Raw genomic sequence first — 288358 nt, 5'->3', positions numbered from 1 at the left:
GAGCTCCAGCTCTGGGGAATCTGACACACTCACACTCGTGTGCACACACAATCACCTTCTGTCTTGGTCAGAGTTCTATTGCTGCGAAAAGACATGATCGTGGAAACTCTTGTAAAAGAAAACATTTAACTGCGGCTGGCTTGCAGCCTTTATCATCATGGCAGGGTGATGTGGGATTCCCCTCTGTATGCTGTGAATACCTTTGGTTAATAAAGAAGCTGTATTGAGCCTGTGATAGGGCAGAATAGAGCCAGGTGGGGAAAACTAAACTGAATGCTGGGAGGAAGAAGGCAGAATCAGTGAGATGCCACGTAGCCGCCAGAGGGGAACGATGCAGGCTGCCAGCTAGAACCTTGCTGGTAGGCCACAAGCCTTGTGGTAAAATATAAAATAATAGAAATGGGTAAATTTAAGATATAAGACTGAGTTAGAAATATACATAAGCTATTGGCCAAACAGCATTGCAATTGATACCGATTTCTGTGTGATTATTTTGGTTCTGGGCAGCCGGGATGGAACAAGCGCCTCCGCCAACAGCATGGTGGCACTCAATCAGACATGGTGCTGGAGAAGTAGCTGAGAGTCCTACATTGGGACCGGCAGGCAGCAGGTAGAGTCAGCCACTGGGACCAGCTTGGGCTTTTGAAACCTGCAAGCCCACCCTTACTGACACATATGTTCCAACAAGGCCACACTTCCTAATTCCTCCCAAGTAGAACCACTCCCTGACAACTAAGCATTTCAAACACGTGAACCTAAAGGGGGCATTCCTATCCAAATTACCACAACGCATATACATAACTAAGATCAATCTTTAAAGTTGTTTTTACATTCTGAAATTGACTTTTTGTTTTAGGTGGTGAAGTTTTACAGCGGAGTTTCATGGCACATGATGACTTAACATTTCTAGGCATGGATCTGCAGTTCCAGATGAATCTGAGAGGCACTGAAGGACCCTTCGCTGTGGGGTAGTTGGACTTAAACCTTAGGATCAGTGGCTGTCCATGTCTGATCTTCCTGTCGTCACATGAGCAGTAATGGGAAACGAGACCAGACCATCCGCTGCTGATGATAAGAAGGAAATATGAAAAGGTTTATTTTGGATGGCAGATGGGAACTCTAGATGGGGGCAGGTGTCTTTTGCGTGTGTATGAGTGCTTTGCTTGCACATACGTCTCTGTAGTATGCTTAGTACCCATGCAGGTCAGCAGAGGGTGTTGGGTGTCCCAGAACTGTGACTATGGACCCTTATGAACCACCATGTGGGTGCTTGTCATAGAACCTAGGTCCTTTGCAAGAACAAGTGTTCCAACTGCTGAGTCGCCTCTCCGGCCCATGTAGTGGACATTACTTTACCCATCGCTGCAAGTTTTGCCTTGGGGGAAGCGCCTCTCAGGTTGGCCATTTGATTTGGATAGGGCAGGCTCAGCTGTAATTCTAGGATAGTCCGGTCTGCATGAACAATGGTTTTTCCAAAATGGGCCTGCGATCGCATCCAAGACATCAAGGTTGGGAGAGATTTGGGGGTGTCTGAGCAGAGGAAGTTTCCTTCCCGACAGTAGGAGTACCACACGGCACTCTCTCTGGTTGAACAGTGCTCATAAAGATAAGAGGTCTGACCTGGAAAACAGCCACTTCTTTTTTACTTAGAGTGGCATCTGGAGTTGGCAGGAACACTCTATAAAAGCCATAAAGCCAGCACAAAAGGTTTCAGATGGAGAGAGCTTACCCAGCATGCCTAGCACCCATCACCAGAGACAAATTAACAGTAAACTGAAACCAGAATAGCTGAAGGCAAAGAAAAAACATGGAGAGAAACAAGTTCTTACCTGAAATCATTTGAGTCATTGGACGGAAGCACACCTCAAGCCAGATTCCACCGTTCTTGGAAGTAAACAAGCCAGTGACATTTCTTTGTTGTTTAAATGGGTCTGTTTGTTTGTTTGTTTGTTTGGGGGTTTTGGTTTTCTGTTTGTTTGGTTGGTTGGTTGGTTGGTTGGCTGGTTGGCTGGTTAGTTTTTTGAGACAGGGTTTCTCTGTGTAACACTGGCTACCCTGGTAGACCAGGCTGCCTGCCTCTGTTTAATCCCACCTGTCGAAAATAAAACCTCTACCACAGTTTAAAGCCAAATTTGAAATACTGGCCAGGTGGATAGAGTCTTTAGCCAGGTCCATCTCTGTGTTTCCAGAAAATGGCCCTGAGCCACCATTTGCAAGGGCTTAAAGCATTTCCCATCAGGTCCAGTCAGGCACAAGAATACATCCTGACATATTTCCTGCCCGTGAACCTCTGACCCACATGAGATCAGCCACATCCCATGCAGATGGGTCAAGCCAACTTGTTTAGGGGAGTGAAAACATGTGACTTATTATCTACCATAAACAATAGTCCCCAGCATTTCAGGAACTGTCTGTCCTTGAGCCAGGGGCTTGCAGATCAAAGGCATTTTTGTTTCGTGCCTCTCTTAGCCACAGTAATTAAAACTTAAAATGTAACTTTGGCTCTCACACCAGTATACCAGGCTTAAATGGGTCTTAAAAAGCACATTTATTTGCTGATGTTGTTTGAAAGGGCAGCATGCAAGAGGTATTGCCCGTGTGTGTGTGGGAGTGAGAAGTGTGCTTTAGATGTCAGGGCTTCCTTCTCTCACATGTGACTCCCCGGGATTGAACTTGGGCCGGCAGGTTTGACAGCAAGCACTTTTACCCTCTGAGATATTTCACCAGCCAAAATAGATTTTTGTAAAATATCAAAATAAAAGGAACTCGAACTAATCAATGGTCATTTTATAAGGGTTGTGGATGGCCTTAAAGATGATCCAGGAGGGCATGGAGAAATGGTGCTCACCAGTTAAGAGCACTCTTTCATTTGTTTTTCAAGACAGGGTTTGTCTAAGTATCCCTGGCTGTCCTGCTCTGTAGACCAGGCTGGCCTTGAACTCAGAAACCTGGCTGCCTCTGAGGTGCTGGGAGGAAAGGTGGCTGTCATGCCCAGCTGACTTTCCACTCTTACAGAGGTCCCTAGTTGAGTTCCCAGCACCTACAACAAATAAGTTCAATTGCCTAAAATTCCAGCTCCAAGAGATCCAACACCCACTTCTGGCCTCTATGAGCCTCCATAGACACGTGGTATATACAGAGACATGTAAATAAAAATAAATCTTAAAAAAGATGATCCAAGATAAAAAATGATAAATATTATGTTATAGAAATTGTGTCACAATCTTAAAAATAAGAACTAACATCTGACAGAGAAAAAAAAATGTTCAACTTAGTATTGTGGAACCTCTGAGTGCCTGTTGCAGGCCCTCAAAAGGTCAAAGGCGTTTGAGACTTGTCTTTACCCGCTGAAGACCTTTTCTCCAGCTGTGTACAGGCAACCCACCTCGGTTCCCAACCTGACTCGGCAGCTTTCATTCTCAGGCTCTTGAAAGAGAGGGAGAGAGCGGGAGGGGATGGAAGAGAGAGGGAGAGGAGAGAGAAAAGGAGAGAGGAGAAAGGGGAGGAGAGAGGAGAAAGGGAAGGAAAGAGGAGAGAGGGTAGGAGAGAGGGTAGGAGAGAGAAGAGAAGGTAGAAGAGAGGAGGGAGGGAAGGAGAGAGAAGAGAGGGAAGGAGAGAGGAGAGAGGGAAGGAGAGAGGGTAGAAGAGAGGAGAGAGGGAAGGAGAGAGGGTAGGAGAGAGGAGAGAGGGAAGGAGAGAGGGTAGGAGAGAGGAGAGAGGGAAGGAGAGAGGAGAGAGGGAAGGAGAAAGGAGGGAAGGAGAGAGGGTAGGAGAGAGGAGAGAGGGAAGGAGAGAGGGGAGAGGGAAGGAGAGAGGAGAGAGGGTAGGAGAGAGGAGAGAGGGAAGGAGAGAGGAGAGAAGGAAGGAGAGAGGAGAGGGGGAAGGAGAGAGGGTAGGAGAGAGGAGAATGAAAAAGGAAGAGAGGGAGAGAGGGAGACAGGAAGTTCTTACTCAATGCAGTACTTACTCTGCCAGATAATGTGTGTTGGGCTGGAGTCTCCAGTTTACTCTTGCATGATCAGGAAAGCCCCATGCCTGTGTCTCCAAACCCTGCCCACTCAGAGAATCGCCAACAAAGGCAACAAAAAGCCTAATCCCAAATTCTTGGTAGCTATGGCAGCTCCTTTCCTGAAGTTGCCAGTCGTCCAAGTCCCTGCCTAAGTCATTCAGTTTTTGGCCATATTTGGGCACAAGCCCAGTTCGTAGTGGTCATCACCCCTTGCTTACCAGCTATTTAATCTCCCTGCTTTAGTTCAGGCAGTGACTTATCTGGCCTGGATCTCTGGGACTGGAGAACTCACTCAGGAGTTGCTTTGCTCAAATAAACTTCTGCTTTTTTCAGTTCGACTTGGCCTGGCTTACTGAGTTGGCAGAGAAACCAATTATCAGGGTACAGAAAACACATTGCTGTGCAGAGTAAGTTCTGTTATCATCTGATTTTCTCTTATTAACTATTTTTCTGTCATCCTTATTTTATGAGTGGAAATGCTGATGGTTAGGAGAGTGAGCTGGCAGATGTGGGCTAGAACTTGAGTTGCTTAGTGGCCATGTTCAGGGTTAAAGGCTCCCCTGACAACATTAGTTATCAGTGGAGGAAGCCAGAGATGTCCAAAGCCTCTAAGGCATAAATAAGTTTTCACAATTCCTCCTCTCTAAGCAACAAAACCAGAGTAATAAACAGACTTCTATATCAAGTGTCTGAGACCCCGGGACCTTTTATTTCTGATTAGACTTTTCCTAACAAGAGGCTAGAGAGATGGATCAGCAATTAAGAGCACTTGTTGCTCTTGCAGAGAACCTGAGTTCAGTTCCCCGCACAGTTCCAGGGCACCTAACATTCCCTTCTGTCCTCCTTGAATAGCGGGCAAGCATATGGTACACACATGGAACTCATACACATAGAACAAAATTAATTAATTAAAAATTTCGAGGCAAGCTCTACTCTGGGGAAGAAAGGGGATGGCCAGTCTTACAGTTGCTGTGTCACTGTATAACTAAATTACGGGGTCAGCAGTGGGCAAAGAAAATGGGATGGAAATAGGAGCTAAAAAGGGATTTGACGGATCCTGGATGGCCTAAATGCTGTGACTTTTAAGAAAGATGGTGTCTTAGACAAGTGCCTGAGGATAAAGGCAGGTCTGAGATACGCGAAGGGCTCTGATGACATGGACAAGGTATACCCCAAATCCTATAATGGAATAGTTATACAAAGATATAATATAAATATAAATGTATGGAGATTGGAATCCAGATCTCCAAGTCTGCCAGGAACACATTATCAAAATAAGCAGACTGGTGCTCATTATCAAATCCCAAAAAAAAGCATGAAGAGAAACTGATGAAATTGTAGCTAAACATAAGCCCAGGGCAGCAGCATCCACACCACACCTAATACCCGAGTGTTCCCTTGACATCAGATACCGTGCAAGCTTCCTTTGTACTGTCTCATTTAACCATCCTCTGAGGTAAGCATAGGCAATAAACGTGAAGCTCGGGAAGGCAGTTAATTCACGGAGATCTCCCTTGTCTAACTAGAGGTGTTTGATTCTTGCTGTAGCTTCCCCGGGGAAATAATTAAGATGAGCCCCTAAGACTGAGAATAGAGCCTTGGCTGGTTGGACCAGAAATAGAAACCTCAGCCTGTGCACTGATTTTAAGTTATCAGAGCCAGTCAGACTCTTAAGGTCCTGTTACTGCAAGAGCTGAATTAATTCCCTGAACAGATGTAGCCTCCACCATCTGGTTGAAGCGCATTGCTGAGCAGTCCAGTAACTAGTTATCATAAACAACAGCAGCTTTGAAACATTTTCTAGATCTTGCATCATCTATAAACAAATTGACTCACTAGACAGATGTTCGCCGATAGCCCAGTGAGTGTTGAGAACTGTAGAAGGGTAAATAGAACACCGACCTTCAAAGAACTTCTTGTCTGTTGGAGAAAGCAAAATGGTCCTTGGACAACTCTGCCTTTAAAACTTACGAAAATAACAGTGGGGGTGAGCCGTGGTAGCTGAGTAGAAACTCTTCCAGAAGAGTTTAGGAAGAAAATATTCTAGGCAGAGGAATTGGCATCTGTGAGGTTGTAAAGATGACAAATCTGTTCACAGAATAGCACCATACCATGTGGAGGGCATGGAGGCTTTGGATGAGAGGAAAGCGATGAGCAGGAAGTACAACCCTAGGGTCATGGAGACGCCAGAAAATGTTAAAACACAATATGGGACTAGGGACATGACTTGGTTGGCCTTGAACGTGTGACACTCTGGGTTCACTTCCCAGCAGGAACTGGAAGTTTACAGCTGCCTGTGACTCCAGCTGCAGGGCATCCAATGCCCTCTTCTGGTATCCTTAGCACCAGGCACACATATGGTGCACATATACACATGCAGGCCAAACACACATGTACAAGTAAAATTGATAAATATATTTTTAAAGAAAAACCTCGGAATGGACCTACCTGAGTCCATATTGAGTGTGATCACTTGCTGTGTGTTTTCAGGAAAGTCACTTGACTGATTACAGCCTGAACATCCCCATCCAAAAGATAGACTTTGTGGAACTGTGGTGATAATTCACTGAGGTGATATATTTAGATTCTTTATCTTAATGTGCATCAACATTGCCAACCTGCTAATCACAGAAGCTGCAAGAATGACAGCTACTATATTAGTCACACTTTAAAATAAGGAGCCAGAGGGATGGCTTAACTGCTACAAGCACTTGTTGCGCACGCCTTTAATCTCAGCACTTGAGACGTAGAGGCAGACGGATCTCTGTGAGTTCAAGGCCAGCCTGGTCTACAGTGAGAGTTCCAGGACAGTCAGGATGGCTAACACAGAGAATCCTGTCTCAAAAAACAAAACAAACAAAAAAGGACACTTGTTGCTCTCCCAGAAGATCCAGATATGGTTCCTAGCACCCAGCATGGTGGCTCGCCACTCTCTGCAGCTCCAGTTTCAGGGGAATTACCTCTCTCTTCTGACCTTCATAGGCAGCTGGCACTTCTGCGATGCTCATACCCTTGGGCAGGCAAAACACACATACACATAAAATAAATTCAATGAGTGTTTTAAAAATTTATCCTAGTAATAACAAATGGCTTTAATGTATTATTCACCTGATAGTATATGTTAATTTTTAATAGTGTTTGGGAAAGAGATTGGTAAGAACTGTTTCAGAGTTCCATATCTCTGAAACTTTGGAATTTACTGTTCCTTTCTCTGCCTTTTAGATTTTTTTTATTACATTTAAAGTATGTGTGTGAATGTATTGTGAGTATGTATATGTTCTTGGGTGTGCATGCAGGCCAGCATATTCACTAGGTACACGTCATGGCATATGTGTGGAGGTCAGAGGATAATCTGGGGAAGTTAGTTCTCTCTTTATACCATGTGGATCCCAGGAATTTAACTCAGGTCACCAGGCTTGGCGGTAAGCTCCTTTTCACAATGAGACATCTTGCCAGGCCCTCTTTGCCCCTCTGAGATGCCCCTGCTGTGTGCCGATCTTGACACTTCTATCATTGCCTCTGTGGTTCTGCAGAGGTGATCCTCATAGACTGAGTTCTTCACGAGGAAGATTATCAAACTGTTCTTCCTTTCCCTGACAGACTTTTAAAATTAATATGGAGTAATAGTCACTCATACATTTGTCAAAATACGGTTTTCTTATTTTTAAAACATCAGATTTCCTTATTAGTGCATATCTTGCAACCTTTGCAAACATTTACAAAGGTTTAGAGCTAGAAGGAACCAGAAGAACCTAATGATCTTGTTTTACAGAAGAGGATCCAGAGACCAGAGTGGTTGCCGGTCTAGGCTTACACGACTAGACCCAGGATAGACCTACAACTAGAATTTTATTTCTATTTGAGTACTAATCGCTCATGACTTATTTTTGTAAGCAGGGTCTCCTTATGCAGCCTGGTTTGGCCTCAAACTCATGATTCTCTGGCCTCAACCTCCCGAGTGCTAGGATAACAGGCCTGTGTCACCCTGCTGGACTGTTTATCACACAGACAATAGTGGGATCTACAAATCTGTAAATTAAACATCCACATCTGCTTTTAAAGACCTGATAACATGTTCAAAAAAGGAAAACTCCAATGACTACAAAGCAATGAGGCGAGTGTCGGGCGTGTGACAGGGAGATCGGAGCATCGTTGACACACCGCTCCTGCACAGGGCCACGAGATGGTCCAAATGGTAAAGAACTCCTGCCAGTGGCCAGCAACCACTTCCCCACCTTCCTCTCCCCAGATATTTCTATGGTGCAGAAATTAGTTAGAAACAAATCTGGGGTCTTAAGAAAATGACCAAGCAATCCCAAGTGTTCCGGCAAGACAAGAAGTTTTACTTCTGTAGAAGAGGTGTGTGGTCAGGCCAGATCAGAAAGGCTGACACACCCAGCCCAGGTCCCACCAGGTTAAATTCCTGATGTAAACGGGTCCTGGACCTCATATTCTTGAGCGATTGGCTGGTTTAAAACCACCCAGTTGATGGGAAGAACGTGATTTTGTTCAGGGAGTGCCGCCTGAGCACGTGTTTTGATGTCAAGAAGCGCTAACCCTGGAGAAATTTGAATTTCTGCCCATTGCCCTTTTTATAATTTTTAAAGTGTCATTTCCCACAGGCATGAGTGTCCAGAGGTCTGCTTCAGGTCTTTGAGATAGCCTCTTTTGATTGGATGTTCCCAAGGCACAACTAATCTGTTGATGTCTCTAACTATTTCAAATATCACCCTTGGGAATACACAGAGAGAATTAGGATTAGAGGCATGTAGCAGTACAGAGAACAATTCGGGACAAAGAATTGGAAACAATTCCAAGGACTGGGGGAGATTACATAATTATAAAAGTACAATACAAAGACAGTCGTGTAAGACATTATTGGGTAAACTGAGAAAAGGATGTCTAAAACTTTTCTGTACTTTTTTTCTTGCTTTTTTTGTTTTGTTTTTTTGAGACAAGATTTCTCTGTCTAACAGCTCTGGTTGTCCTTGAACTCTCTTTGTAGACCAGGCTAGCCTCAAGCTCAGAGATTCACCTGCCTCTGCCTCCCAAGTGCTGGGACTAAGGGTGTGTTCTACTACGTCTGGTGTGAAGAGTTGCTAGGTGTATGGGATGTGTGTGTGTGTGTGTGTGTGTGTGTGTGTGTGTGTGTGTGTGTGTTTAGATTAGCTTCTTTCAGCTTTTGAGATGAAGTTATGCTAAATAACAACAACAACAGAGAAGCTCAGACAGGCTTTAAACTTGCACCACCAGCCTGGGGGTATTATTAATAATTAATATATTATTGGTTATGATATTCTGTACATTAAAGGACAAGAACTCTGCAATACTCGATAACAATGGTGATGTCCATCTGTAATCCCAAAACTCAGATGGGGAGAATCAGGAGAATCAGGAGTTGCAGGCCACTCTCCCATCTCTCAGGAGCTACAGTTAATGGCCACGGGGGAAGGGGTCAGATTCCTGAGTGCTGTGGCCACGTCCAAGCTGCCCTTGCTCAGGTAAGTGCCTCCTACCACTCATGCAGACAGCCCTAGTTAAAGGCAGTGGAACAGACACACATACACACACACAACACACACACACATATACACAACACACACACACACAATACACACATACAACACACACACACTCAAAAGTAAGGAAGAAAGAGATGGAAGTAGAAGGGAAGTTTGTTGGGAAAAAAGGAGGTTTGGTGAGGGTGAAGGCAGAAGGGCAGATAAAGGAGAATATGATCAAACTGTATTATACATACATGAAACTGTTAATCAAAAGCTAAGTAAATGCAAGTTGAAGGCCAGCCTCCACTACATAGTTAGTTTGAGCCAGTCAGGGCTATACAAAACCCTGCCTCAAAAAAGAAATAACTTATAAATGAATAAATATTTTAAAAAAAACATGAATTGCAGCCGTGTGGTGGTATCACACACCTTTAATCCCAGTACTCAGGAGGCAAAGGCAAGTGGATCTCTGTGAGTTGGAGGCTAGTCTGGTCTTTGGAGTGAGTTCCAGGACACAGAGAAACCCTATCTTGAAAAAATAAAAGCAAACAGACAATTTATTTAGAAAAATGACACAGGTCGTCTCTCTGAATAGTCTATGTAAGTTCCTTTTTTTCTTCCAAAGTTCTCAGGACCTCAGGCCCCACCCTCTGTGGGGCTGCTGCGTGTTGATAACCCCACTCCCCTATCCCCCTACTCCCTACACACCCACACACATCACATCCCTCCCCCCTATCCCTCTCTCCACGCACCCCCCACCTCCATATCCCAGTTGCCTGGGAAGTCCTGTGAGTTATGAGTTCACTCTTCTGTCCCTGCAGCCACTGGTAAGAGTTACTTGGTCAGGAGAGGGCTAATATTCACTACTTGTTCAACATGGAAATGTTTACTCCAAGTAAGGATCCTCACCCTTCAATTCTCCTGAAAAAAGTTAAAGACAGACAGACAGACAGAGACACACACACACACACATACACTCAGTAAAAAGATCAGAACTTCCAGAAGATTCTGCTCACCTCTGGGCAATCTAACCTAAAGCACTAAAACACCACAAAGCCACTTCTCCTTCTTCAAGGTCACTTGGGCTGGTTAAAGGCAGGTCTCCATCTTTAAGCAGACCACAGACATTTCAATTTGAAGCATTAGCTCTCAGACTTGAACAGTGAGCACTATAGCTCATGCTCAACGGGTTTATGAGAGCAAAAAAACAACACAGGTCAATGCGGAAGTGAATCTTCTTCCTCTGTCTGTCTGTCTGCCTGTCTGTCTGTCTGCCTCTCTCTCTCTCTCTCTCTCTGTACCCCCCCACTACACCTTGTGGGGTGCTCACACAGGAGAGCATGTGTGCAGGTGTATCTGCCTATGAGGAACTAAGATTAGACAGATTCCCTGCTAGAAAGATAGGAAGCAAGCCATGGATTCGGTAGGAAATCAGGTGGTGAGCTTCCAAGATGACTGGCTTCTTCCTCAGCCTTCTGACCTGAGACAAAATCCTGGAAGCTTAAAACAAGGGCCTGAAAAAAAAAAAGCAAAAAGCAAAAACAACAAAATAAAAAAGCCAAGGGCCCGAGAAGGGGTTTTGCTGTTGTTGCTGCTCCAGCAGGACCCCTCCTGATAGACCAGCCTGAGGAGTTCGAGGCTGATCAAGACATGCTTACAACAGTTGTGGGCTAGTCAGCCATCACCCTAAATATAGGAAGACCCTTCAGAAACTCAAAGGAAACCCCAGCCCACAGGGATTGATTCCAGCCTCAGCTTCCCCTCTGCTGTTTACAGTTGTTTTCTGCACACTTGGTAATGTGTGTGTATGTGTGTGTGTATGAAAGAGAGAAAATGTGTGTGAGAGAGATAGTGATGTGTATGTGCATGCATGTGTTTGTGTGACTGTGAGTGTGTGTGTGGTGTGTGTGTGTGGTGTTTGTGTGACTGTGAGTGTGTGTGTGTGTGGTGTTTGTGTGACTGTGAGTGTGTGTGTGTGTGGTGTGTGGTGTGTGTGTGTGGTGTGTGGTGTGTGTGGTGTGTGTGTGTGTGACTGTGAGTGTGTGTGTGGTGTGTGTGTGGTGTTTGTGTGACTGTGAGTGTGTGTGTGTGTGTGTGTGTGTGGTGTGTGTGTGTGTGGTGTGTGTGTGTGGTGTGTGTGTGTGTGACTGTGAGTGTGTGTGTGTGTGTGTGGTGTGTGTGTGCGTGTGTGTGTGTGTGTGTGTGGTGTGTGTGTGTGGTGTGTGTGTGTGGTGTGTGTGTGTGGTGTGTGGTGTGTGTGGTGTGTGTGTGTGTGACTGTGAGTGTGTGTGTGGTGTGTGTGTGGTGTTTGTGTGACTGTGAGTGTGTGTGTGTGTGTGTGTGGTGTGTGGTGTGTGTGTGTGTGTGTGTGTGTGGTGTGTGGTGTGTGTGTGTGTGACTGTGAGTGTGTGTGTGTGTGTGTGTGTGGTGTGTGTGTGTGTGACTGTGAGTGTGTGTGTGGTGTGTGTGTGGTGTTTGTGTGACTGTGAGTGTGTGTGTGTGTGTGTGTGGTGTGTGGTGTGTGTGTGTGTGTGTGTGTGGTGTGTGGTGTGTGTGTGTGTGACTGTGAGTGTGTGTGTGTGTGTGTGTGGTGTGTGGTGTGTGTGCGTGTGTGTGTGTGCGCGCTCAACTCTAATAAGCCTTTCTTTGCTGATTCTGTATACTGGGCTTGAGGATTTCCCCATTGCCATCTGTCATGCTTGATTTTTCTTGCCTTTTAATTTTTTAAAACTAGCAGAGAAACCAAACCCGATCAACAGCCCTATTGGCAGCACCAGAGGCCAGAGGAACATTCAGAGGCCAGCAGAGGACACTGGACACCCTGCTCTGCCACTCTCCAACCTATTCTGAAGAGGCAGCGCCTCTCCTTGACCCCAGAGCCCCAGGGTGGTTTCATCTCCGCCTGCTTCCTTTTGTTCATCCCAGCTGGCGAGAATAAGCCTACTACCACAGTTTGTGAGTCACATTATTTTAAATTTGAGTTTTATTAAATACTCTCCAGGACAATGGACGTGGATGAGGTTCATACCCAGGATACCCTGAGAATGGCTGAAAATTTACATTAATCAGGTGCTTATAAAGGCAAAACTCACAAGGCTATGTGATGCAATTGGTGGCAAGTTCACATCCTCACCTACTTCCTGACTATGTACCTCCCACCTAGGTGTGATCAAGCACATCGTATGCAGTTGGGGCAACCAAACTTGTCTACATGTACATACACTCAGGTAGGTGTACACAAATGCACATAAAATAGATGAATTGTTTTCAGTTAATAATTTTTAAGTCTGACAAAGTTAATTCTCCCGAATAATTATTAGTTAAAGACTCCTTAATTTTTTTTATTTTATTGTATGCATGTGGGTATTTGCTACATGTATGTGTGCTGTGTTCATGTGTTGCCTGTGGCAGCCAGAAGATGGCACCAGATCCCCTGGAACTGCTGTTACACGTGTTAGGAGCTAAACCCAGGTCTCTTCAAGAACAGCAAGCGTGCCAGGCGTTGGTGGCGCAGGCCTTTAATCTCAGCACGTGGGAGGCAGAGGCAGGCAGATCTCTGTGAGTCCGAGGCCAGCCTGGTCTACAAGAGCAAGTTCCAGGACAGCCAGGGCTTTATTCAGAAAAACCCTACCTCGAAAAAAAAAAAAAAGAACAGCAAGTCCTCTTAAACACAGAAGCATCTCTGTAGGCCATATATCTATATCTATAGATATAGATAGGTAGACAGATAGATGATGGGTAGATACATACATACATATCTATACAGATAGGTACACAGATAGATAGTCTCACTCTGAAGTCCTGCATGACCTAGAATTCTCTCTATAAACCACACTCACCTAGAACTCACAGAGGTCCCCCTGCCTCTGCCTTCTGAGGGCTGGAATTACAGGCATGCACTACCATGCTTCCTGGCCCTTAAATTAATACATCTAAACTACTGAACATTATAGATTAGTTGACCCTTCCTTTGATATGCTCTGAGCACTTATATTAGCATATAGGTGGAAATCCCAAAAGAAGATCTTACCATGAGTTGTTAGTCCAAGAAATAACCAGAACTTGAAGTTGGAAGTCAGGTTTGTCCTGAAGGCACATCACTTTCTCAATGTCATCACCGAAACTGGAAGCCCAAAGTCAAATGATTTTAAGTAAGGGACTATCTGCTGTAATTAAATCAATTCTGATATTATAAATCTGATTGACATAATAGTGCCCTATTCCTCCCAAGTACTTCAAATAATTTACTGGACAGACGATTCATGCTTGCAAAATCATTTTATGTACTTACATGATTTTTATAAGTGTTATAAATCAAATACATTAATGTAGTAAGTTGACTTCTTGGGGTATAATACTTTAAAAAATATCCGACATTCTTGAGTTTAAAATTACCAACCTAATCTAAAATAAGTTACATATTTCAGATAAAATAAGATAGCTTATTAGAGTCTCTGGATACTAACTTTTAGAGTGGTATTTGTAGGGGTGTTCTCTAAATCACAGCTTTTTCTTTCTTTTCTTTTCTTTCTTACTCTTTTGTTGTTGTTTTGTTTTGTTTTTGAGACAGGGTTTCTCTGTGTAGCTTTGGAGCCTATCCTGGAACTCGGTCTATAGACCAGGCTGCCCTCAAACTCACAGAGATCCATCCGCCTCTGCCTCCCAAGTGCTAGGATCAAAGCGTGCTCCACCACCGTCCTCCCCTTTTCTTTAAGACAAGGTCTTACTATGTAGTCCCAGCTAGATAGACCATTCTGTGCTCACTGCCTCTGCCTCTGTCTCTTGACTGCTGAGATTAAAAATGTGTATTACTATGCCCAGCCTAGCTTTTGTTTTGAATTTCTTTTTTTTTATTTTTTATTTTTTTTACTTATTTATTTATTATGTATACAATATTCTGTCTGTGTGTATGTCTGCAAGCCAGAAGAGGGCACCAGATCTCATTACAGATGGTTGTGAGCCACCATGTGGTTGCTGGGAATTGAACTCAGGACCTTTGGAAGAGCAGGCAATGCTCTTAACCACTGAGCCATCTCTCCAGCCCCTTGTTTTGAATTTCTAAAATGACATTTTGTGCACACATGTATGTGTGTGTGCTACCACAGCGTCATGGAGGTCAGAGGGCAACTTCAGGGATTTGGTTCTCTCCTTCTACCATGTTAGTTCCATGAACCAAACTCAGGTCATCAGGCTCTACAGCGGGTAGCCTTACCCACTGAGCCATCTCACTGGCTCTGGTCCGTTTTTTAAACTATTGGATTCAGTTCCAGATGGGTAAACTGAAAGAGTCGTGAAGCTGTACAACAATTAAAATGTTTCTGAGCGCTAGGAGTTTGTGGCGCACACCATTAACCCCAGAACACAGGAGGCAGAGGCAGGCAGATCTCTGTGAGTTCGAAGCCAGCCTGGTCTACAGAGCTAGTTACAGGACAGCTAGGACTGTTACAGAGAGAAACCCTGTCTCCAAAAGCCAAGAAAAAAAAATGTTTCTTATAAAATGTACAATGACCAGGCTGGAGAGATGGCTCAGAGGTTAAGAGCACTGGCTGCTCTTCGAGAGGTCCGGAGTTCAATTCCCAGCAACCACTTGGTGGCTCACAACCATCTGTAATGAGATCTGGCGCCCTCTTCTGTTGTTCCTGTGATACTATGAGCTTGAACCTGGAACCTCACAGGAAATCACTCTACCACCCAACTGTAACCTCAGGTCACAGAATTGTTTTGTTTTTGTTTTTGCTTTATTTTTTAGGACAGGGTTTCTCTGTGTAGCCTTGGCTGTCCTGGAACTTGCTCTGTAGACCAGGCTGGCCTTGAACTCAGAGAGGATCAAAGGCATGCGCCATCACCACCCAGCTGAAAATTGTTTTTAAATACACTTCTTTTTGATTTATTAAGAGTACATGTTTGGTTTGTGTCCAGTGGTATGTTGGAGTCAGTCTGTATAGTGTGTTGCTTACTAGTTCCTTATAAAGTATACACTAGCACACTAGTTAACTGGTAAATTTTCAGGCTCTTTGGTAGTTGTTAAAAGTCATTATCTAACATTAAATTATGAAAGCTTATCAATAAACTACATTTAAAAACAAGTTAATAAATACTCAAAATTAGTCAGGCTTATGACACAGACCTGTTATTCCAGCTATCTGGAGGGCTGAGGCAAAAGGATCAAAGTTTGAAGGGCAGCCTGGACAGTTTAGTGAGTTCTTTTTTTTTCAAAATCAAGAGGACTAGGGTCATAGTTCACTGGTAGAGAATTTGTCTGGCAGGTGTAAAGCTCTAGTTCCATCCTCAGAATCATAAAAATAATAAACAGAGGCTGGAGAGATGGCTCAGCAGTTAAGAGAGCTTGCTACTCTTCCAGAGGATCTGGGTTTGATTCCCAACATCCATGTAACGGTTCACACCGCCTTCTGAAGTTCCAGATTCAAGGGATCTGAACCCCTCATCTGGAGTCCACAGGCACCAGGCACAGGGAACACAGGCAAACAGGCATGCACATAAAAATAATAATAACATTCCATATTGCAGAAAGGTTCTGGTTCTTTTTTGTGGCACCTCCTAGATCATTGACTGTGTCAAGATGAAGCTGAATATCTCCTTCTCAGCCACTGGGTGACAGAAACTCAGTGAAGTGGAGATGAACACAGAGTTCATACTCCCTGTGAATAATGCATGGCCTCAGAAATAGTTACTGATGCTCTGGTGAAGAGTGGAAGGGTTGGGTGGTTCAAATCCACAGTGGGAACAACAAAAACGTTTCTCCATGAAGCAAGGCATCTTGAACCACAGCAGAAGATACCTGTTGCGGAGTGAGGGGCATTCTCGTTATTGACCAAGGGGAACTGGAGAGAGGAAGCACAAGTCTGTTCAGCGATGCATTGTAGTTGCCAATCTGAATGTTCTCAACTTTGTTATTGGGGGTGGGGGTGGAGAAAGGTATTCCCTGAGTGACACATATTCCTGTGCCTTAGCAGTGGAGCCAAAAGAGCCAGCAGAATCTAAAAGCTTTCCAATCTCTCTAAAGGAGCTGGTGCCCTTAACATGGTGGTGCATGCCTTTAATCATAGCACTGCTCAGGAGACAGAGACAGACAGAACTCTGAGTTCAAGACCAGCCTGGTCTAGTCTGGTCTACAGAATGAGTTCCAGGAGAGCCAAAGTTACAGAGAAACCTTGTCTTGAAGGAAAAAACAGTCTGCCAATGTGTTGTTGGAAAGTCCTTAAACAAAAAAGAAAGAAGCCCAGGCCCAAAGCACCCAAGATTCAGGATCTTCTCATTCCCCACCTTCTACAGCACAAATACTGATTGTTGCCCTGAGACAAACACTAAGGAAAATGAAGAGAAACCTGCAGGATATGTTAAACTTTTGGCCAAGAGAATGAAGGAAGCTAAAGAAAAGTGGCAGGAATAGGTTGTCAAGAAATGAGGTTGTACCCATTGAGAGGTATTTCTAAGTACGAGTCCAGTCAAAAATCAGTGTTTAAGAGTAACAAATAAATGATCAGACCTTGAATCTAAAATAAAACCAAACCTGAAACTTAGGAGGTGGCTGGGAGGTGGCTCAGTAAGTAAGATGCTTGCCTCTCATGTTAGTTAAGGCTACTGTTGTTATGACGAACACCATGACCAAAAGCCATTTGGGGAGGAAGGACTTATTTGGCTTAAACTTCTATGTCACTGTATATATTTGGAGGAAATCAGGACAGGAATTCAAACAGGGCAGAAACCTGGAGACAGAAGCTGATGCAGAGACCACAGAAGAATTCTGTTTCCTGACTTGCTCATTGTGGCTTGCTACCCCTACTTTCTTCTAGAACCCAGGACCAGCAGCCCAGGGATGACCCCATCCACAGTGGACTGGGCTCTCCCTCATCAACTACTAATTAAGAAAATGCCTTAAAGTCTATTTACAGCCCTAGTGTAGGCATTTCCTTTTATTTTATGTTTTGTGTGGGGCTTTTTTGTTTTGTTTTGTTTTTGAGACAGGGTTTCTCTGTGTAGCCCTGGCTGTCCTAGAACTTGCTCTGCAGCACAGGCTGGCCTTGAACTCAGGGATCCATCTGTCTGCCTCCCTAGTACTGGGATTAAAGGCCTGCACCACCTCATCCAGTTCAATGGAGCTGCTTCTTAATTGAGGCTCCCTCCTCTCAGACGTCTTTAACTTGTGTCACGCTGACATAAAACTAGACAGGACATCTTGCAAGCATGAGGATTTGCATTTAAATCCTCAGAACTCACTTTAACTTGAAGATGACAGCACACGTCCTACTTACACAACAAAATGGAGACGGATGCAGCAGAATCCCTGGAGAACCATGGCCCAGCTGGCCTGGCATAGGCATCAGCAAAAAAACTGGACCCCCATCTTACACCTGGTGGGAGATGAAGACCGACTCGAGACGTTATTCTCTGACCTCCACATGATCACTATGGCAAGCACAAGATCAAAACCACACACAGGAACACACACACATAAATATTTTTTAAAAAACAGAATGTAGTAAATAGATGGAACCAATGCAGTTCAGAAAGTAAACAAAACTCACAAGTCTCAGGAAGTTCCTGAAATTTACAGGATTCTCATGGCCTCTCCTGAGTGATATAAGCAGTGACACCTTCTGGAGAGAGAGCTCCTCCAACAGTGTGAGATGCCTACAAATCGTTGATAAGCTCCAGGGATGCAGCCTTCAAGAGTCATCAACCATGCTGGGGCCGGCTTTTCAGTGCTGCTGCTACATGCTCCTATACATACTCTTTCACTCCTTTAAATACTGACAATAAGCCCACTAGGCTTGATGAAATGGTTTCTTTGACCTCTTGTGGGTGGCCTCTCTGAGGGGAGCAGACATTTGCTCATATTTCCTCAGGAAGATTCACACAGCACTTCTACTCTTCGTGTTCTTTAGATCGTCTGTTTATTGTATCTGTATTGGTCCAAATACTGCTTTCTGTTAGTTGGTTTCTCCATGCAGGATTTCTCTATGTAGCCCTGGCTGTCCTGGTACTCCATCTGTAGACCCGGCTGGTCTTGAACTCAGAGATCTGCCTGCCTCTGCCTCCCAAGTGCTGGGATTAAACCAACACTGCCTGAGAGCTAACCAACCAATAACCATGAGACCTGCATTAATTCCTCCTGATGGTGGTGTCCCCATCAGACCCTCCTCTGAAAGGTTCCATCACCTCACCATGCTAAGGTGAGGACCATGCTTCCAATACATGAAGATCTAGGGTCCAACCACAGACAACCCATAGCAGCAGAGATGCTTAGGAGTCAGAAAGCAACACAGAGCAGGGCTGGATTTATTGTTTGGCTAATTGTTTGAATTTAAGAAAGTAAAGGAGCAAGCAGTGGTGGGGCACACCTTTAATCCCAGCACTCGGGAGGCAGAGGCAGGCGGAGCTCTGAGTTTGAGGCCAGCCTGGTCTACAGAGTTCCAGGACAGTCGGGACTACACAGAGCAACCCTATTTTGAAAAACGAAAGGGGGGGGGGAGGAAGAAAGGAAGGAAGAAGAAGGAAGGAAGGAGGAAGGAAGGAAGGAAGGAACATGAAGAATTGGCTGGGCATGGTAGCTCATGCTTTCAATCCCAGCACTTGGAAGACAGGCAGGTGGATCTCTCTGTGAGTTCCAGGCTAGCCTTATCTACATAGTGACTTCCAGAACAGCAGAGGTACATAGTAAATCCCTGTCAAGAAAGGAAGGAAGGAAGGAAGGAAGGAAGGAGGGAGGGAGGGAGGGAGGGAGGGAGGGAGGGAGGGAGGGAGTTAGGGAGGGAAGAAAGGAAAAAGAAGACAGTAAAGAGGACTGGAGAGTTGGCTCAGATATAGTGGCATTTCATTTGTATTTTAATAAATAAAGCTTTCTGGAAAGTAAAACAGCCATGCTGGCCAGCCTTACAGACCAGGCAACAATGACACACACCTTTAATCCCAGTAGCCACACTAGCTTGCCGTAGAAACCAGGCAGTAGTGGCCCATGCCTTTAATCCCAGAACTAGAAAGGATTATAAAACGGGAGAAGACAGGATCACCATTTCAGACTGAGGTTGAGGTAAGAGCCAGTAGCTGGCTGCTTGGATTTTCTGACCTTCAGGTTGAACCCCAGTTTCTCTCTTTGAGTTTTTATTAATCATGCATCTCTCAGATGTTAAGAGCACTTGTTCTCACAGAGGATCTGGATTTGGTTCCCAGTACCCATGTCTTGACTTACAACTCTCTGTAATTCCAGTTTCAGAAGATCGGACACCCTCCCCTCTTTAGACCACCTCAGCACCGAGCGCACATACGGTTCAAATACATGGGGACAAAAACTCATAACAAACAAAATAAAATTAAATCTAAAAATAAATAAATCTTAAAAGAAACTGATGGGGAAAACGCTAACCATAGTTTCAACTTAAAAAGTGTGTTTTATGGGGCTGGCGAGATGGCTCAGTGGTTAAGAGCATTGCCTGCTCTTCCGAAGGTCCTGAGTTCAATTCCCAGCAACCACATGGTGGCTTACAACCATCTGTAATGAGATCTGGTGCCCTCTTCTGGCCTGCAGGCTTAATAAATAAATAAATATATTTTTTTAAAAAGTGTGTTTTATCTGTGCCAGCAAGATGGTTCATCATGTAAAGGGGCTTGCCACCAAGCTGATGACCTGAATTCACATCCCAGGACCCTCAAGATGGAGGGAGAGAATGGACTCCCTCACGCTGGCCTCTGATTTCCACACATGAACTGTGGCATGCACACACACTCTTATAAAAATGTAACAAAAACTGAGTGTGTTTTGTCTATAACTGCTACATTGTGAATGCCACACGATTTGAGGAGGTATTCTTGCAGAATTCAGAGCCTCGTCTTAGAAAAGAGAGACAGTTGGAGTTCAGACACGCGTGACATCATTTCTCTTTCCCCTCATTGGTTACTGTGGTGGGAAGCACTAACCGGCATTTATAGTGAAAACACAATTTAATTTATCCTTGGTTAGCTATGAATGCAAGATTAGGGAAAACCAACAAAATCATCTTGTGACAATCAGTTTGTAAAACAGATTTAAACCAAAGGTATCATACATCGTATCTCAAGTTGTGTGCTAGTCATTACATTAAATGTAATTAAAATGTAAACGTATGTACATACGTACAGATATGCACATGTGTATAGCAAACACACCTATGCTAACAAGATAGGATAGGGGAAGTCCTTTTCTCCTAAGCACACCTCTCTGTGTTCTGCTCTCAGGCATGCACACCAGGCTTCTCAGACATGCACACCAGGCTTCTCAGGCATGCACACCAGGCTTCTCAGGCATGCACACACCAGGCTTCTCAGGCATGCACTCCAGGCTTCTCAGGCATGCACACCAGGCTTCTCAGGCATGCACTCCAGGCTTCTCAGGCATGCACACCAGGCTTCTCAGGCATGCACACACCAGGCTTCTCAGGCATGCACTCCAGGCTTCTCAGGCATGCACACCAGGCTTCTCAGGCATGCACACCAGGCTTCTCAGGCATGCACACCAGGCTTCTCAGGCATGCACACCAGGCTTCTCAGGCATGCACACCAGGCTTCTCAGGCATGCACACCAGGCTTCTCAGGCATGCACACCAGGCTTCTCAGGGATGCACACACCAGGCTTCTCAGGCATGCACACCAGGCTTCTCAGGGATGCACACCAGGCTTCTCAGGCATGCACACCAGGCTTCTCAGGGATGCACACACCAGGCTTCTCAGGCATGCACACCAGGCTTCTCAGACATTCACACCAGGCTTCTCAGGCATGCACACCAGGCTTCTCAGGGATGCACACACCAGGCCTCTCAGGGATGCACACACCAGGCTTCTCAGGCATGCACACCAGGCTTCTCAGGGATGCACACCAGGCTTCTCAGGCATGCACACCAGGCTTCTCAGGGATGCACACCAGGCTTCTCAGGGATGCACACCAGGCTTCTCAGGGATGCACACCAGGCTTCTCAGGCATACACACTCCAGGCTTCTCAGGCATGCACACCAGGCTTCTCAGGGATGCACACACCAGGCTTCTCAGGGATGCACACACCAGGCTTCTCAGGCATGCACACCAGGCTTCTCAGGGATGCACACACCAGGCTTCTCAGACATGCACACCAGGCTTCTCAGGCATGCACACCAGGCTTCTCAGGGATGCACACCAGGCTTCTCAGGCATGCACACCAGGCTTCTCAGGCATGCACACCAGGCTTCTCAGGGATGCACACCAGGCTTCTCAGGCATTCACACCAGGCTTCTCAGGCATGCACACACCAGGCTTCTCAGGCATGCACACACCAGGCTTCTCAGGGATGCACACCAGGCTTCTCAGGCATGCACACCAGGCTTCTCAGGGATGCACACCAGGCTTCTCAGGGATGCACACCAGGCTTCTCAGGCATGCACACCAGGCTTCTCAGGGATGCATTCCAGGCTTCTCAGACATTCACACCAGGCTTCTCAGGCATTCACACACCAGGCTTCTCAGGGATGCACACCAGGCTTCTCACAGCAGATTTAGAGTCCCCATCCCCTAGACCAAGCAATCCTACAGAAGATTCTCCAGGAGACACCAGTTGAGTGTCCTCTAATTCTATGTGATTCTGTCACTATATACCTGGAGATGATGTTAAGTCCCAGAGTTTGAGAGTTTGATACCAATTTAAAGCATAGGTGATGACCTACACTTCAGGACATCATCTTTGTATTGGGGGCCCCAAGATCTGCCCAGACTGCATGTCTACATTACCTTTCTCTCACACTAGTGTTTCTGTCTGAAGAGCAGACGTGTGGCTTGCTCCCCCATTTGCAGCAAGTGATAGTGGGGGAGGGGTGACTGCTGTAAGTCCCCCTGAGAACTTCACATGGAAGGGAGAAGGAAATGTGACAGACATGACAGCACTCCAATGTCAACAAAGGCAAGGTTTAGAGCTTTCATGTCTTGGTTAAGACCCTTAAAACTATGCTGAGTGGGGCTGGAGAGATGGCTCAGTGGTTAGGAGCATTGCCTGCTCTTCCGAAGGTCCTGAGTTCAATTCCCAGCAACCACATGGTGGCTCACAACCATCTGTAATGAGGTCTGGTGCCCTCTTCTGGCCCACAGGCATACACACAGACAGAAAATTGTATACATAATAAATAAATAAATAGAAGCAATTAAAAAAAAACAACTATGCTGAGTGTGGCTGTGTATGCCTCTAATCCCAGGACCTGGAAAGCAAAGGCCTAAGGATCTCTGTGAGTTCTGGGCCAGTCAGGGATACATAGTAAGACACTGATTCAAAAAGAAAAAAAAATCTAATTTAGAGTTCAAGTCAAGAATCAATAAATCCACTCTCATGGGTGACCCAAATTTCAGCTCTCTAACCCCTTCCCCAGTGTTTTCAAGGAAAACTCTGGAAATGACTGGAATCCCTGCTAGTTGATTAAGAAAGTTGGCAGAGACAGAATCGTGACTTCATTTGTATTCTACCCTGTTGAAGTCTGAGACCTAAGGTCAACAGCAGTTCTATGCCACTGCTGGCCTAATCACATTGTCTGTATGCCTGGTATCCTTTGTTGCTTTAGCTCCATGGCTGCTTGTCCCAGGAGCCGGTGCCTGAGCATATCACAGCCGAGCCTCCACCATCCAAGCCCTAATGACCCAGTTTTGCAGGCCTCTAATTCCATGAGACGAACAGCTTCCAAAACCATGAGGTAGAAACACCCTGGGGTGTGCTCCTGGGAGGAGTGTGCCCTAGGGTGGGTATTAGCTACTTTTCTGTGGCTGTGATCAAAACGCCTAGACCAAGACAACTCTAGAAGGAAGAGTTTATTTGGGTTTAGTGTAGTATGAGAGAGGTGGGCCGTGTCCCGCTGCTGGCTAGCTTAGCCCCCGAAATAACCACATGGAAACTGTATTAATTTAAACATTGCCTGGCCCATTAATTTTAACCTCTTATTGGCAAACTCTTACATATTTGTTTAACCCATCTCCATTAACGTGTATCGCCACTTGCTGTGGCTTACCAGCATGAGTCTAACCAGTGTCCATCTCAGAGAAGAGAGCCACGGCGTCTGCCACACTGCCTTCTTCCTCCCAGCATCCAGTCCTGTCTTCCCGCCTATCTAAGTTCTGCCCTATCAAAAGGTCAAAGCAGTTTCTTTATCTGACCAATGAAAGCAATACATAGATAAAAGACCCTTCTACACCATTTCCCCTTTTTCTGTTTAAACAAAAAAGAAAGTCTTTCATTTTAACATACAAAATTACATATAACAGGGGGCTGGAGAGATGGCTCAGAGGTTAAGAGCATTGCCTGCTCTTCCAAAGGTCCTGAGTTCAATTCCCAGCAACCACATGGTGGCTCACAACCATCTGTAATGAGTTCTGGTGCCCTCTTCTGGCCTGCAGACATACACACAGACAGAATATTGTATACATAATAAATAAATAAATAAATAAATTAATTAAAAAAATATTACATATAACAAAACAGTTATCAAGCAAGAATTACAGTCACAATATTTATATCTATTTTACCTTTTATCATAACTAAGGAAAACTATAACTAGCTATCTATTCTTCAACTCCATCAAAGACTCCAGAAGGATGTAATATTACCTAAGTAAATAGGAAGTGCATTATAAGCAACTTCCAAAACTCTAGAAATGACAGAGACATCTCGCTGCCTGTACAGTCACCCAAAGTTCTTCTGTACTGTTGGGGCATCCATCTTCTGCCTTCAGGCCCATGGTATCCAGCAGATTTTTCCATGAAGCAGGAAAATTCAAAGGCAGTTCAGTCACAGTTTGTGTCCTGCAGAATGTCTCACAGACTCTTTCATGAATCAGGAACCCTGAAGGATCATCTCACCTTTAGGCAAGTTCAGCAGTCCTCTCTCTGCAGGTACTGCATGTCCATTGAACCAGTCCAGGCAAGAGCAGTTTCTTGCCCAAATGGCTAGCAAACTCCATAAGGATCCTCTTCGATGCCCATCTTCCTCTTGAAGTAGATTGGTGCTGCCAGGAGCAGACGTGTCTCATTGTCATGAAAAGCCCTAAGTTATTAAAACATCTTAAATGCCATATTCTGTAGTCTTTGAAAAATATGAAGAATGCCTATTTAACTGAAATATATCTCTATATATCTAGAAAATCTAACTAATAAGACTACAAGCTTGACTATTATTGATGATTATCCATCAACAACCTATATTTCCTAATTATACTTTACATTTTTTTTTTGGTTTTTTGAGACAGGGTTTCTCTGTAGCTTTGGTGCCTGTCCTGGAACTAGCTCTTGTAGACTAGGCTGGCCTCGAACTCCCAGAGATGCGCCTGCCTCTGCCTCCCAAGTGTTGGGATTAAAGGCGTGCGCCAACACCGCCCAGCTACTTTACATTTTTTAGATGAACTACACAATCAGGGATGCACACACCAGGCTTCTCAGGCATACACACCAGGCTTCTCAGACATGCACACCAGGCTTCTCAGGCATGCACACCAGGCTTCTCAGACATTCACACCAGGCTTCTCAGGCATACACACCAGGCTTCTCAGGGATGCACACCAGGCTTCTCAGGGATGCACACCAGGCTTCTCAGGCATGCACACCAGGCTTCTCAGGGATGCACACCAGGCTTCTCAGGCATGCACACCAGGCTTCTCAGGCATGCACACCAGGCTTCTCAGGGATGCACACCAGGCTTCTCAGGATGCACACCAGGCTTCTCAGGCATGCACACACCAGGCTTCTCAGGCATGCACACCAGGCTTCTCAGGGATGCACACCAGGCTTCTCAGGGATGCACACAACAGGCTTCTCAGGCATGCACACCAGGCTTCTCAGGGATGCACACCAGGCTTCTCAGGGATACACACCAGGCTTCTCAGGCATGCACACACCAGGCTTCTCAGGCATGCACACCAGGCTTCTCAGGGATGCACACCAGGCTTCTCAGGCATGCACACCAGGCTTCTCTGGCATGCACACCAGGCTTCTCAGGGATGCACACCAGGCTTCTCAGGGATGCACTCCAGGCTTCTCAGGGATGCACACACCAGGCTTCTCAGGCATGCACACCAGGCTTCTCAGGGATGCACTCCAGGCTTCTCAGGCATGCACACCAGGCTTCTCAGGGATGCACTCCAGGCTTCTCAGGGATGCACACACCAGGCTTCTCAGGCATGCACACCAGGCTTCTCAGGCATGCACACCAGGCTTCTCAGGCATGCACACCAGGCTTCTCAGGCATGCACACCAGGCTTCTCAGACATTCACACCAGGCTTCTCAGGCATGCACACCAGGCTTCTCAGGCATGCACACCAGGCTTCTCAGGCATGCACACCAGGCTTCTCAGGCATGCACTCCAGGCTTCTCAGGGATGCACACCAGGCTTCTCAGGGATGCACACCAGGCTTCTAAGGCATGCACACCAGGCTTCTCAGGAATGCACACACCAGGCTTCTCAGGGATGCACAGCAGGCTTCTCAGGCATGCACACCAGGCTTCTCAGGCATGCACACCAGGCTTCTCAGGGATGCACACCAGGTTTCTCAGGGATACACACACCAGGCTTCTCAGGCATGCACACCAAGCTTCTCAGGGATGCACACCAGGCTTCTCAGGGATGCACACCAGGCTTCTCAGGCATGCACACCAGGCTTCTCAGGCATGCACACCAGGCTTCTCAGGCATGCACACCAGGCTTCTCAGGCATGCACACCAGGCTTCTCAGGCATGCACACACCAGGCTTCTCAGACATGCACACCAGGCTTCTCAGGCATGCACACCAGGCTTCTCAGGCATGCACACCAGGCTTCTCAGGCATGCACACCAGGCTTCTCAGGCATGCACACCAGGCTTCTCAGGCATGCACACCAGGCTTCTCAGGCATGCACACCAGGCTTCTCAGGCATGCACACCAGGCTTCTCAGGCATGCACACCAGGCTTCTCAGGCATGCACACCAGGCTTCTCAGGCATGCACACCAGGCTTCTCAGGCATGCACACCAGGCTTCTCAGGCATGCACACACCAGGCTTCTCAGGCATGCACACCAGGCTTCTCAGGCATGCACACCAGGCTTCTCAGGAATGCACACACCAGGCTTCTCAGGGATGCACAGCAGGCTTCTCAGGCATGCACACCAGGCTTCTCAGGCATGCACCCCAGGCTTCTCAGGCATGCACACCAGGCTTCTCAGGGATGCACACACCAGGCTTCTCAGGCATGCACACACCAGGCTTCTCAGGCATGCACACACCAGGCTTCTCAGGCATGCACACACCAGGCTTCTCAGGGATGCACACCAGGCTTCTCAGGCATGCACACCAGGCTTCTCAGGCATGCACACCAGGCTTCTCACAGCAGATTTAGAGTCCCCATCCCCTAGACCAAGCAATCCTACAGAAGATTCTCCAGGAGACACCAGTTGAGTGTCCTCTAATTCTATGTGATTCTGGCACTATATACCTGGAGATGATGTTAAGTCCCATAGTTTGAGAGTTTGATACCAATTTAAAGCATAGGTGATGACCTACACTTCAGGATATCATCTTTGTATTGGGGGCCCCAAGGTCTGCCCAGACTGCATGTCTACATTACCTTTCTCTCACACTAGTGTTTCTGTCTGAAGAGCAGACATGTGGCTTGCTCCCCCATTCGCAGCAAGTGATAGTGGGGCGGGGGGGGGGCGGTGACTGCTGTAAGTCCCTTAATCAAGATCAGAAATATATATACATATAACAAAATTGACCTTAAACTTGTATCAACAAGTCAAGATTTATACCAATGCAAATTATTCATACCTATATCAGTTTAGGGTTCCAGAACAAAGGTGAGTCCGTGTGGTGGGAGAGGTGTGGCAGCAGGCAGCCAGAGCAAGAAGCCGAGAGATCCCATGTTCAACTTTAAGGACGAGGTAGAGAGCAAATTGGAAGGGGAGTGAGGCTCTGGATTCTGGAGACTCACTCCCAGTGACACACTGCCTCCAGCAAAGCCGCCCGGGTTCCCCCAAACAGCACCACCAACTGGGCACCAAGTGTTAAAACAAGCACCTCATTCAGACCACCATACATAGTAAAGATCTCTGGGCCCGGGGACATACTTTCTGGAACTTAGCTGGCAGTACTGAAGTAAGATCACACCCTGATACCATCTTCAAGTTGAGGCTCATTGTCCATCAGCACAGGACCTGCCGTGCTTGAGGGATGTTTCAGACCAATCTCCTGTAGATTGTCACCCTGTTTTCATCGCCACATCAGTCACTCAGTAGTCCGAAGGTGTGGTCCTCGAACCACCTGCATGACTGAAAAGTTTATAAAGAAATTCTCAGGTCCCATCCCATACCAGTTACAAACCCTGGGGCTGTGGCCTAAAGATTTGTATTGTAATAAGCTCTCACTGTCATCTTAACATGCCTGTAACAACCGTGTGTCCTTATAGACTAGCTATTTCTTGGTCCTGGCTCAGCTTCCCACCATCCTTATGTGCTCTCCACTCCCCAAGTCTCTAACGCAGTTTCTTCTTGTTTAATGCATTATCTACCGCCACTTCCCACGTACACTCTGGAGTACTCGCTCTGATGAACAGGCGCCCTTATATATGCTGCATCTTCCAGGAATGTTTCCCCAGGCTTGCACTGATTGGAACATGATCTCTGTGGTGATAACTCTGCTCAGACTTTTCTACCGTGAGACAGGGGCTTGCCTTCCTCTCTCTCCTTCACTGTCTCTATCGTTATTTTTATCCCCACCCCTTTGTGACAACTCCCATTCCTCAAGGCTCCTGCTTTGCGGTATTTAAGTTTATGTCAACTTGGTTTGGCTGAGGGATGCCCCAAATGGCTGGTAAGACATCTTTATAAAAGATGTTTCTAGAATCAGCTTTAGAATCAGTAGACTACAGAAAGAAGGTCCGCCCTCACCAATAGGACTGGGCATCATCGTCCGTTGAGGACCAGATTGGTTACTTTTTTCCTTGCCGTGACAAAATTCCTATCAAAAGCAACTTAAGGGACGAAGGTTTTATTTGGCTCAGAGTTTAATGATAATAGTTCTTCTTAGTAGGAAAGTCTCAGCCTCTGAATCTGAGGCAGACCACACAGCATCCCATCAGGAAGCAGGGAAAGGGAGGGAGGAGGAGGGAAGGAGGGAGGAAGGGAGAGAGAGACAGAGACAGAGAGACAGACAGACACACACACACACACAGAGAGAGAGAGAGAGAGAGAGAGAGAGAGAGAGAGAGAGAGAGAGAGAGAGAGAGAGAATAGTTCTAAATTCCTCTTTGCCCAGGACCTCAGTCCCCCGAATCCTATCCTATATTTAGGGTGAATATTCCCCACCTCAGTTAACCCAATCTATAAACTCCCTCACAAGCTTACCCAGAAATTTTCCTATCTCTTAGATGATTCTAGATCCTGTCAAGTTGATACTATTACCATTTATTAAGACCCATATTGAACATCAGTGTGGGAAACAGGTAAATTCTGAATTCTCCGGTCTCATTTGTTCTTCATGGTCTGGGACATAGTTCTCTCCTGCTTTCTTTAACTCTCTGGTATTGCCTGTTCTCGGACTTACAGCTCATGCCTGGAACTTTGTTTGCAGGGCTAGGGCAAGCCATTGAAGAATTCAAGAAGCTGCCGGAGATGGCCAGAACACACTAGCTTAGAAAGACAGTTTCATTTGGGTTCAAAGTTTAACAATAGCAGTCAGCATGGCACAGAAGTCTTAGCCATGAGAGCTGTTCACATTGCATCCCATCAGGAAGCAGGGAGGGAGGAGGTGGAGCCAAGGCACAGTGGAGAGAATTCTGCTGTGGTCCATCTGGGAGGTGAAAGTGTTGGACTAGAGAGACAATCAGATTCTTTCTCTGGACTGTTCTCAGCCTAGGAGTGCAGTTTAGTGGTAGAGCACTTGCCAAGTACTTATAAACCCTTGGGGTTTGCTCCTCGGTGCTATAAAACAAACAACCACAACAAAAATGTCTCCACATTGTTCTCCAGAGATGGGATCCTGAGCTAGCAGCATTCTATCAGGTAATTTATGGCCCAGATTCTCCGGCCTTACCCTACTCACATGCTTTTATCCTAATCCTTCCCATCTCCTGTCCTTTTCAGCAAATAGCCCTCACCTCTGTTTTACAAGGAAGATAAAATGAATTCATCCTGTAGTAATCCCGTCCATTTCTGATCGCTGTCATTATCAATAGCTACAAAGGATTTCCTTTGGTCGCTCACACAAAAGAAGCATCTCTCCTGTGGCTGAGTCCCCAGTGTCCTCCATCCTTGTATGCCCAACTCTTTGCCTGCATGGGAAAAACACCAAAATTGCATCTCCCCAACCTCCAGTTATCATCCTGGCATTGTCCAGTTCTTAAAATCAGTAGATTTTCCAGTCTCTGTTTTCACTGTCTACAATTGTTTGACACAGTTGATTGAAATCGTTTCTTCCTTTGACTTCTCTGATGTCATATTTTCATTTCTTTACTTGCATGTCCCCTTCCCTAGGTTTCCCCATCCACATAGCTTTAAATGTTTGTGGCACCCCAGATACTCTCATTGATCAATAGATCTCATTGATTCTCATTACCAGCTTCAATTGCTACCTGTATATGAATGAATTGCACATTGACTGTTTAACCATAGCCTCGCCTCTGAACTCTAGGACCAATTCAAATGCCTGCTTAGTAAGTCCATATGGATGTCTTATAACCTCTACAAACTTAATATGTGTAAAATTGGACTTTTCACCTTCTCCTGCACCATCTGGTCCTTCTGCAGAGAGGGCTCTATTATTTATCATATGCATAAATCAGAAGCTTATGCCACGTACAACTTCATTCCCTCCCTTACCACCTCTCAATATTTTGTCAATTGCCGTGTTTTATTTATTTCACCACTGAAGTACTATACATAAAATTTATGTACATCTATATAACCCACTGAAACCTCTCCATATCCCCCGGCAGTCCTTGGTCTAAGTCACTGTCACTTTGATGACAGCAGTGTGTTGTGGAATATTGTTTTAACTGGGCGAAGATGTGTTACATTTATTTATGCTGCAGGATATTACTTTAACTGTGTATGCTGCATGTGTTTATGCTGCGTGTGTTCAGTGATGTAAGGATGGGCTGCATTTGTCTCACCTTGCCTGCCTACGCCACCTGATTGGTCTAATAAAGAGCTGAACAGCCAATAGGAAAGTAGAAGAGGGAAAGGCAAACAGAGAGAATAAACAGGAGGAGAAATCTAGGCTTGAGAAAGAAAAAGAGAAGGAGGGGGAGAAAACGAGGGCTCTGCCCAGGGCAAGAAGCCAGGCAGCTGCTGCCAGTCAGCCAGCTACAAGAAGCAGTGAAAGTAAGACATACAGAAGGAAAAAAGAAAGTAAAGAGGCCGGAGGAAAGTAGATAAACAGGTTAATTTAAGTTAAAAAGCTACCCAGAAACGAGCTTAAGCCAGGCCAAGCGTGTCTAACTAGTAAGAAGTCTCTGGGTCATGACTTGGGAGCTGGTTGGTGGCCCAAAAGAAAAAGCCTGGTACAGCAGTGGCCTCTCGTTTTTCTACGTCCACATTTGCCTCTCTCAAACCTATTTTCTGCAAAGCGACCAGAGTGAGCTTTTAAAAATACAGATCTGATTAGACCAGTGTATCCTGTTTCACTCTCCAGGGGTTGAAAATGAGGTCACATTCCTCTCCGTGCTCCAATCAGATGACTTCAGGCCTTCAGCTTGTCCCCCTGGTGTGGTAATTTCAGATTCCAAAAGCTCAGATTGTCTTAATAAACAGAACTGGAAACTTTGTACAGATTCTTTTTCACTTGCTGTGACTGTCAGTAAAACACCAGATTCTTCTTATTCTTCCATCACGCGTAGACCTCATTCTTTACAGTGTGATTTGCTGGGGCCAGATGTGACCAAAGAGCCAGGGGAGCATCCCCTCAGTGAAAGGTGGGACTTTGATGATCTGGGGGCCCAGCAGTACGTACTTCTAGAAGGAGGGAAAGAGAAACACAATCTTTGAAAGATGTAGCAGTAATTCTAATTGTTCTTAATATTAAAAACTTGGAGTCAGCTATCAGGGCAAGAAAGCTGAAGGATCAGAGAGAAGCAGAGCAGCCAGTCACTAGAGTTCTTACCTCTGCCAATGCTCAGACCAAAAAGAGCGATCCTGTCTGCAGACAGCCTCCTCAGACTGACTGCCATGAGCTCCTGTCTCCTTCCACCTTATATTCCTTTCTCTGCCCAATCATACACTCCTGTCTCCACCTCCCTAGTGCTGGGATTAAAGGCATGGGATGCCAAGTGCTGGGACCACCTTTGTGTGATCTCTGTTTCTTTGTTAGACTGAAGCAATTTTGTGTAACCCAGGATGGCCTTAAACTAACAGAAATCCCTCTGCCTCTGTATCCTGAATCCTGGGATTAAAGGTGTGAGCCACCACTGCCTGGCCTCTAGTGACTTTACCTCTGCACTCTGATCTTCAGGCAAGTTTTATTTGTTAAAACACAAACTAAATATGTCCCCAGAAAGTGTTCTCTTTGGCTATGGTGGCTCAGTGTCACAGGCTCAGTGTCCAAACATTTCCTCTCTTACCCAACTCTTAGCTCATACAAGGGTAAGTCGCTCTGATTGGTGTCAACATTTTTATTCTCAGAGGCAAAGCCCTAATGGCTTTGGGACTTGCAGATTGTTTCTGCCCAACTCTGCTGCATGAGAGATTGAGGGCATGTGGAGCACAGACGGAAAAGCAGAGCCCCGCGCAGTCCTGAGTTATCTGAAGACTGCATGTGGAATCAAGCTTTGTCTACGAGGCATCATTGCCTCCGTTGATCTTCAATCAAATGCCCTTAATTTTCGCTTGGATTCTGTGTTTGCCTCTTTCCCTGACCACTAATTCAGCTTAGAAACTTCAAGAATCGGAGACTGCATGTTCATTTCCCAGCCACCCAGACCCGAATAATCACACATAAACTATACTGTTTGGCTAGTGACTCATGTGTATTTATAGTTAGCTCTTGCATCTTGAATTAACTAATTTCTCCTAATCTGTATATTGCCATGAGGCTGTGGCTTACTGGTAAGGTTCTGCTGTCTTTCTCATTCTGCAACTACATGGTGTCTGCCTGACTCTGCCTTCTTTCCTCCTCTGTCTCTGCTTGGATTCCCCACTTTGCTATATTCTGCCCTTTCATAGGCCAAAGCAGCTTCTTTATTAACCAATAGCAATAAAATATATTCACAACATACAGAGGGGAATCCCACATCATGGCTCAGTAGTTAATAGCACTGTGTGCTCTTCCAGAGGACCCAGGTTCACTTCTCATCACCCACAGGACAGCTCACACTTTGTCTGTAACTCCAGGACTCAATATCTTAACCCAGATATACAGGCAAAACACCAATGTACATGAAATAAATTTTAAAGAGACATGCTATAAATTCCTACATTTGAGATAAAAAGCCATTTAATAAAAAATAAACTACTTTTAAAAAGAAAGAAATTTTTAACGTTGCCTCCATTGGAAAAAAAAAGAAAGAAAGAAATTTCAAGAATCCTAGAAGTGGGTCAGGTGTGGCGGCACACACCTTTAATCCCAGCACTTGAGGGGCAGAGGCAGGCAGATCTCTGTGAGTTTGAGGCCAACCTGACCTACATTCTAGTTGATTGTTTTTGGCTTTTGGGGGGGACCCGTCATCCAGTTTTCAAATAAATCACACACAAGAGTCCTATTCTTACTTATGGATGCCCGGCCTTGACTTGTTTCTTGCCAGCTTTCCTTAAGTTATCCCATCTACCTTTTGCCTCTAGGCTTTTATCTTTCTCTACTTCTAATCTACCTCTCTTTACACCTTCCTCCGTGACTGTGTAGCTGGTAGTTGATCCCTGAGATCCTCCCCCTTCTTATTCTCTCTTGCTCCTTCCTCTTTCTCCTCCCAGATTTCTCCTCTCTGCCTGCCAGCCCCACCCATCCTTTCTCCTGCCTCACTATTGGTCGTTCAGCTCTCTATGAGACCATCAGTTTTTAGATAGGAAAGTAATGCAGCTTCGCAGAATTAAACAAATGCAACACAAAGGAATGAGGCACATCTTTGCATCATTCAAACAAATGTTCCATCTACATGGGAAGTAGAAAGTAGAAAAGGACAAGATCTCCTGAGTAAATTGGGAGCATGGGAAACTTGGGGGAGGATTGAAGGGGGAAGGAGAGAGGCAAGGAAAGAAAAAAATGTAGAGCTCAATAAATATCAATAAAAATATATAAATAAATAAATAAAATATTAGCAAACAGAAAAAAATGTTCCACAGCATAAACAAATTTAATAGACCTTAAAATAATATTCTACAACACTACACTACATAGTGAATTTAGGGACAGCTGGGACTGTGTAGAGAGATCCTGTTCCAAAAAAACAAACAAACAAAAAAAAAAAGCAAAACAACAAAACCAAACCAAAAACAACAAGCAAGCAAACAAAACACCCACTGAGTCATCTCTCTAACCCTGAAAAGGAAGGTGCTTAGAATCTGGGACCCAGGAACCAAGAGTCAATGGCTAAGTGTCAGAAACTGAATTATCTACAGAATTTTATACATGCATTTCCCCCTGAGATGATCTAAAGGTTTCATGAGACCATCAGGGGAAAACGTTTTCATAGCAAGGATAACACCATGCTTTTAAGTGTCCAGTTTCTTTGGTTAAACATCATGTAGACTCATCCACATTGTAAAATATAGCAGTGATCTACCCATTTCTCAGATACCTGATCTTGTAGTAGTACGTGCATGGCTGCCAGAGGCATTCTGTTTAGACGAGGAAGAAAGTTCCCGGTCCTTCCTCCTGTCCTCTGTAAGCAGTGTGTAATGGGGGATGACCAGCCTGTCCACTGTGAAAACAGAGTAACAACAGAAAATGTGGCTTTATAGCACATTTTAAGAGGACTGGAGAGATGGCTTAGCAATCAAGAACAGTGGCTGCTCTTTTCAGAATCCAGGTTCTCACAGGGCAGCTTACAGCTGTCTGCAACTCCAGTTCCAGGGGCCCCAACATCCTCTTCTAGTTTCCAAGGACACTGTACACACGTGGTGCACAGAAATCCATGCAAGCAAAATACACATAAAAAGTAAAAATAAGGGCTGGAGAGATGGCTCAGAGGTTAAGAGCATTGCCTGCTCTTCCAAAGGTCCTGAGTTCAATTCCCAGCAACCACATGGTGGCTCACAACCATCTGTAATGGGGTCTGGTGCCCTCTTCAGGCCTGCAGGTGTACACGCAGACAGAATATTGTATACATAATAAATAAATAAATATTTAAAAAAAAAGTAAAAATAAGTAAAAATTTAAAAATCACAAGCATCTTCTGACTGTGGTCTTCAAGCTTGCAGTAGCAGCATCGCTATAAGGCCCAGTGGTCCTATAGAATATTTAATGCATAGGACTGGCTGCTCTAGCCAATTAGACACACCAGGGTTGGGTCCAAAGGCAGTGCTTTCATTTTTTTTTTAAATTTTATTTTTTGAGAAATTTTTGAGACAGGGTTTCTCTGTGCAACAGTCCTAGTTGTCCATGTTGTAGACCAGGCTGGCCTCGAACTCACAGAGATCCACCAGCCTCTGCCTCCCAAGTGCTGGGATTAAAGGCATGCCCTACCACTGCTCGGCTCAATTTTGTTTTTATTGTCTTACCGGTGTGGGTATTTTGCCTGCATGCATGTCTGGCACTTGAAGAAGCCGGAAGGTGTTGGGTCCCTTGGAACTGGAGTTACAGATGGCTATTGTGATGCCCAGATCATGAAGTCCCCCCAGATCCAACCAGAAGACTGAGTCCTGTATATAAAAGCAAAGAGCCTTTATTCTTACACAAGTTTGCAAACTCAGACTCTCGTATGTCCAATATATTGGAGGGATCAGAGAGCCCCAAACTCAGTTAGAGTTGAGTTTTTATAGTAGCAAAGGTGGGGGGGGGGGTGAGGGATTTCTAAGGTTTAGGACCCCTGATTGGCTGACATTTGTCTAGGGGGTGTCCTGGTGAAAAGCCATGGGTGTGTGCTGGCAGGTGATCCTATCTACAACGGTTGGAACTTTTGGAATTTCCTCTGTAAGGTCTGTTCCTGGGTGGTGCCTGGGTAGTCTCAGTTTGTGGTCTTTTACCGGAACCAGGTATTGCCTCAGGGTAAACTCCTGAGACTCAGGCCTCTATTGACCTTGTCATGGCTGGGTCCTATAGTTGTGAGCCCCCAAGTGGGTGCCGGAAATTGAACCCAGGTCTCAGGAAGAACAACATCCAGTGCTCTGAACCCATGAGCCACCCCTACAGCACAAGCAGTGCTTTTAAGGGGGCCCTAAGTGGGTGATCTCTTCTGGTCTTCACCCCACCCCACCGTCTCTCCGACTTGCTGAGCCACCGTTCTTTCCCTAAACATCCCTTTCACCATTCTGTGTGCATTCTTCTGCCAACGGATCTCTCTCGACAGTTTCTCTCCCACCTTGCGATCTGTTTGCTTCTTTCCTGTACCAGCTATCACGGTGTGGTGATTGTCACCATCTCCATTTGACAGTTCCTTACAGCACTCACTGGGAAGAGAGATAAACTGATGGCATCGGAAGAAAAACCTTTGAATATTTTGGTTGCTTGTTTTGTAAAAATGCTTTAATACGTGCAACTTCCTCTGGTGAACAGAGACTCGCAAACTTAGGTGTGCAAAAAGGATTTTTACATTTTGTGTTTGTATTTGTTTTTGGAGACAGGGTCTTTCTGTCCCGGAACTCCCTATTTAGGTCAGACTGGAACTCACAGAGATCCCCCTGCCTCTCCTTCCCTAGTGCTGGGTTTAAAAGTTTGTGCTGCCACAGCCTGGCTTGAACCCAAGTTTGTTGTTTTTTGTTTTGTTTCAAGATAGGATTTCTCTGTGTAGCTCTGAGCATGAGTTTTTTAAATGTGTTGTCCTCAAGTGCCAGATTTGGGGATATAGATGCAATGTCTGGATGGAACCTGGGAATCTCAATGTTAATAAGAATACTAGGTGATATTGAAGGCTTTGGCTCACAAACCTCTTTCATTTGCAAATCCTACCTTCCACTGAAAACCCTGTGCAAGACGTTCACATTAAGTTCTTATACTATTAAAGTTAAAAAGGTATTAATGAGTCGGAGCAGTGGTGGTGCACTCCTTTAATCCCAGCACTCAGGAGGCAGAGGCAGGTGGATCTCTGTGAGTTCGAGGCCAGCCTGGTTTTCATATTGAGTTCCAGGTCAGCCAAAACTGTTACAAAGAAACACTTTCTTGAAAAACTACAAACAAACAAAAAAGTTATTAACATTTTTCTGTTAGGTGTGAAAGCCAGTTTTAGATACTAGATATCCTGGCTAGCTTAGGAACAATTTTGAACAACTGTATTTATATTTCTCTTGCCCATTCTATATGTTTGGGATACATCGTATTAATGTCGTGGGTGGTAGACTGCTGCAGGTGAGAGACAGACAGATACACCATACAGACAGAGCTGGGAAATACAGTTTATTCAGTGGGCACTGGGAAGGGTATAAGGGTAAGGAGTTATGGGGGGGGAGAGAAAAGGGGGACAGAGAAACAGGAGAAAGAGGAAGGAGAAATGGGAGAGGCAGAGGACTGACTGAGAGAGAAAGAGAGATGAAGAGGAGGTGTGAGATCTGTTTGCCTCAGCCCAAAGAGGGAGATTGGGAGTGGGCGGGGCTTGTCTCTAAAAGGAACAGGGTACCTAGGTGACAAGGCAGGTGAGCAGATTTATTATTACAAAGTTTAGCCCCTGTAATATTTATGGAGCAATCGCCTGAAAAGATTTTTTTTCTCAAATTCTTATTTACAGAGGGCCATCTGTATCATTCACAGCATCTGTACTGTCTGAAAAAGACCAGGGTTGCACATCACCCTCCAAAATGCACAGTGATTACCTATTTATAGCTTGGTATACGTTTGCTTACACTTTTTCTCTGTGATGATTTGAATAAGAATGGACCCCATAGGCTCTTGGATTTGAATGCTTGGTCACTAGGGAGTGGCACTATTTGAAAGATCTGGAGGTGTGGCCTTGTTGTAGGAAGTATGCCACTGAGGGTTGGGCTTTGAGTTTCAAAAGCCCATGTCACCTGGGATGGCTATTCTTAGATGTCAACTTGACTACATCTGGAATGAACTACAATGCAACAATCCAGAAATGGAGGGCACATCTGTGATTTTACACACACACACATACACATATATATGTGTATGTGTGTGTGTGTGTGTGTATATATGTATGTATGTGTGTGTGTGTGTGTGTGTGTGTGTGTGTGTGTATATATATATATATATATATATATATATATATATATATATTTGGTTTAGTTTTAAGTGGGTGAATCCACTTCTAGTTCAGACCTTTGAGGTAGGAAGATACACACATCTTTGATTCAGAACTTGAGGCAGGAAGACACATGCCTTTAATTTGGATCTTGAGGTAAATGCCTTTAATCTGAGCCATACCTTCTGCTGGAAGACTATATAAGGACATAGAAGGAGGAAGTTTTTACTCTTCACCTGCTTGCCTTCGCCTTGGTAGCACATCTATTCCTTCACTGGCATTGAAGCCTACTTCTCTGGGATTCCAGCGTGTACAGAAGACCAGTCCAGACAACCAGCCTTGTGAACTGAGAAGCTACTGGATTCTTGGGTTTTGCGTTCACAGCCAGCCACTGTTGGATTAGCCAGACTATAGCCTGTAAACTATATTCCAATAAACCCCCTTTATTTATACAGAGAGATTCATTCTATACGTTCTGTTACTCTAGAGAATCTTGACTAAGATGCCCACCCCAGAGACTGTCTCTCTTCCTGTTTCTCTGTGTTTCAGGATGTAGAACTCTCAGCTACTTCTCTAGCAGAATGTCTGCCTACACGCTGCCGTGTTCCTGCCATGATGATATGGACTAAGCCTCTGAAACTGCAAGCAAGCTCCGATTAAATGCTTTTTCAGATTATGTATTTTTGGCTTTTTGAGATGGGGTTTCTTTGTGTAATGGCTCTGGCTGTCCTGGAACTAGCTCTTGTAGACCAGGCTGGCCTCAAACTCACAGAGATCCGCCTGCCTCTGCCTCCCAAGTGCTGGGATTAAAGGCATGTGCCACCACTGCCTGGTGGTTATGTTGTCTTTTTACAGCAACAGAACACTGACTAAGACAGTCTCTAAGCGCTTTCTTTTTTGCCAATGTCATTTCAATGTTTTTACTGTAAAATGTTAATGATAAACATTTTTTTTTCCTCTTGAAATGAAACAGGCATTCCCAACCTTGGCATTCCTGACATTTCGGCTCCAATAATAGTGGGGTTTTTTTTTTGTTTGTTTTTTGGCATACTATATGATGTTTAGAAGCACCTTTGACCTCCATCTACTGGGCACAATTAACATCACTCCCTCAAATTGCCTTACCAAAAAATACATACGTTGCCAGACATCCCTAAGGAGCAAAGTCACCATAGATAGACAAACACTAAAGTAGAACCACGAAGTGAAAACTAAGTCATCACAGCAACTACATGGACGAGTTCAGTACCTCTGGCCAAAGTGTTTTTTATTATATTAAACATAATGTGTAACTCCTAAGAGTGTTCCTTAAGGAACAGCAGTATTGCCCTCTCTCTGTTGGCTTGATCCTGAGTTGCCTGCTAAGAGGGAAGCCAAGTGCCCACATAGATACCTCTAGAGAGGCAAACTTGCTCCTGTTGGGTCACCCAGCACACTGGGTCCAGGACTCCACCCACTAAGTCCTTGAGGAGTTCTCAGAAGAAATAAAGCTCAGATTTCCAGAATACCTTAAAATCTGCCTGAAGGCACCTCATGCAGCTCTAGCTGGGAAACCTACGTTATCTTGAAGATCGTGGTTCGTGCTGTAGAGATCCCAGCTGTCTACTTGCTTCCCAGAAATCCTAGGACCTTGGAAAAAGAGAAAAATATCTTCCTTTCAAGGAGACCAGTAAGGAGGACCCCTTCAAAACGTGTAGTACCCGTAGCACCCCACCACCACACCTGTGCTGTGTTCCTTGACTACTGCGTCTGACCTCAGAACAGAGTCTTTAGACCCTCGACTCTGCCTCTACCTCCACCCTGGCTTTGCTGCTTCTGCTTTAACATTTTGTTTTTGTTTTTCTCTGTAGCTTTGGAGCCTGTCCCGGAACTAGCTTTTGTAGAACAGGCTGGCCTCGAACTCACAGAGATCTGCCTGCCTCTGCCTCCCAAGTGCTGGGATTAAAGGAGTACGCCACCACCGCCCAGCTCTGGAACTAGCTCTTATAGAGCAGTCTGGCCTCAAACTCACAGAGATCCGCCTGCCTCTGCCTCCTGAGTGACGGGATTAAAGGCACGCTCTACACAGCCTCCTGCTTTGACCTTCCGAGAGACTTGCCGGGAGTTTCACCTGTGGTGTGTTCGATGTTGAGATCCCTAAGGTTCCCGAGAAATCCCGGGGCTCCAGCCTGCACTCCTCTGGAGTCCCTCCATGATGGTGAAACAGACACAAAAGTGGTGTGGCCACAAGAGCTGAGTTTGAAACTGCAGAACAGTTTGGTCTTCTGGTTAAATGAAATGAAGTTAGTCTGGTTAGACTTTCTCTTCTCCCCCTTTATACTGTCCCTCAAATGGAACAAGACACATCTTCATTGACTGTGTCAGGGTGGGTATTGCTGGCCCTTTATTATGTTGTAAACTGGTCACATTGGTCTTTCTAGAGCACTAGGGGTGAGAACGACTTTTGCTCTGCACCAATCAGGACAGATATAGGTCCCACGGGTATGACTGACCTTGAGCTGTCCCTTTGTAGCTTCCCTCTTTGGGTGACTTGGAGCTCAGCCACCAGCCAATCTGTGCAGAGGCTTCAGGCTTTCTCTTCAGCTCTTTAGAAAGTCTGAAAAGAGAAGCCAGAGCTGGGTATAGCTGGACCCTTGAGGAAGAAGGTGAACATGGAGGCTGTGGGGTCTGAAATGTGAAGGAAGGAGGGAGCCATAGTTGAGTCGAGCACAAGCTCAACTTTTAATATGGCGACCATTAAACATCTGTTATGCAGTTGACATACTGGCCAATGGGGCACAGCTGCTGGGGCAACGGGGTATATTTCACGGTGTGGTTCACAGATGCCACTAACTTAGGGTTCACGGTCTCTGGTTGCCTACATGGGGGCAAGGAGTGAGTGTGTTTGTCGCCTGCATTTGTTTCTTTCCAAATGAGCAGCACAGTGTGGTCACTCTGGGATGTTGGCTGAAAAGTTCCACTCTCATGAGCACTTTGTACTTGTAGAGTTCAGACAGCTTTCCTCATGTGCCAAAATACTGCAGAGCTGAAGGCAGCTTTCACTGTTTCACTGTGAGCTTAGATAATATGCTTTCACGAGACCACTCGCAGGGAGGCGCTACGACTGGAAAGATGCAGGATGTCTAACAATTTTTCTAGGGAGGTGACCTGTTTTTCTTTTCCTCAATATAGTAGAAAGTATGGTTTTGAAGACTATCCTGTCCACCTCCATAGGCCAGGCCACTTGACTTCTTATTTTCAAGTTCAAGGGAGAAGCAAGGGGCGTGGGAAAGGATTGGTAAATGAATGCTGGTGAGGTGAGTGTATGGTTATGGTATCAGACAGGGTGCCAGTCTGACAGGAACAGATAATGGCATGGGGCGGGGGAGGGGCATGTTGTCTGTTCAATCTCTTATGCTGTCAAACCTGCGAGCAGGGACACAGATAATTCTGTGTGGAGCACACTTGAAGAATGTCAACCCTTTGTCTGTGAAGAACAAACCAGGCAGTGTAAGAGAAAACTGGGATTTAATTTCAAACCATCCATTAAAGAATAAAATAGCAGTGTGTTGGGGCTGTGTTTGGAAGCCCTGAGTTGATCCTCAGCACTGTATAAACCAGGATTGATGGCACATGCCTGCAATGCCAGCACTTGGGAACTGAGGAAGGATCAAAAGTTCAGCTTAGGGACGGAGAGAAGATTCAGTGTTTAAGAGGCAACGCTGTTTTTTTTTTCAGAGGACTCGAGTTCTTGTCCTATCACTTGCATTGGGCTGATCAAAAATATCCGTAATTCCAGTTCCAAGGTAGTTGATGTCCTTTTCTGATCTCCACTGGTACTTACACTCACATGCATATACCTATACACAGATGCACACCCATACCCATAACTAAAAATATAGCCCGGCAAAAATCACAAGGTCACCCTTGGCGACATAGTAAGTTTGAGGCCAGCCCAGACTACTTACGACCCTGTCTCACAAACAGAAACAACAGCATTTGGGAAAATTAAAAAACAAAAATCAAACCCTATTCTGAACATACTGCATCTTTCTCTACAAAATGCGAAGTTCTTTATCCAGGAATAATATAATTAAGGAAGGTGTACTTAAGAAAATATATATTGAAAAGAATGTTATTTAGGCTAAGACAGCAAAGAGACAGTATGGATCAATTGTGGTAACTAGTATCAAATTGATGTACTAATATGGAGGAAATACATTTATTTACAAAATATTTGTGGCAGGCATGATATTGCTTCTGAAAATACAAGAGCTGAAAAGGCAGAGCTTAGGTTAAATGGTAGCTCGTGGACCATAATTAAATTGACTGAATTAGTAGGACAGGGTTTTAGGAAAAGTATACTAGAAATACTTCCGATTTGTATTAAAATGTCTGAAAGCAGTTGAGTGTGTAAGAGCCTTGTTTGTACATGAAGTGAGGTTCATACTTCATCAGGTCGCTCGGTGCCAAGCTGAAGCAAAGATGTACTTGATGAAAAATCTTTCTCCCTACACATGAACTACCAGAATTTGGTAGGCTGGGGAAGGAGGATTGTCATGAGTTTATGTCCAACCTGGGCTACGTAGTGAGTTCAATGCCAGTCTAGGCTGCATAGTGATATTGTATGATTGTGTGTGTGTAAAATAACTGACCAAAGAGGGGGAAAGGCATTAGTTAGCAGCTGATTCAAACTGAAGAATCTGGACTAATATTACTAAAACTATTTAAGAACTTCTGTTAGTCAAAGTTAATGTGGAAACATCAGAAAGCTGTGGCTGCGGGGATGAAAGTGAATATCTGCTTGGGAAATCTGGGTTGTTAAAATGCATTATTGTGGCCTGGTGGTGCTGGTGCACACCTTTAATCCCAGCATTTGGGAGGCAAAGACAAGTGGATCTCTGGGAGTTTGAAGCCAGCGCGGTCTACAAGAGCTAGTTCCAGGACAGGCTCCAAAGCTATAGAGAAACCCTGGTTGTTTTTTTTTTAAACCCTGTTGTGCATAGTACCAAGCTTTGAGGACACTTGGCAAGTGTTTCCCACAAGTGTTTCGTACTCTCCCTTGGGTTTGTTAGAGCACCTTTTATATTTTTTTTTCGCCAAAACAATGATTCTATTACATGACTTTTGAGAAAAAAGGTAAAATACAGTAGTGATTTAAAGTTTTGCATAATCATTTCACTTTCTGTCAAACAGGAAACAGACATATTTGGTTTACTGAGGTCATTGTATTAGGTTAGGTAGGAAGTCAGCCTAAAGATGCAGCTTTCACCGGGCGGTGGTGGTGCACACCTTTAATCCCAGCACTTGGGAGGCAGAGGCAGGCGGATCTCTGTGAGTTCGAGGCCAGCCTGGTCTACAAAAGCTAGTTCCAGGACAGGCTCCAAAGCTACAGAGAAACCTTGTCTTGAAAAACAGAAACAAACAAACAAAAAATAGGGTGCAGCTTTCCCTTAAATGTATTGGTTTTCCTGGACTTGCTACTGCAAGAATATCAGAACAGAAAGAAAAAGGGGAATTAAGATGAAAGATTATGGAAAGTGAAACAGCCATATGTGTTCACCAAATATTCTGAGTGCACTGAGTTTTCCAACCAGGTTTCTGACAGAATGTCATAGTGTTTCAGGTAACTCTGGTGTGTGTTGCACGTCTGGAGACTTTGACTTCTAGAGCCAGCGGTGGTGATGTGTGCCTGTATTTTCATCTTTGGAGGCTTTGGTAGGATTATGAGTTGAAACTGACCTGAGCTACATAGTGAGATCCTGTCTTAACACCCTTCATTCCCCACTAACAGAGATCGCTCTGGCAGTCTTAGAGTAATCAAAAGATTCTCTGAACAGAGCCCCCTGTTGAACTGCGATATGTTTCAAGGTAGGGACTTGAAAACTTCCATTACAGGGCTGGAGAGATGGCTCAGAGGTTAAGAGCATTGCCTGCTCTTCCAAAGGTCCTGAGTTCAATTCCCAGCAACCACATGGTGGCTCACAACCATCTGTAATGGGGTCTGGTGCCCTCCTCTGGTCTTCAGGCATACACACAGACAGAATATTGTATACATAATAAATAAATATAAAAAAAAAGAAAGAAAACTTCCATTACAGAAGAGGGAGTAGAAGTATTTTAGATTTGCTATTTTCTGAAGGGACTGTGTGTATGTGTGGACACGCACATTCCACCACAAGTATACGAAGGTCAGAAATCAGCTTGCTGGACTCCATTTTCTCTTTCAACCATGAGGTTCTTGGGGACCAAATTCAGGTTGTCGGGCTCAGAGCAAGTGTTTTTTCCCACTGAACCATCTTGCTGGCTTGTATTTTAGATGTTGCACACTCTGTGTCACAGTGACTCAGCTCGGATTTGCTCTGGCAAGAAAGTCACCATAGGAAATACACGAATGGATACAGATGTGTTCCATTAAATCTTTATAAAAACAGATGGATCTGGAAGATGGCTTAAGGGGTGAGTCTCTGTCCTGATAGCCAGCTCCCAAGTAATGACATGGAGACTTATAACGAACGCTCAGCCTATGGCTTAGAATTGTTGCTAACTAGCTCTTATAAATTAACCCGTATTTTTATTAGCTATGTTCTACCATGTGGCTTTTACCTCTAGCTCATTCTGTGTGTCCAACTTGTTCCAAGTCTGGCTGGCTTCTCTGCCTATCATCTTTCCAGAGTCCTCCCTGTGCCTGGAAGTCCTGCCTATACCTCCTGCCTAGATGCTGGCCATTTAGCTCTTTATTAAACCAACTAGAAGGCACCTTGGCAAAATACACATCTTCACAGTGTACAAAAAGATTATTCCACAATATTAATGGGTAGTAGCATTTATTTTGCAAGCAAAGAGACCTAAGTTTGAATCCCAAGTACTCATGTTAAACTTGAGCATAGATGTGTCTGTAATCCCAGCATTGGGGGCAAGGTCAGGAGGATCTGAAGAGTTCTCTGGCTGCCAGCCTAGCCAAAACTAAAACAGTGAGTTTCCCTTACAGTCACAAGGCAATATGGCAAAGAGCAGAGAAGACAATGTTCCTGCTCTGGCCTCTACATACGTGGGCACAGCGAATCTGTACACACATGCATGCAGCACATACATATACCCAAAACTATAAAACAAAAATAGAGGACCACTTGTTCAGAGCCATGCCCCTCTGCCCGCCAAGCCATCTTGCTGGCTCTGGTTCTCATACTTCGGTATCCCTCAGAACCATACTGTCATATCAGATCGCTGGGCCTGTAGGTCTGTGGAGGATTTGTCTACTGGAGTATTTAATGTCTGATCGCAAATACATTGGTCGAGTTCTGCAGAACCAAATTTTCAAAATTCTAAAGAGTTTGTTACAGTGAAGGCTAATTTAGTAGGTTTGGCTTGAAAGTCAATTTAGTAGGTTTTGGCTTGGATAGTGACATTGGTTGGTCTGAATATACTTGGAGTTACAAGTAGCTAAGGATCATAACCCTCTATAGGCATCAGAATATTTTTTAATCATAGTGCTAAATACAGTTTAATCCTTAAGTCTAATCTTAGGTTAACTTTTTTGCTCTTCTCATACCTGACGTACAACTGGATAGCAAATCTTGTGGTTCTATCTCACAAGGTCAAATGAACCCAACCCTCGATGCCACCTTACTGGTCTACAATTATAGTGGATCTAACTCACCTTGCAGCTTGTGCCTGGTTTTGCCTACACCACTGTCGCTGGCTCATTTCATTAGCCCATTCCCTGGTCTCCTGGCTTCTGCTTTAACCTCTCACCTCCACCACAAACTTGAAATTTTTATATAGCAGTGGTATTTTTGTCCTTCTCCCCACCACCCCCCAGAAAGGGTTTCTCGGTAGCTTTGGTGTCTGTCCTGGAACTAACTCTGTAGACCAGGCTGGCCTCGAACTCACAGAAACCCACCTGCCTCTGCCTCCTGGAGTGCTGGGATTAAAGGCCTGTGCCGCCACCACCGCCCGGCAACAGTGATTTTTTTTCTTACTATTTTGTTTTTATTTTTGAGATAGCGTTCCTTGGTTGTTCTGGAACTTGCTCTGTGACCAGGCTGACCTCTAACTCATTGAGGCCAACCTGCCTCTGCCTCCCAAGCCCAAGTGTATCACCACCTACTGCATAAGAGTGATTTAAACACAAGAGGACGAAATGAACATGCCCTCTCACTCAGCAGATACTGGTCAGGCCCCTTCTATGTCTGTTTCCCACTCCTTGCTCTAGCCACTGTGGAAGCCATTAGGATTTTTATTTTCCCTTGACTGGATCTCATTATGCAGCTCTTGCTTGGGCTGGAACTGTGTAGACGAGGCTCGTCTTCAACTCAAAGAGGCCTGCCTACTTGCCTCTACCACCCCACTGCAGGGGTGCCCATGCGAGGTTCCTGGTAAATGATGCCCCCCCCCTTTTTTTTTTGCTTTTTCGAGACACGGTTTCTCTGTGGCTTTGGAGCCTGTCCTGGAACTACATTTATAGACCAGGCTGGTCTCGAACTCACAGAGATCCACCTGCCTCTGCCTCCCGAGTGCTGGGATTAAAGGCGTATGCCACCATCGCCCAGCATGATGCTCCCTTTAGTTTTGGAAAAGTCTCTTCCTTCAGTCCTTGCTCATGAGTACCCAGGAAGGCTCTCACTGGCCACCTTTGCCTTCCTTCACTTTCCTGTTACTTGTGCACGCCATTCCCTGCAAACTCCGTATCCAGTCTGTAGTTTTGTTCACCATTCCTATTACAGAAGAGTTCCTAGTACATCAGATGTCCAATAAATATTCAGATGTACAGATGACAGACAGACTTTACAGCTAACTGGAATATCTCAAGGCCACAGGCTGCTGTTGTTTCTCCAGGAAACCGGCCTGCCGGCATTATTCATTTTACTTATCAGGGAAGAGTAACTTTGGTAGAATCCTCTTCTAAATCTTTTCATGGAATATATAAATTGGCCATCTGCTGTTGTCACACAACGCTACGCTGAATTTTCCATGGATCATATTCATAGATTGTTCTAGAGTGCTCATTTTCTACTCATTGTCCATCCTCGCTTTGCCCACCTCCCAACCCCCAGAAAACTTCCAACCCCATCTAGCATAGTCTTTGAAGTTTTGGGTAAAATCTAAAAAAAAAGTGTGTGTGAAAGCTGAGAAACTCAGGCCCTGGGCATACTTCTTATCCATCTCAGGGTAGGTGAAGATGGCTTTAAACATGACCTAGGACATTTTAGAACATCAAAAAGCCTTTAAGGATGCTCATTTCCCAGGGATTCTGCAGAAAATGCCAGGTTACTGGATGACTGTGATGTGGCCATTTGTCTTCTTTCAGACCTTTTAGGGTGTTTGTTTGCTGTGCATATAGATGGAATTCTGGAAGCTGGGAATGCACCACCCACCCCACGCACCCCTTACTTTCACAAACCTTTGCCTCCCCCCCAACCCCCACCACCCCCAAATAAGGGCTCTGCAAGGGGCAATCCCCAGCTCCGGAGCCTGCTGCCTGACACCTATTGTCCCCGTTTGGGTGTCAAGTGATATTGCCTGAAGGACCCCAGCATAGAGTCCATTCAAAAACACAAATCACGGCATCAGTGGCTTCTGTGGGGGTACTGTCCAGATCTGCAGAGCAGCAGGACCCCGGCGCAGAGGTTCCGGCCAGGCGGGGACGCGGTCCGGCGATCTTTCCTGACAGGCGTTCACGTCGGGCAGCCCTAGCGGCTTGAAGGCCCCCGCCCCCGCCCCCCCCCCCCCCCGAGCGCTGCCTGGCTAAGTCCCTCCCGCGCCGGCTCTTGTCCCACTAGGAGCAGCTCAGTGCAGCGGGGACAGGGCGAAGCGGTCTGCGCCCACGGAGCGCACGCCTCTGCTCGCAACGCAGCGCCACCCTTGCCCCCGTCGGCTGCCCACTCCAGACGTCCAGCGGCTCCGCGCGCGCACGGTGAGCGCCATCCCGGACCAAGGCGCCGAAGGGGAAGAGGGGCCGCTGCGCCCGAGTGTCCCTTTTACCTTCGGGACGGCCCGAGCGGCGGCGGGGGCTCGCTCCTGCCCTTCCCACCCCCACCCCGCTCACTCCAGTGCCCTCCTCCACCCCTGGCCCTGACCTCTGTCCCTCTCGCTCTCGCCAGGCAACGGGTGGCGCCCGACCCGATGGGGACCGTTGCCCTGGCGGTTGGCGGCGACCGTGCCAGGCCCCGCCCCCGGCGCGAGCTTGGTGCCCCGGGGCGAGCGGGCAGGGGGAGGGGCGGGCGTCCGGGCGCCCTGCTGGCGGGTCGCGCGCGTGCCCGCGGGCCCCTTCCTGCCGGCGGCGCGCGCCTCCCCCTCCCCCACCACGCGCACAGCCTCCCGCCCGCCCGCTGCGCGTTTTGTCCCGCGTCTCGCCCCGTCCGTCTCCTGACTCGCTGCTCTTGTCCTTCCCTCCCGCTTTTTTCTCCTCTCTTCTCGGTCTAAAGATGCCCTCGGCCACCAGCCACAGCGGAAGCGGCAGCAAGTCGTCGGGACCGCCGCCGCCGTCCGGGCCCTCCGGGAGTGAGGCGGCGGCCGGGGCAGCTGCGCCGGCTTCTCAGCATCCGGCAACCGGCACCGGCGCGGTCCAGACCGAAGCCATGAAGCAGATTCTCGGGGTGATCGACAAGAAACTTCGGAACCTGGAGAAAAAAAAGGTGCTAGGAGATAACGGAGAGGGAGGTCTTGTGGCCCCGGCACGCCTGTCTCCGCGGTGGACGGAGTTTGGTGCCCAGAAAACGGGCGCCTCGGGGAGGTGCCTGTCACCTGACCCGAACGCAGCTCTGCCTCTAGGCCTCGGTTACTCACATCACGCCGTGTCGGGCCTTACCTCCCGGTAATGGGCTGCCTAGGTGGTGGGGCCCCTTGCCGGGCCATCCGGCGGAGGCCACGGGGAAGAAACCGAGGGCCTGGTCAGCCGATCGCCTCGTGGACTTGAGAGAGGCCCATGCCCTGTAGCAGTGGCGTTTGCCCCTTAACACGGCTCGAGGCTGGTGGAATGGCTCTGGCCCCTCTTCCCAGGGAGAGATGTGTGTCAGCCCTGAACTAGGGTCGCAGGCCCATCAGGCTCGTTTCGAGCCGGGCTTCGCTTGGTACCCCCACCCTCTTCTGATGGGCTCCCTACATTTCCCCCTTTGTTTCGATTGTCTGGGTGCTCCGAACCTTAAGCTCAGCCTAGTCACGAGGTGGTTTTTTTTTTCCTTTTTTTGCAGCGACTTTTAATTTTAACTAATTTTGTTGCTGCTGCAGCATACTGAAGGGGCCGGGGGCCCATCTTCGATTGCAAGCCTTCGAGGGTGGATCTAGATTACACTGGAGTAGACTGCCTCTGGGTCTCTAGGCACATGGAGTATCTAACATGGCGGCGGCTGCGGGAGAGGGAAACGCTGTACAGGAGCTGCATTGTGAGCACAAAGCGAAAGCAGAGGGGGAGGGCAGAGACCTAGCAGCCGCCCCGCCTAGCCTCCCCCCCCCAAAAAAACCGAGCCACACCCACTCAGTTTTTGGCTTTAATATTTAGATATTCTAGGCCACACGGTGAGATTACTTAAGTCAGCGTTTTGTTTTACGCTTTTAGTGCAGGACTGGATACCAACACAGTTGATTTGAAGGGTCTCGGTAGAAGTGAATTTCTGTCGTAAGAAAAGTAGTGGAAAAGGACCAGCAGATGGGTAGGTAGTACAGTAAAAACGGAGGTGATTACCCCTGGGACTGTTAGGCTACCTTGGCCTTTTACCGTAGGTAAAATGGAACTTTGATACCTTGTGCCTGCCCATCTTCAGGACATTTTCAATTTTGAAAAATTCCAGTGAAGATTTTTATTTAGTCATTCACAGGGTAGGATTGAAAAAGGAATATTGGCTTAAATCTGGGCTGTACGAAGTTGGAAAAAAACATGACATTTTATGTCTTAGCTTGATAACTTTATCTGCTGACTTTCCCTTTTTAGTACATTCCCCATGGCTACTTTTCTGTCTCAGTGTTGAAGATTGTTACTTTTTAAAAAATTTAATTTCCCAGACTTTATTTGAAATTGAGAATATACATTAATTTGAGATCTCAAGCTCTTCTGAGAATTATTTTGTTATACAGGTGTTTTCTTAGTAATTGGAAAATGTATTAAAATAGTGAAAGCATCATAAGCTACATTCAAATATACAGTTGTATACCAGCATTTTTTGATAATTGCTATGTGAGTTTTTGCCACCCTGTGTGAAACTGAGTCTAGTTATCTTAAAGTTTCTTAATGCAGTAAGCAAAAATGCTGATGCAATTTTGGGGGAGTTTTGGCCTTCTAGTATAGAAACCAATATGAACTTCAATGTTGTAATATTCTTAAGTATAGCTGTTAGTGGCTGTAAAATCTTTAAATATGTTCATTAAAAAACAATGCTGAGGGGCTGGAGAGATGGCTCAGAGGTTAAGGGCATTGACTGCTCTTCCAGAGGTTCGCAGTTCAATTCTCAGCACCACATGGTGGCTCACAACCATCTGTAATGAGATCTTCTGCACCAGAAGAGGCAGAGGTAGGTAGGAACTCTTTGAGTTCAAGGCCATCCTGGTCAACAGAGTTAGTTCTAGGACAGCTAGGGTTGGTACAAAGAGAAACCCTGTCTTGAAAAATAAACAAAACCACAAAACAGTGGTGAGTAGCAGTCATTGTATTTACTAGGTGTTTAAGGGGATTTGATAAACAAGACACAGAAATCTTGACTAAAGGGCCTGTGAAGGCTTGGACCATGACTGGCCAGCTATGTTTAGGTGTAAATATTTGAATTCTTTACACCAGAGAAATGCTGCTATCACCTCAACAGTGGTGGTGCATGCCTGTAATCCCAGCACTCAGGAAACAGAGGCAGGCAGACCCATCCTGGTCTACAGAGTGAATTACAGGACAGCCAAGGGGCTGTCTCAAAACGGTGCCTCAAAAAAGTAATGTAATTATTGTTAAAGATATTATAGACTCAGATAACCTAATGATTTAACAAACAACAATTACATAAAAATATTTTGTATCAGTTTTTTCTTTTGTTCTCAGTGTTTCGTTTGCTAAATATCAGTGAAAAGATTATAATCCACAGGCAGAGCTACTCATTAGACTATTGATGTGTCTTTAATGGCCACAGATGCTTAAGGCATTGGAGGCATTGGATTTTGTACTAACATAAACACATCTGGTTTTTACTTTTCATTTTATTACTGGATGATTTGTCCTGTGAGAGCTTTTCAATGACTGTGGGTTTTTTGTTGTTTTGTTTGTTTTTTTTTTTTTGGAGATGGATCTTCTCTGTGTAGCCCTAACTGTCTTGAAACTTGCCCCTTAGGCTGGCCTCAAACTCACAGAGATTGACTTGCTTCTGCTTCCCAAGTGCCTGGCAGGATTGAGCATTTGTAATTTGTAATGGACCTAAAGTAGGGTTTACGCTATGAATCTGTTTTAATATGTCTTTAGAAACTAATGCAATAGCCATATTTTTTAATTTAGCAATTTATATTTGTTTCTTATCTATTCATACTACAACCTGCTAGACCAAGAAGGTATCTTAACAAAAGTTACCAGTAGATAATGTAGTATCAGTTTAAACCTGATACAATATTATTTCATTTAAGAAAAGTAAGTTTTTTTGTTCATTTCATTAATTTCTGCCATCAGAGGAAAGTTATTCTCTGTCCAGTGAGAATGCTTACCATTGGTGAAATATTATGTAATTCAGCCTAATAAATAAATTTAAAGTTTGGGCTAATAAGTATATCAATGTAGAACAATAAAAGTACATTTATAGTATAGAGAATCAAATGCAAACGTAAAATCCTTAGAAATTTGATTTAAACAAAGTACAAATACTGAGTTGAGGGACTTACTGCCTAGTTTCCTTTTAGTACAGAACTGGGTCTTAGACTATATAAGATATTTGGAAACAAAGTCTGAATTTTAAGAGACACTCATCTGATAGCTTAAGATGTAATCAGTTTTGGCCAGGCGGTGGTGACACACACCTTTAATCCCAGCACTCAGCAGAGGCAGGCTGATCTCTTGAGTTCAAGTCCAGCTTGGTCTACAGGAGCTAGCTCCAGGACAGGCTCCAAAGCTACAGAGAAACCCTGTCTTTAAAAAAAAAAAGATGTAATGAGTTTGGATGTGAGGGATGTTTTTAATAGATGGCATTTAAAACAACTGGCAGTTCTGCTAGGTGAAAGGTTAGCATTCTTTTGCTTTAAAAAATGATTTGTAACCAAAATTGATAAGGAAAAGTATATTTTTACACCATTCTCTAAAGCAGTACGCCTCAATCTGAGAGTCACAACCCCTGGGAGGCTGTTGGATAGCCCTTCTGAGGGGGTCACATAAGATCCTTGGGAAACATATTTACATTACAGCTCCTAATAGTAGCAAAATTACAGTTATGAAGTAGCAGTGAAAATAGTTTATGGTTGGGGGTCACCACACATGAGGAACTGTACTAAAGGGTTGCAGCTTTAGGAAGGTTGAGAACCACTGCTTTATGCATGTTATATTTTTATAGCTAATATTGTTCATTAAAAAGAGTGAAACTAAGCTGGGCGGTGGTGGTGCATGCTTGCCTTTAATCCCAGTGCTTGGGAGGCAGAGTTCAAGTTTGAGGCCAACCTGGTCTACAAAGTGACCAAAGGACAAGTTCCAAAGCTACAGAGAAACTCTGTCTTGAGAAAGCAAAATAATGATAAAAAAAGAAGACTAACTTTTCTAGATCTGCAGTGTCCCTTAGAATGTTTGATGCATCTGTTGTGCAGGGTATATGCTGTTTTGACAGATACTCATTTTTTAAACTTTTATTGATAAAAATTTTTTTCCTGGGAGAATGTAATTTTCAGATTTCTGGTGAATTAGCTTCTTCATTGATTTGCAAGATCTATTCATCTGCAATGCAGAGGCTAAAGTTACTTGATTTTGTGTTCTTAGAAAAAAGCTATAATGCTTAATTTGGGAGCAAGCTTATTTTTTGAGATAGGGTCTTTAAGTAACTCTGGTTGTCCTGGAATTTGCTGTTTAGATCAGGCTGTCCTGGAGCTTAGAGAACCACTTGCCTCTGCTTCCTGAGTACTGGGATTAAACCACCACACAAGGTTTTAAATTCATCTTGCCAAGGGGGAAAGTTATGCTGTGTAATTGGTTCTTAGCTCTTTCGTGTGTCATCTACCTCCCCCCACCATGGTCCTTTTCTTGGGTGAGAACAGAATCATGAGTGTTGTAAAAATGATAGACTAAATGATAGATTACTTGGCCGAAGTATTTTACTTCAGGAACTTACGTGAATAAGAATACATTTTGTGTTATATATAGATTAAGAATATAAATTGTGGAGCTGAGGCCAGCCTGGTCTACATATTGACTTCCAGGACAGCCAGAAGTATATGAGAGACCCTGTCTTGAAAAGGTGAAATAAAAAAATATGTAATTTGTTAAATTTTAAGTAAACAATTGTTAAATTTATTTTGAGAACTAGATGAAAGATTTGCACTTTCTCATCTTTTCAGATTAGTGAAATATTTAGTTGGTTAAAACATTTTGTCATGACTGATTGACTTTAATTTTATTACCATGTTGTTCCAGAAACAAACTTTTTTTAGAGCTTAAAGCCACCTTAGAATTAAAGCCAATTCATTTTATGGAAAAGCAAATAGAAACGCTTCTATAGAATGATTCAGGTCTGAATGTGATTGACTATCATTAAATTCATTGAGATAGATAGAATTCATAATGATGTTCAACCTAATTGTTCATGGTAATTATCCTGGAGAACTAAATAAGCCCTTTTGCTTCAAATTCTTTAAAATATTTTAAAGTTTATTTTGTGTATATGAATGCTTTCCTAAATGTTTTTAAATGTACCATGTTTATATAGAACCTGCTGAGGAAATGGAATTACAGCTGATTGTGATGTACCATGTGGGTGCTGGGAATGGAACCTTACCTTTCTCAATAGTAACAAGTGCTCTTAACAGTTGAACCACTTCTTCAATGCCTTCTTCCCCCTTTTGAGATAGGATCGCACTGTCCTAGAACCTGCTCTGTAGATCAGGAACTTGCTACGTAGACCAGGCTATCCTCAGAGATCTGTCTTCAACTCCCAAGTGCTTGGATTAAAGGTGTGCACCACTGAGCTGGGCTGTCTGTTTATTGGTGTGTCTATCTTAATGTTGTCTCTGGCAGTTGTCGCAGCCAATATGAATTATGTTGGGATTCTTTTTGTAGCTTTAATGTTTATGCTTGAGTGTATTTGTGTGTTTATGTGGTTGTGAGTTGTTGTGTGGGCAATGGGAACCGTATCTGAGTCCTGTAAGAGGAGGAGGCTTTCTTAACTGCTGAGCCATTTCTCTAGTCCCTAGTTATTTTTTAAAAGCCAACATGCAGTTTGATGTAGTGGCACATACATGCCTTTAATACTAGCATTTTCGGGGCAGAGGCAGGGCTACATAGGCCTGTCTCAAAAAACAAAATAATTCCAAAGATGAAAAGTATAGTATGCAAGAAAATAACTTTGTTGTTAGACCTTAATTAATGTTACATTGCTCAGCTTTGTAAATTGTCCTTGTAATGGGGTGCTGAACCCCATTGTTGCATATTGGGACATTGTTATAATTGAATCTAACCTCAAATTTTACACTGAGTTTATTTGTATGTGTATACACGCATACTCTAGAGCACACATGTCACACTGTGCTTGTGGAGGTCAGAAAACTTTGGGGGGTGGTTTTCTTTCCTATGTACATCCTGTGAATGGAATTCAGGTCATCAGATTTGGTGGTATGTACCTTTACTGACTCATCCATTTTGCCAGATCTTTGCAAATGATTTAATGTAGTCAAGGCTGGCCTCAAATTTGCAATGTAGCCTTGAACTCTTGGCTCCTCCTGGCTTCTGCTTCTCAAGTGCTAGAGATAACAGGTATGTTCCACGTGCCCAGTTGAAATTAAACTCTTAAAAAATTTTAAATGTTTTTTTATCTTGGTAGGCTTGGGTATATATATATTTGCCAGTCTCAATCTTGAGATGTTGTAAACCAGGAAAATTTGAGGAGCAGATAAACTCTTCATCTTAGTTCTTAGATTCTGAGCACCTAGTGTCTCTTAGTATATGTCCTCCGCAACATAATGTGCGTACAGTTAAGGAGTGAGAGGAGTTAAAAAAACAAAATTCAGCCCACAATTACCTGGCTTCAGTTTGCATTCTCCCACCAGCTATGCCAGTGCTCTTTATACAGCATGTGTAGAAAAGTATGGGAAGACTTTCCTGAATAGCGTTAAATTCATAATTCCTTGGGTAGGAGGGAGAATTAGATTAGGGTTAAGAGCACTGACTGTTCTTCCAGAGGACCTAGGCTCAATTCCCAGCACCCATATGGCAGATCACACCTGTTTGTAATTCTAATTCCAGGGGCTCTGACATTCTCATACAAACAAACTTGCAGGCAAAACACCAATGAATACAAAATAAAAATAAATCAGTTTTTAGAAATTCACAATTCCTGAGGAAGGGGTAAGGTGTAATTGTTGATCAGTTTGCTAAAGAAGTCTGTTTCCCTTAGCTTTGTTACTTCAGACCTTTGTATACTGCTCTAGGTTCTTCATCTTAAGGTTTTTTTTCTTTTCTTTTTTCTTTTTTTGAGACAGGTTTTCTCTGTGTACATCTGACTGTCTTAGAGCTCGCTTTGTAGACCAGGCTGGTCTTCTAGCTCACAAGATCTGCTTGCCTCTCCCTCTCAAGGACTGGGATTAAAGGTGTGTGCCACCACTGCCCAGCCACCTGAAGTTTTTTTTTGAAGTTGATGGTTACCTTGTTGGAGGTAAAGATTATTAGTAAACCATTCTGCTGTTCTGCCCTTACACATAATAGTGCTAAATAGGATTGTTTCACTTTGGCGAAGTAATTACCTAGAAATGTTTGCATCATCATCAACAAAACCCTTAAACACACACTCTCTCTCATACTTTTTTGTTTTTTGTGACGGTTTCTGTAATAGCCCTAGCTGTCCTAGAACTAATTCTTGTAGACAAAGCTGGTCTTGAACTCACAGAGATCTGCCTACACTTTGCCTCCTGAGTGCTAGGATTACCACTGCCTGGCTCTTTCTTTTTTTAAAGTGAGCTTGTATTTTTATTTTCAGGTGGGCAGAATTGATGAAGACAAGTAGAACAAATAGAAATTTTTGGTAGTGTAAGCAGGATTTTGTCAATAGTCGTAGTATAGAGGTCAAGGGTAATTCCTTGCATGAGAACCATTGTGAATTACTAGACAATGCATTCTTTATGTGTTCTTATTCCAACATAGAAATTAAAAAATTTGACACGTGGTGGTATGCGCCTTTATTTATTTTTTATTTATTTTTATTGAGCTCTATATTTTCCTCTGCTCCCCTCTTTCAATCCTCCCCCAAGGTCCCCATGTTCCCATTTTACTCAGGAGATCTTGTCTTTTTCTACTTCCCATGTAGATTAGATCTATGTAAGTCTTTGTGTTCACATTGTTGTCTACGGTCTCTAGAATTGTGGTTTGTGGGGTGGTTTTCTCTGCTTTATGTTTAAAAACCACCTAGAGTGAGTGAGTACATGTGATAGTTGTCTTTCTGTGTCTGGGTTACCTCACTCAAAATAATGTTTTCTAGCTCTACCCATTTTCCTGCAAAATTCAAGTTGTCATTTTTTTCTGCTGTGTAGTACTCCATTGTGTAAGTGTACCACATTTTCCTTATCCATTCTTCGGTCCAGGGACATTTAGGTTGTTTCCAGGTTCTGGCTATGACAAACAGTACACACCTTTAATCCCAGCACGAGGATGGATCTTTGAGTTTGAGGCCAGCCTACTACTGTGTTTTTCAATTGTGTAGATTCACCTTTTTGAATAACTTTGTTAAACCAAACAGCAAATAGTTCTAAGTACTAAAAAAGAACCAACAAAATAACAAAAACCAAAACCTTGTGATCATTATAATTTTCAACTTTCAGCTTTTGACTTTAGGTGGTGTACTGAGGATGGAACTCGGCCTTTGACATACCAGGCAAAAGCACACTAAGCTTCAGTGTGCTTCATCTCTAGCCCAGCTTCAGATTTTGTAAGAGTGTGATCATAGTAGATGGTGTTGGAACTCTGACTAAATTTTCTTTTTCTTACCAGGGTCAGTTGCTTCCATTTCTGCATGGACAGTGAGTAAGGGTTTTGCAGGATTATCTTTTTAAATTGTGAAATAAAACTTTTGTATATATAACCTGTTTGAAAAAAAATAGAATGAGATTAGATAACATCTAATAAATACCGAGAAATACCTTCCTCTTACACTCTTAATACTTTTTTGTTTAGGGCAGACTAATGCTACATGAACAGGCCTTCAGCATTTGAAGAGAACTGTTACAGATCTTCTGAGTTGTACGTGTTTTCTCCGCTATTCTCTGAAAAACTGACAATTTTTGCTGCTTTTATGAATTTTACCAGCTACTAATTCTCAGTGGAGAGTGACTAGGAAGTAGCTGCCCATTGCTTAGACAGTCAGAAGTGGCATTTCTCTAGGTGATGACGTGGGGAATGGAGGCCTTAGTAACTTGAAATAGCATCTGGAGAAATCACTAATAAAGTTAAGGGGAAGAGAAATCTCTACCTTTCTGTGTCTGGATTTATGGGTATTAAAGTATTACTGGATTTATTTGACTTGGGAACATAAAATATAGCTAGGTGCTTTTTTTTTTTTAAATTTAAAATTTTAGGCTTCACTTTTATCTGTTTCAGGTTAGAGTCTTCATTAGCTAAGAACAGGAGTTACCGGCTTTTCCCTGGGTAGCACAGTTTTTCAGGTGTTGTCTTCCTGGGACTAGTTACAGCCGAATAATTTTAGTATTTTTGGAGTTTCACATTTGGATTTCTTTGAAAATGCATAATTAAAAATGTTTTCTTTGGGGTGGCTCAGCAGTTAAGAGCATGTGTTGCTCTTGCTTACGACCTACCATTTGTAATTCTGTTGTACTAGCTCCCAGGGGTCTAAGTCCCTCTTCTGACCTCATTGCACCAGGTATACATATGGTGCACATACCTACATGCATATAAACACTCATACACATAAAACAGACATTTAAAAAATTAAAGATGGTTTCTTTAGTGGGAATTGTTGGCTTTAATAGTAATGTTTGGGAGTACATCTGTCACAGATACCCACCTTTCTGTATTGCTTTTAGAAGCCTGTGTCAGTAAAGGGACTTTGAATGCAATACAGAACTCTGGGAAGGATGGAAGCTTAAGATTCACTGCTACTCCTCATAATCGCAGGCCGGGAAAAGGAGCAGCAGTATATAGGCAGAAATGAAATGCAGTGATCTAAACTATGGGCTGTTGAGGTACACATGATTTTTCTGGGATTTATTATGACAAGTTATTTTACTTCTATCTCATAGTTAAAATTTCATGTAGTACTGCTGACTCTTGAAAGAACAAAGAAACTGGAGTTAAATGGGCCAGAATAGCACTTGGTACAGTTATTTCTCTAACATCTGGTTAAAGTCTTTGGCCTTTGAATCTAGTCATACTTCTACTGCATGCCTTTTCTTAAAAGATTTGTTATTTTGGGAAATGCCCTGGTTTTTGTCTTCCTCATATGGTACTATAATTGAAAATTTTTAATACAGTTCACTATATGTAGTAGTTGAAGAAGAAACCCTAACTTGAATTTCACAATTGGTGTTTCAAGACATGAAGGATAGATTAGTGTTAATTAATATTATGATAGGCTTTCTAATGAAGATACCTCTTTATGCTGTGAGTAGAGCTCCATTTTGCAGGGGAGAAAGGCTTACAACGTTTTGTGCTTAGGATGAGTAGTTGTTTTTATCACTCTGTTAGACGGCCATGTTCTGGAAGTAGGGAAAAACAAACCTGTTGCCCTTTATCTTTACCCCTTTGTTTATTTTATGTTTTACTTGTTAGTATAGCCTAAATGTATTAACCTAATTTATAATGTGGAATTTAAACCCAAATGCATAAATTTCTAGTTGAACTTAATTTGAATTGGAAGTAAAAAATAAGAGCAAAAGCTCTTAAGATAGTATCATTTGTCTCTAGTTGTTGGAAAGCTATCTTATCTTTAAGGTACCACTCACTGGTGGTGTTGGGCAGTGGAGTAATGGTATCACTTTCCTTCACCAAAAGCTACTTAGCAGTTTAACTTTACTAGTGTGGCAAACTGTTTTGTAATATAACAGTAGACTGTTGAGGCTTTCTGTCTAGTACAAGGTCATTACTGAATTAAATTATACACCACTTTTAACTTCTGGGGTCTTAGTTTCTGACTAAGATTTAACAGAAGCACTGTTTTTCAGTAAAAGGTGGTGGTAATTCAATGTGAGTAAGCTTTCTGTGGTTATGATCAAATACATGAAAAAAAATCAAAGGAAGACAGGTTTACTTTGGCTCACAGTTTCGGTCTGTCTTCATCTGAATGAGGAACACAACCTAGAATAAAGCTGCTATGGTAGCTGGAAAACAGAAAAGAGGAAGGGGCTGGGGACAAGACTCTTGGCAAGTTTCTATTACCTGTCAGGTTGTAAACCTATCAATAGACTAGTATTCATTGGTGAGGATTAATTACTACTCATCTAGTCACTTCCAAAATCTTGTCTCGGGATACTCCTGCTTTGGGACCATGGTGTATGCTTTGGGGGAGGAATTTCAGATGCAAATCTTAACAAGTATTCAGACCATGAATGGATAATTTTTCTTATGCAGTGGTTGCTGGGTTAGATTATAGTTCGTCTAGAAACGAAACCATTCAATTTTCTGAATTGTTTATAGTTGAACCTTTAAGCAACTTGTTTTCATAAATTAAAATTTCTGGGCTCTACTGGACATACTTTTAACAGGGGAATTACTCTGTGTTTGACCTATATGGATCTTAAACTTAGCTGTGTACAGAGTCACAGAGAGCATGATAAAATGCATATTGTTGGACCCCAACATGGAGGTTGGTATGAAGATTTTTGTATTTCTAAAAGTTTCCCTTGATGATGTTGCTGGTTTTGAGGGTTACATTTTAGGACTTACTGACTTAGAACAACAAAGTCTTTTCATTATAGAGATTTGGTTGTATGAAATAGTGAACAGAGTTCCTTTCTAGCTCATCTTTGCGTGGTGATTCAATTCTATGTCTTAGCAGTGATTCTTTGTTACATATGCTGATAAAATAGCTAGTCCCAGGGGGTACTTTTATATTAAAAAGTGTTAACAGTTACAGAATAACCTATGTAATGCTAAGAAGAAACTATTACAGTGACTTCATTTGTTTTACTAATACAATTTTTTAAAAAAATTTGATAACTTAAGGAATTTTTGATCAAAGAACTGTGGTTTCTTTATTTCTGTTTTTTTTTATCCTCTAGTTTTTAACAGTAGAGTTTGACTTCCTGACCACTGTTTCATTGTCTGAGTCTTCTGTGAGGAGGAGTCTTTAAAGCCTGGGAAACCTTTTGGGTTTTCTTTCTTTTTTTGTTTTCCAGATAGGGTCTCTTTATGAAGCTCTGGCTGTCCTAGAACTGATTGTGTAGACCAGATGGCCTCAGAGATCCACCTGCTTCCCAAGTTCTAGGATTAAAGACATGTGACACTATGCCTGGCTAAGGTTTCTTTTTTTACAAAAAAAGATAATTTCAAGCCAGAGGAGTTTTGAAACCCTATTCAGTTGCATAGAAGCAGAGAAGTGGTTACAGTGTATCTACTAGGTGAAATGGTAGCTTCATGCTAATTAAGGTTAAATAGAACAAATACACTATTTTCCTGAATGAATTCACTTTATGCCATTTATTTGCATGAATGCTTTGAAGGATGGAAGAAGGATGAAGCATAGAAGTGTAGCTTATATGTTCAGTATGTACAGTTGGGTAGAAGAGTATCTTAACTACCATGATGCTCAGTCATGTCTGGCTTATGACATTTGTTTTTTAGTACTAAAATAAGCAGTATTTTTGGGTTTACATTCTTGTATTTGATGTCTGTGATTCAGTTTATTTCTTACTTTGCTATTAAACTTTAGCTAGATGAATATATTACTTAAGCTGGAGTATAGCTGAAAATTGAGACAAAATTTGAAGTAGACTTTGAATATCGATTAGGTTTTCTCATTTTGACATGGTTAAACTGATAAAAATTTATTCCTTTTTTTTATGCAGGGAAAGCTTGATGATTATCAGGAACGAATGAACAAAGGGGAAAGGCTCAATCAAGATCAGCTGGTAAAGATGTTAATATTTTACTTCAATGAAGGCTCAGTGTTCATTATTTTAAAAGAAAATTTTATAGTTGTGTTTTACTGAAAATGGAGTTTTTTTGTCATTTTAGGATGCTGTATCTAAGTACCAGGAAGTCACAAATAATTTGGAATTTGCAAAGGAATTACAGAGGAGTTTCATGGCACTAAGTCAGGATGTAAGTAAAAGATAATGTGTAAAATATTAAAGTTTTCATTAACTTTATCTTTTGGGGTTAATCCGTTCGCTACTGTTGATAAGCTCTCTGCAAGCTGTGGAGACTGGATTCAATTATATCCTATATAATTGCCAATTCTGTATAACTGAGAACACTTTTCTTGAAAAGGACTGTGTTAAAGATAGGATAAACATAATTATGTGAGATCTCAGCTAGTATAAAAATATTTTTCCATAAATTCCTTTAATTTTATGCATATTTATTTCACCAATGTTCTTAAGGAATGTGATAGACTGATATATACATTTACTGCTCTTAATCAACCTTTGATCCAACAGAAGGGCAAGTTTTCCCTAAATACATGTTACTGGCTGACAATAATTGAATTTTTTAACTAGTACCTTTCTTCTGTGCCAATCTTAGTCACTGTTCTTTTGCTGTAAAGAGACACTATGATTAAGGCAACTTTCAGTTACAGGAGTTTAGCCCATTATTATGGCAGTACACAGGCAGACATGGTGCTAGAGAAGAATCTTGAGAGTTCTACATTTAGATTCATAGAGAGAGATAGAGAATTGGGTCTGGTTTGGGCTTTTGAAACCTCAAAGTTCCCCCCAGTGACACTTCCTCCAGTAAGGTCACACCACCAGTGCCGCTCCCTGATGAGTTAGCATTCAAATAAATGAGCCTATGGGGGCCATTCTTACTCAAACCACTACAGAGCCTTTTTATAGAATAGCAAAGATTGTGCAATCTGTAAACAATAAAAATATATATTCTCAGTTTGACTGAAAGTCCAAGACCTTACAAGATGTTGGCATCTGGTAAGACCTTTCTTATAATTGTATAACAAGACAGAAGAGGGAAGAAGAGTGTGATTCTATTTCCACAGCCTTTTCCATAGCAACATTTATCAGTTCATCAGAGTGGTGCCCTTAGGACCAAAGTAATCATCAAAGACTCTACTTCTCAGCGCTTGAATTTAGACCTTTACCAAAATTTCCAGTATGTTAGTACAGGGTATGGCAGTTACACAGCAACCATAATAACCAAGTGAAAGATACTTGTGCTTGTTTAGGTTAGAACTTTAAGATAGACAAACTATTTTTTTCTCTGACCTTTTTTTTTCTAAATATAGTTTATTTTTAAAAAGATGCTATGCAGTTAATCTACATATTTACAAATATTAGACTCTTGTATCTACAGAGTAGCATTAGCCTAGCTTTAATCTATCTTTTCTTGCTCGCACTTTCACTACTTGAGCTTATATTTTATCACAACTATTATAAAAGAAATCTTTGGGCTAGGATCTGAGTTCTTAAAAGTGAGGACCTGAGTTAGATCCCAAGAACCCATTTACAGGCTAGGCATGGTGGCACTTGCTTGTAATCTTAGCACTAGGAAGTGAAGACAGTCAGATAGATCCCAGGGGCCAGCTATCCAGCCAGACTATCCTCCTAAGTGAGTGTCAGGCCAGGGGGAAACCTTGTCCTTTTTTTTTTTTTTTGGTTTTTCGAGACAGGGTTTCTCCGTAGCTTTTTTTGGTTCCTGTCCTGGAACTAGCTCTGTAGACCAGGCTGGTCTCGAACTCACAGAGATCCGCCTGCCTCTGCCTCCCGAGTGCTGGGATTAAAGGCATGCGCCACCATCACCCGGCAGGTGTAGTAATAGGAGCGGCGGGGCTGCGTCCCCAACACCCCAGCCGCCTGCCCGGCTAGCTTTTGCCCCGAAATAATTACACGGACACTGTATTCATTTAAACACTGCTTTGGCCCATTCCTATCTAGCCTCTTCTAGGCTAACTCTCGCACCTGGACTAGCCCATTTCTTATCATCTGTATAGCATCGGTCTTACTGGGAAGATTCTAGCCTAAGTCCATCCTGGGTCAGAGCTTCATAGCGAGCATCTTCCCTGGAGCGGGGAGCATGGCGTCTCTCTGAGGCGTCTGCTCCTGAGAGGAGAGCTGTCGAGTCTGAGCTCATTTCCTCTTCCTCCCGGCATTCTGTTCTGTTTACTGCACCTACCTATGTCCTAACCAATAAAAAAGGGCCAAGGCAGTTCCTTTATTAGCCAATGACCTTCCTCCATCAGGCAGAAAACCTTGTCTTGAAAAAAAAAAAGGAGATAGCATCTCAGAAAAGATGACTGAGTTCTTCCTGTTGCAGTTGTGTATGTGTGTGGGTTTACACATGTGTGTACATAAATACGCACACATGGGCAGTTATTTCTTTAAGGTGTTCCCCCACTACTTCTCTCTGTTTTATGCTTCCAGCTACCTATGAAAGACCTTCCTTATTTAAACTGCTCCCAACATTGAAAAGCTCATTCATTTCAGTAGACATTTTCACCTTGTAAGCTTACTTACCCATGCTAACTTAACATCTTATCACTTTTTATATATGTATACTGTGTGATTACTTTTCATTTATTGCTTTGATACCATTTATTTCTTCTGGTGCCAATATAAACTATCTTGTTATTTCAATTTTCATTATTCCTTCATTCTCTTTAAGTTAGAAATTTTTTTATGGGTTATAAAATCTTTTATGGGTGTTTTGCTTGTATATGTGTCTGTACCACATGTATGCAGTATCTTTGTAGAACCAGAAGAGGGTTTAGATCCCCTGGAACTGGAGTGAGAGATGGTTGTAATCTGTCCTGTGGGTTCTGGAAATTGAATCTGGGTCCCCTAGAAGAACAGACAGTGCTCCTTGACCCCACGACAATTCTGCAATCCCCTAATAAGTGTATATATATGTGTATTTTGTTTTTTCCTATGTCAGTTTATTCTAGCGAAGCTTGGGGTGGTGGAAAAGTGTGAAGAAAAATAGTGCCATGTCTCTTGAAAAAAAATTTACCTTTCTCTTCTAAACTGATGCTAAACATGATAAAGAAGGAAAGAAATATTTGACTTTGTCCTCCTTTCAGCCCTTCAAACTGAGAAAAAAAATACTTTATACTTTACCTAATTTATACGATCCTTTTTTCTGTCATTATTTTTTTTTTCAATTCATAAAGACTGAGTTTTGTTTACTGTCTTTCAAATACTGGAACTCCTTTCTGATATCAGTGATTGTTGATGATACAATACAGCAAGGAGGAATTGGTAGATTTTTGGCTTGTTCTTGCAAGTTAGTAGAAGGTACCAAGTTGAAATTCTGATGTCTCATGTTAATGTTCTCTGGCAGATTCAGAAAACTATAAAGAAGACTGCACGTCGGGAGCAGCTTATGAGAGAAGAAGCAGAGCAGAAGCGCTTAAAAACTGTTCTTGAGTTACAGTACGTACTGGATAAACTGGGAGATGACGAAGTCAGAACTGATCTGAAACAAGGTTTGAACGGAGTGCCAATATTGTCTGAAGAAGAACTGTCATTATTAGATGAGTTCTACAAGTTAGTAGACCCCGAGCGGGACATGAGTTTAAGGTATGGTGGTATCTGGTAATAGAATCTCAGAGATAATGCTCTAATTGACAGTTGGATGGTAATTAATGTGTTTTTTGTTATTTACAAGGTTAAATGAGCAGTATGAACATGCCTCCATTCACTTGTGGGACTTGCTGGAAGGGAAAGAAAAGCCTGTATGTGGAACAACCTGTAAGTATTTCAGATAATTCTGATTTTGTAGCTAGGAGTCTTTAAAATTCCTTTCTATATAATATTGAAGACATTTTGTTTTTGTTTTTCGAGACAGGGTTTCTCTAGCTTTGGTGCCTGTCCTGGAACTAGCTCTTGTAGACCAGGCTGGCCTCGAACTCCCAGAGATCCGCCTGCCTCTGCCTCCCGAGTGCTGGGGTTAAAGGCATGCGCCACCACCGCCCGGCAATATTGAAGACATTTTGTAAGTGTATGAGTAAAAATTTTGATTTTGGGTTTTGGTGTTTTTTTTGTTTTTGTTTTTTTAACCATGCCTCAGTGACATCCTTTATTTCTTGTATTTGATACCTTTCTTTGGGCAAGATTTGTGTAAATGGCTTTTCTTCTGCCATGAAATACTTCCCTCATATATATTTGACTTCTATGTTAGCTCTTGCCTGATTATGCAAGGAAAGTTTGGTAGTCTCACCCTGACTAGTACTAATCTGTTATTTTATATTATGTAATTTTGTCATTTTTATATTTTGATAACCCCTTCCATTAGGTTATAAGGTTAGTGTGTACTGGTTATGGTGTCTTACACCTTTAATCCTAGCATTTAGGAGGTAGAGGCAAGCAGATTTCTGTGAGTTTATGGCCAGCCTGGTCTACAAAGCAAGTTCCAGGACAACCAGGGCTACATGAAGAAACCTTGTCTTGAAATGCCCTCACCCAATAAATGATAAAAATAAGAGATTTATTTTTAATTATTTGTGTAAGTATGTGTCTGTATGAGTATGCTTGTGAGTGCAGTTTTCTGAGGTGGTTATAAGAGAGTGTCAGATATCTTAGATTTGACATTCAGATGTTTGTGAGCCAACCCGTTTGAGCGTAGGTCCTCTGCAAGAGCAACAAGTAAGTACTCTTAATCTCCGAGTCATTTCTTCAGTGCCAAGAGCATGCCTAACACAGACAGCATGTGCAACAGAGATGCTTATTGAATGAATCAATAATCTTAGCTTTATTCCTTCTTTACTTGATTTGTAATAGTGTGAGTAGGTTCTATTTCCTTCCTACTATGCTGTAATTTATGTATTTGTGTGTTTTACTAACAGTTGATTAATTTTACTTCTATTTTATAGACTTTTCAAATCTGTTATTGTCAGACTGCAACATTGTAATTCATATTACATCATTTTTTTTTCCAGATAAAGCACTAAAGGAAATTGTTGAGCGTGTTTTTCAGTCAAGCTACTTTGACAGCACTCACAGCCATCAGAATGGGCTGTGTGAGGAGGAAGAGGCAGCCTCAGCACCTACAGTGGAAGACCAGGTAGCTGAAGCTGGTGAGTACTTGGGAAGATAGGAGCTTTAGTTTTGGTCCTGACCTGCCTTTCCGTTTCCTTTGATAATGGTGTATGTGTGTTTAGTTATTATATATATATATATATATATTTAAATTTTAAAGTACACTTGAAGTATGGCAAGATATGTTAGTAATCCGAAGTATTCAGTGCCTATCATTTGTCTTACAGGCTTTGATCACGTAACGACATAAAATATGATAATGTGAAATTTTTTTAGGTGGGGAGAGAGTGTAGACTATGGTCCTGGTCTGTAAACTTAATAGCAAGGGATTCTTTGCTGTAGCGGCGTAAACGAATGCAGACAGTTTGTAAAAATATATATAGTTTTAATGTAGAAATAGACTTACAGAACCACCGTTCCGCGGAGACCAGGAAAGTAGAAGAGACAGCTCAGAGCACGCTCACCAAATTTATAGGCAGACATTAGCCCGAGGCGAACACGCCCCCTAAGGGGCGGGACTTATCCCTACACTTTGCAGTTCCTATTTATCATCTTAATGCAACACTAGTGTGACTAGATAATCTGAGTACTTTTATGGACATTCTTAAATTGATGAGTACAATTGAATACAGTTAGCTACTGCAAAATTTTGGGGCTATTTCAGAACATGAGTTCAGAATTTGATTGCTTAAGGTAAAAACCTACTTGAGCACCAGCTATTTACTATTGTAGTAAATTGCTAAATATTCCAGGTTTCTATTTAGGTTGTGCTGTTAGGTCAAGCCTTAAGGGGAAGACTGCTTATTGGTGGAATATGGGTAGTGAGATAGATTTGTCTTTTGGTTTTTTGAGACAGGGTTTCTCTGTGTAGCTTTGACTGCCCTGGAACTCACTTTGTATACCAGATTGGCTTGAACTTAAAGAGATCCGCTTTGCTCTGTCTCTTGAATGCTGGATTAAAAGTGTGTGTCACCACTACTCAGCAAGACAGGCTTTTTGTGATGTTAGTTTTTCTGCTTTTATTAATAAATATTATTGTTACTGTTTTTTTTTCTTCAGATAGTCTTTTTTTTTTTTTTTTTTTTTGGTTTTTCGAGACAAGGTTTCTCTGTGGTTTTGGAGCCTGTCCTGGAACTAGCTCTTGTAGACCAGGCTGGTCTCGAACTCATAGAGATCCGCCTGCCTCTGCCTCCCGAGTGCTGGGATTAAAGGCGTGCGCCACCACCGCCCAGCTTTTCTTCAGATAGTCTTAATATATAACTTATTCTGATCTGGAATTCCTAGATATCTGCCTGCCTTTGTCTCAGAGTGTAGGATTTAAAGGTGTGCATCAAACTGGGCATGCTTTGAGGCAGGTGGATCTCTGTGAGTACAAGGCAAACCTAGTCTATAAAGTGAGTTTCAAGATAGCCAGAGCTACATAGTGAGACCCTGTCTCCAGGTGTGTGTATGTCATGTTACTCCAGGCCCAATCTAGAAGGTTTTCATTTTTCTTTATGTTCACCCTAGAAGCTATTGTTAATGAATGTAATTCATCCTGGAATAACGTAAAGAAACTGTTAAACAAAAGGTATAATAATAATAACTTACCACTAATATATTCATATTCCTTGATTATCTGATGGTAACGTATTACTTTAGATTTTAAGTGGAACTGAGTATGTTGAAACAAATTTTCACTTTTTTTGGGTTATCATTTACAGACTTTGTTTTTCTGGTTATATACACAGTGTTCAGCCTCCATGTATGCCTGCAGGCCAGAAGAGGGCACCAGACCTCATTACATATGGTTGTGAGCCACCATGTGGTTGCTGGGAATTGAACCTGGGACCTCTGGAAGAGCAGTCAGTGCTCTTAACCTCTGAGCCATCTCTCCAGCCCCAGACTTTGTTTTTCTTAAGAGCAGTTTTAGATTCATAGTGAAATTAAGCATAAAATGTGGGTGGGGGTGGGGAAGAGATGTCTCCCTAGTTAAGAACACTGACTGCTTCTGCAAGAACCAGGGTTTGATTTTTTTGTTTGTTTTTTTGTTTTTTGAGACAGGGTTTCTCTGTGGCTTTGGAGCCTGTCCTGGAACTAGCTCTTTAGACCAGGCTGGCCTCGAACTCACAGACATCTGCCTGCCTCTGCACTACCACTGCCCGGCTCAGGGTTTGATTCTAAGCATCCAGAGGATGCTCACAACTGTCTATAGCTCCAGTTTAGGGGATCTGCCATCCTTGTCTGGCCTTTGTGTGGACTATAGACAATACATGCAGACAAAAACATCCATATACGTATAAACAATTTAAATTGCTCTTTCATTCTCCTGCAATTGCATAATTTCTTTACTTCAGCAATAGAGGTATATTTGTTGCAATAGACAAGCCTAATACGTTATCACCTAAATATATGTGGCTCTCCTTGGCTCCTTGTACCTCTTGTAGATTGAGATAAGTATATAACAGGTTTCCACTATTACAGTTTGACTGACTTATAGAAGTTTCTTCTGCTTGATTTCTTTTTTAACTCTAGAACCTGAGCCAACAGAAGAATACACGGAGCAAAGTGAGGTTGAATCAACAGAGGTATAATTTTTTTTAATTTAATACTGCTTTTATCCTTCTGTCTTTAAAACAGATATCCTAAACATTGATTTTTCTTTTCAGTATGTCAATAGACAATTCATGGCAGAAACACAGTTCACCAGTGGTGAGAAGGAGCAAGTAGATGAGTGGGCAGTTGAGACAGTTGAGGTAAGGGTTTTTGTATTATAAGGTTAATGTCATTTGATGTTAGCAATTTTTACCTATCTTGAGAATAAATTAGGTTTCTAGTTTTTTTGTATTATTGGCACATTTAATCTGTCAAAGTACACGGTTTTGCTTTATCTTGTTTTTAACATTTATTTTTAATATAGAGGGATGTTTGGCAAGAATGTATGTTTGTATGCCATGTGTGCCCAATGCCATTCAAAAGCCAGAAGAAGTGGGCACCAGATAACCTTGAACTGGGGTTCCAGATGGTTGTCAACCACCGTGTGGGTTCTGGAAATCGAACCTTGTCCACTGGAAGAGAGTCAGTACGCTTAAGTGCCAACTGTATCTCTAGCCTCCGTATTTGTTTCTTTGAGACCATGTTGTGCAAAATTTGGGCTCCCACCTCACAAAAAATGTGTGTCGCTGTCATCTTTGACTTTACTTAAAAGCTGTTTTATTACTAGACTTTATAGATTTCTGTTGTTTCTTGAGGTAGTCTCTGATATAAGTCCCTTAAATGTTTTCATTAGTCCCCTTCATATTCCTCTATAGTTTAAAATTAAAATAGATTGAAAGGTAGTGAACTAAAATACTACATGCTAATTATTATAAGTCAAGAAAACTGGAAGCACTGTATTAATCCAAAATGTTTATGCGTTGTGTCCTTTTTTTTTTTTAATATTTATTTATTTATTATGTATACAATATTCTGTCTGTGTATATGTCTGCAAGCCAGAAGACGGCACCAGACCTCATTACAGATGGTTGTGAGCCACCATGTGGTTGCCGGGAATTGAACTCAGGACCTTTGGAAGAGCAGGCAATGCTCTTAACCACTGAGCCATCTCTCCAGCCCCCGCGTTGTGTCCTTTTTAAGGAACCTCTTTTTGGGGGGATGGAGGATAAAAGAGGTTCTCTGAAAGAATGGTTTCTGCAAACTTAATAATACTATTTAAGTGTTGCTTTGGACCATGAGGTGCATGTTGGTGGTAGAGAACAGTTTGCAGTTGCTTCCTTCCACCCTGTGTGTTCTGGGGAATTGAACTCCTGTCCTCAGGTTTGACTGGGAATGCTTTTATCCAGCCATCTGTCTGCTCCCACCTTTTATTGGGTAAAGCTTGTTTTCCTCATGACAGTCTAGATGGTGTATTTAGTGTTTGGGAAACAGCTGTGAAGATGCTAGAGTCTCTTTTCGTCTCCTATTTCAGGTGGTAAACTCACTCCAGCAGCAGCCTCAGGCTGCATCTCCGTCAGTACCAGAACCCCACTCTTTGACTCCAGTGGCTCAGTCAGATCCACTTGTGAGACGGCAGCGAGTTCAAGATCTAATGGCCCAAATGCAGGGGCCCTATAATTTCATACAGGTAAGTGTATTTTAGTAAAGCACTGTTAACAGTAACTTTAAATGTATATTGTTTGACGTAATTCAATTATATTCTCACTTGTAGGATTCAATGTTGGATTTTGAAAATCAGACGCTTGATCCTGCCATAGTTTCAGCACAACCTATGAACCCTACCCAAAACATGGAAATGCCTCAGCTTGTTTGCCCTCCGGGTTAGTAATGATGATTTAAAAATAGTTCAATTTTAGAGAACATGAGCCTCTGTGTGTGCACATGTATGCAAGTGTTTGCACGTGTGGTGAACAACTTTCAGGAGTCCCAGCTGTTGGTTCTTCAGGAACGAATTCAGGTCAACAGTCTTGGCGGGACATCTTACCAGCCTCCAAAGTCTGTCTTTTAACTATCCCTAGGCCTTCAATGATTTTTTTTTTTTAAAGAGAGGAAATAAATTTCAGACCTAGTACTGATTTCAGAGTTCTTGAGGGAAAATTTCTGATGATACAGCCTTGGAGGGGATTCATGAGCATGAAAGGAAGAGAAGAATGAGACATTCAGTATGCATCATTGATTGAAGTAACGCCCCATAGAGTCTGCATTGTATTGAGTAACTTATATATATGTATTTTTGAGCTGGGGTCTCATATAGCTGCAACTTTCCTAGAATCCACTATGTAGACCAGGTTGGCATTATATTCACTGGGAACTGCCTGCCTCTACTCCCCAAGTACTCCAATCATAGGTGTGTGCCACCACACCTGGCATATTCTTTAGTGTCAGAAGGTTGCTTAGTGACAAATAGTTAACTTTTGAAATATAATTAGGATTTCTGTACATGAAAGGGAGCTTATGTCATCTGAATCAAGAAGTAGAAGATTAATGACAACATGAAGAGCAGGTGTTTTTATTATTATTATTAGGTTTATTTTACATGTTTTGTATGCATGTATGTTTTGTTCCACATGCATCTTTTGGGACTGGAGTAATTGTGAGCCATCAAGTGGGTGCTGTGATTGAACTTGGGTACCCTGCAGCAACAACAGCTCTACAGCCCAACCCTGGTTTTTTTTTTTTTTTTAAATGTTCATTTTTCTGAGTTCCACCTGAGTAAGGAGTTCAGAAATTGGTATTGTGTCAAAGTTAAGGCATGTAGTATTTACATACCTGTAAGGTTATCATACACTCAGCTAATGCTAACTAAGCCCATTAGACTCTCCACTGATGTTTGGTGGTGCATTCTAAAAACCTATGCAATGGCCTGTACTTTTGATGATCTGTTTAGCTATGGTTGGGAAAGAAGCAGGAGGAAGTGGAGACTATCTAATAAAGGTGAATACTGTGTGTGTGCTTTATTAAAAAAGCCCATGTGGAGCCAGGCGGTGGTGGCGCACGCCTTTAATCTCAGCACTCGGAGGCAGAGGCAGGCGGATCTCTATGAGTTTGAGGCCAGCCTGGTCTACAAGAGCTAGTTCCAGGACAGGAACCAAAAGCTACAGAGAAACCCTGTCTCAAAATCCAAGAAAAAAGCCCATGTGGTTTGTTTGTTTTTGGGTTTTTTTTGTTTGGGTGTTTGTTTTTGAGACAGGGTCTTATTATGTAACCCTGGCTGAAGCTCACTGTCTACACCAACCTGGCCTCAAACTTAGATACATTTGCTTCTACCTCCCAAGTGCTGGGACTTAAAGATTTGTTTCATTGTACCTGGCTGTATTATGTTTTTTTTAAATCTCCTATAGAGACATAAAGTTGATCTTAAGATATTAACTTTGCTAAAAATGTAGCCAAAAGTCTTATTGTTCGGTTTTATTAATATTTGTGTGTATGTGTGTGCACACGCACACAATGCTATTGAGCATATTGAGATCAGAGGAGAACTTGGAGACAGACTGTTTTCATTCTACCATTAGAGTTCTAAAGATAAAAAGAACTCAGGTTGTAAGGGATGACAACAGTGTTTCTTTTTTATTTGTTTCTTTGTTTGTTTATGTTTTTTGAGACAGGGTTTCTCTGTAGATTTGGAGCTGGTTCTGGAGCTCTCTCTATAGACAAAGCTGGTCTTGAACTAACAGAGGTCCACCAGCCTCCTCCTGAGTGCTGGGGTTAAAGGCATGTGCCACTACTACCTAAGTATTTCTTAATCCATTGAACCTTCTTGTCAGCCCTTGTCAAAGTCTTGAATATAAGTAATACTACTATCTTGTGCTACTTTAAAAATTAACATTGTTTTTATTTGTGTGTGTATGTATGCCAGTGTATTTGGGTGCCTGCAGAGGTCAGAGAGGGTGTTGGATCCTCTGCAATTGGAGGTACAGGTGGTTATGAGCAACCTGTTGTGGATGCTGGAAGCCGAACTCCAGTTCTTTGGAAGGGCAGCAGTGCTTTACCTGCTGAGCCATCACTCCAGGACCAGACAGGCCACCTGGCTGTGAGAATTAGGAATGGTAACGCTACTTTCAGAGGTGGACTTTCTCAAAAGTACAGGCACTGGTTATTTACTATCTGTTACAGTCTACCTTCTACTGATACTTTTCTTACTGGCATCTTTCTCAAAGCACAAAATAAATACAACTACAAGACTATAATCTGTAATCTCTGCTTAGTGCTAATTTGAAAGCTGAAATCTTAGTTGTACTTTGCAATTTATTTTGAAAATTCATCAATCATTTGGTTATAGAAATTTACTCTTAGCACTATATATAATGTAGATAAATTTTTTAAAATTGGATTTTCTCTTAAGAAATTTATTTTATGTAACAATGCTCTTAAATTTGCAGTTCATTCTGAATCTAGACTTGCCCAACCGAATCAAGTTCCTGTACAAGCAGAAGCCACACAGGTAAGAATGGATGGGTAGTTTCATTTATGTTCTTTTTTAATGAGGTCTCATTCTTAGTCTGGGATTCACTTGATCACTTTTCAAGTTTCTGTTAAAATTGATTGACTATAGGTAGTTAGAATTCATTTTCATGCTTATTTTTGTTTTGGTGACTTTAAAATTTTTTCATACTTCACACATTAGGACCTTGTCTTAAAAGTTATTTTACATTGATAATTGCATATGTAATAGCATTTTTTTATTTTTTAAAAGATTATATTTAATATGTATACAATATTCTGCCGCCTGCAGGCCAGAAGAAGGCGCCAGATCTCATTACAGATGGTTGTGAGCCACCATGTGGTTGCTGGGAATTGAACTCAGGTCCTCTGGAAGAAGTCAGTGCTTTTTAACCACTGAGCCAGTGGTTAAAGGGAAATAAATGTCTTTAAAACAGTTGCGAGGTTGTGGTGGCACACACCTTTAATTCCAGCACTCAGGATGAAGAGTCAGGTGGATCTCTGAGCTTGAGGCTAGCCTGGTCTACAGAGTGAGTCTAAGACAGTCAGGACTATGCAGAGAAAGTGTTTCTGTCTTGAGCAAAACAAAACAAAACAAAAATCCAGAACAAACTAAACCATTACCAGTTAACTACTTTAACTAATTTAGACTTTAAGATTTAAATATCAGTATAATTTGCAATTGTTGCCCGTTTAATTCATTTGAAACAGTCACAATATGTAGCCCTGATTGACCTTGCTATGTAGAACTTGAAGTCAAAGAGATTTCTTTGCCTCTGCCTCCCCCAGTACTGGGATTAAAGGTGTGTTACCTATCCAGCCGTATAGTCTATAGTCTCAAAAATACAGAGAGAAATTCTCTTTCTCTTAACAGACATATCTTTCTTTGAATCTGTATTAGAGTTAGTATAATTTTTTTAATGATGAATTTTTTAGAAGAAAATAGGTTTGAGATTGTTATTTTTGTATAGGTTCCTTTGGTTTCATCCACAAGTGAGGGGTATACAGCGTCTCAACCCTTGTACCAACCTTCGCATGCTACAGAGCAGCGGCCACAAAAGGAGCCAATGGATCAGATTCAGGTAAGTTTTGTTATCAAGCATTACCTGACATGGTACTTAAACTACAAATGCAGTGATGATTCTTTTGGGTCCTATTTTGTGTTAGTTTACCATTAATGTAGTTTCTTCACTTTGTGTTTAGGCAGCAATATCTTTAAATACAGACCAGACTACAGCATCACCATCCCTTCCTGCTGCTTCTCAGCCTCAAGTGTTCCAGACTGGGACAAGTAAACCTTTGCATAGCAGTGGAATAAATGTAAATGCGGCTCCATTCCAATCCATGCAAACGGTGAGCAGTTAACACTGTTTAGTGTGTACTATGAGTCATGGTAAATAGAGCTGAACCTTGTATCTGTGTTATGTTTACTGACCACTAGACTCTGATTGTTAGACTTCTCAGGGATGAGTTTTAGCCTTATGAGTCACTCATATGTAAAATTTTTAGCTTTCCTCCAAAGGTTAAAAGATCTAGTTTAAACAAAACAAACAGCCGGGCGGTGGTGGCGCACGCCTTTAATCCCAGCACTCGGGAGGCAGAGGCAGGCGGATCTCTGTGAGTTCGAGACCAGCCTGGTCTACAAGAGCTAGTTCCAGGACAGGCTCCAAAACCACAGAGAAACCCTGTCTCGAAAAACCAAAAAAAAAAAAAAAAAAAAACCAAACAGGCCAGAGAGGTGAATCAGTAGGTAAGGTCCCTGGAACTCAAATGGGAGAATAAGAAATCTTAACTTATGAAAGTTGTCCTCTAGCCTTCATATGTGCAGTTCATACACATAAATGCATATACTAACTCTTTAAATCTAAACAAAGGAGTGTTGTATAATGTTTGTGGACTTAGAACCTAGATGTGTAACTGTTGGCATCTCTGCTCTTTATTTTACTGAAATGTTTGAAAGTAGAATTTAGATGTTATGCTTCACTGATTCATCAGTAATTACTTTTAAATTATATAATTACTAGAAAAAGTACTATAATCTGAAATAGGGTTGTATTAGTGTCAGCGGAATTCCTGAAGTATTAATCACAATTTTTTTTATTTGATTTGCTACAGGTGTTCAATATGAATGCCCCAGTTCCTCCTGTTAATGAACCAGAAACCTTGAAACAACAGAATCAGTACCAGGCTAGTTACAATCAGAGTTTTCCCAGTCAGCCTCACCAAGTGGAGCAAACAGAGCTTCAACAAGATCAACTGCAAACAGGTAAGAAGGCTAGGGTGACTTTTTATGGTTTTGTTGTTGTCCGTCCCTGTCCGTTGTCATCCTCCCCCTCCTCTCTCAGACAGCTCAGGCTGTCGTGGAACTCTTTTTGTAGGCCAGGCTGGCTTGGAAATCACAAATCTGTCTTCCTCTGCCTCCCGGGATTAAAGGCGTACACCACCACCAGCCAAGCTAGGATGAGTTCTCAGTCTTCTAGTTTTTTGATAAGATGAAAGGGTTAATCTACACATACGTTTAAAATCTTGTTTAAAAGTAGCACTTTAATTTGTTGACGTGCACACATGTTCCGCACACACGTGTGTGTGTGGCATCTAGAGGACAACTTTGGAGCCAGTTCTTTACTTGTACGTTGAAAGCTTCTAATGTTTCAGATAAAAAAAATTGACATTTTTCTATGTAGCCATTTAGCTATGAATATGGTGAGTATGTTTCATCAAGTGTCCAGGAATGAAGAAACTATAAGAAAATTACATAACTAAGGAGCTTTATAATAAAAAGCAATGATATACACTAGTTCATCATTAATTTTGTGAATTAAATGGAGTCTAATTTTGCTAAAAGGCCAGTAACTTTTAGAAGGTGTTGGTAATAGAGTCTTTTTCAGTTGTATGTGTGGAAGAATGGTATTGTAAACTGTGCTTTCAAAAGTCTAGAATTACTTTAGGAAAATGACGCTATAGCGTCATCTTACAGGTGGGTAAGGAGAAATCGGAACTTCATTTCTTATTAATAGGCAAATATAGTCAATCGACCTTTAAGAATGAAGTGTAAGCCGGGCGATGGTGGCGCACGCCTTTAATCCCAGCACTCGGGAGGCAGAGGCAGGCGGATCTCTATGAGTTCGAGACCAGCCTGGTCTACAGAGCTAGTTCCAGGACAGGCTCCAAAGCCACAAAGAAACCCTATCTCGAAAAACAAACAAACAAACAAAAAAAAAGAATGAAGTGTAGAAGAGTTTGTATAATTCACAAGACATGGGAGAAAGAACACTAGTGAACTCAGTTCATGTATGTCCATTTTTCTTTAACAGTGGTTGGCACTTACCATGCTTCCCAGGACCAGCCCCATCAAGTGCCTGGCAACCACCAGCAGCCCCCCCAGCAGAACTCTGGGTTTCCACGCAGCAGTCAGCCTTACTACAACAGTCGTGGAGTATCCCGAGGAGGATCTCGTGGTGCCAGAGGCTTAATGAATGGATACAGGGGCCCTGCCAATGGATTTAGAGGTAAACAAGTAAATCAACTTCTGATTACTTTTTGCAGTTTCAAGACTTTTCTCAGTTGTTAAATAAGTAGAGATTTGTCTCATGATTTTTAGGAAAGAATTAGCTGTTTATTTTAGTCCCTTAATGTGTAATTTAAATATTTGAAGTGTGTGTTGTATGTGTGTGGCTTCAAACTTCAGATCCTCCTGCCTCTTGACTTTTAGGCATGTACAATCATGCCTGGTTTATTTTGACAGGTTTTTTTTTTCCATTTTATTTATTTGGTTTTTTGAGACAGGGTTTCTCTGTAGCTGTGGGGCATATCCTGGAACTAGCTCTGTAGACCAGGCTGGGTTCGAACTCAGAGATCCACCTGCCTCTGGCTCCCAGGTGCTAGGATTAATTAGGCATGCACCACTACTGCCCGGTTAACAGTTTTTAAAATCATAAACTTGGGAGAGAAAATAGTGAGTTGTTACATAGGTTTGTGTTTATAGTTTAGTCTGAGTTAGCAGTTTGTTTAGGGATGTGTGTATGTGTATGTGTGTTCATTCCTAGGTGGACAGAAAGTACCATCTAAAGCAGGTGGTGCTTAGATATTGATAAACAGATTGGATCAAGACAGAGAATTCAAGATTAGTATAATTAACGAGTGTGACTTATTTTTATTACCCTTCCTTTTAAGGAAGCAGAGTCCTTGTAAGGAAAAATAAATTGTTTCCTTGTCCTAAATTTTAGGAGGCTATGATGGTTACCGCCCTTCGTTCTCGAACACTCCAAACAGTGGTTACACACAATCTCAGTTCAGTGCTCCCCGGGACTACTCTGGCTACCAGCGGGTATGTAAACACAGGGTGGATCTCAGTCACTAAGTGATCAGGGGTTAATTTTAGGGTGTCTAACATACTTTTCTATAAAAATGATGGCTTTGGCTTTTTTGTTTTGTTTTACATTCATTTATAACCACTTAACGTAGTTTTCTATAAGTGGTTTCAAAACAGAACATATAAAAATATTAAGTTTAATGTAAGCATAGTAAGAATAGAAAAACTTAGCTGTAATACACTGTCTAGAGGGAGTGATGTATTCTGCTAGTGTTGAGCTATAAGAGTAAATATAGGCATGTAAAATTACTTTTCCTTTTCAGTACTAACTAACTTGTCTTTTAGGATGGATATCAGCAGAATTTCAAGCGAGGCTCTGGGCAGAGTGGACCACGGGGAGCCCCACGAGGTAATATTTTGTGGTGGTGATCCTAGCTCTTATGTGGAGCTTCTGTTCTGGCCTTGGAAGAACTGTTCATAGTCTGCATGTAGGTTATATGTTAGGAGTGCATATATCTTTTCCAGACGTGTTGCTAAAGATTAAATGAAATGCTCTGTTTCTAAAATTTCATTTTGAATCCAAATTTTAATTTTTGAATGGCTTTCCCTGTTATTGTCTTGAAAATCAGAACATTTTCTCTGCCTCAGAAAAGTGTTTTCCAACTGGAAATTTATTTTTCAGGTCTTAAAACCTGCTAAATGTTTTTAGGAAGTACTTACTGAAACTTTTTGTAAGACATTTTTGGAACGAGATTGAACATTTATATAAATTTATTACCCTCTTTGATTTTTGAAACATGCACATTATATTTTAGACCCAGAAACCCTTTAATGGCCAGATAAGCCACAGGTATATCTAGAGAACCATTTAGAAGTGACAGACTAATTGTAATTTGATTACTTTTAGGATCAATGATCTAACTATCAAATGTATTTGTAATGTTAAATAGAATTCCCAAATTCTTAGCAACTTAATTACTTTGGAGTTAAACATTAGAAGTTTATTTTGTTTCAGTTGTCTTTCAAGTAATGGAAATAATTTCTCACGTAGGCAGGAAGTTAATCTGTCGAACAATTAATTACAGACAGCATTTCATGTAATCTGAAGTTCTAAATGGTTCTCTAGTCAAAGGAGGTTAAAGAATTAGGTTTCTAACAGTTATTGGCTGGCCATGACATGTATAAAATGTATATTAAGGAAGAATTATAAAGTACGTTAATTTGAATGCTCGTGGCAATTGACCATTGAGGAAGTGCTTTTCAGAAAGTTAACAGGTCACCTGGGAAATACTGACTTGAAGTATCAAAGGTATTTGCATGTGAATATGGGTTCTGTTCTTCTATCCCACCTTGTAGCATATTCTATGAAAGTTGATTTAACTGATAGATAAAATATCTGTTTTAACAGCATGTAAAAAGTTACTTTACCTGTTATAAGTCAATATACAATTTTGAATGTTATGTAGTTTCTTTTTAACAGTTTAGGTAAAAAGGTCTGTTTTCATTCTGGTGCTTTTATTAATTTTGATAGTATGATGTTCCTCACTATTGAAATGTAAGCTAGCGTGTACATTAGAATGTAAGCTCCACGAGAGCAGGTACCTTGTCTGTCTTCACTGCTGTATCTATTCCCAACGCCTCGTGACAGTGCCTGGCACATAGTAGGCACTCAATAAATACTTGTTGAATGAATGAATGAATGAGTACTGGTGGAATACTCCATTAGCTCTACTCTTCTTTTAGCTAGAGAACATGAGCAAATTTGCGAATGACAACTCCCAGGACAGGTGAAACTTGAAACGCTGAAGAATTGGCCTCTTAAGCCTAATAATGTGCTGACAAGCTGCCCACATGCTTCTTGACTTCAGATGAAAGTCTGCTTGAAGGCAAAACAAATAATACTTGAAAGAAAAATCAAATGCCATTTTTGTCTTCTAGGTCGTGGAGGGCCCCCAAGACCCAACAGAGGGATGCCGCAAATGAACACTCAGCAAGTGAATTAATGTGATTCACAGGATTATGTTTAATCGCCAAAAACACACTGGCCAGTGTACCATAATATGTTACCAGAAGAGTTATTATCTATTTGTTCTCCCTTTCAGGAAACTGATTGTAAAGGGACTGTTCATCCCATAAAGACAGGACTACAATTGTCAGCTTTATATTAACCTGGATATGGAAGGAAACAATTTTTACTCTGCATGTTCTGTCCTAAGCGTCATCTTGAGCCTTGCACACAATACTAAGATTTCTCACCCTTGCTTAGGAGTAAAACGTTATATTCTTACTGGGTGATAATATCTCCACAGTTATTTGAAGTGGCTTGGGGGAAAAAAAAGCAAGTTTGACTTTTTGATATTGGATAAAATCTACACACAGCCCTAGAATTAGTAAGTGGTAATCGACAAAGTTAAAGCATTTTCCTTGAAAGGAAGATGAAAGGAGTGGAGTGTGGTTTGGCAAAGCAACTACATTTCACAGCTTGTCCCGTTAAATTGGAGCACCGACTGATTAGAAGCATACCAAATTATGCTTGGGTCCTTAAATCACACAAGTGAGGCTGTCTGCCAGCCTTGCCGCAGCACTAGTCATCTGGACAAACGACTGTGATGAAAAAACACATGTAAATTACTTTTCAGTAGTGGATATGGTATAAGACAAAGCCAAAATGCAAATTAGGCTTAGAGTGGCTCTTCTGGAAAAATATGCGACAAATAGGGGGTATGATCTGGATGAGTTGCTTCTGTACTCAATGTGAACTATTTAGATACCTTTTGAACACTTAACAGTTTCTCGGAAACAGTGACTTACATGAGGATGGTACTGCTTGTCATTCCTCACGATAACTGTGCATTGTCATCACTAATCCTTGGATCTTGCTGTATTGTTACCTAAATTGGTATAGGTACTGATGAGAATCTCTAATGGATGGATAATCATAACACTTATGGTCACATGTTTTTCTCCTGCAGCCTGAAAGTTCTTAAAAGAAAAAGATCAAATGCCTGCTGCTACCACCCTTTTAAAATTGCTATCTTTTGAAAAGCACCAGTTTGTGTTTTAGATCAATTTCCCTATTTTAGGGAAATGACTAGACAGTAGTTTCAGTTCTGATGATATAAGCAAAACAAATAAAACATGTTTCTAAAAGTTGTATCTTGAAACACTGGTGTTCAACAGCTAGCAGCTGAAGTGATTCACCCCAAGCACTGTTAGTGTCACAGACATTGTGGTTATATCCAGCAGCTGGTTCTGAAAGATTTTCACTTTTGTCTAATTTAACCCTAATTGAATTCTCCTTTTCTTGTGGAGACATTTATGTTCAAAGTGTTGGTTCTTTGCCTTAGATTCACAGGGAGAGTGTACAGTTGGATGGAGATGGACGTTTAGCAGTGTTTAGCAGCCATATGTTCTGTGTTGGATTTTGTGCTAGCAGTTTGAGCACTAGTTCTGTGTGCCTATAAACTTAATGCTGCTTGTTGTCCCACTCCATTTTACTTCGTGGAGAATTCATTCCTCGTGTTAAGCAAAGGCTACTAAGTTAATGTTACTTTCTGTACAGAAATTAAAACGTACTTTAGCCTTTAGCAGACTTTTTTTCCCCAGGCATACAATTAGCTACTCAAAAACAAAACAAAATTATTCTCACACATTCATCATTAGACAACTGGAGTTTTTGCTGGTTTTGTTGCCTACTAAAAATGGTTAGGCTGTTGAACATTCCACATTCAAAAGTTTTGTAGGGTGGTGGATAATGGGGAAGCTTCAATGTTTATTTTAAAATAAATAAAATAAGCTCTCGACTTTTCTCCTGTGTGGTTGTGGTACATCATATTGAAAGGGTATCAGTTTGCTTTTGCCAAGAGTATTTTGTCAGCACCTCCCCTTGTGTGCTTTAAATGACATCTGCCTGGGATGTACCACAACCATATGTTAGCTGTGTGTTAGTGGGATGCATAAACCCTCATGGACTGCTGGATAATCCCTGGGTGATGGGCTTTGGAAATACTGTAGAGAACTAAATTTGGTATGTGTAGAAAATAATTTCATGATACTTAGAAAGCAAAATCAAAGTAAAATAAGTTCTTCAGTATTGAATTTGAGTTGTGATGTGGATGTGGAGAATGTTCTGTTTCAGACGTCTACACACAGTGTAGAGCAGAATATGTACAATGTGTAGTTTGACGACCTCTATTTAAGACTTGTTTAATCCTTCAAGACACCATCTAATTAGGTGTTATTCTACCATTACATGCTTAATGTGTAAAACTTTCTAATGTCTGAATTCGGACTTTTTTAAAGGAATGCCTCACTAGACAGAACTACTAAAGTAGTTCCGTTAAGACCTGAGTTTTGATACTCAGTATCTTGTGTAATATGCAAATACTTGTCTAGATGCAGAAGATCTTTGGTCAAATGTGTATTTTAGCAGAGTACAGGGAAATGATTGCCACACATTTCTCTCAGTGTAGTAAGAATATAAAAGATCTTGTACATGCAAAATTACCAATATGTATATATGCTACATGTATAATGAAAATGCCACCCCCCCCCAAAAAAAAAACCCAATTAACTCTTAAGGTAGCATGTCATTGGTTACTTTTTGGTTAGGGCTATTTTATTAGCAGGCCCTAAATATTCCTCAAAGAAGAGTTTTTCTTTTGATCGTTTCTTGACATTAAAACACACATAACCTTACAATGATTGTAGTAAATTAACTTTTATAGTTCTTTGTCTTCATATATATGTACATACACATGCACTCATACAATGCTATTGTATAGAGACGTCAAGGAGACATGAGAATGTGTGCTTATTCTCAGGTTCATTCACTAAGGTGCTTAGCTGACAACCAATTTATAAGTGCAGAATATAGTTGAGCAGCTTCTTATGTGTGCCAGGCAATTTGTTGTTTGCTATATTTTTGATGGTACATTTGATTAAGGGAAATGACTGAATTCATACCCTTCCTTTCATCCTTAAGCTTCTGAATTTGTATTCCACTTGAGTTCCTCTTAGTTTTATTGAATATTAGTTATACTTCAATCAGTACTGCCTTGAGCTTGTCACCTTTATGGAGTTCATGGGATAGAACTCTAGGAAAACTGAATCAGGCTTTTTCATTACTATTTTGAATTTATAAACATCCTGGAAAGACTAGGGAATGTTTAAAATTTCATTAGGTTAAATTGTTTGAAAACTGAATTGATTATAGTCCTTGAGCAAAGCCTGTGAGTTCCATACATCTTAAGGAAAACTCCCTAAATACTTGTAAGAGAAGACAAGATTATGGGTCTGGTCTTTAAAAAACTAGAATACTGTGTGCTTTCAGTCTTGGTCCTAGTACTATACATTGCTGAGCTGTTCTGATGCTTACCCAGTTTCCTGCAGCTGCCTTGTTCCTTCACTTTTGACATTGAAGCAGTTTCTCAGATGCACTTCTAGTCAGATTTTGGTACATTGATTTGTATTTCCTGTAAGTACTATATTTCTCTAGGGAGACTACATGAACTTTAGCAGATTTGGGCATTATGGTCAGTATTAACATTCAGTGGTGACAACAACAGGACACTGGTGGGTGGGCCAAATGTGGTAAGTGGCATGATTCAGCTGCGTGTGGTTAATAAGTATATGGTCTAGTCCGTATGATCAGGAGAGACCTCATTTAAAGAGGTGACTGAACTAAGATACATGGATGAAGAATGGTAAACTAGACAAAATCAAGGAGGCCCATGCTTCATTGACTGCTGTTTGGTTTAAGTGTTAGCAAGATTTGCTGGTGAAACTCTTATGGGCAGTTTTCCATGTTTGGTTTTTGTCGCTTATCATGTGGAAGGTTATTGAAGATTTTACAATGGTGTGTGTATTGTTTGGGGGTCGGGATAGTGGGCCATCCAATAAAACTGCCATTTAAAAGACCCTCACTGCAGTGTTGAGAACAAAAGTTTATGGATCAATGGAATGTAGAAGGTACATTTTGGTTTTAGCAGCAGAAATTGAGGTGTAAGAGGGCAGTGGTGAAAGGATTCCAGGTTCCCTGTCACCACTGAGGAGTACTCTTGGTAAATGGGCTTCATCTCTGGTTATACTTACGAAGGTGACTTAATCCAGTTCCACTGTTTTTATATCATCAGTTATTTTTAGTTACTTTGTCTAGAAACACCGAAGTTCCAAGCCCCTCAAATTCAAAGCTCATACTGAAGTACTTGATAGTAGGCTAGCGAGTTGGCTCAGCGGGTAAGGTTACCTGTGGCCAAACCTGACCAGAGTTCTGAGTCCTGGGACCCACGTGGTCAAAGGGAGAATCGTCTTCCGAAAATTATCCCCTAACCTCAGGTGTGTATTGCCATGCCCATACTCGTCATCTCTCAATAAATATATTTAATAAGGTTTTTGGTTGTCTTAGATATTCCAATTTTGCGGAGTACTCTATGCCAACTGTTTTTAGTCTAACCACTTGATGGGGGAGGGTACAGTCCTTATGTAAAATCACATGGTTCCGTAGCTTTGACAGCTCAGCCACCAAGCACGTGCCCACTTCCTGTTCCCTACCTCTCTACATTGTAGACCAGAAATACACAATATTTCACGGCAGTTTCCCGTTTGTGCGTTATGGTGGTGTCATCAATTTTGCGGTGGTTAGGAGGTAAGCACATTTTTGTCCCCAAAATTCTAGTGGGCCCGGTCCACTTCTGCGGCATTAGCCTAACATTTGCGAACCTGCTGACTGCTTTTAAGTCGAACATTAAGTGTCATTTCAAAATTTTGGGTACTGGTGTGTGTCAACAGTACTCTGCCCACTTTATACAGTTCGGGTAGTTTTATTTTCTCAAACTCTAGTACTTAAGTGTTAAAGCTAGGATCATTTGGTACCGATTAACAGACTACTTGTCACGGTAAAGTTAAGTGAGTCAACGTATAAGTAGATTTAAAACTGGGGAAGGAATTTAGTTTTGTACATTACGGAGCATACGGTGTCCAAAAGTGCGGGGTATATAGAGTTAACGTGTCTTTTTTGCCTAAAAGAAGACAGAAATACTTGAGGATTTTTGTGGAGGTGGAAGGACGAGCTTCCTGTAGAACTGCAGGAAAGATAATTGAATAGAGCCCGATTGGATTTTCAGAACATTTGGCATGATGCGGGTTTGAGAAGAACCTGTAACATACAGCGGCCATGGTCATGGGTACAGTTTACATACCCAGACTGCTTCTGGTTGGAGGGTCGAGTGAGATGAATAAAGCTCCTGGCCTTCGTGTTATATTAAAAGTGCGGATCGATAAAACTGCACCCATGCTTCGAACAGCTGTTGTCTCGTGCACCCAGGCTACAGTGGCGTTCTTTAACACGTGCACCAGATGAGTTCGGATACCAGTGGCTAAAGCCAGCTGCAGAGCGCACAGATATAGAAACAATTATGTCCGTCGGCCAGAACCAGGTTCTGGGGTCATAAGCAAATTGTATGGTTGCAATGGCGATTGGAAGCTAGTGCGCAGCCGCAGTAGATACCGGCGTTATAGCTCTTACGTTAAATGCCGCGTCATCACCAAGCGCCGAAGCAAGGGAAGGTCCCAGCGCCCCAGCGGTCCGTCCCTCCCCACTGTTGAGCTAGTCCACACGTGCTGCTGGCAGCAGAAGTGTCCGCACGCGCTGACTGCTCCTGGCTGTCGGCGTCTCCTCCGCAAGCACGCAGGTCTCCGGAGCGGCTCGGTGCCCTCACGTACTTCGGTGGTGCGGCTGGCTGGGTTCGGGCGGACTCTGGACGCAGGTAGTCTAAGGAAAGGCTGTGTGTTCTTTCCGGGCCCGCGGGGCAGGCTCGAGGACGAAAGCCCCTGTCTGGGCTGAAGCCGGCGTCTTCGGGCTGCCTCTCTTCTGGACGCCCAGCAGACAGATTCTCCCGGGCTCGGATACGCAAACACCCTCGGGGCAAGGTTTTTGAGCACTTTCAAGGGTGCGTGACTCTTTCCCACACAGGGATCTCTCTAACGGGGGGAGTGCAGAGTGGGTCGGTGTCAAAACCGCTTTCAGAGAAACGTGCTCAGTTCCTGGTAGGAATGGTAAGTTTTGAACTAAGGCGGGTTGATCCCGAATCTTCTGCTCTTAATTACTGCAGCATATCCGTTCGTTTATACTCTATCCCGTGGAGTTTCATTCAGGACGCCCGACAGTGCATCTCGCCGCTCCTGGCACAGGGTGCTTGCTGTGTGCACAGGAATGGATACAGCGGCGGTACATCTGGCTCAGTGGTTCTCAACCTTCCGAATGCTGTGTTCCTCAATCATAAAATTCTTTTCATTGCCATTTCATAACTGTATTTTTGCTAACTGTTATGAATCGTAATGTAAATATCAGATGTTTCCGATGCGCTTACCGTGAGGGGGTCGCGACCCAGGTTGAGAACCGCTGATCTAGCTGGGCATGGTGGACCAAACCTTTAATCTCAGCACTTGAGTGGCAGAGGTGGGAGAATCTCTTAGTTCGAGGCCAGTCTACCTGGTCTACAGAGTGAGTTCCAGGACAACTCCGGATACACAATGAAACCCTGTCTCAAAAAGCCAAGCAACCAACAGAACAGAATAAGAAGAAAGGAAGAGAGAAGAAAGAAAACAATTTATCTTTTCTTTTTGTCCAGCAGTGCCTTCCTCAACTATTCGGCTTTCTTAGCAAAAGTAGCCGTAGATCATTATCAGATACTTTACTCCAGGTATTACTTTTACATTTAATTTTGTCTGTGTAGTTCTACCTCGTTTCTTTTTAAAATTACTCTTAGAATTAAATTTTATAGTCAAAGGCCTTATCTGATAACGGTAAACTCCTGGTAAAGGGCTCACCTACTAAAACAAAATTTAGTACTTTAAAAATTAGGTACCCTTTCATTTTTGTGGGTCTTTTTGTGTCTGGCAACATAGAACTTACAGACTGAACTGACTGATCCGCAAAGAGAGGGGCTCAGGTGGAGTTGGGTGGACAGAGTGTGAAGCTCTACCGCCATGGGCTACTTGATTTCTTTGTATTGCTTTGCCGTTTTAAACAGGAGCCATCTTTGTGGTGGTGGTTTATAGTAAGGCTTGCTAAAGCCAGTGTTGGGGACGGAGGTTGTGTTTAGAATGCTGCAGGTGCTGGAGCTTTAGACTCACAGCCTTGCACTCTGATACTTGGGATTGTTGCTGATTTACTTTGGTGTATTGTTCTAGGTAATCAGATAGGTTTTGCATTTTATTTTATTTTGAAGATACTAGAGAAATGGAATCTAGGGCTTCCCCCAGCTAGGCAAATTATGTACCACCATACACTCATGGGCCCATATTTGTATGTATAGAAATATGTTTGTTTTATAAGTGACATAATTTTTCTTATGTTTTAATTGTGTGTGTGTTGTGTTTTGTTGCATGCTGCATGCCGTAGATTGCATGTGGAGGTAGAGAACAACTTTTAGGAGTTGGTTCTCTTCCCTTTTTTTCACAGTGGGGAGTGTTTTTTTGAGATGGTTTCTCTGTGTAGCCCTGGCTGTCCTGAAACTCACTCTGTAGATCGTTCTGGCCTCGAACTCACAGAGATCCACTTGCCTCTGCCTCCCAATGCTGGGCTTAAAGAAGTTCTTTACCACCACCCTGCGGTTCTTTCCTTTTACCTTGTGGGTTTTGGGAATCATATTCAGGTCATCATGTTTGGCAACAAGCACCTTTCTTTGAGCCATTTTACCACATGTGAATTTTTTTTTAAATGCATTCCAACCAAAGTTTCTCCTCCCTCCCCTCTTTCCAGTTCCTTCCTCCCAATCCCATCCATTCCCTTCCACTCTTTTCTTCAGATACAGATGGGCATACAGTGGATATCAGCTAGCCATGGTTTATCAAGTTGTAGCGAGACTAGGCATCTCTTCTTCTATTAAGGCCAGATGAAGCAATCGGTGGGAGGAATAGGTTGCAAAAGCAGGCAGCAGAGTCAGAGATGGCCTCTGCTTCCATTATTAGGGGTCCCCCAAGAAGACCGTGCTTCATAGCTGTAACATGTGCAGAGGGCCTGGGTCAGTCCTGTGCAGTCTTCCTGGTTCTCAGTTCCGTCTCTGAGCCCTTGGGAGCCCAGGTTTATTGGTTCTGTGGGTTACTTGTGATGTCCTTGACACCACTGGGTCCTGCAATCCTTCCTCCCCTCTTCCACAGGGTTCTCTGAGCTCTGCCTAAGATCTGACTGTGGGTCTCTGCATCTTTTTGCATCAGTTGCTGGGTGAATTCTCTCTGATTGACTAGGCACCAATCAGTTCTGACTGGTCCACACCTATGAATGTTACAGAAATCAAATCATAAAAGACAAAACATCAAAATAAAAACCACTATTTAGAAATTACATTACATTTTGGCCTTTTTTGGTCCCCACGCCCCCTTTTGCTATGTATGTGTATCACAATGGTGTTCATAGTGCTGGAAATGACTCTCAGATGGTAGAATGCTTACTCGCCTAGCATGCCTGAGGCCTCAGGTTTGATTCCCAGCATAGCAGAAACTCTTGTGTGGTGGGGTACACCTGTACTTTGAGCAGCTTCCTCTAATCCTAGTACTTGAAAAGTGGAGGCAGGAGGATTGGCAGGTTAGGGTCATCTTGAACTATATAGTGAGTTTAAGGTCAGCCTAGGATATATCACACAGTTAAAGACAAAACCCAGTAGAATAAAGTAGTATATCATACTTAACTTGCTACTCTTTTGAGTCTATAGAGATGCCATTTTATACCTTAATCATTCTTTATTTATTTATTTGGTTTTGTTTTTTCAATACAGGGTTTCTCTGTCACTTTGGAGTCTGTCCTGAAATTCACTGTGTAGACCAGGCTGACCTCAAACTCAGAGATCCGCCTTCCTCTACCACCCTAGTGCTGGGATTAAAGAGTTGCACCACCACCGCCTAGCTTTTATTTATTTTTAACACACGTCCTGACTCTCTTCTCTCTCTTTCTTTGTTTGGAGACAGGGTCTCTCTGTGTATCCCTGGCTATTGTTAAACTCACTATGTAAACAAGGCTGATCTCCAGCTTACAGAGTCTGCTTTGCCTCCCCCGGTTTTTCTTCAAATTCCTTGGTGATATAAAGTATACTTCTCTGCAGCACTTGTCTCTTATGCCTTAATTTCCTGATTATAAAACTGAGACCTGTGGAGCTGTTTGAACATTAAGATTGTAATTAAGATTACAAATGTGCCTGGCACAACCCCACAGAAGGCAGCTAGCTGGTGCAGCTCACTCGGATGTGCTGTTTAGTTCATCTGTATCTCCTTTCTTTCTGTTTTAGTGACAGTCTTTCACCATGCACCGGAAAAAGGTGGACAACCGAATTCGGATTCTCATTGAGAATGGCGTTGCTGAGCGCCAGAGATCTCTTTTTGTTGTAGTTGGGGATCGAGGGAAAGATCAGGTAAGACCTGGTAAATGCTTCGTGTTCTGGTTACCTGGTTGGCAGGTTACCTAGGCCATTTGAGGTTTCAGCACATAGTGCCGTTAGGACCCTTTGACTGATAAAGTCCCTAGTGGGAACATTTGTTCAGTACCTGGAAATGGTAAATTTTTTATATTTAGATTTATAAGTGGGTGAGACAGTGTCTTTAGAATGCAAAAATGATGGACTGACCTCAAGGTTAAGCTTATGTGACCTGGCTTCTGTTTCCATCTGGTTATTTCTTTCCTTGTGACCTTGGTGCTTTTCAAATGAGGTCTTGGGCCTGGCGGTTCCTATGGTGTCTTTGACACTGAGATTCTGTGATTTCTCTTTCTTGGCAGGTGGTTATTCTTCATCATATGTTGTCCAAAGCCACCGTGAAGGCTCGACCCTCAGTCCTCTGGTGCTATAAGAAAGAGCTGGGGTTTAGCAGGTAAGCTTGACCTCTGGATGTCATCGCCACCTTTCAGTTCCTGCTCTTTAAACTCCAGGAGAAAAGCCCTGGAATGTGTGAGGATTACCACTATTGCTCAGGCCAGTGTTTGCCCTAAAACAGCAGCCTTTGTGTTTCCCAGCCTCCCCTTTCCTGTCTGCTTCTGCTTCAGATCATGATGGCACTGCTCAGAGACATTCCTAGAGGTTTGATGCCTAAGGGAACAGCGCTGCTCCCTTTGTCCTCTTCAGAGAGTCCTTAATAGGTGGTTATTTTTACACCACCACACTGTCTTACCACTGAGCTCCATATCCAGACTCCTGGTGATAGGGCTGAAGAGATCATTCCTTGGCAAGAGTACATGCTCTGCAGTCCTATGGACTGTAGTTCAGTCCCAGCAGCCACACAAGCCAGGCTTCCTGCAGATGCCTTCAGTTCCAGCTCCAAAGACCCAGTGCTCTCTGAGCTCCATCCACGGACGCCTGTGTTCATGTATTCACGCAGGCACAGGTACAGATACACACAAATAAATGAGCCTTTCCAGAAGACGTGCAGGGGAGCTCCAAAGCAAACACATGTGGGTACCTTGGGACTGTTGGAAATAGCACAGTTCAGGGCCTAAGGGGTTAAGTTTTCAGTTCTGCTTAGGGCTGAGTAATTTGGAGCCAGAGTGCATCTGTTTCTTGTCTTGATCATCTCTCATCTCTAAGAACCTGTTCCGTGCTTCATGGTGAACTAGTTCTGTGTATGTGCTTCTGTCTCCCTGGTAGAAATATATGTCTAAGGGCAATTGTATGGAAGTCAGTTTCTCCCAAAACTCTTGTGGAAAGATGCCCCAATACAGGGCACCTCATAGTAACATGGTAGTCATGTGGGAGAAACCTGGCAGTTCTCCCGTAACTCTGGAGGAGTGTGAGATGGGGTAGGCATTACACCTCTGAGGTACCTGCTTTAGTGGCTCCCCTGAGCTTCCTCAGCCCACCCCGAGGTCATCACTTTCCCTACCTACCTACCCAGTACATGTGGTCCTGATGGTCCTCATTTGGCTTATTAGCCTCAGATATGCTCGGCTCTGTTCACTCTCAGGTCCTAGCTCGCCGCTACTTCCCACACTGCAGTAAGTCTCCCTGCTGGCTCCTGTGCTGAGGCTGCCATTTCCTCCCCTGACACTGACTGCTGAGATCCCTTGTTTCCTGTCGGCCACCTCCTTGAAGCTCTCTCCAGCTCTTAATGAGACTTTCCTCTGGTCTGCAGTGTGGATTGATAACTTTTTTTTCCTGTCTGGGCAATAAACTTATTTTGTAGATGTTTTCTCTCATCTTTCTAGTTTCTCTGTTACAATCATATTGTGTTTGTGAGTGGTGAGGGAGAGGGAGAGAGGCGGGTGTGGGGGCATGCAGTGCCATAGCACACATGTAGAAGTCAGATGACACCCTGCAGGAGCTGGGTCTCCATCTACTGTGGAATCCCTTAAGCCCCTCCACATGAGCAGCTGCTGCTCTTAAGCAGAAAGCGCTGAACTATCTTTCCGGCCCCTCTGTGCATTTTTATTTTATTTTATTTTATTTTTCGAGACAGGGTTTCTCTGTGGCTTTGGAGCCTGTCCTGGAACTAGCTCTGTAGACCAGGCAGGTCTCGAACTCACAGAGATCCGCCTGCCTCTGCCTCCCGAATGCTGGGATTAAAGGCGTGTGCCACCATCGCCCGGCATTTTTAAATGATCGATAATAAAACCAGCTGTGTATGTTAGAATTCTGGTTAAGGCATTTTAACTTGGCTCTTTTTCTTTCACTCCCCCCCCCCCCCCCCCCCCCGAGTTTCCCTGTGTAGTCCTAGCGGAACTTGCTCTAGAGACCAGGCTGACCTTGAACTCACAGAGATCTACCTGCCTTTGCCTGTCTGGGAATAATTCAGTCACCACTGCGTGACTGACTCTCTGTTGTTTTGTTTAGTACATAAGAGATTGATGTAGAATCAGATAGCACTCAGTATTCTGTGCAGATTTTCTTTTCAGATTTAACTTACCTGGTTTCGCATTTTATAATTGTTCTGTGGCCACCATCTTTGTGGTCATGGCTCCTGTGGCTCGTGTGTGTAATACCAGCACTCAGGAGGCTAGGGTGGGGAGGATTGCCGAGAATCCCAGTGTCTCAAACAGTGCAGGAGAGTGGAGAATCTATCTGTACCTCTTTTATCTCTTCCAGCCGACTCCCAGTCACCTTTTCCCAACACCTTGAAAGAAAGGGCTTAAGGAAGGAGTTGGAAGTAACTTTGTCCATGGGCCTCAGTTAGCATGGGAGGTAATGGCCCATAAAGGAACACCTCGGTTCTAGCTTTTAAGTTTGAAAACAGCTGGGCGGTGGTGGTGCATGCCTTTAATCCCAGTACCTGGGAGTTCGAGGCTAGCCTGGTCTACAGAGCGAGTTCTAGTACAGCCAGGACTACACAGAGAAACCCTGTCTTGAAGGGAAAAAAAAGTCTGAAAACAGTGATTGAGTTTTCCTTAGCTAGAATGGAGGAAGTAGCTCAGAAGGGTTTGCTTTGCAAGCGTGAGGACCTGAATTTGATTCACAGAACCACTTAAAATACGAGGAAAGCCAGGTTAGTGGTATATAACTGTGGATAGCTGGTACTGATGGCCAGCCTCGCTTACTGGATTGGTTCTAGGACAGTGAGAAAAGCTGTATAAAATTGTCAGCTAGAGAGCTGGGTGGGGATAGTGTATGCCTTTAATCCCAGCACTCTGGAGACAGAGGCAGGTGGATGGATCTCTGTAAATTCGAGGTCAACCTGGTCTACAAGAGCTAGTTCCAGGACAGGCTCCAAAACTACAGTGAAAACCTGTCTCAAGAAACATTTAAAAAAAAAAAAGTTAACTAGAGGCCCCCACCATTCTGAAAGTCTCGGATTGTTTTATAAAGGACTAATGGGGGCTGGAGAGATGGAAAAACTAGCCGCTCTTGCAGAGGACCCGTGTTTGATTCCCAGCACACACATGGCACTGCACATACATGGTGCACAGACATACAAGCAGGTAAAACATCCACACACATAAAATTCTTTTAAAAAAATTTAAAAGATATCTAGATATCTCAGGGACATCTAGATCCTGTCTTAATCCTTCATTTTCTTAGCAAAACACTGCCTTTGAGACGTGACCCATACTGTGGACAGGGAAGTGAGGGATTTGTCTAGGAACCATGAGTGTTGTGACTTGGCTAGCCTCCATCTTTCCCAGGTCTTTGGGAAGCAGCGCAGTTAGTGGAAACGTTGGTTTCGGACTTAAGGTAGTGAGGTATCTAGGTTTGGTCTTAAGCTTTGGTTGTGGCCAAATAATTAGACTTCACTGCTTCTGTAACCCATCTTTTACAGCATAGTGGAGTAGTTTACACATGTTCCAAAGTGTGTCTCACGTGCCTGTGTGTGTGTGTCTGTGTGTGTGTATGTTATGCATGTGTGGAGGGCAAAGGACAGCTTGTTGATTTGGTTCTCTATCTTTGCCTGGGTTGTAGGATTGGACTCAGGTTGTCAGGCTTGCTTGGCGTTCGCCCACTGAGCTATCTTGTCAGCCTGCAAAGCCGGTCGTGCCCACACCATCCCAGTGCACCTCCATTGTCCTTCCCCCTGAAAGTGAAGCAGTCAGCCATGCTGCCCTCACCGCATCTCGTTCCCACCAGCTCTGTGGGTCTGAGGATCACCGAGTCTCTCTTCCTGTTCTAATTGCCTTTCTTACAGTCACCGGAAGAAGAGAATGCGGCAGCTGCAGAAGAAAATAAAGAATGGCACCTTGAACATAAAGCAGGATGACCCCTTTGAGCTCTTCGTAGCAGCCACAAACATTCGCTATTGCTACTACAATGAAACCCACAAGATCCTGGGGAATACTTTCGGCATGTGCGTCCTCCAGGTGGGTGGCTTAGACTGCCTGATTCCCCGCGGAGAACAGGGATACAGTAAGTAGAGAAAGTTCACATTCAGATATCACTGAAGACTTGCCCACTTTAAAAAGGAAACTTGGTTACTTGCCCTATATAAAATTTCTATAAGAATTTCTGCACCTGACTAGAGGTAGCAGAAGGTAGACCACTGCACCATTCTAGGTGGTTCCTGCCCACCGTGACTGATACTGAAGTTCTGGGCCAGTGGTGCACACCCTTGGATGCTGAGGCAGGAGAATTGTGACTTTAGACCAGGCTGGCCTTCACTGTGTGCTCCTGTCTCATAAAAGGAAACAGCAATCCAGCAGTCTAGCCTGGTCATCCTAAGGGCCAGGTCTGTGCTGGAACTAAGACGCCTAGCCTGGTCCCAGTTACAGCTCTGCACCTGCACACCACTCCCACCCGTCCTGAGCCACAGATGGCCACTCTCTACCCCATTCATTCCCAGTCTGGCCCTTCAGAATCACACACTTCCTCTCAGCACAGTTGGTGAAGGTCTTCCCTGGTATTGGTTTTCTCGCCAACAAGCTCATCAAACACATTTCAAACACAGTTCAGGTGGTTGTTATCCAGTGTTTGACTTCATTGGATATCTGTGATCCTCCTTCTACACCCACCCACGACAGACATCTGTGCTCAGCTCTATTCAGTTACTCACATATGTACTAGGACCATGGTTATGTAAATTTGAGAATGGGAAGTCAAGAATAGGAGTTCTTAGGTTTTTCCCCCTCATCTCTCGTGAGTTGTCTCCAGCAAGGCTGGCTTCCAGCCCACTTGGGGTGTCTCAGTGGTTGTTTGATTTTTGTTGTTGTTGTTTGTTTTTTGTTTTTTGTTTTTTTTTTTTTTTTTTGGTCTCAGTGTTCTACACTATTATCAGGCACTGGAATACACAGGGCAGTAGCGCCCCCATGTGGTGTAGTTCAGTTTTGTCAGTTTGTCTACACATTGTCCAAAAAAAGAAAGATACTTCTGAAATTGAATGTCAGTCAGATTTGGAAGACTTGCTTCCAAATAGTTCATTAGATTATATTACCCAGTTCTCCTGTACTCCAGGAATGGGCTGTCTCCTGTGGTACCCTTTGTTTGCTGGTAGGAAGGTGTGAGAGGTGAGGTTTTGGGTTTGTGCCCTGAAGCCCTCATTGCTGTACCACTGCCCCTTTCTAAGGTCTCTGATTCCTCCTAGGATTTTGAAGCATTAACCCCGAACTTGCTGGCCAGAACTGTGGAGACAGTAGAAGGCGGTGGACTGGTGGTCATCCTCCTGCGGACCATGAACTCGCTGAAGCAGCTCTACACAATGACCATGGTAAGAGTGCTTCCTGACTAGCAGAGCGCTCTGCTTGGGCTGTCGTGTGGGCCCCTCCAGTGGGTGCTCCGCACAGCAGCCCGTCGGCTCCATCCCCTCACTCTCGCATTGGTGGGTGCTGAGTCCCTGAATGTCACGTGTGTTTTCAGACAGGTGCAGTTCCACACTGGCGAGGTGCAGGGCAGCTTTTGGTTGTTTTTGCTTTGTGATACAGGGTCTCACTTTACAGCCACGACTGGTCTTGAACCCTTGATCCTCCTGCCTCAGCCCTGAGTGCTGGACTTGGGCCCAAGTTTGTGTCTCACACAGAGGGATGTGTGTAGATTTCCTTGCTGGCACTCATCTTTTGAGGGGCAGCAAAGAATAGTTGATTCTGTCTGGCAAGAATTTAAACTGTGGGGGAGCTAGTGCCCCTCCTAAACAAGGCAACGAGGAGGTGGGGCTGTCTTGCCAGGTCATTGTCCTAAGAAGCAAGTTTAAAGTTATCCCTGGGCCCCAGTGGCTCAGGAATGGTGCTGCCATGGCTCTGTTTTTCTGGTGAGATGGGCGTCCTTCAACCTGTAGGCTGTGTCTACCACTCCCGCCAACACTGCCACTAAAGGCCCCTGATCCCTTTAGACATGTTTGGCACTTCTACCCCAGGGCCTTTGTGCTGAATATTCCTTCTGGAATGTGCTTGTCAAGTAGAGTCACTGCCTGATGACTGACATCCTGATCAGGGTTATTGTTGCTGTGATGAAATGCCCTGACCTGATGAAATGCAAGTCAGGGAGGAAAGTGTTTATTTGGCTTACACTTCCATGTCACTGTTCATTAAAGGAAGTCAGGGCAGGAACCTGGAGGCAGGAGCTGATGCAGAGGCCATGGAGGATGCTGCTTACTGGCTTGCTCCATGTGGCTTGTTCAGCTTGCTTCTTACAGAACCCAGAACCCCTATCCTAGAGGTGGCCCCGCTTACAAGGGGCTGAGCCCTCCCACACGCGCCCCACAGGCTTGCCTACAACCCCATCTTACTGAGGAGTTTTTCAGCCGAGGCTTCCACCTCTCTGAATACTCTAGCTTGTGTAAAGTTGGCATAATTAGCCGGATTAACTAAACATTTAAATATATTAGCTTATGGGGGCCATTCTTACTCCAGTCACTACAGTTGTGTTTCTTCAGAGCACTTGACAGCTCCCAGACATTGTTTGTATTCTGTCTGTCCTCTGCTGGTGGACTTGGGGAGAGCAGACTCAGCTCTGTCCACCTGGTATGCATGAAGCACTCGTTAGACACTTGTGAGTGAGCGAATAGATGACTTTGTGCCCACGTTAGTTTACTTACTCATTCCGTCTCTTGTGCTTGCTCCTGCTCATCCATTCTGCTTCTCGTTTCTGACAGCCCTTCCCTGACTACCTTGAGTAAGTGGGTCTTCTCATTCGCTGTCAGCGCACTGTGCTTCATTGTTACACTTATTTGTCTTTAGCTGTTGATCATACACTACGTGCGAACAGAATTCTCGCTATTTACAGTGCACACGCAGCGTATCTGGCACTAGTTGGCATGTACATTTAGCCGTGCTGTGGTGCTGGAGGAACCGTGGAAGGCATCAGTGCTAGGTGAGGGGCAGTGCATGGGATAGCGACCTTGCACATGGTGTCTGATGCAGCACAGCAGAGAGGGGCGGTCTGAGTCCTCACAGGTTTGCTGACGTTGCCGAGGGTGGGGTCTTATGTTGCTTTTAGAAGATTTTGTCAACGGATGTTGTCTCGCTTTTTCCTTAGGATGTGCATTCCAGGTACAGGACGGAGGCCCATCAGGACGTGGTGGGAAGATTTAATGAGAGGTAGGTCTGCAGGGCAGTTTCTACAGTTGCTGGGAATCAGAATGGAAGAAATGTTTCTATCTTGGACCCAACAAATTTGCTCTTGTATCAGAGGGCTTTCGAAACCAAGTAAGGCTAGTTTTGTTTTGAGACAGGTTTCTACTTTGTCGCGTTGGCTAGCTTTAAACTTAAGACTCACTGCCTCGGCTTCCCAAGTGTTCATCCAGCTAGCAGTGAGATCCTGATAGCCCCTGTACTTGTAAAACCAACTGGATGAAGAGAGAGGGCTGGGCCAGAAATTGCACTTAAATCTTGCTCCTTTGGCTCTTAGCTTATTGTTCTGCCCAAGGGGTGGTTTATCTGGAGCAGTGGTTCTCAGCCTTCCCAATACTGCGACCCTTCAGTACTGTTCCTCATGTTGTGGGGACTCCAACTATAAAATTATTTCTGTTACTACATAATTGTAATTTTGTGATTGTTATAAATTGTAATGTAAATATCTGAAATTTGCAGTGGTCTTAGATGACTGTGAAAGGGTCATTAGAGTCCCAAAGGGGTCATGACCCTGGTTGAGAGCTGCTGCTTTGGGTCACTTTCCCAGAAGGCATCTCAGAGAGCACTAATTTTTGGGTTTTTTTAGGGGGGAGTTTGAGACAGGGTTTCTCTGTGTAGCCTTGGCTGTCTGGAACTTGCTCTACAGACTAGGCTGTCCTCGAACTCACAGAGATCCGCCTGCCTCTGCTTCCCGAGTGCTGGGATTAAAGGCGTGCACCACCACTGTCCAGCTAGAGTACTAGTCTTTTAAGAGGGACCTTGTGGTAAGAGGGTTTTCTGTCCAGTTAAGTCTGGGAACTGTTGATCGTTTTATGAGTTTGTTGGAGCCCCTGAAATGTTTTGCAGCAGCTAGAACAGTAACTGTTGACCCCACAGGAGTCACATCAGATATCTATGTTATGATTCCTAACTGTAAGAATTACAGTAGGAAGTAGCAATGAAATCATTTTATGGTTGGGGGTCACCACAACATGAGAAGCTATATTAAAAGGTTGCAGCATTAGGAAGACTGAGAACCATTGAGCTATAACGTGTTTAGCCGATTATTTTCCCCTGGAGCCTCCTTTTTAAAGAACCTAAATAGCCAGTGAAACATGCTGAGCCACTGGTTCTCAACCTGTGGGGCAGGGAGAGAATGACCCTTTCACAGGGTTGCCCAGGACCACCGGAAAACACGGATACTTACATTATGATTCATAGCAGTAGTAAAATCAGTTATGAAGTAATGTTGTGGTTGGGGTCAGCACAGTGTGCGGAACTCTGGTAAAGGGTCACAGATTAGGAAGGCTGAGAACTACTGCTTTAAGCTTTGGTCTAGATCAGTAGTTTTTTATTGGGGGTGACTTTGCCCTCTAGGTACATTTGGCAATATCAGGAGATGTTTGACTCTGGGGAGGGTGGGGTAGAGGTGCTATTGGCACTGAGTGCACAGAGCTAGGGTTGGTGCGGAAACCCCAGTGGACCAAACAGTCGCTGTGAAAAAGAACCATCAGCTCAGTTCTGCTGAGGCGAAGAAACCCTCCAGGCCTCAACAAGCTCAGGGGTTGAGCTTCAGCTGAATATGGTGTAAGCAGGAGAGGAACAACTGCATGCTGGTGACTAGAGTAGGTGCCTGTGAACGTAGAGTGTGTGTGTGTGTGTGTGTGTGTGTGTGTGTGTGTGTGTGTGTGTGTGCAGGTGCCCACAGTACCAGGAGGTAATGAACTCTTGAAGTTGGTGTTACAAGTGGTTGTGAGCAACCCAACAAAAGTTCTTGGGAAACCCACCTGGGTCTTCTAGAAGGGTGGCAGGCACTCTTAACTGCTGGTAGTCTGTTTAATCCCCCCTTTTCTTTTAAGATTTATGTCTATGAATGTTTTATTTGCATGCATGTCTGTGCAGCACATGTGTCTGGTGTGTCTGGTGCCAGTGGAGGTCAGGGAAGGGTGCTGGATCCCCTAGAATTGGATTCTGGACAGTTGTGAGCTGCCTTGTGAGTGCTAGGAGTCAAACCTGGGACTTCTACAAGAGCAAGAGTTCTTAGCCTCCAAGAGGCTCTTAAAAGCTTGCTGTCTTAGTCACTGTTACTGCCGTGGAGACACCATGACCAAGGAAACGCTTATGAAAGAAAGCATTTAATAGAGGTTTACTTGGGTCTCAGAGGTTTAGTCCATTATCGTCATGGCAGGATCATGGCAGCATCCCTGGCCGTGGAGCAGTAGCTGAGAGCCACATCCTTGATCTGCAGGCAAAGAGAGAAGGAGGATGGGCCTGCTGTTGGCTTTTGAAACCTCAAAGCTCCTCCCCCACCCCCATCTTCCTCCAAAAAGGAGGAATCCTTTTCCTTCTCAAATAGTGCTATTCCCTGATGACTATGCATTCGGATAGATGAGCCCATGGGGCTATTCTTGTTCAAACCGCTGCACATGCATGGAAAATTAAGAGGGCCTTTTTTCCCTCTTTTGCTTTTTTTCTTCCTGTGACAGGAGGCAGATTTGGGTTTGTGTTTCTCTGTATGACTGGTGACCATATGTGGCTTGGATCTGGAGTCCCAGCTGCCTTATTGCTAAGGAGCTTTGGATAAGGGGTGGGCCAAATGATCCAGGAGCAGTGGGTGCCTGCTGACAGGGGAGCTCCTGTCTAGGGTCCTAGGTTTTCCTGTATAAATACACTCGGGTGACTTGCAGAGCTGGCTGAAGCATCTCATTGAGCTCTACCTGGGTTCTGCCTCTGGTATTTCCTAAAGAAACTTGAGTCTTGCTTAGCTGTTGCCTGCCTTTCCTGTCACCTCACTGCAGCTGCTGTGTCCCACAGGTTTCTTCTCTCCTTGGCCTCTTGTAAGAAGTGTCTTGTCATTGATGACCAGCTCAACATCCTGCCCATCTCCTCCCACATGGCCAGCATTGAAGCCTTACCTCCTCAGGCCCCAGTGAGTCTGGGTTAGGGGGACTGGGATCTGGAGGATGTCATATAATTTCCATGTGAGCTCTTAGGCCAGGGCAAACTGCTTTCTCTTCTCTGTTAGGACGAGATGCTCAGCCCTGCTGCTCTGGAGCTGCAGGAACTGAAAGAGAGCTTGCAGGACACTCAGCCTGTGGGTGTTCTGGTGGACTGCTGCAGGACGCTGGACCAGGTACGTGTGCACTCGGGGCTCCCCGTGCTGATACTGACAACACAAGGTAGACGTGTCAGCTCTACAGTGTCGGGGCTGTGTTGTCTCAGTCAGTGAGCCGTGGTTGTCTCAGTCAGTGAGCCGTGGTAGGAATGGGTTGTATTTAAAGAGGAATTGTCTTCCATAGAGAATGATAGTTTTGTGTTCTTTAATTTCAGCTAAGTTTGGTGATACAAAAGGTTTTGTTGTGTTTTGTTTTTTTCCTAGACAGGCTTTCTCGGTGTAGCCCTGAGTGTCCTGGAACTCACAGGCCTGCCTCTGCCTCCTGAGTGCTGGGATTAAAGGCGTGCGCCACCAGTGCCCGACTGGTACAAAAGCTTTTGCTTATGACGTACATACAAGAGTGGGGGGAGGTGCTTCTGGCTCCTTTTACTAATGCCCCATCTACTGCGAATCCTCTCTGGAATCTATTGGCTTGGATATATGCTAATAGCAATTTGAATGGAAACACCAAGACATGTTTCTGTGTTTGCTGATGTGACTGGCTAGTTTTATTCAGTGGCTTCTGGGCCATGATGCTTTGATAGTTAGCATGGCCCAAGGCCTTCAAGCTGCTGTTCTGCCCAGCCTTGGTCAGATGAGCAGCACAGGATTCATCCCTCCTCATAGACAGCAGCTGCAGTGTTCCCTCCCCCACTCAGGACCGAGTTTCAATAGGCTGGCTTACCTTTTCACTCTGGAAGTGCGGGTCTAAGCTCTAGGTTGTGGGTTTTTTTTTTTTTTCGAGACAGGGTTTCTCTGTAGCTTTTTTTGGTTCCTGTCCTGGAACTAGTTCTTCTAGACCAGGCTGGCCTCGAACTCACAGAGATCCGCCTGCCTCTGCCTCCCTAGTGCTGGGATTAAAGGCGTGCGCCACCACCGCCCAGCTTTCTAAGTTGTTTTAAACCACTGCCAGGCTAGTGAACGAGGGAACAACAGGATTTGAGAGAAACTATAATACTGGGAACAACATTACCAAATAAAAGCAGCTTACTCAGGAGGCAGAAGCAGGAAGATCGCTGTGAGTTTAGTCCAGGCTGTGCTATGTAGTGAAATCCTTTCTCCAGAAAAAGGGCAGAGGCTCAGTAGAGAGCTCTCCTGGTGTGGATAAAGCCCAGGGTGATTACCCAGCATTGTGTAAACTGGGAAATTCTACTGCTCTGGAGGTGGAGGCAGGAGACTCAGAAGTTCAAGGTCATGGTGAGCAACCGTGAGTTCTAGACCAGCTTGGGATACATGAGACCCTGTCTTTAGAAAAAAGAAAAAGAAGCCATGTAAAACAAACCAATTAGTAAAGCACAAAGGCATACACGTTAATGAGCTAGAAAGTAGCGTTTGTGTTTCCAGCTGTTTTGCTATTACCAACAGTGGTGCCAGGTGTGATGATGCATGCCTGTATTCTGCATACTTGTCCAGTGACTGACAGGAGGATAATTGTTTCTGAGGCCAACCTGGGCTGTGTGCAGGAAGCCACTGTCTCAGAAAAGAATTACTATTAGGACGTTCTCCCAGATGGATGTGTGGCCATTATAGATCCAGGAGCTGCTGGGCCAGAGACTGGGCATTGGAATGAGTGTGCTCCCAGCTGGTAGTTCTGCTGACGGTGCAGAAAAATGTCTGCCTTCCAGATTTCTCTACAGTTACATTTGAGTCTATACTGATCAGATGTGGGAACGTCTGATCATTGTTTTTAGTGAGCAAGGCAGGCAAGTGATTATTGGTTATTTCTGTTTTGCTTTCCCTTTTAGTTATCATGTCTGCATTACTTATATATTTGTCTTTTTCATGTTAGCCTTTCATTTTAGATAAATATTTTAGGATTTATAATTAGCATTTAGAACTTCACTTCCCTAAAATTTAAAAAGTAAAATATAGTTCAGCAAAGGCCAAGTTAGTACCTGAAGCCTTAGTCCCCTGGGTGTCTCCATCAGAAGAACCTGGTGTCCTGAAGCCTTTCCCCATCTGTACTGGGCCTTCATCTTAGAGCCATGGCCTTAAGAGCAAGACTTGCTCCTCGGGACCGGTCTCAGATTTCAGTGGGTGTCCAGATTTGATCCTGAGTAGTAGTGCGGCTCCTGGTTAGTCATTGTTTCCCTCTAGTGTGGCTGGGTGCCGGGCTTGGCAGTGAATGAGGATACCTGCTTCAGAGCCCATCCTCTGTAAGATAAGACAAATTCTGTGTGGAGGAAGTTAGCAAATCCTATGGTATAGTGGTAAGTGCTGTGTGGAGCTGAGAAAAAGGAAGGTAGTTTAGAGGCCTCGGGCGCGTCAGGTGGAGTGGGGAGGGGTGGAGTCTTTTAGAAGGCCTTGAAGGAGCTTTGCCAGGAGTTCCTGGGCAGAATAGTGGGCCTGAGACAGGAATGTGGTTCAGGTGCTTCAGGACCAGCAGGAAAGCCTGCAGGGCTAGCAGCTAGAGGGAGGTGGTGGGGGAGTTGTTAAGGCCACTGGGAAGTCCAAGGCGTGAGAGATGGTGACAGGAAGAGCTTTGTGTGTCTCTTCTGGCTGCTGAGCTGACTGCAGGCTGTGGGAGGACGTGGGTCGAAGCAGGAAGGCCCATTATGAAGCTGCCGTTCTGGTGGAGTGAGCTGGGACCGGAAGGGCTGTGGGCAGAGCTGGAGAGGAGGGCACGAGGAATGGCAGGACTGTTGTGAACATGTCACTGAAAGGACGTGCTAGAAAGCTGGGCTTGGGTGAGAAAACTGAGGGTTTAGCGTATAGAATTGAACAGTTAAACTCGGGGAAGCCAATAGGTGGAGGTTTAAGTCTGAGATACCTGTTGTATGAGTGGAGCTGCAGAGCAATGGTTGCAAGCACCTCAGAGTATGGCAGTGGGGAAGAGTCTTTCAGTGGAGACAGAAACTTGAGCCTTGGGCACTCACTTGGTCCTTTTGATCTTTTTGCTGTTGTCGTTGGCTCTCCCTCCTCCCTTTTTTTTCAAGACAGTGTTTCTCTGTTTAACAGCTCTGACTGTCCCAGAACTCACTCTGTAGAACCAGGCTGGCCTTGAACTCACAGAGATTAAAGGCGCGCCTCAACATGCCCAGCAGTCCTTTTGGTCTTGGCAGAGCTGAGGAGCTGACCAAGGGGGTGCTGAGCAGTGATTTCTGGCCTGTAAGAACTGATGCCCCTTTGGCTGGCCTCGGTGCCAGCCTGACGTCTACACCAAGATGGTGGTGAGAGCTTTTCTGGGTGTTCACTTAATGTTTCCCTTTACACAGGCCAAAGCTGTTTTGAAATTCATTGAGGGAATCTCTGAGAAGACCCTGAGGAGTACTGTTGCCCTCACCGCTGCCAGGGGACGGGGCAAGTCTGCGGCCCTGGGCCTGGCTATTGCTGGGGCAGTGGCATTCGGGTAAGGGTTCCTTATGGGTAATGTGCAGGATTTGGGTTGGAAACCTGGTGGAGTTGTCTCTGCTTCCTCATCAGGGCTGGTCACCTGTAAGTTCTCTCTAGGTCCTGGGTGCTTCTCTGGAAGCAGCAGCACTGCCCCCCCCTGGTCACTGAGAGGCACACTGGGTGCAGAGGCAGTACTAGGACCCTTTTGTTTACTGCTTGCTTGAACAAGAACAAATATAAAGAAAACCTGTCAGTATAAGTGTCTGTTATGACTTTGGTTGTTGGATTTCAGTAAGATGTTTTCTGTCCTTGTCCTGAGGGGTATTTATGTAATTGCCCAGTGTGCTTTACCAGCTCAGATGATGGACCTCCCACCCATTGTCCTGCATGTGCAGTCCTCCTTGGTGATGTGTATTGTAGGTGGAGGCTGCTCATTCGTCTCCTGGCCACCCTGTCCCGAATAGTAACACGGGAACTATATTAATTAAAACACTGCTTGGCCTAATAGCTCAGGTTTCTTGTTAACTAACTCTTACATCTTAAATGAACCCATTCCTATTATTTTGTATTTTACCACAAGGCTTGTGGTTTACCGGTAAGGTTCCATGGTGTTTGTCTCTTTCGGCAGCTACATGGCTTCTCCTTGACTCCCCTATTCTCTCTCTATCTCTTCCAGCTTGACTGTATTCTGCCCTGCTATAGGCCAAAGCAGCTTCTTTTATTAACCAATGGTAGTAAAACATTCACAGCACGCAGAGGGGAATCCCACATCATTTTATAGTTCTGTGGGCATTTTGTATGTGTTGTAAACCAAGGCCCAGGGAGTTTTAATGACTACCCAAGATTCCCCAGCAAGTTGTTGCTGGCAGAGCTGTGGCCTTGGCCTCAGCATCCACTGAACCTTGACTTCATAGTTTCAAAACAGCCTAGCTAGTGTTGAGTGTGAGACTGTGTAGCAAGAATAACAAAAACCTAGAGACAGATGTTGGGGTTCAACCTGAAGATCAGAAAAGCAAAACAGCCAGCCACTGGCTCTTACCTCTACCTCAGACCGAAAATGGGCGGGCGATCCTGCCTCCACGGATCCTCAGATTGAGACTGAGAGTGAGACCTGTCTCCTCCCGTTTTATATTCCTCTCTAGTGCTGGGATTAAAGGCGTGCATCACCACTACTGTGGCTGCTGGGATTAAAGGTGTGTGCAACCACTGCCTGCCCTGTACGGCTGACTAGTGTGGCTGCTTTGCACTGATCTTCAGATGGGCTTATTTATTAAAACACAAATAATACACCGCTATTAAGTTGTCCTCTTGTCAGGACACTGGGCTGGGGGCAGTGTGCGGGTTCTTGTAGTCTGCCCTCAGCATCTCTGAACTGATGAGGTAGCTGTGTGCCAGGGCTTGCTACTGGCGCATCCGTAACCTGCTAGTATTGGTTTTGAAGAGGAGTGTGCTCAGGTCTCAGTTGCTTTGTTCTTTCTCCCAAAAGCGTTCTTCCTTCTCCTTGCTATAGATTCTGGTTATCACTTGTGTGACAGAAGCAATCAAAAATGATTACTTAATTTTATTTTCTTCTTTAAAATGTCCTAAATCTCCTTATTTCTAAACCACCCTTCCCCCTTTCTTTTGTTCTTCAGGTATTCCAATATTTTTGTTACCTCCCCGAGCCCGGATAACCTCCACACCTTGTTTGAATTTGTATTTAAAGGATTTGATGCTCTGCAGTATCAGGTAGGAAAGCAGGGTAAGGTCGTATGCTTTAATGCTGGCTAAGCCCACTGCTCTGTGGAATGCTTGCTTTCTTGGTAGTCAGCCTAAAACTTGTCCCGGTTCACCTCTGTCTTTACCAGGAGCACCTGGATTACGAGATTGTACAGTCTCTAAACCCCGAGTTTAATAAAGCGGTGATCAGGGTCAACGTGTTCCGAGAGCACAGACAGACCATTCAGGTGAGGCTTGTCTTGGTCCTGCTCTGTGGGCCAGGGTCCTAGCTATGTGGTGTCCCCATGGGTGTGACTGCTGGTCCTTGACATGGCAGTGGCTTCTCAGCTGACCGTGAAGAAGCATTCCGGTCAACTAATAGAAATGCATGTAGTAGGATTGAACAGCACAGTTTGTCTCTTGACTGATGAATGGACTAAGGGTATGCTAATAAGTGAAAAAAATCGTGGTTCTGGTCAGTTTGGGTTTTGCTGAGTTACTTTTAGGTTTTGAAATAGGATATTTGCAGCTGGAAGAATAACGTCACCATCTCAAAGAAAGAAGCTTTGCAGCATGTGCTGGGCGTCTTTGTGGTTTAGCCAGTGCCCCATTTCCCTTTCAAAGGGCATTTTCCAGAAATCTCCATAAATCTCGAGCCCTCTGTACTTGTCTGAAGGCTTCAGTGTTGTTCAGACTCTGCGAGGCAGCGTGTGACAGGATTACAGAGGCACCGAGACTCACTGGCTCTGCTGGACGGATTCATTGATTGCTTTGGAAGTTAGATTGGAATGGGGAGTTAGCCGAGTGAACTTGGCAGTTTCTGATCCTTGAACTTTAGCCTGAGGAAGCAGTGAGGAGACCTGTAGAGGAGACACAGACGTTACCTGTAGAGGAGACACAGATGTTACCTGTAGAGGAGACACAGACTTTTCCTGTAGAGGAGACACACCTTTAGGCAGATGATTCACACCACTGTGTATGTCTTTACCCTAAGGTTCTTAGTTTTATTAGATTACTTTTTTAAAAAATATTATTTTATGTATGTGGATATTTGCCTGTATATATAACTTCATATCACATATGTGTCTGGTGTGTGTTAAGGCCAGAAGAGGACTCTGCATTCCTTGAAATTGGAGTTAAAAATGGTTGGATCCACCAGATGGGTGATCACTGAGAGCGGCCAGTGCTCCTAACCCTAAGCCATCTCTGAAGCCCATGGATCTTTCTCTAGGCTCTTCATTTTGCCCATTCCATCCCCCTGGTTACCTCTGCTGAGGGAAAACTGCTGCTAGTGTGGGGTGGGGTGGACTGTTGGCTCTGAGAGTACAGGGAACTGTGAAAACTCCAGAAATATACACAAACCAGAGAAGGAAAACATTTCCCTGAAGTGCCCTAGTTTAGCCCTGGTTTCTCTTTAGAATTGTGTAGCCCAGCACCCTTTCTTTACAAGATGCCTGTGTGTGTAGACTCTGGATGGGTACAGAGGAGGTGACCTGGCCTTCTAAGACTCCCACTGTGTTGTTACTAGGCTGGAGAGCGAGAGAAGAGCGGTAGATTAAAGCAGGTGCTCCCCGGAGGCCACTTTCTGTACTTTTATGAGATGATTGTCAGGAATCAAGATTTGGGGCCCCATTGAAGATGTGAGACCAGGAGCGAGTAGGGCAGCTCCCTCCTTGATCCAGCCACCTCCAGAACAGCCTGATCTTCTTACTCTCATAGGAAAGCACAGAGAGCAGCCAGCACTCCGATGCCAGCATTCACACTGGCGCCGTGCTGGCGGGCTGCTCCTGTGTGTCTGTGTGCAGGCTTGTGTACTGCCCTGCACCTTTATTGCATCTGTTCCAGACCTGTAGACTGATGCACCCTAAGTGCTGGGGAGGAACTAGGGTTTGTTTTGTTTTGTTTCTTTTTAGAACACTTAGAGATTGTTGAGCTGTAGACTTAGATGTGTGTATGTCTAGTTTTGTGGATTTCTTCCAAATTCTCCTTTACAGTATTTGTTCCTAGTTACCCTCAGACCACATTTTTTTTGAGTTTTTATTTTCTTAAGTCCTGACGCATTGTGGGTACAGTGCAGCAGCTCTGAGCTTTTGTTTTTGTTTTTGTTTTGTTTTGTTTGACCTCCGACTCCTGTCCTCCTGTGTAGGAGTGCCTGCTTGTTCGTCCAGGCTGCCCAGAACCAAGATAATGACACAGAAACTGTATTAATTAAATCACTGCTTGGCTCATTAGCTCTAGCTTCTTCTTGGCTAACTCTTACATCTTAATTTAACCCATTTCTATTAATCTGTATATCACCATGATATGCCAGCAAAGTTTTAGTATCTAGTCTATCTCTGGTGGCAGACCCGTGGCGTCCCTGACTCCGCCCTCTTCCTCCCAGCCTTCAGTCCAGTTTTCCCCGCCTACTTAAGCTCTGCCTTATCAACAGGCCAAGGCAGTTTCTTTATTCACAACACACAGAGGGGACTTCCACATCACTCCTGTCTCAACTTTCTGATCACTGGTTGTTTTGGTTGTTACTTGGCTTGGTGTGAGCCATAGTTTGCCTGTGTTACTCAGACTTACCCTAACTCACTGCGGAACCCTGGGCGCCTGAGAACTTCCTGCTTCACGTCCTAAATGCCAGTTTGCTCATCTGTACCACCATGTGCAGTCTGTCTGCGTGCTGTCTCCCACAGTTCTCTGATTATTTGTGAAATTGAATTATCTTTAATTTTGTAGTTGGTTGTTCATATTGCCTCTTTGACTTTTAAAAATGGCAAAAAAAAAAAAAACCCTAAAGAAATCAATGGGTTGTCAATTATACTTAGGACAACAGAAGTGGGGGAAAGGGAAGGGGTGTTGGCTGATGGGTGTGGGGGATGGGAAGAAGAACGATGTGGACTTAGGAGGAGGATCTGCAGTTTTGGCTACATGGGAAGTTTGAAGCTAGCCTGGGCTATATGACAATCTCGTTGCCTTCCCTCACCCCGCCCCCCCCAAAAAAGAGTCATCTGGAAATTGCCTACCACACCAGAGGTTGGTGGCGTCAAGACAGAGAGCACAGCACATAAATGAAGTTCAGTGCCACTTCATGCAGGAAGAGCTGTGCCTCCCACCACCTCCCTCCCCCTAATCTGAGGCTGGAGAAAAGCATGAGACACAAAAGAGGGGAAGGGCTATAGCCACTGTCAGTCAATTCTATAAGCCAGGCTATGTGCATGGTCCTTCTACATAACGATCTTGCTTCTTCCTTCTATCTCTGTGTGTGCATGTTGTGTACATATATTTGTGAGTGAACATACACAGATGAGGGTATGTGTCGAGGCCAGAGGCCCACGTTGGGCATCTTCCTTGGTTGCTCTCACTCACTGAACTTGAGCTCCCAGACTGGGCTGGCTGGCCAACAAGCCCAGGCAGTTCATCTCTGTCTCCTGACCACTGGGACTGCAGATTCGTGTGCTGTGTGTTTATGTAGGTGTTGGGCAGGATCCAAACTCAGCCGCTCATGTTTGTGCAACAGATACGTTATTGACTGAGCCATCTCTCCACCCTTCTCCTGTGTTTTGTAGAAGAAAGAACATGAGGCTCTGTGAGATGGCATTACCTGTTCAGGGTCACATAATTAGAGTGAAGTGTTTGGTCCCAGGTGTCCAGTCTGGAGCTCATTTCATTCTTGACTTGCCTAAGTGGATGTGGGAAAGGGGGGGGGGGGGACAGTGAGAGCAGACAGAGTGGCCTTTGTGGTCCTCATTGGTAATGGTGACTTCCGGTGGCCACACTTACAGTCCAAATCTTCTTTCTCTGCAGTACATCCACCCTGCAGACGCAGTGAAACTGGGCCAGGCTGAGCTCGTTGTGATTGATGAGGCAGCTGCTATTCCCCTACCCCTTGTGAAGAGCCTGCTTGGGCCCTACCTGGTTTTCATGGCATCTACCATCAATGGGTAAGCAACACTCTTGTCTGTGATCTCGCAGACTAGTTGAAATGTAAAGGCCAGCTGGCCTGGGTCAAAAAAAGCATGGGATAAAACCGGACTTGCTGAACTTAGCGGACAATGAGGACTACTGAGAACTCAAGAACAATGGCAGTGGGTTTTTGATCCTACTGCACGTACTGGCTTTGTGGGAGCCTAGGCAGTTTGGATGCTCACCTTACTAGACCTGGATGGAGGTGGGTGGTCCTTGGACTTCCCACAGGGCAGGGAACCCTGATAGCTCTATGGGCTGACAAGGGAGGGGAACTTGATTGGGGGAGGGGGAGGGAAATGGGAGGAGGTGGCGGGGAAGAGACAGAAATCTTTAATAAATAAATAAACGGGAAAAAAAAGTGGAAAAAAAAAAAAAAGACTGTGATGGGTTTGACCATGCAAAACTATTCAGTATCAATGTGAGTCTGGGCAGCTTTGTTCTCCCGGGGCTTCTTCTGCAGGAACTGCCTCTTCCTTGTTGCTCCCCTCTGATCTGATGTTAAGTGGACACCATAAGATTATAGAATTATATGCCGGGCGGTGGTGGCGCATGCCTTTAATCCCAGCACTCGGGAGGCAGAAGTGGGCGGATCTCTGTGAGTTCGAGGCCAGCCTGGTCTAGAAGAGCTAGTTCCAGGACAGGCTCCAAAGCTACAGAGAAACCCTGTCTCGAAAAAACCAAAAAAAAAAAAAAAAAAAAAGATTATAGAATCGTGGAGCCTTATGTAATTCATTCCTGTCTAAATATGGTCAGGTTTTAAAAAGTGCCTGCTAGCAATACCAGTGTCATATCTTAGGATGTGGAAATGTAATATTAAAATAGCTATAGTTAGCATTAAAACAGGCTTATATTATTATTTTTTTTTTTTTATTTGACAGTTGGTATTTTATTCAGATAGCAGTCTCATTACATGTGGTCCAAGAATATTGAAAGAACTCAAATAAAATCAGATGTGAAGGTCAGTCTTCACACATCATAGCCAACGATGCCACGTTTGCCTATGATCTCTCCGACATAAAACCACATCCACACCTCAGTGGCCACCAAACCATTCAGCACAGCTTCCTTAACTGTAAGATGTTTGAAGCTACCAGTTTTAGCACTTTGAATTATTTTTTTCGCACTCTGAATAGCTGCAGAGAGTTCAGTAGGGGTTGGGGGAACCAGCTCAACCTTGGCGTATTGCCAAAATGTGGCCAAGCAAGGCTTCAAGTAAGTCACAGCAGCGGATACTAGCCCCGGGGCTTTCTCCGCGAAGTTACGGACAAACTTGGCCATGGTCTAGGGTGGAAGGTCCGTCTCCTCCTAAAACAGGCTTATATTATTATTCTTAAAACTTTAAAAATAGATAATTCAATTCATCTTATATAGAAAAATGGCAGAAAATTAGGTAGCCGACAAAAGGAAAAAAGTAAGCCACAGAATGCAAGGTTAGCATTGCTGAGGCCTTGGATTAATCCCAGCACCTAGAAATTTCAGAAAGAAGGGGTTGGGAAGATGATTCAGTGTAAGAGTGCTTGCTTTGTTAGCACAAGAACCTACTTTGAATTCCCAGCATCCACATAAAAAGCTAAACATGGCCGTAACCTTAGTGGAAGGGGTCGGGAACAATCCGATCTGAGAGCCCACTGTGCAGCCAACCAAACTGGGGGAGGTGATGTGGTGGATTTCAGTCAGTGAGAGTGTAACTCAGGGAACAATAAAGGAAGGAAACTCCCAATGTCCTGCTCTGGTCTCCACATGAATACAGTCTCATGTGCTCATACAAGCATATGCATGTATCACATGTAGACCACATACATAGATATACACATGGAAGAAAGGAAAGAAAAATCCCTCATCCCAGCTATGTAGATACTTTGTGTATGTGTTCTATGCACTTATTTTTCATTTATTTACTTATTTATTTGTTGTTTTGAGACAGGGTCTTAACTATGCAGACCAGGCTGGCATTGAACTCAGAGATCTGCTTGCCTCTGTCTCCTAAGTGCTGGGATTAAAAGTGTATGTCCCACACTGGCCTTTTCATTTTGAACAAGAACATAAAGTTTACATACTGTTGTTAATATGTTTTACATATGTATTGTGAGATCTCTCAAGGCCAATAAAAATGTATATTCAATATTGAAAAGATTCCTGTACAGAAATCACATCTTTAAGAGAGAATTCTCTATTTCAGATTTATGATTATGACTACTAACATCAAAGTATTTAAGTAGAACAGATTTTTACCATTAAAGCAGCTTTATTGTGATGAGCTTCCCAATGTCAAGTCTGTAATTCACAGTTCCATAACCATGCTCACCACAGTCAAACTCTGTTCTCTTCTGCCACGTGAGTCCCAGGGGGTCAGACTCCGGCCTTGGGGCTAGGTGGCAGGTGCCTCTCCCTGCTGGGCCATCTCGTCACCCAGTGCGCAGTCTTCTATAGTTGGCTTTTTTACCTACTCCAGTGCTCCAGGGTTCACCTGTGTAGCCGTGCCAATATTTCTTTCTTTTTTGTGGCTGGTGATGCTATGCATGGGGAGAGGTCCTGCTTGCTTGTCTGTGAGGGCATGTGGGTTCTCTCTCTGCTTGGCTATTAGTGAAGCTCTACACATGTTTGTCTACGGGTTTCTGTGAATTTTTTTTTCAGTCCTTTTGGATATTGCAACTGAGGAGTAGAATTACTGTGTCAAACTGAAACTATAACCATATAACAGGCTGCCAGATTGTTTTCCAGAGAGCTGCACCATGTAATTCCCAGTATTTCAATAACTTGTTGTCAAACATGATCCACCCCTCCCCAAAAAAACTATTGAATGGGAAGTTGCAGAAATCTTGTTTTGCATAGCCTGTATTAGACTGTATTGTTGAACAATTGTTACTAATTATTGCTATTTGGTTACCATACCTAATTTATTATAGTTAAACTTTACCATTGATATGCATGTATAGGGAAACCATATGGGATTTAATCCTAGCTATGGAATGCTCCCCCTCTGCTGAAGGGTTTAGTACTGTGTGAGGATTCTGAATTTCCCTTGTACACTTGTGTATTTGATGATGGTAGCTATTTCTGCTGATTCTGAAATGGTGTCTCACTTTGCTTTCCGTTTGTTTTCCCCTGACTAATGATAATGATGCCCAGGATCCCCTGCTTGCTGTTCTTTTCTCTCTTTTCTCTGCCTCCCTCCCGTACTGGGGATTGAACCTAGGCCCTTTCACACGCTAGACAAACACTCTACCACTGAGCTACATCCTCAGGCTGCTCTGCTTATTTTTCTGGTTGGGTTATTTGGTTTTTTATTATTGAGGTGTAAGGTTTATATTCTAGGTACAAGACCCTTATCAAATACATTATTTACAAAAATTCTCTTCTGTTTTGTGGGTTTTCTACTTTTTTGATAACAGCTTTTTAAACATGAAAGTTTAAATTTTGTTGCTTTTTTTATTCATGGATTAATTTTTTAACATTTATTTGTGTGTATGTGATGCATGTGTGTATACACGTGCAAGGGGTGGGTGTTTGTGTGTCATAGTGTATTATGAGTGGAGGTCAGAGGAGAGCCTGCCAGAGTCAGTATGCAGTCCCAGGGACTGCATGTATGTGAGGAACAACCTGCCTCAGGGGTGTTCCTAGCTTCTGTCTTGTCGGAGATAGAGCCTGTAGTTTGCTGCTCATACACCAGGCTAGCTGCCTCCTAAGCTTCCCGAGAGGCTCCTGTCTGTGCCTCCCATTGTAGGCACACGGAATTCCAGATACAATGCTACCAAGCCTTGCTTTGCGTGGTCTCTGGGGACCCAAACTCAGGTCCTCACGTGTGCATGGCGAGCACTTTACCTGCTGTCACCTGGCAGGGGCACTGGAGAGATGGCCAGTGGTTAAGAGCACTGAGCCTCTTGTAGAGGACTTGATTCCATTCCCAACACCCATGCGTTGTTCAAAACCATTTGTAATTCCATTTCCAGAGAATCTGATGCCCTCTTCTAGCCTCAGTGGGTATCAGGCAGGCACTGATACACATTTATACTTGTAAGCAAAAACACTTATACATGTAAAATAAAAGCAAGTCAGTCTTACAGAAAGAATCACTTGGGCAGTGGATTTGATTTTCCACATGAAAAGTCTCAGTTCATAGCTTCACATAACTTCTGGTAGAACCAATTGATCGTGACTGTGTGGCATTGTTCCAGTCTCGCTGGTTAGTGGCTTTGTTTATGTCATCTCTCAGGCCTTATTTTCACATCACAGTCCTGTGAAATGTGTAGGATAATCGCCTTTGGGGATGAGGGTGATCAAGTTCCCCACCCAGAGGTGCTCAAGTCCACACTAGGGCCTGCTTGTGAGCCTGAATCGTTCCTAGCCAAGTCACATCGTGGTTCATCTAGGGCTCTCCCTGGGACATGTGTGTGCTGTGCTGGAAGTTCAGATGAGCAAGACGGTCTTGGCTTCATCTGGCTGTCTCTGCTTAGATAGTAGATTGGGGACCATGTCTGACTGCCTTTGTTTGCCTTCTAGCTATGAGGGCACTGGCCGGTCACTGTCCCTCAAACTCATTCAGCAGCTTCGTCAGCAGAGCGCCCAGAGCCAGGTCAGCACCACTGCCGAGAATAAGACCACAACAACAGCCAGACTGGCCTCAGGTACCTAGAATAAGACCCCAGCGACAGCCAGACTGGCCTCAGGTACCTAGAATAAGACCCCAGCTATAGCCAGACTGGCCTCAGGTACCTAGAATAAGACCCCAGCGACAGCCAGACTGGCTTCCGGTACCTAGCCGGCCTCTCACTATCCCGCTCCAGGACTCATGGCAGTACCAAAACCTGATGCTGTCCAAAAGCTTGAGTCCTAGGAGATGGTAGCCTTTTGAGGAGTACTGTAGTCCAGTCACCAGGTGGGAACTTGGGTCTTCGGATTCCTGAGGCCTTTTGGTCTTTTCTCAAAGACATGGGTAGGGTATATTGATTTAGTGGGGATCTTTTAAGTTGGGGTTAGAGCTGGGTAAGTGAATATCTAGCCCAAAATACCTTAAATCCCCCACTTGAAATTCTTGAGCCATGACTATCTGGACACTATCATAGATCAAGTGGAATAACCTTATTGCTCTGAAATGCTGTGTGTTGCATAATGGTTTCTAATTGTATGTGTTGTGGGCAACAGCTCGGACATTGCACGAGGTTTCCCTCCAAGAGTCAATCCGCTATGCCCCTGGGGATGCGGTAGAGAAGTGGCTGAATGACCTGCTGTGCCTGGACTGCCTCAACATCACCCGAATCATTTCTGGCTGCCCGTTGCCCGAGGCCTGTGAGCTGTATCCTCTGTGAGGGCTGAAGCGGTTAGAGAAAGGGTTTGGGCTCAGTGCAGTGGCATGTACCGATAGTTCTTGTCCTGATTTGGGAGGCTGAGGCAGGAGGTTGTGGACCCGTGAATTCAGGACCAACCCAAGCAAAACAATGAGCATGAAATCTCTCTCTCTCTCTCTCTCTCTCTCTCTCTCTCTCTCTCTCTCTCTCTCTCTCTCTCTCTCTCTCTCTGTCCTTTATTTGAGACAGGGTTTTTCTTTGTAGCTAGACCAGGCTCATCTTAAATTCCCAGAGATCCTCTGACTCTCAAGTGCTGGGATTAAAGGCGTGTGCCACTACTTGGCAAGGTGTTGCCTTTAAAATTCTTTTTTGAGGAACATATCCAATTTTGTTTCTCAGGTTTCGGCACTGTAGTTTCTGCTCAGGCTGCTAGACTCCTTGTCCTAAAATGGGGGGAATGCTGTTCTCAAGCTGGGGGAAATTTTTTCTGGTGTGTCTTGTTTCGGGTTCTTTGTGGTTTGTTCCCGTTGCTTAACTCTAGACCAGCTACTATGTTAACAGAGATACTCTCTTTTGCTACCACAAAGCCTCTGAAGTTTTCCTCCAGCGGCTCATGGCCCTCTATGTGGCGTCTCATTACAAGGTAACCTACTTACTGTTCTGCCGCGCCCTGCGCAGGGAGCAATCCTCAAGTCTTCCCACTCGGGGATCCAGGTGGCAATTCCATCGGGACTTAAATGTGTCCAGAGATCTTGTTGGAGGGGTCATATTCCCTATTTATAGCTTGTGTGGTTTGGGTCAGGCTTTGGACACAGTGTGTCAGAGTCATGTATAGGACTCCAGAGTAGGCGCTGGAGGGGTGGGGACAGTGTTACCCATCTTGAAGGGCACTGGCATTGCTAGCCAGTAGACTGCCTAAACTGATGGGCTGAAGTGGGACCAGCACTTGAAGCCCAAAGGTGCTTTCTGGCCAAAGGCCAGCTCATCTGCTGAATTCAGGAGCAGGGAACCTGAGTTTAGCACAGTGAGACACAGAACCAATGGCGGGTTAGAAGGGTTGTTCCCTGAGGGTCCGGGTATTACAGCATTTCATGAACAGTGTGCTTTCCTGAAATAGCGAACAGCCTTTTCTCTGGAGAAATCTTCTCAGATGTGCAGTAAATAGTGTCAGATGGCTTCTGCTCCGTGGCCTCAGTGTTGAGCCCGAGAGGACAAGACAGTAGGTTTTTAGGCCCGTGAGCCATTGTGGAGTCCTGGCTAGCCACAGTGATAGAAAGGCGCTTTGTTAGGCTCAGAGCCTTGCTTGACTTGGAAAAGGCAGAGCTGCAGCACCCGTTGATTCTCAGTGGGCCTCGGGGGTGAAGGATGCATAAGGTGTGCATTGCACTGACCACGTGTGTGCCCGCAGAACTCCCCCAACGATCTGCAGATGCTCTCTGATGCGCCAGCTCACCACCTCTTCTGCCTGCTGCCGCCCGTGCCCCCCACCCAGAATGCCCTGCCGGAAGTGCTTGCAGTTGTCCAGGTACAGAGCAGAGAGAAGCATGGTGCGGTGTTGGTTTGGGGAGCTCTTGGGCATCGTGTGAATAGGGAAGCTACTGGGGCCTGACTTGGGTCTAGGTGGGTGGGTCAGTTGAGACAATGTGGGCCTGCACTGGAGAAAGCTGACATGCTCAGAAACCTGCTCATGGTTGGAGAAAAGGCAGAATGGCTTTCCCCCTTTATTGCGAAAGCATTACATGATTCTTGTAAACTTAAAGGCTACATGAAGAAAAGAGTTTAACTCCTGGTGTGTGTGTGTGTGTGTGTGTGTGTGTGTGTGTGTGTGTGTGTGTGTGTGTGTAAGAGAGAGAGAGAGAGAACAAGAGCGAGCACACCATCTGCCATTTTTCCTTCCTTCCCATAAACTTGGGATTATAGATGTTAGATTCTTCTACAGTATGTCAGTATTTGTAATATACGTAATATTTAAAGGCTACACGGTGCTTTATTGCATGTTCACACAGGATTTGTCTACACGGTGCTTTATTGCATGTTCACACAGGATTTGTCTACACGGTGCTTTATTGCATGTTCACACAGGATTTGTCTACACGGTGCTTTATTGCATGTTCACACAGGATTTGTCTACACGGTGCTTTATTGCATGTTCACACAGGATTTGTCTACACGGTGCTTTATTGCATGTTCACACAGGATTTGTCTACACGGTGCTTTATTGCATGTTCACACAGGATTTGTCTACACGGTGCTTTATTGCATGTTCACACAGGATTTGTCTACACGGTGCTTTATTGCATGTTCACACGGGATTTGTCTACACGGTGCTTTATTGCATGTTCACACGGGATTTGTCTACATGGTGCTTTATTGCATGTTCACACGGGATTTGTCTACACGGTGCTTTATTGCATGTTCACACAGGATTTGTCTACACGGTGCTTTATTGCATGTTCAGATAGGATTTGTCTCACGCCTTTCCTCTCACAGAGTTGGGTTTTTTGGAATTGTGTGCTATTCCATATAGGACTGTGTGTATATCCTGTGTCTTCATTGATGTGTGTTTAAGTGCTACATGCTGCTTGCTTGACCTCCATGGAGACCCTCTTATGCTCTGACTTGCTCTTGGGTGCCTTTGAGTTAGTGATAACCTTCGACACAATAGTGAAGCCTCCAATAGTCAGTGCTGGGCTTGAATCTAGAAACAATGGCTTAGGAAATCAACAGAGCTTGGGATCTGGGGCTAGCTCATGCCTTTCCTGTCTTGTTTCCCCTAGGTGTGCCTCGAAGGAGAAATTTCTCGCCAGTCCATTTTGAATAGCCTATCTCGAGGCAAGAAGGCTTCAGGGGACTTGATTCCATGGACAGTGTCAGAACAGGTGAGGGAGGGACGATCCCGGCATATCTGAGTAGCAGGCTGACTGTCAGAGGCTGTTTGTGTTGCTAAGCCACTGGCTTGTGTTTCCCACAGTTTCAAGATCCAGACTTTGGAGGCCTTTCTGGTGGACGGGTTGTTCGAATTGCAGTTCACCCGGACTATCAAGGGGTAACACATCTTCCCTCCTGTCAAATCTTGTGCATTGCTGTTTGATGGGCTCCTAATAGCTCCTTAGGGCGGGTGTGCCTATGTGTCTGAAGAAAAAGCTAGTTATAGAAGGGACATTTTAGGTGTACTCTGCTCTGCAGAATTTAGCCAGAGGTTGGGGTGGGAGGGTGGTCCAGGTTGTTGGTATGTATTGCTTTTCCTGTGTTAGGACTCAGGACATGTTTGATTGTCCGTAATTGCCTTCTGTTGCTCTGAAGTCTCATTGAGGAGTCAGCTGTAGAAGTGTCCCTTTCTGCAGTGGCATAGCCAGCCGTCCTTACACTCAGGTTGCAAGTGGGCTGTGATTGGTGGGCTAGACTGATGTAATAACTCAGACCCTACTATGTGGGGCACCAGTGCCAGCTTTGACAGCTTTGAGTTTTATTGATAGCGTTTTCCAAATGCAGTTTGACCATGAGCTTCTGATCTCTAGAAGCAGGACAACAATGGCTTAGACAGACTGAGACGACTCTTCCCTCTGCTCTTTTCCTGTGTGCAGATGGGCTATGGCAGCCGGGCCCTGCAGCTGCTTCAGATGTACTATGAAGGCAGGTTCCCTTGTCTGGAGGAGAAGGTCTTTGAGACACCACAAGAAATCCACACTGTGAGCAGTGAGGTAAGCCTGTTCTGGCAAAGCTCCAGTCCTGGCTCTGAGAGGAGGATTCTTTGGGCTCTTACCTGTTTGGACAGCCAGCCACGTTCTCCACCGTTAACACTGGTAGAGTGTCTCAGCCTGGTCGCCCACATCATCTGCCACAGCGGAAACTCTGGGAGTGAGTGCGGCTTACCAGCCTGCAAGTGTGCTGCCCAGCAAGTTGGAAAAACTGCTCGCCAGCGGCCTCTGTTGGTATTAGTCCAGGCGACAGAGTTCTACCTGCCGTCCTGAGGCGACCTGCACTAGTGATTTACAAACCTTCACAGATCTGCATAGAGTGCCCGTGGGAGAGCTGCCCTGGGAGAACTTGTGGGCTTTGATTTAGCACTGGGCCAAGGTGGGTTACTCTCCAAGGTCACAGAGGTGCCAGGTGCCGGAATCAGTTTCATGCTGCATTTTCAGAACCCTACCTGTCCCTTCTAAAGTGGCATTTCCTTGCATTCTAGCGAGCTTGGGGACGCTGTGATTTCACACATGCCTAGGTGTATGCATTCTAGCGAGCTTGGGGACGCTGTGATTTCACACATGCCTAGGTGTATACATTCTAGCGAGCTTGGGGACGCTGTGATTTCACACATGCCTAGGTGTATGGAGTACCTAAGGTGGTCACTTGACTCTTGGGGTCCTGTTTAAAAACCATAGCAGCACACTAAGAAACCTGTGTTTTGTTGTGTGATATATTGGGTGGCTTGAGACCTCTGCTGTCTGCTTTGCTTTGCTGAGAGGATGGTGTCCTCATCCTAGGCCGTCAGCTTGCTGGAAGAAGTCATCACTCCTCGGAAGGATCTGCCTCCCTTACTCCTCAAGTTGAATGAGAGGCCTGCAGAGCGCCTGGACTACCTGGGGGTTTCCTATGGGCTGACCCCCAGGCTCCTCAAGTAAGTGCCCATGGCACTGGAAGAGGACAGTTCTGTGGGTGGTGTCTCCCTGTGCAGCTGGGGTCGTGTCACTATCTGCTGCTCTATACTCCTCCTGGCCCTTCTCCCTTAATCTCTCAGCTGCTTCCCGGAGGGCATAAATGGTGATCGCCCTCCCCCTTTCCCTTTTTGTAGGTTCTGGAAACGAGCTGGATTTGTTCCTGTCTATCTGAGACAGACCCCAGTGAGTGAGGCTTGGGGCAGAGGAAGGGCCGGGTTTGTGTCTACAGTTGGCACAGAGCGTTCGTCTCTCCCTGGCTGTGCCCTGGGTGGTATCCCTGTGCTTTTGGAGGGGTTCCTCTGCGGGACAGACAGCTATCCTCTTTCCGAGGCAGCTGTCACAGAGTGATTCCTCCATGGCTCCCGGCAGGTCTGCTGCATCCTTGGCTTTGTGCTTCATTATACAGTGGTCGGGGTACACATGGGCTTGTTGGCCAGGTTACAGAGTCAGTCTGCAGGCTGGAGTCTCCCCGAGTTCGTAAACACAGCTCTGGTGGTTTCTGAAGGAGAGAGGCAGACAGTGGACTGTTGGGAAGGTGAGAACAGCAGTGAGTTCTCATAACTGATTCAGTGCCTACGGAGGAGCAGCCAGCGCATGGAGCAGCTGTGAAGCTTGCTTTCTGACGGGCAGAACACAGGGCACTCTTCAGTGGCATGTGCTGTGAAGACCTCATGCCTATTGTAGCACAGTTGCCTGGACTGCAGCTTAAACCTCAGCCAGGTGACGGGAAGGGGGCAGAACTGAAGAAGGTGGGTGGGGCTCGAGCTAGATGGAGTTTGGGAGAATGCTCTGTGTGTTGTCACTCTACAGAGAGTTTCCGGCCATCCGGTACACCACAGAGGAAGACACAGGAACGCTTTCTCGGTGTGTTTGTGTGGTTTTCAGGCAGGACCCTAGGAGTCTAGTGATGGCCCTGGGGACTCCACACACCTAAGCATGTGTGGGATCGGGGCTTTGATTGGTTTCGTTCCCTCCAGTCCCCAGCTCTAAAATAGCCTCTTGATGCAGCGTTCTTAGAATCTGCTGAGATCACACAAAGTAAGGACAGGTGGCGCTGCGTTTGCCAGCGCTGGTGTTCTGATGGAGCAGGGCTGTGTGCCCAGTTGTAGATATGGGAGGTGCACACACAGACATGAATAGACCTTTTCCAGAATGGAAGGGAGCAGAGAGCAGGATAGCTGTGGGGTTGGGCACGAAGGAGGACTTGTCGGGTGGAAGGTTCTTGATGTGTGTTTGTTCACCACAGAGATTATTTGCAGGGGTGCAGGCAGAGAGGGCTGACTGCAGGGGTGCAGGTCTTGTGGAGGCCAGCAGAAACCAGGATTTGGAAGATGGTAGCAACTCGTCCCTCACTACATGAGGGCAATGAGTGTGAGTTCAACTGAGACTGTGAGGAGTCTTCATTGCTTCTGTTTCCAAGGCCACAGTGCTGAAGGGGTAAAGCCGGTGTCCATGTGGAGTCTGAAGTGAGGCGAGCGGAGACGTGAGTGCTGGCAGGCAGGTGGCAGCGGGTGGCTAGTGTGTGTGGTGTGCTTGTCCGGACAGAGCTAGAAATCCGGCATTTGCATGCAGGAAGGATGGAGACCAGTGAGCCACATAGGCCATAGGGCATCTTGTGTCCTTGTGCCTTGAACTGCTGCTTGCTCTGACTTGTTCCTACCATTTTGGTGTGTCGGTGTTCTTCAACAGAAAGTTGTTAGGTGCTGTCGTGCAGTTGGGAGACCTTGTTTATGTAGTAAAAGTCCAAAACTGGCCTTTCACCATTTCAACAGCAGTGTTAGGCCTGCCTGGGCCACATAGCAAAACTGTTTCTCCCATACCATCCTGAATATGCACACTGGCTGCCAGCTTGGAGTCTGGTTTTGTTGGGAAGCGTCTGTTGTGTGAACACCAGGATTGCATGGACAGGATGCATGCTGGAGCCTTTGTGGCCCTGAGCTCAGGTCTCCCTGAAAGGAGTGGGTGCAAAGCACAAGTCAGACCTGATTTGAAGTCTTGCCGGCCAGGCCTGCTCCATTCCCACGGCCTTTCAGGAGGTTGTCTACAGTGTCAGCCTAACAGTGCAGGTGTGAACTGAGGCCACTCATGCAGTGTGGAAGCACCAAGCCCTTCTCTGCAGTTTCCCTTACCAGCAGTAGGAAGCTCTGAGGAGGAAGTGGTGGGGCCAAGCAGTGATGTGTGTTCCCTAGAACGACCTGACTGGAGAACACTCCTGCATCATGCTGAAGACTCTGGCTGATGAAGACGAGGCTGAGCAGGGAGCGTGGCTGGCAGCATTTTGGAAAGGTAACGCCAGTGGAATGGAGAGGGGGACAGTGGGGTGACAGGTTAGGGCACCTCCAGACTGCTAACTGCCTGGCTATGCCCTGCAGATTTCCGAAGACGGTTCCTGGCCTTGCTGTCTTACCAGTTCAGCGCCTTCTCCCCTGCCCTGTCTCTGAACATCATTCAGAACAGGAACATTGCAAAAGCAGCCCAGCCAGGTGAGCTGCCAGCCCAGGAGTGGAGGGCTTGTCTTGCCCTCAGTCTCCGTGGTGCCCTTGTCCCCAAGTGTCTCCCCTGTCCTGTCTGTGACTGGGTGTTGGATGTAAGAGAAGTTCATACAGTGGTTTGGTGGGGAACCTGGTTGAAGCCTGCGCACTAGCTCAGACGCTGGGGCTCTGCTTCTTCCTTTGTGAAATTGTACTGCAGATAGACAGTCAGCATCTGTGGCTAGTGTGGAGAGCTATATGCATGTAAGTCAGTTTGGTTGGGTGAAGACTTTAAAAATTTTATGAGAGATTTTTTTTCTATAAACAGTTAAGTCTATATACATTTTTATGTTTATCTATGTCTACACATGTTCCTATTTGTATAGTTACTTACCTCTTGCTGATTCTATTTTGATGGCAAACTCTGGATTCCTTGAGCTGGGCAGAGCATGCCCTTGTACAAGCTGGAGGAGGAGTGACGTGGGGAAGGGCGGTGGTGCCTTGGAATGCTAGGGCGTGAGGGGCCTCTGGCTCAGCATATGGGTGACTTATGCACTGCCGGCTCAGGATGTACTCATGGCAAAAATCTCAACAAATTGTTTGTAGAGATTTACATTAGACTGTTGTCTGCAGGTGTGCAGGTGTACCACATGGCTCCTATGGAGGTCAGAGAGGGCCTAGGAGTTGTGGATGGTTGTGAACTACCACGTGGGTTCTGGGAACTGAGTCTGGGTCCTCTGCAAGAGCAACACGTGCATGCTCTTAACTGCCGAGCCACCCATCCAGCCCCTTCCTGGAAGGCTTTGTGTGTTGGGGACTGTCCTGTGAGGACTGCAGACCGCCCTGACTCATGTGGCTCTTGTTGCATGTGCAGCCCTAACCCGGGAGCAGCTGGAGGCACTTTTTCTCCCCTATGACCTGAAGCGGCTGGAGATGTACTCTCGGAACATGGTTGATTATCATCTCATCATGGACCTTATCCCAGCCATTTCCCGCTTGTACTTCCTGAACCAGCTAGGGGACCTGGCCCTGTCGGCTGCACAGTCGGTAGGTCACCTGGGACTCCATGGGGGAGAAGGGAGGACGGTGGAGTTGTTGGTGCTTAGAAGTAGCTTTGTGCCTTGAGCACTGGCAGGGCTGATGGGTGGTCCATTCTCACCCTGCAGGCTGATGTGCTGACGTAGCTGTAGTTAGCAGACTTGCTGCACTTGGAGCCCACATTCCCCCTGCCCCACTTGCGGCCTTAGCGGAAGCTCAGGCTACCCTGGACTCAGGATGCAGTTGTAAAGGGGTGTTTGTCAGGGCAGTGTGAGCGAGAGTGCAGTTCAGGAAGGAGTGGCCCTTGGTGCCTTAGTAACAGGATAAAAGAGACGAGACCAAATAAACACTACCGCTCTCTGATTCCTGCTAGATAGTGCCATCAAAAGAGACAGCTCCATTCTCATGGCTGTTTTAATGGGAAGGCCTGGCTTCAAAGCCACTCCAGTTGATTCTCCTTCCTCCAGGCTCTTCTCTTGGGAATTGGTCTGCAGCACAAGTCTGTGGATGATCTGGAAAAGGAGATTGAGCTACCCTCAGGCCAGTTGATGGGGCTTTTCAACCGGATCATCCGTAAAGTTGTGAAGGTAACCTTGGTCCAGGAACAGGATTTTGGTCTCTTTCCACTAACACAACACACCCACTTTTTGTTTTTAACAAGTACTAAATCTTAGACGTCTTTGCTACAAATCTTCCCTCCCTCCCTCCTTCCCTCCCTCCCTCCCTCCCTCCCTCCCTCCCTCCCTCCCTCCCTCCCTCCCTCCCTCCCTCCCACTCTTGGAGTGTTAGCCAGTGTCTGTGAAGGGCTGGATTCTTTCCTGGCGATACCACTATAGGAGTTTAGTATATCCCCAGCCTGTTTTTATGCTTGCAGTGTGAGCGCATCCGTGTTCCTAAGGTCTGGAGTATCTCTTTGAATGCTTTTCTTTAAGATACTAAATGCCGTGGTGAGGAGTGGATGACTGACCCCACTGCTCCTACATCTTTCTTCATGTTGTCTTTGTAGCTGTTTGATGATGTTCAGGAAAAGGCCATCGAGGAGCAGATGGTGGCAGTGAAGGATGTGGTCATGGAGCCCACAGTGAAGACCCTGAGCGATGACCTGGTACGTCCCAGCTGAAGGCTTCAGGAGTTCGTGTTCCCTGTGGCTATAAATGTAGTCGTATTAGCCTGCAAATGTAGAATGTCCTCCTCCACTGCTTCAGAACTGTCCTGCAGGCTGGAGGTGCTGGTGCATGCCTGGTATCCTGTACTCAGACTGAAAGGCAGGAGAGTTGTTCCAGATCAAAGCCAGCCTAAGCTTTGTTTAGAGAGTTGCTGCTCAGCCTGGGATAGAGAACAAGACCTGAAAACAAACAACTACATCAGCTGGTCCTTTGCACTAGTTTAGCTAAACGGCATTCAGCCAGTGTGGCTCACTCTGCCTCCCGCTGAACGTGTGGTGGGGGCTTGAGCATTGATTTCCCTTTCAGGTACTTTTCTAAATGTGCACTTCATGGGTGTGCATACTGTAAAATTGTGATAACTGCTTAGTGCTCTGAGGACACCCCAGAGGAAGCGTTTCTTCCTGTCGTACCTGCCCCCTTCTCCTGGGCCATGAACTCCTTGTCTGACCCCTGCTCTCTGGCTGTGGTCCACAGGATGAGGCAGCAAAGGAATTCCAGGAGAAACACAAGAAAGAAGTGGGGAAGCTGAAGGACATGGACTTCTCTCAGTAAGGTTCCCTCCTGCTCACAGGAAATCAAGAGTTCTTCCCAGACCTCCACAACCTGTAGAGTCTGCTGTGGGTGTCTCCACCCTGTGCCCCATGTGCAGAGTCTATTGTGGGTGTCTCCTACCCCGTACCCCATGTGCAGAGTCTGCTGTGGGTGTCTCCTACCCCGTACCCCATGAGCAGGGTCTGCTGTGGGTGTCTCCTACCCCATGTCCCATGAGCAGAGTCTGCTGTGGGTGTCTCCTACCCCGTGCCCCATGTGCAGAGTCTGCTGTGGGTGTCTCCTACCCCGTACCCCATGTGCAGAGTCTGCTGTGGGTGTCTCCTACCCTGTACCCCATGTGCAGAGTCTGCTGTGGGTGTCTCCTACCCTGTACCCCATGAGCAGGGTCTATTGTGGGTGTCTCCTACCCCGTACCCCATGTGCAGAGTCTGCTGTGGGTGTCTCCTACCCTGTACCCCATGTTCAGAGTCTGCTGTGGGTGTTTCCTACCCCGTACCCCATGTGCAGAGTCTGCTGTGGGTGTCTCCTACCCTGTGCCCCATGAGCAGAGTCTGCTGTGGGTGTCTCCTACCCTGTACCCCATGTGCAGAGTCTGCTGTGGGTGTCTCCTACCCCGTACCCCATGAGCAGAGTCTGCTGTGGGTGTTTCCTACCCCGTACCCCATGAGCAGAGTCTGCTGTGGGTGTCTCCTACCCTGTACCCCATGTGCAGAGTCTGCTGTGGGTGTCTCCTACCCTGTACCCCATGTGCAGAGTCTGCTGTGGGTGTCTCCTGCCCTGTACCCCATGTGCAGAGTCTGCTGTGGATGTCTCCTACCCCGTACCCCATAAGCAGAGTCTGCTGTGGGTGTCTCCTACCCCTTGCCCCATGTGCAGAGTCTGCTGTGGATGTCTCCTACCCCGTACCCCATGAGCAGAGTCTGCTGTGGGTGTCTCCTACCCCGTGCCCCATGAGCAGGGTCTATTGTGGGTGTCTCCTACCCTGTACCCCATGTGCAGAGTCTGCTGTGGGTGTCTCCACCCCGTGCCCCATGTGCTCAGAGGCTGTGTCAGGAGGACCGCAGCTGGAGACTCACAGTCCGTGATTATTTTCCTGGATCCCAGAGTCGTGCTTTCTTGACCTCCTGGGTTGTGTTACTCCTCAGGCCCCTCCAGGAAGGGGATGTTGGGCAGAAGAACATCTACCTCCAGTAGTCCCTTCTCCATATTTGGCTTTTGTCTGTGGATTTTTGAAAATCCTTTGAAGAAAAGGTTCTACACCCGAGCTCCCTGCTCAAGAACCCTGTGTACAGGGCCCCATGTTCCTTTGAGCTTTCCTTGATGTTTCCACTCCACCCACCTAGGGCAGACAGATCCTGGCATTTCGGGCCTCGCACCATAACTCTATGCCAAGAACCATTCAACTTGTCTGCAACCAGATCATTGGTGATGATGGTGATTGGGCAGATGGGGGTGGCCAGGAGGCCATTTCAGGGCATCCAGCTGGTTTCTGCTTGATGTATTGGAACTGCTTCCTCTGGGAGAAATAAGATGTTGCAGGGTAGGGAGGCGGAGGCCTGATAGGGCAGGGCAGGAGCTGTGGTCAAGTGAGGACAGCGATGGCAGGGGCAGTGGCAGAAGGTAGCTGCCTTCATGTGACCTCTCTGCAGTGGGCTTACCTCGAGCCTGGTCGCACGCTTGTCCACCTCTCGTGCGGCTCTTGTGTCTCTGTGGGCGGCTTGTCACTTTCATATTTTCTCTGAAGTAGTCTCTTCTAATGGGCATTGGTGTTTCCCCTTTTACAGATACATAATCCGCGGGGATGATGAAGAGTGGAACGAAGCTTTGAGCAAAGCTGGGCAGAATGCCTCCATCGTCAGTTTGAAAAGGTGAGGACCTGTGATGTCCCCACACAATCCAGGAGGCTCTGTAGCTTTTCCTGGGAAGCAGGAGGTGGAAGCAAATGCTTCAGTCGGTTTCCTGGTTCCCACCTGCCTCCCAGTTCCCTGGGGCCACCTTGATAGCACATCTGGGCAGCATCGTATGCCTGATCTCTTTCCTGGACTTAGCACAGGCCAGGGCTGAGCTCCTGGAGTCAGCCTGAGCAAGCAGATCTGCTGCTGTGTCTTGAGGCTTTGTAAGCCTGGGGCCTGTGGCACAGGGGCCAAGCGTTTCCATTGCTCTACGCCAGTGAAGATAGGACCAGAGTTGGGTCAGATGTGTCTGCTGCAGGCCTATCATTTGAGTCAACACATTGTCCTTCTTCTAAGCAGTGGTTCTCAGAGTCCTGGATCTTAGAGGTCTTTCCTTCTTGTTGCTGCTTCCCATAACAAAAATTAAAAACTGAAAAGGATTTGTTTGAAATGAGTAATAGTATGGGTTTGGATTTAAGTTTTTTGACTGCGGGTTTCTTTTTCTTTTTCCAATGCCGGGGGTCAAGCCCAGGGCTTTGTATATGCTAGGCAAGTCCTTCACCACCAAGCTAAGCTTTTTTTTTTTTTAAATAATTTACTTATTTTTATTTTATGCAAATTGGTGTTTTGCCTACATGTATACCTGTGTGAGGGTGCTGGAACTGGAGCTATAGACAGTTGTGAGCTGCTATGTGGGTGCTGGGAATTGAACCCAGGTCCTCTAGAAGAGCAGCAGCCAGTGCTCTTAACCTCTGAGTCGTCTCTCCAGTTCCCTCCCGACTCCCTTACCCCCCAAGCTAAGTCTTGAGAAAGACACGCTTCTCCTTTGGCCAGCTCTGGCATACTGAGCGTGAGGGGGCCTCTGCAGGACTGTGGTACCCTCCTCCCTTGAGCCTTCTGAGAAGCAGAGCAGGTGCAGGAGGCAGCGAGTGGTGAAGGCAAAGAAGGGATCAGTATTAAAATGAAAACAGTTTTTTGACTTCCTTGGCCACCCCAGGCATCCTGAGGTCCAAGTGTCTCATCTGCAGAATTGAATTTGCAGACGGTGTGTCCTCGCACCCTCAGGACCAGCAGGAGAGTCCTGTGCCCAGGGCCTGCCCACGAGGCTGGCATGAATTCCACAAATTCAGGGATCGCCCCACCTTCTCCACAAGTCACTCTGGCACTTTGAAGGGACCTTCGCCTGCTGTCAGCCTGAACTCTGGTTTGAAGAGTGTGACAGATGTATTAGGTTCCCACGTGTTCTAGCTATGCCCGGGGCTTGACTATCACAGAAGGCCTGGGAGCAGCCTACTGTGGAGAATCTTGGCTGAGCTCTGCTCCCACTGGGACTGCCAATGAGGACCTCATGAGTTATCCAGCCCATGTGGCTCATGGACTCGGGACCTAGAAGGAAGGTGGTGAGGTGTAACTGGAGGTTTCTCTCCTGCCTGCTGGTCCCACAGCCACTTATGAAATAATGGGAGGCCTAGTATTAGTTATAATTGTTTAGCCAATGGCTCAGGCTTCTTCCTGGCTAGCTCTACATATAATAAATAATAACCTGTGTATCGCCATGTCCCCGTGGCTTCCTGGTGATGCTCCGGCATCTTACTCCGGTGGCTGCAGGTGTCTCCCCAACTCCACCTTCTTTCTCCTGTATAGTTTGGCTTTCCTCCATGGCTATATTCTGCCCTGCCATAGGCCAAAACAGCTTTATTCATCAGACAATAAAAGCAACCCATATTGACAGCGAACAGAAGGGCATCCCACATCAGTGAGGTGAGGTGCTCAGTCTGTCCTTGAACATTCTTGAGGCCTGCCTGCCCCCCCTTTTAAAAAAAGAATTTTATGAGTGTTTTTGCTGGCATCTATGTATGTATCTGTGTGTGCCATATATGTGCCTGAAGCCTGTGGAGGCAAGAAGAGGGCATTAGATCCCTGGAGCTGGAGTTGTAGATCTGTGCTGTTAATGCTTTCGGTTTCTGCCTCTGATGGTGTGGGTTTTTCCTCCAGTGACAAGAAGAGGAAGTTGGAAACAAAACAAGAACCCAAACATAGCAAGAAGTTGAAGAAGAGAGAGATGAACAACAGAAAGGATGCGAAACTGAAGCGGAAAAAGTAGTGAGACTCGGACCTGGACTTCTGAGCTGTGTTTGGCTGGGCCAGGCGGCAGCATGGACAGTAACAGAAATGAGTCTTCATCGGAGGCAGGCCTGGCTCTCACCTGTGTCCTCCGGGACTGAAGACCCCCCAGTCTGCTTAGAACATGGTGGCTGGGGCAAGTCTGGCATTGCCAGAGCTGTCACTCCAACCCAGGGCCACAGTTTCACTTTGGGCCAGGTTTTCTTTCATACTTGTTCCCACTTAGGGGATGCTGCGCTCGTTCCTGGCCTTCTGGACCCTTCAGTACACAGCTTCCTCGTGGAGTGCTCTGTCTCACTGCAGGCTGTTCCAGCGCCCTGAGGCCTGCTCTTGTCCCTTCTGTTCCATTCCTGGCTGCAGTGGGTCTGCTGTCCTCAGTGTCCCAGGAACGTCTGGGCCCCTCAATGCCTTTTGGTTGCCTCTTCATTAGGAGAGACTGTCAAGAGAGACTCGTGCTACAGAAGTGAGGGGAGGGACAGCATCATAGACTGTCTGTGTTGCTTATAAAATCCACGTCTGTGAAAGCTGCATGTTTCCCTGTTCCTTCTGGTGATTTCTGACTGCCAGATCCAGTGGAGGCCCAGGTGTCCAGGCCATGGTGTGTTGTGGAGCTAGAGTTCAGTCTAGGCACCTGCAGGAGATGTCACAGGTACCCAGTGACACTGTAGTCACCTTGAAAATTAGATTAGCTGCCTTCGCTGGGTCCTACAGTTCATTCTGTTAGAGACAGAAATGACCTGGTGGCTTCACACATACCCTGGCCCCCATGTCTAACGCTGTTTGCACCGTTTGTTCGGCACTCGTTGGCAGAAGTAGACAAGGAGGGAAGCTTCTGGACCAACAGCTGATGAGTATGTGACTCCCCTGTGGGAGAGACCTAAGCCTACCACTGTCTGCAGGGGAGCTTGCTGAGGAGCCAGGAGAGGAAGGGGTCTTTTTCACTGTTTTCTTGGGTAGCCTCCCTAGCCTGCTGTTCAGGGAGGATCTGAGAACAGGGCCAGAAACCAGGATGCAGTGCTGGCGGAGAAGAGTTGGGCAGCTTGCACACCCTGCCTGGTCTCCACTGGCTCTGTCCAGGCTGCGAGGCCAAGGATTGTAAAGCCAGGCCCACGTGAGCTTGGCCGTGGCTCTACCCTCTTTGAGATCTGGGTACTGTGTGGTTCAGATGTCCCCTGTCCTCACTTGGAACAGTGAGGAGGTAAGGCAACGGTTAGGAAGGCTTTAGTGGATTGACTTGAGAGTAGGCCATTGTAAAAGCCTGCTGTGCCTTAGGTGAGCCTTCTTGTCACACACGGGAAGCCACCCTATTTAGAGTCACACAGCCTCATCAGATTCTGCCTCTCAAGCTTGGACTTGCAGAATTAATTCTCCTCCTCCACCCCCTCTCCCACTCCGTCTCTCTCTAGTTTTTCTAGACAGGGTTTCTCTATATAACCATGGCTCTCTTGGAATTTGCTCTGTAGATTAGGCTGGCCTCAAAATTGAGAGATCACCTGCCACTGTCTCCTTAGTGAAGTTAATTTTCTTTAAAAACTATTCAGCCTGGATATTGTTAAAAAATGACATGTGCTTCACCTTGCTCCGGGTTCAAGTGGGTCACGGTTGAGTGGTGGTGATGACACCCATTCCAGCCATGGGGAACAGTGGCTTGGGGGTGGGGAACAGGAGGAGCTGCTTAGAACAGTGTCCGACTCATAACGACAGTGGGTCCAGTCTGCGTTCTGTTCTGGTTGTTCTCGGGGTGATGGAATTATTGGCCATATTCTAAAATAAGCCTGCACACACACAGGTAAATTTTATTCCTTTGAGAGAAGGTCTCTCTTACTGAAACTGGAGCTAGACTGGCAGCCAGCAAGCCCCAGTGAGCCTCTCTCGGGCCCCCACAGTACTGACTGGGGCTACAGGGGGTGCACATGGCTACACCTAGCTTTTTACATATGTGCTAGGATCTAAGCTCAACAAATGTCCCATTGAGCTATTTCAGCACCAATAATATTTTTAAAAAATGATTATTTTAAATATTCGTTTAAAAGTGTGCTTATATATAAGCCTAGAGATTGAACCCCTCAATTAATCCTCCTATCGCCTCTGCAGAGAAACTAGTTAAGAGCGGGACTGTAAGCACACCCACCTTTTTTAGCTCAAACAGCTCCTGCAGGTGGAGTGGCCAGACAAAGCTCTCCCGGTCCATCTTCGGGGTGGTACCGAGGGCGGCATCTACTTTTGTGGCCCCCAGAGGGCGGTGTGGTGCACTGTTGAGCCACAGACTGAGGCTCAAGCCACTCTGCCTGGCCTCCACTTCAGCAGAGCTAGGAACTGTGCCGTTCCTGGAGTCTCTGTCTTCTTCCAACTAGAGTTCCAGGACACTACTAAATGCTAGCCCTTGGGCTCAGTTCCTGGTGATCTTAAGAAGTGGGAGGATGGGTGGTATATTTAACAAAGATTCCTAGCCCAGGCTGGCCTCAAACTTCCGCTCCTGCCCTTATACCAGGTGCTTCTCATCAGACCATGCAGTGTGGAGCTGAGACAAGTCCACAAGCACTTAAGTAGCTTCCTCATCTCATCTGCAGGGAGGGTTCTGGGGCCACAAGGTCAGAAAAGGCCACTGACGTATCTTCCCGGTCTCAGCTTTGTTCTCGCCCAATGGCACATACGAATTTTCATCTGCCTCATTTCCCAGCTGAAGAAATTGCCCATCTAAGGACAGTCAGACTGGCTGCTGGGTAGGTGGGTGGATGCTATGAGGTAGCTCTGTTGTAGGGTCTCTCTGCCCAGTGGCACAGACTTAGCTCCGGCTCCCCTATGGTCCACTGGGGCTCCTCTCCAGCTCGGATCTCTAGGCAGTCTTACCAGGAACAGATTTCACGGCCATTGTTAATGCGTGTTTATTGTTGATAAAACCATAGTCCATTTACAGTAAGTGACAACATTAAGGTATAGTTACAGTATCATACAATATTACAGCAATAAAATACCACTCATTCTTTTGTACATCCAGCACAAGCAGCGAGCTGAAAATATTTTCCAGGATTGCAAGCCCCAGGGGCTTCTGATGAATAAATAGTTTCTAAGGTAGCTGTTCTTGATGCTGTCCCAGCGTCTGTCCAGAAACAGGCCAGAGGATGGGAAGCCAAGACTGAGGGCAGGCGGGGAGGGGATGCCCCTTCTCTTCCACCAAGGCCCTGTCCTTCATGCTCAAGAGTCACGGATCCCAGTGAGAAGTGTGCTCCTGCGCTCCAGTCCTGAGTGAAAGGAGCCTTGCACTGCTGCCCGAGTCTGCCAACACGAGAGCTAGGTGGGCGGGTGGTCGACAGCTGCCTCTTTCCTTTGGCTGCTAGCTGTAGCCGCGAGAGCTGAGGTCCCTGCGTTCCTGTACTATACCCCATCACACCCTCAACTCAGACGCTCTGAGCTCAGACTCCAAGTTAGTAGTCTTACAGGGAGGGCCACTAGCGGCCCAGTCTTCACAGACAGGGGCCACCAGCCCTTTCAAAGGCACAGCTTGGGGGACAGGATTTGGAAAGCCTTTCCTTTGTGTGGCATTTAGGAAAACATCCCAGCCAGGCAGATGGGTCAGCTTGCTGCTGAGCCACTGGAGGAGAGAGGACACAGGGTAGCCCTCAGGGTGCAAATGATGTCACACACCCTGCCAGTTACTGGTTGAGCAACAGTGAAGTGGGCTTTCTGCCCACCCAAGGATCAGTCAACACCATAGAGGGTTATGTGGGGAAGAGCAGGAAGCACCCCCGTGAGCCTCCCTCCTCTGGAGGTGCCAAGGGCAGCTGTGTTCAGCCTTAGCAGACCTTTGCACACCCACAGACAGCAGTCACCCTCCACCCTGCCTCACACCCGGGAGGTGACGTAGACAGAATGCACTCGCTCCGCCAGGGTGCTCTGCAGGTCCTGTAGTGGGTCCAGGCCCTGGACTTTGCTGCTCCGGCCATAGATGAGCTGCCGAAAGGCGTCCTGCTCCAGCAAGGCCTTCATGTGCTTGAGGAAGAAGCCCTCACAGAACAAGGCCAGCTCTGGGGCGTTGTGGATCTGTGGGTAGGGAGAGAATTGGGGCCCATGGTCTTTGTTTACCACCCCCAACTTCAGATGGCTCCTGCTCACAACAGGGCTCAGCCCTGACCTAGGGAGATGTCCCTGTCTGCCTCTGAAAGCCACCTTCCCTTCTGTGAGTATCTCCCGGGGGTGCCTGGTTCAAGTCTCAGTTGGTCATCAAGGCCTATTCTTTTCCTTACCTGTGTCACAGGGACACCTGTATTGGACAGCTCCTTTCCTAAGGGCAAGGACTGTGCCCTCCCCAGCACAAGGCCACAGGTCATGGGCAGTGACCTAAAGCTGTGCTAATTCAACAAGTACCAAGTGTGGCTTTGAGTGTGGCCCTGAGCATGGGTGCTGAGGTCCCTCTCAGGCATTCTGGGACAGGGAGGATAAAACCCAAGGAATCACGGAGAGAGCCAGGTGACTGCAGGTGGACAATAGAAGCTGTCTGAGGCCTGCGGACACCATCTGATAGAGACACAGGGCTGGCTAGTCTCGGGAAGTGCTCTGAGCCCCGGGGCAGGAAATGAATGTAGGATCTTGGGAGTCTTGTCAGGTCCACCACGGGCTGGCTTCTGTTTGTTTGCACACAGCCAGCCACCTTGGGGCCTGAGCGCTGTCAGTGCCACCAGTGACCAGGGACTCCGGCTGGGGCTTTAACCAGCCCCTCTGCTGGCCTTCAAGTGGTCTGGCCACATGCATTTCCTAGCCTGTGCTGTGAAGCGTGGTGGGCAGTGGCTTGGTGTCCCCAGCCCTTACCTTGGCGTATTTGTAGGTGTTGACTGCGCTCTCCACGCTAAGGGTCTGGGAGCACAGGATCTCACAGTGTCTCTGCAGGGCATCCAGCTGGAACAGGTTGGCAGCTGACAGCAGCTGGTCAGGGGATAAAAGCAGGAAATGAAAGCTTTCTCCTAAGCCCCAGCACCCAGCCCTCCTGTCAGACTAGTCTGAGAAGAGATGGCGGCCTTGTGACGGTCCTGCTCTAGGCCATCTTGGTAGCTGGGGTGTGAGAGGTAGAGGATGGGTGATAGATGTGGGCTACAGGTCAGGGTATTTCCCTCCGTGAGCCTGAGCTATATGCCTGAGACGCAGGTGAGCAGGAGGCTCAGCCATTGTCTGTTCCTCCTGGACTGAACCATCCAGCCGAGTGTACCCTTCTAACCACAGGCATGGCCAAGGAAGCTGGGCTTGAGGGTGTGCCCAATTTCTGGTCTCTAGTAAGTGCCCTTACTTCAGGTGATAATAGGTTCCCACGTGTATCTGAGGTCAGAGCTGAAGATCTGGAGGATTCTGGGCTGCCTACCTGCAGGATGTCAGCAGTGGGGATCTCCATGGACTCTGTTCCTCCATAGTAGAGGTACTGCATCAGCATCTGCGGCGGAGGAAGAGGACCTGTGTAAATGCCACCCGTGTGCTGCCAACTCTGACCCTCTAGCATCCTGCCACGACAACGAGCCTGCCCCTTGAAAGCCCTGCAGCCCAGGAGGGAAGGTGACTTGTCTCAAGTCACCCGGGGTTCTGATCCCCAGCAGGGTTTTCCTACACTCTTCCCCCCACCCCATCCTACAGAATGCTCCTTGCTTCTTTTGTACAGAATTTCAATATGAGCCAGGTGTGCTGGTCCATGCCTATAATCCCAGCATTCAGGAAGCTCAGATGGGAGGATTGCTCAAGTTTGAGGCCCACCCTGAGCCACACATCACCAGGCCAGCCAGGGACACCCCATCTCAAAACAAAACAAAGGTATAAAATGGATTCTACATATGGCAGGCGTGTTGGTACAGGTCTGTAATCGAGCGCTGCAGGAGGATGGCAAGCTCAAGGCTAGTCTGGTCTACAGAGTGAGACTCTCAAAAGCCAAACGAGTCTGATTGGCGCTGAGGGGCCCGTGTACGGGGCCGACTGTCTAAGCAGACCACGTTTTGAGACCTTGGCAGATCGCCCCAAGAAAGAAAGTGCTCACTTTGCTGCCTGGCTGAGACCCTGCCTGGGGCCCTCAGGAAGTGGGTGCTGGGATTCCATGTGCAGGCCTAGGAGTGGGCAGCTACATTGAGTTCTGACATTTAGGTCACAAATACCGCCATTGCGCTGGAACCTGGGGAAGTTCCCAGTTGGAAAGAGGGAAACAGTTCTCTCTGGCTGGCTGAGGAAACAGCCCCAGCAAGGCGCTGGCAGGCGTGTGAGTAAACAAGGCTCCAGCAGGCACAGTCAGAGTCTGTCAGGCCCGGCCCTCAGGCTGGAGAGGCACCAGAGGGTCTAGGAGAAAGCCCGACAGCATGTGGGCAGCTCAGCCAGGTACTGGCAGGCTCCCATCGGCAAGCCAGGCTCCCACGGCTTCTGTAGCCCCAGCTGGAGCCTGCACAGCCACCACACAGTAGCTCATTAGTGTCTGTGCCCCGCGTGCCGCGTGTCTCCTCGGCCACCAGGACACAGTCTCAAACCTGGTATGCTCACTCAGTTGGGACAGAGGTGTATCAGCTCTTCCGGGATGTAGCCTAGCAACAGAGTGCTTGTCTAGCAAGCCGAAGGCCCTGGGTTTCTACCGTACTACAAAAAGAAACATCTCCGTTTTTTATGCCACTGATAATGTTGGAGTGCATATATCAAAGTGCCTTTTATATGCGGGAGTATATAATTAAAGGTGGGCCCAGGGGAGCCATGGGGTAAGGCAGGTAGGAGTCCGGGGCCAGATCTCAATTACTGGCTCACACTGTATCAGGGCCCAGCAACGCATCCACTGTTTCCAGGCCTCCAAAACCTTGGGCCTCCATGCTGACCAGCTCCTCCACAAGAGGAGCTGAGGGTTAACAGTTCCAAGGCCCATGTGTACCAGCGTGTTAGGCCCCTGTTCACATTTGTCCTGGCACAGGTGCCCTTCCTCAGCCCCAAGGCCGAGCGCACACACATCTCCCTATCTCTCCACCAATCCCACGGTTCTCCAGGACCTGCCTACACCTAAGCACAGCTCCCTCAGGTTTCAGTCATCTGCACTTCTGGACGACCTTGGCCAAACTAGCTTCTGGAGCTGTCCTTCCCCAGGGATGAGAGAGAAGGCCTCTAGCCGCAGGCCAGAAGCCCCAGGTCTCTCCTCGCTGCCTCCAGCTGCAGTCACTGACTCCCAGGTCCTATCTGTTCTTCCCTCCACGTCCCACTGATTTCCCATCTAGTAGCTGAGCTTTCATCTAATTCCTCCTTTGCCTTAGTGGCTGTCACTTTCCAGCTGTGCCACCTTGACCAGCTCTCCACCCGCTCTGACTCCCCACCTGCTGGCTGTGCTACCCTGACCAGCTCTCCACCCGCTCTGACTCCCCACCTGCTGGCTGTGCTACCCTGATCAGCTCTCCACCCGCTCTGACTCCCCACCTGCTGGCTGTGCTACCCTGACCAGCTCTCCACCCGCTCTGACTCCCCACCTGCCAGGAGGGGAGCAGGTCTTGGGCTACGCTCTGAGGCTTAAATGAGGAGCAGGTGAAATGCTTTGAACCATGTCTAATAAAGTGTCTGGTGAGCTAGCGAGATTGTTCGGTGGGGAAAGGTGCCTGCTCCCACGCCTGACAACCGGAGTTGAAGGCCCAGGACTCACACAGCGGAAGAAGCGAAGCCCTGCATACAGTGGCGTGCCTTCCTGCTGTACCCCACAGGAAATAACTTAAAAGCCAGTGTCGGTGATCAGCGCCACCCTGCACTAGAGCTCCCTGGGTCTGGGACACTATGTGTCTGTCTGAGGTCTTGTCAACTAGCTGCTGAGACCATAGCCTGGCTGTCACTTTTCCAGGAAGTAGACTGTCTATATTCGCTGACATCAGTCACAGCCCTGTCTGGCTGTGGTGGCCCCATCCTCTTGAGTCCTCTGTCCCAGAGTGGCTAGTGCCAAACCAGTGACAAAAGAGTAGGTTCAAGAACCAAGCAGTGCATTTGGGGAAGCTTTCTGAGAGTCTCACACTGTGGTCCACTCTGACCGCAGGCACATGAGCCTCCTGCTTCAGCCTCTGAGGGCTGAGGTTCAGAGTGCTTGTCACCATACCTGGCCTTCAGTATAGTGGCACAGTGGGCCAGCCATTTTAGAAGGTGGCTCTCTGAATGAGGGAGGTAGACGTTCTGGGATCTCTCCCATGAGCTCTTAATCTGCCCGGGGCAAGGCAGGACCAGCACTACCTACCTGATACCGCTGGGCCTCCGTGTGCTCATTCCCATGAAGGGGGTCAGAGCTAGAGGCCTGAGCACCGACGCCTCCAAACATACACATCTGGGGACCAGCAAGCCCCATTTTCTGGAAAGTACTTCTTACCTGGGATCCCAACCCAATCTCCAGACCCTCCGCATATGCTGGAGTCCAAAGCCGGACTGGCTCCCCATGCTTTTCCTATCTGGCCAGCAGGACTGGCATGGATTCTTGGGGAGGGGGCAGCCTGCACCTTCACTACCTAACGGCCCAGGTCACTGCATTCCCAGGAGGCTTCAGCAGCTCACTACAGAACGAGGGCCTACACGCCGCAGGGCAGCATGTGTTCATCCTTTACGTCTGTGTGCAGTGGGTCAGTTTGGCTCGGGAAGACTGGGGGATCCCTGATTTGATAATCACACAGGCCTAGAGGACAGAGCGGCCAGACGGACAGGCCCGGGATGGGCTGCACAGAGGACTTCCAGTCTGCGCGCAGCCGCGAGGCCCACGCACCTGGAAGATGTGGTACTTGATGTCGCTGATCTCAATCGTCTTGCTGCTGTCCCCGTCTTGCTCTGATTTATTGGTCATTAAGGTCTTGAACCTGGAACAAGGAGACCGGGTGGGGCTTGAACATGGGATCCATTGCTGTGCCAACAGCACGTTCACTGGAGCAGCTTCTGGGAGCTGGAACGCTAAAAATGACCGTCCTGTTCCTAAACTAATGTTTATATCATCCCGCATGGACAGCTGGGGCCAGCTCTGTTCTGTCCCTCCCACCGCGCCCCACACAGTGGCCTGAAGCCTGTGGTAAGTGCTGGCTCTTCATTCCCAATACTGTGTTCTGACAGACAGCTGCAGTAACCCAGCAGAAAGCAGCCCTTGGAACTCCCTCTGCGTGCTGGACTCTGCTCCTGCTGCACCCGGCCAGTCCACAGTGCACTCCAGAGGCTGGAAGGAGCTCTGTTACCATGGGGCAGAGACTATCATGTTCCCTTGGTCCCTTTTCTCCAGTACTCCTGTCGCCTGGTGTAGCTCTTTCTTCTACAGTAGATGGAACAAGGGTTGGAAGTGAAACAGTTCTGAGGAAGCCCCTGAAACCTAAAAAAATTCACATCATCTCCCTAAGTTTATACAGGCGGGCAGCAATGATTCCTGGGAAGAAGAGACTGGGCAAGTCAGGCCAGGAACTTCGGAGATGCAGCTTCCATGCTGGGGTTGACTCTGGGGCATCATGTTCCTGTGAGTACCACCCCCGCCCCCCGTTCTCTAAGCTAGACTTAGGAGGAACCATCCATTGGCGTGCTCTCTGGGAGGATGCATGCTCGTTTCCATCTCCCCGGGAGGACTCCCGACACACCTCAATGCTGGAAGAACCGCACTGTGCCCCTGGGGCCGGCGCTGCCACCCAGGCTGCCTACCTGTTAGATGCTGTCACCAAAAGGACTTTGTGTGCATAAAACAGCTTTCCCTCCACTAGGAAGGTGACATCCGACATCTCCTTGTTGTTCAGGAAGTGAGGATCTGTGGGTGGGAAGACAGAGGGAGTGGCAGGGTGTCCGTCTCCAGGGTTTCTAAGAGGGCTGGGGGTGGAGACACAGGAATGGAGGCAAGCGCGATGGGGAGGAAGGGGGGACAAGCTCGTGGGGGACGGCCCGCACCTAGCCTGGCTGGCAGGGTCTTCCTGATCTCCGGGATGCTGGGAATGGGGCTGCTGCCATAGCAGTGTGTGAAGATGGTGGCCAGCTGCTGAAGGACGGAGTCGTTCTGCGGGGAGAGGAGAGGACTGTCAGCACATACATGTGGCTGCCGGTGGCTGGAGTTACAATCAGGCTCCTTTCAGAACCCCGGGCCAGGATTAGAGCAGCTGCTGCTGTTTGCTCCTGCTGGATCTGACTTGGCCAGAACGGACCGCCACTTCATCTGTGATGTCCCAAATGGCTGTCTTGGCCGGGCTCCAGCCTGGACTGCCATGGCCTCTGCCCTCTGGCAGTCATGCAGTGTGACTCCGGGTGTCAGGGAGGTGTTTGTCCATGAGCCTGGGGCTGCCTGGGGCTGCCTGGGGCTGTCCATGTGTGGGGGTGTCTGTGCATGTAAATTGATACGACAGCCCTGGGACCTGGAACCCAGGGCTCTGAGCCCCGGGTCGGGCAGTGGGGCCCCACTCACTTTGCTGGTCTTGAGGATGTCAAACATGAGCTGGAAGCCTTCTGTCACCAGCTCCTCGTTGTACTCCTCCTCCTTGATGGAGCTGAAGTCCCTCAGGAGGCCCTGCACCACCGAGTACCGGGACTGTGAGAAAGAGGTCCGCAGGGACTCTATCCAGATGTGCAGCTTCCAGGGGACACCTGGCCGGAGGGAGAGAAGGGCAGCCGTCATCCCCTCCCAGTAAAGCACAGCGTGTAGACCACACCTTTTCCAGGGTGGGCTCTGCCTCCAAGCCCCACGGCATTGGCACCCTTGCCCAGCTGAGTGCTGCAAGCCCCTGCGCTGAGCTTTGTGGATAAAGCTGGATTTCCTGTCATCAGGCCCAGCTGGCGGGGCATGGAAGCTTTGGCTTTTTTTCATCAGATGACATGGAGGAGGGGCTTCAGCCAAGCTCAGGGCCTACTGCTTGTTGGCCCCGAGAATTTATTTGCTGAGAAGAACCTGTTCGGGAAGGGTGACCCAGAAAATATGCAGGGCACTCGAGCAGCAACAAAAGTAATTTTGTGGTTGGGGTCACCACAACATGAGGAGCTGTATTAAAGGGCCACAGCATTAGGAAGGCAGAGAGGCACCACTCTAGGGGTTGGCCTTTGGCCCAAATAATGCGGTCATGCCTTGTGCTCTAGCTGACATCTTGTTCTTACACAGAGGTGGGAAGGGAGACTCGGGGAGATCACGTGGTGTACAGCTAACAGGATCTGGTTGAAGTCCATCCAGCTGACTAGCCTCCCCAGAGAACACAGAACCCCCAGGCTCAGATCCCAGGGTTAAGAGCCGGCTGAGCAAGCAAGACACCGAGATCTTTGTAATCTTCAGGGTCCTGTAAGGACTCCTGGTGGTCCATCAGAGAGGAGGGCAGTGGGCCCGCGAGCAGCAGCCTGGGACTCCGCGAGCAGTGGAGTGACTGTCCCATGTGCACAGCCTTACCCAGTGCTCTCAGCTCCATGGTGATGTCCACGTAGCCATGCTCAGCGCTGTAGTACATGGCTTCCTGCAGCGCCTTTGTGCGGGTGCGGCTCAGCCTCACGGGCCCCTCGCTGCTGCCCTGGCTCGACGTGTCACTTTCTTCCACACCCTCAGCCAGGATCTCTTCGAGGGACAGCACATCTGCTTTAGCCTGCTGCGGCTGAGTCAGGAGTTTCCGTAAGACGTTCCTGGAAGCCAAGAGGTATCAAGATGAGCCCCGAGGTCCCCAAGATGGATACACAGTGCCCACCTGAGCTATGGTCTAGAGCCCTGTGGCTACAATGGGTTACTTCAGGGCAGCTGAGGGCTCTCAGCATTCCCCAACCCCAGAAGTGATGGGGGTCAGAACCCCATCTTTTTTCTGTCCTGGTATGACTGGAGTCAGCTTTGCACTTGGCTGTATGGTCTCAGGCTGTTCTACCTCTCTGAGCCCTGGTTGCCTTGCCACCTTAAGACAGGGTACCAGGGTGATCCTCTCCTGGAGCTGGTGCCAGTCTGATGCAAAGGCAGCAGATGCACCATGAGAAGCACACGGAGCACGGCACAGCAGCCGCTCCTCAGCAGCCTACCCCACAGTGAGCAAGTCTGCCAGCCCCTGCTGCATTCTTCTAGTACGTTAGTGGGGAGGGTCCGGGGTCTGGAAAAAGGTGCGGGGGCCAGAACTGTGGGGTAGGGCATGGCAGGGGCACATGTCTGGTGGTGGTAAGACACCCTAACTTGCACATTGGCACCTTGCCCTTCAGTCTTTCTTTCCTGTTTCCTTCCCTGTCTTCTAGTAACCTCTTCTCTTGTTCCCCTCTGTGCTCCATCCCCAATACTGCCTAATGGCTCTGGTTTCAGTCACAAGGCCAGACAGGTCTGCCATCTGTTCCAGGAGCCTGTTCATGGCTGGCCCATGCTCTGAATGGAAACCCTGGGGTGTTCTAGAAGCACCACAGGCACTAGAAAAACAGCATCACCTTCACAGAGGTGTGGTCCTAGGTGGCCCTGGCAGCTACAGGACTAACTGTTCTGCTAAAAAAGGGGTGGGCTGCCCAACATGGGAGGTGCAGGTCCTAGTCAATGCCCGTGTATCAGGGCCCAGCAACTCATCCAGTGGTTCTAGGCCTCCAAAGCCTTGGGCCTCCATGCTGTCCAAGAACCTTCGTCATCCTGGTTGACATGCACTTGAGCCCTGGCTCCGCTGCAGCCTCTGGAATCCCAGGCTCCTGAGAGCACATCTCAGTGCTCCTGGTTAGGGCAGGCACCCCACAGTTTGTACCTGTGGCCATGGGCAGCCGAGTGGCTGAAGCAGTTCATATCCTCGTGGAGAGAAGAGGCCATGCCATTGGCTTCCAGCATGCTGAGGAGGGGGTCAGCGCCCCGGCTCAGTAGCAAGCTGACCAGCTCATAGTTCCCTGAAAGACAGGCGGCAGTGAAAAGTTTGATGGGATAGCATCTGAGTAGGGCAACCAAGATGGGGCAGACAGGGTCTCCAAGATCTGGTCCTCGGAATACGTGGTGATGGTGGGGGCACAGTCACAAACAGGGGTGATAATGATGCAAGGGTGAGGTATGAGAAGGTGACTGTGTCCCTACCACAGGCCCTGCCTAGGGCCTCAGGAGAGGAGGGCTCCCTGCTCTACTGGACCCTGTGCTCAGCAAGAACCCCCTCCCAGTAGCCTAGAAGGAGCCATCTTAAGGGTTCTCAAAGGTAGCATGTAACCCAGTGACCATCCAGGGTGACAAGGCCAGAACATCATAGAGATGTGAGAACCTGTTGATCAGGGAGCAGTGGACCTACCAGCTGCAGAGGCCAGCTGCAGGGGCGTCTCGGCATAGCTGTCTTCCCCTCCGTTCACTGCTGAGCCCTCCACGTTAGCACCAGCATCCAGCAGCAGCTGTCCGGGACAGGAGAAGGCACTAATGAGCACAACGGGGTGCCTGGGGAAGGGTGGGGTGCTCTAGGGGGCAGGACCTGCAAGTCTCCAGACATGCGACCAAGAAATGGCTCACACTGGAGTCTTGGTATGCCTGGTCACCCTCGGGGAGCTAGCGTAGTCTCCACGCATGAGCATGAGGCCATGCACCAAAGCCACTAAACTGTGACGACCTGCAGCTATGCTTTCTCTTTGCAAATCTTTCCCATCAATCAGTTTCCGGGACCTTCTGGAGGACAGGCAAGTGTCACCTGACATCCCTGGAGGGAAATGAGGTCCTGAACAGTAGCAGGTATAAAAAGCATGGGGTACAGCACTGGCCACTGACTAGAGAGGCTTGAGCCCTTGTCTTCCCTATCTACTGAGTGGGGGAGAGGACTGCCAGGCAGCATTCCTGACATTAAATGATATGATGTCCAACCCACTGAGGGCTCATAACCAGCAGCATTTGGGCTCCTCCCTGGAGAGGCTCAGCAGCTACCCAGGCTGGCAAGGGGTGGGGAGGAGCAGAATGTCACAGGCTGGTTAGGAGTGCAAGTGGCCTCATTCTAGCAAGGCCAACTTTGCCAGGGTTATCTGTTCCCTAAGGGTCTGCCTTAGGGCAGGGGTGTTGTCTGCATTCTGCTTGCTTCAGACACTCCCCTCAAGGCTCCTGGAGACACACACCTCAAGTCTCTGATCACCCCTCCCTGGCAACCAGATTCCAGGAGCCCAGGTGAGCTCCACGCTCCCCTGTAGGGCGTGGGGCACAGGGACGGCCTGTATCTGCTGGAGACTCGTCCGTCAGAAACCAGATATGCCCGCTGCTGGGGCATGGCAGTGGGGGTGGAGACCTGCCTGCTGGATGAAACTGGGCACCAGGCCAATCCAGGGCACAGCCCACAGCCTGGACTGAGGCCGCAGCTCTGGGAAGGTGGTGACTACAAAGACTGGGTACAGTAGCCAACTGGTCAACAACCACCTAGAGTGTTGGCTGCATGCCAGGCTGTACTGTCTACTGCAGGTCAGCTGACTGGGTTACCCAAAGAGACTTTGCATTCTGGAAGAGGAGGAGGGGGCGATGCCCACCCAGAGGCAGCTCTGTGAAGTCCTGCAGACATTACTGACCAGAAGTCCTGTGAACTGTCTCATCACTGGTACCTCCTTCTGAACCATCACCTCACTGTGATGCCAGCCTTAGCAGCCAGGCGGGCAACACTGAGGCTTGACAGACACATGAGTTGTGCCATCTGTCCTTTCTCAGGAACTGGGAAATGGGGGGGGGGGGGACAGGACTGAAGGACACCAAGATGCAGAGCCAGCTCTGAGGGAAGAGCCTGTGGCCAGGAGAGGGTTGGAGGTGTGAGATGGAGAAGGCCAAAGTCCAGGTCTTTTAGGACTACCTGGGAGAGACACTGCTTGAGCCCGGATCTCCTCTTTTTACAGGTGAGCTTTATCGGTCAGGTGGACCCTGGCTGCAGCAGTGTCTCTGGCCAGGGCTAAGCCTGGGGCCCAGCCTAGCTGGTGAGCTGTGGCACATGCCGCCCCTCCTAGGAGCTCACCTGCACTACAGAGATGTGCCCATGCAGCACCGCAAACGTCAGGGAGGTCCAGTGCCTGCTGTCCGGGTGGATGGAGGGGTGCCTGGGAGAGTTGTTCGGAACCTGAAAAATACACCAAATCATCACTGTTTCCTGGACAGGTGGCACGCCAGAGCAGACGACACAGGATGCGAGCGTGGCGAAGTTAACAGAAGTGCAGCTACGTCTGCCTGGTAATGTCTGCTGAGAACACTGGCGTGGACAAGGTTCAAAGGAAAAGGCTGGGTGTCCATCTGGTGATGTAGACCGTCGGCAGAAGAAGACAGAAGGGGAACACTGTATGTATTGGAAGGATCAGAGACAGGGACAGCCAGGGATTAGCCTCGTGATAGAGGACAAGGGCTATGAGAATGGAATTATGGCCATTCCCTCTACTCAAACTTCAGCCCAAACCCAGAGGACTGCCATCTCTCTTCTCTTGGCCTGTTTTTAAAACAGGGTTTCCTCAAACTTGGGATCTTCCTCCATAGTTACCGAGTGCTGGGATTACAGGCATGTGCACCATGCGCGTTTCTTTTCTGTGGTCTCTGTGCACATGTCTAGTCTAATGAGACACACTGCTGAGTACGTGTAAAATACCACACGAAGCCCAGCTGCTAGAGATATTGACGTGGCCTCTCACTGGGTGGGTCTGGGGCAAGAGTTTCTTTTTACCTGTATATCTAAGTTGGCCCCAGCATCAATTAGCATCTGGACCATGGCTTCATCCCCAGCAGCACAGGCATACATCAGCGGCGTCATACCCTGGGAATCAAAGGTGGATGCTAAATCCCCAGAGACAGAACACACATCACATATCCCCCCCAGGTCTCTGCCCAGATGCTCCTGTGCCTTGTGCATCTTAAGCTCCCAGGGCCAAGGACACTGGAAGGCGAGGCAGGGGGCATTTCTACAAGCACCATGGACAGCATAGGGGTGAACTAGATGGCCACATGGCAGGCACTGCAGCCAGATTCCAGGGCCAACGTTTTCTTCTCTCTGCTTCTGTGTCCTCATCTTAGAGTGAAGAAATAGCGTGTACCCTGGGTAGTTGCAGGAGGGTCTCAGCACACACACAGTGCTCAGTACGTACGGAGTTGGCTTGCAACCCTAAGTGAGAGCTAACTAATAGTGTAACTGCACACAAGAGCCCATCACGGGCCAGCGCCTGGACTCCCTGCAGGATCCGACTCCACTCGGCAGCATCTCATTCAATCACTGTGCTATTCCTATTGGAGGCTTCTACTGCTGTCCTCATTGTATGCATGAGGGGCAGAAAGGGGGAGCTAACTGTCCAAGGTCCTGTAACAAACAGGACGTGGGACCTGGATCAGAACCCAGGCCTACACGAACTGCTAAAGCTTGTGCTCAGCGGTGTCTCTGTGGAGATGCGCTTGATCACATCTTGTGCAACGAGCAGTCTGGAGAGTACCACGAGCTGTGTCCATTCGCTCACTGCATCTACGTGGGCAATTAGCGGGGCTGGGAGTCGGATGGCAAAGGCAGCGGTGGAAAGTGCATTCCACAGCTGGATCCTGGCAAGCCTTTCTCTGGTGCTCTGTGATATTATTTATTAGGTTATTTGTGTGGAGGGAAGATCTTCTTAGCTCATAAATCCTTGTCTAGTTCCTGGAGATAAGGAAATGGCTTGAGATAATCCTGGGGCCAGTGGCCTGTTTAGCTATGCATCTGTCTCTAAACGCCAAGGCTCGGGGAGCGACAGTGCCGGGCATCTACAGAAAAGACAGCGACAGCGTGACGGGAATTTGGCTTTGTTCCACACTCTCACACACACACACCAGGTACACAATGGCTTTGTCTCCACATGTCTGTACATATGCAGAATATAAAGCAGGCCAACGGCTGGAGAAGAGCAACTGTTTTGGGGGCTGTTACTACCCTCACTCAGGCACACAGGGAGCTGAGAGAGCAGATTTCAGGGCTAATCGCCACCGCGTTGACAGCAATGCAACGGCAGTGCTAATCATACTGAAAGAACCACGGTGAAGATTTACTAACGCTGAGGGTGCCGGACAGAAAATTCTCCCAACTGTTCTGCACACAGGCCCTGCTACTCCACCTGAGAGGGGAGGAAAGCCAGGCAGGGTAGCAGGGTAGCAGGGTAACACGGTAGACCAAAGGCGCCTGCAATCTAAAGCTTAAGTGCCTGGGCATCAATGCTGCGCTCCCTGAGGAAGTGGGCATCAGGAAGAAGGTTCGTGCAGAGGCCTTGCATCTGCGCCTGTGTGGGACTAACCTCAGCCTAACACTGAGCGCTGACACTCCTCCCTCTGCGGCTCCTCAGTCCCAGCCCGATCACCTTTGCTTACAATCGCTTCCCTGGGTCTGACTTCCCTGTTTCTCCTGAGGCACCAACCCTGCCTTCCCTTCAGGCTCAGGTTCAGCTCCACACAGCGCTCCAGGCCTCAGGCCTCAGCTGCTGCTCAAGCTTGTGCCGCACTGTCGTTTCATCTGAGGCCAGGACTTGAACCGCCATAGTAACCAGACTGTCCCCGGGCTTCTGGGTGGGCTTCCAGGCCACACGGTACCAGCTGGAGCACAATAACTGAGGCCCGTAGTGGGCACGAGCTGGAGGCAGACTCCTTAGGATGGTGGTTCGCAACCTTAGTTCCTCACGTTGTGCTGACCCCGCACATAAAATGATTTTGTTGCTACTTCATAACTGCAATTTTGCTCCTGTTATGAATTGTAATGTAAATGTCGTGACCCAAGGCTGAGAGCCACCACTTTAGCATCTTTAGCTGTCCCTCTGGAACTCAGAGCTCACTCCCCATACTTCCTGCCCTTTCTCCTTATTTTGCTCTTTGGTACTTCTCACCAGTGTGTTCTTTATTTATGTTTGTCACCCCTCCCTTCTCTTCTCTCCTTTGGTGACGCAGCTCAGCAGTAGGGTAGGAAAATATCTTACTACTGAGCCACATCCTCAGCCTTCAGCAGTCCAGACTGGCCTTGAATTCACTCCGTAGCCTAAACTGGCCTTGAACTCGTGACCACCCTGCTACAGCTTGCGGAGTGCTGGGACTCCAGTCGTACCATCACCCCTGGCTTATATGCTTGCTTCTTACTCTCCCGCCAGTGTCACCCATGAAGACGAGGTTTCTCTGGGGCTACTGAGTGGCCAGCGTACACACTCCCATTTGCATGCCAGAGATTACGGATTGCTACCGAGCTGTTTTCCCCAGACCCTTGCTCAGCTCTGCCTCCTCTAGGATAGCTGATTTGCTAACCCTCCAGCCAGTGAAACAGAATCCATCCACACTACACCACGGTTGTCTGGGAGGGATGGGGGTGCCCAGGCTAGCCTTCTGTCAGGAGCTTGAAGCTCGGAGCTGAGTCTCAGTCGGCTTCAGAATGCAGGGACTACGACTGTTTCTCCCACCCTAGCAACTGTCAGTTCAGAGGCGGCCTCCAAGCCTACCCTAGAGGGATTCACAGAAGGTACCTGGTCATCCATTGTGTTCACCCCATCCGGACCCAGGGCCTCGATGGCCTGGCTGATGAGGTCTGTTCTCCCACAGTTGAGCATGCGGAAGCCCAGGTCCTGGTTGAATCTTTCAGTAGCAGCTCGAGCGTCCAGCCTCCGGAAGGAACTGAAGCAGCATTCGGGTCTGCCCAGGAGAGACCAGGAGGTGTGTTAGGAGTGCCGTGACACGAGGCCCAGCCGGGCCTGGTGGGCATGGTGGGAGGACTGGAGTGTGCACAGGTCACCATGATTAGCCTTGCTCTGTTCTTGCCGCAGAGCAGTGGTTCTCAACCTTTCCAACGCTGTGACCCTTCCACACTGTTCTCCAGGTTGTGGTCACCCTAACCATAAAATTATTTTCACTGCTACTTTGTAATAATTTTGCTACTGTTCTGAATTGTAAATATTCTTTCGGAGACAGAGGCTTGTCAACAGGGTCACGACCCAGAGGTTGAGAACCACTGTCCTGGAGCATGCAAACCTTGGTTTCCCTATACATAGCTTAAGACAGTGGACTGAGTACTTGAGACCTGTCAACTGCCAGGAAACAAACTCTCGGGTCAAAATAACCCATTAAGGGACTTGACCCCCTGAGCCTCCCTCACCCCCAGGAGGAGGAAGTTCATCCTGGGCCAGTGCCTGAGCACTTGGCCGCTGCGTGGTGCTTACACAAAGCAGGGTAACCTTTGGCCCATGAAGTGGGCATTGTGGCCAAGGTCTAGCTTTTCCCTGTGTCTCTTCAGGTTGCTTAGTAAGACCCCCAACACAAACACAAGACAGGAAAAGGCTTAGAATCCCACGAACAATCAACCCAGCCTACTAAGGACCATCACACATACAACCTGTATCTACACAGGGCACACAATCATCTAAAAGCTCCTACCCAGGCCCTTTAATTAGGTCAACGTGTGTAAAATTCATGTCTAGAGCATGGTTTGGACACAGTCAGACAGCAGAAGTGCAAGTCACTTCTTAGGTGAAGGATGGCCATCAGGAGCTCCCCAAGAGGAGCTTTGGCAGCAGACCTGTCTATGGGCGGGGATCCTGAGGGAGAGCATAAAGAGCACCAGGCTGGGGACCATATGAACCTGGTCTCAGACTGAGGCACCTCTATGGACAAGCCACTGTACCTCCCTGCTGGGCAGGCTTCCTCTGCAGTATGGGCATTAGTGCCCTCTTTAAAGTTGTCGGGCATAAGGCAGAACTCAATACAGGAGTTGACACAAGGAAACCAGAGTGAATAGAGAGGAACAGAGGGAAGAGTCTTGCCAATCAGGATCTTAGACTTGCACTGTCTGTGCGCTCCAGCCCAGATGCTAGGTGTGTCTGTCTTGGTAGCACATCAGTGACTGCAGAAGACACACCCTGAAAGCAGCCAAGGCCTACAACAGATCTGTTCTCACAACTTGGCCATGGCAGTTGGGGAGGATACTTAGTGAAACTCCGGTGCCCTACAGCCTTGCTTTTTGATGCCCACCCAGCCACTAGAAGAAGCAGGAAGCAGAGGAGTGTTGTAGGTGCTGGGGCATAGGTGTCACGACCCCCTTCTCCCAGGCTCCATACTTGAGTTGGCGGGGCTCACAGTCCAGGCCTGGTAGCAGCAGCCGGGCTGCCTGCCGGATATCCCCACTGTCCACGGTGAGGCTGCGGCGGTGTTCTGCATAGGTGATAGCCACCCGCATCCACTCCATCAGTGGTGGAAGCAGCATGAAGGGCCTGTGGGGGAGCAGAGAGAGGTCAGGGCTGGGTGCGGGGCACCATGCACACGGAATAGGGCCCCTCAGCACGTGGTCTCTGGAAGTAGCTACAAAGGCTGGCCGCTCCATAACTGCCGGGCTGTCCTCAGCCATCAGGAGACTTGTGATCACAGAGACTACAGTTTGCCCTTGTACTCTATGGCAACCCTGTCATGGGTCAGGAGGAATTTCCATCATGGGAACTGGCAGGAACTGAGGGCTCTTCAGTGGCCAATGAAAGATGTTCACCAACACGTGTAATTGGGATGCTTGACCATCCCAAGACTTCATCTGAGCACCGGATTTTTCTATGGGCAGAAGTGGAACACAGCTGGACATATGCCCTATATACAGACCCAGGCCCCATACCCAGCTTTGCGACAGGAACTGTCACTCATCACCCCATAGCACCTCCAGAGGAAACCCCAACAAAACCCTAAGCAGACTAGCCAGACAGGAGCTTCAAGGTGGTTCTTTGGCAGAAATTATTCTGATGTTCTAGATCTGTCCCTACAGAAACACATCTCAGTTTAGGTGATTTAACTGGTCCACAGATGTCAGAGAGGGTACGAGGAAACCAGAGATCAGAGGAAACCAGAGATCAGTAAAGTCTCATTGTCCTTGGTCTCCAGAGCAGGTCCCAGTGCTGGTTGACACCTGCCATCAACCACAGCTGCCCAGCAGAGTTTGAAAGTCACCTGCTGTGGTAGTGTGAATGTAGGTGACTCCCATAATCTCATAGGGAATGGCACTATTAGGAGGTGTGGCTTTGTTGGAGTGGGTATGGTCTTGTTAGAGGAAGTGTGTCACTGTGGGGGTGGGCCTTGAGGTTTCCTGTGCTCAGGGTACCACCCAGTGTCTCAGTCAACTTTCTGTAGCACTCTCAGCTGTTCCTCCAGCACCATGACTGCCTGCACGTTGCCATGCTCCCCACCATGATGATAATAAATTGAACCTCTGAAACTGTATGTGAGCCACCCCAATTGAATGTTTTCTTTATAAGAGTTGCCGTGGTCATGGTGACTCTTCACAGGAACAGAACCCTGACTGAGACACCTGCTCATTCTTGGCCCCTCATGGGCTCTCACTTCTGCTTGGCTAGCTTCTCTTTATCCTTCAAGGCACAGAGCCAATACTGCCTTTCTCCACCCAACCTCTCCAGGACCCCTAGAACTCTCCTCCAGGATGGCGTGTGTCCCTTCATGTGGACTGGCCTAAGGTCAGGAACAATGCCTTTATCATATCTGTATTCACTCAGCCAGGGACCTGACCCAACAGCTTTTCAATAAATGTTTCTTGATGGAGTAAAGCTATGGATTAGCACCTGAAACTTAGCATAACATATGCAGATTTTTACTTGGACCAAGTCAGGTCTCTGCTCAGAAATAACGACATTTGGAGCCACGTGTGGTGGCATACACCTATAAACCCAGCACTTGGGAGATGGAGGCAGGAAGACCAGGAGTTCAAAGCCACCCTTGGCTATAAAGTGAGTCTGAAGCTAGCTATAGGAATCCTTTTCTTAAAAACAACGACATGTCCCATTTTCAAGTGTATGGAATTGATTAATGTAGGAGGTGGGGAACACCATTTGGGGGAACTTGTGTAATCTGGGAAGGAAAAGCCATCATTTATGATTATCACTGCAAGATTATAAACTTCCATTTGGAATCTCCTCAAATTTCTGTGAATTCTCCGATTCTTGCATTACAGAGCTGGAGGCCAGCACAGGGGGAAACCTACTTAAACTACTAGCGCTAGAGACGGATGGCTCATTCTTTTCTATTGTAGCTAAAAGCACAGCAAAGAGCCAGAGTGTAGTCATTAAACCTCCTTGTGTGTGTGTAATAGGGTCTCACTGTGTAGCCCAGGCTGGCCTCTAACTTGCATTTCTCCTATATTTTGGGATTGCAGGCATAACCAAGATTAGTTATGCTATTAAACCTCTATGTGGGCATTTCCCAGTTCCTCTAAGGCATGCTCCATGGGGACCCCCAAGGCTTAGTCAGGTGGTATCCTCACTCATCCTCCCCCAACACCCTCTTGTGCCCTGCCGAGCTCACTAGATAGAGAATGCAGTAGGGATAGCCTCAGAAATTGTATACTGAGGAAAGCTCATTCAGCCTCCAATTGCATCACCCTGATTAGATACCAGAATGTTGGAAACTACATTTCCCAGACTCCTTTGCAACTAAGGTTCTATATGCAAACCCAGTTTTATAAGTAAGCTCTTGTTTTATAAGATCCAGGAAGTGACAGGAGGCAGAGGCCACCTTTGTGTCTCTACTGTTTTTGCCAACAGATCAGGTGATAAAAAGCACAAAGTCATATTTATTCTCTCTTCCTATAGAACATTCTTATGTCCGGGCCCTATTTCTCTTGTGTGCTAGAGGCAGAGACAACAGTGGTGAAAACAACAGACTCATGATCCCAGGCTCAGTCCTAACCCAAAAATGCTCAAACCCAGCACCTGAGGCTGTGGACATAGTCCTAATGGGTGAGCTCCATGTTGTCTGCAAGCCTGGTCTAGACTCTGCTCCCTAAGTCTTTTCTGTGGTTTGGTTAGCATCTAATTCCCTGTATTAATCCCCATCCTATTTAAAATACCTAAAGTGATTTCTGTTTCCTGAATTGAACACCGATTAAATACTCTAGAAATCTAAATTATCCCTCTGCCTCTAGGGTGGTGAGTGCCTTGTCTCCAAGCGGAGCTGACATGCCAACAACCAACCTCTTCAGACCAAGGATGGTTTACCCAACCCCCACCCCTACCTGTGGTTCGTGGGCAGGTAAAATGCTAAGCAATTCATGGGTTTTCTTGGTTACATCCTTTTCCTGGGCTGGGATTTCCAGGATGCTATTTTCTTTCTACTAATTCGTCCTACCCACTGGGCATGAGGAGAAAAGCAGGCTGCATTATGGGATATTCTGGAAAATCCCTACAAAAATTCCCATCTCCAGTCTCCACAGCTGTGTCGGGGCTTCAGCGTGGAGGAGTGGGGCCAAGGGTAACTGACTGTATGTCTTCCCCAGTGTCTCTTCCCACAGCTGAGGTTGGCTGACAGCCCCTTGTGCAGAAATACAGTTGGCTGCAGGGCAGGAGCCCCACAGGCTGAGGAAAGCCTCTCCATACCACCCGCCCTCCTGCTGAGATAACACTGGATCCGGTACCTTAGAGTAGCCATTCTTGGATATTTTTGCTCTCAAGTCTCTTTCTATATTCCAAAACGTTACTGAAACCCTCAAAAAGCTTGCTCTGTCTTATTCTGTGATACCAACAAAAACTAAAGCAGAGAAAATGCTGAAACACAAACGCACACAAGCGTTCCACAAGCCACCGCAGTGACAATATCATGTCAAAAAGCCTCTAGAAACCGCCTTGGACACTGCAAAAAATGAAATTTAAAAGCAAACATCACATTCTTTTGAAAACAGATTTGACTCCTAGCAAGTGTCTTTGGGGCTCCAGGGGTTCCATCCCTGGGCACAATTTGAAGACTTCTGCCTCAGAAGATCACACCAGGTATCTCCCCCCGCCCCCATACAAAGCCCTGAAAGCCTGGCTAGTCAGAACTTGCTGTATAGACCAGGGTGGCATTAAATTCACGGAAACCCGTCTCCCTCTGCTTCTTGAGTGCTGGCTTAAAAGTACATGCCACCACAGCTGGCATTGTGCCAGCTTAGGTTTTATTGTCAACTTGACATAACCTAGAGTCAGTTGGGAAGAAAGAATCTCAACTGAGGAATTTCCCAGATCAGACTGGCCTGTGGCCACGGCTGTGAGAGAATGTCTTGGTCACTGATTGATGTGGGGGAACCTAGGTCACTGTGGACAACACCATTCCTAGGCAGGTAAGTCTGGACAACCTACCAAGAAAGCCCACAGAGGAGGAGGTGTAAGCCATGTTCTTCCATCGTTCCTGGGTTCTGGCCTGCCTACTCTCAATGACAAACTGTGGCCTCTAAGATGACACAAACACTTTCCTCCTCTAAGTTCCTTTGGTCAGAACATTTTATTCAGTAACAGAAAAGGCAACTAGTATAGTGTCTGAGGGCAACAATGCCCAGGGCCGGTGGGCAGCAGCAGGCACAGGCTGGACCCCTGTCCTGGTGGCACACAGTCCTGTGAACCCTGAAATAGCACAGGGCTTGCACATTTGCTTCTGTATCTTTAAGGGCAGCATCCTTGCCAGAAGAAAGTTCTAGTGGCTCTAGCCCAACTGAGCTGGCTATGGACCCTCAGGCAGGGCACTGTCTTCTATGGGCCTGGCTCTTTATTAAAGAAGGAGTTAGCTTAATGTTTATACATTTTCTTCCATGGTGAGAAGGCTTCTCCCTGAACTGCAGACTCTTCATGGCAGTACCTCCCTACAGCCCAGACAGAATACATGGTTCTGGAGGGAAACTGGCTGGCTAGGAGCAGGTGTCTTCACCAATCAAAACTCTGACCCTGGATGGTAGCTTCACCTCTTCTACTCACAATTCCCATCTGAGCAAAATGGGTCTAAATTATAGGAGTGCTTCCCAAGACAGCCGTAAGTATGTACACAAAGTGCTTAGCAGAAGAACACTGGGAACATGGTATGTTCTCCATAAACACGAACTAGTCTTACCGCTTTAGTATCTGTTGATAGAGAAAACATAATAGAAAAACACAGGCCATAGGAATCTGCCTCTATTAAATGCCTCAGCCCCAGCCTTCTTCCAGGCCAGCTGACTCGCTGCCTTCTCCCCGCCAGCAAGCATAAACACGTAAGCCTGCAGGCAGACGGCCCACTATCCACTCCAGCCCAGCTCATAAAACAGAGCAAACAAATGCAACCACTATGTTGAGAGGGAGCTACAAACTTTCTGGAGGCACAAACTCTTGGCCTTGGCAATGAAGAAATTTCACAGAAGAGGTGGCTACAAGAAGCACAGTCCTAGAGGCTGGCAGGTCACTGATGTGTGGCAGTGGGGATCTTTAAGGGATCTGCAGCCCCCAGCACACCCTGCACACAGTCTGCTGCTACTGTGATGAACAGTCACCTAACACTGGCTTCTCACCGCAGCTGTCTGTGGGCAAAGAAGGCCAGTTTTGGCTACAGAATGAGTGTGAGCCACGTGGGACCTATCTCAAACAACCAACCAACAGAACTGGCGCGATGGCTCAGCAGGTATAGGTGCTTGTCACCAAACCTGACATCTAGATTCAGTCCCCACACACACTGGAGAAGAGGAGGATTTGCTTCCAAGAGTTGTCTTCTGACCTTCACACACATGAAGTGGCACCCCCCTACCCTCAAGTAAATACATGGATGCAATAAAAACACTAAACAAACAATACAAAACTACCGGGCTGAGGGTGGAGCTCAGAAGAAGTGCTTGCCTTGAGTTTGCTGAGGCCTTAAGTTTAACCCCCAGCACAGCAAAACAAACAAACAAAGAGAACAAGTTACTATCTGGGGAGAGTTCATAAAACACATCAGTGAAAAGGGTTTTTTTCCCTATGTGACCCTAGACAATTCCTCTCACTGCTAGAGGAGAAAGGCGAGAACCCTCCCTGAGGTCACACAGCTGACATCAGAAATAGGGATACAGACTCCGTGTCTCTCATGACCCCACTTCTCACTTCTATGCTACTGGGGAGCCTGGCTGTGCTCATCCAACACTTTCATGAGGCCCTTCAGCAGGACTCTGCAAAAGTTGTCTTATTCTTTCTCTCTTTCTGTCTCTGTCTCTGTCTCTGTCTCTGTCTCTCTCTCTCTCTCACACACACACATACATAAAATAAGCTTCTTAAGGCCTTGATTTTAAGAGATCCCTGCAGCCTGGAGAGAAAAAAAGCCTACCCTCCCCCCACCATGTGTGATTTATTAGAATGACAGTCCTGTAGGTGGCATCTTAGCATGGAACAGGAAACGCCTCCAATTTCTAGCTCAAAGCAGGCTCTGTTCTTTCTTGAGGTGGGAAGGGACTTTGGACACGAGACAGGTTGGCAGGTGGGCACTGGCCAATATCCATAGGCCATGTAGTCCAAACCCTGGGCAGGAGAAAAGTCTTGTGACTCTGTCCCCAACCTGGTTTGTTGAGGCATGCATGCCTCTGAAAGAGGAGAACTGGAGACATGGACAGTATGTGCCTTTTGGCCAAGGCTATGAGACCAGGCTTCACCTTGAGGAGGCTGGGCCAGGGTTTTACTGTATGTAGGGGCATGCCAGCTAATGGGCCCAGAGGTCAGAGGCAGGGACAGCAGTTTTGGGCTTACTTACTAGGGACATCTCTGCATCATCTTTAAGTGATGCCTTACCCAGCCTGAGAGCACTCTGGAGCTTAAGAGAGGAGGAGCCAAAAAGCCTGAGAGCTGAGGCAGGGGGCTGCTACTGTGGTTTCTGGTGTCAGATCTCAGTTTCTCCAGCTTGGCCCCACCTTCAGTAGGAGGCACAGGAGAGCTGTGGGGCTGCTCGGGTGGGTTCCCCTGTCCATGGATCTCACTGGGAAGCTGCCATCCATCTTGCCATCTGGGCAGGCAGGGAGCAGGGCAGAAATGTGGCAAAGACTACCAGATTTTTCCACCAAGTGACGATTCCACAGACAGAGACATCTCTGGAAGGACTGGGGTTGGCTCTGGAGCACCAGCCCGAGGCCCTTTTTCTGGTTTCCCTAAGTCTTCCAGAGCTGCTGTGGCCCCAAACCAAGCCAAACGCCCATGTAGAATAAAGCTAACATTGTCCTACTGAAGTCAGATTCCACCCCAGCACAAAGGAAGCGATTCTAGTTCGCCTCACATCTTGGACTAATTATTTTCCTAGAATTGCTTGGTAAACCAGGATGGTTTGGCTCAGCCGAGAGTGAGAGCTAAGCACGTTTCTCTCCCTGGACCCCCGGGCCCGTGTCCCCCTGGCTGAGCCTGGCTGTCTCAGAACATTCGGCTGATCTTAGCGGAATCTCTGGAATCAGGTGACTTCTGTTGAAAGTGGGGCTTTGCTTTCCGGGGGTGGGGACAAAACAGTTTCTTATTAAAACTCATCTGGTACAAATTAGAGGCCCTGGAAGAGGCTTGCTAGATATAATACACATGTGATGATTTCTAGGTTTTTGTTGCTCTGTTAGTGCTTGGGATTGAACTCAGGTCCTGGCACATGGTAAGCACATGCTCCACCACTGAGTTACACCCGAGCCCTCTCGGGGACTAGGTTCTGTTTGGTGCTTAGTTTTCAGATGAGGTCTTATTAGGTAGCCAGAGCTGACCCCAAGTTCACGTAGATCAGATGATCAGGTTACTTCGTACTTGCTCCTTCCTGTCTCTGCCTCTCATGTTCTGGGACTACAGGTGTGCATGCCCTGTTTCCCCCCACTTGCTATATGGTTGCCCAGGCTGGTCTTGAACCCAGGGCTCAAGTGACTCGTGTACGTCTGTCTCCAGAATAGATGGGATTAGGGTGGGCTGCCTTGACAGACCGAATGTGAATGTGGATATCAATTCAAACATGGCCTAGTCATGATGAGCTACGTCCTCTGCTGGCTTCTTGTTAGTGGTTGCTCTTGATGTCTCAGTGGAGTCTGTCAGCAGTGGAACGTGCGGTCAGTATGACAATGGGGACATGCGGATGAGCAGACGATCACTAAAGAATAGTGTTTACAGAACAGGCAGTGAGCCACTGGCATTATTATTATTATTATTCATTATTATTACCATTATTATTTTGAGACAGGGTTTTTCTGTGTAACAGTCCTGGCTTATCTGGAGCTCTCTTTGTAGACCAGGCTGGACTCAAACTCACTGAGATCTACCTGCCTCTCTCTCCCAATTGCTGGGATTAAAAGCATGTGCCACCACTGCCTGGTGCCACTGGCATTTTCCCTCCATCTATGGATTAATCCTCACAGCTACCTTATGAAGTGGGTGCTATTACTATTAGCGTGTGCACTTACACTGGGCAAACTGAGGCCCTGTGTCATTCACAGAGCAGTGGCAGAACCAGTGTGGTATGAACCAGGAAGTTTACACCCATCCGAGGTCCTACTCTGAACATATTTCACTACTGCACAGATTTGTTCTTTAGCACTGTTTAGTGTTTTTGTTTTACTTTAATTTTTAAAAATTATTTGTGTCTGTGTGTGTACATGCATGCTCATGCATGTGGATACTAGCACTTATGGAAGTCAGTTCTTTCTATCATGTGGGTCCCAGGTCATCACTCTTGGATGCAATGCCTCTACTTCCTAAGCCATCTTTCTGCCCCCTCCCCCTGCCTAACCCTTTGATAAGGAGTCACCATGCAGTCTAGGCTAATCTGAAGCTAACTATGCAGACTAAGCAGGCTGTCACCACTCCTGCCTCTACTTCCCCAGGTAGTGGTATGTGCTACCATGTCTGGCTGATTTAGGATGTGCTAACTAAGGACACTTTAAACTCTGGGATAAGGAAACCACGCACCCATCCAATCAGCATGCTTGTCGCCTTCAGCTCAGTCCTCAACAAACGTTTATTATTCAGTTTTTTATTTAAGATCAGCTTTTAGGGTTCTAGCCATGGTACCACACATCTGTAGTTCCAGAACTTGGAAGGTAGAGGTAAGAGAATCATGCTTTGATGGCCATCCTGGGCTACAGAGTAAGTTCAAGACCAGACTGTATCTCAAGAACACAAAACCAAACCAAGAATAAAACAGTCCCTACATCAATGCATTTTTGACTAGGGATATTTTTAACTAATGATGACTCTACGAAGATGTGACCTATTTCACAATGAGAGGCATCTTTACTATGCTTCCCAATCCAGACCACTTTTGAGAGAGAGGGGGGAAGTGCTAACATGCATGCAGCCTTGGGTCATGATGGAAAGAACACAACTACCTGCACTTGGCAGCGGGCCTTGACCCCTGGTGACATTGTAGGTGGGTGAGGAGGTCTAGGTGTCCATGGAGCCTGCGCAGGCCACCACCACACTCTTTCCAGGCAGCAGGGAAGGCCTTAAACCTTCCAAGTCAAGGCTATGAGACCCATTCTCAGGCCAGCACTTCTCAGCATTGCTGCATTGAGAGTGGCGACTGGTCCAGCAGGCTGGAGTATCACTGCCTCCCACACACACTGGGTTGTTGCACTGTGACAGCAAGCCTCTTTCACCTCCTCTCTGGGGTGGCTCTCTTGGACAACATGCCAGAGACACTTTCTCTTTCCACACTTGCATGCAATAGCTGACTAAAGACCACACGTTCTACACACCTAACAGCCAGATAGGCGGGGTCTTTTTCTTTCTTTTTTTTAATCTTTTTATTTTATGTGCATGGGTGTGAAGGTGTCAGATCCCTGGAACTGGATTTTCAGACAGTTGTGAGCTGCCATGTGGGTGCTGGGAATTGAACCTGGGTCCTCTGGAAGAGCAGTCAGTGCTCTTAACCACTGAGCCATTTCTCCAGCCCCCTAAGCGGGGGTCTTCTGACAGGAGCAGGCACTCTTCCCTCTTATGGGCACTTGCCACCACTCACTGGCTTCTGCCAGCAAGGAGCCTCATCAGGATCTTGGGACTCAGCTGTCCTAAGGGCAACATCATTTATCCCACAGACATCTACCTGCTGGGCAGGGGAGCATGGTGGAGTCTTTGGGCTAGACCCTTGAAATGGGTCCTTCTCTTCAAATGTAGCTGAGTGAAATCAGGTCACATCTGCTTACCGTATCACCTGCAGTCTAGAGCAGAAAGGTGACCACTTGAGAGTGTTACATATAGAGCTTCTAGGAACTTCTGCGAGACAAGGCATGTTGAACTTGAGGTAGACAGAGATGAACATGTGTATGGAGGAATTCCTGATAAGGAACTACTGGCACTATGGCTAGGGATGGGGTCTTGTGGATGGTGGCATGTGTTCCAACACAGCCAAGGAATGAGGAAGAAAAGGCAAGCTCCTAGCTCCTTTATACACCTACAGCCCAGCTGGAGCCAGTGAACACTCTGGCATGGACTTCTGAACTGCACACCAACCGAGGCCACTTGCATATTACTTCTGACCCTTCGGTTGCTTGCTAGGTATGTTTGTCATCAGTTCATGCCTGACAAACAGTGTGGAAGCCAAAGCACACGATTCAAGTCCCTTAGCAGGCAACCATAACTGGCCTGGCCCTCAGAAAACGTAACTGTGCTGGGGTCTCTCATGGTGACCGGCTGCCACACAGGGCACACCAAGAAGTAGAAGATGTCAAGGCTTATCATCCCCAGTCTGCCCAGACCCCAGCTCTGTACTCACAGTCTTGCCAAGCTCTGCACTTGACCTCAAACTGGAAGCTGGATACCAGCGTCTCAAAGGGTGCACCCCAGGCTCAAGAAGGATTAAAAAACCCAATCCAAAACTACATATAGTAAACAGGGGAAATGGAAGGGGCAGGGCAAGCCACAGCCAGCTGAGAGGCTGCTGGTCCCAGTTGTGTGGGAAGGAATAAATCTAAGAAGATTCCTGGCAGGCGAGTGAGGGCAAGCCAGAAACCAGCCTGCTCTGGCTCCTGATCTGCCAAAACTCCAAGCCTGCTCTCATCCCCAGGATCTGAACCATCTCCAGCTTGGCCTCGGAAGCACCTCAAGAAAGCAGAATCAGTTCCCTTGAGAGCTGGGACTTCCCCACATGGAGGCACTCTCAGGAACCCTGCAGACAAAAGGGATTGTAGCTGCGTATGTTAAAAAAAAAAAAAAAAAAAAACCTCTGGAAATGAATGAAACCCTGAGCTGGGTAGTTCCCAGTCTTCAGTTCTGTGAAGAGTGGCGGTTAAAACAATGGGACAGGAAGTCACAGGCAACGGGCAGCCTGCAGGGGCACTTGTCAGAGGCCTGGCCAGGATCCTGTCCTGTCCCCATACTCTATTATCTGGCACTGCCACTTTCTTTGTCTGCCCCAAATCCCTGGCTCGCTCCTCGGATGTTGGCAGATGCCCACATTTAGGCTGGCCACCCAGAGCTAGCAAACTCAAGTCTGATGGGAAGCAGTTGAGAGCCAGCCACCCATGTCACAGTGGGTGGGGGAGGAGCTGGTGGAGAGGCAGGAGTCTTGCCAGCTCGGTCCTGGGAGGGCAATGGATTCACCACCATACATACTGAGGAGCCATTGGTTTATCATAATCAGAATTCCTGGCCTGAGCTCCACTCTTCCTCTTCCTAGCTGAGACCTTGGGCATGTCTGGGTACTCTTCAGGACCTCAGTCTGTTTATCTATAAATGGGAACAAGAGTAACTTCTTCCAAGAGCTTCAGGCAAGAGACTGTTAGTTGTGTAAAATGCTTCAGAGATGCTACATAAAATCCCTTAATGTTCTCTAGACATGATGTGTCCTGGGCTGCCATTAGAACTGACTGCTGACTCCTCTGGAGTTGTGGGTAAGAAGAGGGAAGGAGAGGCTGGAGCAATACATTCTGCTATGCTGAATTCCTGCTTCTCACAAAAACAATAATCAAATCAGATCCCATAGCTCCTAGATACGCAGGGGCAGTAGGTCACACACAGGTCACAGCAGTCCAACCTTAGTAAGCAGGAGGCCAGGAGCATAACCCACCATGACTGTTGGAAAGTAACCCATAGTTTGGGTGGTCAGAGAAAATCCAGGCTGTAGAGGATTTTAAATCCTTGGGTTGCAGTTTGTAATACATTTAAGCCTCTACAACTGACAAACACTTTAGTTCCAAACAACTCTCACCTAAGTCCTTTGGGACATCTGGTCTACCTCATCCTCTTTGTCCCTCACCAGGTTTCTTTCCTACTGTTGGTATTGAGTTACAAGAAAGTGAAGACAGGAACTGAAGAGTGAGGTACACAAACAAAGGGGAGAAAATTCATACCTTGAATAGACATGACTTTTAAGCTCACCAATGTTTTGGGTTTATCTGAATTAAATATGATTTAGCTATTTTAATCCTTCTATAAGTTTATGATGATGACATTTGTACAGATATTAGCAACTGCCATATTTGGGGAGCTTATTGTGTGGCAAGCTCTTTATGTATTACCTTATTTGATCCCTACAAATTCTTTTTAGAAGTAGGTCAAGTCGTTTCCATTTCAAGTAAGGGTTTGGTGTAGGAAATCAAACCACTTGCTTACAGTCACATAACTGGTAAATGGTAAAGGAGAACCCCTTTGCCCTAACTTCACAGACCCTAACCATTAGGTGCTACTAACTATTTGCTAAATGAAGACAATATTTAACTGCCTGCTGTATTTCAAGGACTGTTCAGTGTGCTAAGGACACCACAGAAACAAGGAAGACTCTTAGCGCTTACATTTTCAAGGGGTGAGAAAAGGCCGGATAAGTAGATTAACACCTAAACAAGGTCATTTCAAATAGAAAAAGAAGGGGGAGAGGTGACAAGGAATGGCTTGGGTGGGAAGGACAGCTCTGTGTGCTCTGAAAACTAGACACCAGTCCTTTCGGAGGTTACTGGAAATGCCAAGTGGGGGAACATGGAAGCAATACTTAATTCACTCAATAGCTATTATTTCATTTACTTCCATTTTGGGTAAACAGATGGAAATTTAATGCACAAAAAGCGGGAAGAGTCAGGGAGAAAAGAGCTTAACATTGCAAATCTTCTTGAAGTGGTATTTAAGGGAATCACAAGTCAGTAGCATGAAGCTCCCATCGCCATCATCTCTATTATTTGGTAAGAAAACACTTTAGCAAGCTGAGCAAAAGATTAACGAGCCACTTAGACTCGACACTCTGAACATCAATCGGTGGGTACTTCCGATTTATTTAGAGTGTTTTTGTGAACAGCATCGCCCTTCTGCATCTGGAACAGAACAAAGGAAATAGATGACTGTCCTCACCGTGGGGCTCACTTGTGTAAAGGTCATGTCCCCAGAACAAGGGGAGCTACCTAAAGAAGCAGGCCTGGAGTTCCATTTTACCAGGAACAGAGGAAGAAGGGCCGAGCCAGACTCTCAAGACACCTCTGAGCATGTACTCGCCAATGGGAAACTACTGACCACAGCTTGACACTGGAGCACTTGCTAATCAGCAGTTGGTAAAGACTGGGTGGTGGTGGGGTGGGTGGTGGTGGATCTATCTAAGTTTGTGTTTTTAAAGTGTGAATTTACTTCTGTCCTGATATATATACCTGGAAATACCAGAAGTTCTGTGACTTTGGTTGCCCAAGCCATGCCACCTTTCTGATTTTCTGTGGCTGTCTTTTGAGGTCGAGGTCTACTCTTCAGAGACTCTCCTGAACGTGATAATGAAGACGGCAGACACACCGCATACTGGACACTAGTCTAGGTGCTTTATACATATTAATCCTTGAGCATCCCGAGGTTGCTAAGCAGCAAGGAGGCACAAAGCTGAAGTGACAGGCATGCGGCCATCTGGTTAGGGGATCTGAAGCAAGGCAGGCTCTGAGCCAGAGGGCCAACCTAACACACTGCCATAACACTGAGCTTCCTCTCACAGTTTCTACTCCAAAAAGTATATCCCTGAACCTAAGCTTATTCTTTGGATAGGACTATACCAGCTGAGTGAAGACTGAATGACACCAGGCCTTGCTTCCATCCTAGCTCAGACACTCTTAGTTCAGGGTCTGACATACTGTAAGCTCCAGCTCCCTGGAGGGTATCTCCCTCTACAAAGAGGCACCATGTAGAGCTGGGGGAAGGAGGAAAGGATCTGAGTCAGGGATCAAGGCTTGAGCAAACAGACTGGTAGTGATTTGTTATATTTGCCACTCCTTTCTCCCTGGCCTTGCCTTTTCAGGGTCCTGGGCTCTGGCACACAGGCCTGGTCATCCATGTCAATCTGGCCCCTCTGGACCGTTAGCTCTGTGTCTTCTTCCGTTCTCGATGCTTGGTGACATCTTCTAGTAATTTGCTGGCGAGAGACCTGTTCTCTTGCTCCCCTGAATGTCTACACAGTCATCCTTCTCATTCCTCAGGACAGTTACAGTCTGGGCTGCCACTCCAGCTGGCCAGCCCTCTGCCTCCAGACACCACCACCATCGAGGAGCACACTGGGCCAGATGGCTGCCCAGCCTCCTCCTGGCCTCAGGGGAGGGAGGCACAGACTCCTGGACCTCTGACAGGAGCATCTTTCTGAGCTCAATCTCGGCAGTGACACACCCCGCAGGGCAGCAGCTGTGACTGATCCTGGGTTCTAGGCCCTGTGCTGTGACACAGAGCTGCCAGAGAGCAAGGCATCCTGGGAGGGCACAGGGATGGAGAGCTCCCAAGGGTAACAAGTGGGGGCTCGGTAGAGGATAGGCAGGTGAGTCTAGAGGGCACTGGAGGAGGCAGACCTGAAATTGGGGCCCATTCATGACGTCACGGGCCAGGGAGTAGAGCTATAAGCAGCACTGTGAAAAGCTTTAATTTTAATTCTCATCTAGCCATGTACCACTCAGGCCTATGCCTGGTACACCACCCTCCTGATAAATTATGGGCATAAGAAACAGAAATAGCTAGAAATGCTCTTTAAAAGAAAGATCACAATCTCTGTGTGTGTGTGTGTGCACGTGTGTGTGTGTGTGTGTGTGTGTGTGTGTGTGTGTTCCGTCTAGTATAGAGTTACTTTCCCCCTGTCAGGTAGGCTAACTGGTTGGAACTCAGGCCTCTGCCCTAGAGTGTGAACACTATTCCTGCTATTCCTGGACTCTGCCCAATTCACAGAATGAGACTGTCTTCTCATTCCTTTCAATGGTGCCCCGCCCTGATAGCCATCCTAAGCTCCTGCTGTTTGTGGGACTCCCTTCCCAAGCACAGAACACCCAGGTCTGGGGGAAGGTTGCCTTACAGAGATACAGAGGCCCCCTTGAATAGTACAGGCTCAGCAGGGAACGTCACATTGTGCATGCTGTGTGCCTTTGGTCTCCAGGGCTGTGGACATGCAAGGCTCCTCACTAGAAGGAATCATGGCATATTTCTTATGAACAAAATAGAGAAGACTTGAACAGACATACCACCAGACCCAGGCCACAGAAATGAGCCCCCTAGGTGTGAGGTAGTGAATGAGGTCACTTGATACCAAAGAGACCTGGACAGCCATCAGTCCTCACAGAAGGCCTTCAGGTCAGACATTCACTGCCACACCGGGTCTCACAGGCGCTGTTCGGTTTGGGATGAGTGCTTCTGAGGTGAAGCAGAAAAAGGAAGGACCTCACAGACTGAAACAGTAGAGTCAGGGGAGTATTCTGAGCTTGCAAAGCAAATGCCCTGGAACCCTGGCAAATTCTAGTTACCACAGAGGGGCAAATTTTCCTCAGCACTTTGGTGGGGATGTTAGGTTAATAGAGCATCAAGCACCTACGAGGCACCCAGCTCACCAAGGCCTCTAGGGTCTGTCCTGTCTAAGAAAAGTCTGAGGCACAGCAGGGCCTGCATCAGCAGAGGGGGCCCAGGCCACAGAAGCTGCTTGTCTGGGTATCTTTTGGGGTCTGTTTGTCAGTATTAAGATCTGAAAGTTTTAGATTTCACTGCCCCCACAGTGGTGGCTCCAATTTCTTATCAATCTAATACTTGTCTGAAATGATTCATGGAAAAATATCTTTGTGACCAGTAGACTTGTGGTGCAGAGTGTGGTTTCTAGATAATTGGTATCTAAATACATACACGTGTGTACAGTGCTATTCAAACTCGGTGGCCACCACCACATGCAGATAATGGACTCCTGCCATAGGGAAGCCTGCTGTTGCTGCTATGAGCATGGGGGGAGGGGCACTTGAGGGGCCAAGTCAGATGCTGCTGTCAAAAAATGCTGGGGTTGGTGTGGCGGGCCACAGTCTGAGGGTAGAGCAGCCCAGTCCAGTCCAGGGCAACAGGCCTAGTTCACCTTCTCCAAGCTGGCTTTGCTGGGGCCCGGCTCCGGGCCTCACACCTCTCGAGAACCTTACCAAACAGCAAGGAAGTCTCCTCCTCTTCTCTCTCTAATGCGGTTTGCCTAGCCCTTGTTCTTCCCCAGCCAACTTTTGCAACCGCAACACTTTCTCCACAAAACAGAAACAGCTGGGGTGCAGGGCCTGCGATCTGGCTCCACCCCCCACTGCATGGGCTTGACTTTCAGAATGCCTTGGGTTTCAGCTGCAGCCTCGTTTTGGGCCTCCCTCAGCCTTCCAGAGAAATAAACCGATGTTGACATCATAACGATATCAGTAATAGTAATAAGGATGGCAGCATTTATTCCTCTCATTACTCAAGTGTGTATTTGCCAGGCCACTAGCATGTTGCGTGTCTTCAGTTACAGGCTTTATGGCACGGTGGTTATGAGCACAGCCTCTAAGGCCTTGGCTAGTCATTGAGTCTCTCTGTGCTTCCATGTCTCATGTATAAAATGAGTACCTCCTTCCTGGTAGATGCGAAAGACATGAACACACAGCCATAAAGTGCTCAGCATCGTGTCTGATAGAAAGTAAATACTCACTGAGCACTGGCTGCCTTCCTGGAATCTGTTCACAGTCTTCTTTACCACTGCTGTGTTCACAGCAGGGGATATGGAGCACTGTGAGCTGGAGAACCTTGCACAAAGGTCTCAAGGTTAATGAATGTAATGTCAGTGTCGTTCTTTGTACCCAGGCCACCTGGTCCACAGCACTGCAAGTCTGCTCCAAACACTGCTGTACATCCACGGGAGTACCAATGCTTCCAACCAGAGCATGGAAATACACCTTAGTGTGTGTGCTGTGTGACTGCAGAGGTCCTGGAGAAGGGGACCTTGCTGTAGAGCAGGCTGATGTTCCCTGAAGACAACAGAGGCAGCTGGGCAAGGCCACAGGCCACCTTCCTTCTTGGGGCCCTTTCCCTGTCCTGGGCTCTCTTGGGTAGCAGTAAGTACAAACAGGGTTTCCAAAGGCAAATGAGGGTTTTTCCCATGAAGGAGAACACAGCTTCAAGCTCACAGGAAGGTACATGCAGCATATACAGTTAATTGGGTATATATACTAAATATATACATATACGTGTACACTACACATTTGTTTTAGGGGGATAGGTCTCTCTACAGAGCCATGGCTGTCTTAGAACTCACTAAGTAGACCAGGCTGGCCTCGAACTCATAGAGATCCACCTGCCTTCGTCTCCTGAGTGCTGGGATTAAAGATATGCACCATCATGTCCAGATTATTTGGGTTATATTTTTAAGAGATTTATTTATTAAAACTTTTAGGCTTTTTAAAATTATATTAAGTGTTTTGCATATATATATATATATATATGCATGCGTGTGTGTGTGTGTGTCACACACATGCTTAGTGCTAGCAGAGGTCAGAAGAGGCCACCAGACCCCCTGAGACTGGAGTTATAGATAGTTATGAATGGTTGTGAGCTGTTATGTGGGTGGGAATCAAACTCAGATCCTCAGGAAGAGAGCGGCAGTGCTCTTAACCACTGAGCCATTTTCCAGTTCCGCTGTATTATTTTTTAAAAATCCTTTAGGAAAAAGGTTTCCAGAGAGTAGGCCTCTGAGGACCTACAACTAGAGCCCTGTCGTCCGGCTTACGTGAACACGCAGGCATCCCTTTCTCAAGCCCTCGTTGGGTCACCCTTGGAAGTCTACAACCTGTAGATGTGTTCGGCTTAGAAAGGGCTTGGGGCTCTGGAGATCACAAAAACCTGCCAGGGCCCCTAAGAAACAAGTAGCTAGGGCAAAACAGACCCAAGATTCCTTATAACAGTGGCACTGCCATCAAAAGAGGTGACAGCTACCACTGATGGAGGGCCAAAGTGTCTGCTCACTCAGCCCCACTGCCACCTTTCCAGATCAGCAAAGATGTCTCGTTTTGTAGCAGAAACCGAGTTTCAAAGAGCCTAGATAGTACATGTTAAGCTAACCAATTCCACATGGAGGCTAAAGCCCACTTCCTAGCCTCAATGACCCCTTAAAGCATCTGCCCTAGGTAAAGAAATACCACCTTATACATGGGCCTTCATCTGCCTGAGCACACAAGCCTCCCCTCACACATGTTGGCTAGCACCAGGCTTCTTGCCCGGTCAGCAGGTCAATGTGCTCTTGTGAGCATTCCCTACTTGGTGCTTGGGCAAGACTGATACCTACCGTTCATTGTTCAGGGTCATTCTTGGGGGGTCCAGATTGGGGTTCTCCATGGACTCCATCTGTGGACACCTCAGGAAGTAGTAGAGCGTGTGAAGAGCATCAGGGGACCATGTGATGGGCTGTGGTGGCTGGCGGGCCTGGCGAGCAGGGCTGGTGCCGGGGCACAGGGGGTGGCGCCCTTGCATGTGATGCATGGCTCGCGAGACCAAGTCACCTGGAGAGGGGAAGGGGAAAAGGCCAGAGTCTGAGTTCCCAGCCCACGTTCTCCTCGGGTGGCAGCACCCTTCACTCAGTGTAATTACTGTTTACCCCAGAGTCAACAGGCTGAGGAGGAGACTGTCACCTAGACCACAATAGCAATTTGGTTTCCCTTTCATTCCCAGTCTTGCCTTAGCAGCTGAATTACAAGCCCTTGGCAGAGCTGACTCCTCCAGAACTTATGCTAATGTGGTTTCCTTTTCAACATCTCTACTCTCTCTACCGCCCCAGGGGCCTTCCCTCAGTTCTCTGACCATGGGAACCAGCCAAGCGCAGGCTCTGGAGTCTCCCCTATGTTATCATGTGCAAGACCCGGGGATGATAAAGGCTGCCATCATCCACTGAACACTCAACTATACACAGAGGATGCAACTCCTTAGAAATAGAAGTCAGCTTACTCCCTACAGTGCTAAGGATCAAGTATATCGCCACGTTTAAATGAAGGCATTGAGACTTATCTGCTGAACATATCCAAACTTATGTGTACATAAGTTATGAGCCTATAGTACATGGGCTGTGTCAACTAGTTGATTCTAAAACCCATGAACTTCACGTGCTATGGGCTGTACCCTGCCTTACTGGAATCTGTGGGGTCATAGGTCCCCATATCCTGTGTTGTGTTTCTGTCTTGGTCTTTTCAACATCCCACCAGCCCCTGACAGGAAATGTTCCATCATTGTGTGAGGCCACAATGCTGAGAAAGGATGGTCTGAAACAGCCCCAAGCACCTGCAGGCACCCCTGTTCTGGGACGAGTGGCGCCTCTGTGTTCTCTAGGCCTGAGAACTCAGAGCAGACTGCCACAGATGGCCCGTCCCACAGGAAGCCTTAGAAACCCAGCTAACGCCGGAGTAGCAGAAGCGACCAGGTTCTGACTGTGCCTACAAGTTGCTTTAGATCAGCAACACCAATGCATTACTTTATCTGGCCAGCCTCCATCACTCAGCTTACAGGTGTCTGGTCCTGCATTTCTCTGTGTTCCTAGAGTCCGCAGTCTCCCACACACAGGTGTTCAGAAATGCCTGGTGAGTAAATGGAGCAGTCTTGTGCATGAATTTCATCTCAACAATTTCATTTCGAGGCTTGACTTAGGCATTCTGGCTGCCACATTCTCCCAGTACAGTGTCAGTGACTGGGTTCAAGCAGGGATAAATGAACAGAATTGGAACACCCCACCTCAAAGAGCCCTCCGTGTATTATCTCCAACCAAGGTGGACACAAAAGACACAAAGAATCCCTCCTGGTCCTTTTCAGTCCTCAAATTACAGTTAGCTGCCTTGGGCCTCGGGCCAATTCCAGGGCGAAAAGGGTGGTGACTATGTGATCCTGATACTGGCCACGTCCAGCAACTCTTGATTGCCTTGGTCCAGGGCAAATCCTTCGGTGATTTTAATATTCAGTCAGGTTTAAAGATCATCCCCAACACACCTGATCAAAGCCCAGACTCCAGAGTCTAATACTTGTGGCTTCAGACTGAAGGTCAGTTACTGCTAGTCTGTGTATCCTAAGTAAAGCTCTGAGCCTCAGTTTCCTCATCTGTGAAATAGAGATGCCAGCACAGATCAGTTTTGAGGAGTCAAAGGAATAATAAGGAACCAAGTACTCAGCAAAGCTGAGGTTAACACAGCCTCCACCACCATTCCTCCATCTTTCCTGAACCCCTGGGGTTCTCGCAGAACCACTGCTCACACACAAACACTGCCCCATATTTCCCAAGAGAGGAGGAATCTGGCCCTGCAACACCAGCTCCTGGGTGGCAGAAACTGGCATCAAAAGCAGCAGGAGGCTGCACCTCCAGCCGTCAGTACCAGCTAAGTTGGTGGCAAAAAGCCGAAACCTGGCTCCTCGTTCTCTAGGTCTAAATGTCACAACAGTTGATGAACCACAGGGCTACGAGAAATCAAAGTGTCTGAGATAGCATCAAAGAGAGGTTGTGTTGAAATGCCATTCCGAAGGATGGACAAGGTGAGGCCATTAGCGTTAATTATTTTTATTGTTGTTTTATTGTTATTGGTGCAGCACCCTTTGGCAGCATATTTCTAGCCAGAACGCAGGCAGGAGATGCAGGACAGCAAGGGAAACTGCCTCTGGAGTTTCCTTTAAGGGAAAACAGGACACGGGGGCTCAGAGGTTCAGAGAAACCACGGAGGCAGAAGAGAGGTAGCCAGCTTCCTCAATCTAAATCCTTGCTAAGGCCAGCTTTTCTCCAAGATCAAGGGATGGAGGCTGCAGATAGACAGGACTTTTGGGAAAGCTTAGGCAGCTTCATCAATGGCCAAAGCCACGGCTCACCTTGGAGCCTCTTCTTGGGTGATTTTTAGCTTCTGTCATTTTCTATGTTTTAAGCTTTATGATAGACATAAAACACAGGTAAAAATCTCATCTGATCTTTAGACCCACCTTGGAAGGGGTATTTATTCCCAGGAGTGCAAGGATGGCCACAGCTGCAAGCTAGCGCGGAAGCTGGTGAGGACCGTACCTGGGGCTCACCTCCCCCACCAGCTCTGGAGGGTGGCATCCATAGCACACGGAGTGCGACCTGTGAGCTGGGGCAGGCCACTCACTGGTACTGGCTATAGACCTGTTAACAGCTCACAGGTTAACTCTAGAAATGAAGAGTGACTTTTTAAAAAGATACCCGTGGCTCATTTGGTAGAGTGCCTGCCTAGCATGCCCAAAACCCAGGGTTTGATCTTCTGCCTGGGCATGATAGGACATGCCTACAATCCCACTTAGGAGACAGAGGGAGAAGAATCAGGAGTTCATCAGCTGTACTAGAGTGTTTGAAGCCAGCCTGGGCTATATGAGACCTTGTCTCAGGAAAGAAGAAAAGAAAGAAGGGAAAAAAAAGATATCTATAGCAATTTGACAGTAATTTTGTGTTTATCTAAGAATAATTTTTAAAAATCAGCCTTTCATTTTACACATCTTATTTCATTTTTTCTAGCTACCCATCTTTATGGTATTTTGCAAAGTTTCAATCTGTAATTGAGGGCACACATATCTGTGGTCCCTTGGCACAGCTCATTCCCGAAGCCTTGAGGTGACTGGGCTGGGCCCTTGCACAGGTGGACGCTTGGTGCTTTTGGAGCATCCCCGTATTGTACTTGAGAATCAACTGATCCCAAGCTCAATGAAACCTTGGCCCCATGCCCAGAAACACCCACCAGGCATGGGAAAACAAGCCCTCGCCGCTTACTAACCATGGAAGACTTGATTAGAGGTGCTACAGGTTTCGTGCAGCTCATTCCAGCCCTCATTATGTGCCATCAAATAAAAACAGCAGGCGAGAGAGTCTGGAATATAGCACCATCTTCAAAATAAGGCCTTAAACATCTGGCCACCCTTAAACAGAAGGGCTTTGCTTCCTGCCCATTCTTTCTCTTTAAAATCCTCATGGGTACAGAGGGTGAGAGAAAAATCCGAGGGCCAGGACTCTCTAGGCAGCTAGACCTGTTACAAGAATGGATCTTCCAAACTTAGCAGGCCAGCTGGTCCTGGGCTAGGCACGGAGAGTTAACACATGGAAAGTCCAGGGTGAATTCTACATCCACGGTGCTCAGTGCCAAGTATCACTAGCCTCATTAAGGTCTTTAGTCTCTGAAACAAAATTAAAATATCTGCCTCCACCTTTTTCCCCTCCCTTGCAGAGTAGGTTAGCAAAACCTTCGGTTTCAGAGGGAGGGACCAGGCAGTGTGGCCTGTGACACAGCCTGTTCTGCTGTCTCTCAGAAGGCACACTGAGGATGTTGTTTCTCGGTATCCTAAGGAGTGGCCAGGCCAGGCCAGAGACCAAGCCCAGGAGAGTTTCAGGAGACAGACTGGGCGGGACAGACCTCATCCCTTCGAATGCGCCTGTGGACTTTCACTCCCGTGCACACAGAGAGCACCAGGTGCTGTTATCTGTGCTGGGGAATGTTGCGTACTGGAGAAATGCAGTAGGCAAAAGTGAGCAAGGCACTAACAACTTCTAGTCAGAATGGAAAACTAAATTCCTTAGGAGTAAATACCTAGGTTTCCAGTGGTGGCTTGTGCTCTGGGCGGAATGGAGGCTGAGGATGAGAACTGGAGCAAGAACAAGGGGCTTCGAGAGGCTCGAATGACTTAGTGCCAGAGCCCAGTTACTGCCTCCCCCCCCCCCCAGGCCCCATCCTTACTCAGCTCTGAGATGCTGCCCACACATGTGGCCAGGAGAGACTGCTCCAGCGTCCGCAGCTCCAGCTGAGCATAGGCATCGGCTCGCTCGTCGTGGCCCAGGGACCCACTGTTGTAGGGACTGAAGTAGGCCGGGAGGGAGAGGACACCTGTGGGAGAAACAAGACGCAGAGGTCACACTGAGAGCGGAGAGAAACTCTGCAGAGCAGACCACAGCTTCAGCGCCCTACCCTGTCCTGACAGAGCAGAGTCATAGGACAAGCCCCCCCTGAGCCTTGGGAAGGGGGGTCTTTCCTCTGCTTGGTGCCCTGGGGTCACAATGAGAGAGAAGTGGACCTCTTCGGTGAAGGTTTTACCCACATGTAGACAGAATTTGGAATTGTCAAGAAACTAGGCTATAGACTCAGGCCCTACATTGAGCATTTACAGCAAGCTTTGACTGGGCCAGAGTGCTCCTTTGTTCAGGGTTCTGGAGTGACACTGAGCCCCAGCTTTGTTCTATAGCATTTAGACTTGGTCAGTTCAGGTGAGCACCGCCCTTCATAGGCCAGCTGCCTGCAGAGTCCTCTCTCTTCTCCAGCAACCCATTTCTCCTTTCGGCCCAGGAGGCCGGAGCCACCACTGGGGAGGGATACTGCCCTCCCTACTTTACGAAGGGGACTGTCCCAGCCCCTGGCCAAGGCCAATTAGTGTTTCTCATTAGCATTCAGCAACAGGGTAGAGATTTCAAATCCATCCCAGGGGATGCCAGCTTGTAAATCTCTCCAGCTCGCAGCTTTAGCATGTACCAGCAATGCAGAACCTGTGGCGTGGAGATGCCCACTGCACGCAGAAATTCCTATGTTTTACGCACATGTAGAAATTCCTAGGGCAGGAATTTCCAAATTCTGGGAGCCATTGCTTCTCTGGTGGACTGTTCAAACTTCTGCCTAGTATTTGTTTATGTATTGTTAAAAAAAAAACTCCATAGAAATCTAGCCATTCACTTTGGAGGTGAATCTCAGGAAATCTAAAATTTCCTGAGAAAACTGTAGAGTTTTTAGCATGTGGGCAAGACCGAGTTAGAGTCCCCACTCTGGCATGCAGGGAGGTGACAAGGGTATGCAGCAGCAGGGGGTGGTTAGGATAGGCTCTGGAGTTCATAACCACTGGCTGACATGTGACTAGCCACGTGATCTTGGGCAGGCTACATGGTCTGTCTGCTGACTAGAGACAGCGGTGGGAGACCATAAATCATTCTCAGGTAGGTTTCAGATCCAGTTAAGATGGTTCTAGAAGGTGTACACTTGTCCCCTAGGTGTCCAGAGTTAGTGACCACACCACCAAGGCTCACGCTGCCCCTGTGAATGGCTCTTGTGCATGAGAACACAGCTGGGTAATGCTAGGCCCTTTGACTTATGCATGCTCCCCCCGAGCCTGTGACATTTCTCTCTTGTGGGACAAAGGCACACGGGCAGTCTTCCTCTAGCCTGGGCCCTTCCTGGCGTATCTCTGTGGATCATCCGGCAGGTGCAAGTGACAGGTCTGTCAATCCATCCTCCTTGGTACCAGAGTGACTGAGGCTAATCCTCTCTGGGCCCTTACCCCCATCACAGTAAGAATTAGCTCCACAAGGCTGGAACCAAAGCCTTCCTCAAATATTTATTTCCACAGGACGAGAAAGAGCACGTGACTGGATGACTCTTAACCCTTGCCAGGGTCCTGGTCCCTAAAACAGAAATTCTAATTGCTGGGTCAAACACATTAGGACGAGTTGGCCTCTGAGTATTAAAATGAGTTGAACAAAAGAAGAGAAAGCTACTCAAGTGCAGCTACAGCCCCAGCGGCCGGGGTGGGGGTGGGGCTCCTGCGGCAGCCTAGTGCGGTCTCCCTTCCCACTGACAGAAACAGCACTGGGGACATGTGGATCACATCTGCAGGGCTTACGGCAAGGGCACAGGAAATTCAGCTGACTTGTCAAAGGCCTCCCAGTGAGAAATTTTATGTCACTAGATCTGGCAGCAGGGGCGGGCAACTCCGCTAGTAACTTCCTATTTTGTCAGTTGTCAGCCATCCAAAGGGGCTGAATACGGTGGCAAAAGTAATTAGGAACCTGTTATTAATAATAATCAGAATCACAGCTTTGAAGAGACTCTTCCCTATCTATTCTATAATTTATTCTTTCATCAAGGAAAACAATGAAGACAGGACTAAAGCTGACTTTAAAATATTTTTGTGTGTTCACAGAACGTGCCTACAGGGCACATGTCCACATGTAAAGGCTTGAGTGTCTGTGCAGACTCAGAGGTCAGAGGCAGCCACACAAGTGGCCTGCTCTACCACTCCCCACCTTATTCCCCTGACACACGCGCTCTCACCTAGCCTGGAGTAATACTGGTAACCAGAGAGCCCCAGTGACCCCCTTGGGTTACAGGCCCATTTGCAGCCACATTCAGTTATTCTGGCTCTGAGGTTTCAAACACAGGTCCTGACGCTTGCTCAGCAAGGACTCTGACCCATGGAGCCGTCTCTCTAGTTCCCACCGCAGCCGACTTCCTAGGTTTTCTGCATCAGGCATTGTGAGAGCAGCTCCCATATTATTTCACTGAGTCCCTCAGACTTCATGAGGTGCTATGCTCGCCCTCCTTACGGATGACAGATGCAGGCAGGACGATGGTCATAGAGGTTACCAGACACTGAAAATGGATCTGCTACAACTTGAAGCTCATCACTGAAGAGATTCTTAGCTGCTGAAACGAAATGGTATTTTAATTTTGATCACCTTGCCCATTCATATCAGTGATTCTCAACCTTCCCAATGCTGCGACCCTTTAATACAGTTCCTCATGTAGTGGTGACCCCCAATCACAAAACTATTTTCATTGCTACTTCATAACTGTAATGTTGATGTCGTTATGAATCATAACGTAAATAACTGTGTCTTCTGATGGTCTTAGGTGAACGTACAGCACTGTGTGGAGGTCAGAGAACAACCCTGGATATCAGTCCTCAAGCTCTTCCACACCTTTTGTCTGAGTCAGGGTTTCTCTCCGGATTGAGCTTCGCCCTGCAGGCCAGGAATGTGGCCCCCAAGCTCCCAGGGCTCTGCCTAGTCTGCTTCCTCCCTGCCATCATCACTGGGATCACAAGCGCACAGAGAGCTTTGCTCTTCCACCAGTCAGGGTTTCTCATGGCCGCCCCATCCTTGAATCTTGGAACCCCTGGCTTTGCAAAGCTGCAGCCTCCTGCTCCTCTTCCACTCTTTCCGATAGTACTGCATTCACTCAGTTGCAAAGCAAGAGATATCTGAGCATCCTCCATTCTCTCCTCCTTCCATGCCACCAACTGACCACTGCTTTAACCACCTCAATATTTCAAAATTGGCCACTGCCCTGCTCCTCACTCTGGCCTTCGCTGCCCTCAGTCTGCAGCTCTCCCAAGCCTCCTCATTGCCCCTAAGGAAGAAATTCAAGTGCGTTTGTCCAGGGAAGACTAGACAGTGTCTTTCCTTCCTTGTCTGAGACACAGGGGTGAGGAGTAACTCTGCTAGTCAAGTGGCAAAGCTCCCAGCATGTCCCCGGATGTCAGCAGTGGGGGAAGCCCAGCACACTAGAGTGTGCCTTCTCTGAGCTAAGTTTCAGTGCTGTTTTCTCAGGTGACTGCAGTTCATAGGTGGGGGTAAGTAAGGAATCTTCCCATCATATTCCTTACTAGTGCCCAGAGAGGGTGGTGTTGTGGTAGGTGGAAAACTCCACCCTAAAGCCTGGGAACCCGCCTTCTCACAAGGAGGCGACACCCAGGAATTAACCCTGGTTTCTGCTTGCAGAGGCGCAGTCTCTCCTGAGCACATGCCATTCCAGGAGTGGAAGGGCAGCACACCTTGCTGGCAAACCAGAAGTTTAGTTCAAATGAACAGAGGATGATTTCAACTGCTTCTCTGAAATATAGGACCGATTTGAAGGCACCTCAAGTCCTCTCTAGCACTTGAGTGGACCCCTCAAGCACTCCCCACGTTTGCCATTCTAGTACTTAACTGCTAACTGGTCAGCAGTGACAATAAACAGAACTGGTGAGTGCTGATTTCTCTGTGTTCATTTCACAGTCATCACAGCATGTGTGTGTGTGCATGCATGTGGGTACATAAGCACAAATATGTGCATGGGTGTGTATGTGTGTGTGTATGTGCATGTGGGCACATAAGCACAAATATGTGTATGGGTATGTGTATGTGCACATTTGGGTACATAAGCACAAATACGCACATGGGTGTGTGTGTGTGTGTGTGCATGCATGTGGGTACATAAGCACAAATATGTGCATGTGTGTATGTGTGCATGCATGTGGGTACATAAGCACAAATATGTTCATGGGTGTGTGTGTATATGTGTGTGTGCATGCATGTGGGTACATAAGCAAAAATACATGCATGGGTGTGTGTGTGCATGTATGTGTGTATATAAGCACAAATACACACATGGGTGTGTATGTGAATATCCCCCCCACTTTCCACCCTGACAATATTAATGTAAAAATGTCTTTTTTGTGTGCGACTGAATGCAGCTTAGATTTTCCCGATACTTCATTCCAAAGCCAGCCAGGCTGCAACATAAGTGCCCTTCAAACTCAACACCCCATTACCAGCACCCTCCCTAGCCTTGTGAGTGACTTCTACAAGAGTAAGTCTCCTTGCAGGCCTGTGACTGAAGCCCCATTTCCCCTCCTTGGTACAGGGATCCTCGTGCATGTGCCAAGACAGCAGGGACCACCACCTACCCCACATCCTTCAGAGGAACCAAGAGTTCAAAAGAGGACAAAATTCTGAGACAAGTTAAGAGAGGTGTTTGTGTGTGCATACAGGGAACAGGATGCCTAAACTGAGTCTGACCAAATGCTGACCGTAAGCGAAGAATAAGTGGGAGCAGGCTTGTGCCTGCTCCATATCCTATGCCAGAAGTGGGGTACACAAGCTTTTAGGCCCCTACAAGGACCTATCAGGAAGCTACTACCGCAGTGCCCAGTCTTCTGGGGACACAGGTTTACATGGGTTGGGTCACTTGGCTAAAGCCTTGTTCAAAAATGGCAAAATGGGATGCAAACTCAGCAGCAGTCACTCTGTCTCTAGGAAGGGACTGAGGTTCAGACTCCAGGGGGATGAGTACAGGAGGGGGACAAGCACTTCCGGTGTCCCTTGTATCAGCACTCACAATTTCCCTCCTCTCTCCCTTTTTCTCCCCCTCAGTACCAGAGCCTGAAGCCCCTAAATGACAGGCAAGAGCTCTACCACTCAACTCTGTCCCTTGCACTTGTCTCACTTTTATTTTAATTTAATTTTTTTTTAAATCTTAAGTGGATTGGTGCTTTGCTGCATGGATGTCTATGTGAAGGTGTCAGATCCCCCGAAACTGGAGTTACAGTTGTGAGCTGCCGTGCAGGTGCTGAGAATTGAACCCAGGTCCTCTGGAAGAGCAGTCAGTACTCTTAACTGCTGAGCCATCTCTTCAGCCCCCTTGTCTTACTTTTTGAGAGAGGGTTGCACTAACTTGCCTAGGCTGGCCTTGTACATGTGATTCTTCTGTCTCAGCCTCTGAAAGAGCTGGGATTATGGGCTCACGCCACAAGGCATAGCTCATATCCTTCTCTTTAAAAATTTGTTTTTCTTACATCTATTTGTGTATGTATGAGTGTATTTATGTGTGTATGGGGTGGGGTCCCCTCCCCCGACACACACGTGCACAGAGGTCAGAGGATAACGGGTGGGTTCTCTCCTTCTACCATGGGCATCTCAGGGATGGAACTCAAGGCAGCTTAGAGAGAAGAGCTTTTACCCACCGAACCATCTCACTCCTCTCCCCACTTTCTCTTTTATGGGCAGGAAATTAAAACCAAATAATAATCACCTCTGGTTAATACTTTGCTCTAGCTAAATTACCAGGTGGTCCTACTGTGAGGTATTTTTTTTTTGAGGTGGGTGAGACCAGGAGCCCAGAAGTAAGAACTCAGAGTTACAACTGCCCAAGTGGCCGAGGAGCAAAATTAAAGGCTGGTGAAGTAAGACACAGAGGTGTTAGCCATCCCTTTCTCCTGAGAAGAGGGGCAGTCGAAAGTCAGTGCCACCAGGTAGGGACTGGAAGCCCCAACAGCCTGATCTCATCCATGGAACTGTGAGGTGCCTGCTCTTTTCTCCCTCAGCTTCTTGGGGAAGCCCTAGACAGGGCGAGGATCTGGAGAGGTGGAAAGGGCCAACAGAACACTAGACTGCCCCACAAAACAGTGCTGGAGACTCCAAGTCCCCTGAGAGTGTTCTGACACTTGCATCCATTCTAGCAGACATCAGTCTGGTCACAGACAGCACACTGGGTGCTCATGAGGAAACCAGCCAGCAGAGACCACGGATGCCGCTCGAGATGTCTGGAGCACAAACTCGCTTCAAATACAACTGCTTCACTGATGTTGGTGTCTTTGCAAGAGGGTAAGAGAAAAGCTGCCTAACCATGTAGACCGATTCGGAAAATTAAACTGACAGGTGAACTGTGGAAAACACAGCAAGAATCACAGCAGGGGCAGCTCGGGGCAGAAAACCAACCATGAACAACTGAGCTTCTTCCTGTGGAAAAAGGCTCGGTGCTACTTTGAGTACTTTTGAAGAGATTCTAGGTGGCCTCGCTGCAAGGGATCTGGGTGACCCTGGAAGCAGGAGGCTGAGAATGACCTTGTCCTTTAAGGAACAGCCTCCCCGTGACAGTGGTACTTTGTCACATTCTGACCCACAGAAGGAACGCACACCAATTTCTGTGAGCTACTTTTGTAAACAACACATTCAAAAGACACACGCAGGGGAGCTGGATGTGGTGTTTACACCTGACATCTCTGTGCTTCGGTGGCAGAGGCAGAGGAGGGGGGTTCAGGCTAGCGACTTATTGTCGCAAAAGCAAACACAGGCAAACAAAAATCAAAAGGCGGACACAGGAGGATCTCTGTGAGTTTGAGGTCTGCATAGTGAGTGCTAGGCTAACCAGGGATACCAAGTGAGACCCTGTCTAAAAACAAAACAACACCCAAATGTTTTAAATCAAGTGCTTGAAATATTGTCTAACAAACATTGGACAACCCCACATTTGTTAAAGTAGTTAACAGAAATATAGTAACATAATTAATAAAGAGTGTGTATTATATTTTATTCTTATATTGATGAATGATTTTTGTACAACAGGATGAAAATGAAATCTGTCTGAACTGTAGAACAGGATATCTATGTATCTCATCTGTAACAAAAAGTTCAAAATTGATTCCCTAAGATGTTGTTTTGTTTTATTTTTCGAGACAAGGTTTGTCTGTGCAGCCCTGGCTGTCCCGGAACTCACTCTATAGACAAGGGTCATCATTCATCTTTGATGAATAGCAATGCTTAAGCATGCACGGGCAACCGGTTTATGGCGGTTCTCCAGTTGTTCCTATACTGGGCAGTACTAGACGCTTGTGTTATTGGCATACCCAAGGTTCTACAGTCTTCCTTTATGCTATTTTTCCAGCGTTTTCTGAGCCTTCCTCTTTGCCTTATCCTATGCACCCCTCCTCCAAGCAGTGCTATCTTTGGGTATCTGCCGTCATTCATTCTCAGAACATGGCCCAAGTATCTTAAGCGTCATTGCTGTATCCTGTAGTTTCCTTCCTTCTGTAGATGGAGATGTTTCTTTCTTTTTAATTTATTTATTTATTATGTATACAATATTCTGTCTGTGTCTATACCTGCAGGCCAGAAGAGGGCACCAGACCTCATTACAGATGGTTGTGAGCCACCATGTGGTTGCCGGGAATTGAACTCAGGACCTTTGGAAGAGCAGGCAATGCTCTTAACCACTAAGCCATCTCTCCAGCCCCAATGGAGATGTTTCTTAATGTCATCATTGTGCGGCCTATCTCTTCGTGTGATGCCTAGACTCCTCCTGAGACACGCCATCTCAAACACATCTAGCCACTGTTCTGAGGAGTGTTTCCTTGTCCAGGTTTTGGAGTTCTAAAGAAGGCAGTTCAAGACAAGTGTCTCATATACTTGTAATTTTGTTGTTGTTGTGTCTCTTGCTGACCAAACCTTTTCTAGTGCCTGGAATGCAGCCCTCGCTACCCCATCCTCCTCTTAATGCCTAAAATAGTTCCTGCCATTGAACTGAGGTTTTCTTCCAGATAGACAAAGTTAACTGTTTGCTTGAGGTTCTGATTCTTTATTACAATGTTAACATCCTGTGTGCCCTTCCCATGTGCTGTATCTCAGTCTTCTCCATGTTTACTTTCATACCAAGGTTTTCACTGACTTCCACCACTCTGTACCATGGCCTGTGGCTCCCTGGGACTTTCAGCAAGCAGTGCGGTATCGTCGGCGAAACACAAGTTATTGAAACACCACCTATCTGCACACCTATCTCCTCTCTACTTAAAACTGTAGACTAGGCTGGCCTCAAATTCAGAGATCCGCCTGCCTCTATCTCCTGAGTGCTGGGATTAAAGATGTGTGACACCATGCTCACAGAGATTCATCAAGTCCTTATAACAATAAAATGTTCATAATCAGAACTGTTAAAGACATACTTAATTAATAATTTATATGCAGAACAAATGTTTATGTTATATTTAAGTAGTGGTATCCCTGGAGGCCAGAAGAAGGTATTTGATCCCCTGGAGTTAGATTTAGAGTCTGTTGTGAGCTACCTGATACGGGTACTGAGAACTGCAAGTGTTCTTAACCATGGAGTCGTCTCTCTGGGTCCCATTATTATATTTTTGACATTTTCTGGACACTGGGGAAATAGTAGTTCACGATACAAACTGCGTCCTTACCTTCATGGAGACATCATTCTTCAGTGGCCAAGAAATCTACCTGCGTTTTCACATTCCCTGAGAACACAGATGTCAACTGCTCTTTTCGCCTTCCTAACTCCTCCCAACAATTCCGGGTAGAAGGACTGCTTTTTACTTCGCTTCATCAAATAGGGCTACTTGATATATTCACTGATGAGGCCTCTCCATGAATAAACTGATTGGGGGCACATCACACGCTATGTCAAAAGGTGTAGTGAAGGCAAAAGTGATTTCTTTCTCAGGAAAAAAACGGAAACCCGCAGCCACGACACCGCCCCCCCCCCCCCCATTCTTTCACACTTGGCTGTAAAGAGTTTGGAATGGAGTCATTTATTAAAGATAGTTCTTTTTGCATAGCAGAATTTTTTATTTTCCTCCCATTATTCAAGGTGTTTTTAGACAAACCCAGTATTAGCATAACGGTGGCAGGTTTGCAGAAGAGAGTCAAGGGGAGTTCACTACATGTCACTCAGCCGGAAGGGAGCTTCATTTGCGTGCCTCATCCTTGGTCTCTGCCTGCTGCTGAGATGCTGCCATCTCCAGGGAGCTGTTCTTAACTACACACTGGAGTTCTGTGGTCCAGAGCTCGTTTCCCACCTGGCCTACTGTGACTGGTGTGTCCCTCACAGCCACGCAGTGGCTGGCCCTTCTCAGTGGCCTGGGCCAGGGGCCGTGCACTGGGCTCTGAACACAAGATCTGGAACAATTCTCACACCACACAGCCAGGCTTGCCACTGGGGAAGAGGATCCTGGCCACGGCCTTAGACTGCCAGCAAGGCTGACTGCAGCAGGTGTGTTTCCGAAGCAGGACTCCAGTGTATAACATCTCTGACTAACACATTCACGTTCTATTAATAACTGCCTTGGCCGTCTGCCCTGGACCTAGTGATAATTGCCCTTTTTCACTCCCAAGGAATGACTGATTTGTACTTGTTCTCCGTGCTCAGCACCTGCCATCGGTTGCTTTCTGGACCAGCTGACACCGGAGGCCTCCCCCACTCCCCTCTTAGGACTGGCAGCACCACAAAACTCCCCAGTAATTTAGAAGCATGAGTCCCAGAGGTAAGGGTTCTGAGCCCAGCCTGGCCACTTACTAGCTGTGCAACTCTGCAGCCGTTACTTCACCTTTCTGAACCTCAATCTGCTCATCAGTATACGAAGCCTAACAATAGCTCCTAAGCTGTAAGACTCATTGAGGACTGAAGGAGGTTGACTAGCTAAGCACGCAGTGAAAGGTCTAGCATACAGTGAGTGTTTAGTCAGTAGGAATGTCTTTTATGAATGGCTTCAACAATTTCAAAGGTCAGGAGGAAGGGCCCCAAACCACAACAGTTCCTATCATAAATAATCACGTTGTATGCATCACAATTGGGTCATTTGCTCTACAGCCATTCATTTGTGTGCTCAGTTTGTTGATGATCATGTGCCTTGGCACTGATTTGTACTTGGGATTGCTGGTGTGCAGCACCACACCTGGCAGAAACAGTTGTGCTCTGGGTAGGGACATAAAGGTGAAGAAGGCAGGTCCTTTGCCCTTGGTGGCATGCAGCCTAGCGAAGGAGAGCAGATGGTATCCCTGCCAAGTCAGCATGGTGCCCAGAGGACTGCCATAGAGAGATACAAGCTCTGAACCAAAGTGATGGCTAAGAAAGGCTTTCTGGAGTGGAGCCATCTCAGCTGCTATGGAAGAAGAGTCAGAGCTTGCTGGGATCCCTGATCGCTGCCGTCCAAGGCTGAGATGACAGGGGGCTGCCATGCTTCCTTGGAAATTCCATGAGCTCTGAGGATCTGAACTCTGGTCCTCATGCCTGCATGGCAGATGCCTTCACAGCGGAGCCCTCCCCAGTCCTCTGTTCCCGTTTGAGACAGGTTCTAATAAGAATCCCAGGCTGGCCAAGAACTTTCAAGCCTCCTTCCTCTTCCTCTCAAGTGCTGGGATTGCTGGTGTGCAGCACCACATCTGGCTCGCTTCTGTTTCCTCCATGTACTTCATGGGTGGCTAGGCCAGCTCTTTTCAGCTATGAATGGATGCCATCTGACTAGATGTTCTCAGCTATGAATGGATGCCATCTGACTAGATGTTCTCAGCTATGAATGGATGCCATCTGACTAGATGTTCTCAGCTATGAATGGATGCCATCTGACTAGATGTTCTCAGCTATGAATGGATGCCATCTGACTAGATGTTCTTAGCTATGAATGGATGCATCTGACTAGATGTTCTTAGCTATGAATGGATGCCATCTGACTAGATATTCTCAGCTATGACTAGATGCCATCTGACTAGATGTTCTTAGCTATGAATGGATGCCATCTGACTAGATGTTCTTAGCTAGGAGTAGATGCCATCTGACTAGATGTTCTTAGCTATGAACAGATGCCATCTGACTAGATATTCTCAGCTATGACTAGATGCCATCTGACTAGATGTTCTTAGCTATGAACGGATGCCATCTGACTAGACGTTCTTAGCTATGAGTAGATGCCACCTGACTAGATGTGCCAGAATGTTTACTCATTCACTCGCTTCGCTGCTTTCGTGTTTCAGCGATTGTGGAGAAAGTGTCTACAAACATCCGAGAGCAGATTTCTGTGTGGGCAGAAGTTTTCCTTTTCTCTGGGGAAACACCGAGGAGTGTAATCACTGATCTGTCTGCTGAGCATGTATTTAGTTTTGTCAGGAAATTCTCACTGCAGCACTGTGGACTCCCATCGGCAGCTCATGAGAGTTCCTCGCGGCGTTTGGCGCTGTCAGGGTGAAGTAGTATCTCATGGCTGCTTTAGTCTGCGCTTCTCAGTGGCACACACTGACCTGCCATCATAGATCTTCTTGGGTACGGTATCTGGTAAATTCTTTGGTCCGTTTTAATTAATGTTTTTAATTAATGCCACGCCATCACTCTGCCTCTGAGCCACATCCCCAAGTCCTGGCCCATCTAAAAACTGGGTTCTTGCTTTTCCTGATGTTGAGTGTGAAGATTTCTCTGTATGTTTGGATAACAATCTTCCATCAGATATGACATTTGCAAATATTCTCTCCTTGTTTGTGGTTTTTCGTTCTCTTGAAAGTGTAACTTACAGAGCAGTTTTTGTTGTTATTTTGGGACAGGTAAGCTCAGGCTGACCCCATACTCACCATGTAGCCAAGGCTGGCCTTGAATTTCTTATTCTCTCACCTCTACTTCTCCTGTTAGGATTATAGATGTATGCCACCATGCCTGACAGAAGTTTTGAACAATAGTGTGTGTGGTGTATGTGTCTGTGCGTGCACATGTGTGCATGTGTAGACCAGAGGCCAATATAAGGTGTCTTTATTTAAACTGTGTGTGGTGTATGTGTCTGTGCACATGTGTGCGTGTGTAGACCAGAGGCCAGTATCAGGGTCTTCATTTTCCCTCTATCTTATTTATTTTGAGACAGGGTCCCTCAGTGAACCAGGAGCTCAATGAATGACTAGGCCGGCAGTTCATAACTCCAAGGATCTTCCCGTCTCTGTCCCAGCACTGGGTTACAAATGTGTACTAATGCTGGAGTTTTACCGTGGGCTATGGAGCCAATTCAGGTCCTCAAGCTTGTATGACTCATCTTCTCCCTGGCCCTCACAAGTTTTGAATTTTAATGCATCCAGCTTACTTTTCTTTCACATGGATTATATCTTTGGTATCATATCTGAAAACCTACCACCCCAAATCCAAGGTCTCTTTTTTTTCCTGTTATTTTCAAGAACCCTTACACTTTTGCATTTCACATGCAGGACTGTGATGACTTGCCTCATAAGGATACTTAGGGCTGGAGGTCAGCCTGGGTTCTGCGAAGAGCCCCTGGGGCCTTCAGCTGTACTGGCTCCTAGCCCTGGCCATGCACGTGGGCTGGCGCTCAAGGAGTCCCATTCTTATGGGAAAGCCGGGACTTGAATGCTCTGCACACACAACCTGCGTGGGAAGGCTCATTCTGGGGGACAGGAGAGCCTGGAGACAGCCCTCTGGGAAGGGCAGCCTTCGCTGGAGAGCCTGTGTCCTGCTGTCTTGGCACAGAGACGGTCTGGTTTGAGTACAGAGTGAGAGTGAGCGTGTATCCTTCAGCTGCAACTTTGGGCTTTGGCTTGAAGCCCCTCGCTGTCAGTTTTACAAGCTCCTATTTGCAGCCTCACATTAGGCTCATTAAAAAGCAGCTCCCTGTGGGGTCATAAAGGCACATGGATGAGCGGAGAGTGAGCTTGCGAAGCTGCCTATGATCTGCCCACCAACACCGAAGAGGACCTAATGGAAACAGTGAATCAGGCCTCCTGGCTGGAGCAGGGCTGGCAACTTGCCAAAGCAAAGACAGCCTGCAAGCCCGTCACACAGCTCGCTGTGGCTTCCCTGCCTTTGAATGGGACAACCTAGGGAAGGAACTCAGCTCTGTACGTCTTGCGGAGGATGGTCCCCGTCTTCATCGGGTCAGCTGTACCTGCTTGCAAGTGGCAATTGTGCCTGATCATAGATTGGGCCTGAGCATTGTTGGCACTTCCTCACAGAAGGAGGGGGTGGGGAGGGTCATTTGCCCTTCACCTGAGTGTCCAACCACTCCTCCCAATCATTTGTATGCAATTCTGCCTGGTAAGTGACCTCAGGTCTTGGGCTGGGGAAGACTAAGAGGGGGGGATGCTGGGGAGCCAGCATCTATGCTGGGTGAAGACTTTACAGTGCAGCTGCCTTGGGGTCACTCACTATGATGTTGGAATTATATGTCCCTCATAGTCTCAAGTATTTGGCTAATTGTTCCCCAGCTGGTGGTACTATTTGGGTAAATTTAGGAGGTGTGGCCTCGCAGGAGGAAGTATGTCACTGAGGACTGGCTTTGAGAGTTTAAAAGACTTGGGCCATTCCTGGTCCACTCTCTTGACTTTCTGCTTGTGGTTTAAGATGTGAGCTATTAGCTCCTATCCCTGCCAATGTGACTGCCGGCTGCTTCCACCCCATCACCTTTCACCCTCGGGTTCTCTGCAACTGGAAGCCCAAATGAAACCTTTCTGCTAGAAGCTGCCCTGGTCATGGTGTTTTAATCACGGCAATAGAAAAGTAAGTAACCTGTACACTCACGCCCCTACCAGTACCCCTCACCCGTGCTCCAATGGTTCCCAGGGTGAACTACTGGGGAACTGTACTTGGGTTTGTTGTTGGGGCCTTATCAAGACAGGTAGATACTGTTTTCATCTACCCAGGGAGGAGTTCTCACAACATACGGAATCTTTCTTCTACCCCCTTCAGCTTCTCATTTCTTCTTCTATTTGTTTTAAATGGAAACCTTTTCTACATTGAGTACACTGCAGAGGCCAAATGGGCTGAGCGGTAGGTAGTGTACCACCTACAGGTTAAGTCAAGGGGCCACGTGGGGCGAGGAGACGGGATGTCTTCTTATGTGATGATGGTGATGGATTTGTTTCCGTGTAGCTCCCAGGTATGCAATCCCTGTGTGAAGGAGGGCAGCCCAGGTATGCTGGTGGACAATTCTAGCCAATGGTGGGTGTGTCTCCTGTGAATGTAGCTTCTGGTCCTGGTCTGCTGCTCGGGTCACAGGGTGCTGGGCTGCCTGCAGTTCTGCGGTGTCATTTCAGCCCAGCCTGGCCTGGCCTCCATCATGATTTCCAGGACACTCTGGGGATTTGCAGGGAGACAGACCAACCACAAATGTGCGGCAATGGGTCTGGGCCTCCTACATCTAGATGAGAAGCCCTCAGATCCGCACTTTCACCATGACGGCTACTGCAGTTCAGACACTGTCTGCCTGCCCTCTCTCATGCTTTAGCACTGATCCCCTCCAGGGGTTTCCCTGACCCGGGTAACCTTCTGCAACCCTTGCTGGTTGTGCCCTGCTCCCAGGGCTGACCCCACCGTTACCCGACTCTTGACTAGTCAGCACATCTCAAGTCTTACAAAGACAGGAGGGCACAGCTGGCCCACACATCTTACTGTATGTATACATTTCAGCTCACTGCTACATGGCAGAAGAATACCCAAATCTTTTTATCTCCTTTACCAAATTCTAAGAAAATTTCTTTGTGTTATGGCTTCACTGAGAAACACACAAACAAGACTCCTCACTAAACGCTAAGGCTGGAAGGGACTACAGAAGCCAGGACCTCCAGTCCTGCTCCCAAGTCTGTCATTGGGACTCAGTCATCTTCACAAGAACAGGCATCCCCTCCTTGCCCTGATGTATGCCTTCCCTTTAATTCCACACAGGGCTATGTACGGGGCCAGTCCTTGAGCCCGAGTTCTTTCAGCAGTGCTCATCTTTGGCTCAGACCACCAAAAAATTCTCACTTAATGTTCTTCATCTTTGCTGCCCCCCACCCCTTCAACCCAGTGCCTCTTTCTGCCCAAAGCCTTCCCTATGGCAACGGAACGCTCATGGGTTAGGCAGCCCCAGTCTTATAAGGTGGCCTGAGACAATCAACGTCTTCTTTGAGCCTCAGTTTACTCAACTGTGAAACGGGAATGCAGCATGATTAGAGAGGACTGAGAGAGACACCTCGGTGTCCGTTGATCTCCACAAGCGTGCTGTGGCGGACCCGCCCACCTCACACCCTAAATATGCACAGCTGATAGGAGAAAGGATAATTTAGATCCGCTCATTAGGAAAGTGAACCAGAATCGTGGCCTAGGCTTCAGGTGGTTACAGGGCAAGAGAAGGCTCCAGACTCTTGGGGTGGCATGGCTACTGTGGAGGTGGCCAGCAGGGAAACAGGCCCTGGAGGACAGAGTGAGACTCTTCAGCAAAGAAGGGAAACGGGCAGACTTGGCGCTCTGGTTTCTCAGCTCTGATCTGAGCCAACGATGGCCCCAACAGCCACCAGCGTGCCGAAGTGTCAGTACACAATGCTCGCATTGTTATGGCTGGTGTGGCTGGCTGCACACAGCAACCCTGCGTCCACGCTGAGCTGGCCAACTGCAGGGCCCACCCTTGCTCCTTAATGCTTTTGCCTTGGAAACAAATGAGGTGGAGTCAGGGAAGAAAGGCTCTGCTTGAAGGACAAATGCCTGTGATGCCTGGTGACATGTCTGCAACAAGTTTTAGAAGCCGTCACCGTCTGTGTCACCTGTTCTGCCCCTAACTCTGGAATAGTCAGGAACAGGGGGCCATCCTATGCTAACTCTGGAATAGTCAGGAACAGGGGGCCATCCTACGCTAACTCTGGAATAGTCAGGAACGGCGGGCCATCCTACGCTAGCTCTGGACCCCACCCTCACTCATGGATGTTGTCCTCTTATCAGGAAGGAAACCAGAATCAAGAACCCTCAACCAAATGACAAAAAGAGGCTTCCTTAGAGAGTGCATATTCTAAGGAGTATCTACCTCGGAGGAGGACAAGACCTGAGCAACATGGCCATGGCGAACTGTTAAGTACCCTTAGGCAATGGAACTCTAGTTTTAACTTTAAACCCAAAACAAAGTGCTGAACAACCTGCAGGAAGCAGCCCAGTTTGTAAGCAGAGGTTTGTATTCTCAGTACTCCAAGGACAGGAAATGGGCCCAGCATTCAGAAGTCCCAGTTGGTCATTTTTTAAAAACTGAAATATAACTCAGACCATAAAAGCCCATCTTTCAAAGGGACAATCCGGCGACCAACCTTTTTGTCCAGCCATGGCTGTAACCGTGACCACGAGCTCAGAATGTGCTTGTCCCTGCTAAAGGGAACTTGCAATCAGTCACAGTAAAGTCCCATTTTCTACCCCCTCTGCCCCAGAAACCAAAATCTAATTTCGGGCATTTCACGTACATGAAATCACACATGTGACTTTTTGTGACTGTGTGTAGCTTTTTTTAAGGGAGGAGGTTAGGGGAGGTCTCATTTCTGTAACTCAAGCTGGCTTCCAACTCATGATCCTCCTGTCTTAGCCTCTGAGTGCTGGGCTTATAGATGAATAGCAGTACGTCTGATTACCATATTGCTCTATCTTACTTATGATGCCAAAGGCATTTTCCTGTCATTGGTTATCTTTGCTACTGCCACCTGCCTCAGCACTATGCTTCTCCCTATGGTACACCCTCCTCTCTTCTGAAGCTCACCCATGGGCAGGGGTTGGGGGCAGGGCTCCCTCAGAGAACCGCAGTGTGCACAGACACATGGCTAACACGTGCACATGCGCACTCTGCCTTCCCATCCTTGCCACCATCATTACTGAGAGAGCTAATGCAGTCACAAACCATGCAAAGGGGTAACAGACATGTGGGGAGCTTGGGGGCATGCTGAGGTTTCAATACTGGGTGGTGGCCTACCAAGTGAAATGAGATTCCAAAGACCTAAGGTACCACGCGGAGTGTGTGGTAATTGCTAGGTGCCTGGGATATGGGAGTGGCTCAATAATGGTTAACTCTGGCCAGGGAGTTAGCACGGAAGTTTCCTGTACGTTGGTGATAGGAAGGATGTCATCTCAGCATCCCAAAGTGATGGCTGCCCTTCTCTGCCATATCGGCAGTCACTGACTGCTTTTCAGAGCGTTGATTTGATAATCGGCGTTTGAAGATTTAGTTTATTTGTATGTGTGTATCTATGTCTGAGCGTATATATGTGCACCAAGTATGTACAAGAGGCCATGGAAGTGAAGACTTCAGAGGTCTGGAACTACACGTTATAGGCAGCCATGAGCTGGCTGATGTGGGTGTTAGGAACTGAACCTGGGTGCCCTGCAAAAGCAGCGAGCACTTTTAACTGCTGAGCCATCTCTCCAGGGCAAGAGAGTCTCTCTCTCTTATTTTCATTACAAACCTTATTACAGATTTGGCAATCTCTCTAGTCTAAACTTCTCTGTGGCCCAGGAAGGGATTTTCCCTGCTCCTGGCTCCTCCCCTGCTGAAGGAGGGGCAGAGGGAGCTTATTTCCCATCCTCCCCAAGGAGGCAACACTCAAAGGGAATCATGAGTCACTCAGATGAGCTTCCGGTGAGATCACACGGAGAAGCTATTTGTGGACACCTTGGCTGAGCCAGCTGACAGCTGACTGACTCAGTGAGGCAGGGTGAGGGAGGGGCTGGCCACTCAAGCAGGAACTTGGCACAGCAGATACTGAAAACTGTTAGGGTCCCCTCACTGGACTTCTGAGAACAGAGTGTAAACCAGAACGTCGGAGTCCTGGTAAATACCCAGAATTTCCCCACAGAGAGTCCTAGGCTACTTTCACTGATAACAAACTAAACCCTATGTCCACCTGAACCTGGGCAAGGGTGGTGTCAGGGCTGGCCCTGCCCCTTGGAGGAGGGAGGCAATCGCTCCAGCGCTGGGAGTCCAACTTCCTAGGAACCTCTCAGGCAGCCACAGCTCTGCCTCTGGCTGCACCTGGGCGGCGCTAAGGACTAAGGTGGCTGTCAGGCCGCAGTGAGACTCAGGGATGTTCAGGTGACTAATTGCTCACTGAGCTCCTCCCCAGTGCTTCCTGCTCCTGCTAACCTCAGAGGTTCTGGGAATCCTAGTTCTGCTCTGGCTCCAGAGACACTTGAGCGATTTCTGAATTAGTTTACATGCACACTGTCTTCGCCCCGCCCCGCCCCGCCCGGCCCCGCCCCAAACTGAGAATGCACCTCCTGGCAAGGACTACCTGAACAGAGCTCTGCTTAGTAAATACCTCGTGGAAACAGCTGAATGCCACCAGCAGGCTGTCTGACCACCACCCTGAATCTCTAGACCTGCTTCTTCATCTGTAAAATGGGCGTGGCTTCTCTCCTGTAGCTATGCTGCAATCATACAAAGTTCTAACTCCAATGCTGATACAGAGCCAAGAGTGCAATAAAGCAATATATAGTAGCCTACCACATCCCAAGTACTTGATGAATTAGCTTTTGTTTGAGGAGTCCCAAAGAAAGGGAAAGAATGGGGGAGATCAAAAGAAACCCACCGTTCTAAGAGGATTTGTCTATCAGAGCCATCCAGGCCTGAGAGGGAGGCCCTTCTTTCTCAGCTACAAAGCAGGGGTCCTGCTGCTGCCACTTCTAGGAGGCAGCTACCGCAATCCATCACTAATTGTCATCTGGCCCTGCTTTTCTTGATCTAGGATGCGGAATCCCTGCTAAAGGGTCTAATTAGCCACAAGAGTCAGTCTTAGCTAAATGAACACTTTGTGCCCGCAGGTAAGGAGATAAGGCTGACAAGGCAGAGGGAACCTGCCCTTCCTGGAAACAGTGCTGTCAGATAGCAGAGCCCAAAACCCAGAGGGCTGCAGGCAGGACAAGGACCTACCGGGATTCCCCGACGCCCAGGCCCAGAGATGGGCTGACTACCAGAGACGGGTGGGGATGGACAGAACTCTGCAGGACTGCTGAGAACAGCTCTGGGAAGGGAAAGAAGAGGTCCATGGAAGGTCCCTGAAGATTCTTCCGAGGAAAGAAAGATTAAAAATGGACAAAGAGATAAGCTAGAAAGGGAGGGGCAGGGAATAAGAACAGTAATAGAGGGAAATTTTCCCCTTGTCCCCTTGAAATAAGAGGTCACTGGGAACAATCTATTCATTTGAAAAGCAAAACATGCATTTTGCAATAGCTGAGAAATATGGAAATTTTCTCCTTCCTTTGCTCTTGTAGATATTAAGAGAAATTGCATTTGTTTTCTACCGCTGGCCTGTGTGAAGGGCAGAAAACAAAGAACTCAACGCACTTTTAAAAATTATTGTTTAAGTTAGCACATAAAACAGTGGATTTTGTTACAGAGTCTTTTTGGTATGTGCTGGCTTCATCTGAGGGGATCAGGGAGCTTGTTTCAGGGGCTTGAGAAGGTCACCATGGCTTCTCTCACAGACAGCATTTTAAGCAACACATTATTGGTAGCCGGCTTCTGGAGAACCCCCATCTCTTTGCTGAGCACCCCTCCCCCTAGTTTACTGATTTGCCCAGGGAAGCCTCAGGGCTCAAGGCCAGGCTGGGGTCTCCAGGGAAGGCAGAAGTGATTGAGATGCCGATAAATCAGGCCTGTTGGGCAGGCTAGGAAAGGGGAGATAAACAGACAAAGATTGGAGATGGCTCTCTCTCCCTCTGTGTGTGTGGGGGGGGGGCGGGGGGGAAGCTATAACAGCTCAGCTCACATCAGTTGCAAGTCCCTTCTTGGGGATCAACACTTTGCTGGAGTCTTTAAAAACAGAGTGGGCCATAGCTTTCTGGAAACTTCAGGGATTCTGACCATTTCCCAAACATTTGGTGGAGCTGTTTAAAGCAGCTTTTATCTGCAGAGGAAATACATTCTTTGCTTGGTGATGCTCAAGTTGATGAGGAGTTGATGCAAATATAAGCAGTTGGTTATTTTAAATGTCCCAGGGATATTTTATGGAGCTGTGACCAAGAACTGGGATTCTGTCCCCTTCTGGACCTTGTGTGACAAACCTTGTGTTCATGAGAGGTTTTCCATCTGTATGGAAACACATCACCTCCATCAGAGCGCCATGAAGACATGAATGCCCTGCTAATGGATGAGGAAGAACCATCCACGGTGGGCAGCTTTCTAAGGCTCACCATGACTGGACCTCACTATAATCCTACTGTCCTGCTGTCAAGATACCATTGTTAACTCCTCTGCCAGATTATTTAGGACTATGACAAGGAAACAACCACTTTTGAGCATATTCCCACACAGTGAATGATCATCTGTGTATCTCTGAATTTGTGACTGAGGTTGGCTTCACTGGGGCCCCAGGACACAGAGGTTGGAAGCACACAGATAAGTGGCGGTCTCCACCTTCTCTAACGTATTAATACGGCGGGATCTCACCCCAGTGCAAGCAACCACGAAGACTGGATGTTCCCATGAGGTTGGAGCCCTGGGACTACGGATGAGAAGGCTCCTCTCTTGGCCACACCAGATCCAACTCACTTCCATTTCTGAAGCCCTCTCTTTCTTTTTGGGAGGCAAAAGATACCATGTTTGAGACATTTGTACTGTAGGTAATATTAATAGGTCAGGACTGGGCAGAGCAGGCCGCTTCTACCCAGGAATCTGTGGTCTTCCCAGGAGGCCAGTTTCCGTTTCACCTGCTTCCCTGAGACGACCTGGTCCAGTGCCTCTGATGGCCAGAGCTGAGAGGAGTGGTGTGCTCTGCTCTCAGGGATCTTGCCTTTCACCAGCTTCTGGGGTTGTGTGTCCACCTATAGGGTTATCAGAAGCCTCAAGGCTGAGCCGGTCAAGACGTCACCGAGCTTCTGTCTTTGTCTATTCTTCTTGCTCTGGGCTACCAGCCAGAAAAGAACAAGTGTCCTTCTCCGGATCCCTGACTTCCTTTGTAGTACAAGGTTTAGTCCTCTGTGAAGGAGCTCATCTCTGCTGAAGGGTGGCTGCCACCGTCCCTTGGTAGCAGCTTTCCACACTTCTGACAAGGACCCACTAGAGACCCTTAGCCAGAGGGCAGAAAACTATCTGAGTGGGCTTCGTTCCCAGAGAGTCACGCAGCACTGAAGTATCTCTTAGCAGTCAGGTAGAGCTTATTTCTCTCACATAACCAGTTTCCCCACCACAGAGCGGGCTAATGGACATAGATTTGATGGTTCACATAAAATAATCATAAGTGCAATTGCTGTTCATCACAGCTCTGGGCTGCTCATCACACACCTCTTGCCCTAGGCTTCCCAAGAAAGGATGAGAAGGAAAAGGTTGTGTATGTTCGTCCCATCCCTCAACCCTGACCCTTTCCCTTTCTTTCCTTTTTTTTAGGGGCTGGGTGCAGTCTTGTTATGTAGATTAAGCAGGTCCCATAATCCCAGTAGCCCTCCTCCTATCTCCTTCTTCTGAGTCCTGGGATTGCAGGTACCACCACACCACCACACTCAGCCCCGCTCCCTCTTTAAAGCTCAACGCCAAGCATACCCAAAGGACGCCCTCCTGTCCCCACAGCGTCGCCAACATTTCCATGGGATAAACTGACCGCATTTGTTGACGGTGGAACAGTTTGCTGACAGGAGTGGCTCCAAGGCCAGGGCCACATTCACAGGGAACCTCTGGTCTCTGTCCTATCCATGAGCAAGATGTGACTTGACCCACTAGAGGGGACCCAAGAGTGGCTCTTCACTTCCTTCATCATAGCCCTGCTGCCCACAGAGGCCCTCCTGCCGCACTCATAAGACAAAGTCAGTGGAGATTTGCCCGTCCCTCCCAGGATCCTGCTTGTGCACACACGGGGGACTCCTGTCAAACTGCTCTCTTTCAAGAAAGGCTGCGTTACAGCCTCATGGTTAAAGTAACTTGGGAACCAGATGGCTCTGCGTGGTTTGGAGCACAATCTTCATTTCTTTTTGCATCAGTCTCTTCGTGGTTCCTCTTATTCTAATATGTAAACATCTTCCCCCTTTATCAACACTGAATGGTGCCAAGGTTTTAAAGTCCCTGGCTGTGTTTAAGTCAGAAATAGGCCAAGGCCTCAGAGGAGTATGGGAAGGGCTGGGTCCTGTGAAGTGTCTTGTGACAGGTCCACACTCGCTTCAGCTAATGCAGTGGTAGGGGACACCCTGGCCCTCTCCTCCTGGTCACTACTTACTGCAACTGTGCTCCCTGGTCACCTTCCTAAGGCTGGGGGATGACTCTAGAGAGTGGCTGGGCTTATAAAAAGTCTCCGCATATAAATGAGATCGGGACTCGTTCCTGCACGGCTGGTGCTTTCGGCTTTCTTGTTCTGAGTGCAGCTCTGTGAAGTACCTCTATGTCATCCTGAGTCACAGCTGGCCACACCCCCTGACCCAAAGTGCCAGAGTTCTGAACCTAGAGGGCAGAGAGACAAGAAGGGCCAGGAGAACATCCATCCTTTTTTTTCCCTCAGTCACTGGCTATACATCGGACTGCTTTGACTTTTGGAACTGTGAATCCTAACCTCTGCAGGGCCAGCTGTCCACCAGGTACTCAGCGTACAGTGTATAAACACACAGGTGAGGTAGTAACAGCGAGGATGAGGTAGTGACGGACAGATGTTTGCGTCACCCTCATCATGTGGCTCACGAATGCTCAGTGAGCAGCAGCAATGTCTGGGCTCCTATGTTTCTTTTTGGAGAAGCAGGATGGCAGAAATGGCAGGAAGCTGTGTGAGTTCGTTCTCTAGTAGTCAGACATTCGTTCGTTCGTTCATTCATTCATTCATTCATTCATTCATTCATTCATTGTGAGGTGCTGGGAGAACAGGGGAGTTATATCCATGTGGGGAACGACCAGTCAGACATGTCCTAAGGCCATGGGACACATCTAGTCACCACAGGATGATGTCTACTGAGCCCTTAGCTGTCACCCAGACAAATGGTTCATGTGTGTACTGCCCTGCTAACCCTCAAGGTCCAGGCAGGATGGAACAATGTCTTTGCTTTCCAGAAGAAGAGTGAGAGCTCAGAGAGGTCAGGCAACCATCGTGGACACACAGTGGAGGACTGAGGTCATAGTGAGGATGCCAGGGTGCCCTTCAAGTCAGGAGCCCCAGCCCACCGGCCATGTGCATTCAGAACCCCATGCGGAAATGCATGACAGTGGAACCCAGTTTCTAAGAGAGATTGCACCATGGTCACCTTGGCTCCTCAGGGACAGCCTGGGTCCCTAGGTGAGGAGATGGTTATCTCCACAAACGAGGGAGACATGAGCGGTTCAGTTCATTCCAAATTCTGCCTTAGCCAGGACAGAGCAGCTTTTCAGAAGCGAGCCTTGTTCACCCACACTCCGCCCCCTCCAACAGCAGCCAGCACTGACAACGAAGAGCCCTTCCGGCTCTGACTCCCTTCTAGCACCTATCTGCTGTTGTCTATAGCATCAGTCCAGGGTGGGTCCCGATCACTAGCCTATCGATTTATGATTCGCCTATGAACATGGGAAGAGGAGCACTGATTTTCTTACAGACCTTCCACACACACTGACAGCAGTTCCGGAAAGTCCTTGGCACAGACTAGCATTTGGGAGGGGAAAACTTGAAGCCTGTGGGCAGACAGCAAAACCTAGCCCTGATAAGGCGAGAGCAGGGTTTTCTTCAAAGACACACCCCAGCCTCAGGTATCAGGGCAGAGAGTGACTCATCAGGGGGCATTTCCCAGATCTAGAAAGGGCTGTGCTGTCCAGGGAAAACCCCACCTTGTCTGTGTGTCACCACCTGGTCCCTAGATCACCAGGAGTGCTTCTGGAGAAAGGACTGCATGCTGGCTCTCAAGTCCAGCACTGCAGACTGGCTGCTGCTGAAATCTACAGACCACCCCATTTCTTCCAGAGCCTGTCCCAAGCCAGGCCCTATGGTGGTCCTGGATACACAGAAAAGATCAGCCCCCTTTTCAGTAGGCATCCAAGGCCCTGTCAGGCCATACCTGCCCAGGAAAGGGACACCAATCTTTGGAGACGTCCCCTGAGGACCACAGGAAGTGGGTTTTTCCTCTTGTAATTTTAAACTTACTTCCTGTTAAGTGAATAAGCAGGTCTAGAACACATAGGAGACATGAGGACAGTTTGTCAGGTTTCAGGTTTCCTCTGACCTTTCGAAACTCAGTGAAAAGGGAAGCAGGCCAGGGCGGGCAGTGGGAAACGCAGAGAGGCAGCAGTTTCACCAGCAGCAAAGGGACTGAAAACCCTGCACATTTTCAATGTGTGACTAGAATAATCCATAGCTGTACCCCAGCACAAATGCAGGGCAACAGTGCTGCAGCAAAAAGGAACATGAGCAGCCTCCCAGGCTCCACAGGCACTTAACGTGGCACCTGAGCCTTTCCTGAGCATCACCTACTTGACATGGTACCTGCACCCTTCCTGAGCATCACCTACTTAGTGTGATACCTGCGCCCTTCCTGAGCATCACCTACTTAGTGTGATACCTGCGCCCTTCCTGAGCATCACCTACTTAATGTGGCACCTGCGCCCTTCCTGAGCATCACCTACTTAGTGTGGCACCTGCGCCCTTCCTGAGCATCACCTACTTAGTGTGATACCTGCGCCCTTCCTGAGCATCACCTATCTCACTTCATTTCATTTACTCCACACTAGGACAGAGAAGAGCTAGGCTAAAGGCAGTCACATACTTACAGATTATCCCACACCCTTTTCTCCAGTCTATCTGCTATGTGACCTTGGCTTGACCTCTTTAGCTTTGACTTCATCATCTGTAAAACTGGAACACTTGGGCCTACCTCATAAAACTGTTGTCCTCAGTAAGTAAGTTCATATGAAATGAAACCTCACGTAGAATATGGACACAGATCCTCAATAAATACCAGGTATTGTTAAGCCCAACTGATGTCTCACCTTTCCATCAGTCATCATACACTGAAGCAGACTTCCCAAGGTCATGACCTTCTCAGGCCCATGTGACTTCCTCTTAGGCCATTCTTAGGTCCATTCATTGCACCTCCTCCCTAATGGACCTAAGGGACCAGTTCTTTCCTCAGAGTACTGTGGAGTAGAGTTTGCTTTGTCCCGTGGCAGCATCCTCCCCTGCAGCAAACTGTCTAGAGCCACCAGGAACCCTGGGCAGAAAGACTGAGGCCTGACTCTCAGCTGACTAAGGTGTCAACACGTGAGTCTGGAGCAGCAGGTCCAGTGGTCATGGTTCTGTCTGTGTACCATCTCTCTCTGATATGGGAGAAACTGGGAGTAGATGGGTGACTCATAAGTATGCCAGCGTCCAGACAACGGCTGTCTCCGCCTGTCTCCGTAGACACTTGGACACACCTAGGCTCCTTCTCACAGGTACTGTGTCTCACATGAAGGGAAATGTGGGTTGCTTTATGTGGGTTGCTTCTCCCACTTGGCACTGCTAGACTAAGGCCCAGGTCCACCACACCCTTCGGAGCTCTAGCTGCTGTGCTGCTATGGACTGAACAGTGAACTGGGGAACAGTCCAGGCCTGCTGCCATAGGCACAGAAACAGGAATCCCAAGAGAGGAAGGGAGCTGCTCACAGTCCAGGACTACAAATGCCTCGAGTTCATGGTCAGCCTTTGCTGCCAGCTCTTGCCCTACGCATAAACCAGCAGCCTACATCTACAAACGGCAGTGGAAGGGCCATGCGCAGGTAGGAGCCCAGGCTGTCTCCTACCTCACATGCTGAATTGAACACTTCATCCTTCCCAGAATGCCTCTATGCCTATCAGGCTTCACACCTGCTTGAAGATAGGGCTGCCTTGGCAAGACCCATATCTCAGCATTGATCTTGGACATGGGACATGGCAGGTCTCAGCAGTGCCTCTGAGGGTCAGACTCCCTACAAGACTACTGCAAGCCAAGAGCCGGTAAATCCCTACTCAGGGCCCATTCCAAGGGCAGGTTCAATGACTACACAGCCTTTGTGAGGATTTGAGGGGTGTCTGTGGGGAGTGCTGGGAGTTTTGAGGCCTCAACAGCCAACTACTGCCAACTCCCTAATCCTATTCAAATGGAGACTTTCCAGGTAAACAAGACAGAGGACAGGCAGGCTCCTTTAACAAATTTAACCCGCAAATCTATGAACACCTGATTTTCGATAAAGGAGCTAAAAGTATACAATGGAAAAAAGAGAGCATCTTCATCAAATTGTGTTGGCAAAACTGGATGTCAATCTGTAGAAAAATGAAAATAGATCCATATCTATCACCATGCACAAAACTCAAGTCCAAATGGATTAAAGACCTCAATATCAGTCCGAACACACTGAACCTGACAGAAGAGAAAGTGGGAAGTACTCTACAGCACATGGGCACAGGAGACCACTTCCTACGTATAACCCCAGCAGCACAAACATTAAGGGCCTCATTGAATAAATGGGACCTCCTGAGACTGAGAAGCTTCTGTAAAGCAAAGGACACTGTCACTAAGACAAAAAGGCAACCCACTGACTGGGAGAAGATCTTCACCAACCCCGCAACTGACAAAGGTCTGATCTCCAAAATATATAAAGAACTCAAGAAACTAGACTGTAAAAGGCTAATCAACCCAATTATAAAATGGGGCACTGAGCTGAACAGAGAATTCCCAACAGAAGAAGTTCAAATGGCCAAAAGACATTTAAGCTCATGCTCAACTTCCTTAGCGATCAGGGAAATGCAAATCAAGACAACTTTAAGATACCATCTTACACCTGTCAGAATGGCTAAAATCAAAAACACCAATGATAGCCTTTGCTGGAGAGGTTGTGGAGAAAGGGGTACACTCATCCATTGCTGGTGGGAATGCAAACTTGTGCAACCACTCTGGAAAGCAGTGTGGCGGTTTCTCAGGAAATTCGGAATCAACCTACCCCTGGACCCAGCAATACCACTCTTGGGAATATACCCAAGAGAGGCCTTATCATACAACAAAAGTATATGCTCAACTATGTTCATAGCAGCATTGTTTGTAATAGCCAGAACCTGGAAACAACCTAGATGCCCTTCAATGGAAGAATGGATGAAGAAAGTATGGAATATATACATATTAGAGTACTACTCAGCAGTAAAAAACAAGGACTTCTTAAATTTTGCATACAAATGGATGGAACTAGAAAACACTATCCTGAGTGAGGTAAGCCAGACCCAAAAAGAGGAACATGGGATGTACTCACTCATATTTGTTTTCTAGCCATAAATAAAGGACATTGAGCCTATAATTCGCAATCCTAGAGAAGCTAAATAAGAAGGTGAGCTCAAAGAAAAACATATAGGCATCCTCCTGAATATTAACCTTCATCAGGCAATGAAAGGAGACAGAGACAGAGACCCACATTGGGGCACAGGACTGAAATGTCAAGGTCCAAATCAGGAGCAGAAGGAGAGAGAGCACGAGCAAGGGACTCACCAAGGCCAGCTGGCCTGGGTCTGAAAAAGCATGGGATAAAACCAGACTTGCTGAACATAGTGGACAATGAGGACTACTGAGAACTCAAGAACAATGGCAATGGGTTTTTGATCCTACTGCACGTACTGGCTTTGGGGGAGCCTAGGCAGTTTGGATGCTCACCTTACTAGGTCTGGATGGAGGTGGGTGGTCCTTGGACTTCCCACAGGTCAGGGAACCCTGATTGTTCTTCGGGCTGATGAAGGATGGGGACTTCATCGGGGGAGGGGGAGGGAAATGGGAGGCGGTGGCGGGGAGGAGGCAGAAATCTTTAATAAATAAATAAATTAAAATAAAGTAAAATAAAATAAATTAAAAAAAATCCAGGAGAGGCCCAGTCTACAGAGGTTTAAATCTAAACTGCAACCAAAGGTCATTCTTGCTTTTTCTTTTTGTGTGTACGTAATTTTTTTTTCTTTTAACGTAGCCCTTGTTGACTTCCGATTCGTGACAATACTCTGGATGGCCTCTCTGAGTGTAAGGATTACAGGCACACCACCACATCTGGTTCACATGGTGACAGGGATCTCCTTGCTAGCCCCCAGGCTTCCCGCTTGTTAGGGAAGCTCTCTACCTACACCACCAGCCTCTTGGTTTGGGTTTTAAAAGACAAATCTTATTTCTCTAAAAGGCACTCCTATTTGCTTTGAGTCCCATTACAACAGAAAGCCTCACTTATTCCTGTGCCTTTATCTCTAATGTACAAATGTGTTTCTTTGAAATGAGTCTTGGGATGCTCAATAAATCAATTTTTAAAGCTATTTTTATATTTCCTTATTTTATTTTCTGTGTATGACTGTTTTGCCTGCATGTATTCACGTGTACCATGTATGTACCTGGTGCCCAAAGAGGTCAAAGTAGGGTGTGAGATCCCCTGGGACTGGAGCTAGTGATGGTTGTCAGCCGCCATGTGGGTGCTAAGAACCAAACCTAGGCCCTTCTGCAAGAGCAGAAAGTGCTCTTAGCTCCTGAGCCATCTCTCCAGCCCCCACCCTTTTTTGGGCAAGGTCTCACTATATCTCCCAAGCTGACTTCAAAGCTACAATCCTCCTCTCTCATTCTCAGATGATACCCCACACTGGCAACAAATTCTTTTTGCCAATTCAGTTTCTTAATGCGACTCAGTCTGAGTTTCTGACTGATGCAACTGTGGTCCCTGCTGTCACCGGGTGGCTGGCTTGCTTCTCACACTACCCCCACCTCTCTTTTCTAAGACTTTGCTGAAGGTGAACGAAGTATCCCCTGGAGCCCAAGTCAACTAGAGACTCTCACTGGCAACCAACACCATTACAGGACAACTGTGCACTTCACTGCTAAGCAGGGCCCCCGCTAAGCACTTGAACACATCACTTGGTGCAAGTCTCACAAAAACTGACGAACGATGTGACTGGCACTGTTTTATGCATGAAGAAAGGAGGCCAGGATTTCAGGGGTGCCTAAGGCAAACATGTTGGGTGTTCAGGATCTTCTGAAGAAGGAAACACACACAGTCCCCATGGTTAGCGTCTATGGATGCTCACACCCCATACAATGGCACCTGCGTGTCACCTCCTCACATCCTCCTGGACACTCCAGTCATCTGTAGATGACCTGCAACACCTGCTACAAGGCAATGCTTTGTCAACAGTTACTGCCCTGCATTGTTTAAAGACTAGTGACAAGAAAAATGTTTTCTCTCTGTCCTGGGCCCGGTCCACAGATGTGCAGGACACACTGGATGATCTGAGTGTGTGACACAAGCACAGGAAGACCTACTGCGTGTGGGGCGGAAGCCCACACCGGGGAGAAACGCTCATTTCTAAGAGGGGACCTACTGAATGTGGGGCGGAAGCCCACACCGGGGAGAAACGCTCATTTCTAAGAGGGGACCTACTGCATGTGGGGCGGAAGCCCACACCGGGGAGAAACGCTCATTTCTAAGAGGGGACCTACTGAGTGTGGGGCGGAAGCCCACACCGGGGAGAAACGCTCATTTCTAAGAGGGGACCTACTGAGTGTGGGGCGGAAGCCCACACCGGGGAGAAACGCTCATTTCTAAGAGGGGACCTACTGCGTGTGGGGCGGAAGCCCACACCGGGGAGAAACGCTCATTTCTAAGAGGGGACCTACTGAGTGTGGGGCGGAAGCCCACACCGGGGAGAAACGCTCATTTCTAAGAGGGGACCTACTGCGTGTGGGGCGGAAGCCCACACCGGGCAGAAACACTCATTTCTAAGAGGTGTTGAATGCAGGTTTCCTATAAAATGGAAACACCCTCATTACTGTTGTTATGACTCCATTTCCGTTCGACAGTCCTAGGAACCAGAACAACTATAATCCAAAGAGTGAATTATTAGAAATTAGAAGCATTATGATGCCATGTCCTTATAATCCTAACACTCACATTCAAGCGACAGCGGTAAGATCAGGCTACACGGTGAATTTGAGGCCACCTTGGGCTACATGAGACTGCATCTCACAGAAGAGGCAGGGGTGAGCAGAACTGGACTTGATCCGTTTCAGAGATGGCTCTATCTACTGAGGGAACATCAAGGCCCTGCTTTAGCCTCTGATGGGACTGAAACTCCCTCCCACCCTCCCCCAACTTCCTTTGTGAATAAAAAACAAGCGGTAACATGGTGGTACTCGCCTGTAATTTGTAGAACTCGGCTACCAGAGATGTGTCTCAAAAACCACAAAAGGACTGGGGGCGTAGCTTAGCATAGACATTTTTTTCTACCAGGTGAGAGGCCCTAGGTTCAACCCCGCCCTCGCCCAGTTCTGTAAACACATACACACACACTCACACACACAACACGCAATGTAAAATTAATTCACAAGTGTGGTTTTCAAAAGTGAATGTAAATATACAACTTTTGAAATAGGGTTCCATTGAGTCTGGGCATTAGAAATGACCAACACTGCATAGCAGGAAAATCCTTGTGAGGCTGGGTAGAGTGCTTGCCTCACAAGTATGAAGATTGGTCTTGGGTTCTCAGTACCCATGGAGAAGCCAGATTTGATGGCATGTGTCTATAACCCAAGCATAGGTGGGAAGGGAAAAGAGAGCTAAGTAGTTCTCAGGGCATGCTGGCTACCCAGTCTAGTTGACATAACTGAGCACAGTTCAGTGGCTCTGTTTCAAAAAGTAAGGTGGAAAGCAATAGAAGAGGAAGATACATGGTGTCAGCTTCTGGCCTCATGCGCATTAAACACACATGCATACACACGTGTACACACGTGTACACACACACACACACACACACGGGATTCGAGATGCTCATGGCTTCTATCCCTGCAAATGTGCGCACCTACAGTCTTGATCTCACAAGCTTTTCGGAGCAGCCATGAACACGAGCCCTCTCATGGTTCTGGTGGAATTAATGCTTACATTGCTCAGTGACCACCATGCCTTCCCTGGAAACTTTGTGACAACTTAAGCTGGCCCTGGAAGAAGAGCTGGGAAACAGAGGCAGAGAGAGTGGAGGAGAGATTCCAGGAGGAGTAAAGACAGAAAGCACAGACTGCCAAGCACAGGAATGAGAGGATGTGTTCACCAGGCTAGGGATGGAGGACTGGCAGGACCTGTGTCTCATCTGCCGGCAGTAAGAAGGCACTGAAGAGCATACTCCCTAGGTCTCTTTTGGGGGCCTTAAGAATCCTTCAGCCCTTCCGGCCTTTGGGTTCCAGAGGGGTAGTCATGTTCACACCCACAATGATGTCTAGCATGTAGTGTGTGGGATGCTAAATGTTCACCCCAATGTTTGCACTGCTTGTCAAAGTGCCTCTGCTTTCCGTGGAGAGAAGGTGGGTTTATTGGCACCATACGACAGTAGCAGAAAGCACAGACTGCTGGGCACAGGAAAAAGAGGGGCGTGGGAAGGTAGACCTTCACAAGAGGGGAAGGAAGGCTGTTTTCTTTAAGTGCTATAATTACATTTCTACCAAAAGGGGTGGGGGTGGGGGAGGAAACATAGTTCTAGAAGGGGAGAGATAAAGAAAGACAACAATTTTGGCAGAAGAATGCTTCCTTGTTATGGGCTCCAGAGGCCTTGACAGAGATCGCCTAAGAGGACAGTGCCAACACTCCGCTACTTTGCAACAACTCCTGAGCCTCCCCTAGCACTCTGCAGCTGCCACTGTAAGGACTTTCCTGTTCCGGGGGATGATAGTTTATCCATTTTATCTTCAGGATAACACAGAGCTGGAAGGCCTCGTCCCAGTTTTCAGATGAGAACACCGAGGCGAGAGAAGTTGTGCAAAGACTTGGGTTAAAGGCAGAACAGAACTGAGATCCAGCTCAGCCTACATCAAACATGGTTTTCTCTGTATTGCGTGCTTCTCAACTCAGAGACTAAACCCACAGAGTTGGTAGGTAGATTAAGACATGGGCATTCTATACCCTGGTTTCAGAGAGCCTACTGCTGTAGGAAGTTCTTCATAGAGGCAAGCAAAATACTACCTCTCTTCTATTAATACAACAACCAAAACCAAAATAGAAAAGATGAGGCTGCCCTGGGTGTGGCGATCTAACTTTAGAGGGCATCGTTGATTCATGCCTCCATGTAGGTGAGGGGCCTGCTTAGACAGCCTGGTTAGCTTCTGATACGCCTCCGTGATACTCAGTGGGAGAGGAAGGGCTTATGTTTGGAGGTACACTGCATGGAGAATCATGGCCAGAACTTTACCCCCCTCCTCCAGGCAGCCAGAGAACATCAGTGGGTGGCTTTGTTGAGGGGACACAGTCCTCTACTTTCCTCTTAGTCACTGTTGACCAGGGGATCAGTCCTTGCCAACTGGCATCAGGCACACTGGGAGAAGCCACACCCCCTCTCTATGCTGTGACAGAAGCCACAGTCTTTTGGAAGGGGTAAAAGCATTTATTCTACACCCAGGCCATTGGCTACCTGGTCACACACACCCAGCCACCTGCTGTCACCACATCTTCTCCAATGTTGCCCCTGGACCACAAGACTCCCAAGGCTTCTTCACTCTGCTCCTTCTGACATCAACCCCTGATCCCTGCTCCACTACAGGCAGACTTGGTTGGGCCCTGAGAAGCTAGCCTCCTTATTCAATTACTGCTACGGAGCAACAGCGGAAACAAACCACCAGTGGCTCTTCAGCTGCTTGGAAACACCCCTCTCCCCATCTCTACAAGGAGTCAAGCTCCCTACTCCCCCAAGAAGGCTAGTTCTTTGGACTCTGGGCACTGAAACTAGAGCCACCACCTGGCCACCATGCCTGTGAGTTCAAACACGATTCTCCCACTCCTCATTCTTTGGTGGCCTCTGAAGACAGCATTCATTCCTATGGACTTTCAGTTTCCTACTTGGTGTAGCAGCAGCAACAACAGTATCTGCAGCTTAATAAGTCAAGTTTTAATGTCTTAAGCTATTTAATCAATTCTTTAAGCACTAGATACTAAACACAGTGCTTTGTGGACACAATTGTATCGATCTTCCGAGCAGCCCTGTAAAGAAGGCATATTAGTTTTTCTTTGTTACAGATGAGGACGGTGAGGGGCCAGGAAGTGAGGCAACCTGCCTATTCCCCCACAGATAACCCCAGAGCCTGAAACAGAGCTGTCCCCATGCAGAATCTTCTCCGTGACTGTGGCTCTACCTAGTTCCTAGTCACACAAAACAGCAGCATTGAACAGAGCAGCTGTCAGTTACAAGGGGCTGCTGAGCACTTACAACAGAGCCAGTAGATATTAAAACTAGATTTTTACTTTTATTTTACTAAAATTAATGATTAGTTTCTAGGGAGGTTGAAACAGGGTCTTGGCTACGCAGACCATGCTAGCCTCGAGCTCTTTTGTATGTGCGTGTGTATTTATCTCTGTGCACATGTGTGTATGTGTGCGAGAGGCCGGAAGACAGCCTTGGATATACTTTCACTGGCTTGAGACTCACCAAGGAGGCCCAGCTGCTTGGCCAGCCAGTAAGTCCCAAGGGTCTACCACAGCCCAGGGATTACAAAATGCAGCACCCCAGTCAGCTTCTGTTAGGTGGGTTCCAGACATCACACCCGGGGCTCCATGATTTAAGGCAGGCACTTCACCAACTGTGCCATCTCCCCAGCTCCCTGGCCTCAGATTCTTAATTTTCCTGCTTCAGCCCCTCAAGTACAAGATCACAGGCACAAGCCGTCATGCCTGCCTTGCATTTGTGATGTGTTTAAACTGATGTAGCTCCATATGGCCACCATACCGGATCACATAGCCATAGTTAGTGCAAAGTATTTCCAGTCACTCTATCACCTCACAGCAGGGCAAACGAGGCAAGCCAAACACTCCATAACAGGTAAGAATATGAAGTCAGACTGGCTCAAGACAGAGTAAACACATTTCTCTCCAAATTCCCTAACTATGCCCTTCAGAAGAGCTTTACCCTAACATGACACCCATCTTAGAGCAAGCAGCGACTAGGTCCTGTCCTGGCTCTAATAACACATCTCACTACGCCCCTCCCCTGGGCTGGAAAGCAGGAGGGACAAACAACACAGCCCAGAGCAGGGATCTCCTCAGGGCAAAATGGACAAGGTGATCAGAATCCAAGATGTCCTAGGATGTGGTGTGGTTCCACATCTGTTATTTTCTTGCATTTCCTTCCTTTCTTCCCTTTCTCCCTCCCTCCCTTCCTCTCTCCCTCCCTCCCTCCCTTCCTTCCTTCCCTTTCTCCCTCCCTCCCTCCCTCCCTCCCTCCCTCCCTTCCTTCCTTCCTGCCTTCATTCCCTTCTTCCCTCCCTCCTTCTCTCCCTCCCTCCCTTCCTTCCTTCTTTCCCTTTATCCCTTCCTTCCTTCCCTTTTTCCTTCCTTCCTTCCTTCCTTCCTTCCTTCCTTCCTTCCTCTCTTCCCTCCCTCCCTCCCTCCCTCCCTCCCTCCCTCCCTCCCTTCCTTCCTTCCCTTTCTCCCTCCCTCTCTCCCTCCCTCCCTTCCTTCCTTCCCTTCTTCCTTCCTTCCTTCCTTCCTTCCTTCCTTCCTTCCTTCCTTCCTTCTTTCCCTCACTCCCCCACCCTGCATGTCTATTTTGTTCTGTATTTTTAAGACAAAGTTTTGCTCTGTAGCCCAGGCTGGTCTCAAACTCACAATGTTCCCTCTTCACCCTCCAAGTGCTGGGATCACCGGTATGCCACCATGCCTGATTCTTTCTCTTCCTTAATTCCTTCCTTCCTGTCCATCTGACTTCCTTCTTCTTCGGACAAAATCTCAGACTCTTTACTTTTCTTCACATAAGGCAAATGAGGCAGAAATGAAATGCATCAATTCTGTCTTCTATCAATCTTGTCCCAGGAGCCAGAACCAAAGGGAACAGGCAAGATTCACACTGGCTTTGAGGGCATTCTGAAACCTCTTTAAAAGAAACCTAATTCATGGTCATTTTTCCTGACATAACTTCCCCAGCCAAACAAACATCAGAACATAGCTGCCCCCTAAAATGGAGCAGAACCTACTGAGGAGGTAGTAAGGCCTCACTCACTCCAGCTCTAACCTACTGCCAGTTCTTGATTTTAGCTGTGACATAGGGTCAGCTTATAATCTGCTGGAGGAGGGACATCTCAAGACCAGAAACAGACACCCAAAAAATGTGAATTCAATGAAGCACAAACAGGAAGGAAACCACTGCCAGCCACTAGTGACCAGTGCAATGCTGCTGGCTTTTTGTTCCCAACTCTGGTCCCTGGTGAGTGCCTCTGATTCTGGGAGAAGCTCCCCTTCATCAAGCTGAATACTGCTGTATTTCAGCTTCAGGTTTCCAGTGAGAAACAAACCCAGTTTGGTCATATGATTTTCTCTGCCTCTGCTCTAAAAACACATCATTTGTGGATCTATGCTAAAGCAAATACCAGATGGTAGTGGCGTAGAAAGCTGTCCCCGGTTCTGACCTTCGAGTTAGAGGGGATTGTTTGGGAAAAGGAGGCAAGGCTGGGGGAGAATCAAGTCAGTAATGAGACTGGGTGTCAGCAACCTGTACAGTGTGACATTCAGGGACTGTGGGGGAAAACTGGGCTGGTGACAGGTTCTAAAGACTCAAGGCAAAACTGCCAATGATATTTTTCTTTCTTAAGTTAAACATGGTTTATAAAATCTATTTTCCTATCCCTGCCCCCTTTCTCTCTCTTTTGCTTCAGAGGGAGTGGAAGGGTGAGTTACAGGCTACCCTAAAGGGAAATTATATCCTGAGACATCTCACTGGTGGGGTCTCTGTTTCGTGGACTCTCAAGCTCTGCAGCTGCCAGAGCAAAACAGAGATCACCCTGTTTCTAGCCCAAGATGCCTGGGAGGCTCCCATCACTCCCACATCATGGCTTACCCAGACACAGAGCCCCTCACAGCAGCCAAACGCCCTCTTAGCAGCTTAGCCACCAAAGGCACACTTGTTTAGTAAGTTTAAAGGATTTAACACACAGTACAACTTCATTATTCCTCACATGTGAGATGATCCCACGAGACAAGATGAAGAGAAACCGTCACGGTCCTGTTATGTTGGTTTGTTACAAAGATGGGCCTTGAGACTAACCTCTAAATCCTCACTTGTCTATTCCGACTTGAATAAGTCCATTCTGAGCACACATGGGCTCTTTGCGGGCACAGCAACGAAGAAGAAAAATCATGAGTAAAGAAAGCATTTATCAAAGCAACTAAGTCTCCAGGAGGCTTCAAGGACACAAAGAGTTGAAGAGAGTATTTAGACCAGAGGCCTCCGAATCCAGCCTAGGAAGGGGCAAGCCTGATGTCATATACTCAGAAGAGCTTGGTAACATCTATTATTATTATTATTATTATTATTATTATTAGTAGTAGTAGTAGTAGTAGTATTGGTGGTGTGTGGATATTTGTGTAGAGTTTAGAGGGCAGCTTTGTGGCATGTTTTTTCTAAAGTTTGAACCCACTTTATTCAGGCTTTGAAGCAGGTTTTACCTGCCAAGCCATCTCTGCAGCCCCTAGAACCTCTCTAGAGTGGTAGGAATGTTCTTTCTCTTCAACACGGTAGTCACTAACCGTTACCTAGTCCTTCACATTCCCTGCCTTGGCTTCCCGAGTGCTAAGATTACAGGTAGGAGCAACAATGCCCAATCTTTTCTGGTTTTTTTAGAGCCACTAGAATCCTGGGCTTTTGTCTCCATTCAGGTAAGGTCACACCTGGACACCCAGCTGCAAAGTCCAGAGCCCTATCATGTCAGCGGCTATCTTCTAATACCCGTTTCCCAAGGACTGTTAATAGCCGTACATAACCACCTGAGCCCTGCAAAGCATATTCCAAATGAGCACTGGCTGTACAGCCTCAGTCTTCCCAGCCAGCTTGGAAGTTCTGGGAACTCCAGGCCTAGCAGAAGGAACATCTTGGCTGCTTTTTCGGACCTTTAGGTAGAGTTCTCTAAATGGCTCCAGGAAGTACTGTGGGAGCCCCTGTAGGAGTCCCAGTCTGATTACGGGCCTGTGTCAGACTCGGGGTAGCCCACTTTGGCTCTTAACTTCATTTACTCATTCCAGCAGTTACTGACTGTTGTCGTGAAGCCTAGCTCACATGAGAGGATGCCAGGGCAACTTGCTGACACCTGCTTCACCTGGTTGTTGCCATCCAGTCCTCATAATGACAGAGAAGACGAACATAGCACTGTTTTATTGTATGTCACCTCTGTGTTTTACATGGAAAACACATCTGTCAAAGATTTACAGAGATGTTAGAAGCCTAAAGATGATGGCGTGTTGAAAATTAGTCAACCTCTTGTGACTTCAGTGTCATGTGTGAAATGGAAGGGTGGGCATTACTGGAGGTAAGATATATACAGACCTCAGGCCTGTCCCAGAACCTAGGAAACTCGTAGGTACTTCTGTGCTGTGGGGCATCTTCTTTTCCTGCCTTTCAGCAGGAAGGATCTGGCCTGCAGCCTTACAAGTACTAGAATGTATAGACCATCAGTGGCTTTCAAAATTGGCTTGGTCAGCTCTAGGGGTTAGCACCTCTAGAGGGCTAATAACTCTCCAGAGACCTTCCCCCAAAGAAATGGAAACAACGAAACAAACAAAAGAGCACCCACTACATGACAGGTAAGCTTTGGAAATCCATTGTTTTTAGATACTTTGCTTAGACAGTCCCTGCCACCAACACCCAAAGGCCCAGAGAGTTGGTGAGTGCAGTGGAGAGGAATGGAGAAAAGCAAACTGAATACAGAGGGCAGGCTTTCTGAATTCAATTAACTCATGTGATCCCGGCAGATACCGTACTCGCGCTCCGCAGGGACAGGTTGTAGCTCTTAAATAATAAATACTCAAGTTCCCCATCACCTACTACAGTGTAATTCAATGAGGGTCCCCGAAGAGTACACATCGGCACATGCCCAGCACACTCCCCAGGTAGAGTTTCCTCCAGAACACTCTCTGGAAACACACACCTGCCTCCTTCCAGGGAGCAATCTGTACTCATAAGGGATTAATGGTTGGCCCAGAACCGCCTCTTTGAAGAATTCACTAACAGTTACTTATTTTGTGGATTCTCCTCAAGCATCCTATCCAACATCCCACTTTGGGAATGTAAAAACGGAAAGATTTAGCTTATAAAAATCTATTATCTTCACCAAAATTTTTGAATTTTTACTAATTGCGTTATATAAAACAAGTACTTTGTTTGATACAAAGTCTCATGTAGCCTGGGCTAGCCTTGTATTCATTGTGTACCTGAGGATAACCTTGAACATCTGATTCTCTTGCCTTTAGGTCCTACCTGCTAGGATTATTGGCCTGTAGCACTACACCTCACTCTGGCTTCATTCTTATTTCTATAGATCCACCGTGATGATAATGAAAACTATTAAGAAAGGCAATAATTGGATTTCTGTCTTACAGATTAATAGAGAGGACATGAATTACAAGCAAAGGAGGAAGGAGACCTCGAGAAAACCTGATGCTTGCTCAGCTGTAATGAGTTAATCCGCTTAGACACTATGCATAATGGGTCTGATGATAAATTTATAATTATCAGCATTTCACTCTTTGGAAATGCTACTACACATCCTCCTTTGGCTTCCTCCTCTCAAAGGCACAACCATTTTCATGATTTGGTGAATAAGCTACATTCTTCTGGCTTTTAACAAGCGCCACACAGTACTGTCTGTCCCACCCCTCAAATTAAATAAGGCTTGTTGTGTCGCAGCTGCAGCTCCCGGCTGCCAACGTTCGCGAGGACAGACAACTTCCTACTTGGCAGGGTAGGCTGATGGTTTTCCCAGAGCCCTTTCAGCTCCCCAACGCCAGCACACCCCTGGTCCCCACCAACTCATATCCTCATGTGCAGAAGGGTGAAATCAGGGATTATCACACCCATTCTAGTAAGTGCTACCCAGAAATGCATCAGGCTCAAGGCTTGGCACATCTTGATGCAGGGTAGCATGGTTAGGAACAACACTGTGGGTCTCTAAGGGATACAGAGACAATTCCAGAAAGTCCTCTTCTATCAATGCTCTTGTCTCAGAATCTTCAACCTGGGCCCCTCCTCTGAAGAGGTAAAAGCTTCTAAGTGGAGAAACCTGCTCAAGGTCATGCCCCCTGCCGGACCTAAGATTTACTTCTCCCTCTGACTGGCAGATCAGAACCCTCAGGAGTTCAGAGTCGGAGGGCGGAGAGACAAGACAAAAGAGGGTCTTCCTACAACAAAGCTAACAGGGATGCAGGGTGAAGTGTGGGTGTCTTCCAATTACACCTCTAGCAACAATTAAATCCATTCCCACTCCACCCCCACCATCTTCTCGGGGTGGATTTCTCTCCCTCCATTAGCCTTGATAAATTACAAGGCCCCACAGCAGGGACTGTTTCTTCCTCCCAGCTTTGTTTGGAGCATTGTCCCAGCAGGGCTCAAATAAAGGGCTATTATTAATGGTGACAATAATGCGATACTGTTTTCTCAAGGGCCTTCACCAGGGTCAGCACTGGCTTCTTGCTGCCACCTCTTGCTGGTGCCTTTCATCTGCTAAAGGCCAGCTGTCCCGAGGATGGCACCCGGTCCTCTATGCCCAGTTATTGACACTTTCATTACATCCTCGACAGCCCTGAAAATTGGACTGAGGAGAGCCAGCAAGCCATGGCAGAGAGAGAAGAAAGGACTAACCAGGCCACACAGGAGGCACCCGGGCCCACCCTGGGCGATGGGCTCCAGATTTACTTAGAACTGAGGTTACTCCCAGTCTGAGGCCTGAGTGCTAACTGATTCTGGAGACAGCTGTAGCATCCGAACGCTACGGGGTTAACTCTGCTTCTACCCCAGGTAATGGGATTACAGGAGTGCACCGCAATGCCTATGTGGTGGTGCTGGGGATGGAACCCAGGGCTCTGCATCCGCAAGGTGAACACTCCATCACCTGGGCTTCAGTCTTCATCGCTAAAATTCTTCTTTTTTATGGCAATAAAAGAAAACAGGATAGCTTGACATGGCATCCTGGACCTGGGAGACTGAGGCAGGAGGATCACAAGCTGGAGTTCAGCCTGGGCCACATAGTGAGATCCTATCTAGAAGAAAAGCAAGCAGTACGATGGAGCAGGGCACACAGACAGGAAGAAGGTCTTAACCATCTAGTAGTCCCCGTTTGAGTTCTTTTCACAGTTTCAGTTATCCATAGTCAACCGCAGCCTGAAAAATGTTAAATGCAAACTCTGGAAACAATTCATAAGTTTTAAGTTGTACACCATTCTAAGTAATACGATAATAATTCTAAGTAACACTCTTACCTCAGATGAGACACCCCCTCAATGCAGTTTGTCCACACTACATATACCTCCTGCCACTAAAGAAAGTCTCGGTCATTAGACTGTCTCAGCACTGCTGTGTCGTGCTCAGATAACACCATTTGACTTAATAATGGCCTAAAGTGCAAGGTTGGTGATGCTGGCTATCAGACTGCGTCAGGAGAAGACAGTGAAGGCTTTAAGGGGAAGAGTGGACGTTCTCAACAAGGAAGGAAACATCCATGCTGGGGCTGCTAGGGGCTTCATAAAAACACAACCTGCGGATTTGTGAAGACGAAGAAAGAAATTTGTGTGGTTTTGCGGTCATACCCAAACTGTAAAAAGTTAAGGCGACGGTGACAGGTGCTTGCTTAAAATGGAAAAGGCTTTACACTTCATGTGTATGTGTGTATAGAAAGGGCATAGCACATATAAAGGGTCAGTGTTACCCATGATATTCTGAGGCATCCTCTGTGGATGCTGGGGATGACTGGATATTCTTCTGCTGGGCCTCAGGTCTGAGTTAGCGCATCTCCAATGGCAGAGTGTCCCCTCCCTCTACACTGACAAATAACTCACCTGGATCACCTTTGTTTTGTCTCTGAGTGGGAAGGGGGCTGGTGGAGCAGCTGGTGAGCTGGGCAAGTGTAGGAGTGGGTTAGGAGTCCCCAGCTTGCTACAGGACTGACATGCCTCTGCTTATGGCATCCCAGTCTGAGGAATTCCTTCTGGGAACACAGCTCAAGTCTAGACACCATAAGGAGACAAAGGTGGGTGAGACAGAGCCGCCTCCTAGAGTCCTTTTCTTGTAGACCATAGAGCAAGAGGCAGCAGACATTCACCTCTGTGGCAGCGTTCAGTCCTCCCTCCAGTCCCTTCTTCTGCATCTCCGCTGGGAGGCTGAGGACAGTTCTCCAAGCGGACCTCCTCCTGGGTCTGGTACCTGACTAGCTTTGGGCTCCCACACCTTCTTTAAAGGAGCTGTCGCAGGCCTCACCAGGATTCACCAGCAAGAGAAAAGGATGGGGGGAGTCCTGGTGCCATCAGGGTATCTCCCACGCTGGATTTTCTAGAAGCAGCTTACAGGGGACCGTGGATGAGGAAGAAACAGAGCAGAGGGCTCAGGCTGAGAGTCGACTATTGATCTAGCTCACTCTGGCTTTCTCAGCCCTAGATCTTTCCTCTCAGAAGAGAGCTGTAATTTGCCCAACCCCCATGATTAACTAGCATATCAAGTATGATGATGTGGAATCATGGCTCCTTTTCTGTGCTCTGGATAAGAGAGGCTATCGGTTCCGGGTACAGTCAGCATTTCTGCCCTAAAGCAGAGCCTGTAGGAGTAAGGCGATGCCTTTGGGTGTTGTTCTCGTGGCCCACATCCATTGGAATCTTCCCAGTTGCTCTGAGGAGATCTTTCAACCTTGCTCAGAAAGCTCTGACCTTAACCTTAGTGCCGTCCGCATTTAGCTGAATTGGTTGGTTATGCTCTTTACCTTTTCTAGTCTTTTCTCCTTAATCTGACCAAAGAAACCTGCAGAGAAACTCAAAACCAAAAACGCTGGCCAACTACAAAAGCTGTCTTTGTTCCAGACCAGCCACTCCTGGAGCACTGTGCGAAGTAGGGTCCAGGGTGGACGTGGCATTCCTGCAGTCGGGATAAGACTGCCAGAAGTCCCAGTCATGCCCCTCCCTACTGAGGCTCTGCCTCCTTCTTCTAGGCAGAGGACTTGGCTTCTTTTTTATCTAAAACTGCTTCTGGCCTAAAAATCGCTCATGCCCGTATTCAAAGTCCTTGGTCACCCAAAAGAGAATTTAGGTCAGCCTAGAAGGTGAGAAGTGAGACGCGTCTTCAAAGTCAGCTGTCTCACGACAACTCGGGACTTCTCAAGTTACCTGACTTTCTTATGACTCAGTGGCTTCACTTAAAAGCAAACCGAAGAAAGGGCATCTGGCCTATTCCTGCCAAGGAAGATGCAGGGAAAGGAGGAAAACAACAGCACCGGAACACTCTTGGACATAGGCCTGTAACTCCCTTAGAAAAGAAGCTAAGAAAGCTGGGCGATGGTGGCGCACGCCTTTAATCCCAGCACTTGGGAGGCAAAGGCAGGTGGATCTCTGTGAGTTCGAGACCAGCCTGGTCTACAGAGCTAGTTCCAGGATAGGCTCCAAAGCCATAGAGAAACCCCGTCTGGAAAAAAACAAAACAAAACAATACAAAAAAAGAAAAAAAGAAAAGAAGCTAAGAGCAATGGTTCCTGGTTGGGCTCCTCACCTTCCTAGGGGAGGGGATGAGTGGGGAAGGCCCTGCCAGTATTCAAGCCACCAGGAGAGAGAAAGACAACTGGAGGGGATACTAAAGCCGACCCTCAGCACAGGGCGTCTTTCAATCTCTGGGCAACACCAAGGAAGTTTTCAGCCCCTAAGAGGATGTCTTAGAGATGTCTCACACGGCCCCTTCCACCAGACACCCTCAGTGGACCTGCGAGGAAACACAAGGCACGATCTGGTTTCATTTCCACCACTCACTCAAGGGACTGTACAGGGGCCCTACCCTTCCTGGCTTTAGCTCCCTTTTCCGTGGAGGATGAGACTGAGTCCCACTAGCTCTGCTGCTGTGGACCCAGTCAGCCTGCAGGGAAACAGTGGTGTGGCTTGTTATTCCCGAGCAAAGGCCCTAATTGTTCTCAACAGCCCTGAGCGCCTCTATCTAAAATCCACAACCTCGTTTCCCCCCTCCCACTACTCCTCCTTCCTCTGAGACCCACAAGACTGTTACAGAACACTCATTTATTTTTCTTTGGTGCTGGGGCTGAACACTCTGATGACTAAGCCATTGAATTTTAATATGCTACTGTGCTCCTGGGAGGATGCCTTCACTTCCCAGCCCCCACCTCCGTCCTGCGCCCTGCAAGAAGGACATGTGGTAGTCGTTAGGAAGAGTTTGATCAAGTTTAGGTTTTCAGGGTGGAGAGAAGGGGGAGGCTGGTGGCCAGGCATGATAAATGGACGCAACATTCAGAGGGCCACTCGGAAAACAAACATAAAGCCTCCTTTGAGCAAGCCCACTAAAAACAAACTTCCCAAAAGCCTTCTGCTCTATTCTGGTGAGCGGAGGGAGGGCGGGGGGATGTGGGAGATGGCAAGAAGAGGTTGGGTTCCTTAGATGGCTGCTAACACTGCTGAGGTCACAGAAACAATTGTATCAACAGCAGCTAGACTGACTGTCAGACAATGCCAACCGTATGTCACAAATGCAATGTCCCCCATGACTGAAGGTAGGTTTCTAGCTCATGGAATTCTGGGCTAATTCCCCAGAGAAATCTGAATCCCCATATCAGCAATGCAGCTAGTCAGAACACCCCACTGGGGGGTCAGTCTTGTTGACTTTCCAAAAGTCCCTTGCAAGAGACAACTTCCTTAACTTCTCTTTCTGGAACCTGCCCTCAGCCGCTTTCCCATGCCAGTGTAATTACTACCTGACCCCAATTTTACATTTCTACCCAAGTATTTTACAAACTCTAACCTTGAGTACTGAACACACCTGGGCAGACTGACATCGAAGAATTACAGTGTCCTTAGGTGTGATGATGACGCTCTGTCCTGGCTCATGTTAGGCACATCCATCGAACACGGACATCTTTACAAAGATACACAGTATGATACATAGTATACACACACTGTATGATGATGACCAGGAACAGGGAATGTTTCCAAATAGTTCCCCTGCAAGTGACAGATAACGTGAGACGAGCTCAGGCCAGCTTGGGTCTGCCAGGGTATTCCAGACACCTCTCAAGTTTGTCTGAATGTTTGGAAATATCTGTGATACAGAACAAGGCGATCTGAAAAACAGCGCTAGTCTCTCAGCAGTAAGGTTCTACCTCCAACCAGTGGGTAACTGAGGAGGGAGGAGGGGGCACCTCTGTGTTCTGTACCAGTTTCCTGTTTGTTGTGCAAGAGCTTGCACAAGTGCTCCTGAGATCACCAGTGACTCGGACTATCCAGGAAACCGCTGGAGACAGCCCACCTTCCACAATGGGCTGCTGGTGGAGTCTCTCTCTCCCAGACGGAATCCTCCAATGAGTGGCAAGTAGCTAAGAAAAAGACAGTTCCCGCGGCTCAGTTTTGATAGTAAATAGAACAGAGATAAATGTGAAAACATACACCGTTCCTTTCTCTGAGTTAGCAATGCAGGTTTGATCCTACCTACATGTTTGAGAGTTCAAGGACATGAGCTCAGACGACTACAGGAAAGAAATATTCCCCTTGGACATGGTGGAACTGGAAACCATCACATTAAATAAAAAAACTCAGAAAGACAAATATGTTTCCTCATAAGCAGGATCTACATTATTTTTTTTTTGTAAGATGGAGTCTCACACTGTAGCCCAGGTTGGCCTCAAACCTAAGGCAATTCTTTCCTATCCTGCAGACTTCCCTGCACAACTATGCTTCACATGCATATATTCTACATATCCATATTTTATATTTTAAGTTATATGCTTATGTCACATGCATACAAAGTGGACTAAGGAGGAACGGAGCAAGGGGAGGAAGGGCGTGGCTAAGAAGAAAGCATTATATATGAAAATATCGTAACAAATCATTGTTTTGTATAGTAACTTAAAAAATGAATCGAAGGAAGGAAGGAAGGGAAGGAAGATGTATTCCTCAGAGTTGCTGGAATGACAGACTGGAGACAGAAGTCTCTCCCACTGTGGCATCTACTCCCTTCCCTCTTAGAGGATGCTGGGCCCACCTAGAGGAAGGATGCTGATCTCTAGACAGTTTATCCTGCTCAGCTATCGGCCAACCCCATGTGGGTCCCTGGAACTGGCTAATGTCTCTGTTGTTCCATTTGTAGAACAAGGGCTGGAAATGGCAAGGAGGCACTTAAACACTCCACAGATGCGGCAGGCAAGCTGCTGCATGGGGTACCAGGGGCTGTAGGAATACAGCAGCACAAACTGGAGGTTTTATTCACATTATTTTAAAATGTTTAATTAATCAAATAATTTAACATGGGTTTTTGTTGTTGTTGTTTTGAGATAGGGTCTCATACTTGTGGCCCAGGTTAGCCTCCAATCTTCCTGCCTCTTCCTCCCCAGTGCTGGGATTAGAGGCTTGAGTCTAACCTGAGATTTATCCTCTCACATTCCAGAAGCTGTCCTGAGTCAAGGTGTCAGCGAGGCCCTGTTTTCTTTGGGATACAGCAGAAGGAAGCCTCCAGCTCCTGGGGACGGCCACCAGTCCCTAGCTTTTAGATTCCTCTCTCGTCTGTCTGCAGTGTCACAGTGCCTTCCCTGTGTACCTCTGTCCCCTTCCTCTTCTCCCTCCTCATCCTCTCCTTGGACTTCATTGTGTGCGTCTGTGTGTTTATGTGTGCAGGATGTGTGTGGAGGTTGGGGGACAACTGTGCAGATCAGTTCTCCCCTTTAACCTTGACATGATGCCTGGGAATAAAACTCAGTTTGCCAGTCTTGATGACGGCAAGAGCCTTTATCTCGCTGGCCTTGGGACTTACTTTAACACCAGTCATGTTGGGCAAGGGGCTCACAGTAAACCCGTGTCACCCAACTGACCCTATCCTCAAGGACTCTGTCTCCAAAGAGAGGAACACTCTGAAGTATGCAGGGTTCAGGAACAACAGCCTCCCGCCCCTACGCCACCCCAGGCTGATCACAGTAGCGGCTATGCATCTCTAGCTGGGAGAGGCGTTGAGTCCAAGCCTGCCGAGTGCTCATCCACTGGAGAAATGCCCACTGTAACAGGAACAGCCTCTTCTCTTTTTGTGGCTAATGCTAAAAGGGACATTGGTTTTACAAAAAGTATTGTGGTTTTCCTCAGGAAGTGCCCCCAGTCAGAGCCCGAAGCATGAGAACTCTGTTCAACGAGAGTTAAAGGGAGAATTACTGGCTTGGCCACATTCCCTCTGCATTGCCTCCCTGGCAATATTCCTCAATTATATATATATATATATATATATATATATATATATATATATGTGTGTGTGTGTGTGTGTGTGTGTGTGTGTGTGTGTGTGTGTGTGTGTCTGTGTGTGTGTGTCTGTGTGTGTGTGTGTCTCTGTGTGTGTGTGTGATGGAGGAAATGAAGGGTATATGGGCATTGGTCCCCTCTGCAATCTGCCTCAGGTCTGGCAGAGTTTCTCTCCCAAGGGTCAGACTGTGTTTTATACTTTGTGCACCTTTGTCACCAGGAACTACCTCTGCCATAGTTTGCACAAGCAGCCACAGACACGTGGAAACAAGTGGGCATGGCCGTGCCCCATGGACCTCTACTCGTGGGAGCTAAATGTAGACCTCAGATGAATTCTATGTACCATGAGACGTGACCTGTCTTTTGATTGTTTTCAACTATGTCAAAATGTAAAGGCCATTCTTAGGAAGGAGGACGTAGCTCAGGGGCTTCCAGCTTCTAGACCCCTGACCAGCACACTACTGAAGATCCGAGGTGTTCCACAGCATAGCACTGCTGTCATAGCAATGGATTTCCCTCTACAACGTTATAGCTGGAAACACACTTTCATGTCTTACCAGTCCCCTTATGAACCCCATTTTTGGTCACAGCAGAATAAACTATTTTGAAGATGAGAAAACTGAGACTCAAAAATGCAATTTCTCATTTAATAAGTAGACTAGCCAGACTGGAATCTCTCTTCTGGTTCCTTATCTGCTAAGCCTGCTAAGAGACCACATTGCCCAGATGCATGCAAACTAACTCCTTCCCCACAGACATAGCCACATATCCACTTTTCAAATCATCCCTTGTCCCTCCCTGAGCCAGTGACTTTCCCAGGAATTCCTACACAATTGGGGTTTAGGCGCGGAACTAAGAATTCTCTCCCAGAGAATCCCTGACTCCTAACTGGTCATAATTCCAGCCCAAGAGACGCTCCCTGGTGTTCTGCAGTTTCCACTCTGAGGCAAGCAGCAGGGGCTCTGGGTCAAGCAGGCCCAGCGAGCTCAGGAACCAGCTACTTTGTTCCACCTTTACATATAACATTCCTTTATCTCCATGCTGAGGAGGCGGGGCCCATAAAATAAGGGAACTTTAGGAATAGGGTCATCTACAGTAAATCAGAGAATTCAGCTACAGCCAACTCTTGCCAGATCTAGAATTATTGCAAGTTTTAAATAATAGGATGGTAAACGAGTATTATGTCAAAAGTCGTCCAGACCACACTGTGTGAGGACTCTGCCCTCAGGCCTGTCTCTAAGTGTCGGCAACTGACACCGCCTGGTAGTCATACGCGAAGTGTCTGCTCTTTCCCAAAGCTCTCTTTACAAGCCACCAGAGGCTTCTGAAGGAGTGGTAGTGGGGAGAAGCAAGCCATCGCGTGCTCCTGACTAGAGCCACAGGGGCGGGGCTAACGCATGATGTGGAGGAGTAGATGAACGCTGAATTATTCAAGATGGGTTCAGCCCAGGGCAGAAATAGAAAATAAGTCCTTGCTGTGTCCTGATTCTGACTAAATTGAACTTGACGATGCCTTGTCATAAGCTACCTTTGATGGAAATGAAGATGATGATTGCAGATGCCATCCAACATGGTGATTGATAACATCCCTTCTCCCAAACCTTGACTGTGTCCTTGAACACCGGCAAGGTGCCTGGCTTGGGGCCAAGCGTAGAGACTGGTTCCAGGGAAAGGAGCTCAGGGACAGGCAATGACTTCCTCTGTGTGAAGATTCTAAATACAGCCGTGAGCCACAAACAGCCAGCCGTGTGGTCAATCGTAAACCACATACACAATAACGGTGTGTAGGATTCCATCTCTCTCCTAGTGACGATGCAGCATCTTAGTTTAGGCAAGTATGTTCTGATGCTCATAGGTCGCAGATGAAATCTAAAGGGCACACTGCTCAGATTTTCCGCCTGCTAACTGCTGCTTGACTGTGCGTGTAACATGTCTTGCCGCCATGGGAGCTATCTTTCCTACCATCTTGTACTTGTTCTGCTATCCCAGCTATCCCATAAGCCAAACTTTAGCAGAGGGTCTGACTAGCTAGTTCAAAACTATGTCACCCCAACGAAGCTTAAGACTCACAAGGGAATCGGTATTGATGGGGCACTATGGATCAGGTTTTCTCCCATTTGGTATTTATAAGGAAACAAGGAGATGGGTCCTACCCACTGGCCTCATCGCTTCTTGATGCTAACTACCTTAATTGTGCAGAGCCTAGTATTTGAATCTGTAACTGCAGGGAGCAGTGGCATCTATGCATGGCCCACTGGGTGGCCAGGAGACCTGAATATATATATATATATAGTAAAGAGCACAATAAGTCTGCAAAACACTGTGGCTGCAGTGGGTTTCTGTTTGTGCGAGGTTTTAAATAAGTAGTTACAGAAAATTGATCTTTAAAAAGTATGAAATGTTCTGTGTGCCTTTACCTAGTTTCCCCTAGATATTTACATCTTAGTAATAAAAGCAGCAATACAATGACATTGATACATATGTATGGTTCCATGCCATTTTATCACAGATATGTATGACTTATTTTTATAATTTATAACTACCTTGAGAGGCAGTTCAAGACTGTGGTTAAGAACACAGCCTTAAATTCCAGACTGTCTGGGTTCTAAAACTGACCTGGCCATCCCAGCCTAGCCGTGTGACCTGTTAACAGGTTGCTTTACTCCTCTGCCCTAGTTCCCTCAACTGCAAAAGAAGAACAGTAACAGAATTTCCTTAGAAAGTTTGCTGAGGGGAATTAAGTAACTCATGTGTGCACTGTTTAAATAGGACTGCTACTTTGTAAACCGTCCATGATTTTAACTTTTACTGTGTTTACTATCGTTACTGGTGCTAGGTCCTAGGAAGGGGAAAGTAAGAGGAATCTTGGCTTGGCTTCTGTCACAGGGCTTGGACCCTTATTTTCTTTTCATCAGTGACTGTGATGTTCTATGGAAACTGGCCAAGGGAACACCAGGGGTCTGCTTTCATTGCTTTAGTTTAGAATATGCCCTTATTGCAATTTGGAAAGAAAAGTGAGGCTACGCAGGACTGAGCCTGTCATTAGAAGGCCTTGGATGTCTGCTAGAGACTCATCTGCCTCTAGCTCGCTGCTTTGGAGACTAAGACAGCAAGGGACACAGAGGGAGAGTTACACTGTTGGCTTTTCCATCACATAAGAGCCTGCACTTGGCTCTAGATGATTCTCTCTCTCTCTCTCTCTCTCTCTCTCTCTCTCTCTCTCTCTCTCTCTCTCTCTCTCTCTCTCTCGCACACACACGCGTTCACACACACACACACACACACACACACACACACACACACACACACACACACTCACTCACTCACAGGACCCCTCCTGACACTGGGCCTTCCAGAAGAGAACTGGTAATGTGTCTGGCTTCAAGGTCACACTTCCTAAGCAGTAACAAGTCTTTCTGTAGTAGCATTGGACTAACAATATAGGAAAGAGGAAGCAATCTGACACTCTGAGTGGTATGAAGGGCGTCACTCAAATCAGCTGCTATGGGGGGAAGGGATAATAATCATGCTAACAGCTTCCACTTGCTAAGCACTTGTTCAAAATGCACTCAGTTCTCAGACTAATTTATGACGTGGTACTATCATCCCATCTTACAGTAAGAAAAGAGAAAGTCAGAGCGAAGGTCACAGTTGGTAAGCCACAGAGCTGGAATTGAAACTCAGACTGCTGGCCACCTCACTGGACTCCTGACCACTGTGGCTACCCTATCCTCCTCCCCTAATACCTACAGCAGGCCTCTCACCAAGACTCTTGCTCTGCTCTTTATTAATAATGCTGCGTTCCTCTTAGCTGATTCATTTTGTTTACCGCTTTTCTAGTAAGCCCTTATGTATCCCCACATGAAGTGGTGGATTGCAATGGGTTATACATATATCCTTTATTTTTTAAAAGCACCTCGGCTGGATAACATTAAGAGGAAACAATCTGGGGCTGTGACTCAGTGGCAGAGGCTTGCCTAACATACACAAAACGCACAGAGCTCCGAGTTTGACTAACAGCAGCACATAGGGAGAGGTGGTATGAATGAAGAGCGCTGTTTTGGCCAGGCAGGTCTCACTGTATTTTAGTTAGCGGGAGCTGCACCCCTTTCAGTCTTGGGACCCTGTATGGCATGAGAGTGAGATACGCAGAACTGGCTCAGCACAGGGATACGCCACCACTAACGTGCCTTGGAAATCCACAGTGAGCACTCAGCCTGGAAATGTGCTCTGCTTGTCTGCTTCCAGCCAGCTTACCTCCTCGGGCACAGGCTGCCAGTCACTCTAGTCCACTGAAGGATGACGGCAGTGCAGAACTGGACAGGCCGCCCTGACTGCTGACTCCTACCTGAGCTCCTCCCAACCTCACAGAGGGTCAGGATGCTTCCCAGGTGGCTCTGACTCACCTGGGCTCTAGGCAAAGTCCTGCCAAATCCCCCTTCCCTGACTGCACCTTGACGTTCTGTGTGGTAGACCTTGGGGCCCAATCACACACCACTCCAACTCTCTTGACTCAAAACCCAACAGGAAAAATCAGATTCCATCATTTGGAATCTATTTGGCTTGGGTCCACGATAGCATTCTTCCTTAAGACCTAACTCAGGGTGCAGCTATAAGCCACAGGCTAAAAGCTGTATGAAGTTACCAGCATCACCCTCACGTCTTGGACTTGGGACTGTAAATAAAGATGAAGAAAAACTACAAAAATCTCTCCCACCTCAGCATACAATACTTCACAGTCTGTATGTGGAAGCAACCCACAGCAAATTCGATTTTCTCCAGAGACGGCTGTGAGGACAACGTTCCCACAGGCTCTCCACGCACAGTGTCACTTCCTTCTCCTCTGCCCTGAGAGGGGCTCACAGAGCAACCTGATCTTTGGTTTCCTGCCCAGAACCAGTCACAGATGAAAAGTTAGGAACCACAATCACAGCTACCATCGACACCCCGTCTACCCCAAGTCACTTCCACTTAGGTGGACTCTAGCTCCATGCCTCCCTTTTGGGATCACCTTTCATCTGCTTTTGCAGTGGTACGACCAGTTTCCCTGGAATAGCTAAGCACAGTTAATTGTCCACTGCGCGCTAAGGGATAATCATATACTGTGCCTCCCTTTCATGTCAGGCCTCTCTAACCTTCTGACTCCAAACTCCCTATTAGATGGAGTACCTGCATTCTTCTCATCTGGCCATACTACAGGAAGGGCTAAGAGTAGAGTCAGTGCCCGCCCCTCCGACAGCTGTATCTGGAGAGACCTTTCACCTTTAATTCATCTACTCCCCCAACTTCTAGAAGCAGCACCCAGAAATGACCAGTGTGTGTGTGTGTGTGTGTGTGTGTGTGTGTGTGGAGGACTTGCCCTGGTGACCTGGAGGTGGAATCTTATTTCTTACGGGAGGCTCTTGAACGATACCACCTAGAAATGCCACGTTCAGACAGGCGCAGCTCAGCATTGGAGGGCCGTGTCAAACCCCTGACTGAGGGTGACTAATGATGCCCAAGACCACACTGGTGAAGGGTCCTGACCAGTCCAAAAGTTTTCAAAAACATTTAAAATTGATCATCTTTCTTCTCCCCTAAATTTAATCAGTTATTTTTGGCTGCAAATAAAACCAGTGCTGGTCCTTTCTTGAAGCTACACTTCATAATCTGGTTATTATCCTTAAGGGAAAATATTAATACATAAAGTTCTACTCGGCTGTACACATCATGCAGATCCTTCACACACGCTCCCCCCACTCAGCCCCTCCCACGCCACAAGCCTGCCATTTCATCTTGGCTTTGCTGGCATGCACATCTGGATCACATAAATCTCAAGTATAGTTTTCAATATTAGTACTGCTTAGGGTTACAATACTTGACAAATCTCAAATGCGAAGATGTCAAATCAAATCAGCCTGACCAGTCACAGAGGAGAAAGGGTTGGGAGGGATGTGCAAGGAGACTACAATAATAAACAAGAGCTTGCAGCTCACCCGTCCACTCTTGTTTAACTGCATAGAGGCCCAGAGGTGACCTAATGAATGCTTGGGTTCAAAACGGTGTCGACCTGCAGGCTCACATCTCCAGCCCTTCCCAGGCAGCGAGGAGGTGAGCCATGTGGCTTGCCAGGGTCTGCTAATGCATCCCGATTCCCACAGCATGGCCTGACAAAGACGCCCGCATTCTTAAATGAGTGTCGTGGAAGCAATTCCACTTTCAAGGCAGCTTCTCGGATGAGTGCCACTCCCAAAGACATAAAGAATATGAAAGATAGTTTTTAGGGTAAATCCATCACCCCGGGGCTTTCTGCCGCTTGCCGGCTACAATGTGGAAGCTGCGACAACTGGGTGAGGAGCCAGCTCAGCAGATGCCCACTGCTGAGAAGAGTGCATTTAGAGGTTAAAATTAGTCTATTTGGTATAACCCCGGTGAGCCTACGGTCCAAAGAGCATCTCTGACGGTTTAAATTTTACTTTTATTAGTTAAGTTGATGTCTTATCCCAGATGATCCAGCTTTATGGCATGTCATGACCCTGGGGTTTCAGGAGGGCAGTGGGTTTGAAAGGATGCTCAGAGAGCTTTATGATCAAACCTAAAAGCGAAGAGCCATAGAAAGAAAACAAGGTACTCTGAACTCTACTTTCTTTCCTATAAACAAAACAAAAGCCAGCATCTTTTGTTAATATTTATATAATGCTTGTTATAAACACTGGGACAATCAAGTAGTCCAAAATTTCTTCAGGTTTTTTTTTTAATCTAGCTCCTAGAGCTGCTGATAAGTGTTATGTGAAAATAAATGTCTATGGAGAAAGACTTGAATACTGCCGGGTTAAACAATGTTATCTATTTCCTTATTGTCGGACTTCTCAGGTTTTTGAATATGCAGATATACCATAAAATGTCAAAAAGAAAAAGACATCATCATATATTTTCTAAACAGGGTTGGCTACAGAATCTTTTATGGAGCCCTCTTTCTTGTGGTGTACTCTGAGAATACCTTGGGGATTAATTGATACTTAAGTTCTCAGTAAATAATGGCCATTCCCAGCCCATTGATGGGGCTCTACTTTGATGCTGAAAGCCTGCCTAAGGGTACACTGGTTTCCTGCAGGTTCAGCAAGGTCTGAGCTTGTCAGCTGCACTGCTGCAAGAGTGAAAGGCGAGTACATGTACATGCAACGCTACATGCAATGCTGCGTGCTGGCATTTCCAAGCTGGAGATGCAATGACAAGTTGAAATGCTGGGAAACATGCTCCAAGTCAGGTGACCATCAAGCAGGCTGGGAATATGCCCAAAGATGCCAGCCTCTATAGAGGCACAGTGGTGGCAGACCATGATTAACCCTCAGGTGGTCTAATGTCTAATGGCTTGTGAAAAGCTCACAGGGACACAGCCCTGCAGCAGGCCATTTATGCACAGGCGACCAGCCTGCTTTCTCCTTCCTATCTAACTGTCACCAAGGAAAGCTAAACAGAAACTAGAAACCATTGTCTTCCTGTGAAATGAAACCTGGATAAACAGATGCATGAAGTCCCTGGCTGAATGAGCGTAACTGAGACGCTCGCTCTGCTTTCGTCACCGGAGTCAGCACTGTTGTTTCCTGGGCGTTGGCGGCTGTCTGTCACACGCTTTGAAACACAACCTTTAGTTCTCCCTGTAACTCTGTGAGAAGTCCAATACTTTATTCCCTTCACAGAAAGGAAGTGAGAGCCGGGAACAGAGACAGAGTCAACTGAATCTAGATCTGTCACCAGAGCCTCTTTCCCACCTCTTCATCCAACAAATATCTGTGAATCTTTACCCTGAACCATGTGCGGCGAGGAATGGGTCAGTGAAATAGACGGGGATTCTGTTCTCAAGAGGAAATGAGATGTTAAGATGCAGGCCTTGGGACGTTGAGATCTAAGTACCCAGAGGTGCAAGCTAAAGCCAGTCAGTATTCTGAATGCTCTGTGTAGCCGAGGAGAATCCCACATGAGAGGATTTGAACAGAGGACACAGGGAATCACACAGGCAGGAAAATGGACTTCAGTACCACATCAGACCGCACATTACAGAGGAGGACAAGGGCAACTGGGAGCTAAGTGCCCTATGCGCCCTACCAGCTCTGCTGCCTGCTGCTGGGCTAGCTCCAACAGGCAGACTGGAGAGGACACCACACAGTTCTGAACGACCCTTCCTGAAACTACAGTCACAGAGTGTCTTCTCAGCTCGAGAGCGCCTAAGGCCCCTGTTTTTCTCTTTCTGCCAGTTCAGAAAGCATCCCACTTCAGTACAGGTTCAGATGCCTTCGGCCCTTGGAACATCCTCTAAAACCCTCTCACTCAGTCCATTCTGGGGTGTTCTCTCATGTTGGTTCCCGCCAGTGCAGAACTGTCTGACTTCTCTGGTTAGCACAACGCCCACACCCCAGACCCCTGTCTCTTGTCGGGACTCCCGGCACTGTGCTTTCCACCCACTGTAATGAGTCTCTGGACCTCAAACTGTCATCAGTACTCCTTCTGCACAGCCTTTTGTGGTCTCCTGGTGGGCTGATAGGTCAATGAGTTCCTAAATCCAAATCATTTGTTTTCTTCAGAAAGACTAATGGTTTCCAAGAGCCATTTGTTACAATGAAGCTGCAGCAATGAGCTCCAGGCTGCTGACAGTATTCATCTGAAGCTTACGGGGATGACACAGAGCTACACCCTGGGTGGAGCCAAGACCCTTCCTAGCTCTCGGAAGGTCACTTCTTCCCCTCTGTGCAAACGGTGTGATTTTATACTATGTCCATTAGATCCTGTGCAAATATTTGGGTACAGCTGTAGTTTACAGTAGTAAGGATGAAAAAAAAAGTCTGCTCCCAAGAAAAAGCAATGCTTACATAAATTTATTTTCTGTCTCTTGCAGCTGCTATCATAAAATAACATAAACTGGATGGTGTGTGTGATAGGAATTTCTTTCTCACTGTTCTGGAAGCTGGAAGTACAAGAGCAAGGCAGACTTGGTATCCAGTGAACATCAGACTGCACTTGGCGGCTGTGACCCTTCATGGTGAAAGAGGATGCCAACAGCTCTCTGGCGTCTCTCACACCATCCCTCACCAGGACTCTTCCTTGTGATCCAATCACCCAAGGTCTCTGAGACTAACCCACCGACGACTGGGCTTCTAAGACTAGTAGTTCCTAACCACAGCAGGTTGGAAATTGTGGCTTATTTTTGGCAGTGAGAAGGGATGACAGCAGGACTTGAACTTGTGATGTTGCTGCCTCAGCCCCTCATGTTCTGGGATGACAAGTATGCTCTACAATGCCTGGCTGGGGACCAAGCTGGCCATGAACTCAGAACTCTGCCTGTCTCTGCCTCCCAGTGCTGGGATTAAAGGCGAGCGCCACCACCTTATAGATATGAACCACCACAGTGGATTCATCGGGTATGATTAAGTTTTAGCATATGAATTTGGGGAGGATATATTTAGTCCACAGCGATATAGGACATCTTGTATAATGAAACACTGTATAAGCCATTAAAAATGAATATGAAGTGGTGGGCAGATGGTCGGAAGTTCAGTGTGCTTGCTGCCAAGCCTGACAATCTGAGTTCAGTCCTGGAACCCACGGTGAGAGGAAAAAGCCAAACTCTGACCTCAACACCTGTGCCATGTGCATATGCACAAAATATCCACAAACACATACACATGTAAAAACTCTCAAAAGATCATGAAAAACTATATATACATTGGCTTAGAAAGACATGTCTAGTGAAAACAGTATTCAAAGTTTCACATTTTTGTAAAGAAAATCCCCCACATCTTGAAGACATAAACACTAAGCAATGGCATTACAGACGATTCTAACATTTCTGCTGTGATCTGTTTTAAAGTCTGTCTACACTGGAAATATTAGACATATAATAAAAATATAGAGAACGGGGTTTCCTTGGAGGACGGGAGGTGGGAGGCACCACTTGCCCCGGCATTCCTCTTTTATTTTTCCCATTTTTGTAAACTTTTTTTCTATTTTATATGAGTGGGCATTTTGCCTGCCTGTATATCTGTGCACTGTTTGTGCACGGTACACATGGAGAAGGGGGTGCGGAAGAGAAACATATGCATAAGCCATCAGATCCCTGGTGCTGAATTACAGATGGTTGTGAGCTGCCGTGAGGGTGCTGGGAATTGGACCTGGGTCCGCTGCAAGAGAAGCCAGCACTCTTAACTGCTGAACCATCTCTCCAACCCCCTTTTGTTCATTTGATTAAAGTAGAACATATGCCCACTTAGCATATATAAAACCATATTGGAAAAAGAACCCCAAAACCCAAATACCATCCCATAAGTAAAAGCTTCAAAGGTAAGCAGTAGTAATTTAGAACATGCATCAAGACAGAAAATTATGACCAGAGACAGCCCACCTAGAAGGCGTCACCACAAGATGGCCCTTGAGGATACAATCTTTTTTCTCCCACCGTGCAGTCTTTCAACAGAAAAAAAAAAAACAAAAACAAGAAAACAAAACAAAAAACCAAAACAACAACAAAACTTCTTCACGAATGAGAAGCAGCCATTGGGAAAGACACAGCTCCAAAGGCTGGAGATCACACTTAGCTCCTCCTCAGCCATGTTACCAACTCGTTTCTTTGTCTCCGACAGTCTCCTCAGAAGCCAGAAGGGAGAACTCTTCACTGGCCAGCTCTTTGCAACTGAGCTGTTGAGTTCAGCTTCTTAGTGCTCCAAAGGACCTTCTCTTTGCCTGGGTTTCATCTCACACACCTCTCAAACAGGACCACGTTCAAGCTCCTGTGCTGAGTGCAGGTTCTGCTATGGAGGGCGGGGTGGGGCGGGGCTTAAGGTCTGCTCTTCCAACAAGCTCCTAGCTAATACTGACACTTCAGAACAGACTCCCTGTTCCCAGCCGTCGGACCTCAGCCACAATTTCTCAGACAGGACACCTGGCTCAGCTCATGAATGCTGAGCTTAAATCAAAAGTAGGACACATACTGCCATTACCCAGGAGAGCATTGCTCCGCTTTGGGGAAACCCTTAGCTTCTCGGGCCACTTAGAGATCGATCGAGTGATCAAGCAAGTGATCCAACAGAGCCTGTAAGGACCTGGAGGGTCTAATGCTCCTAAAAACCAGCCATTGACACAGTGACCAGGGAGCTGGCTCCAACACCTGAACTGCCTTATAGAACACTTGTATACCTAACCAGAATCACCGGTAGGTGCCCAAAGATTCTACTCATAAATAGAATTCGAAAGACATTCTTAAGCCAACCCCAAACAAAAATTACTGATTTGTTTCCCCTGAAAGCTGGCAATGGGAGAAAGCGCGAGGGTGGAGAACAGGTAGCCGTCCTTAGTCAAGGGGCATGGGTAACAGACAACAAAGGTGGGAAGAGCAGGGGAGGACAATGAAAATGGCGTGAGGGGCCCAGGCCACACTGCTGCAGCTGGAAGCCTGTCCCCAGGGACCTGGGACAATGGCAGCAGTCTCTGTGTTTGCGCACACCCCACTTGATACTGTCTGGACCCAGAGGGGTGTTAATGAGGCTCGGTGGAGAGGCACACTCCATTTTTCATCACTGACACTCAGACGGGCAGCCCTCAGCCCAGGACCCAGGCCAGTCAATCAGATACCAGTTCTGCTGTGTATAAACACCTTCCACTCTCCATCAGCGAGGGAGGCAGGTGCTGGCGATCTGGTCACGGTCAGTTGGACAATCTGATAAAGCCTTCCTGGGGTCACAGTGGACCGAGAATAGACCCGGCATAATTAGACCGGGAGGAGGGGGGTTGTCAGGCAATCCAGGCGGAAATAACAGGGCCTCTGCCAATCAAAGAGAAACCCAACTGAGGGGGCGGCCAGGGAGGGGAGTGTCTGTTGTGCGAGTGGACAGTGGGGGAGGGGAGCTTTCCCAGAGGCTGGCTGGTGACTCTAGAAGGACTGAGCGGCTCATTATGCGAGATCCTGAGCTGGGCGTCACTATCGATCACTATCTGGGGTCTCCGGGGATTCATCATTATGCAGCAGGACCTGGTGTGAGCTTTGCTTCTCGCAGAGCAACACGGCCATGCATCCTTGCGGCACAAATACAAGGCCCCCCCCCCCCCCCCCCCCCCCCCCCCCCCCCCCCCCCCCCCCCCCCCCCCCCCCCCCCGGCTCAACCATCCTGACTGCCTCGCTCTTTGGTTCTGTCACACATGGACAAAATGCCAGACCTTCTCGGGATTCCTCCCTTTCTGAGCGCTCAGCTTTGTCCCAGCACAGGGCTGGACTTTATCTCACAGGTCCTGTACCTCTTGCTGCTTGCCAGGGATCTAGAAAGCATCTAGGCTCATTTCTACCATTGTTTCTTTCCTTACTAAGCTAAAAGTCACCTCCCTGCAGTTTGCTTTTGTACCCAGGCCATTGGTAGCTTCTGTACTTGGCCTCCATGCTTCTTGGAGAAGGATCAACACACATTCCAAATAAATTCAACTTTACAACTTAATGCACTGAAAGAGTTTCTTGGGAGAAAAAAATTGCCCTGCACACTTAAGGCAGCAAATGTTACCAGGGCCTCACCCTGCTCTGCACCCACAGGCTCCTTCCAGAGCCCACTTCTAGGCCCTCTCCGCCTGTTCTTGGTTCTCACCATCCCTCCATTTGGGCACATTTATCCCTCCCCATTCACTTCCAGTAAACAAAAGCCTTTTAACTGTTATTCTCAGCATGTCCCCTTGGAGGCTGAAAACCATATTTATAGACATCATTCTGAGTGAAAGCCAGGCTCAAAGGCTTGAATGTGGCTTGATTCCATTTATATGATATTTTCCAAAGGCACAGCTATGAGGATGGAGGGCAGATCCCTGGGACCCAAGCGTTAGGAGAAGCCTATGTGAGGGGGCTTCTTGGAGTGATAGCATCGCTCTGTTTTCTGATAAGTGTAGTGGGTACATGCAAATACATACGTTAAGTTTCATACAATTAACTGTATACATACCATCCAACAATCAGTTGTAAAAAAGGGCAATTAAAAAAAATGTATGCACCAATACCATGGAGGTGAGAAAATTCTTTAACCAGCAATGATCAACTGATCCTCATTAACCAATAGAGTCCTTTCTTGAAATTCCTTGGGGACAGCTTTCTACACAATCTACACAGCTTCTCTTTGCAAGCCAGAGCTTCCATGCACTGCCTGACACTGGGATCTCTCTCCATTGCAGGCAATGTGAATGAAACTCACCATCTGCCCCACGGAGTCCCTTACAACCACAGGAACTTTCTAGGGCCCACCACGTGAGCATCAGGTCACCTCCCTCACCTCTCTTCCAGGCATTTTCTCCCTCTTTCACATCCGGCCTTCTTCCTTTCCTCAAACACACCAGCTGTCTCCACCTGTGACGTTCCTCCTTCCGTGTCTGCATGGCTGGCTCCTTAGAGAGGCCTCTGCTAGTCCTCCGAATGTATCATTGTTTCCGTATTTCCTTCCCTTTTATGGAACATCTCACTATCTTGTTTGTCCCTCTGTTCCCTGGAAGATGTGCACTCTACTAAGGATCTCCTTGATCATCAGGATGTCTGGATCACCTAAAATATGCCCAAGAGATGCTCAGAATGGAGTAAGCCATGGAGAAGACAGAGCTTGAACAAAATGAAGAAACTATGGGGTAAAGGGTTGTATATCCAACTGCAAGTCTGTTACAAGTCTTTTACTAACTTGTAAAAACTTTCCATGAGATATTTCAACTCCTTTTTGCTAGCATTGCATCATCACAGTTTTCAAACAGAATTTATTCTACCGTTTACACCTGTGTAGCTATCATCTAGACTCAAGTCATTTTTATTTTGTTATTACTTTATTTTCTATTTTTCTTGCCTCCCCACCCTCTGTCTTTTTCTCCATCAATATCAATTTTAAGCACCTAAAAAATACCCCTTTACTTTAAGAGCACAAGCCAGAGATAGGGACACTCAAGATTTTCTTCAGTGCAAGAAGAATAATAAAAGGTTTGCAACAGCCGTGTCGCTTCCGTGTTTTGTGACTACTTTAAGGCAGGCCTGAAAAAGCTGCAGCAGAAGGACAAACAGCTGAGCCGGTGTGCTGTCCTTCCAGAGCCCCATTAGTCTTCATAGCCTTGATTGCAGCCTGGGGGAGGGGAGGGCGGGATGCTCCTAGGCCCTTGGGGAGAGGGCAATGAAGAATGACCCTCTCCCCTCCCATTCCAGCCAGGCTTTCTGTGCACCGCAGAAACTGCTCCCTCAATACAAAAGTTGGGTAGATAGGTTGGAACAGAACAGCTCCCTTGCCCCACTTTTATGTTTAAGTCTGAAGAGTTTTTAGGTGGTGCCTAAAGTTGATCATAGACCCCACTATTCCCAGTTGTTTTACACTAATCCCAATTATTTTACACGGAACAGCTTTCTCAGAACAAATTAACAGAGATAAATGGCCTAGCCCTGAAGGCACTCCCCAACTGTAGGGAGGCAGTCCTACGGACTACATACTGGGCACTGGTTCTCAATTCCAGGCGATCTCTCTGCAGCCATGAACATTAGAAGCCCCAAATTCTTTTATCACCGACTGTTTCAGAATGTCCCTATCCTTGTTAGACAAGTGAACACTAAACATTCCAAGAAGAATGAGCAAATGAGCAGTTGGACGTTAATTTGTTTTTACCTTTCTAAGGTCAGAAAAGAAATAAATTAGTAAAAATATTGGTACTATGAAAATTTCTCGTTATCAAAAAAGAGAAGTTTAAAAAATAATCCCAAATGGAGTTATGATAAAAGCGGTTTAAAAACACTGAGTTTTAATCTAGTAAGTAAACAAAACCTTATCAATCTAATCTTCTGTTATAACCTGCGTTGTTCATTCTAAGAGTTGCAGTATCTATGAAGGCTGTCAGCTTTTTATGAAATGTAAGAGTGGAGAGAGGCCATTTTTCTACAAAGACAGCACCCAGGACGGCATGTGTTTGTGCTATACAGGGAAGAGATGGAATTAGGACCCTTCACCGCAAAGGTGCTGAACGCGACAGCTGGATCACTCTGTGCGGAAGGTGCTGGGGGAGAGCAGGTGTAGACAGAGGCCTCAGAACTCTCCTTGCTCGCCTGTCCCAAACTGCAGAGTCCCATGAGAAAGAGGCCTCTCTTGCACCCATATGAAAAAGCAATTTTTACCTCCAGTGCCTGTGGACTGGCGTACGGCGGAGCCATAGAAAAACCTTTGTAAGTAGCCCTTCCCTTCTCCCAGCTTCGCACCCTTCATGCCCTGCCCTTCCTACAGCTGTCTGTCCTGGCCCAGACCACAGGGCTCGCCATGAAACGGTGTACTCTGCCTCTTCTGGTTTTCACTCAGTATGAAGGCCCCATGATCATGTAAACATAACATTTGAATGACTTTTCCTGTTAGTCTGTCTTTTGTCATTTCCTAGAACCAGTCTGAGATTAAGAACTAAGGGCAGGGTGACCTTCCCCTTTCTCTCCTGATTCAGATGCTCTTTGACTTACAACAGCTCAGCTTACCATTTTGGACTTTACAACAGTGCAAAGCAATTCACAGACACCCTCTTTTGTGGTCTCATGATACTAGACAGTGCCAACAAGCCACAGCTCTCCAGTCAGCCAGACAACCATAAAGATAAACCCACACACTTCAATGCACTTTGCTAACCCAGGATGATCACTAGGTTATCCCTGTATTTTTCAACTTATATTTGAATTTATAATATTTTTGGGGGGGTTATCATAGGGCAAAAGTATCTATATATGGTTAGATAGGATGGTCAATGAACTATCACCAAAAACAAAACAAAACAAAACATTAAGATGGCTAGCTACTATAAACAAAACAGAAAGTAACAAAGGTTGAGATATGAAAAAACTGGCGACTTCCTGGGACTGTAAAACGATGCGACTGGCATGAGAAATAGGATGGCAAATCCCTAAAATATTAAAAATATAAATACCGTATGATTCAGCAACCCCTCTCCTGGGTACATATCCAAAGATCTAAAGCACAGGTGCTGTAAACACATTTAGGATTGTTCACCATGGCAATGCCCACCAATGCAGGAAGAGATAAAATGGTATGCACATACAATGCAATATTGCTCAGCTTCAGAAGGGAAGGAAATCCTGTCACATACTTCAGCATAACTGAGCCTTGAGGTCCTGATGCAGAGTAAAATCAGTCAGGCACAGAAGGTGAGTTCTACATAGCTCCACTTCCAGGAGGTGTCCAAAATAGCAAAGCACAAAGCATCAGAGAGTAGATTCGTGAATATCACCTTGAGGAAAAGGGGGTGATCTGTTAATGAACAGAGGTTCAGATGCGTAAGACGACGTCTGGAGGTCTGCTTCACAGCAACATGGGTATATTCTCCACTACTGAACTTCTCCTGAGATTAGTCACACTGCTAAATTTTGGGTCATGCAATTTTTTAAAACTATAATCTTAAATTATTTTAAAGATAGGAAGGCCAAATACCACCCAAAAAAATTGAGTGTCTTTATGGTAGTAGGCTCTTATTTTCTCTCACATTGTTGTTTTAATGTTTTATAGTGATTGAATATTATCACAAAAATCAGTAGAAACATTTCCCATTTATTAAGAAGAAAGTAGTGTTTAATATGGTTCCAAAGATAGGATGTAGGATTATACATTTACACCAATTGCCAAGGTGAGGTGCCAGTCTCTGCTTGAAGTGGCAGGTTACAACCTGAGCTGGACGTGTAGCTCAGTGGTAGAGTGTTTGTCTAGCATGCACACGGCCCTGGGTTCCAGCCAGCCCCTGCACTACCAGAAAACAAAGTATTTTCCATCCAATCCAAGCACCTTAAATAGTATGACTATTTTTCTGAGGTTTATTAATTTTTATTTTGTGTGTGGGGTGCTTTGTCTGCATGTATGTACACCATATGCATGTAGTGCCCACAGAGGCCAGAAGACAGTGTCTGCTCCCCTGGAACTGAAGCCACAGACTGTGAGTGCTGGACACAGAACCCGAGTCTTCTGGAAGAGCAGCCGGGGCTCTTCATCAATGAGCTGTCTCTCCAGGCTCAGTATGAATATCCTAAGAATTCCATTCTAGCCTTTATTTAGCTCTCTCTTCAGAAGTGCTTCTAAATGGGATAGCATTTCTCCATCCCAAGAGACTCCTGCATATTTCTGCACTTTTGAATCAGAATGGAGCTTATAGTCTATGATTATACTAAATGAAGACCCTACCACTTAAAGTTATTTTAAATTTGTTTTTTTTTTTAAAAAAAGCACTTACATTAATTACTAAAGAAATAAGACTCTATGTACAGTGCCTGGAAACTTAGAAGTACTTGGATGAACATCTGCAAGTTTTGAATACTAATAAAAATATAGCAAGTCTACAAGCTCATAACATTATGAATGGTATTACTAAGAACAAGAATGAATTTTAAAAACCAGGTTAAAGAGAAATATTGAGAATCACACAGTTATATTTAAGAAACCCAAGTGAGCAATGAGGAAGCTCAGAAGACAATGAGCAGGGGCGTGTGTCCCAGATCGGGATGAGATCCGGCTCACGAGACTATCCTTCCTCTCACCAGTCCATAAATAATTTGCATTTTCAAGATGGCAGCTGGAGCTATTGTTTACCCTGTGGCCAGGGAGCAGTGAAGGCAGATGTATCTGCTGCCAAGATGACATCCAATTCTGCCCGGACCATGACAGTTTATATAACTTCAGAAAAAGACTTTCTAAAATTTAAAAAACGGGTCCTTCTCTCTAATAGAGAACAGAAGTCAAAGCTGGGAGATAATGTAAGAAACTCATTAACCACATATGGCGGGTACGACTATTGCCTTCCCATGTCAAGAGCAGGTGGTCCTCAGGAACAACTTCAGATGAAGAAACACCACGGAACAAAAGAAGTATGTGCTGGAGAGGACAGAATAATTTGACTTGAACACAGATAAGTGTCTCTGGGAATTCCTCAGTCAGGACTAATAGCTAAAATTACCAGCTTAAACTATTTCCCATGTTCACTCTCTGAAGTACTATAAATGGAAACGGTTATAAATTTTTTTCCCAATAAAGTGTTCACATTCTTCTTTCTAAGACACAAGAGACTAACAGTCATTTAAGACCAACCGAGGGAAAAAAAACAGCATTAACAGCCACTGTGCAAATCCTGAAAAACTTCATCTGCTGAGTGGAAATGCAGTTAGTGACTCCCAAGTTTCCCTGGCTCTAAGTGTTATGAGAGCCTGGAGTCTGGTCATTATCTGTGTCTATCCATGAGCCTCACTCAGATCTGAGCAATGCCACAGTCATCCCCAAGGAAATAGGCTAAGGTCTGTAACAGCTAAGAACTTTGGGAATTAGAGGACAAGAGTGTCCTCTTCTAATTGGATCAGAATCAGCTTTGATGTCTCATTCCATGTGGACCATCCTGCACCCCAGCCAGCCTCACAAGGGGTAAGCATGCTCCCAGCCTGGAAGGAGGCAGCTAGAGGTCCTTTGTTAATAGAGCACCTGCAGAGTCAACCAGGGAAAATCGCCTAACACAGAGTGGGCAGAGACAGGTCTTTGGCATGGTTCCTCCGGCAACTGATCTCCCTTATGTATGTTTTTTAAAATATTTTTATTAGTAACACAAATGAGCTGCTTTTGGTTGAAATGGTCCCAAAATAAGTCTGTGTTTATGGCTAAGCAGAGCTTTTGCTTGTTCAAAGCTTTGCAGAAGCTTACACAAGTGACACAAAAGTGCCATTTAAATGAGTACCTGAGGAATCAGAACTCAACTGATCTGCACAGACCCACATACTAATTTGGCCCAGTCCTAAGCTGACTCAATACAGTTTCTGAATCAACTGACAAACCTAAAGAGAGACATATTTCCTTCTGCTCATGCCCCTGGCCTGATCTGCTGGATGCAAGGCTGTATTCCTTCTCCGTCTATAAGTCTTCCCTCCTCATTAACAACGGAAGGAAAAGCCAGTGCTTCTGGGGAGGACTGAGAATCATTTAACAAGCACTCGCTTGGGAACCTCTAGAACAGTTTTAGAGTTATATGTTTTGTAGCATAATACTCTTTCTTCCTTTGCAAATGGATGAAACGTCCAAACAGACCTTGGAAATTCTTTGCGTTACAGTCTATGAAGATGGTCGCCTCTGGTTTCTATCCTGGGCAGAAGTCAGTCATTTTGCCTTTGCTCACCAGACGGTCTAAGTCCTTATGGAATACACTTCATGTGCCAGGACATGTGACTCAAAACAAACAAAAGCCCGGCCTAAAAGGGTCTTACTATAAACACACACATGCCTGTGCGCGCGCATGTGTGTGTGTGTGTGTGTGTGTGTGTGTGTGTGCATCTGTGCACCACAAAGTAGTTGTTGGTGAGGAAAAAAGTGAGCAAGAGAGCAAGGAAAGACGATGGGTCTGGAAAGCAGGGGTAGAAGAGAAGATGTCCTGTACTAAGAGAAGGAGGCTTCTATGGGCCACTGGGTGGAAGTTACAATGAGGGAGTCTTCCCAAGGGTGGTAATAAAGATTCGCCTAGGAAAACAAGAGTCAGATCACAAAAGGCTGGAATTTTATGCTAAGTGTGATAAGAGGTCTTTGGCCAGGGGAGTATGATAAAACTTGCATCCCAAACAAAAGTAAAAGCACCTGACTCTGGTTTCCAAGAAACCAAAGAGCCAGAGCAGGAATACAGGTTAAGCAGCAGCAGCGGACAGAGGATACAGTAAGTGGCTCAGACCAGAAAAGCAGCTGGGGAAATAGAGGTTTTTAGAGCAGGATCTCCTGACAAGCTTTGGGCCAGCTTGTGTGGGGTAGAGGAGTGAAGGGTGGAGGGTAAGAGTGGTGGTGTAGGTTAAATGTGCTGTGTATGGGGTCAAGGGAGACACTGAGAGAGGATCAGGGAAGCAAACCCAGCATGTGAGCTTTGTCCCAGGACACTGGACTCTCAGAATCAAGGGAATCTTGCAGGGCTGGACCTAGACAGAGAGGAGGCCCTTCAGGGAGCCATCCTGGCTGGGTTCCACCAGCCTTAGGAGGGAAGGAAGAACTTGTAAAGAGGACTGAGGAGGAGGAGATGCCTCATAAGGTTCAGAGAAAAGCGTGCAGGTGTGGAGCAGCATGGAGTGAGAGAGCAGGGCAGAGGTCAAGGTGATGTCTGGAGTCTGCATGAAGGACACATGGACATTCTTTCCCCTCTTTCCATTTTTGACAACTTTCATTACATCTGAAATTATGTCAAACGAATGTTAAAAGAAATAGAAATACCATTTTGGGGGGTGAAGCAAGATGAGGATCTAAGAAAGGACAGCACAGAATTTATGGACACAGATACAGGTATGTGGTAATCTGTAATCCCCAGTTGCTACAATGAAGGGTCATCATATAATAAAGACTAGGTAGTTTATAAGTAACGGAAGTTTATGTCTAGCAGTTCTGGAGCCTTGGAGGTTTTAGATTACAATGCCAGCTTGGCTGGGGTCTGGTAAGGGCTCCCTCTCATATTGTAGAAATAAGCTCTTTATGAGCTCCCTAGGGTCTCTTTTATAAGGTCACAAAGACCCCATAGTTATGATCAAATCACCTGCCAGAGGTCCCACCTGTCAATACCATCATGCTGGGATGGAAGCAAGATTCAAACCTATGACTCTTTTTTCTCTTTTTTCTTTTTTTCTTTCTTTTTTTCTTTCTTCCTTCCTTCCTTCCTTCCTTCCTTCCTTCCTTCCTTCCTTCCTTCCTTCCTTCCTTTCTTCCTCCCTCCCTCCCTTTATTTTTCCATACACTTTTATACAGTCAATCACTTTAATACTCTGAGACATCAAATCATTAGCATTCTGTTGTTTAGGCAGTGGAGTTGCCCTATGAAGACAACCAAATCTGTGGCACCTTAATCCTGACCTTCTCAGTCTCCTAATATGAAAAGTTAATCTCTGTTCCTCATATATTAGCCAATCTCAGGTATTCTATTACAGCAGTACCAACAAGCTAAGACACCCAGGCTAAATAAATGGCCCAACTTTACACATCGTGTGTATAAAGAGGAATCAGAACCCAGGACCACTGGTTTTAGCCATCCCAAAATACAGCACAAAGTGTATATCCACAAATCATTACAAACCACTACCCAAAACCAGTCACTCATAGAACACTCGGCATAAAAACTTGTGGAGGCCCCAAAACGTGAGCCTATTTTCACCTTGTCTGATGGTCAGAGAGTTTGGAGGTTGCTCCAAATTGTTGACAAGTGTGGCTGGCTACACATCCTGAATCAGGATGTGGTTACTTGGTTCTTGACATTAAGATGGTTCATACAAGAAGATCCATTCTAACCTGACAGACGGTCAGGATATGCAAGCATACTTCTGCTCCTTCTTTTGTAACATGAAGTTAACCTGGGGAGTGGCTGCCTTCAGGATACCTGGTCTAGGGTAGCTTCACTGCCTAAACAACGAAATGCTAATGACCTGATGTCTCAAGTGTTAAAACAACTGTTCCAGTTGTCCTTTGTATCATGTTAAAGGAGTCTTTTGTTGCCTTCTTCCCCCTTTTATATTTGGGTATAAAAGCATATGGAAAATCAAACACAGGCAATTTCAATACTTATGAAAACTCCCTCCCAGTACTATTCTATGGTTTCTGATCTATTATTTTAAAATGTGCCTTCATATTCTTTACTTATATTTCTAATCCCCTACCCTGACAAGTGGTATTTTTGTCGAGGCTGATCCCCAACAGAAACTCAGACCTGAATTTCTACCTTTAAATTAGCATAAGGGATTACAGAAAGAAAATGGGTTGGGGGATCATTTCTTCTCTGTTCTTCTAAACCAATTACCTTTAAAAGTCATTTGTTTCCCACTCTTCTCATCTGAGAGAAGATAAAAGGGGGGCACTGTCAGGCTTGGAAAAAAGCAAAGCAAATGAGGTTAGTCCTTCCTATGTACAACCAGGCCTGCATGGTTGCTTAAATTAATAAAGATCTCTGTTTTAATTTTATCCTTGGTACTTCCTTGGCCTCTTTCAAATTCTGGCTCCTGAATATTTGAGTGATTGAAGACACAGCTTAAGGTTTCATAGGAGCTTTTCAGGGACGTCTGCATTAATCCTCTGCTTCATGCAATGCAGAAAACATTAAGCAAGATTGTCTGAAGTTAAAATATGTACTTAATTCCCACTACAGGGGATGGAGCTTTCTAACAGATGTTTTTCTGGAATGGCTGGTGACTATAAAATAGGAGGAACTGAAAGAACCAAAGTCAAAGTAGGTTTAAAAAGGATGGATTGGGCAGAGGTTTGGACTGGAGGTCGGAATAGCATAACAATTAAATTTCCAGACTGTTGCTTATGAAAAATACGCTGTCTTCCGATGGTTTCTGGGATACAGCTATGCATGGTGGTCATGGACCAGAGAAAATGAACCTAAATTGATGTTTAAAAAAAAAAGATAATCATTTAAACAAGACATTTCTCTGATGTTCAAGCCAAGATCTCCAAGGGTATCAGATTGCCTTGTTTGGAAGGAGTGTTCCAGAATTCCTGCAGTATGCTTACTCCTCATGGAAAACAATGCAGGCAGTTGTTAGCTTAGCCAAAAGAGACCGTAGGCTTTGCAGGCCAGCTCAGACCATTGCTGCATCACATGTCAGGCCACCCTACCCTCCCAATGAACATTTCAACCCAGCAAAGGAACTCTGAATGATACCTTTTAAGGGACTGGGCCTTGTCATGAGGTAACTAGCTTTTCTTTTCCTAGCTTCAAACTGATGAGAATTATACTTAGAACCCTGATATCAGCAGGCATTTGCTGTTTGCTCATCTGGGGCTCCCATTCTGCCTTATCTAGCACTTGAAAGAAGCAATCTACAAACCCTGGAGAGGTAAGGGACCTGGAGACAACCTGAGGTGTCCGTGGTGCATCCTGACTTTGAGAATGGCAATCACACGCACCCTCCAGTGCTCCAGTTTTGTATCTGTACAATGGAATGACTTCGTAGAGTCACCAGGAAGAACGAGCAAGACAAGAAAAAAGCAGATAGCATGGTAGCTGACTCGTGACCAGAGCTCTCTGCCTTCTACACACGATGGGGTGGGAGAAGGGCAAGCATGCCTCAAGGTAAGGAGAGCATCTCTTACGCTTCTTAAAATACCCTGTTTTCTTTGAGCGGAGCCATTTCCCAGCCTGCGGAATCTAGCTGCCACGCTAGCTCAGCATGAATACCCTCCATTAAGAATCATGTCACACTCTTCCTCCACAAGTCGTGAAAACCCAAATCAGACTGCATTCAGCCTTGGGTAGTGGGAGACGTACTGAAGGTCTTTCAATTTCCAAAGCCATGATCAGCATGAAATGTTCTCACACCGGGCGCTTCACATTGTAGAATTCAATTATAAAACCCTACCATTTAGCTTGTTAGGCTGGCTGTTCCACCCCAGAAAGAGTGACAAAAGATAATTTTTACAGCCAAGCCATGAGTTCCAGTGCTATAAATCACTGGTTATCAGATGAAGTAGAATTCATTAATACAAACGAGAAGCCTGAAAGGCACCCATTACTGCGCTATTAATTTGTTTGACAATCTACCGCATGGCAAGAGCTAAAATAGGCTGAGCAAGACTGCGTCTCATACAGAAGAATAATCTGGTCTCATTAATTTTTTGTCTTGGGCTTGCCAAATGTAATTGGGCACAATCAGAATGCATACATCTCCTTGTAGCTTTTTCATCTTCTATGCTTAAGGAAAAACACTGGGGGTGGGGTGGGTATGAGCTCAGAGTCTTGATACTCAATACAGACAACCAGGGAGAGGAGGGTTAGAGGGCTGGGGCTGTAGTCAGTGCCAAAGCATGTGCCTGACACGAACAAGGTCTGGGTTTGATCCCTGACACCAGATAAAAAAGACAGAAGGAAGAAGAAAAATTCCTAAGGAGGTTTTAACTTGGGGTAACTACTTCTTCCTTCTTGGTTCCCTTCCTTTGTTCTGCCTTCTGTGTGATTGTTTTAACAAGTGTGAATCATAAACTCCTTGGGTTAACTTGAGATATCCATCCATCCAATTTATTGGAGCACGCAGTGGGAGAATTTACTTAATCCCTGTGCCTTTGCCAATACGGGAGGAAGGGAGGAAGAGGCTGGAAATGCCCGTCTGGTATTTTTGTGCTCTCAAGTTTTTCTGTCCAGCTGCAGGGCATTTTTGTGGCCCACAGGTCTTCCAGCCTCCAAAGCTGGTACTGGAAACAGACTTTCCACCCTGAAAGGCTCTGACATGACCATTGCTCCCCGAGACAGAGAGCAGCCTCCATTCCTAGGCAGATCTCTTCCTTCTGCCTAGCCCGCAGTGCTACTCAAACGACATGCCCTCAACATCAACAGAAGGGGAGGGAGGACAAACTGTGTTTTCAGAAACTGGGATTGTAGATAAAGGTTTGGGAATCAGAACTGGATCTTCTGGGTGGTCACTTGACTATATTAACATTAAAAAACAAACAAAAAAACTCATCAATGGATGTATAAATTTCTTTCCTAACAAAGAGCATAAACAATGAGACTAAACAAATTAATGGGATTACATTCACCAGCATGTTTTTACAGAATTAGACTATATACACATCAGTATGCACATTTATGTATGTGTATAACCTATGTGTATATATATGCGTATAGTTATTTTCCATACCCTTTTATTCCCTTCAAAGACATAGCTTTTAATAGGGCCTATGCCTTATTTAAGCCTTCTCAGATGACATGGAGACAGGATTTTATTCTCTCCCTGGCATCTTTCCTAAAATTAAACTTTTGCCTGCCTATCCCAGGATCAGCAGGTGCAGAGCCGTCGAGGAATACTTTCTTTAGGAAACCTGAGAGCAGGAATTCCTGCTGTGGAGGACTCTGGCCTGGAAAGGCTCACTCATGCCCAGGCTGAGAAGCCAGAAGGGTTCAGATCACAGGCAGAAAGGCAGCCGCGGGTTGGCCTGGGCCTGCTGTTTCTGCTGCCAGTTTGAGTTGGCCATTGAGCCTGGGGCCCTCGAGTGATTCTGCGTTTGTGGAAATATATCAGGGCAGCAGGCAAAGCATGATGCCCCTGGACCAGCTGATGCACGGAGCCTACATCCTTAGAGGCATGACCTCTACCCTTGTGAGGAGTTATTTAAACTTTAGTGACATGCCAAAGCTTCAGTCAGGAAGACAGCTGAGAAATATTCCTGTTTTATGATGTAGGCATCTCGGGTTCTGGTCCTAAATAGCAGCCATATCCGTATCTCATCTGTGTGTGCCTTTCTGGGAGGGCAGAGTTAAGATCAGACCCTGATAAGACATCTCAAACGCAACTTCCTGGCCCTGGTAGATTTATTCCTGGGGGGTTTCATTCTCTACATTCCTGCTGACGCCAGTGGAAGCCGAAGGGTGCTCTCTTAAGTTGGAACCATTAGCATCTCTTCACTTCATGCTTTTTATGGAACCAAGGCAGACGGCTATGGTCATCTCATTGGTCAGGATAGAGAATCATAGGAAGAAGGGTCAGTTCCTGCCTAAGCACTTCCCAGGAGCAGCACCCATCAACTGCTGTGCTAGGCAACCCCATCTCAGAGCTCACAGCGTTTCTACCTCCATCCCACTTTTATTAACCATCAAACATGCTTTCCTTTGTTTAATACACTCTGATATTAAAGCCAGAAACAGCTTCCCTACATCTAAAATGATCTTGTTTGTTTATTTGATTTTTGATTGTTTGTTTCTCTGTATTGCCCTGGCTGTCCTGGAACTCACTTGAGATCTGCCCGTTTCTGCCTCCCGAGTGCTGGGATTAAAGGTGTCACCACCGCCAGGGCATTCACACGAGACCAGGTGCAAGCACATGCTACAGAGGACATCACTGTGACACAGGATGTGTCACTCTCCCGCCACATGTGAAAACAGACACTGAGAGGTCACAGCACGTGTCTGTGAACAGAGGCAGCAACGAGGAGTCAGGATTCAAGTCCAGGCAGTCCAGTTGCACAGGGCTCTTAAATGCTACCCAAGCCTCAGAGCCACAGTGCAGGGGTTTTAGCCACCACGCCCCTCAACGGTAGAGAGTCCCAGTGGTAGGAAGGGAGCGTGGATCTGCTTGTGCTGCCAGCCTCAGGTCTCGGGGCCTTTAAGAGGATTTCAGCAGGGATTGTGGCCATGTGCAATTTCTGTCGTATGTGCTGACATCAGGTCTCGCACTTGAGTGAGGTCCCGTTAGAGAAGCTTCTGAAACAGCGCCAGCTTAGAAGAGTGTGTCACAGGTCAGACAACGGCCTTCCTTATCAGGATGCACGGCTCAGGATGGAGAAGAGAGGCCCTCAGGTACACTTGAGTTATAAGAACTCTTGTGTCCTCTGGCAGAAAATCAAAATACTCAGTGGAGTCTCCATACACTGCATACACCAGCACGCCCAAGAGACTGCAGTGCATGGGCCACATGGCATCTCTGGCAATGTCTTCCCGAGCGTGTGGATGGGGAAGCCTTTACCAGACAGGCTTGCTTCTGCATGTACACACAACCAACCACACTGCACCCTCCTGCTCCCAACAGGAAGCTCTTACAGTTGGAAACATTCCAGGTCCATCCCCAGGGTGGCAGTAATACCACAAAGAACTCTTCTCCGGCCAATGAAAATCCAGTGTATGAAGTTATTACTGAAGTCTGGTCTTTCTGGCAGAAAATAATCCCTCACTTGGTAAGGGTCATCCACCGGTGGCTCAGGCCTAGAAACACTTGCAGTAAGAAGACAGGAGGTAAAAGAGCTGATGGATCCGTGTATTCAGGATGGTTTCGATCTGCAGAGACCGATACGAGAATAAAAGGAGAGTTTACTCCTCCCCCTTCCCTGACTCTTTGGAAAAGATTCAGACTCAGCCAGGAGTGGAGGCTGGCACCTGTAATCAGACGGCTGAGGCAAGAGGGTGGTGAGTCCGGGTCAGCCTTGGGAAACACAAGACCCTGTCTCAAAAACATAAAAGAAAACTGTTTTTTGGTTTTTTTTGGTTTTTGTTTTTTGTTTTTGGCCACACTTGTCTTCTTCCTTTTTGCTGTGCTGTATGCAAGCTGAAGGCAAGTGGCCTCACCTGAGTCAAAAGGCAGCGTTTCCAGTTCTCACAAGGAATGACCGAGAAACAGAGCAAAGTTATATAAATATCAGCTCAAACCATTAGAATACTTGTGATGATGTTGAGTCCGCAAAATCTCAGCGAAATAGGATGGCTCAACTAATATACAAGAAAAGCACAACTATACCACACAGACTAAAAACTGCAGCCAATGAAGCTGATGTTTCACGCAGCAATGAAGTACTTCCAAGGTGTCAGAACTCTGACCTGAAACTACTGTCCCGGTACACAACACTGCAGACTCCACGGACCGCTGATGCTTGAAGCACAGAGAGCCCTGCGTGTATCTGACAGGTGGCCTTTGGGAACTCAAGATGCTACGGGCGTGTGTTCTTGCTTCTTACCATATAAAGGTATCTCTGCTTTAGGAAAAGGAAGGCTGAAGGCTGAGCCATGTTCTTTAGTCGTGGGATTACTTTATATAAGGGATTGTTACTTTTTGTAAATTTTCAAAGAGGTTTTTAAAGAAAATTTTATAGTGAGAGTTCGGATGAATTCAACATATAGTTAGTAGTCACAGTGTTTATGGACTGAATTGATACTTGGTTACTTCATTTTCCAGCCACACAGTAAGCAATTAGAAGCACAGGAGGGGACTTCCAAAAGAGAAAAGAAAAGGAAAGAGGAAGACAGAGGAATTTTTGAGAAGACTGTGTGGGGCTGTGCAGCGTGGAGCAGACATCCCTTCGTGAATTCCTGGATGGATTCCTCAGAATATGGTGTTCTACGACTCAGTCAGAAGGCTGCCTGGAGTCTCCTGGGTGTCTGTTCTATTGCAAGGCCTCCCTCTGACACGGTAGTTACTCACTATCTGAACACCCACGGTTCACGGGGCTTGGAGAGGTCAACACGTGACTGGGTCATAAACCCAAGTCGCCAAGGACTAGGTCAGTTTTTAAAAAGATTAATAAGTCAGAACTGAGAAATGATCAGTCAGTGGTCTCAATTAGATTCCTACTTCTCCACAGTCCTTTCCCATCTCCTGCTGTGCATGGCCTTGGTGACCTCTACCGAACATCACATCCCAGTACCCAGCTCTTAAGTAACCTTTGTCTAGAAACAGCAACCGGTCAGGAAATGAAGAAAGAGTGGGCAGTCAACAGGAACGCCATGACACTGACCACAACTCTCTCGGGGGAGCTCTGCTCATCTCACACCAGTTCCCTCTTCCCACAAAACCAACACAACCACAGGCTTTGGGGACACAGCCTGTGCTCTGTTGGCATTGAGGAGTCTAACCTGGTCCCACAATTGGATGAGTCTCTAAGACTCAACATGAGAATTAAGAAGATCAGGCTTAGAATCAACTCTCAGGCAAGCATCTCTCTAAGCCTTGACTTCCTCATTGTTAAACAGAGTTCTGCTTACACTTCCTTTGATGATATTATGAAATAATACACACCGAAAACCAAACATGGAGCACTGTAGAAAAGAGTATGGCTTTGGAGCCGGCTTATAACAGAACCTTTGCCTGCCATCTCCTGACCTTGGGCAAGTTATTTAACTTCTCTTCCTTGGCCTTCTCACCTGCAGGCTGTAGATTATAACACCAGTGTCCACCCCACAGGTCACTGCAAGCGTCATGAGTGGATGCATGTGATGAGCCTAGAGTCCCTGATTTGGAGCAAGGATTATTTCTGTTGGCACATCTCCTAGACCCTCACTCTACACTTATGAGCTACTCAGAAGAGTGTACTGGTAACAGGAAGAAAACTGGCTGGTTTTGTTTCTTAGGCCACAGCTTGCTCTAAACAAGCAAGAAATGAGAGTTATTAGAGGAGATTAAAACTTCACAAAAAACAGAAAACAGGCATTGAGACTTAAGACTACAATGTGGGGCCACTTAGTATCAGGGTCAGCGTCTGGTGAATTACTCCCTGACCACACAGCACTGTAGGAATACTCACACCACGACCTTGGGTCATCAGAGACATGTTCAAGTGAAAACAGGAAAAGTCTGCCTTGCACGTCTTAGACCTCGGGTCCCAAGGAGTTAAAATTCATTGCACACACCAAGTTTTGGCACTTCCAGAACTCTGGAAGCTGTTCTGTGGTCTGATGAGCTGAGATTGTAGTGGAGACAGGAAACTTGAACTTTGGGCAACTCTGTCTTGCAAAGGGTCCTTCCAAAGCCTCAGCGGTCACAGAGCAATGTGCTCACACTAGACAGAGGTAAGACTTAACTACAGTCAGTTAAGACTGCTGTCCCCTTCTACAGCTACTGAGTCAGGCGAGCAGTTCTGGGACCTACAGGGAAGGAAAACTGAGCTGAGGACACAGTCAGCTGGGTTTGCTGGCAGAGGGTCACTTCCAAATAGAGTTAATGTCCCCAGCCCTCCCAGTGCACCGATCACATCCAGAGCTCCAGCTGCCAAATGTGTCATGACACACGGGCACGGTGCCAGAGCTCATGTCACCTGTGTCCTCCAGGCTCAGCTTCGGAAGCAGGTGGAGTGGAGGAGAAACAAACGCAAGGAGGCAGAGGCTAATCTGTGAGAAAGTCTTCCAAATTCCATAGCGCATCAGTGAAAAGGTGAAAGGGTTCCCCAAAATTTGACAATTCTAAAAAAAAAAAATCACCCATAATGAAGGTAAAAGTACAGGTTTTTAAACAATCAGTGACAAAAGAAAAATAAAAACTCTTGGTTACCTATTATAAAAGACTGGCTTATTCCTTTAAAGGGGGCTGGAGACCTGTCTAAGTGGGTGGGTGCTTCCTGAGCAATCATGAGGACCTGGACTCAAACTCTCACATAAAAAGCCAGTCATGGTAGGGTCAGAGGCAGGTGGATCCCAGGTGCTTGCTGGACGGCCAGCCTGGTGTGGTGAGCTCACTCCAGCGGAGTGAGGCTGTGTCAAGGTAATAACACAGAGAGCGGTTGAAGAGGAAACCCGGAGTCACGCTCTAGCCTCTGCATGTTCATGCATGGGGCATGAGCCCTGCACACTCCTGCGCATGCCCACAGGAAGGGAGGGGGAGGGAGAGAGGAGGGCGCAGCGTAATATATAGACGTGATCAGAGTCAATGAATGTAGGAGAAAAGTATTGTTATATTTTTGGTTGTGAGCCAGGCCTTTAATGGCTGGGCCATCTCTCCAGCCTGAAAGGTACTGTTAAAGGGTTCTATGTACAAATGATCTGTCTGGATTCTGTGACCTCTGTCGGCTTTTAGAAATGTTGGGTGGTATTTTCTCTTTACTTACAAATTCACCTTTAATGCATTCAAGTTGCATTCCTACTTCTGGATTATTCTTGAGTATAGGAACTTCAGAACTTAACAGACACAGACTGCCCCAACTGTGGTGAACTGACCGCTGCAGCCTGGCCCTGAGACTGCAGTACTCCATCGGTACAGTACCCCTTGGTACTTGCATTGAGGTATCAGTCTGTGATTGTTTCTGAGATAAGGCTGGAAAAGTAACTTCTACGGGTACCACTCACGGACATGTGGATGGATGACTTCTGAGTCTTCCCCTTCAGATCCACCATCCAACCTTTAATTTACCACTTCACTGGACATGCCTGCCACACTTAGTCTCTCCTCCCAAACCTGGTCTCCGCTCTTGCCATCCTTCCCTCCCTCCCTCTCCCCTTCCCTCCCTCCCTCTCTCTCCCCTTCCCTCCCTCCTTCTCTTGGAAAGCCTCAGCATGTACTCTGCCAAGAGTATAGACCTAAGAACCCAGGCCTACTCCTCCAATCTCAAGACGACTTCTAAATCTATCACATTGCTTCTCTCCAGTACTGGAACCTTCCCTGGGCTTGTCTTGCCTTACTCATGACTACTTATTGGCCTCCATATAGGTCTCTTTCTACCTCAAAGACAGAGCTGGAACAAACATGCCCACTTTGTAATATTTCCAGAAAAGAGGCAATTGACTGTGGCCTCTCTTGGCCAATGTCCCAAAGGAGGGTACCAGCTGGTCTTACAATGACAGTCTGGAAAAACATGGGAGTGGCCATTTCTCATTCTCAAGAGCCCCGTCTGCCTCCAGAGCCTTTTTGCTGTCCTCTAGTTCTGGCTATCTCCACTTCGCCGAGCTTCCTGCTTCCCCAGCTCTTATCCTGGGAGACCCTGGCAGGTCTCACACACACCCTAGCTTGACAGGCCCCGGAAGAGCCGCAGGAGCCTGACCTGTAAAAGTGAGCTGACAGGAGCATAGCACTTCCACGCCGGGGACCCAGAAAAGCACATTGCAAGTGCTTCTATATTTATCTGTTGCCAAGAAGTCTAAAAATTCTGAAGGTGGGGTTCAGTCCCTAGGACAACACAGTGGCCTGAACAAGGCCTCGGCTGTCCTCAGAGCTACTCTCGGCGGACTCTCCAAACTGATCCAAACAGACTTCCTCAGAAAGAAAAGCTTACCCTGGAGTTTAAACAGTCTTTAACTGACCCTCAGCTGCCCCAAAGCCAGATCAAGGCAAAGCAGCTCACTTGAGGAGAAGGCTGGAGCTGCCACCTCTTCGGTAACCGAGGAGGAAACACCTCAGGAGCAGCAACTGACAGTGTTCTCCAAAGTCGAAAGCAAAAATGCGTGCGTGCGTGTGTGTGTGTGTGTGTGTGTGTGTGTGTGTGTGTGTGAGAGAGAGAGAGAGAGAGAGAGAATAAGGTGTCCACCCTCAATAAGAGGCAATTATTTAAATGCAGCCTGGTTCCTTACATTCCACATTAGGGTAACTACTGCACATTTCTCTTCTGAGAAAGAGCCATGCTATAAAGTGGGGAGCGAGCACTATAAAAACCCAACTAGTTACAGTGCTGGGGTGGGACTTCCAATGTCCCCCATTCAGAAAAGGGCCCATAATAACTCTACGAAAGGCAGGTGGCTTTGCTTATAAAGTCGGTCCCAAACTGGCTGCAAACAAGCATAAGCTGTTGGAATCCCAGAGAAAACCCTGCTGTTGGCTCATTTTCAGAATGTCTTCAAAAAGTAAGGGACCCTGGGCTCGTGGCATAAGATCTGGGCTGGAACTGGCAAAACTGGATATTTTCTGTGTGGCAATCAGGGTGAAGTCTGCCTCCAGGGTTTGCCTGGGGGGGGGGGTGAGAGAGCTCTGTGAGTGTCTCACCAGGGCTAGCAGACAGCAGCCTCCCCACCTCCCCAGTCCCCGAAGGGAGGCTGATACCTTATCATTTCTACACTCCAGCCTAGAGAAGGGGCAGACACCTGGAAGGCCAGCCCTTGGAAGGCTGAGGCGGGAGAGCTAGGACTGGGAGTCTCAGGTCAGCCTGGCAACACCTTACCTAAACTAATAAAATAGTCTATCAGCAAATGAGTTCCTTGTCCTCACCATTCCCATTTAAAAACAATCCCGCCCCCAAGGCTACAATGGTATCTTAGGATGTCCAGCAGCGACTGGTTCTTATTGAGCATTTCTAACACATAATCTATTTTCATGCGACCTTACAGTCCGCTCTCCGGTGGGCCCTATATAATCGGTTCTACCATTCTTATTTTACATTATCATTCTTAGCTAACTCAGGGGAAACAGCCTCAGAGAAACTTGAGAAATTTAGAACTTCTAAAGCTAACAGAGCTGGGTTTCTAATATAGACCTAAGCACTGCTAAACCCAGGTTCTTAAAAACAAAACAAAACAAAAAGGCCATTTCTCAGCCAGTGAAACCACATACACTAAAGTGGAGACCTGATTCTTGATTTGGGAATGAGTCAGGGACTGAAAGGGTTAATAACAACTTATTGTCAATGGAAAAATTAATAAAGGAGCTTGTGCAAATTTTCTTGCTTAAAGGGTTCTGGAACCTTCTCTAGAATGAGGCCAGTAGCTGGAGAGCTGTTGGCAGTGGGAAGGCAGTAAGAGGATGACCAGACACCCTCAAATTGGAGGCACTGGCTCCATTGCTGGCTTGCAGATGGGCCCTCCCATTGGCTAGCTCCTGTGTGCGCCAGTGGTCTCCTGGGTAGGATGTGGTCCGACCACATTCTTTGAAGTGTCTGGTAGCTTCATGCAGGCCACCTGGCCCAGAAGGCAAGCTAATCCTGGAGGAACAGCAGTTTGCAGTACTGTGTCCCCCTTCCCGGAGAAGTCAGACCTCCTGGTCACTGGGGCTAGGGTCATCTGTCATAAACAAACCAGTCATGGTATCCTAGGTCATCTGACAGGTGGATTATCCCGAGAACACAAACCCAAAACATCCCAGGAGATGCGATGAGTAGTTACCTTGTACACACTTTACAAAGATGTTATCCAGCCAAGCCATGGGAGCAAGAGAGATGGCCCTGGGAGGGCCCCCTCCCTCAGTTTCTTCATCTGTTAAGCAGACTAACCACTGGTCTTTGGAGGTTTAAGGAGACTGAGTCAGTACGGGGTAATACTCACGACAGTATCTGGATCTTAGGGACAGGTCACCAGGGCACGACCTGGTTTGTGTGGTCTGACATAAACAAATAAACACGCTCTAGAAGCTGAGAGTTCAAGGCCCTATTTACAAAAGCAAAGGGGAGAGACTTGTGCAAGACGGCAAAGAGAAATACCACCTGGCACACTCTTTGATACCCAGTGTCCCCAAACCCTCAGGGGCATGGAGAAGGCTGCTGACAGTGGTGGGCAGAACAGCAATCACAAGGCCAGTCAGGGGTGTGTTTTAAGGGCCTGATGTGTGGCACACATTGTACACAGGGCTTTGGGGACCTGATCTTTTCTGCACCAAAGCTTCGGGTCTGGTATGTCCCCTTTTCGTATCCCTACTGTCCTATCAGCCCTAGGCTGATAAGTGGTGAAGTCTAACTGTCGCCCCTGGTATTTACCACTGGTACCTGAGTCTTTTTTGGTACAACTGGCAACAGGATTTTTAAGGCCCTGGGCAAAATTAAAATGAGTAATAGGGGTCACTTCCTTGTTTAGAAACCACTGAACATGTCAACAGCCATGATGTGACAGCAGACCATCCATTCTGAGGATCTACGCGACTGCACAGGCTGCCTGGTCTCAAGGCCTGCCCTGCCCTGCTCTGCCAAGTCGGGGGAGACACCCAAGTACAGCCACAGGACGGTCCAGAAGCTTTCATTTTGCAGGTCCAGTCGATCACTAAACGACTTCTCCAGAAAGACCGCCACGTATTATCTTACGCTCCTTGCAAAATACAAAGACTGGAAAAATCCCTTCCAGAAGAGCTCAGAATTCCACATTAAAGGAGAGCCTGCTCACCAGGGAGTGAGCGGGGCTGCCTGCTGGACAGTCTGCATTTGCATGAGGCCACGTGAGCTGCAGACACTCTATCTGTGGAAACAAGCGCGCCTGGCATTTGGAAACCTAAGTGAGACCAGATCCGGGGCTTGAGGAGCCTCCTGATTAAAGCCAGCCCGCTGAGCTTCCCGGGTTTCACTGGGTACGTGCCCAGTGCAGGGACTGGATCCTGCCAGGGGAGGGGAAGAGTCTCTCAAGTCACCTGTGCCCAGGGGCCTCCTGGCCTGAGCTCTAAGAGGCTGCGATCTGGGGCTTTATAAGCCATTTGGGGGAACTCCCTGAGACCATGTAAAGCTATATTGGGGAGTCCAGAAACGTTTGGGGAACACGGGCCCTTGGAGGAGGAGTGGAAACAATTACTGACTCTGGAGATGTGCTCTGGGTCCTGGTTTCCCATCTTCCTCTCTTCTTGCAGTCAGTTTTCCCCTAACCTCAGCAGGGAGGAAGGGGCCATTCGGGTTGGTGCAGCCCTGAGGCTTTTTCCTCCAACCCAACTTCCCCTTTCCTACCAGGAATGAGAGAAGCTGCCACACCCTCTGTGCTTTCTAGGGTCTTTCCTGGCACTTCCCGGTGCTTCCGAGGCACTGACAGAACTCGATAACCTCTAGGGTCAGCGAGGTGGCAAGAACCTTTCCTTCATGGAGAAGGGATCACTGTGGCTTAGGGTAATTTACCCCAGCAAGCTTGCACAGCAGTTTCAAATAACCAGCATCAAGCTGCTTATTATATGTCTGCAATTAAAGCTTAGAGGTAAGAACAAAAACTCACCCTTTGCCCCAACACCTGACGTGACCAGAATCAACTCCGGAGCCAAGTGATCAGACTAGTTGGACCAGGACTAAAAGCTCCCGCAGCCTCTGCCTCAACCACATGGTACTAGGAAACCTTCCCTCTAGCCTCTAGGTTCTGAGGCTGAGGAGAAGGTGGGGGAGAGGCCACAGGAGAGACAGCTCTCAGCTGAGGGCACCCAACACTAGGCAGCAGTTGTGTTCTTACCACACTCTGGGCCACCCTATTAGCCCTTGTGGCACAGATATTTGCCAAACTACCAACGGTTCCCTTTTCACCTTTTGTCCCAAACCATCGGCAAAAGTCAGGAACTCCTCACAGCAAGCAGCTCCCACTTTCCAGATTTCATTGTAGACTCCGCTTTGGGTCTTCTCTTATCCGGATTGTGTCCCTCGATCTATCTGTTCTCCCCCCCCCCACACACTCCAGTCCACCGGCCTCAGTCAGTGCTGGAGTACAAACATGTTTGCCCCAGATATTCCATCACCAAGTCTCAGCTGAGCTGTGAAGACAGCAATGCCAAGATACTGTTTCTGTTGGTCTTGCTGAAGCCCAAATTTTACAGATAATCTTTGAATGCCAGAAATATATTCTAAGAAATACTCACGTAACCCAAATGTGCTAAAGCTGTAGACAAAATGCTGTCCCGGAGCTTTGGGGAGTAAGCAGAGCTCACCTAGGACTGCACTTAACTATCTAGGGCCCACAAAGGACCTGTGCACACTGAGGATGTGCGGGGGAGTTTAGCGTACAGTCCTTGTCCTTCCGTGCTAATGGCCTCACTGGGGGAGCCCAGACCACACACAGGAAAAAATGTGAAGGCTGGCAAATACTGGGCCCCACTGGTCTCAATTTCCAAGTACCTACGTGAGCTCCAGGGTGGAAGGCACACAAAGGTTGTTTGATTCCCCAACCAACCTGACACTACAGAAGGCCAAGCCAGAGCAATACCTGTTAGAAATGCGTGCAGAACTTCCCAGCACCCACTTCCAGATGGTTAATACAAACACAGCCCTTTTCTTAAGTGGATTCAACCTTATGCCACCATCAGTTTATACGCCATATTTGCTTGGTGGAGCCTGGTTTGGTACCCTGCCCTCCCCTCAGATTCTCATCTAGCTCTCTGGCACGCTTGCTCTGCCTTGCCACATGGTGATGCCTTCCACCAAGTTATGAAGCAACAAAAAAGGCCTTTACCAGACATCCAGCAGTCCTGTGCTCTTGGACATCTTAGCCTCTAGAACCAAAAGCCAAATAAACCTCTATGATTTATAGATTACCCAATCCTTAGAATTCTGTCACAGCGTTAAAAACAAACAAACAAAAAAACCCCAAAGATGGAGATGCTGCCGGTCAGTGAGGTTGAGGTCACGCATTTGGAAGGCAGTCCAGAGGTAACCTAGAAAAATATATCTCAACATTTTCCCCAGGAGGAAACCGGGGCTCCGAGGGCCAAGGGACTAGCACAAGGTCTGCAAGGGGTGGCAAAGCTGGGAAATGACTCCAAGTTTCAGTTACTAAATCCACAATGGTACAGTCATCAAGATTCCAATATAGGTTTCTGGTCTGCCTGAGAGAAGATGATTTTGCAAAACTGTGAATCACTCATTAAGTACAGAGTCCAAAATCCCAGGGGATTATTGTCTATTCGGTTCCAGCTGGAGAGTCGGAGCTCAGTGTTCAGAGTTGGCAGGTGACCCATGATGTGATAAGAACCCAACTTGTTGTTCTCAGGTCTTTGCTGGGCAGCTTAGCTGGCAGTCAAAGGTAACTCACAAACACCACTGTTCAGATCAACAAGATGTTTTCATAGAGAAATAGTAAGTACAACCCATAGCTAAGGAAGGAAGCTTGTGCTGTCATCTAAGGAATTCCTCACTCGGGAGCTTCAGTCAACAACTTTGCCAAAGACACTTCTTTCTAGCCCGGAATGTTGGTGCCAGAGGCCAGCTGTACCTTAGCAAGGCTCACAGTAAAGGGTCAGGCAGTTAAGGGACAGCATCTTATCAGTCCCAGAGTCACAGGAGCAACACTAGACTGGAAACTATCCACAGGCTTCAGGGAAGAGGGGGCAAGGCAGTGAAGGGTAAGGCTCAATTACAGATCTGGCTCAAGAAGCAGTCTTGGCCCCCACCTCCTTTCCCATATCCCCACTCACTCTGTGTGCATACACAGCCAGCTGAAGGTCACAGAGCCCTCCACAAGGCCATTTTGGCTTTTCTCTGAATGTGTCATGGAACGATGGGTCTCCCCATGGCCAGCTGGGGCTGCCTAGTGTCCAGGTGGCAGGGGAGAGGAGACTTAGGTTCAGAACAGCTCCAAATCAAGGGTGGGCTGGGGGCATGAAGGGAATGGCCAGCATGGAGTCACACTGTCATTATTTAACCTCTCCTGGCCTCAGTGTCCTGTCTGGAAGCCACCATTTGGGAGACACCAAAATGCCGGATATAAAACAGGAACCAGGAACACACTAATCCCCGGATACATGTTATCTAACTTTATTTTCATTTCCAGCACACAGCTCACTCCTCGAGTTCCCCACCAATCGATCCAGGCATGGTTTATGTCTGTCTCCCTCAACAATGCACGGGGACCCAAATAGGAATTCCATTCTGGCTCTGTGAGGCTCTGGGGCTTTGGAGAAGGAGCATATTTCTTTAAAATCGTTAGACAGGAGCAGTCCTGCTGGTGGTGAGCACATGTCCCTGATCATCCTCAGTTGAAATACCATAGGCTGCTCCAACCCCAGCTCTACAGATGCACAGAGAACTATGAAAAGTCTCTCTAATGGATGTGCCCCATTATAGCACAGATTTATATAGGACAGATTTCTGTCCCTCCAAAGCAAGGAAGGGTCGGAAGTTCAGGGGACCATCAGGTAGGTTGAACTGAATGCCTCTTTTATTCTCTCATTCAGACATCGCTGAATGCTAACTCCTCAGGGATGCAGACAGATAAAGAGGGTCCACACGAGGGGGTTGGACTATGTCTTTCGTGTAAAGCCAGCTTGCTCACCCCAGCCCCAAGCATACAGCACTCCCGCTCCCCAGCCTCCCGAACCCCACCTGCACCTGTCTTCTAAGCCCCATGTACCAAGGTCTCCACAGAGTGTTGCTGTCTGGAGATGTTTTCCACTGGGTTGAGGCTCTGCAAGAGGGGAAGGAACAGCTTTCCACTTCTCATTCACAGAAGTCAAGCCTCCCCAGATGTTTCTGGGTGAACTGTAGTAGTGCCCCACTGAAGCAGGAGCTCAACAGGAAAGCAGAAGCAATAACATCCCAGCAGCTGGGAAAAAACATAGCAAGTTCAATCAATATGGAGGTAGACTTTTTACCCAGAAAGATGAATGTAAATTAGTGTGTGTACATTAGGATGCTTATAGGTGTAACCCCCACCCAAAAGTTTCTTAAGTAAAAAGTGGGTGTCATTATCTGAAGGTGCTTAGTTCTCTGAATGCATAGGGTAATTAAGAATCCAAGCTATTTCCTTTACCCCCTTGACTGTACTGGGGTTCTAGATTTTCTCCGATTGTATACAGTTATAAGACAGAAGCTGCTGGAAGTCCAAATGTCACGGCCCCATCATGCTTGAGTCATTCTTTCCTGAAGTCCCACCTAGTGGGCTTCCCTCCCGCCTCAATGGCTTGAAGTGGTTCACAGAGCCCCCCCCCTCAAGCCAATCACCATCAAGAAGACTAAACGTCTGAAAGCCAGGTTGAAGAGGTGGGTCAGCGGTTAAGAATGAATACTGTTCTTGAAGAAGACCCAAGTTCAGTTCCTAGCACCCATGCCAGGTCACTCAAAACTGCCTATAACTCTAGCTCCTGGGGATCTGACGCCTCTGGCCTCCTCAGGCACCCACACACACATATATACACAACATATTAACAACAATGAACAATGGCCGGTTATATAATACTCATGTGGAACATAACCCCACAGAATGTATTTGTGCACAGTCCTCTGCAGGTTTCTACAACTCTTACCTCTGCATTTGGCTGAAAGGCATGTAAAAAACACCCAAATATGATAAGCCTGCTGTCAAACACCTTTCTTGTAAAATACTTTGGGTCAATGATCAGATATAACATAAAGGCCTTCCTGAAATCTGATTCAAATGAACCAACTTATATTTCTGAGACAATCCAACAATTTTGATTATGGACCAGTACTAGATTATATTAAGGAATTATTCATTATGATTATGACATTGGGAAAATTAAATGTAATAACTTGCATTAACACATCAACAGATGCTTATTTTCCAAATGGTATGTACCGAAGCATTCCGGGATAAAATGGCAGGATGCAGGGGACCTGCCTTAACTACTTCAGCTGCAAAAGGAGAGCATAGGGGAGGTGAGTGCCAAATGGCAGCCACTGGGGAACTGTACATGCACATCAGGATCACTACACAAGTCTCTGCTTTCTTAGGATTTAAGGGACAGTTCTGGGGACAAACTCGAGGCCTTGCACATGCTCTATTACTGGGCCAACTCGGCTCTCTTTTTTTACTGCTTCAAAATTTTACACTATAACATTTCCAAAAGTGTTTAGGAGGTACAGCACGGAATCTTCCACCGTGCCCCCCTGAAAGCTGACTGTGCCTCACAGCTGGTCCTCCTTAAGGCCTCCAGCTTTCTCATCCCTCTGCAGCGCTCTCCCAGATGTTTGTGTCACTGTCCCTTCTCAAAGGGGCAGTCCTCTCTCTGAAGTCCTTGCTTATCTCTAGTCTGTTTTTGTTTGCGCTCAGTACACTTATCTGAAACGACCTCACTATCTGAGCAGTCACCGCCTATTTCCCTCCATTTGAGATGATGCCCATAGAAGAGCACCGAGTATATTTCAAACCATCTTTCTCCAATGCCAGATCAGCATCGGGCACTAAAAATGTGCTCAACTGTTTCCATGAATAACCCGGGTTTTTCTCTTTTTAAAATCTCTTGCCAGTCCTAAGCACTTAATAGCACATGGCATACATTCTTACTCAATCCTCACAACAATCTTATGATGGCAGGTATTACTACTGCCCTGCAATTAAAATCTAAGGCTTATTGTAACCTTTTGCTAATGGTAAATACCCAACAGAACACTCCCAGTCACTAGTTCTGGGCCTGCGGCAGGCATAACCAATGGATCTCGGAATTCTTCTTCCTGAGCCAGTACGCAGCACACTGCTCCAGACAACTACTGCTTGATTAGACTGGTGTGCGCGTGATGGCCAGGTGACATTCCTACTTCAGGTCAGGTGTCAGTTTTAACTGCTGCCCCATCAGCAGTTCTTCCCAGGGTTTACTTCTGCCTCTTTGGGAAAATGCAAAACCTAATGGCACAAATAAACCTCAGCTATGGTAAACAGTACTGCCAGACCGCTGAAGCCAGCGAGCCTCCTGAAGGTTATTAAATAGCTCTGCCTGTTGCCAGTCTTCTGAGGTTTGGCGTGAAGGGTGTGTGTTGGGGGGGGCCTCCCTTGTGGGGCTCTCTGCCTGTCTCTGGACTGCTACAGATCAGAATTTCCAGCTTTGCTACTCCTCAGCCTCCCACACCCTTTTGCCAAAATCGCCTAAGAAACACAGACACAGAGCCGGAACTGGGGGTCCTTCTGCAGTCCAGGCCCAGCCATTACTGTGCTCCCTTAAACAGGCTACTTTCCCTTCTGCCCACCTTAGGTTCTCTATCTGAAAAGCGCTGACAGATCAATGAGTGCCTTCCTGCTCCGACCTCAGGTTCAAGATCTGCTTTGGGGGCTTTGGTTCTCTCTCTCTCTCTCTCTCTCTCTCTCTCTCTCTCTCTCTCTCTCTGTGTGTGTGTGTGTGTGTGTGTGTGTGTGTGTGTGTGTGTATGTGTGTGTGTGATCTCAGGCACAGACAAGGTCTCCTATAAATGTTTACAGGAAGACAGGAGAGGGGAGAAGGGCCCCCTAAATGGACCCTCAGTGGGCTGTAGGGGTGGGTAGGTAGACCGGATACTGTGGAGGGTACAAGCCTCCCATAACAGAATTAGGAGTTCCCATGCCTTCCTGTGTTCTTCCCCCCATAGCAACCCTGTGGGAACGCAGGAAGTGAGCCACAGACCCCACATTCTGCTGCTTTCTAGCTAAGTTAACCTTTTTTATCTTGGTAGGTTAACCTCACTGTGCCTGCATTTATTTACTTAGAGTGGGAATAATTACAGACTAATAACAATACCTGCAAAGAACTGTGAACAGAGCATGCGTAAAGTGGATGCTAATAAAGTTAGCTATCAGTATCATTGATCTCCAGATTATATAGGTCAGGACTGAGGGATTCTGCTGCCAGGTACAATATTGGATAAATGCTAAGTGCATGAATGAGATTAACTCAACTCCTTTTGCCTTCTCCCTTTCTACACTTTGATTGGCAGACTAGCCTAGCATCCTTCAAAGTTAGAGGGTAAGAGATGGTGAGACTCTTATACATTCTACCTCTAGTAGGAACATATTAAAATCTAAGTTCACCGAGGCACTATACACATATGTATTAAAAAGATATGACCAAAATGCAACAGATAAAATTAAATGGAATATTTAAGATAGTCAAATAGGGACTAGAGAAATGGCTCAATGGTGTACAGCTCTTGTTGCTCTTGCAGAGGACCCAGGTTTGATTCTTAGTGCCCACAGGGTGGTTTATGGCCATCTATAACTCCAGTTCCAGGGGGTCTCATGTCCTTTTCTGAACTCCAAGGTCAGCAATAATGAACCTGGTGCATAGATAGACATGCATGCAAAACACTCACATATAAAATAAATAAATAAATAAGTCTCATAAAAAATAAACACTAATTTTAAAATTTTCAAATAACCTAGAAGAAAGGGAGGGAAAGAGAAGAGAAAAACAGAACAAATAAGAGCACTAAACTAGTAGAACTTGCTTTCAAACAGATCAGGAAGAAAGCTAAACCCAAGCAGTCTACACCTGCTAGAACACAGTAAGACCGGATAAACTAAATGCAACTATACACTGTCTATAAGCAACTCATTCACAATGCGATATGGAGTAGTTAAAATTGAATGTAGGAAAAATGCATTGTGCAAGCACATATCAAAAGAAGGCTGGAGCGGCTATAATTCATATCAGATAAAGTAGACTTCAGAGCAAAGAAAATGACAAGGGATAAAGAGACATTATCCCGCCAGCTTTCACACACGTATCCTCTAAGGTGACGTTTTCAGTTCGATGGGAGCAGTGCCGGGCCACCCCGCTCTACACCCCACTCCAGCTGTCCACTCCCACTTCTTAAGGGGCACACAGGAGAGTGCCTGGAGTGCATTCCCAGGCCTTTGGCACACTCGGTTATCTTCCCCAACCCACTTTCCTTTCCACTTTTAATTAGCTTGTAAAGGGAAGTAACCCCAAAAGTGACAGGAGCAGGGACGTTGCTAAAAAGCCATCTTTAGCCTGGTACTGAGCACACATTCTTTGGTGGGTGTGTGAATTCTCAATTCCTCAGTTTCATGCTGTACATAACTCTACATCTATATTTCTTTAAAAACCTTTCTCTGTGTATAACTGTGTGTGTGAATGCTCATATGTGTGAGCATAGGCACTCACATGCCACAGCACACGAGTAGGGGTCAGAGACCAACAAGGCAGTCAATCTTCACCTTCTACCTTGAGGGCAGCTCTTTGCTGTCTGCTGCTGTGTGTTCCCAGTCTTCATTGCCTGTGCTCCTGTCTTGCTTCTAAAAGTATATATATTTCCACACTGTTACTCTGCCCCTTACCCAGATAGATTTTTTTCCAGGAGAAATTATGTGTGGAAAAACCTTTTCTCTAAAAACCGATAATCGTGCCCAGGATAAAGTCCTGGATTAGGGTTTTGACTTCTCTCATTGCGGCTGGGTTTGGTTTAACAAAGCGCCGCAGCAGTCCATGCATGGTTAGCATGTCCTGTCTGCTGTCTCCGCCACCTAGACCGAGACCTGAATCCTCACAGCCTGCTTCACACCTCCAGCTCCATCTGCCTGCCTTCTCAAGTGAGTCAGCGAGCATAGTGCACGGACATACCGAGACTAACATGGCCTCAGCCGCCCTAGGCAACTGTACTTCTAGCCAGTTCCAGAATCAAGGTTTAGTCGCTCCTTGGCCTGGTCCTGCTGTCCGGATTGCAGATAGACTGAATCGGTACCGAGAGTCAGAAGTTAGACAGATGGTAAGATCACGTGAGTCAAAGCGGCTGGCAATCCCCCCTCTCCCCCCAGCTAGCCTCCTTCTGGAAAGGCAGGCTCCAGCAGTCAGCAATCTCCTTTCTTCCCAGGCCTCCAGTTTCAGGAGTGATGAAATCTGTTATCAGGGGAGAATGTGCTTTTGTGCTGTGAGAAATTTTGCAACGACAGTCTCCATCCTCAGCGCGGTAGTGAGGGGCTGCACGACAGGGGCTCTGCAACTGGAGGGAGCGTGGTGCGAGCTGCATGTGACATCTCTTCCTTGGTGACTGTTTTGCCTCTTTAAGCCTCTGTTATTTCCTCTGCAAAACGAGGATACTAGAGACTGCTCTCCTGCTGTTAGTGTGAGGATTACATGAGACAGTGCATGCGGGCCCCTTAGCACTACAGTGCACATAGTAGCTGCTGAATAGACAGCCTCCGAGGTATTGCAACTAGACCCGGATCGTTCACTCCCCCAGCAGAAGCTGCTCCTTTGTGTCCTCCATGATGCTGGCCACAGGGCACCACTCATGGTGCCCTTGTTGGCTCAACAGTCCTACTATCTGGATCTACTTAGCTGTAGGTACTTCAAAAGGAACCCTTAATAACACCCTTCCTTGTCTGGTTTAGTTCTGCAGGGGAAAGCAAATTAGCCACGTAGCCATGCAGGACCCTGAAAACACATGGTCCCTAACACAGTCTCACCTTCCACTTGCATCTGTAACTGATCAAATAACACAAGGCAAGGGTCTCACTCAAACTTCAAGAATATCACGATGACAATGACTCGGAGATAGGGTGGAAGAAGGAAGAGGTGGCATGTTAATTCATCTGACATAATTGAAGACACCATTAAGCCAGGAATAAAGCCCACCTTTGAGCTATTGAGGATCTAAATGGCTCTCACTAAAACCTGCAATCTGAATATTTAAGTGGTACTCTAAAGAAGAGCTTTTCTTCCAGGGGACAATGTTCCATTACAACAAACACACACAGAAGCCAGTGAAATTAAAATAAATAAATAAACTGCTTTCTGACTTGGCAGTGAGGAGCTAGCCCAGTCAGCAAAGGGCTTGCTGCCCAAGTATAAAGACCTGGGCTCAATCCTCAGCACACAGTCAAAATGCATTGTGATCCCAGAGCTAGGGAGGCGGAGAAAAGGGGATCTCAAGACCCTGGCAGCCATCCAACCTGCCTAATGAGTGAGCCCCAGGTCACAATCAAAGACCTGACTGAAAACACAAGATCAACAGCTCCTAGAAACAACATCTGAAGCTGTCCTGGGGCTTCCGTGTGCAAGTGCACACATGTGCACCCATATGAACACAGGCTCCTACTCATACACAGAAAATAATTGCTCAAACTGTAACAACAAGAAGATACACCCATTAATGTTTGGTTGAAACCCTCCAAATAAAGAAATTACCCCTGTCTGACTTAATGTGGGGGACACATTTATTTTTTTCCATTCACTTTTCTATCTTGCTCAATTAGCATCTCGTCTCATCTCTCCATCTTCTTTCCATAGCTCACTTACTGTTCTCAGACAACCAGGGCATCTCTCTGGGGCATGGGACAGAGCATGCGGCCCTACACTAAAATAATTGGTTCAGTGATGGACACATGACTCTAACTAAGCCAGTCACAGCTAAGTAGACCTCATGGACAGAATTGTTGTTTGAGCTCTCAGGGAAGCCAACTTACCCCCTTTTCATTTTTCAAAGCTAATCCCCACAGTAAAATCACTTTGCTTAAATTGGGTTGAACTGTGCCTGTAACCCGCGGGGTCCCGAGACATAAAGAAGTGCACTTAGTAAGCAGTAACTTTGTGGTTTCTCAGCTTCAGGCAAATTACCTGGATTCCCAAAACACCTTCTCACTGGCCTTGATATGAGCTCAACATTGACTGTCTCTGAGCTCTTACTAACTGCTGCCTTGGATGTCAGGGACCTCTCTTGGGGACCTCTGCTCAGGTAAGCAGGTTCTGGGTAAGAGAGAAACTCTGCTTCCTCAAGGTACTTTTGGTCCTGGCCAGGACACAGCTTGACCATGAGACCTCCAGAAAGTACTCTGTGGTTTTGTTTTCTTCTTGAGAAGGAGCACAAGGTGTGGCGGAGGCCGCACTCTGTGGTGCTCAGGAATACAGTCTCTGAGTCAGGCGGAGCTGCACATCCCAGTCTGTCCTCACCTCAACTAGCGACGAGCTCTTGTGAGCCATGGTTGATCTGTAAACTGGAAATAAATCATAGCAGGATAGCACAAGGTGGCTTCTGAGGTTCAAACCCCACAGTTAAATGGGAGCTACAGGAATTGTAGCTTTCTCAAAGGAGAAAGATACCAAAGTCATCTGTAAAAACTATAAGGTATTCTACAGCTATTAGGGCTGGTCTCTCACCTCTCTTGAACCAGCTATAGTTAGAGTCATGACGAATAAAAGCACAAAGCTCAGTGAGGTTAAGGCACTCTGTCTGGAGGAAAGGGGTGGAAAGACAAAGAAGACAGGGAGAAAGGGAGGGGGAAGAGAGAGAGGAAGAGGGCGAGGAAAGGAGGAGGAGGAGAGAGGGAGAGGTGCCAAGAAGGCACAGGGATGCAAAGTCCATGGCAGAACTGGCATTTCTACCGAGGATTGAACACATTTTCCAAGAAATATAGGAGGGTTTCAAAGCCCGCTGAATTGGGTGGTTCATGGAAAACGCTATCAACAGCAACCTGTTAAATGTTCTGGAAGCCTGGAACTAGTCCCAGGCTATGCACAGTCAGGCCCTGTTGAACTTTTCCAGAGTTCCATTTGCAAAAAAATGCAAGCAAGATCCTCCCTCCTAGCTTTTCAATTTAACAGACTTCACCAACAGGATGAAAACGGGCTTCTTTGTGGATGAGACATTTCACTTTCTTAACATGGCGGCTGAAACTTCCAGGAAACCCAGTCGTGGAGTGCCTTACAGCAGGCCCTCCCGTTCTCACTGGCACATCTCAGCAAGCAAAGGGTGCTCCACTTCCAGCAGGCTGCTCACAGCAGAGAAATACTTGTGGGAAAACCCAAAAGAAAGAGAAAGTGTCTCCCTGACTGAAGAGACTTTGGTTCCTTATTAGTTTGTAGACTTACACACACACACACACACACACACACACACACACACACACACACACACGGCTAAGAGGTGCCCTTCACAAACATATAAAGGAGCCACTTTAATTTGCAGAAGTATTGCTTAATGTGGAAAAAGTTCATGCTTAAAACTCAGGTCCATAAAATGGACCTACTTCAGAGGGAGGCTTAGAAAACAGCCCCATTTGAAGCTGGAGAACTCAGCTCAGGAAAATAGATGGACTGTTCTCTTCTCCTTCCCAACTGCAGCCTGTGTGCCAGCCCTGTGTATTTTGGACTCTTTCCCACCCTACCATGATTTCCTGTCAAAGTCTGGGTCCCATGGTAACTGGAGAAATTTGGCGTGTTGGCTCTTTACGCCATGGTTGGCCACACAGGGGATGCCAAGCGGGTGTCTTCTCCACTGCAAACATGTTTCTCTCCTCCGGCTCTGTACTAGAATGATGCTCTCTCTCTCATAGGCTCTTATTAACAAAGTATGTTTTTTCCACATAGATTTACTGCCTAACCTCTCTTACTTACCTCAGAAGGAAGTGAAAACCCTTTTGCAGAGTAGGAAGGTTCTTGCCTACTTTGAAACATCTCTGCACGAAACAGGAGCAGTGCAGGGCTATCAGAAACACATCAGGGGCATGCCGGCTCGTAGACGCATCCAGCAGCTTCACAAAAGTGCAATGTCACTCAAGGTGGGGCAAAAGTTACCCTGGGAAATGTCTTCTTGGGTGACGACTCTCAGGGACACACTGACACAAGCTACACTTTAGATGTCTGAGACCCACACCTGGGGTTTTTTTCAGATCTCAATGAGACCTGTGCCTGGAGTTTTATCCAGATCTCAGCCTAAATGATACAGCCTAAAGGACCATGCCAACGCCTGGCCCCAGCTGGCTCACCAGCCGTGGTCTTCCAAACGCACACAGTACACAGTCTGCACAGCAACCACCTGTTGGATGCAGGCTTTTGGCTCAGAGCTGCTCACAAGACATTGCTCTCTTCGCACAGAACTTGACATATGTGAAGTATTCTGTGACTCGAGGAAGCATGCTCTGTGGATAGATCCTAGCCTCAGACTCATCACTAATTCAGGGAATTTGCCTTGGTAAAGTCCTTGAGTGCCTATCACCTACACAGTTCTGCCTTCTTCATGAAGGTATACAGTCAAGAAAGGGCATAAATACCACCCGGAATAAACCCCAACAGTGAACATACATCAGAAACTCTTATCCTAAAAAGAAAAAAAAAATCTCCTCAACTCGGGTATTCTGGGTTTTTCTTTCCTTGACTCAAGGAGATATTTATAACTGTTGATATTTTTTTAGAAAGATTTATTTATTTATTTATTTATTTATTATGTATACAATATTCTGCCTCCATGTATGCCTGCATTCCAGAAGAGGGCACCAGATCTCATTACAGATGGTTGTGAGCCACCATGTGGGTGTTGAAAATTGAACTCAGGACCTCTGGAAGAGCAGCCAGTGCTCTTAACCACCGAGCCATCTTTCCAGCCCATAACTGTAGAATTTTGGATAATCATGTGGCGTTTTGTTTAGTTTTAGAACAAAAACTTCAGCACTTCAGCAGCCTTGCCACTTCAACAAACATGGCACCCGTGGCACCTCACACCACCAACTCCCAGTTCAGGGAACGAGGTCCAGCCCAGGCCCCTACTCTGCAATATGGCTGTTGATTTTGCTAATACAGCAAACAGACCCTCTAGGAAACACAAGTTTGGGGAGATAGCCTGCAGAATGCTTTCTTTCCTGCTCCTTCCTCCATCAACTCAAGCATGACAAACAGGTTTCTAAAAGTCCTGCAAGCCACTGTAGGAATAATCTGAAGCGTGTTTGAGATGTCAGTAGAACATGGAAGGCACAGAAGGCCTAAGGAACAAATACTGTAGTCAGCAGGAGCCTGAGTCTCTGGAGCCAACACTGGCAATCAGAGACAGCACAGCTTTCCTCAACCTAGCAATACCTTTTGGATGATCTTTCACTGTTTCATGTACCCGGCCCCAATAGATTTCACCAAACCAGTACCATAACACAGCCCTCCATTTGCACATTCCACGTACAGAAACTGAGGCTCAGAGAGTTTAATAATGTCCCAACCCTCAAAGTTCAGAATAGCTGAGGGCAGCAGAAACTAGATCTCTGGGGGTACTTGAGGTGTATGTGGGAAGGGCCATTGGGACACCTAAGATCCTTTTGTTGTTGTTATTGTTTGGTTTTGGTTTTGAGGCCTCTTGTACCCCAGGCTGACCTCGAACCTGTGATGTAGTAAAGAATGAGCTGAGCTGAGGGCTGGAGAGATGGCTCAGTGGTTAAGAGCATTGCCTGCTCTTCCAAAGGTCCTGAGTTCAATTCCCAGCAACCACATGGTGGCCTCACAACCATCTGTAATGAGGTCTGGTGCCCTCTTCTGACCTTCAGGCATATACACAGACAGAACATTGTGTACATAATAAATAAATATTTTAAAAAGGGGGGGTTACTTTAAAAAAAAAAGAATGAGCTGAATTTCTTATCTTTCTGCTTTTATCTCCCAAGTGCTATGTACCACAACTAGCTGGGTAGTGGTGGTATTGAGTCCAGGGATTTATGCACGCTAGGCATGCACTCTATCACCTGAGCTCCATCCCCAGCCCCTCTCTAAACTTTGATCATGCCTAGGTAGGCTGCATACATGGATAGCTGTCCACGTGACAATTCACAGGCCTCAGTTTGACATACAGGAAGAAGCAATACTACTGCTTCAGATTACACAGTCGAGAGCCCGAAGTTCAAGTTTCCCTAACTCCAAAGTGGGTGCTCTTTTCTCTGTCCCTTCATCTCAGTAGGAGAAGAGGAGCTGGGCCTGAGAATTACTTGTACCCAGAAGCCACTGACCTGGGAGCGTGTGACTGGGCCACCTCAAATATCCATTGTGCTTCCCCATGCTAAGGAAAGGGATCATGGGTAGAGCAAAGCCATAGGCAAAGGTTGTGATACTTGGCAGTGGCAAGGAAAGCAGAGAGGACTAAGACCATCCCAAGGCAAACACCGTCCGCTCCAACCCTTGGAAAGAAAATCTCCCAGCTAATATGAATGCTCCCAAAGTGACTAATGAAAGCCTTCCATCTGGCACAGCGTGGACAAAACAACCCTGTCTTTGTTCAGGGAGTTTAGGCCCACGCAGGCGCTTATGCCCACGTGTTGCCCCAAACCCGAGGAGCAAGGCAACCTGAATATCCTAACTGTTCTGGGGTCTCTGTAAGGAAGCCGCGGTGGCCAGAGGAGGAAAACCTTGGCTCTTAGGTATTTTACACAAAATCACAGGCAATCACAGAGTACCCAGGGCGGCTCATGGCATGACCCAGGTGGTCCACAGCATGCTAATAATAAGTAGCCACAACCAATTGGGAACCCACTAATTTTTTAACCTCAGGTGCATTAATTTGATTTATTATAGTCCTTCATTCGTGACCACTTTTTAATTAGTTATAATAATGTGAAATCACCTCCCCCAAACAAGCTAGAGCTGCGGCAAGCACAGACATCTAAACCACGTGAGCCTGCCCCTCCCTTTCCCTCTCCACAATACAGACAGCTGTTACCTGGATTTGGCCTTCATCTTCCCCTTTATGCTGTATTGATCTGACCGGTATCTATTCCCTTCAGCGCCTTTTTGTTTGAACTTTATAAACACTGAGCTTATGTTTCTCGCTATAATTTTGCTAAGGTTCATTCCATTCATGCTTCCCCATCTAGCCACTCACGGCCAAACGGACCCTCGCACTTCATCTGAGTACTGTTTGTGTGTGGCACAGGGACTGGATCATGTGCCCCACACAAGCTAGGTGACTGCACCTCGAGCTCCAAACTTTAGCTTCACAACCCACGTGGCAGGTACAGCTTTGGTCTAACTGTACAGATTAGAAGACAAGCAGGGCTAGGGTATCACAGCACAGCTCTTCAGCAAAGCACTTGCAAACCACGCACAAAGCCCTGATTCAATCCCAAGGCCCAGAAGAAAAGAGAAGCAAGACAGATAAACCTGCCTAGAATTACATTAAGAAAGGAGCCTAAGCAGGACTAGCCAAGTCCAGACCTCTCCCCTTAATGCTCAGGATATGTATGATATATATATATACATGGACATGTATCAGCACTGAGCCTACACACTACATTCCAAAGACCTGACGCTGGCCCCAAAGAACAGCCATTACCATCACCACAATGGCTAATATCCCGGGTACTCAGAGGCCAGGACTACATCAGATGCTTTAGAAAGCACTGTTCAATTCCTGAAACTGTCCTAGGAAGTCAGCAGCAACGACTCCATCTCATAGTGTAGCCTGGGACAGAGTTAAGCAGTCACTCACCAAACAAGAAATGGACCCAGAATCTGAATGCAGGCATTCAGTTTGCACAGACCCACCCTTCGGCCCTTTAGGGGATGTTCCTCTGAGTATCAGTGATCCGACTGAGACACATGACAGCTAGAGGCAGGCCTGTGTTTGTGCCCCAAGTGATGATGGTAGCATCCCCCAAACCTGACCCCCACTCTAGGCCCCATCCAGCAAGCACGCCTGTGTGTAGGGGCTGAGTAGGGGAGAGGGCAGGGGTAGGGAGAAAGGGCAGCAGAGCAGAACATGGACACTTCCCTGAAAAAGCAAAGCAGTCTCAGCTGGTTCTGGAGGGAAATGAAAGACTCCAAAATAGGGGACTAGAAGGGAAGTGGCCATGCCTTGAGGAGATAGGACACAGACTGTCCTTTGTGGAAAACCGACATTCCTCTTACAGGACAGCAAAGATTTGACTTATTCTTAATAGCCGGCTGATTTAAAAAAAGGGTGGGTTTTTTCGTGTGTGTGTGTGTGTGTGTGTGTGTGTGTGTGTGTGTGTGTGTGTGTGAAGCCATGTGTGTTCAGGTCAGGGAATAACTTGCAAGGGTCAGTTTTCTCCTTTCGCCATGTGGGTCTCAGGGACTGAACTCAGACCAGCAGGCTTGGCAGCAGGCGCCTTTACATGCCGAGACACCTCACCCACCCTTGCCGACTGATTTAGATTCAAACATTCAGCCTGGATAGTAGTGGATCTTGAGGAACAGTGGCAATAAATTCAAATGTTGGTTCTTTCCCCTGCTTAGGAGTGTCCTTGGACCAGTCATCTTAACTATCTCCAGTCCTCAGTGTCTCTGTCTATGAAATGGGATCATTAACAGGAGCTTCAGCTCATAATCTATTGTGAGGATTAGAGGCAAAGGCACTGGGGAGATAGGACTATCCGCTCACTGTGGGTGGTTGAGAGACCTGGACGGGATTGCTGGCTGCTATCTCTTCTCCAAGGTACAGCGCCAAGCCCAGGCTCTTCCTCGAGCAGTTCTGACCATAGCCTCCATCCATTACTCAGAGAAGCCACAGGTCAGCCTCAGATGCCATCTCTGCCCAGCCTCTCTTGGCCTGGACTTTCCCAGATGGATACACACTCAGAGGTTCCTGGCATGGAATCCCACCGCTAACAGTGGAGCCAAGTAGCCTCCCATTTGTCTGCACAGTCCCCTAAGGAGCACTGGAAACCACTGTCTACATCTAGACTTCTAAAACCGCATGAAATTAGAAGGGGGCACTTTGGAGGGACCAGACAAAAGATGGTAAGGGGTGAACATGATTATTTATGGCCAAATTACCACAAACGCATGAACATACCATGATGGAACCCAGTGCTTTGTACTTCACTCTGAAAATGTGAACAGAAATTAGTCACTGTCAGACACTAGAAAAAATTAATTTGGGGGGAAAAAGGAAAAGAAAAATAAATATCACACAGACATTCTAGTTCCAATTTTAGAGCTATAAAATTAATACAGCCATGTAAGTACCATTTTTTAAGTATCTCAAGATGTTTCAGTAATGAGCCAGTCCTGGAAATGGTCAAGTTAAAGGTCTCTTGTATTTTTGAAAGGAGAAAGATATGTGTGGGCTCAAACCAAAACACATTCTCTCTCTCTTTTACACACACACACACACACACACACACACACACACACACACACACTCTTTTCCCTCCCTTATACATACTCTTTTGCTCTCTCATACACACACATGCAAACACACTCACACTTGCTCATACACACTATTTTACACTTACACATACATGTACTCATTGGGTCTTGGCGCTGTGCTGACAGTGGAGGAGACCTCAGTTCTGGTAACAGTCAAAACAACTGTTCGGCAAGAAGAGGCAGAGTTGTCCTTTAAAGAGGAGAGATTTGACAGCACTAGGAGAGCCACAAAAACACCAGTATGGTCAGCCTAGGGCCTTCCGTGGGGCCCAAGTTTCCCAAATGATGACGACATAGTGACGCAATATCCTAGCCTTGTGTCCTTCCTTTTCTTGGAGGTTCTCTTTGTGACTGATTCCTCCCTCTAGGCACAGAAGGGGGAGGAGGAGAGGAGGCACGGCAGTTGGATTCCCCCAGTTAGATACGTGCCTTGCGACAACTGTGTGAAGATTCCTGCACACCCCGCACGTAGTTCTGAGCTATTTGGAGTTCATCTCAAGTGTCAGGTTTGGCACATCTCGCTGTGGGCAAATGAGTGGCAACTGCATAAACACATGAGCACTTCACACCACAAATGAATCCTACAGCAAGAACTCAGCTCTGATTACACTATAGGACTGGGCGGTGCTGCTTACACAGCCCAAGACAGCAGGAGGGAAGCGGGCTGGTGGTCACCTGTGAGCTTCTGAAATGACAACTGCGGTGTACTTTTTATCTCTGCCATCCAGGGAGAGGAGAGAGAAGAGAAAAGAGACCACATGCAGTTCACACCACACACATGTAATTTACACATCGCCTTTAAGTGCTAGCCCCCCTCCTGATCACTTTCTCTGACTTAAACCATAGATCATCACATAGAAAATGCAAACAGCTCATGGCAGAGTCAAGGATCCCCAGTGCCATCCCTGGGAAGCACAAAGGATGAAGATGGAAAACGCAGCTCACCCCTGTGAGCTGTGCATGTCAGTCCCATCAGAGGCTGTGAGCCTGGGGCTAGAGACTTCACTGGACACCATCTGAATCCTCCCAGACACACTACCAGGTGGGTTCTTAGCATTATTCCCTTTTTACAGACGGGAGGACTGAAGTACAGAGAGGTTAAATCGTTAGCCAGGTAAGCTAGGCAAATGAAAGGATGATCCCAGGTCAACCCAGGCCACAAGTGTGAACAGATCTCCTCTTCGGCTCTCTCTACTCAAGAGAGGCCTCTTCTGGTCCCAAAGATGCTCCTTCCAAAGTTCCCTCTGTGAGATCCCAGGGAGGGTTACGTTTGTCTCGGCTCTCACAGCACAGGTTGGAGCAGACCCACAGGGCACACAAGACACTCAAAACCTAAAATTCTGGAACAGATTCAAATGTTTCTGGTGGTCACCCACAGTCTTGGTGCTAACACCCCAAGTAGTGCGGAGAGGCTTTGCACAAAAAGCCCTCAAAAGGAGCACATGCAGAGCACGAAAGGAAGATCAGAGGAGTTCCTAGCCCTGGAGAACGGATACCATCTGATGTGACCAGCGGCCACTCAATAAACCAAGAAAGACAGCCCAGAGCCTAAAAGAAGCAAGCCCTAAGTTTGAGGACGCAAGTCGTAGCCACAGAAGTAGCAGCAGTAGCAATTCCACCCCTTGGAGTTTCTGCCTTTGCTACATCAAGTACTGCACAGCACACTGTGGCACCAGTCAAGGAAGGAGTAACAAACTTTGTGGTCACTGTGTAGCAAGCATTGTTTTATGCAAGTATTGCCATTTTATTTAACCCTGGTGAAAACCCCAGGAGGTATCCATTTCACTGACAAGGGAACTTTTTCAGAGAAGTTAAGTGACTTGCCCTAGGCCACACAGTTTCGAAACCATAAAACATTGACCTCCTGTGAGGGTTCAAAGGTTAGAGCCACAAAAACATCAATGACCTTACTCTCTCCCTCCATGAATCTCCCCACTTCTGCAAACAGAGGGCTTCTGAGAAGCTGGGGAGCAGTTATATGTTTAGACCCATGAAGACCTAAGAGAGCTGGCCCGAGTGACCATCTGGTGACCTAGAGTCTAATGGCATGTTGTCTCATAGAATTGTCTGGGATGATGGATGTGTTCTATCTCTGCCTTGTCCAGTATGGTAGCCAACGGGCATGCGTGCTGATGGAGCAGCGGAAAGTAGGCTTGTGTGAAGATGTTTAAGGGTGTCAGATTTTACTGTGTTTAAATGTAAGGAGCCACATGGGGCTCTGACCACATCATCCAAGAGTGGCTCTAAAGCTTTTCATCCGCATTCCTGGGCACCACAAAAGGAAGGTGCTGAGAAACCCCTGGCTTCCCTGAGGCAGCCCTTGTATGGGTGAATAAAGAAAAACAAAACTCACTCCAGAGCTCTGATCTTGGAAACTCTGCAGCCGGAGGAGAGAAATGGCCAATTCCTAAACAAATGGCCTCTCACCACCCAAACCCCATAAGAGAAAAAAAATTAAATGTACAAAAGGTCCCAACTTAGTTATTTAGGAGAGGCTGCCACTTTTTGTGAGGACAAAGACCTTTGGCTTAGGATGACAAAGGACGCAAGGACTGTAGAAAGGGAAGAGCTAGAAGAGTAAACAGGAGGAGGCCAGGCACTCTCTGAGGTGACATAAATCCAAAGGAAATGGACTCAAGGAGCCAGAAGCTTCCAAACATTCTTCCTCCTGAACTATTTTAAGCAACGGACCCACGCAGTCTCTCGGAGGTTATTTCACTCACTGCACCCGCGAGAAACGTCTGGCTTTAAATAGGCAGAGGATGCATCCAGCATAGCCCGCGCAGCAGGCCAGCACCCTGCCAAGGGAGGGTATTTTAAGGGACTTAAATGGCTCCCTGTTCTAGGCAGAGGGGGTGTTTTTTGGGGGGGTGCTTAAGCCTTGCTGCAGCCTCTCTCACCCTCTATCAACCCCATCATTTCTATGCTAATAAAATCCCCTTATGCTTCCCGCTACTCAGGCACCTCTGAGGACAGGAGAAGGGAGGCGCCGGGTGCAGGAGGGCTCCAGGGAAGCCATCCTGGTCTTATCAATGACATCTAGTGGATTTCTCTTGAGCATCCACCTCTTCAGCAACTCTACAGACAATGGGAGTGAGAAGACTACATATACTGGCAGGAACCATGTGGCACAGGACACACGAAGTACACAGCCCTGGCACACGGTAAGGCTCAGCACTCAACAGTTTATGTGCTGGAGATTACAGTTGGCTGGCTCCTCTGGCCGAGGTGGACGCATGTGTGGCCACTGGGAACTGGAGCGTCTGGAGGAAGGCTGCCGGGGTCGGCCCTGTGAGACCTGAACTGGCTACTTAACCTCTGTATAGTTTCTCCCTCCTAGAGATGTAATTAGCAGAGCGTTGCCAGTGGATTAAACATCACGTCCACGTGGCAGCACCGCCACTCCAGGTCTAACTCTGCCCCTCCCAGGTAAGGCCGGCACTCCAGGCTTCTCTTGGAGCTCCCTGGGGAGCTCTGCAGATGAGGAGCCAGCCAAGCAGCATAGCTAAGGAGTGAAGGAAAGCCATCAGCCTGGGAGGGGCAGAAACAAGCGTCCAGAACAATGATGCTTTGCCCACTAATAACAGCTAATGTCTGAGTGCTTGCCCTGTACCAGACTTTCCCGAGAGCCCTGCCCACACCACCAGGGCCCTTTTCCACACCATTTCCTTCAGAGTTTCTGAAGGAAGGTTCTGATATTAGTCACACATACACATTTATTTTTAAGCTCTCCAAGTGATGATAACATGAATCTCTGACTGAGAATTAGTGCGACAGCAACTTAATTAGAATTGTGACATCCTCATTTAACAGCGGAGGAACCTTCAGACACCAGATGGTCAGGCAGTGGCAACCATTAGATTTCATCCACAGCTACATACCCGCTACCCCTTCTGAAAAGCAGGCCCTGGGACACACCCAGTGTCCTGAGAATACTCTTCCTGTATCAGTTCCTGACTCACTCATGACTGACTTGCAAGAACCCAAAGCTGCCTGAATATGGGGTCTGGTTTCCCCGGAAGTGGAGGACGTGCATGTAAGTTACAAGTGGACCTGATTAAACAGACCACATGCTAATGGTTTGAAACAGAAGAGTTGAGAACCTTCATGAAGGCTGCGGCCACCTACAGAAGAGCTTCTCCAGGCCATCAACTGACGATGTTAAAACTGGAAATTAACCCTCTTCTGCCCCAATCTCTGGCCAGTCTTGTTGGGCGATGCCTCTGGAAGAACAATGGGGTACAGTGGCTCAATCTATCCCACAATTCACAAAGTCTGAAGTGGCCTTGTCTCCTACCCTGCCTCCTACTTGCCATCGCTGTAGGTTAAGTTTGGGACACCAAATCTACGCTTGAGTCTCTAACTTGCTCCTGCCTCTTCAATACTTCAGTAAATGCTTGGCCCATGACCTTACTGTCACATCCACTTTTTCTCTCATAACTTGCATAACAGACTGTATCCGAATACCATTGGCTCTGACTTTAAAACACTTCTATGACCACCTGGTGCAAATTCCTTCCTCACCTGGTGCAAATTCCACCCTCACCTGGTGCAAATTCCGCCCTCACCTGGTCCAAGTTCCACCTTTACCGGGTCCTAGTCCCTCCCTCACCCGGTCCAAGTCCCTCCCTCACCCGGTCCAAGTCCCTCCCTCACCCAGTCCAAGTTCCATCCTCATCCACCTTCACCTGGTCCACCCTCACCTGGTCCAGCCTCATCTGGTCCACCTTCACCTGGTCCACCCTCACCTGGTCCAAGTTACAGCCTCTTTCACCTCAATTACTGCAAAACCCTCTTACCTGGTCACTTTGTTTCTATACTTGATATTAAAGTCCATTTCCAAAAGAACACAGGGAATAGCCTTGTTAAACTGCAAACCAAAGTGTGCCAATCTGCCCAGGCTCACCATAACACACTCATCTTTAACGCCAAGGCACGATTATGCAATAGTACTGTGTGTTATTTCCTCTTCTGCACCTTCTGTTCCATGATGAACCTAACCACACTGATCTCTGTGCTCTCCAAAGAAAGCAGGGACACTTGCTAGTCCCTCTCCTGGGAGCTGCTTTCTCCAGCCATGAGGACCTCACTGTGGCTCCTCCATTATGCCCACTGCCCTCGCTTTCAGCAGGGGCAGTACCTCCCTTTCAGGACTTTTATTTATTTGGTCTGTCACTGCTCCCTGGAACACTGTCCAGTACACAGAAAGTCCTCAATAAATATTTGCTGAACAAATGATGTCCCCCAAACTGAACTTTCCTCCCAGCTCCTAACCCCGAGTCCCTCCCACTGAACCACTTTCTCCTCAGTGACTACCTAAGCAGAAGACATCATCTATGACACTTTACACAGGCCCAGTGGTCAGGGTCCCTCTGGTGAGGTTTAGAGACAGCTCTACCCCTGGGGCCTTGTCCTACATGACTTCACTGAATCCCAGCACAGCTCTGGCTTATCCAGCCTGCCCCGGGAGGATTATGTCCAAGAGAACAGCTGGGAGCAATTTGCTTTCCAATTTTGTCTCCGTGTATAACTTGATCTCCCAACTCCTAGATGAAGAAGAAACCACCAGGCCCCGAGTTCTCAGAGGCAGCCCTGTCTTGCCTTACCTGAACAGTTGGCTGGTTTTCATCTTAGGATCTGAGAGGTGGATGGGGAAAAGGAGGACACAAGCCATCTCAACCTCAGCTCTCATCCTAACCTCCCCAAGTCCTACTCAAACTCTGGGACTGAGCAGAAATGTTAAAGCCTGCACACCAAGCTCTGCATCTTGCCTTTTAAAACTTCTGGCCTCTAGTCATCCTCAATGACTCTGCTTTTCCCTCCTGCTTGAAAAACCAAGCCTGCCAACTCCAACAAAGAGCATTTAAAAATATCCTGGTGGGTTCTACAGCATTGCCTTCTCCATTCCTCACAGTGCCTGTCTGTGTCCAGGGCAGGATAGAAAAGGGTGTAGAGTATTTATTTTTTTCTCTAGCTTCTCCCCTGCTATAAATACCCTAGTCTGGGTAGGCAGGCTTCAAACACCAGCTGTATGAAGTCACCTCAGGGCTGGACCTCACCACAGTGCTGGCCTGCCAGGGCCTGGACACAGCTGTCAAGCAGTTTGTGTCAACCAGAAGTATACAGAACTCATCCTTCTGAGAGAAGGCAAAGCAAAACTAAGTATAATAAAATGATAGCTAACGCTAAAGATGGCGTTCAGTCTCACTAGCCAGCTAGGTCTCAAAGCAGAGGCTGCTTCAGCCAACAAGGATTGACCCTAGGGGAATGATTTCACAGAGTTCTTGTGGGGTCCAGAAAATTTCCAGAGACAGAAGGGTCCCCAGAGATTCTAGTCCAACCTTCGCATACTGCAGAGATCCTAAGAGCCGGGATGACTCACTCCAGTCACAGAGAGGGCAAGCTCCTGTCCAGAACTTTCTTGATCCAAGTCCATAGTTCTCTGTGCCGGAGTGTTCTAGACACTGCCATCTGTTTGCATGTCTGCTTAGTATACGAACATCGACTTGTATTGTAACTTCCCACACAGAGAAAATACTGATCTCATACTTTAAAAGGCATAAACCAAAAAGTTTTACACAAAATGGGCTAGGGGTATCTCGGTCGAAGAGACTTGCTCAGCATGCACAAGGCCCTGGGCTGGATCCCCAGCACTTGAAAAATAAGCTTTCAACAAAAGCTTTCGTTGGGACAGTTTTCCTGCCTCCCACTCTTAGAGGCTCAGTTTCATCTCTCCCCGGACTCGGGTTTCTATCGCCAGGACTTCCAAATTCAGTTTCCTTATTTAAATTTTACCCCATGAAACTCTTAGCTCACATTTATTTAGAAAGGAAGACCCACAAATCATTAACTACAAATAAGTCTATATGTATTTCTGCCACATCCTCATGAAATCTGTTCCTTTCAAGTGACAAGAAAATTCTTTAATCACACTTGGGTCGAAAAAGGACACACGCCTAAGGTGTTAGCCAAGCCGGTATGAGCTCCACGTTTTGCTGTCAGGGCTCAACCAAACTCAAGGAAGTCCCACCCAGATGAAGATGAGTTATAAAGTGTATCTATAATATTGAGCATCAAACACAAAATCTTTATCAACATTCCGGAAAGACTTCAGCAGGAACTAGAAAGGGACTACACATCAAAAATGAGCGGCCAGCTAGTAAAGTCTGCACTGGACATTGAGCCCATCAAGTTAGACTCAGAGCCAATAAAGACGTCTAGGACCCTTTTAGTTTTTGTTTTATGCTTCTCTGCTTCCATGGTGGCAAATTCTGCAAGAGCAAACTCAATAGTCTCCTTTAACAAGCTTGCCACTCCCAGCCTTCGTAATGTGGAGGGATCACTTTGGCCTGAAGAACTAATCAAGCCAGAAGCCAAGTTCAACAAGAGAAGTGAGGCTGAGCGAAAGGTTTTTGTGTCCCCTCCGCTCCAGTTTGCTCCTTTAAAGTCTTGTATTACTTTCACTGCTACAACAGCGGACGGGTGCATGGCTGAGGTCAAGCTTTCGATCAACAGGAGGGGTTACGGGAGGTCTGGGCTGTGGTTAGGATGAGCAGCACAGCAGACACACTCCATTTCTGAATTATAAAAATAAAGTTTTGGAAAACTCTCATCCAAGCACTCTGGCAGCCTTCTTCACATCTGGATAAAAGATGTGGGAATTTTTCCCCTTTTCCCGTGTTGCCTCCTCGACTCTTCCTTGTTAGCCGCTGAGCCTCCCAGCCAAGCAGGGTCACTTGCTATCGTTCTAAATACAAGCATCAGCTTCTAGGTCTTTCCCACACTGTTGCTATTCTTTCTCTTTCTCTGTCCAGTCTGCATTGGCTCAGAGGCTAGGTCTCCCGCAAGAAGCCCCACTCCCTTCTGCTCACTGGGGTGTCCACCCTACCACCTTTGAAAAGCTTCAAGACCTTCATCTAAGGACTGGAAACTATACCTCCACCACAGAGAGGCCGGGTGGCTGAAGAAAATTAGCTCATGAAAAGTCCAAAGATGGGTGACATCATGCAATTAATGGCGGCTATCAGCACTGTTGCCCTCATTGTTTTAAGCGAGATGGCAACCTTCTCTGCAGCTACCCACATGCATGTTACGTTGTCCCTCTTAGATCATACACTCCTTGGAGCAAGGCTTCTTGTGCTCCCTCCCTCTAGTTTGCCTTGCACACAGCCACTGCTCAGCAGAGAAGATTAGTGAGGTCGCTGGGGCACTTCTCAGGCTAATTTGGGCTATGTTTCTCCACCATCTCCTTCCAACTCAATATGCAGCTCCAAACAGCCAGAGCTGAAACCCCATTTAGCTATTTTTAAAAACAGGCAAAGCTGGGCATAGTGCTTCAGGCCTCTGGGCCCAGCACTCAGGGAGGTAGGAGGAGGAGGATCAGGGTCTTGAGGTCAGCCTCAGCTACAAAGTAGGGGATAGGCCAGCCCAGCTTACTAAGATCCTGCCTCAAAACAAATAAAAACACTCAATGTGCCCACATCACAGATGAGCAAAACAAGAATCACCTGCGATGTCCATGGTCCAGGAATTGGATGCAACAAGCCAGATCCAATACCTACCAGAAAACTGCTCCGTGGAGTCTGGAGCTTTGAGTACGTATTACTGTTTTTATCCTGACAGAGGTGGCATGAACTCAGGGCGAGAGCTAACCTCACTGCCAGACTGCATTGTCCCAGGGGCAGTACATCCACAACTGGGCTTTCCCCGTCTCCCTAACTTCTTCCTACCTCCAGAAACCAAATATTAGTCATCAAGGGGAGCTGTATGACTAACACTGGCCGCCTGGGATCTGGGTCATGCTCCACCCCTAGATGAGAGACTCGCATAGTTTGAGTCTTTAGCAAAAGGGGAGAAAACTGGCGCATTCAACAGAAGTTTGAGAAGGAAGAAAGGAAGGACTGGTCTCTTATAGAGGTGTTTATTAAGTATTCACAAGCATCCTATGAATCTGCTATTCCAGGCCTACCTTACAGAGCAGCATTTTCCAGTCAAGGGTGAACTTGCTCCCCACGGAGCATCTGGAAGTGTTGGGAGACATTTGGGTTGTCACGATGGCTGGTGGGAAGACAGTGTTATGTATACAGTGCACAGGACAGCTCATGACAAAACACAATTCAGTCCCAGCGAATAGTGTCAATGTCGTTACAGAGAAAAAAATCTAAGGCACAGAAGTCAAAGAATTAGTCCCGCATCCCACAGATCACAAATGAGGTTGGGAGGACTCATACTCGGCAGCCTGGCCCCAGGCTGTGCTCTCTCACCAAACCCTCAGCATCCCTAACAGCCCTGGGATACTGAGTGTTCATCAGGCACAGCCAACCAGAGCGGAAAGATGGGTTCCTCACTGGGGTAGCAGAGGAAAGAGACGTGGCATGCTTTAAGGACGTGGGTCCACTAGTAGGCAGAGCAATTGGGGAGCCCGAGTTGGGCTTTTAAAGCCAGAGCACCCTGGCACAGAGCTGTGTGTTTTGTCCTAGACTCCTAGTGCTAAGATGTACTCGGTAGCTGGACACAGCGGTCCACTCTAAGGAAATCAATGTACTCCCAGAAACACTCTTCGGGGCCTGGACAATGGCTCACTCAGGCAGAGAAAGCTGGATCACTGGGGCTCACCGAAGCTGGTATAGTCTACTTGGCAAGTTCCAGCCAGACCACAGAGTCAAAAAAGACAAGGTAGACAGCACCTGAAGAATGACACCTGAGGTTGACTTCTGACCTCCACACACACACACACACACACGTACACCCACCCACATACACACACAAATACATGCATATGCAGAAAGGAAGGACAGGGGACTGGCCGATTCTTCTAACTCTAGGCAAGCGAGCTAAGCACCCACAGAAGGCCAGCACCTTAAATATGGAGAAGCTTTTGCAACTTTCCCTCCCTTGTATGTCCATCTGCCCCAAGCCGGCTCACCCCTCTTAACCAAGGAGCATCAATCCGGCGACAGGCCAGCTTTCCCATTCAGATGAATTTATTGATCACCTAGCAGCTGCAACTTGGCAAGGCACTCCCTGATCTCCCTGCCCCTTCAAGAGTAGGAATAGCCGTGCCTTCAAATCAATGGCACCTCCGGTGTCTACTCTCTGGACCTGGAACGCTTCGGCTGGTCTGAGGGATTTCAAGAGCCTAGACACAGGAGATCCTTTACAGACAAATCTCTAAGAACAGTGCTGCTTTGCGTTTGACCCAACCTGGCATTTGAAGAGGGTGAACTACTGGTCTGTTCTTGCTACCTCTGATTCCATGGTTCTTTATAGGAACAGGACTTAGTCTTGGCCCAGCCCCTATCACAGAGGAGTAGATCACAGGCTGAGGAATCCGCTGTGGAAAGCATCCTACTCACAGCAACTGGGTGAGTACAGACCAGAAAAGCTTTCATCTCAGTTATGGCACTGATCTCTTGGCTTGCCTCCTGGACTTCTGCTATAGAACTCCTCTACACGAGGCACCCCTCACTAAAGGCATCTAACCTGAACCACCCTGCCCTCTGAATCACACATCTCAGTCTTCCCAGGGCACATGGCTTTGGGGAACATGCTAGGACTTAGGATATTCACTAACTGAAAGACGTTCCCCCTGTGATATGGTCACCCCCAAACGAGGATATCCACTAACTGAAAGACGTTCACCCTGTGATATGGTCACCCCCAAACGAGGATATACACTAACTGAAAGACGTTCCCCCTGTGATATGGTCACCCCCAAACGAGGATATACACTAACTGAAAGACATTCCCCCTGTGATATGGTCACCCCCAAATGATGCTTCCATTCATCAAGAGCTCGACATTCTCTGCTTTCATAAGGGAAAGAGTTCTTTCAAAATGTAACAAGGATTCCAATGCAAATTTTGGAAGGAAAAAGCTGCGTGGTGAGATCTACTGGCTGCCCCACACTCGCAGAACACCTAAAAGTTAGACACTGTGCAGGTTCAGGAGAGGGGGTGACGTCTGGATGGTCACAGTTTGATGGAGAGACAGGGCAGGAAATGATTCAAGAACATGCCCTGGTTGCTGTAGAAACTTCAAGGTTTTCCCAGCTGGGGGTGAGGAAGTCAGGTAAAGAGGAGGCCTAACAATTCCAGCTTGTTTCTCATACTACCTAAGGCAGGGGCTGCATGTCTCAGGTAAGCGAGGGGTGGGGGAAGGATAAATTAGCGCTCGTTTCCAAAGCTTGCTTTGTTTCTGTTCTGCAAGTGCCCTTGGCTTTAATACAACAGTCAGAGAGGGAGGTGCCTCCTCCCTCAGTCTACCCAGGTGTTAAAACTGATTAAACAGCACCTCACGGCTCAATTAACCCTTGCTCCTTTGGCTAATTACCTCAGTGGAAATCCATCCGACAATCTCCTTGACAAATGAATGCCTCGGCCAGACTTTCCAGCCCTGCTTTAGACACAGCCTCTTCATTTCTTGGCTGCAAATGAGAGGTTGACACTTGCCTCAGCTGGTAAATAAGCGGATAATTCAGAAAACTCCTTAGTCACTGTTTGCAGCCAAAAGCTCTGCAGACAGGAGTGTCCGACTTATTAGCTACTACTAATGAAATGTCAGCAAGGCCTTTCTTGACGACCACTCCGACTGTTGCCACCTATCCCATTAGCAGATCCTAAACAAACAACAATAAATGCCACCGGACATGGCAGCATGTATCTGTGGTCCTGACACTTAGGAGGTGGAGACAGAAAAGCCATGAGTTAGAGGCCAGCCTGGGCTCCATAATAAGATCCTGTGTAAAAAAGATCAACACACACACACACACACACACAACCTGAGTTCAATCCCCAGAGCCCACACAGTGGAGAGAAGACACTCCCACAAGTGGTCCCCTGACATCTCCATGCACCATAGTACACATATGCTCCTGCAACACAATAAATAAAAAGAATGAAAAAATTTTAAACTCGAACGCCATCAAGCATTATTAAGAGTAAATCTTTGTTTACTTTTTCTTGCCCCTGCACTGGATTACGAACTTTGCAAGAGGATCACCACACCGCCACTTAATCCCCTGCGGTTTTAACAGTGGGGCCCGGTCAGTGGTGACTAAGTATTTGCTGGACACACTGCTGCTATCTGTTGAGTCTTTACTGCACACTAAGATCTTTCTGATTTCCAGCCTCATGCCACCCTTATGAGCTAGGTATTATTATCCTCCATTTCACAGACGACAGAACAGAGGCCTAGAATTATTGAGACCTTTGCCCCAGGTCCACCATAGAGGTATGTTTCAAACTCTTACATTTGCCACTGTGATAGAGCATATGGACACTCCATATACATGTCTGGGATGAGAATGTCCTCACATGAAACCGAATTTTCTCAAAGGCCATGATCACTCGTGAAATCTTAGTAAGAAAAATGGCCAGGAAGGAACCTAGAAAAGCTTTACTGTATCAAACCTGCACATAGAGTTTGCTGAGAGAGAGGGAAGGAACGAGGGGATGCGTTGGAAGTGAGATGTTTCTGCTTTCTGCCAGTCCCCTGTTTATAAATATCACGCTGTTAAAGAGGTTTCTCTGCTTCCCATAAGGAAGTCATGAAGATCTCAGAGTTTAATGACTCCGCCCTGGGATCCAAGACATCAATACCAAATGATCAACAATGCATAACTCCTGCTGCTCTGTGGAGCTGGGATCCTGTTTTATAAACACTGCAGAACTTTTATCGTCCATCTCAGGCTGAGCAAAACCATATTCATCTGGCATTCCGAGTAATGGACAAGAATAGATGGATTGGGGCTCTTAAATTCCTCATTGGAAGACGTTAAAAGTTTAAGAGCTCTATATAGCTGAGTCAAATGCATGAGCCCACGCTGTGGAATTAGCAAGCACAACAACAATACATATATAATTTAAAGGGAAGACCAGCAGGGCAAGAATACCAGGCAGCACTCTCCCTTCCCATATGCAGGCATTCCCCACTTGGTCTTCAGCTGTACAAACTGTAACCTTGCTGGCTTTGGGGCCACTCTAATATAAAAAAGTTTTGGAGCTCTTCATTTCTTCCCTAAGTGGTTTCGGCTTCCCCTCTGAAGACCGCTTTCCAACACATGCAATTCATCGCTTCTCTAGTAAACATTCATTTCCCTGTCTAAGGGAATTTAATAAATCAGCATTTAGTGATGCCACCCCCTAGTTTTTCAGTATGACAAGTGGGCGTCCATGTTATGAAGGGGGAGACAACAGGTGCCTCTCCTGGACGAGCACTTTAGAGACCAGAGAAGTCAGAGGGAGACACGATGGTGCTGAGCGTCCTAGGGAAAAGAACAGCCCTGTCTCCTCCCACACCAAGGCCGAAGGGCTGTTGAAGGTGGGACGTGAAGGGCAAGTCACAGGGGCAAAAAACCCACCCAGTAAAGAAAATCCTAAGGGGTTTGTTTCCTAAGCAATGCTCCTAGGCTGTGAGCCCTTAGATGAAACACTCGCTTTCTATGTCCTCCAACCACTTCGCCCTTGCAGGTTCTCCTGGAGGCAGCTGCTCTTCCAAGTCTTGGTTTACAGTCAGAAAGAGACATTCAGCAGGCTGGGCTCTGGCTGGGCATGAGGACAGGCATGGGTTTTGTTTTGTACCCACTGTTAGCCCAATTTGACTTATGGGGTTAGGGTTTAAGTGCTTTATTCCGAGAGCCTTTACTCGCCAGGTTCGGTCCAGGCCCCACTGTGCAGTGAGGGTTTCCCTCAGTACAGAACTCTTCCCCTGGGCTATGACAACTGGATGGAAATTCCCCTTGCCCTCCACTTCCTCTCTTGGAACTGGCGTTCCCAGTGCTGAAGCCGCAAACTTAAAGTATGAAGCATGGTTATCAGCAGTGACATCATCAACTCTTGGATTGACCTCAACTCTGACCTAAGAGCAGGGAAATTAAAAGGCAAATATTCTTGGTTCCAAGAATGCCCCGTGGTAGTGCCAGAAATGAAACCCAAAGCAAGGAATACCAAAGCAAGCACTCTGAGTAAATATAGTGTCTTACAAATCTGACCCAGCAGGTCAACTGGTCTCCTTGAAGTCAGGCTGATGAAACAGAGCTATGCAGCCTGTCAAGGTTTAAATTCCAGTTTTGTTACTTAGTATCTGTGTAATCTAAGCAAGGGACTGAAATGTTGAATCCTTTAGCTCCCCCTCTGTATAATGGGGTAACAATAAAGGTGCTTATCTCTTGAAAAAAACAAACCATTTTCCCTGTTTTCTCACCATCAATACAGAACATGTGTTCTTTCTATATCTCCCAAAGTGTGGACCTCCTCCACCAACAAGCAAACAAGCCTAAAGCACATACAGCTGGGTGTCCTCTGGTTCAACTCAATTAAACCCTGCCCTACCAGGAGATAACACCGGATCTCATTCTCTGGGCGCTCCGTCCAGCCAATCCCTAGGTCGTTTTCACTCACGCTTCTGACCACTGCCTCCACAGAGGGTTTCCACAATGCCCTCTTCTGAGTTAATTTGCTAGGGTGGCTGACAGAATTTAGGAAGGCATTTACCAGTTCCCTGGTAAATTCCTGGCTTGTTTATAAAGGAGGTTACAAGGTTATGGATGAAGACATCCATAGGACAAGGTATGGAGACAAGTGACTCACTTGCTGCTCTGGTGTTCAGCTATCAGGAAGCACTAGGAAACTTGTCCTTCTGAGTTTTTATGAAGACTTTACTATACATGCGTGATTGGCCATTGATAATGACTTAACCTTCTGCCTCTCTCCCTCCTGGGAGGTTGAGGCAGGAGTTTGTAGGTACTAACCCTTTAAGGCCTGCTGTAATCTTTCTGGTGACTAATCTCCAGCTTGAAACTACCTCCAGGTGGCAAACTCTTAGTCATTACCATACACAAACACATTTTTATTTTGGAGATTCCCAGGGATTTTAGGAATTGTACGCAGAAAATGGGGGACAAAGACCAAAAACACAGTTCACTGTATCACAGTACCAAACACACGCTGGCAAAAGTGGTCATCATATACAATGTGCTACCAACAGTGACTAAAGCATTGCTAGTCTAGATTTTAGCTATCATGAGTATGTTAAGCCACATTTAAATCTGACTTTTATCCATCTACAGAACCCACCTGGTCTCTTCCACTACCTGCTTATTTGCCACTGAAAGCTGCACCCAAGTGATTCTTCCAATTAGACCATAAGGTTGGTCCATGCTTTATTTCCCAGACTCCACGCCATGCAGTTGCCCAACCCCCACACTCCATTCCCACAATGTGGTTTACCCAGCCCATCAGCTTTACTTTCAGGAAAGCCCAAAAGGTTGTGCATTTAATTCAACATGAGGTTTTAATCAAATGCTAACTTGGTTAATGACAGTTGGAAAGTCGGGCCCCAGAAGCCAGCATGCGGCTGTCTTTCTGGGGAGGAGATTCAAGAGTCCTTGGTTTCCCTGGGCACATAGTATGAAGAGTTGCCAGCTCCCACTCCACCTCCTGTTAAGGGGCCTGACTCTGAGCATCATGAAACCCGAGGCGCAGCACCAGATCCTAGGCTCTGCACCCTCCCCTACCCATCCCATTTATCAAAGGCTCAGGTGTTGGGAGTGCTTGGGCTGGTGCTACTGAGCTGAAGAAAACACACTAGGAAAAAAACACAGTAAACCTGATCTACTGTTGGGTAAAAAAAATAAACTAGCGATCCAACTAAACAAGGCAACCCGTAGCAGGGCAGCAAACTTCACTTTAGAGGACGGTTCATGAGTAGCTTGGTTCTGCCCAATCAATGAACAACCAACTAATCACGACTTTATCCTCCAAAAGTTAGACACCCAAATCAACCAACCATTGGGAAGAGCAACTTAAGAATTCTCCCAGAATTCCATTTCTCTCAGAGACCTGGTACACTTCGCAGCTTGATCCTAGAGCTACTCCTGGGGTAGCCCACTCTCTCCGAATGTCGAGGTTCTGCCCCCTCCCCCGTACTTACCATTGGCGTTCTTGCCGCAGATGAGATGCTCATAGGGTTGCAGGACTCCCCAGAGCTCGGCGTCGTTGTTGATGACCATTTCCAAGGCCTCGGCAGACACCTCTCCGCCTCCTGCCCCTCCGCCATCCGGGCTCTGGCTCGCTAACACCCTGGCCCGGATCTCCTCAACCAGGTTCTCCATGCAGGCGGTGAGCGAGATGGCCGCATACTCATGGATGCGCACAGAGATGCGAGTATCTACCATCCAACGGAAGAAGCGACCCACGGAGAAAGTGAGGCCGCAGCGCGCCGACTTGCCACGGCGCAATCCATCGCCAGCGCTCATGCTATAGAGGGACAACGCCTTGACGGCCGCCAGCGCGCAGCTCTCGGCCAGCGCCCAGCTGTGCACCAGGCGCACAGCGCTCTGCACCTCGAAGCGGGTGCACTTAGCGTGCAGCACGCTCAGGCGCTGCGCCTCCCGGGCCACGCGGATGAGCGCCCGGCGGAGCAGCCCAGCCAAGCGCCTCACCGCCTCGGCGGAGAAGGAGGGCAGCCTCCGGCCGCTGATGCTTTTGCGGAGCACCCGGGCCACGTCTCCCTCGGTCCAGGGGAACTCCTCCAGCTCCGGGAGCCGCGGGCAGCGCGAGAAGAGGTCGGCCACTTCGGGATCCTCGGGCAGCACCGTGTTCACCGTGTCCCAGCTGTTGTGGCGGCTGTTCATGGAGCCGGAGTAGCACCACCAGGCCGCCCCGCGGTGCTGCTGCGCCGAAGAGTTGAGCGCCTGCGAGTTGGACTTGGAAGACGAGAGGCTGAGCGAGCGGCAGGAGTCGCCGGCCCCATACCCGGAGTCCAAGGTCAAGTCCTCCAGTGTCTTCAGCGTGGAGCTGTACGTCCCGGCCATGGGAAGCCTCCGCGAGCGGCCTCGCCGAGCGAGGGGCTCTCACTGTTCCATGCCCACTTGCCCCGGGGGGCGGGAACCAGCTCTAAGCTCTGGGAGGCGCCTTCCGTCCTCGGTGCGCCGAGCCTCGGTGCTGCAGCATCGCCCGCGCACGGGCCGGGGAAGGTAGGCGAAGCTCCGGGCGAGCCGGAGCCCAACGCCGTCCGCGTCCAGCCGCGTCGCTGTCAGCGAGCGGGCTCCCCCACGCTCTCCCTCCGCGCTGCCCCCGCCAGCCCTCAGCGTCCCTTACCGAGCGTCGGGAACTACCGAGAAAGAACCCCGAGAGAACTGAAGAGCGAGGAGCCCGAGGTCCGTCCCGGACCAGCCGGTGAGAAAGCGCCCCACAAACTTCTTCGCGGCGCGGGCTACCCACACAGTTGGGTTCTGGGGGGCGGCCCGTATGCAAATACTCCCTGGCGACTCACCAATCATCAGCCGCGCCTGGCAAGGGTTGCACCAATGGTTTCCGGGAGGGGCGGGAACTATGCAAATTTTACTCAGTTTCCGACGAAACCCCTCTGCTGGGAGGGCGAGGACCTGGTGCCGGAGCGGATTGCTACAGAGGAGGGGGAGGAACCAGCGAGCGAGCTGGCAAGGAGGTGGGGCGCAGAGACCCAGCAAGCAGGCCCCAGAGCTGAGAACTAAACGAAAAGCGAGAAGGAAAAGCCTCTGTGCACTGTCCCTCTACCACTTTCTAGGTTTGGGACATAGGTAGGCAGCTCTTTATGAAACTGTACGCAGCCGAACCTTGGGAAGAAAACAGGAAAGAGACCCGATCCCCTTTTCTTGTCGACTTTCTATCAAGCTCCTCCTCTTTTTCCGAAGTGAAAAGCGATTTATGCTCGGAGAGTAGAGGGGACGCCTCTGCCTCTCTTCAAATCTGTCTGGTTTTAATGGGAGGCGGTGGCGGGGAGGAGGCAGAAATCTTTAATAAATAAATAAATTAAAAAAATCTGTCTGGTTTTGTTTATATTGACATTAGGCTACAATGGGAACAGAATTTCTTTAACTGGGACCTGAAAATGGTCCGGCACCTGGAGGCCTGTTAAATCTCCCTGGTATGGGTTCACACTGTTTTCCTAGGATTACCTTGGAGGAGGAGTCCAAATCCAAAAAATGCACGACTTCCTTATTATCTGTGTATTGCCAGGCAGATCCTTTTTGTCCGAGGTGAAAGGAAGCGCTTGAGGAGGAACGCGGTGAGAAGTGAGGACGGGCGCTTGAAAACCCGCTGGACGCAGGTGTTGCCTTTTAAGAACTTGCTGGACTGATGCCCCTTAGGACTTTGCCTCCTAGATAGGGGAATCGCTGGCCTTCCATGAGCGCGGAGTTGCATCTGGTGTGTCTGATTTTGCGGTTCGCTAGAGAGCTACTGATTGCACAGATCCACACCCAGCTCACTCACGTCCGGCTGCTGCCCCATAACTATTCACACGCACGTGCACAAACGTGCTTCAGCCCCCCCTCCAGGAGAACTGCAAAATCAAAGCGCGGATTGTGCACACGTTCGTACCAAGTCCGCTTCGCCAGTTCCTGAATGGCTCCTTTGTGCTGTGCTTTACAGTTCTGACCTTGGGCCGTGAGTTGGAAACGAACTAGAACAGTCTGGTTTGTCTCTTCCTTAAATTAATGATCCCTTTCCCCATGAAACGACTTTTTACTTGGCGGTTTTACTTAATTTTTCCTTTCCCGGAGTATGTGAGGAGTCGCTTACTGATGGTTAGAATTGGGAATAGAGTCGAGAATGGAAGTACTGTGCAAGGCACAATCAGCTATCAAGTTAACGGAGTCACATTTTATAGAGGCGAGATCAGAAGTCAAATTAGAGGTTCAACTTGTCAGAAAATGCGAAAACATTAGATGGATTTAATGCTCATTAAGAGAAATATAGTAATGGAAATATTGCCCTCTAGTGGATATCTAGAAGAAATAAAGTTAATTTTTCTTTGTTCATTTTCTTAATATATAAAGGCTATATTTTGTCTGGAAAGGTACACTAACTAAAAGGGTGATTTGGAGTGTTTCTTACACAAAACATTGGATAGTTGTATTAATGTATTTAAATAGCTTGATGACTTAAAATGTAAGGATAAACATTACCAAACTGGATATAGGTGTGGTTGTTCATGCCTGTAACTTCAGGACTGAGGCGATGAGACAGGAGGACATCCACGAGTTTGAAGCCAGCCTGCGCTATGAAGTGAGAAAACCCAAAGGAGGAAAAATCAATAAACATGCATAGAGTGAAATCCTGGACTCTCATGGATGTTAAACTGCCCCCTCCCAAGAAATTTAGACAAATAACTGAATTTCTTTAATGGACAGTAAGGAAATCAAGAGAAGGAAGAGAAACCCTATACATTAAAAGACACATCAGCCAATTACAAGCTATAGAACTTACTTAGTTTTGGTTTAAAAATTAATAAGCATTTGACCTGAGAAGTAGCTCAGCACTTAAAAGTCCATACTTAACCTTTGCAGTGGACCTGTGTTCAAATCCCAACACCCACATTAGATAACTCATATCTCCAGCCTTATGAGCACCTGCACACACACACACACCCCCACACACACATACCAACTAGATCTAGGATGCCCATGCCAACAGTCATACAAGGGAAGTAGCTTTGAGTAATCCTTGGAAATTTTGCCAAGGGTAAAGTCTTCTATTTTGTTACTTAAAACATAAATAAAATAAAAACAGTCTGGAGAGTAGAGTACAAAATACCCTAAAATTTATCTTGAAAGTG

General features: G+C 46.8%; 3 protein-coding genes and 1 pseudogene across 6 annotated transcripts; 2 read left to right on the top strand and 2 right to left on the bottom strand.

Annotated features, from left to right (window-relative positions):
* The first annotated feature begins 47552 nt into the window (after positions 1-47552).
* Positions 47553-81133, top strand: Caprin1 (cell cycle associated protein 1). Its single transcript, XM_075961575.1, has 19 exons — positions 47553-47712; positions 48224-48433; positions 60957-61019; positions 61126-61212; positions 64402-64640; positions 64729-64811; positions 65999-66136; positions 68613-68665; positions 68747-68833; positions 70045-70200; positions 70285-70393; positions 72953-73014; positions 73985-74095; positions 74217-74366; positions 75129-75279; positions 76328-76522; positions 77240-77340; positions 77671-77734; positions 79264-81133. Exons 2-19 carry the CDS (start codon positions 48224-48226, stop codon positions 79326-79328), a joined length of 2124 nt encoding a protein of 707 aa, XP_075817690.1. The 5' UTR covers positions 47553-47712; the 3' UTR covers positions 79329-81133.
* Positions 81134-84853: 3720 nt separating this feature from the next.
* Nat10 (N-acetyltransferase 10) lies at positions 84854-128124 on the top strand. Of its 4 annotated transcripts, none has more exons than XM_075961563.1 (30): positions 84879-85274; positions 85959-86027; positions 88608-88730; positions 89093-89184; positions 92920-93091; positions 94309-94431; positions 96195-96256; positions 99083-99197; positions 99294-99401; positions 102638-102771; positions 104390-104483; positions 104603-104701; positions 108246-108382; positions 112908-113032; positions 113550-113700; positions 114239-114335; positions 115101-115217; positions 116470-116571; positions 116664-116738; positions 117277-117393; positions 118177-118310; positions 118485-118533; positions 120540-120636; positions 120723-120833; positions 121696-121868; positions 122327-122446; positions 122866-122964; positions 123500-123573; positions 125362-125445; positions 127465-128124. In XM_075961563.1, the coding sequence occupies exons 3-30, from the start codon at positions 88623-88625 to the stop codon at positions 127571-127573; spliced, it is 3078 nt and encodes a 1025-aa protein (XP_075817678.1). In that variant the 5' UTR covers positions 84879-85274; positions 85959-86027; positions 88608-88622; the 3' UTR covers positions 127574-128124. The 4 variants fall into 4 exon arrangements, with proteins under 4 accessions (XP_075817677.1, XP_075817678.1, XP_075817676.1 ...); XM_075961564.1 differs by having other exon boundaries at positions 85077-85091; XM_075961562.1 differs by lacking the exon at positions 85959-86027 and having other exon boundaries at positions 84854-85091.
* Positions 109253-109707, bottom strand: LOC142844891 (ATP synthase F(0) complex subunit g, mitochondrial pseudogene; annotated as a pseudogene).
* A 2338-nt stretch (positions 128125-130462) lies between the features above and the next one.
* On the bottom strand, positions 130463-285990 carry Abtb2 (ankyrin repeat and BTB domain containing 2). The gene is made up of 17 exons (XM_075961570.1): positions 284690-285990; positions 170079-170225; positions 165665-165878; positions 147502-147654; positions 145918-146083; positions 143130-143219; positions 142437-142538; positions 140760-140856; positions 140238-140373; positions 138938-139164; positions 137972-138150; positions 137464-137569; positions 137224-137326; positions 136316-136406; positions 132944-133012; positions 132400-132513; positions 130463-131634 (listed from the first exon to the last, which is right to left on the bottom strand). Exons 1-17 carry the CDS (start codon positions 285570-285572, stop codon positions 131437-131439), a joined length of 3075 nt encoding a protein of 1024 aa, XP_075817685.1. The 5' UTR covers positions 285573-285990; the 3' UTR covers positions 130463-131436.
* Positions 285991-288358: the final 2368 nt, after the last annotated feature.

This window comes from Microtus pennsylvanicus, chromosome 2, assembly GCF_037038515.1.
Source record: "Microtus pennsylvanicus isolate mMicPen1 chromosome 2, mMicPen1.hap1, whole genome shotgun sequence".
In the NCBI taxonomy this organism is placed as follows: domain Eukaryota; kingdom Metazoa; phylum Chordata; class Mammalia; order Rodentia; family Cricetidae; genus Microtus; species Microtus pennsylvanicus.
The sequence above is the reverse complement of the archived record's forward strand: the minus strand, read 5'-3'. Positions and strand labels throughout refer to the sequence as shown.

Bases quoted from the DNA above. Each gene is read 5' to 3' on its own strand.
- Nat10 (XM_075961562.1), top strand. From the start codon at position 88,623: ATGCACCGGAAAAAGGTGGACAACCGAATTCGGATTCTCATTGAGAAT. The intron at 88,731-89,092 runs GTAAGACCTGGT...CTTTCTTGGCAG, and splicing joins GGGATCGAGGGAAAGATCAG to GTGGTTATTCTTCATCATAT. The intron at 99,198-99,293 runs GTGAGTCTGGGT...CTTCTCTGTTAG, and splicing joins CCTTACCTCCTCAGGCCCCA to GACGAGATGCTCAGCCCTGC.
- Caprin1 (XM_075961575.1), top strand. From the start codon at position 48,224: ATGCCCTCGGCCACCAGCCACAGCGGAAGCGGCAGCAAGTCGTCGGGA. The intron at 61,020-61,125 runs GTAAAGATGTTA...TTGTCATTTTAG, and splicing joins GGCTCAATCAAGATCAGCTG to GATGCTGTATCTAAGTACCA. The intron at 66,137-68,612 runs GTGAGTACTTGG...TTTTAACTCTAG, and splicing joins AGACCAGGTAGCTGAAGCTG to AACCTGAGCCAACAGAAGAA.
- Abtb2 (XM_075961570.1), bottom strand. From the start codon at position 285,572: ATGGCCGGGACGTACAGCTCCACGCTGAAGACACTGGAGGACTTGACC. The intron at 147,655-165,664 runs GTAGGTATCAGT...GCTCCCCCACAG, and splicing joins ATGACCCTGAACAATGAACG to GCCCTTCATGCTGCTTCCAC. The intron at 137,570-137,971 runs GTGAGTGGGGCC...CTCTCCCCGCAG, and splicing joins ACATCCTCAAGACCAGCAAA to AACGACTCCGTCCTTCAGCA.